General features: G+C 41.7%; 14 protein-coding genes and 1 long non-coding RNA gene across 27 annotated transcripts; 7 read left to right on the top strand and 8 right to left on the bottom strand.

Moving 5' to 3' along the window:
* The first annotated feature begins 110,473 nt into the window (after window positions 1-110,473).
* On the top strand, window positions 110,474-118,717 carry paxbp1 (PAX3 and PAX7 binding protein 1). The gene is made up of 18 exons (XM_030100786.1): window positions 110,474-110,884; window positions 111,051-111,173; window positions 111,461-111,661; window positions 111,937-112,158; window positions 112,621-112,721; window positions 112,939-113,162; window positions 113,460-113,649; window positions 114,620-114,743; window positions 115,346-115,448; window positions 115,668-115,783; window positions 115,896-116,095; window positions 116,201-116,348; window positions 116,448-116,569; window positions 116,674-116,750; window positions 116,849-116,915; window positions 117,013-117,159; window positions 117,623-117,777; window positions 117,992-118,717. The coding sequence occupies exons 1-18, from the start codon at window positions 110,590-110,592 to the stop codon at window positions 118,110-118,112; spliced, it is 2,736 nt and encodes a 911-aa protein (XP_029956646.1). The 5' UTR covers window positions 110,474-110,589; the 3' UTR covers window positions 118,113-118,717.
* A 739-nt stretch (window positions 118,718-119,456) lies between these two features.
* Window positions 119,457-136,855, top strand: slc7a1a (solute carrier family 7 member 1a). 5 transcript variants are annotated; one of them, XM_030101355.1, is made up of 13 exons: window positions 119,457-119,511; window positions 126,496-126,773; window positions 126,865-127,047; window positions 127,144-127,302; window positions 127,509-127,692; window positions 127,890-128,023; window positions 129,175-129,397; window positions 130,771-130,910; window positions 132,195-132,297; window positions 132,739-132,944; window positions 133,033-133,184; window positions 133,295-133,403; window positions 133,612-133,796. In XM_030101355.1, the coding sequence occupies exons 2-13, from the start codon at window positions 126,587-126,589 to the stop codon at window positions 133,794-133,796; spliced, it is 1,965 nt and encodes a 654-aa protein (XP_029957215.1). In that variant the 5' UTR covers window positions 119,457-119,511; window positions 126,496-126,586. The 5 variants fall into 5 exon arrangements, with proteins under 5 accessions (XP_029957215.1, XP_029957217.1, XP_029957213.1 ...); XM_030101357.1 differs by lacking the exons at window positions 119,457-119,511; window positions 130,771-130,910 and adding exons at window positions 120,550-120,627; window positions 131,476-131,612 and having other exon boundaries at window positions 133,612-136,855; XM_030101353.1 differs by lacking the exon at window positions 119,457-119,511 and adding an exon at window positions 120,550-120,627.
* A 10,289-nt stretch (window positions 136,856-147,144) lies between these two features.
* mtus2a (microtubule associated tumor suppressor candidate 2a) lies at window positions 147,145-175,443 on the top strand. Its single transcript, XM_030101820.1, has 15 exons — window positions 147,145-149,403; window positions 150,695-150,953; window positions 154,818-155,075; window positions 165,501-165,665; window positions 168,145-168,243; window positions 170,383-170,570; window positions 170,665-170,790; window positions 172,289-172,355; window positions 172,721-172,935; window positions 173,030-173,135; window positions 173,223-173,296; window positions 173,431-173,529; window positions 173,643-173,762; window positions 174,780-174,880; window positions 174,994-175,443. Exons 1-15 carry the CDS (start codon window positions 147,379-147,381, stop codon window positions 175,412-175,414), a joined length of 4,323 nt encoding a protein of 1,440 aa, XP_029957680.1. The 5' UTR covers window positions 147,145-147,378; the 3' UTR covers window positions 175,415-175,443.
* Window positions 175,444-178,672: 3,229 nt separating this feature from the next.
* Window positions 178,673-184,520, top strand: LOC115396062 (uncharacterized). The gene is made up of 3 exons (XR_003932347.1): window positions 178,673-178,683; window positions 180,972-180,981; window positions 184,447-184,520. It is a non-coding gene; the product is annotated as an uncharacterized LOC115396062 (long non-coding RNA).
* stoml3b (stomatin (EPB72)-like 3b) lies at window positions 179,053-182,393 on the bottom strand. The gene is made up of 7 exons (XM_030101807.1): window positions 182,212-182,393; window positions 180,860-180,963; window positions 180,704-180,776; window positions 180,531-180,613; window positions 180,235-180,438; window positions 179,699-179,833; window positions 179,053-179,608 (listed from the first exon to the last, which is right to left on the bottom strand). Exons 1-7 carry the CDS (start codon window positions 182,273-182,275, stop codon window positions 179,420-179,422), a joined length of 852 nt encoding a protein of 283 aa, XP_029957667.1. The 5' UTR covers window positions 182,276-182,393; the 3' UTR covers window positions 179,053-179,419.
* Window positions 183,700-192,726, bottom strand: proser1 (proline and serine rich 1). Of its 2 annotated transcripts, XM_030101792.1 has the most exons (12): window positions 192,160-192,726; window positions 190,854-190,919; window positions 190,507-190,575; window positions 189,991-190,085; window positions 189,730-189,823; window positions 189,331-189,441; window positions 189,151-189,249; window positions 188,671-188,749; window positions 188,417-188,509; window positions 185,954-187,298; window positions 184,941-185,085; window positions 183,700-184,839 (listed from the first exon to the last, which is right to left on the bottom strand). In XM_030101792.1, exons 1-12 carry the CDS (start codon window positions 192,202-192,204, stop codon window positions 184,714-184,716), a joined length of 2,367 nt encoding a protein of 788 aa, XP_029957652.1. In that variant the 5' UTR covers window positions 192,205-192,726; the 3' UTR covers window positions 183,700-184,713. The 2 variants fall into 2 exon arrangements, with proteins under 2 accessions (XP_029957652.1, XP_029957653.1); XM_030101793.1 differs by lacking the exon at window positions 188,417-188,509.
* Window positions 192,727-192,908: 182 nt separating this feature from the next.
* vps36 (vacuolar protein sorting 36 homolog) lies at window positions 192,909-199,672 on the top strand. Its single transcript, XM_030101803.1, has 14 exons — window positions 192,909-193,108; window positions 193,300-193,368; window positions 193,468-193,538; window positions 194,032-194,146; window positions 194,241-194,324; window positions 197,025-197,111; window positions 197,584-197,616; window positions 197,742-197,819; window positions 197,959-198,093; window positions 198,199-198,264; window positions 198,402-198,466; window positions 198,864-198,948; window positions 199,351-199,427; window positions 199,519-199,672. The coding sequence occupies exons 1-14, from the start codon at window positions 193,013-193,015 to the stop codon at window positions 199,598-199,600; spliced, it is 1,143 nt and encodes a 380-aa protein (XP_029957663.1). The 5' UTR covers window positions 192,909-193,012; the 3' UTR covers window positions 199,601-199,672.
* Window positions 199,673-201,575: 1,903 nt separating this feature from the next.
* Window positions 201,576-207,452, top strand: thsd1 (thrombospondin, type I, domain containing 1). The gene is made up of 8 exons (XM_030101786.1): window positions 201,576-201,643; window positions 202,300-202,414; window positions 203,295-203,689; window positions 203,782-204,421; window positions 204,733-204,894; window positions 204,998-205,418; window positions 205,518-206,055; window positions 206,172-207,452. Exons 2-8 carry the CDS (start codon window positions 202,363-202,365, stop codon window positions 206,793-206,795), a joined length of 2,832 nt encoding a protein of 943 aa, XP_029957646.1. The 5' UTR covers window positions 201,576-201,643; window positions 202,300-202,362; the 3' UTR covers window positions 206,796-207,452.
* fgl1b (fibrinogen like 1B) lies at window positions 207,271-209,601 on the bottom strand. Its single transcript, XM_030101806.1, has 8 exons — window positions 209,550-209,601; window positions 209,079-209,346; window positions 208,783-208,942; window positions 208,380-208,477; window positions 208,184-208,272; window positions 207,977-208,102; window positions 207,807-207,871; window positions 207,271-207,648 (listed from the first exon to the last, which is right to left on the bottom strand). The coding sequence occupies exons 1-8, from the start codon at window positions 209,571-209,573 to the stop codon at window positions 207,468-207,470; spliced, it is 1,011 nt and encodes a 336-aa protein (XP_029957666.1). The 5' UTR covers window positions 209,574-209,601; the 3' UTR covers window positions 207,271-207,467.
* A 3,658-nt stretch (window positions 209,602-213,259) lies between these two features.
* On the top strand, window positions 213,260-218,298 carry tpte (transmembrane phosphatase with tensin homology). Of its 3 annotated transcripts, none has more exons than XM_030101797.1 (19): window positions 213,260-213,416; window positions 213,879-213,954; window positions 214,033-214,113; window positions 214,215-214,262; window positions 214,365-214,526; window positions 215,090-215,209; window positions 215,356-215,455; window positions 215,551-215,614; window positions 215,728-215,792; window positions 215,876-215,936; window positions 216,019-216,100; window positions 216,198-216,286; window positions 216,378-216,439; window positions 216,539-216,619; window positions 216,710-216,815; window positions 216,891-216,988; window positions 217,073-217,168; window positions 217,341-217,411; window positions 217,489-218,298. In XM_030101797.1, exons 2-19 carry the CDS (start codon window positions 213,908-213,910, stop codon window positions 217,592-217,594), a joined length of 1,539 nt encoding a protein of 512 aa, XP_029957657.1. In that variant the 5' UTR covers window positions 213,260-213,416; window positions 213,879-213,907; the 3' UTR covers window positions 217,595-218,298. The 3 variants fall into 3 exon arrangements, with proteins under 3 accessions (XP_029957657.1, XP_029957656.1, XP_029957658.1); XM_030101796.1 differs by having other exon boundaries at window positions 213,260-213,420; window positions 213,872-213,954; XM_030101798.1 differs by having other exon boundaries at window positions 213,407-213,536.
* Window positions 218,299-218,816: 518 nt separating this feature from the next.
* On the bottom strand, window positions 218,817-224,492 carry smpd1 (sphingomyelin phosphodiesterase 1). 2 transcript variants are annotated; one of them, XM_030101795.1, is made up of 9 exons: window positions 224,307-224,492; window positions 223,953-224,196; window positions 222,449-222,769; window positions 221,961-222,241; window positions 221,446-221,619; window positions 220,968-221,139; window positions 220,708-220,784; window positions 220,218-220,363; window positions 218,817-220,135 (listed from the first exon to the last, which is right to left on the bottom strand). In XM_030101795.1, exons 2-9 carry the CDS (start codon window positions 224,160-224,162, stop codon window positions 219,717-219,719), a joined length of 1,800 nt encoding a protein of 599 aa, XP_029957655.1. In that variant the 5' UTR covers window positions 224,163-224,196; window positions 224,307-224,492; the 3' UTR covers window positions 218,817-219,716. The 2 variants fall into 2 exon arrangements, with proteins under 2 accessions (XP_029957655.1, XP_029957654.1); XM_030101794.1 differs by having other exon boundaries at window positions 219,717-220,135; window positions 224,417-224,455.
* Window positions 224,493-226,582: 2,090 nt separating this feature from the next.
* ilk (integrin-linked kinase) lies at window positions 226,583-234,502 on the bottom strand. Of its 2 annotated transcripts, none has more exons than XM_030101799.1 (13): window positions 234,376-234,502; window positions 233,794-233,929; window positions 231,045-231,210; window positions 230,848-230,943; window positions 230,589-230,685; window positions 230,417-230,500; window positions 230,256-230,341; window positions 230,058-230,167; window positions 228,766-228,893; window positions 228,265-228,386; window positions 227,539-227,638; window positions 227,247-227,377; window positions 226,583-227,098 (listed from the first exon to the last, which is right to left on the bottom strand). In XM_030101799.1, the coding sequence occupies exons 2-13, from the start codon at window positions 233,880-233,882 to the stop codon at window positions 226,949-226,951; spliced, it is 1,359 nt and encodes a 452-aa protein (XP_029957659.1). In that variant the 5' UTR covers window positions 233,883-233,929; window positions 234,376-234,502; the 3' UTR covers window positions 226,583-226,948. The 2 variants fall into 2 exon arrangements, with proteins under 2 accessions (XP_029957659.1, XP_029957660.1); XM_030101800.1 differs by having other exon boundaries at window positions 234,369-234,496.
* A 1,258-nt stretch (window positions 234,503-235,760) lies between these two features.
* Window positions 235,761-237,599, bottom strand: timm10b (translocase of inner mitochondrial membrane 10 homolog B (yeast)). The gene is made up of 3 exons (XM_030101813.1): window positions 237,325-237,599; window positions 237,144-237,239; window positions 235,761-236,696 (listed from the first exon to the last, which is right to left on the bottom strand). Exons 1-3 carry the CDS (start codon window positions 237,349-237,351, stop codon window positions 236,040-236,042), a joined length of 780 nt encoding a protein of 259 aa, XP_029957673.1. The 5' UTR covers window positions 237,352-237,599; the 3' UTR covers window positions 235,761-236,039.
* Window positions 237,600-240,963: 3,364 nt separating this feature from the next.
* On the bottom strand, window positions 240,964-244,557 carry LOC115396053 (uncharacterized). Of its 4 annotated transcripts, none has more exons than XM_030101808.1 (6): window positions 244,435-244,557; window positions 243,611-243,718; window positions 243,469-243,511; window positions 243,041-243,171; window positions 242,737-242,786; window positions 240,964-241,961 (listed from the first exon to the last, which is right to left on the bottom strand). In XM_030101808.1, the coding sequence occupies exons 1-6, from the start codon at window positions 244,448-244,450 to the stop codon at window positions 241,503-241,505; spliced, it is 807 nt and encodes a 268-aa protein (XP_029957668.1). In that variant the 5' UTR covers window positions 244,451-244,557; the 3' UTR covers window positions 240,964-241,502. The 4 variants fall into 4 exon arrangements, with proteins under 4 accessions (XP_029957668.1, XP_029957669.1, XP_029957671.1 ...); XM_030101809.1 differs by having other exon boundaries at window positions 243,047-243,171; XM_030101811.1 differs by having other exon boundaries at window positions 243,041-243,132.
* Window positions 244,558-245,595: 1,038 nt separating this feature from the next.
* Window positions 245,596-250,653, bottom strand: LOC115396047 (T-cell surface protein tactile). The gene is made up of 7 exons (XM_030101801.1): window positions 250,483-250,653; window positions 249,901-250,242; window positions 249,389-249,501; window positions 249,053-249,209; window positions 247,057-247,464; window positions 246,121-246,223; window positions 245,596-245,979 (listed from the first exon to the last, which is right to left on the bottom strand). The coding sequence occupies exons 1-7, from the start codon at window positions 250,562-250,564 to the stop codon at window positions 245,883-245,885; spliced, it is 1,302 nt and encodes a 433-aa protein (XP_029957661.1). The 5' UTR covers window positions 250,565-250,653; the 3' UTR covers window positions 245,596-245,882.
* Between the last annotated feature and the right edge of the window lie 4,077 nt (window positions 250,654-254,730).

The following is a 254,730-nucleotide window of genomic DNA, read 5'->3' as shown; positions in this document are numbered from 1 at the left end:
GGGAATGCAAACTGGATCAAAAGCAGACAAAGGAAAAGACTTTTGTCGACTAAAATGACTTTTGACTCAGAAGGTATGCTAATGAAACATTAGAAATATGCAAAAAGGGATCAATCAGTTTTCTATGCAGCTTAGCAATATAAATACACATGAAGTTTTCTAGTTGAAATAGCATTATCCAACAAACTTGATGCAACCAAGTCCTTCTGGAAGTGGCAAATCCACCTAAACCGCAGCCTCTTGTTAGTAAAGAAAAAGATCCCATGAGGAGCAACAGGGTCTAAAAGTGAAAAAAAGGCTTTTCAACACAGCAAGTCAACCATGCACATGATGACATGTCACTGAGTTCATCATAATTTTCAGAACGGTGTTCATTCGAATATGGCAGAAGCACAAACCCTCGACTCCCTATAGAAGTCCAGCTGCTGCTCGGAGAGCTGCAGGTGAGACGGTACATCATTTACTGAGAGGCAGACAAAGAGCTGGTCTGTGTCGCCTATGTGCTTTTTGTGCGACAGAAACCTGAAAGAAGCTGAAGCCGTTCTAAGCTGAAGGAGCCCAGAGTGACACAGCAGGAACCTGCCGTTACACTACTGAGTGATGGAAAGACTTCAGATGCTTCCCAACTGTCTGTGCTTGCTGGAGAGCCAGCTGACGAACGGAGGCGCGTGAAGCCCACTGCCGGTGACAGCGCCAGAGATGTGAGGCCATGCCTCAGGGGAACGCAGGCTTGGTTACGAGACGCTGTGGTCGGGGATAAAGGGTGGATTTAGAAAACATTTTGGGCATGACTTACTGAGATCGTTTATACAGTGTTCTAAGTTGCACAGTCACGCCAGTAGACTGCACTTTCGATTTGCATGTGTTTTGCACATGATCAGGAATGATACACTGAACGGCATCGCGCGTAAACAGCAGTATTGAATTGAAGGTTTTGCATGCATCAGGCCCAGTTTATAGGAGAACAATCTGCTGGAAATGGAGTCGCTTCTGTGCTGCTGGTTTGCTTGAGCTCGCCACGGAGTGATTGGAAAGAGCGTCGAGCTCCCACAAGCATAAAATGGAATAGCATGGAGTTGAACCAGTTGGTGGGGGAAATTATCAAACATCAGAGCAGTCCACATGGGGAAGAGAAGTGAACAAGGAAGGAGAGATTCAGATGAGATTGAAAGATTTTAAAAACATTAGAATTAAATTGAAATGTTGTTCAAGAATATATTATGGGAATAAACACTGTGAGAAGCCAGCTGTGAAATGCCTCTCACCACAACAACATCAGGAAAGTGAAATACTGAAATAAAAACACACACTTGTAAGTTACATTAAGATTCCGTTAGGTGTGTTTATGTTTCTTCTCAAAATTCAGAGAACTAAAAGCATGCTGGGAAAGGCAGGCACCTATACCTCTTCACTCCTCTCTTTTCTTCACTCACTGCGCACAAATACATTCACGGACTTCATGAAACTCGATTTGAGATTAAAGCTTTAAAAAGCACAAAATGTTGTAGCCTTTCCACCAACGGGAACTTCAGGCTAAACGGCAGAAGTGGAAAGTCTGCATATGTAAACAGATTTATTAAACGCCAGAGCAGGAAATAATAAGCAGCCACACATGGAACAAAAAAATATATAATCTCTCACAAAGCCTATAGTGCAGTTTAGCCTTTCACTTAATACACAACATGTGCCTCAAGCTTTAATGACTACTTGAGTGAATAGTTCCTGCAATGCAATTTGTTGATAAGGCATATTTTATTTAAAAAAGTGAAATGATTTTTTTTTTTTTTGTCATCGCCATGGGAGGAGAAAGATGCAAATCTAAGCACAACCTCCACTTTGATTTTTCAATTCCATTCATGACTTAAAACACATATCTTTCAGCTGGACTGTATAATAGACCGATCTCCATGGGAAGTTTGTTGACTTTTTCTTTTCTAAGCTTATCTTATTATTAAAGACAAATATTAAAAGATTTATATTCGCCACCATTCCTGCACAAGTCAATGTGATTCAAGTGAAACTGAAATTTCAACTTATATTATATTGCATACAAAGAAAAGTGAAGCACTACATGTATCGCTTCACCACATGACATTACCTGCAATTAAGTAGCAAACTCCATTAAAACCCCAAACGTGCCTGCAAGGTAGTGTTAACTTGACACTGCTACTTAACAAAATAAAAAAAAAAGACAACCTTTATTACTAGAAAAGAATATTCTAAAATAAATTACATGCAAGAAAATTATTTGAGGATATTATTTTATATTTAATTTTACTGAAATGATTCTCTCAGGAAGCGGTTGGGGACAGAGGCCTTGCGTCGAGGCCCACGGCAGACGCCGACCACCAGCGCGATTCAAACCGGCACGGTTCACATCACAAGTTTGCTCCTTTAGCCCTAAAGCCCCCCCGTCCCCTGTGTGACAGATGGCGATACTAACCACCACACTGCTGACAACTGCTGCTTTGCTCTTAAAGCGAACAGTGTTTGTGTACCTACCTGTAACTATTTCAATAAAGAGCTGCAGCATTAGAATTGCTTCGACGTGTGCTTTTTCGTCGACGGCGATCTTTTTCACGGAGTCATCAAAATACCTACTCCGGTCGCTTTCGCCGAGCGAAGGTAGGAAGGTGAACCTGTTCTATCACATATCCCCTCCGGAGATGGATCTGACTTCCAGTTATATAGGACTCATTTGATCTGCAACCTCATCCCATATTCTGTTATATAATCTCCGAGACACACGCCGGGCTTCAGCTCAGTAACCGCTTCTTCTGCTCTCCAGTCTCTTGTCCATTTATTTCTCTGTCTCCTTTCTTCCAGCTGAGCCCACAGGGGCAGTGACCTCATCTAAACCCAAACTCTGTGACCACTGGGCTTCCTGTGTGTCTGAGAGGAGATGAGAGTGCCAGACACCTCTCTTATTAAACCTCTGTTTGGCTATCAAGCCAGGGGGGTACGAGGGAGAAATGGGTGGGCCGGACCAAAGTGAGCCTCTTTTGTCATCGCCAGCGTTCCACTCTAATTGGCTCCCACAGGTCTGGAGCCTGCTGAAATACGAATTCACACATGTGGCTGTTGCAAGTGTGTCTGTGCATGCGTTACACTCATACGCACACACACACACAAAATCATTAAAATAATAGTCAGATGAAAAAAAAATAAAGATTTAATACATGTTGACAGGCTGGAGAACCACAAGCTCATTAAGCTTAACTTTTTTATCAAATAATCTATTCATTTAAAGCCTTTTATTTAGTTACTTCTTTGATGTTTCTGCGATTACCATGGAGAGAAAATCAAAATAAAAGAGAAACAGATATTGGAGTGTCGTGTAACAAAAAGTGGCTTAGACGTTGACAACATTTTAGCTACTTTGAACATTTATCCATTAGGCGTGAACTACTTATTTATTGTTCATGACCCAGGCCTGCATGTTTTATATTATTTGCCCTCAATCTTACCAAGGAAGAAAGGTTCACAAACCTGTTTGAAATTATTACCATCATATTTGCATATTTTTCTCCTCAATATGTTGTTTGTGTCCCCATCCCCATGAATGAAAGTCTTTGTAACGCCATTCTGAAATCTATGATAAGGTACTAAACAAAAGTCTTTATTCTGTCCAAAATTACACTCTAAAGTTCAGCTCAGGGTAAAATGAGGCTTCAGCAGATGTGTACTGGCTGAATTAAGCTTATTCTCTAAAATCTTCTCAGGTATAATATGTCATCTTCGTGTTGCTGCTCTGCTCTGCAACTGAATCAACAGATGCTGTCTGAGGAAACCAAAGTTGTTCAATGTGCTCACACACCATTGTAGCATTTGTGGAACTTCGGAACATCTTTTTAGCATGGGAGAAGGATTTGTGTTTCCTTTAAGTGGAATTGCTTTAGAAATAAGATCTTTTTTTTCCCCCAACAGCTGCTAGAAATCCTTTCGAATGTGAAAATTAGATTTTAGATTAGAATTTTTTTTTTTTTTTATGACCATATTCTCTAACAAAAAATAGCTCTGACCCAGACGTGCAGCCACTGAGTCGTTGCAAAGCAGGCTCAGACCCATAGCAGGTCATTTTCAAGTAATTATAGGTTGTGTAGAGATGCAAGGGTTGAGCTTATGGAGAGCAGAGCAGCTGACAGGCGAAAACTGTGGGTTGCAACGAGGAGTGTTATTTCAGCACCATGGACAATACCAAAGATTGCCACGCAGAAGCCTGCTGATTTCTAAGCAGTAAAACAGTTTTAACAGATTTTTTTTTTTTTAATCCTTATTATTTTTTAGCACAACTGATTTTATATATAGTTGGCTAGGACAAATGGCAAATAAAGACACGGAATGACATCCATGTTGTTTCTTCTATGTAACAGTGCAACCGTAAAGTCCATATACTGGACTCGGACTACAGATAAACAAACCATTTGTGACCTGCTGTTACAACTGTAATCAAGCCGACACACCAGTCCCCCAAAGACAAGAGATGATCAATGCTATTTTTGAAAAAGGCCACACACCTGGCATGTATGACACTCCTGTCATCACAAATAATGAACAGCGAACAACTTACCTGCTTTTTCGTCCAGCAGCTGTCAGCCTGCTCCCAAGGCTTTACTGTGTCGGACTTGTATGTTTTTCTTTCTAATTTTAGCCAGCACAGAGAGGGAAGATGGCTTCCCACCAAACAGCTGATGCACCTGCACTTCAAAGTCAGAGGTCACTCCACCAAATGATGCCCATACATACTCATTCACGTGCTGTGGCGATGAGAAGGCAGCGACAGAGTGAGGGTGGTAGGGATTAGTATTGATGAGTTCACAAGATATCATTATGTTGAATTGATTAAACAAATGCTCTTTTCTGATGTTTTTCTTTTTCTTTTGCTGCTCTTGTTTCTTTGCACTTCAGCCTGGGAAGGAGAAAAACAGCAGACAGACGGGTCCAGAACTGGCAGCCAAATCAGCTCAGAGCAGCAGGGGCACTAATACTAAAGGATTGGAATCAATGGAAAATACAAACAGGCCACATTGCTGCTGCTACTGCTGCTCAGCCTGCTGCATAAGACAAGAACTCTTGGCAGTTGTGCGAGTTGTACTGTGGGAAAGACCCGGTGGCTGGAGTCTGACTTTTTTAAATTTTTTGCCACATTTAAGACAAAAAAAACACAATTTAATCATAGTATTGGATACAAACATATTCAGTCAGGAAGTTTTTTTTTCTTTCTAATAACATGTGCACTTGCAACAAGGGCATTTATTTCCTGGATAAACGTTATTGCTTTCCAATATTCAGTGACAAGCCACTTGCTAAGGAAACATCTCATTGCTTCAGGGTGCATTATCAGATACACTCAGAATTACACTGGTGATACAAACTGATATCACCGTCATCATTTACAGATGAACACATGTTCACCGCAGTGTTTGACCTTCAGTGGTACATGTTTGAGTCCTTTGTGAATTATCTCGCAGCTGCACACAGCAAGGCGTTGAACCACAGGCAGAAGTCATGGAGGGAGAGGAGAGTGGAAGCTGGCCTCCCTGGAACATTTAGAAAATTTCAGTAAATTAAGTAATGTCTATTTCTGTAACTCGGAATTCATGTCATATAAAGTCAAAGTGTTTCAAACATAGTCCAGATTTTGGTAAATAATTCCATTTTTTTATTCAAAACTGTGATTCAACTTGGCATTTTACCTTCAAACACCACCAAAGATTTTCTAGATCAGCTAAAGAAGAAAATATATATATTTATTTGAACAATGGATGCCGAGCTTGTGGCCTGGCATGATAACTACATTGTTTCCAGAACTTCTCTGTGAAAACGTGAAACTTTTCTGAAATGAACACACAACTACATTTTCAGGTGCAATGTTGTCGTGGAGATAGCGCCGAAGACTAATTCTTTACATAAATTATTTTTGTAATCTACAGAAAAAAAACTACATGAAGGTTAATAAAGCAGGGGAATCTAAGAAATTCTTTAAATAAGTTCAGAGACTGACAGATAGTCAGGACTTGCAAATCTGATTGAGATCCGGGAGACACATTTCTCATCTCAACATTCCTTCTTTTTTCTTTTATAATTCATAATCTTAACTTTTTCTTTACTTTTACTTAGATAAAGAATTGGGAAACAAAATCTCTTTTTTTTCACATGTCTGTACTACAGCAGAGAATGCAACTACTGTTTATAACAGGAGGTGTGTTGCGGACAGTAACACTTGAAGTCAGGCAGCATTTTGTTTCTTTTACTGCCACAGTTGAATCTTCTGTGAGGAGGTGGCAGCAGCACAAGAAGCAGTCAGGAGAGAAAATCTTCACCAATCGCTGAATTTTAAAACTGCTTAGTTTTTGCACAATGAATAAAGGGGGATTTCTGGAATAATTCACTTTTCTTTTAGTATAATTTTTAAAAGCACATCTAGTGGACAAAGTCAATATAAAAATAGTGACGGTCCACCTGAAACATGTTATTCCGATTTTTCTTTCTTATCAATCATAAATAATCATAGATTGAAAATTACCTTTCACACAAACATTGAACCCAGCAAATCACTCCAACCCAATCTATATAATTGTTACTATCTGTGTACTGTGAGCTGTTGCATAGCTACAGGTACCTTCACATAAATGAGCGCTTCTTCAGATTTATATGTTCCACAATGGACGCCGTGACGATGAAATGCCCACAGTCACGAGTGCGTCTTTGTTTTTTTCCCTGCTACTCGTGACTTCCTCTGTTCAGTCATGTCCTCGGCGAATTTCGCGGTTTCCATCAATATGATGCTCACCCTTGAATAAAGTGGCATCATTTAGATACCTGGCAAATTATGCTCCATTTCTGCTCGCCGCTCGCCGAGTCCCCCAGGTTTTATATGACCAGCCTCGTCAGCTAAATCATCCCCTCTCTCACACACCCTGCCATCAAGCGTATCCTGATGGCACATTCACAGACTATAGATTAATTCACTTTCTCATATAACAATGTTTAATTACACAGCCTTCAGAGCAGCACCATCACAGGCGGAGATTTATGTGTGTTTGTCTGCAGATATGAAGTCTATATAACAGTAAGCTGTCATATTCATCATCCCAATAGATGAAACTGAGTTTAATTCCTCCCTCTGTTGGGATGTAATTACAGAGGTTTACTGAGATGGAGAAGAATTCTGACAGAAATATGCACACGTACACTCAGAAACACACACCCTGCGCACGCAGCGACCCACTGAAGCACACCGCGCATTCACACAGATGAGAGTTATGCTTTCTGTTATGTCGTATTCAAACATTGTTCTCTGCCAAAGCTACAGGGCCAAAATAAGCGCCTACCTCTCCTTCACGTCCTCATGAGAGTAAATTCTCATAATTGTGATTCTGGAAACAGATTTGTATCTGGCTAATCCTATTTACATCATTCCAAGTCTTTCATTTAGACTATCTTGGGCACAAGTGTCAGATGAGGGCAAATAAAAAGCTAATATAAATGGAAATGGTCTGAAAGTCTCTCATAAGCACCCTTGGGAAAAACGATTATTGTCCTTAATAGTTCGCTCATCGATCCCAACCTTTAGTGGTCATCACAACCTTCAGTGGAGAGGGGAGAACAGTCCTCTGCACTTCCTCCAGCCGTCCTCCTCAGTCGTGGTTAATTGGTGCGAGTGTTGCAATTGATTGCAGATGAGAGGTTGTTGTTTATATCCAGACACAAAGAGGGGGAAGCTCATGGACTGTAATTGGTCAGGAAAATGGAGAGTGATGCGAGCAGAGACTGAGGGCCAGCACGGGAAGAAGAAAAAGGAGCATCCTCTCTTTTCGCATGCCCCCATACGTCCACGTGACTCGCCCCCTCATGTGAGGTTGTGTGAACGGCCAGCAGGGAAGTGACTCATGCTCTAATGACCCCCGCCCCTCCGCCCCTCGCCCCCCCCCCCCCCCCCCCCCCCCCCCCCCCGCCTCACGCACACTCACACACACACTCATGCACAAACCTCCTGTCATAGCCTTCAGTTACATTTTTTATGCCTATCAATCACGGGTTCCACCCTCGCCAGTCACTCCACATCTCACTCTGGATATCTGTCAGTCTGTCACCGTTGTTTCTCCTCCTCCTCCATGATACTCTCTCCCTGCCTGCGAATCCTGCATTCGGACCGACTACCTTCCCTTATAATGTCCCACGTCACTCGTATATGCAGAGACAAGAGCAAACAAGCTCACAGCTACCTATTTGTAATGGTCTGCCGCTGCTTCAGCAAGAGTCTGTCATCACATTTTTAAAATTGTATGAGTTGAAGGCGCTGAAGGCTGGAAAATTGCAACAACAAAATTGTTGCGCATCTCATCTCTAAAATACAGGCAATTTTGTTTAACAGTGTTACAGAAATATGAAAAGGAGGTATTTTTCAAATGTGTTTATGTTAACCATGATATTATATATATATATACTGTATATATATATATATATATATATATATATATATATATATATTTTTTTTTTTTTTTTTTACTTTAAAAAGCTGTGACTGCCATATTTGCTTGGAATTCAAAGTACTGGTAAAAAATAGACTGCAAATTTCCTATATCTTTCAGTTTCATTTTCCACCTGGCAAAACATGCAAAAAGTGTTTAAGCAGCCATATAAAATTGGATGATTGATTCTACGATGGCAGCTGTGTTTCACACGTGTTGCTGCCGTGGTTTACCACAGGAATCGGCTCTTCTCCCATGCTGCATTAGCGAGCCTCAACGCGATGACAAGCCTGCTCGTTTCACCGTGTCCACTCGCGTGTGGCCTCCATCCACTCGTTGATTAGTCCACATAGGACGACCGGCGCGTTCTGATGTATGCGGCACACAGAGCTTTCCCAAACATGAGATCGCCATGCAAGGAAGGTGTCCAGCTCTTCAGGGTGACACAGTATGAGCTGGAGAGCAGAGTCTCAGCAGAGTCGTTACATCAACCGGAGCTACTTCACTTCCATGTGAGTGATACAAAAATAGTTTGAAAAGTTGAGCCGTAGGAGAAGTTTTCGTCCAGTGGCTTCTGGAGACTTGCTACTGCATATTCAGTAGTAATCAAAGTATGTGGAGGAACCTGCCAAATGTGTGTTTTTTTTTAGTTCTAGGCCGCACAAAGCAACGTATACTTGCCAAGAAGATGTGAACAAAGCTTTTCACTTGCTAATTATTTGGCAAAAACTGATTGTGATGTAAAAGTAGGACACATGGCAGGTTTGGGGTAATAAACAATCTCTTTTGAAGATCCAGCCTTTTCATGGTAACAACACACGTGGCTGAGAAACCTCCCACTAATGGTGAAGCGATAAACCTCATGTGGCCAACTGCAGTATTTCAAATGAACGCTCAGAAAAAGAGAATATCAACATGAGAAATCTCCTGTCTCTTTTCTGTAAAGGTGCCCATCAAACGTCTTATTCTAAATGTTTCAGATGATCATAGTGGACACATTAAAATGCAATATTTCTTTTGGGATGGGAGAGACTGTATTTACAAGGAAAAACAAAATCTGGATTGCTGCCTTGCATTAGCTCCTCTGTCCCTGGTGGGGAGAGCTGCGAAATACAAATGTCACAGAAGAAGCGCTTAATTGATTTCTGTTGGGAGCCACCTTTGTAATATATTGTGTGAAAGAACAACAACAAAGGATGAATATTAATATGAGATTAACTTGACAGTTCTGATTGAGTCTGCACGCTCCAATTAGTGTGTTTTGTGGAGATTTTTTTTGTTTTTTTTCTCTATTTTTTTTTAGATATACACTCCAAGATCAATCTTTATTTGTTTTCCTGTTGAATAGTTACCAACTTAGAAAAGGAGGTATTCTTTGAGGCTGAAAGATAAGACCTCATAGATTTTCCTTTAATGATATAAGCAGAGTTAGTGGCTTTAAGAAAACCTGAGCCTCTCCATGATTTCTATATGGCTGAGAACCAAACCATGCATGAACTGTCGCTGCCATAGATTTGAAAACTGAGCGACATGACACAATGCCATCTTGAAGAATGTGTCTGGGATTATGAATCCTCTCAGATAAAGCATACAGGTAACCCTCTTTTATACTAGTTCTATTCACTGGTGTGCTGCTCATTCAATAATAGAAGAGAAGTCATTGGATGAAGTCAGCTCCATGCAAAGTTTTTTTTTTTTTTTTTTTCTTGTCAGAGTCAATATTTCTCAAGGTATCACACTGGAAAATGCTGCTTCTGTCCCCCAGGAACCTTTAACATTTAAATATTGGCATTTAAAAGGCTAAAAAAATGCAATGGGAGCATGGACTGTGTGCACCAGCACTGGAATCTTAAAAGAAACACAAGATTCAGGTGACTAAAATGTAATAAAAGGGATTTTGCTGCATGACAGCTATTTGCCTGTTGAGGGTCGCCTCCAGTTTGGTCTGTTCACAAAAACATGGGACATCTGACACTAGACTGAGCAGCAAATCTCCCAACCAGGATGGACAGAAGTCATGCCGCGCAGACCTGGACAAGGTGAGAGACAACAGAAGGTGGATAGGTTGAGGTTCGGACAAAACGAGGTCCTAACATTGTCGGCAGTGGGGCAAGGAACCCGAAAAAACCGGCAAGCTTGGTGTGTGTGTCTATGTGTGTGTGTGTGTGTGTGTACATGGATGGATGCATATATGCAACAGCACACTCTGTCTGCCATCTGGGCTCCGAGCAGCTCCAAGTCGGACCACCAGGGCACCAGAGGGAGACGCTTGGGTCCATCCCCCAGACGGAGAGCCCGTCGGACGGGGAGCCATCTGTAAGAGCTGACCTGTGGAATAGCGGTTCAGACGCTCGCAGTGTGGTGGTGGAAAACAGACGGAAACGCTCAACGGTTTCTCCCTGTACCCTCCCACATGCAAGCAAGCGCACATGTAAATCCTAATCCAGTCATCCATTCATCCATTCACCCGTGCCTGTCCTCCCACCACCAGGCAAGATGGTGCAGTGTGTACATAAAGATTTTCCTTATGGTGCCAGGCAAAGAAAATCAGTTGAAAATCATCTGGATGTGTGCGTGTGTGTGTGTGTGTGTTTGCGTCGCAACAAGATGACTAAAGACAATCTAAAGCACATTGTATGAAATTCTGACGATTGGTTCATTTATGTCTCTTCTCGTTTGCTTTAATCCACAGTGAAAAGTCCAGTGCATGATTCAAAAGGAGTGTACTTTTATATATTTCATATGTACCTATAATAGTGTCAATCCCCCTTTCACTTCTTAAGAATGCAGCTGAGCTTTGATTACCAAATCTTATAGTGTAATTTCATTTTATAACCTGTTTTAAAAGTGAAAGCTCAATTGAGTATATTCGTTCCAACTCATTCAAGCTCAGTATGAATATTTTCTTATTAAAAACCAGTAACGGGACAAATACCTCCACAACAGTCCAAGTTTTTCATGGGACTTCTTTGGGAAAATTAGACACACACCCCTGGTTTAGTATGATGAAGAATACTGTGATGTAGCACCATCAGTACGTCATGTAAAGTTAGAGGTTACATTCCTCATTCTGAGTCTTTTTTTTTTTCCTCATTTATCCTCACAAAAAAAAAGCATTGATCAATTGTGGAACAGCCAACGTTCACAGAAAACAAAATTGCAATAGAGACGAGTATTTGTGATGTGCGTACTTTTTAAAAAAAAATCATGCTAACTAACCTCGAGGAAGTAGCAGCTGTTCGTGTTTTTCACCAAACCAAATTCAGACTGTAAAACTGAAAAAGACAATTCATTATACATTTGAGGGTAAAACTGTGGTCAACCGACAGGGGCGAATGCTGCGGAAAAATCCCATGAGGGTAAGACAGCAGATGTTTCTGGTCTACTCGTTGGGCTGATTTTATTTATTTACTAACAGTCTTTTGACCTTCTTCTGTAAAACAATTCAGAATTTCTGTATCTCCCCCTCCACTTGCTCACCGTGCCCTCGACAGTGTCACAAAGCTGCAGGAAACATGTGGAATATGATGACTACAGAAATGTGTCATTACGCTTGGAGACATACTTACCGCATGCGAGTCATGATTTAAATGCCAACAAAATTATCAATCGCAGACAGGAAGAGAGAAAGCGCCTTGATGGCTTAAATGCAATAATTTATGAGCCTATTCATTCATGCGACATGGTTATTTGTGTAGCAATAATGAGCGTAATTATCATTGTCAATGAAAAGGATTTTATCTTAAATTTATGTAAATGAACCATGTGGTTATGACAGAAGCTAAATGGCCTTATCAAAGAAACTCCTCCTTCACGGAGACAAAATGATTGTTTACTGGCTATAAGGTTTATTAGACCATCATTTGCTGAAAGTAGTTAAGACTTGTCACTAAATTGCAAGATGAGAGATAAGGAAAGGTTTGATGGCTGAAGTTGGCCTCTGAATGTGTATGTGTGTGTGTGTGTGTGTGTGTGTGTGTGTGAGAGAGAGACTGTTTCCCTATCATTGTGGGGTCCCTTAACACCCTTTACACGTGGTTTCATAAAGTAAAATTAAATTCTTATTGTTCTATAAGCAATACAGTCTTGTTTGATGGCTTATTTATTCATTTGTTTCACTCTTGAAAAGCCTGTTGTGGAAAGTTGATGAGGATTTTTTTTTTTTTTTTTTAAATTGACAGATTGGTTCATTCTGCCAACTTTCAGAAACGCAGTACCTTGTATGCCTCTTCCGCTTCAAAACTAAAATCTGAGGCTTCCCCACAAGTCAGAGCAAGCAATGTCAGAGGCCCGTCGAGGAGAAATGTTCCTTTTAAATACAAGTGGTCCCATGATCTGAGCGTCTGCTGAAGGAGTGAGGGCAGGTGTGGTTTGTGTTTGGAAGCAGCTTCCAAGTCTGAGGTTAAAACAGACTTGAAATATAAAGTCTCATTTTTAACCAAAGATGAATACTCAAGTCTTTTTCTTGAGTTTACTCAGATGCTACTTCAAAGGGTAATTTTATTTTAAAAAAAATAAATAAAAAAATTCAACTGAGGCCTGTCACTTTCATTGCATCTATTTGCCAAACATTTGCAGTTACCATGCTTGATCGTCTGTGGCGAGTGTTCAAAAAAGAACATGTGTCAACATTTGAGAAAAGATAACTATTGATAAAATGAGAATTATAACAAAAAAACACATGCTACATGAGAGAAACAAGTGCATTTCAAATAAAATAACAGAAAGGGGAAATAAATGAATCATTCATCTTGACTGGATTAAATTGAACTGAGTAATTTTCCGGGGGCAGATATAAAGCTCTGGTCGGCTGTCAGTCTACATTCCCTCAAGGTGGAGTTAGTGTTTCCAATAAATGTTCAGAAATGAATGAAAATCAATGGAAGTCAGTCTGCAATCGGAAAGTCCGTACGAACGTTTGGGTGTGCTAATAAATTAGCATTGCATTATCATGTTATTAATGATATAGGTGTATATCTGCACTGCTGCGTTATAGACTAATGATTTGAGGTAAAAATGAGATTTTCATGCAGTCTACCATGATTTTTGAGATTTGTGGTTCAGATTTGGACTTTGATCTTTGTGAATTAATAAATGGTATTTCCACTTGAGTGATGGTAATATCGTGTGTTTCTGAAATAGATGGATGGATGAATACTTACACAGTTCCTTCATGTCTCATCTTTCCCGCGGTTGCATCTAGTTGTCCTGAAAGTGTGGAAGGTGACTGTAATATTCCTCCCTTGAATAACAGCCTGAGAATGATAATGTGCCTGGGTTAAACCCCTGCATAGTTATTGCCCTCATTGAGGGTTGTTTTACAAACACTTCCACACACACACACACACACACACACACAGTGAAGGAGCTGTAGAAATGGTTGAAGTGAAGGAGCGACATGATGATAATATTCATACCTATAATATGGGGGGCTTTAAAGGGGAAGGACAAAGTCTCGAATAATGGTCATTGTTAAGATAGCTGTTATCGCACCGTCTTGGCTGCTGAAGTGTTTTCCAGGCAGAGTGGAGGGGTTCACACACACCACTTGTGGACATTAAGTTTCTTATAATTAGTGCTTCACTCAGACATTCAAAGCCACACACACACACACACAAACACACCTGCAGTTACACACTCCCCACATCTGAGTGGCCCCAGGAAAGATAGCAACACTGACAGAGACACTGTGTAGAGAGGCCAAACGCCCCACTAGTATGAGAGCCTGAATGCCTGTTTAATTTTTTTTTTTAGCCCTTCTGCCCCATTAGCACTCTATTCACACCGTTTCAAAGAAAACAAAAATAGTACACTTCACTTGGCCTCCCCGGCAGTGTAGATTTTTGCTTTTACTTGTATTTGTACAAAAACCCAAGGGATGCATGCATTATATTATTATAGTACAATACAAAAAATAGGAAAAAAAAAGTACTGTGCACACAGTTCAGTTTGTGAGATTCAGTGGCAGCACTTCTTTAGAGTGTCGACTGAATGACAGACGGTGAAACAGATGCTTGGTCAAGCTTTAAGGACTTTCATGCATTCGAAAATGGAGACCAAATAGAGCGGTGTTGTTGGTGCATGTGGTTAATTTTGCACTCCCAAACCTTGAAATGAGGGCATAATGAGTATAGCTCTGGCCATGTTCTGATCCTGCTTATCTAGCCAGTGAGTCCCTCATGAATAACCATGAGTGTTATTTTGTCTGCAGTGGAGATTTACACTGTTATTCCTGGTTGCCCTAATGATTACTTATGCGCTTAGTTGTAATATTTAGGTCAGGGGGCACTTTCGCACTTGTGGGTTTTAATTTGAATATAAATGTAGTCATATCCCTAAAAGAAAAAAAAAAAGAAAGAAAAGGGTTTTCTTTTGCATTTCTAGAAAAGAAGCAATTGGAATGGATAATGAATTTCCAATAGACACAAAGGCTGAATTGAATTTCTCAAAATTTAAGTCATCAGACTTTACTTTCAGATTGTTTAAACCTGTACATAATGTCACTGAGATGAGTTTTCCATCTTGATCTTCATTAAACTCATCATGAAGTGATACAGTCAATTTAGAAATGTAAAAAGTTTGAATGATATTGATCACATAGTGGGGAAAAAAACAGCCTGTACAGTGTTTAAAAGGTCTGCAAATCAAAAATGTATCAGTGTTCCATGGGGGGGGATGAAAAAATGGCAACATTTGCATGTTGCAAAACATCATTAAGTATCTAAAATTAAGTGATTCTCTCGTGTCTGTGTTGCTCTTGGGAGGTGGTGCAAGTAAAAATAAAAATGCAATGTCTGAAATATTAGCACTGAATAAAAAAAAAAAATGCAACAACTTTCAGTAACTGTTCTGCAAGTGATGCCAAAAGTTTGCCAAAAGTGGTTGCAACAGTCCAGTTGTTGAACAACTGTTGAAACTGTCAGCACTTACAATTCAGTTTCCAATTCATATTCTACAATTCACTGCCAGGACCTTCAGCAGGTAATCCTTAGACGTCCGTCTTTGGACTGTTTCGAGGAAACATGTTGAATTAAAGACTCATGAGCCCAAAAAATTTCAACTGTGTTAAAGAATTGCTTAATAATGTGGTTGGACATAAACTTTAAACTGGCTCCATGCAAACAAGGTAAAGGTGCTTTATTTTTCATTATATACTGAATGTACAACGAAATTCTTCCTCTGCATTTGACCCATCCTGCAATGCTGCTGAAGCATCCCGTAAGGAGCAGGGGGCAGCTGCCAAGAGCGCCCGGGGACCCATCTCCAGCTGTAGAGCCAGGCTAATGGTCAGAATCACCTGACTGAAGGATTGACCTGTCTTGTATGTTATTGGTTGATGGGAGAAACTGGTTGCCTCGTAAACCAGCCCCGCTCACTCCTCATCCGCGTTTGGATTTTGGAGTTGGGCTCAGTCTGGGTAGGAGCCCATAGAAGGGGATTGCACTCGGTCGTGAAACGGCCAAGCCAATCAGCGTTGACGCTTTTCGTGTTTAGATTTTTTTTGGCAAATTCCAGTGGCTAAACCGGAAGTGACACCATCACTGCGCGTAACGGAGATTACGGACTTTAACTTTAACCATCGTCTGAAAGCTGCAATAAGTAAAGTTATAGCCAAAATGCCAAGAATTACAACAATCAAGCAAGAGTCTGCGCTTGGTGAGTTTCTTACAGGAAAAGATGTTTTCGAGTGTTTTTTGCGTGTAGGGAAGCTAGAGCTAATGAGCTAAAGCTAACCCTTAGAGAAGCGAACGCATGTTGATGACGTATTTGTTTTGAAGTGCCGATTGGCTGAAGTGCGCTGTCATTCAAGGGAGTAACCGACACCCCCTGCAAGAAGTTTCTATGGGCTCCTCTCCAGACTAAGCCCAAGTCCAAATCCGGAGTGGGCAGGTCTGGTTTATGAGGCTAGGAAACCGGAAATCCTGGACATGCAAACATGCAAACTCCACACAGAAAGGCCGGCATGGTCCAGGGATTGAACCCCTGAGCTTCTTGCTGTGAGGCAAGAGCGCTACCGCGCTGCCACAATGAATCCACAATGTTGAAAGATACCAGCTGACTTGTTCAGTGTAATAGGAGGCGTCACTGTGTTAAAGGGGACATATTATACTATTTTTCAGTCGTGTCATATCAGTCTCAGAAGCCTAAAAACATCATATTTAAGTTTGTTCACCCCAAATTCATCCTTTGTTCGGAGTTTCAGCGATCTAAAAAATCGCTCTGAGGAGCCCTCCTCAGAACAGGCTGTTTCTGAGCCTGCTTTCCGGTATGCACTTGAACGCGTCTGGCCACGCCCACTCTCTCTCTCTCACACACACACACACAAGGTCGGGGCACAGTCAGGGGGAGGAGTTAAATCCGCTTATTTCAGGATAAGCAGACCAAACTCAAACACGACAGGTTTCAGCTTCAGTTTCAGTTTCATTTTCACAAAATGTGGTGTAGCAAGACAGGGAGGAAACAGACAATTTTCAAATTTGAACGTCATAAAGAGGCTACGGCAACACTTACTACTATATAAAACTCTTCACAAAGTAAAAAAAACATAATGTCTCCTTTAACTTTATGTATGCTAACCTATAAATACCATAATGTATTTATTTTCATTACAACGGAAAATAAAGGAATTGGCTCCTTACGTCAAGTCATAAAGTTATACATTTAAAAAAAGACTGCCACAACCATGTAATAAATGTAACGACGGCTACAAGTGATAAAGAACACAAGAGTTTAAACAAATGTTGAGTGGTTATTATAGTTCAGATTAATTTGTTAATGTTGCAGAGAGAGAAACGGCGGTGGCCACATTAGTGTTCTTTTGTAACACTAATTAGGTAAATAACCTTCATGAATTCTAATTCATGCAGATTTGCAGTTTGGTAACAATAACAACTGCAAGAAAAAGGGATTCTGTAAGAAAACATCACCAGGCTGCCAACACTGAACATATCATTTCAGAAGTTTCAACACATGTTCATTTGTGCTGAGCTGTTGCGTCATTCAAAATCTCAAAACACTTCCCACAGTAATTAGTGCAATGAGAGAAACAACAGCAGGTAAAATAGCAATTAGGGAAGACAAGAGTCCAATTTATTTATTTACCTATTTATTTTAATTGTCTTACTTCCTATTTGAATATAGCTTTGGTAAGCATTAACAAGTACAAACCTAATATTCATCAGGAAGTTACCACTGTGTACCATCTGTGTTTCGCTGATATCCGCATTTTGCTTTCTTAGTATAATTGAAGCAGCATAATAATAGCAGGAGACTGGATTAGAAATCCAAATTTGAACAAAAGTGACCGGGAATGAAGGTGAAAATTCACAGTCAGCACTTCTATTTTGCCGTAATTATATATGCAGGTTTTTCCTACTTGTTATTTTATATAGCAATCCTAAAAAGGCCCGTTACAAAGTCTCATTTCTGTCCGCATTTTGAGAGGTAATACTATAAATGTAGCATGCAGCTGTGTAGCAACAAACTGTACTCCGCTTTAATACAGTCGTCAGCATACTCAAACTGGCGTCACCTTTTGCTTTCCTTAGACACAACGGCTGACCCAGAGAGGATGTAAATGAGCGCCACAGATGAGTTCTCTATTGATTTTATGGCACTGGCTGTTTGGATTGTTGTTTGGATCACAATCAACCTCCTGCAAAAGATGTCAGGCTTAATCATACGTACAGGCCGGGGAAGTTTTACTATTGTTAAGTGTTCAGTGTGCTGATGAAAAATGCAGAGGCTGCACCATCTCACCCCATGTCACACTCACACTGAAGCACACTTTACCACCAAAATCATCAATGTGAGTGTGTGCTTGTTTTTTTTTTGTTTTTTTTGAGAAAAGAATGGAATGTTTTAGAGTATTTAAATGATGGTACCACGGCCTCAGGGAAGTGACTCCTTGGCTGTTTGCATCTCCTTACTCCTTAGTTTGCTCTCTATAATTCAGTCTTGAAGAAATTCTGTTCTCTTCATAAATTTCTTCATCCAGCACCTTTTTTGGAGGATGCTGTAACACACACTCCAGTGCTGGAGAGGCGATCTTGATAAACTTTCAGAATGTGGTAAATATGACTCAGGCTAGTTATCTATGCATATACTGTACTCTCGGAACGCGTGAGGCTGGCATGGGGGTGGAGGGGGCCGTTAATGTAAAAATGATATTATTTAATATTTTTCCATCTATTTCTAAACTGCAGTTTCATTCAAATGTGAATTTGAGTAAAGACCGACTCTTACCACTCAGCCTCAGATCACTATAGCTTTATAAGTACACAACAAATTATTCTGAGTTCAAGTGGAAAACCCAGCAAGGTTTCACAAAGCCATATATTTTACACTGAAGTGCCTCTGCTTGTCCATGACTAATGCGTATGGAAATTCATGATGCATTTTCTGAAGCCGCCTGTCTATTCCGCTCCCCCCCCCCTCTGGGTTATTTGTTTTGCGTCTGACGCACTGTAGAAGGTAGAAGATTTATCCCACATGCTTTGTCCTAAATCAAGTCAGAACATATATCACTCTTTCATCATTAAAGCTTTCTCACAGTCACCTGAAACATGCTTTGATGTTTATCTTGGACAGACGACTGGGAGTTAGAAATCGGCACCTCCCTCCATTCGTCCGTGAATATAATTAGCGAAGAGTTTTGTGCGTCCGTGACCATGTTTATGTGCTGCATGTGGCGGATGTCAAGCGCAGGCTCGTGCCAAAGCAGCCTGAGCAACATCTTGGTGAGTTAGATCATCAGTGTCATCATGAGCCGCCACACCAACTGCCCCCTCATGTTTACTTCTGCTGTTTTGATCAGCCCGCACACACACACACACACACACACACACACACACACACCCCGCCGGTCCAGTTCATTCTCCCAAACACCAAAGGAGCAAAACACCTTTATATCACAGTTACAGCACACTTGGTAGCAGAATAAATCAAGACCAGTGATACGTCTCTGTGCTGAGAATAATTTAAAAAGTCAATCAGTTTCCTGCCTAACATGACAGACCATAATATGTTTGCTCGTACTCGCTATATGAAAGCATTAACCGCACGAACTGGTAAGACAGATTGCGCTTCAAAACAGCAAAACAGTTGCATTGTTAAAAAAAACAAAACAAAACAAAAAAACAAGAACCAATCATTGTAAAAGATTTGTAACCTTTTGAAGCTGAGCACAATCTTAGTTAAATTTGTGAACCATGCGGGTGTTCAATTACAGGCTGAGATCATACGGTTGTAGAATATAATCAAAAATTGATCTCAATTCACTGGGCTTGATCAAAATGAGGTTTGATGAGTGGCGCTAAGACAAAATAAAAAAAAATCAACCAGCAATGGGAACTGATCAGTGTGTCATGATTCGACCGACGGCGCAGATTATAAAGCACTGCAAGGTGTCGGAGAAAAAGCTGAAAAGAGATCTCTGCAGACTACCAATGTAAGTTATTGTTTTCCATTATGTCTTTTGAATAAATTAGATGTGTTTTAGCTTCTGCCTTTTGATTAAAAAGTCGTGGCGGAAAGCATGGAGTGACTGCTCCAGCGACGCATTAACCCTACTGTTGCATTCGAAATACAAATCCATCCTCATCATTTCCCTCGGCATAAAGCATGATCACAGCTGACCCTCAGTCGTCTTTCATCAAATCTGGCAGCTATTACTGTGATTTAAACGCCATCCAAACAACACTTGAAATTTTCATATCCATTATAGTTAGCAAGGTTTTAATTTTCATTAGAGAAAAGACTGACTGCTCTGAGACACATGCTCATAAACAAAAGTAGATCTGTGGTTAATTTCAGTCCCAGTGCCCTGGATTGCGGAAAGCAAATGCAAATGAGCCATCAATATTTCAGCAAAACTTAATTTAAATCTGTATGTAAACAATCGATTGAACAATAAATCAACTGAACCCATGATTTTAATTCTAACTGGGTAAATTGAACAAACATATCTAATTACAGTGAATTAGTGCATCCGACTCAACCATGCAATATAAACAGGGAGGTTTCCTCTGAGCTAAAATTACACTGAAGCAACTGATCTTGTGTGCACGGTACAAATGTGGAAAGTTTTCTGAGGACAGTCTACTGACAAAGTACCTTTCAAAAAACTGTTGGGCATATGAAATAAATTCTGGGATATTTGAAAGGTAAGGGTTTAAGCTCAATAAAAAACAGTATTTTTGGAGTTTTTATGCAAATCCCTGTATAGTCCACTGGACTGCAGTTTGCTTATTGGCCAAATAGCATCCATTAAGACAAAATTACAGTATTATAGCTGTGTGGATAAGTGAGCATACGTAAACAATGAACCTGAGAGGGAAAAAAAAGTTTCAATCATTCTAAAGAAAGTAAATTTAAGCAGGTTATTGTCTTGTTAACAGGTAATAGTTCATCCAAAGGCCTCTTCTGAATACTCCTGTGAGTCTTGGTGTGGTTTGAACTTAAAGTGCATTTTAACATACTTTATTGGCTCTTCGTAATCCAGGAGTTCATTCCAACAGCAGATGCGACGATATGAAATTCACCTCTGCTCACAGATGCAGCACAGGTTTCACTTTTCTACAGCAGTGCATGAGAAGTAATGTGAGAAACAGAGCAGAGAAGCAATGTTGCTTTTCACCTGACTCTTTTCCTCAAGGTACAGACAAGTAATTAAAAAAATAGTGAGTAATTACTCTCCGTCATTATCATTTCATTCACATTGCACTCCAAAGTCTTGTGAGAAATAGGAATCAACATTCCCATACCTCACTTCAGAGAGGAGACGACAGACCAAAGGTCACCAAGATGAAAATAGGTTTTATTGGACATTCAGAGCACAGCCAGCCCATAGTGGCTGCTGGAAACTTTTCAACATGAACCCTTTGTCTCAGTATCATATAGAGGCCTGACTGGAAGTGCTGGTTGCACTGTTGAATATGGCGCAAGAAACGACGGCGAAATTAATTTGCTGAAACACAAGCAAAACAACAAAAAAGTGATGAGGCGCTTTTTCCACAGCAGCAGGTGTTTAGACAAGCAGGTGAAGCTGTCAACTCTTGTTTTCAGTGAGTTCAGTGCACCTTACTGTAACTTTGAAAAACACCAACATGAACACACTCCCGTATTTGTTTTCGTCAAGCATATCGCCACTTCCTCACGGAGGATTTCAAAGCCTCGTGACTTCCATTGCCCTTGACCCTGTCTCGGTGCATGAATAATATCCCATTAAATCTGCAGTGACAGTCAAACTAAGTCGTGGCCCAGCTTTTAGAAAGCCATTGACGAGGAAGAAAGCAAAGTTCTCACAATTTTCTGGGGCCAAATGAGGGCTGATGGAGTGTGAAGCACTTAAGAAGCTAAACATGGTCTGCTTTTACCTTAGTCATTCAATGTGATCTGTTTGAAAGCCTTCGGCATATAGGCTGCCAGCCCTTCATGGGCTCACTCAACCCTTGAGTGTTAAATAGCTCTACTGATGCTCATTGTATGCAAACAGATTCTTCACTAGGATTAAGTAAACATTATAAGAACACTGGACACAGTATGTGCATGTACTTCTGATGGTTACATGGCACTTGAGTAAATGCTTTAATTATACAGCATAGTCAGTGAATTCCTCCTCAATCTACTTATCAATCACACTAGCAATATCATATATTTGTACCTCAATACTTAAAGAGTATGTCCAAATGTCAGGTAATGCAGTTCATCAATATTTCACTCAGCCCGTTCTCACGCCCAGCACTACTCATCCACACAATTACTGTGACTTAATTCATTTCAAGCCTAAAAGTTCGATTGCGCCAGTTTTCTGAGTTTCCTAAGCTGGTCTCAATCTGGAGGTCTGACACCTCATTCAAATACACAACTTCTCTCTCTCAAGCACCACTGTGGGACACAGACAGCTGATTTATGAATTTAGTTTCACAAAACCTAGTCCACAAAGTCTCCTGTGATGTGTTAGGGGAACTATATGACGTCTTTAAAGAAATCAAAACAGAAATAAGTGTTTGAATAAAGTATCCATCTTCTTATTGACCATATTGACATGCGTGTGGACCGTGGAACAGGAACGGCTGGATGACACTGCTCTCTTGATAAAAAGCAACACTGCTGCAAAAAGCTGCAATTTCTTTTCTCGTGGGCCTGCCTCGGGCTTTTGATACTGTTGATCACAACATCTTGCTGCTTTTTTGGGAGGTTTGACGTCTCTGCTTACGACTTGGTCAAATCACACCGAACCCAGTGCTGTTTAAATTGCTTCAGGAAGGGTTTGAGCACAAATCTCATGTTGCTACAGGTCCCTAAAGGATTAATATTGAGCTGACTGCTGAAATATATTCTTTACCTAAACAGTATTTATTTTCTATGCCTATAACCAGTCAGCTCTGGGCCAAAACTATTATTTTTCTAAGCTGTCAATTTATTTGTGTGTATAAATGTACAAATTACCATCCTATTTTCAGTACAATATCCCACAAAAGGAATCATTTTTAACTTACCAAACACATTCACCACTGAAAAGATTGATTAAATTCAGTAGCAAAAGGTCAATGAAACCTTATACTGTATATTGTTAAGAGGACAATCATTCAAGAAGGTCTTATAGGATTATATATACAATAATTTCACTTAGAAATGATCTCAGTAGGGATTGGCTGAAAAAGGTCACCATCACCATGACCTCCCATTTTGTCCAGCTAATACTTTTAACAATGTTACATTTTGCCACATGACATAATGAACATGTCTGTAAAGGGCCAAAGGTCACTTTCACTGTCAGATATTTTTCACTGATCTAATGTCTTTGGTTCCTGTCTCAGAATCTATCTAAGTAGGCTTTGTTGGAAAAAAGATCAAGCGATCATTCACTCATAGTTATTCCACAACAGAAATACGGCAGGGAGGGCTTCAAGTAATAATAGTATTAGTAATAGTAATAATTTTTATGAGTCACACTTTAATAAGTTTGAATGAGCATGTTCAGATTTGCCTTTCCAGAAGGTGCTTGTAGCAAAGTAATTACATCCTGTTCTAATAGTTTTACTTTTTTATCTGAGAGTATAGAAATGAGCATCTAATGACACTTTTCCTTCTAGCCTTGTTCTTGACATTATAACTGTAAATTGCAAAATGGACAAATTAATTCTTTTTTTTTTTTTTTTTTTTTAGCTCAGAACAACAAGATACTAAATTTTACACAACTTCAATAGAAAAGTTTGTGTTGTCACTTACTTCTGAAACTCTCCAAAGCTATTATTAACAACAGGTTTTGAATTACATATAAATTAAAGAACAGGAAATTTAATTGTGTCCATCAAAGAATTTAAGGAAATTTTAATTTTCTTATGTTAAAAAAACAAGACATTTGGGACTTCATTAACATTGAATTTCATTAATTATGCATTATTTCAGGCATTATATATTGATAGGAAGCACCCTCCCTGCAGTAGACTCGTCGACAGTATAGTGCATATATATTTCCTCACTCTTTATCTCATGAAGTGTCTTTGTGTCTCAGTTAGTAATTTCTTTTATTTGAAAAACCATAATTCAGCAACAACTTAATGTAGCACTCACACAGCAGGTACAGCATACACTTAAAGAGTAGATTAGGTTTTGGAGTACCGAGCGGCATAAATTTGCATGTTCATGGGGAGAAATTGTGTGACATTTGGCAGCTCGAGTGCCTCTTGTTTGGAGTGGCTGTGATGTTAGGTGGGTGTTATCGGGGATTTTCTTGCACATTAGTCTCTGTTTTGATACTCTTGCATGTTGCAGATCTGATATTTTTTTTCGTGCATCAAAATCTGAGGAAATAAACTGAAAAATAGGATATTTCCAACATGTGATGAGCAATAAAAATCAGTTTGACAACAGAAGGCATAGAAAAAAAATCTGAAAAAGAAAATTGTGCAGCAGCCATTTGAACTAACAGAGTGAAACGCAGGTGGCTTTTTTTTTGAGTAGCCTAATGTGTTTTTTATCTTCTCTGACCTGCTGGGATGACAATCCTCTGCCAACATAGAGATGATCTCAAATCACTTAACTAACTTCTAAACAGGACGATCACAACGTGCAAAAAAAACCAAAACAAACCCGTAATAATGCGAGTACCTCGGAATGTTAGACAAACACACCTCAAACAAAAACAAAACCTGATGTTGCTTTTGCAGATGGGAAATTTATAGGACTCCCACACTGATGCAGTGGTTGCACTCTCATGTCCAGGTTGAGCTCGGAGGTTGTTCTATGTGAAATTTGTATATTTTTCCTTTGCACGCATGCATCAGTTTTCTCATTTTTTTCTCATTCTGACAAAATCACCACTGTGTTGGCCTGCGCCACCCATCGCCACCCTGCGCTCCGCCATGGAAATAGAGTCCTCTGTGTTTGCCATGTGATGGACTACACCAGGCCCAGGTTCCACCTTGGACGGGCTCCCGTTTTCGCCCATAGTGAGCTGGAATCAGCTCAGGCGTTGCTCAGTTCTTAACATGTTCACCATCTTACTTTGAAGTTCATATTTTATACCTCTTCCCTGATATTTCAACCACTGCACACAGAAAACTCCCCCTTAGCTACTGTACTTCTTCTAACACAGACAACCCAGAGTGTTTTAATGGAGTCCAATGCAAGGGAGGTAAATTTTAAGAAATAATTTGTGCAGAAAATATGATTTGCGGAAATGTGACATGGTGCACGACCCTACCAAAGCTTTTTTTTTTTCTTTTTTAACTTAAAACAAGCACTGTCATTTAATGGGAAGTCCTTTGATTAAAGTAAATTAATGATAATGTAGCTTGTAATTGGGGTTACACAAAGGTTTTGACTTAAACGGTCTTGTCACAGGCCTAATATCTTCATGTCATGGCTGATTATTATTAGGTGGTGGTAATTTAGGCCAAGGCACATTTCATCGGATTATATTTCATCGCTGTAAGACAGATTGTACAAGATTCTTCTGTGCTTTTGTGCTAATAAATTTGTATTTATATGCTATGCGCCTATATTTTATATTTGTACTTGTCAGAAACTCAATTCAATAAGATATATCCACAGACAAATTTAAAATATATATGTCTAATTACCTCACTTATGAAACAAAGTGGGAGTTATGTTAAAAACTGAATATCAATTAAGTGAAATACACTGCATATGTGAAAATGTCTCAGTTATCAGACTCGCCAGGAGACATCATGAAATAGTAAAAGTGTGTGAAGATGTATGACACTGTGTTTCTGTGTTTTAGTCACACATTATCAGGACAGTCCACAATACCAGCCATTGGGAGAGCCAATGCCACGCCTTTTTTCCAGAATTACCTCAATATGGCCTCTCAAAAATATGAAATGTATGTATTATGAACTTTAAAAAGACACTTAGAAGCCACAGTCAAGTCAGTCAAGCAACTAATAAAAACACACACTATTTGAAAATAATGAAAAGTAACAAAGGAAAGCCCCCCAGCTCATTGAATCCACAGCCTTTTCCCTGTCTGCAGTTTTATTGCATTTTTCTGCTCTTTGTTTTTGACATTATTAGCACATAAATGGTCAAATGTGAAGACGTAAGAACGCACGCACACACGCGCGCACACACACACACACTGTGCATCCTCATTTCAAACAAAAGGTCATTTGGAGGTGGAAACTACACCTCCGAATTACTGGACTGTCTAGTTAAAATGAGCATCACATTTCGATTCAAATTAAAAAATGATGACCTGGAAGGATCCGCTGCAGTACGAGGCTGTATATGAAGGTTCAAGACCCTCTTTGTGTCTGGTGTGTCCGACATGAACAACTCCGCTGGAGAATGCCAAGCAGGAAAAACTATATGGATGTAAATGGAGCGACGGAGTTCAGTCGGTTTCATCTCCACTTGCATACACATGGCGACAGCCCAGGATGGTGCTGAATGAATGCAGAAGCGGTAACTCCCTAACGCAGTGATCACTCTTCTTTCACCTCTACCCCACAGCAGTCTTATATTAAATTCAGCCTCCACCTATTTCCTGAATCCATTATCAATTGGACTCTATTCATCTTGCGCACACCCGTGGTTGGATGATGAAGCAGTTCCTGATACACTCTCATGCGGGTGTTCTGAAGCCTTAGATCTTTAATCTAAAAATAAGCCTGATCTAATGACCCCACTCTCCTAATTTTTGAGAACCGAACCATCTGATGTAACTGAGAGTACAGACGTTCTCACGTTTGTTGCAATTGTGAGTTTCCTGTTTATTTTTTCATATGGCGTGTTTGTGTTCATCATTAACCAAATGCGGTTACAGTTTTGTAATCATCTGCTGACAAAAGATAAGATAAGACTAGTAAAACATTTGACCAGGAATGTGTGAAATGTGTGAAACTGTCATCATATAATGCATGAGCAGCATGGATTAGTATAATTTTATTAAAACAACACATAAAATGGTTCACATGTTGTTTTTTTGTGAGCTTTCATCAGGCCCAGGTTATTCTGTGTAGTGTGTATGTTCTCTTTCATGTGTTTTCTCCAGACTTTCTGCTATCATAAATTATTCAACTCTCTTACATATTGCTTCAATAAAAGTGCATTCTGGTTGTGTTCAACTTACCTGCATTCGAACAATATTTAATACAGAATAAAAATTGCCAGTGTCATCTCAGATTTCATTTATTGCTGCTTGTGCAAATGTCTCTGATATTTTTAATCTGGCTACATTCAGTGTATAAGATGGAAAACGTGTGAATTGTTGTACCTTGAAATAAAGGAAGCGTTCAGCCATGGAGCAGTACATTTCTGGTTTTGCCGTTCTCCGGAGACAAAAAAAAAATCATGATCCTGCAGAGATGAGGAAGCCATTAAACTTCATATTGGATTTGTATAAACAAAGAACTTCTCCACTGACGGAAGGAATACGAAAAGAACAACATCGAACAATATTGATGAAGGAAGAAAAACTGTAGTAAATGTAACAAGAGCAGACATTGAGTGAACAATAGGCTTGTCCAACCTCACAGCCCCTTCCTTAGTATTCCCCTCCTCAGTCTCGGTTTGTGATAAGGTGCATTGCCATTCAGGGGTCCTGTCCCAGGGGCTTGTTTCAACACACAACTTTAATGGGTTGGGGGGGGGGGGGGAAAGAAAAACAACTCAATGACATTTAGAATGTGAATTTAAATAAGCTGGAACAAGCCAATTAAAGATGTAGTGCGTCTCGGTGGACATGCGTAAGTTGTCCTGACAAAATGGAAAAGGAAGAAAAAAAGTGCTGCGAGTTACTGTTCAGTTTTCGTTTGAAGTTTTAAATGCATGAGAACACATACATGTCGGTCACGCCAGTTGCTTCTCGGGGGTTTGTGTTTTGTTGTCTTCATTAGGTTGAATTTATCACATGACATCTGCATAGTTTCTTACTGCTGGACCAACAGAAGTGGTTAGATACATTAATTATTGATAGAATTCTGACACATCTTGGTTAAAAAGACTAGATTGATTGGCTAAGGCACAAAGACATTTTTAACATCGATCTGATGGCAGCTTCATGTTAGCACAAGGCTAAACAGGAGTGGGAGTATTGAGAAGTGGGGAGTTGGGAAAAAGTAAAAGTAGTAAAATCTTCATCTCTTATGCAGCATTTTCTCTCTTCCTTGCCCATCCTGGTCAACCCGAGGCCCATTAAATTCACTTTAACGTTTGCTACATCTGTAATGTGGCATCTCAGCACCCTTCCACCCTCCCCTGGGACACCGGGATAATCTCTGCTAAGCCTTCAGGAGAGAGGGATTTCATCCCTACACTGACAGATAGAGAGAGACAGACAGTGGAAGAAGGGAAAAAGAGCGGCTACTGGAGGATAACAACATAGATAATGAGTTAGCTGTCAAAAATTTTCTTCCTCTACTTCCTCTTGTCCCTGTTCTTTAGCTTGCCTGGCCTGCTTAATCATTTAAGAGTTGGTTTTGCTCTTCCTTAATAATGTATTAAATAAACTGCACTGCTTCGAAACTTTACAGTAATTGCATATGTGTGGGTGTGCGCTTGTTTGTACGTGTGCGTGAAATGTAAATAGGCTTAAAGACGTAATATTACGACTACAAAACAAACATATTGTAATATTAATCATTGTAATTGTTTCTATAATCCTACAAAATTCTAACAAAGCCATTGTCATTCTCTTGATAACAGACTGGTTTAAGTCCATCGGAGGGAGGTGGTTTTAGGACAGTGACCACATAAGAATTTTGTGAAGGACCAAAATCACCTTGTTTGTGCACTTGCTTGTCAACTTGAGAAATATCCTGATCTAATAAAAAGACCTTATCAGTAAATATATCAAAGTATTGGCAGCTGAACATATTCAAATAAACCGCAAACAAGTACATGAAATAAGTGTGAAAGAACTGTGAAGACTGTGCTTTATTTAAAAAAAAAAAAAAAAAATGAAAAAGCACAAACTAATGGAGTTGTAAAACAGTTTCAAATGTTTCAGGGTTGAAGGTGTTTTTGTAGTCCAGTTTCAATCTTGGCTCATTTATCAATCTATTTTAATAAATGGGATATATGCAGAATGCTGATGCCAGCAACTTGTGCAGTGGCTTATACAGATAAATACATATAATCAGGTTCTCAAGGGCATTTTGATTCAGAGAGGAGTGAAATATAGTTTCTTTCTCATTGGATGTGCAGTGGTTTTTCAGAACTGTGGTCTCAGCTCCCAGCTCTGGGTTGTAACACCAGCAGAAGACTCTGCTGTCACAGCTGCGACAGGTCTCAGCCCTCCGGAGACATGGGGCTCGCTTTCCCACTCCTGTCTGTATTTCTGTTTCCGATGTTTCCGATGCGCCCTGCTCCATAACTCTCACCTCATTCATCACCGCCGTGCTTCTCGACTGCGCATGCACTCAATTTCCTCATTCGACTTCCTGCCTGAACTCTGATTGGCTGAAATTGTCACATACAGATGCCTTCAGGGTTCACAAAAAATATTGGTCACACTGGGGCAAGTGGATTAGTATCACACGTTCATGAGCGTACATTTCGCCTTTTTGGGGATCATTGATCGTACATCGTACAGAGGACCAAATTACTGTTCAAATACGATGATTATCGTACATCTGGCAATACTGAACAGTTCCCACAAATGAGGGCAAGTAGGAACCAATCAATTCAAATAACCAAGCAAAAAATACTCAACCTACCACAACAGACAAAAAATATTCATTCATTGATTTTCCTAACCACTTGTCCATTTCAGGGTTTTTGGGGGTGGGGGGGTGTGGCTCGAGCCAATCCCAGTTTCACATGAGCCAGGGCGGGCTACACCCAGGAGAGTAAACCCAATCAACCATTCATTCTCACATTCACACCAAGGGGCAATTTAGAGTCATCAATTAACCTGACACAGAGGCGGAGCATGGGTCTCAGTACAGAGGGGGCGGAGCATTCTCGACGGGCCCTTATGATAGTAATTTTACCATTCAAACAATACCTCATGCTACCATCAAACAACACACTAATGCTCACTTTTTTTATTGAGTCAAGCAAACCTATATGCCTCAGAAAGCAGAATAATGTCACAAACCAGTTCACAAACTTGTTCTGAAGAACAAATACACACACACACACACACACACACACACACACACACACACACACACACACATAAATGTAGCCTGACAGGTGTCAATCTCAGAGCGTCCGCTGTCCATGGTGCTGAAAACGCAGAAAAAAACTCACTGGCTAAATCTGTACCATCTTTGATTCAGCTTAAATATAAAATGAACACAGCTGGTCTAAAATTACACAATCTATTCAGATAGATACAGACACAGCTATCTATATCTTTTGGAATTCACGTATATTAGAAAAAAAATAGACTCGACGGTCTCTTATAGTTGAGAGCAACACAAGGCACATTCAAATAGGCAGGTGTTCAAGACCGCAGCATTCTGATAAAGATAATATTGTAGCGGCGGTCTGGGGTGAATGACCGAAAGGCATTATGGGACATGTTCTTGGGGGGGTGTTTTCCTTGTGTCAATCTCAATTGTGTTATTGCTGTTAAGTTGGTGTTTTGTGCTATTACGTTATGCATCGTTTACTGTGTTATTTTGGCCGGGTTCTGTGTTCATGTTCCACCCTGAGTGATTCTTAGTTCTGCTGTGGCATAAGAAGCTGTCTTTGTGATGTGTTTGTGTTCCTGTAATAAAATCGGAATTGTGGAATACCCAAACGCTTCTTATTTCACCTTCGCCGACATTACATTTGGTGTCAGAAGTGGGATGGATCGACGTCGCCATCTACAGGAACATGAGCGCCAGGAGAGAGCAGCGTGGATAGCGGAGCAGTGGCGGACTCCAAGCCGGCCAGATGGGTCCAGTGAGCGGCGAAAGCATCATCCAGAAACGGCGGGAATGGCTGAGGATGGTGGCGGTCGAGTGCCCGCGGAGGCTCAGCCACACACTGCCCCAATCAGAGCTGCCGTGAAGCTGCCCAAATACGATGGCACCAACCTGCTGGAACTTTACCTGAAACAGGTGCGGGTCGCAGCGGCGCACAACGGCTGGAGCGAGCAGGACACCGCCACGCATCTGGCCCTCGCCCTGGAAGGCGAAGCCCAGCAGGTCCTCCTGGATTTGGCGCCAGGGGAAGAGCGGGCCTTGACTGCACTGACCACCGCGCTCGAGCGGCGCTTCGGGCGGCGCACGGCCCAGACAGCCGAAAGAGAGAAACTTAACAGCCGCCGCCGCCGGGATGGAGAAAGCTTGGGCGCCTTTGCTGCGGATATTCAGCTACACGCACGGCGGGGCTACCCCAGCTTCCCTGTGGGAGCGCTGGAGGAGTTAGCTCTCCACGCGTTTCTGCAGGGACTTACTCCAGAGCGGCTCCGCCAACACGTCCGGCTCGCTACTCCCCAGACTCTGGATGAAGCGCTCCGGGAGGCGGAGCGCGCCGAGGCGATTCTTTCCACGCCGCGGGCCGGATTCGGTGCGCAACCCTGCGTTCGCCTGGCTGACCGCGACGAGGAGGAGACGGAGGAAGCCCGCCAAGTACGGCATCCGACCCCGCCGGCTGCGCAGCTCCAGACAACTCGACGAGGTCGCCGAAGTGACTGCTGTTACCGGTGCGGTGAACCCGGACACATCGCGCGCAATTGCCCTGCCCCCGCACCGAGAGCCAGTTCTACTCAGCCGGCGGGAAACGGGAGCGGGATGGCCGGATGAGGGGCCCGCCTTCCCAGCCCGAGACTCCCCTCCAAGGCCGCGTAACCCTGGTGGGTCGTTTCGGCCGCGCCAGTGGACTCTATCTGACCTGCCAACTGGAATCTGAAGGCTGTCAGGCCCTTATTGACACGGGGGCCACTATTTCGCTGGTGCGGCCCGGGACACTCCCGGACACCACCGGCCCTCTGACAGCAGCATGGACCCCGACAGCGACGCAGCTGATGACCGTGACAGGAGAGAAGGCGAGGCTGAAAGGCAGGAGACTGGTGAGGATCCGGGCCGGCGGTCAGGAATTGATGCATGAATTCTGGCTTGCCGACATCAAAGAACCGTGCATCATCGGCCTGGACTTAATATCACGCTGGGGGGCCTGCATCAACGCGGCGCGGGCGACCATCTCGCTCGGAGCGGAGACCCTGACGCTGCAACGCGGGAGAAGAAGGGAGGAGGGACCCGGACGGAGTAACGCCGCCAGCGACACCGCCCCAAATCTCCGCACAGCACCGGTAGGTCCCACCGTCACCACCCGAAGCAGTTCGGCAGACGAGACTGACAGAGCAGTGCAGGATTTATTGACACGCAGCGGGGGCGGACTGAGCGCGGAGCAGCGGGCGGAGTTAGCGGGACTGCTACGGGACTTTGAGGATATTTTTGCCGCGAAAAACGAGGACTATACACAGACAGGGCTAGTGCAGCACCACATTGAGACCGGTTCTGCCCCGCCCATCTGCCTGCGTCCCCACAGACTGGCTTTTGCTAAACGGCAGGCCGCCATGGACATGATCAGTCAGATGGCGGCTGCAGGTGTGATCGAGCCATCGGACAGTCCGTGGGCGGCGCCGGCAGTGCTGGTTAAAAAGAAAAATGGGGACTGGCGGTTTTGTGTGGATTACAGGCGCCTCAATAATGTGACAAAAAAAGACTCTTATCCCCTCCCCCGCATCGACGACGCTTTGGACTGGATCGCTGGGTCCAAATGGTTCAGTTCCCTAGACCTGCGGAGTGGCTACTGGCAGGTGGAGCTGGCCCCCGACGCAAAACCAAAGACCGCTTTCACCATCGGTCAGGGACTGTGGCAGTTTCGGGTGATGCCGTTTGGTCTCTGCAATGCGCCAGCAACCTTTGAACGGTTGATGGAGCGGGTCCTCTCTGACATCCCCCGGAGCCGCTGCATCGTCTACTTGGATGACCTGCTGGTGCACGCTGATGGATATGCGGGGGCCCTGGCCAACCTGAAGGAGGTGTTCATCGCCATTCGCCGGGCTGGGTTGAAGCTGAACCCAGCCAAGTGTAGCCTCCTGGCCAGAGAGACTGAATTTCTGGGGCATGTGATCAGTGAAAAGGGGGTGGCCACTAACCCCGCCAAGGTGGCCACCGTCAAAGACTGGCCCCCTCCCGCCAACGTCAGTGAGCTGCGGAGCTTCCTGGGGCTGGCCTCCTACTATCGCCGCTTTATTAAAGGCTTCGCCACCATCGCCAGCCCACTCCACCGCCTCACAGATAAGGGCCAGCAGTACCAGTGGGACGACACCTGCGCTGCTGCATTCAACCAGCTCAGGGCAGCCCTGACTGAAGCTCCAGTCCTGGCCTTTCCAGACCCGCATCGCCCCTTCATTGTGGACACGGATGCCAGCAACACCGGGGTCGGAGCGGTGTTGTCGCAGCAGGGGGAGGAAGGTGAGCGTGCAGTAGCTTATTTCAGCCGCGCCCTCAGCAGAGCCGAAAAGAATTACTGTGTGACACGGAGAGAGCTGCTGGCGGTGGTTTCAGCTGTGCAACATTTCCGCCCATACCTGCAGGGCAGCCGTTTCACTCTCCGCACTGACCATGCCTCTCTAACCTGGCTTCTGAGTTTTAAACAGCCAGAGGGACAGGTGGCACGGTGGCTGGAGACTCTACAGAGCTACGACTTCGACCTCCGTCACCGGGCCGGGCGTCACCATGGCAACGCCGATGCCCTCTCCAGACGCCCCTGTGTCACTGCAGAGTGTCGCTACTGTCACCGCCAGGAGGAACGCGAGCAAACCCTGTCGGTGGCTGCAGCTGCAGCCTCCTCACCTGCTGCTGATGTCACCGAGGAGCTGTCAGCGCTGTCGCCGACAGAGCTGAGGCTGCAGCAGGGGGCGGACACCATGCTGGCCCGAGTGAAAAGCTGGGTGGAGGCTGGCCGGTGTCCGGAGTGGTCGGAGGTGTCAGCTCAGAGCCCGGAGCTGAAATCCTACCACTCGCAGCTGAATAACATTGAGCTCCACGATGGACTGCTGCACCGGCGGTGGCAGTCTCCAGTCCAGGGAAGCTACGTCCTCCAGCTGCTGGTCCCCCGAACTCTCCGCTCTCAAATCCTCCAGCTGACCCACGGCTCGACAGCGGCGGGTCACTACGGGGTCACCAAGACACTACGCCGCCTTCGGGGACGCTTCTACTGGCCTGGTTGTCGGGGTGATGTGGAGCTGCACGTCCATTGTTGCGACAGCTGTACTGCCCGCAAAGGCCCATCCCAACGCTCCCGAGCACCGCTGCAGCAGTACCTGGTGGGGGCCCCGATGGAGCGGGTGGGGGTGGACGTCCTCGGTCCGTTCCCGGTGACTGAGGACGGGCACCGATACGTTCTCGTGGCCGTGGATTATTTCACGAAGTGGCCCGAGGCGTACGCGGTCCCGGACCAAAGTGCCGCCACCACTGCGCAGAAGCTGGTGGATGAGATGTTCACCCGTTTCGGGGTCCCTGCTGAGCTCCACAGTGACCAGGGCAGAAACTTCGAGTCGCAGGTCTTCAGCGAGGTGTGCCGGCGGTTGGGGGTACACAAAACCAGGACCACACCGCTGCACCCTCAAAGCGACGGGTTGGTGGAGCGGTTTAACCGCACCCTGGCCACCCAGCTGGCTATCCTGACCAGCGACCACCAGCGGGACTGGGACCGTTATCTGCCTCTGGTCCTGTGGTCCTACCGCACTGCTGTCCAGGAGTCCAGCAGGTGCACGCCTGCTGCCCTCATGTTCGGACGGGAGATCCGGACACCGGTGGATTTGGTTTTTGGGGCTCCACCTGAACCGGAGATCCTTGGGGGGCCGGAGATGGATTATTATCGTCGGCTGCGGGATCGTTTGCACGCTGTTCACGAGTTCACTCGTCAAGCGCAGGACGGCGCCGGGATGAAGCAGAAGAGGGCATATGACACACGCTGCAGGGGGCAGGTGTTTAAGCCTGGGGACAAGCTGTGGGTGTATTGTCCCATCCGAAAAAAGGGAATATGCCCCAAACTGAGCAGCCACTGGCAGGGGCCTGGTGAGGTGGTGGAGAAACTGTCTGATGTGGTGTACAGGGTGCGCATGCCTGGACGCCGGCGAACTGTGGTACTGCATCGCGATCGCCTGGCACCATACCACCACCTCGCCCCCCGGGCTGCAGAGGAGGACAGTGAGATTGTCGACGGGGCTCCAGGACAGTCTCCCACCGCCGCCGAAGACCGCAGGCGGCTGGCGCGCTCTCGTCGCCCCCCTGCTTACCTGGACGATTTTGTTGTGGCTAATGGGGTCACCGGGGACGATTGACCCCCTAAGGAGGGGGCAGTGTAGCGGCGGTCTGGGGTGAATGACCGAAAGGCATTATGGGACATGTTCTTGGGGGGGTGTTTTCCTTGTGTCAATCTCAATTGTGTTATTGCTGTTAAGTTGGTGTTTTGTGCTATTACGTTATGCATCGTTTACTGTGTTATTTTGGCCGGGTTCTGTGTTCATGTTCCACCCTGAGTGATTCTTAGTTCTGCTGTGGCATAAGAAGCTGTCTTTGTGATGTGTTTGTGTTCCTGTAATAAAATCGGAATTGTGGAATACCCAAACGCTTCTTATTTCACCTTCGCCGACATTACAATATTTTTGAAGGTTTCACTGACTCACCAATGGCTCCGATGTTAGGTTTTGGGTAGTACCGCTAGCGGCTAGCATAGTGTTTAGCATACTGTTTAACTTCCCTCCAAAGAGTTCAGATCAAATGCAAGAGAAAAAACTGGTTCATGTCGCACAGCCAATCAGCGCTGGCTTACAGCTTTGATGCATTCATGGACAGTCGTAATGTAAGAATTGGCAAATTGGAGGCCACACTCATATGCGTATACCTTCTCTCACACACTGCACATTTTATTATAATAATTTATTTCCGATTAAATGTGAACACATCACATGAAACGGGGCCCTATGACCTTGTGGGCCCTGGGGCGACCGCCCCCTTGCCCCCACTCTGGCTCTACTATTGCCCTGACATGTATGTTTTTCGGACCATGGGAGGAAGCCCGAAGAACATGCAAACGCCATACAGAAAGGCCCTTGAGCCCCAACCGGTATCAGAACCCAGACATCATATAACAAACTGGTATGAGTAATATGATGTCAAACAGAAAATATTCAACATCATATTACTAATAATACCAGTCATTAGACCGAGCCACACAGAGAACACACTACAAAAATACAGCTATCTTCGAAAGAGTAGTTAAATTAATTCATTTTCCAAATAAATTGTTACTTCTTTTATCTTTGGTCACAAATGAAGATGCGTCTTGCTTGAAGCATCTCGCTGCCATGGCCGCTGAGGATTAAAGCAACTTCCACACCATTTCGTTGGAAAGAGTTAAAAATCAGAAATAATCAAAACCTACAGAGCACAATGTTTCCCTTTTAAGCCCCAGTCCATGACTAATATAAGGCTACACCTATACATGAAAGTTCAAGTTCCTCTGAAGTATAGCACTCGAGTGAATACACTTGCTTTCCATGAATGTCCTCTCATTACAAATGAACAGCTGTTGGACAATAAATTGAATTTTTTTGTTACAAACCCTACACCGTGGCTTATTGTAATATTAAAATCAGATTTGGAAAGTGAAAAAAAAAGTCTAAAGAAAAATTGAGAAATCACAGAGACCCATGTCAGTCAATTATTTTCCTGACCTTCATGCGAGCGAGGAGACGGCACAAAGTACGCCAGCACAGAGAGAGGCTCAAATGACTTGGAAAAATGAAGGTCGGGGGTACCCAGAAGTAATTTTTCAGGGTATGAGCTGAGAAGCAGCTATTATTCAAATAAAAGTTATAACATAATAGGAATCCTGTTCAAGGTTTTCTTATTCTTATTCTTCCCGGAGAGGAAGATACAGTAGTTTTAATAAGTGTCCGTGTGAAATAGTTGTCACTCTGCATAATGAATTTGGGGCCAATCAGATGACTCTTTAATGGTGTTGCATAATGGATAATACGAACAGAGGTGATCAGAAGTTTTTTCTTTACACAATTTCCAAGCAGAATCCCACTTTTAATGGAAAAGACACGGGGAGAGATCAGTTCTCACATGCATTTCTTTGTTAGAAAACCAATTGAAATGCCCCAAAACAATAACGTTTATCATAGAAGGAAGTCATGGTTTTATGGTTGTTGAATCATTTCCGTTTTCTTTAGGTTTAGACGATATGATGAGGTTTATGTAATATAAGGCTGCATTTCCTCAATTGTCAAAAATGCTTCAAAAGACATTTCAAAAGACAGTAGGTTCGACAAGAAAACTTTAAAGCACATTCAAGATAAAGGAGGAGTCGTTTTAGTTGTGAAACTTCAAGAGGACCAGGATTAATGAAATTTGCTATGAATCATATATATTTTGTTTACTTGTTCATTTGCAAATGACAAGACAGTACTTATTCGCAAACCATTAAAGAATCCATCCTTCCATGTCCCAGTAGACCCATACATCCACCCATTATTGGATAAAAGTAGTTTCTTTGAAACTGAAATTTTACCTTGAAAGGATTGTACAATTTCTAGCATATAATAAGGTTATTCGGGCTAAAATTACACATGCATTTCATGAATACTTTACTGCAGTGAAACATTGCATGATTCTGCATTGTTATACTGGATACCATGCTGCTTTGGAGTAGACTGGTTCATATTTGACCATACTTGCCACTGAACTGTGATCACATGAATGAGGGTTAATGTTTGGTCTTGGTTCTGCCTCTTGTCACAATCACAAACAGTTCAGCTTTCAAAATATATTCCGTATGAGAAAAAGCACACTTGCAAACTTTGCATTGGAGATTTGCAGAAAGTTCAAAGCCAGAGCATGTCTGTCATCTGCAACTTCATGTTTTGTATATACTAATAAGAGCAACAATAGAAAGGGCATGGTAGAAAAGTCAAACCATCCATTTGCTTAACATGCTCACTTATTTGAAAAGAATACTGCGTTGAGGGGAACTAATCAGCTGTTTGATCATGACAAGCTCAACAAAGACATAACTGTTTGTACCAGCCAGTAATGGTACGGTGAAGGAGCAGCAGACACTTTCTGTGCCAGCAAGACAGACATGCTGGGACAAGAGTCCTGCCATAACACAGACTGACAGCACAAGTGGACGATACCAGTGGTGGTAATAGATGTCTGTATGACAGGTGGGAGTGTAAGGGGTCCAATTACGAGAAACTGTGCAAGGAGAGATAGGAATAGGGAACACACACATTTTGCACACCCCTTATCTGCAGCTTTATGGGAATTGTTGTCAGATAAAGATCAGAAAAAAGGACAGGCAGAAATAGCAGAATTTGGTATTTCATAAATCTGCAGCAACATACAGGCCTCTAAGGCTGACATCTGGAGGACAGACTGTGGCTGCGAACAATGGATGACTTGCATGTTTACATACTGAATTGAACATACCGGTTGAATGGGATCGTTTGCATTGCTGTTCATACCTAAAGAGTAGAGTCCCTTATTTCCTGCAGACACTGGTCTAATAGTCTAAGGCACACATGTTGTTGGCAAAGTCTGTTATTTCAAAGTATATTTCAGCCTATACTGTCAGCCTGTACTGACAAATGTTAAATTGGTGTGAGGGAGTAATGAAACTGAAAGTGTGTCCTCCATACTGTGGACAGACACTGAGTAACGCATGTGAAAGTTCACCTTTACATGATGAAGCAAGCTGGAGAATATCATCTGCTCTCAGGTTCTAACTCGGGAGGGATAAGTGAAAAGTATGTGTTTCTTCGCAGTGGAGACGCACAAAGAGATCTTGCTACAGGTGAAGAACTCCAAGGAATCACTCCTACAAATAGCTGTGAGTTACAAACACAGCTCCATGTTGTGATCATTTCTCTTATGTATGAAGAGAGGAGGATGTGAACTGCCTGTTAATGTGTGAATCGGACTAAAATAAACCCCTAAAATAATAACAAGAAAAGCTTTTGACTTAATACCTGGTCCTAATAAGTCAATCGCCCGATCACTCTCTGTTGTTTCAAGATATCAGTGTGCCACTAATGTCGTGTACAATGGCTCATATTAAGACCGACACATGCACAGTAACTATTAAAGCACCATGGGAGTCAGGTGAAATAATACTAACCACATCAGTCTGAAAAGGGCACTCTCTGTTGTTTGAAATGGGCGTGTGTTAAAGCACTCCCATGAAGTGGATAGTTACATTGAGAAAATATACAAACAATAAAACAAAGTGCATTCTGCAGAGGCTGTTTTGTTGGAGCTGCCTTTGGTTTGGGTAACACTGTGAATGGGAAACCTGAGAAAAAAAATTGGATTTTACATAAAGCCTCCAAAGACACTTCAACAGACTTGTAGAGAAATTGTATTTTGACTCTCTTGACTCGAAGATGCACCAGAGAAGCGGCAAGAAAATGATTCTGATCCGAATTTTGATTCCGAGTCGGCGAAGAGCTATCTGCTTTGTCCTCTCTTTCAGGGTGAGAGAATTTTTTTCCAACAATGTGATCAACTGAAGAGATGTCCCTGCCTTACAAGGCTAACTGGTACGGCCCTTTTCAACCGAAAAAAAAAAAAAAGAGACTGAGCATACTGAGCATTGTAAAAAGCCGTGCCTACAGAAGATGAAAACGTAACTTTATTAGAATTCACTGCATCTACTGTGTGTGAGATAGAATTCCTCCGACCTCATTTAGGAGCAGGGTTTTCCATTAGTCAAGTGTTGTTGCTGCTTGCTTAACCAAGGGGAAAATGGGTTTTTAAAACTGCCACTCGTGAATATGCTCTGTGTGTGTGTGTGCGCGCACACACGCACGCGCATGTAATTAAGTTCATATTTGTACGTTTGCGCATACGTTTCTGAGTCATCTACAATGTGAGTTGAGTACAGGTGTGTGCTGCACAACAGCTCAAAGAGCTAATGGGTTTAATGCCGACTGTGCGGTTCAGCGAAAGGCTTCGGCAGCCATTGCTTTCACAGTTGGGGTTATTTTTCTGTGACTGAGTCGTATGAATCATTTTCAAAGAATCGTTTTGATAGTCTGAATGCAAGTGATGCTCTGTGAAGGTAACACAGGGAGTCCAGCAGTACAGGTGCAACAAATATAAATCACAATTATCAGTGTGAAAAATAGATAAAACCACCTTTGAGGTTTGTAGTTTGTCGTCTGCTCGATCTACACGGCAGCCCAACACTCAAATTCATCATACCTTGTTGCCATCCTGACACTTGTAGCAGGTCATTAAGAAAACTAAGAGGTATGGAAACATCAGAAACCAGCAGAACGCATACGAAAGAATTGTTTTCCTGTCGTGGTCGGAAACGTTTCAGACACAGGTATTCTCTTAACTAAGTCAACATGTCAGCTCACAGTAAAGCGCGTTCCCATTACCACTGAATATCCGACAGCCAGTCAAGACACGCGTTGCGGCTCCACGAGTGCAGCATAAAATATATCATGAAAAAAAAGTGTGCTGTAAACACACATTGGCGAGCATGTTGTCAATGTGCGCTGCGAGCCCGAAGCAAACTGGAATGTGTGATCGCGGCAAGAATGAGACGAAGCAAATGGCAACACACCAACTTACACATCCTTCAAGATGGGGATCATTTTGAGTCTTTGTCTCCCTGGAACAATTAGAGTGTAAAGGAAGGCTGAGCTCCTGTCAGCACGTCTTCACTGAGGATTAATTAATTCCTCTATAGTCTGTGAGGAATGCAGCAAGTAAATGGGGAGGAGTGTAAATGAGAGGGAAAATATTTTTGTCACAACTTCGCCACAACTTTAATCAACTTTGAATGCTCCCAGGGACTTTCAGGGTGTGTGCGACTCAAATGTTGCTCTTTAAACTAAATCACATTTTGTCCTTTTTGATATAAACTCACCGACAAAAAGCAAAGACAAAAAGAAAAAAAAAAATCATACTCAGTATCCCAAATATGGAGATTGAAGGTAAATTTAAAAGCTTTGAAAGGAATACTTCACCGAGCTTATGAAAAGTAATCTACATGCTTTTTATAATATAGAAAAGTTCTCAATGTTCTAATCCAAATTATCTATGGGGAGATGCAAATGGAAAAAAAAAAAATGTAACATTTGATAATTATTTTCAAAATCATAGACTTACTATGAAACAGTTGCATCTTTTTCCCCTCCCAGCTTTATGTAGCTCAACTGCAACATGATCTTACTTGAAAATATCCTGACTGATGAATCACAGTGGTAATAAATGCAAAATGAAATAATCTGGGTCCTGATGCATCCCAAGCTTGAACTGCTATGTTTGGTTTCAGTGAATTGAAAGTCTGCATGCGTGCGTGTAGTATATGTAATGTGTGTGTATATCCCCCCCATTTTTTTTTTCTTTTACAAAATCTCTCTCGACATCGCCTAAAGTTTTCATCATTTCATGTTGTACAGCTCAGCAGTTGCAGCCAGTGTCCTCAGAGCACACAACTTCTTCTCTTTTCTAGCACTCCAGTGCCACATGAAAAGAGTTATGCAAGCTCAGAATGAATGTGCAAAACCACAGTTGGCCCCAGCAAAAAATCGACCTGCTTCCAACAGCAATGCCTTCATTTTCAAGCTCAGACACAGGGGAAGAGGGGATGAGGAGCTGCTCCGGTTCTGCTGATAGACACAGATTTGTAGTTAAGATGTGATTTCAGACTTCAGGAATCCCCTGTTGTTGGTAAAATCCCAAATCATTCACAGATGAAAAAAAAAAAAAGGGGGTGGGTGGGGTTTGACGTCTTTTACAAACGCACCCAATTGGTATGCGTTACACAGGACCGTCTTCTTTGGGAAATGATACATTTGGATCTGAACTGATTATCTTAATGACACCAGTCTCACTGTCAGATCCATACGGAACTCTTCCAGCAGCCATTTTTCAAAGCACTTTCACTGTACAAACAATCTGCTATTTGAATTTGTTCTACCAAAGTATAGAGAAGAAATGTACTTTTCAGTATATTCTCATGTGAAAAGTTCACTTGCTGTAGCTTATGCAGTGTGGATTTTGTGTGTCTGTTGCCTTAGGCTTTTAGAAAAGTTTGCCCAACTTTTTTCTTCTGTCTTTCTCTTTGTATCAGAAACAAAAGCAGGCACGGACTTGGGTTTTCTCAGAGTATCATGGGATTGAGTGTGCAAATCTTTTGTACTTTTCAAGCAGCCTCCATCATCTGTATCTCTCCCTTGTCACAATCCCACATGGATCCATGTTAAGACATGTATATTTGTGCATGAGTGCCTATGCATGTGTGTGTTTTTAGGAAATACCACTCTTGAAATACAGATGCTGTTTCCGTTGATGTAATAATTAAATGATCACACTTTTTGCATTAACGTACAAGATGTTGGTGTTTGCTACGGTAATTACCTCTCTGCTTCAGCTGAAGACCAAATATAACACACTCCTCAGTGAGGCTGGTGTGCAGCTCACTAAATTTCATAGCCAAGTTACTATTTTTCAGAAATATGGAGCCTCAGAAGAAAGTACACTAGCATGTGAGCGCTTATGAAAATCATTTTGGGGCTGAGGTTGTATTTGATTTGTTTTTTTGTTTTTTTTCTGAAGGCCTCCCACTTAAAACATTTATTTGGAACTGCCTGCTATTGTTCTCTCTTTAATTCTGATTTTCTTCTGACTGATCAGCCAAAAAATTGTATTTATGGCTTAATAGAGGCTGAGAAATGGAGCCACAAAACTGGCATTTGTGTGGAGACATATCAAATCAGTCAGTTACTTTCTGGACTGGTTTCCAGTCCGTTATCTATGAACGCCATTTACTATCATCACCAGTGATACAGTTATCATCTGGACAGTGAGCATTTGAGTACAACGGTCATCTTTTAGCACTTAATCATAGAATATAATCTTGATGCATCATTTTTGAAAAAAATATTCAGACATTTTGGTTCCATCTATCACCCATTTAATCAATCTCTCAATCACCCACTGTGTTTTTCCCTCCAATTGGAAACAAGCAGTCATTATCCCAATTCACAAAGCTGAAGACCACCATAATATTCTCAATTATAGATCTATAAGAATTCTGCCAATAATTTCTAAAGTTGCTGAAAAAACTGTATTTGAACAAATGACAACCCACCTAAATTCTATTAATGGTTTGTACCAACTGCAGTTTGGCTTTAGAAAAGCCTGTTCCACCGAAACTGCTACTTTGCATCTAACTGAGCAAATCAAATCTATGCTCGATAGAGGAGTTGATGGCGCAGTTTTTTTAGATCTACGGAAAGCTTTTGTTTTGGTAGATCACAAAATTCTTGTTAAAAAGCTTTCAGAATTTGATTTTTCCGGAAAAACACTGGCATGGGTGATGTCTTATTTAGCAAACAGGATGCAGTGTGTTAAAGTGAAGAATGTCTGCTCAAGCTATTTAGAATGCACCATGGGTGTACCTCAAGGGTCTGTTTTAGGCCCGTTGCTTTTCAGCTTGTATATTAACAATCTCCCGCAGTACTGCAAAGGCGTACAGGTACAACTCTACGCAGACGATACAGTTTTGTACACTCATGCTAAAAATAGCTATCTAGCAGCAGAAAAACTTACTAAAGCGATGGAATCTGTGGCTGAATGACTTGAGCAGTGTTGTCTTAGTTTGAATGTGGACAAAACAAAAGCCATGTTCTTCACACCAACTAATGTTAAAACTCTAGCATCAGATATTTTTATAAATGGTAGGACGATTGACAATGTGTCTGAATTCAAATATTTGGGAGTTACTCTTGACTCAAATCTTAATTTCAAACATCATATTAAAAACACTACAAGGACTATTCGGTATAATTTGGTTAACTTTAAACATATTAGATCTTGTCTTTCATTAGAAGCAGCCAGGATTTTTATGCATGCTCTCATTTTCTCCCACTTGTCCTACTTTATCACCTGTTGGGGACAGGCAGGAGAAACTGCAATTAAACCACTAGAGTCTGTGTATAAACAAGTTTTGATAAGAAACCTTTTAGGTATCACCATGGCAATATCTTGGTAAGGCACAGTTTTCTGAGCTTTGAAAATTATCGAGTCTTTTCAAATTTATCTTTGATTTTCAAGATCTTGAATGGTTTGGCTCCTGGCTGCTTGCAAAACTCTGTGCAACAACGACCAGCATGTTCTGTAAGATCTACTAGAATAGCTTCTTTTCATGATTGCATTATACCTTACCGTAAGTCTACCTTTGCAAGGTCAGCTCTTTCCTATAATGGAACGAACCAGTGGAATCATCTTCCAAATGCTCTAAAATCATGCTCCTCTATCAATAGCATTAAAACAGAACTTAAAAAACACCTAAAAAAAGCCAACAATGTACGCATTAAAATGCACACATTAAAAGGTTTTGATCTTGCTATTGACCGTGTATGTTAAGTTACATGTTACATGTTGTCTAGTTAATGTGGAGTTGTGATAGGGTAGATTTTATTATCTTTTTAAAATTGTCAATGTCTTGTGTATTTTTGTGGCAACCCTTTGTCTTGTGAACTGTCTTGTCTTTGTTTCATGTTTTAGGCTGACCAAAACCCCTGCCACTGGGACTACAGATGTAAATTAGCTGCAGGCTGCACTCTGGTACAATGCATCAAATGGCAACATTTATGTTATAATTGTACATTGTCCCATTCAAATAAAATTTAAAAATAAAAAAAAAAAAAAACTTTTCAAAGTAGTTCAATAAAGTCATAATGATAAAACAATGAAGATTTAACTTGTGAAAATTAATATAAAGATCCTATAAGACATTATACAACAGCTTGAACACAATGCTTGTTGAAAGAGGAGAATTCAAATCCCATTACAAGAGACACAACCAAAAAAATGTTAAAATGATATACAGGGGCCGTACTTTCTCTTCAAGGGAAGACAAAAACCAAGAGTTCAGACATGAAGTCAGGGGGACAAGGCTGCTAGCTAGGTTACAGGTCGTTGACTGAATAATGCAAAGCGCGAAGAGAGAAGGTGGACCAGAGGAGAAAGTTTACTTTTAACGATGGATGACGGGAGACTGAAGTTTGAATGATAGAGCAGGGTGCCAGAAGGTCAACGCTGTATAAAGTTGTGCTTTAGAGTCGATCAGAGTCACAGAAAATGAAATGTTTCAAGCTCTTCTCACAGCTGAGGTTGCTGTGTGAAGAGTCTGCAGCGGTACTTTGAGGTATTTCAACATGAACAGCTTTGTTACTCACACAACTGAGGGAGAAGCTCTGCCTGTGCGACAAGGTGCCGAAGTCACTTTGTGAGTTAGTTTAAAAAAAAAGAAAAAAGTTACTTTGAAATAAAAACGAGCAACCCTTGGTAATTCTCAAGGTTATATTCAAATATAAGATTTTTTTCATATAAAAAAAAAGGTGTCCAGAGAGTACTTTTCTTTGATTCCCAGTAACTGTTGTTGTTTTGTTTTGTGTTTTGTGTAGAGTTTGCGTCATGTTTTCCCAGAGTATTCATGGTTTGTACGCATGGTTTTCTCTCACAATCCAAACACATGCATGTTGGGTTAGGTTAATTGTTTAATTTGCCTGTGTGTGTGTGTGTGTGTGTGTGTGTGTGTACGTGTGCCCCATGGTGAACTGGCAATCTGTCCAGGGTGTACGGTGCCTTCCACCCACTGTCAGCCTGGACTGGCTCCAGCTCTGCTGCAACACTCAGCGAGTGGAAGCGGGTATAGAAAATAGATGGATGTAGTTAGACCGCATTAAAACTTAATCAGCGAATTATCCAAAATCAAAGGCGGTCTGAAAAGTATGATGTAGTTTGATGTTTGGCAGGCTACGTGCACGCAGGCGGGAGAGACAGGGTGAAGCATGTTTCATCCCCTCTGTGTGTGCAAGCAATAAAAGCCCATTGCTATGGACACATCTTGACTGATGGGACAATGAACTCTGAAATAACAGGAATTCTGTTTCAAGGTGGACTTCTTTAATAATTTATTGTTTTGATCAATGCCAACGCTTGTCCGTGTCAGAACATTTCTCAGCTCCTCCCTGGAGAACAAAGAAATCTCTCACTTTGAATGAGAGGAATGAAAAGAGGGAGAGAGAGAGAGAGAGAGAGAGAGAGAGATAAAGACACAGATGCGTAGACAGCTTTAACTTAGTGGTGTCTGTGTGTGTGTGCTTGTGTGTAGGCACACGTCTGTGTGTTTAGTACATAGTGTTGTCAGGTTGATGCCCCGGGCGAGTTATTAAGCAGCAATCCTGGTGCCCCAGGCCACAGTAAGACCTTTACTGTCTCCTGATGCTGCCAGGGGACTCTGGTCTGTGTGTGTGTGTGTGTGTGTGTGTGTGTGTGTGTGTGTGTGTGTGTGTGTGTGTGTGTGTGTGCGTGTGCCATTTAATTCGTGTAAGTTTTGTGAGCACGGTGTACGTTGAAACACGCTACACACAGAGGAAAGGATACATAAAGGCGAGAAAGTGAGAATACAGAAATTTGTGTTTGTGGCTTGGTAAACATCTCCTCCAGAGATTCGTCTCTGCTCTGGGGAGTGTTTGTTCTTATCAGTTGGACGACGCTCCATTTTTTTTTTTTTTTCAAACGGCTCACCTTCGAGTTTGCTGAAATTTGTAAATCATTTTGGGCGTGTAGTGAGAAGTCTCCTATATCTGGATCTTTCAGCTCGGGACCTATTGTGCGCCAGATTAGCTGCAAGCGCATCAAACCTACCCAGGGCCCCTCGAGCAATGTTACCAGGTTTGCAGCTCAACTGAAAGAGGGAGCTTAAAGACGGATCTGTACGTGTGGTTACATTGAAGATATTGTGATCTTGTTTTGCTATCTTTCTGAGGACCAACCGATGTGTACCGACGGTTTCAAAAAGCTGCTTCGTTCTGGGGCCAGGTTTACGGTACGGTCGAGGTTCAGGCTGTGGTCAACGGTTCCATCGAACGTCAGTTAATTCTGACGTGGCACGAGTCTTCCTGCGTTGATTTTCCGTGTTCGACCTGACAGTATGTCAATGACATGACCTCACAATTGATACTCAAGCTGCTTGCGTGTTTTTGTGTGTGTTTGTTTGTGAGTCCGTGCACAAACATGTTATCCTTCGACCTGCAGTTAAAGCTGTGAAATTGCTCAGGTCAGAACTATTTATTGGGATGCTGCAAGTGTGTGTGTATATGCGTGCGTATGTGTGCCCTCCACACATCGTTCCACAGCTAAATGTTATTGCGCGAGTCAGAGATTACACTCTTTATATCCCCATTACCAGCTGCTCTCTCACTTTCTCTCTGCTTCCTCCTCTACCTCATATTCATTTTCATCTCTCCATCCACCGTCTGGTTTCATATGCCTTCTCCTTTCAAAAGGTATCGCTCTCCCCTTTTTAATTCTCTGCTTCTCTTGGGAAGCACTAGAGCCGGGGAAGGGCTTAAACATCAGGGTAAACGGGGTGATATTGCATTTTGACATGCCACATATTATTTCCCCTTCAATTTCACTGCTCGGCGATAAACGCGGGACTTTCTTTCTCCCCTGCATCTCCCCTTCTCACCGATTCCCCATATCTTCCTGTCATAATGTGTTGCAGGTGGGAGTGCATAGTGGCCGGACATATTGCACTATGCCTTCCAATTCCCTCAATTTTTATTCATTTATTGGCTGTCCTCTTTACAACAAATATCAACTGCAACAGCAATATGGGATAGGAGAGGAAAAATAGGGGACAAGGAGACAGTGAGAGATTATTCATGACAAACCGATGCTGCGCTGCACGGCCAGTGAGTAAAAGGGTCAAGCAATCTCATTTTCCAAGTTAAACTTGAGCTTGCTCCTGCTTTGGCCTCAGCTTCAAAAGAGTTGACTCGCTATTGATCATTTAGTTTTCCACCAGACTGGGAAGCAAATCTACACTGTGCAATTATAGCTGACTTTCAAAGAACTGACTCTCGATTTGAAGAAAGAGTTTTTTGCAGTTTTTGGGAGACATTTTTAATGACATTTATTTTAAACACAAAATAAAAAAGTCGTCAACATAAAGCTTTCGCTTTGCAACAGGACAAAAGTAGAGGCAAGAAAAGTCCCTGACATAAATTCACAGCAGATATTTTGCTTTTGTAAATTATGACAAATTGATGCATTATACTCCTAAACACTCCTGCAAAATCAAAAACTGTAGTCACTGAAGCCACTATTCCAGCAGTTGACATGCTTCAATAGTCCAGGAAAATCACTGAATTCCCTCCCAGTTTATACACTGGCAAAGTGAGACTGGGCCAAATCTGAAGTATGCGTCCAGTTGGCGTCCTCGAACGCTAATTTGCTCAAAGAACATTACCGTAGATTTTAAATACTCGCCGAGTGTATGCATGCAGGGCAGCACTGTTTGTCTCTTCACCAAAAACCGTGTTGGCATTTAAACAACAGGAGCGCAAGCTGTTTGTTTGTTTGTTGTTTAATGATGCCCCACAGTTAGCTCCCAGGTGATCACAAATGTAAATACATCGATTTCTGGCAAACACTTTGAATACACTGAAACTATGCCACAACGGCTTGCTAACGCAAGAAGCGCTTTGAAAAAAACACCGGTAAGATTCATTAGACTTGGCTTTCCTGGATGTTGATGTATGTGACGCTGGAATCGTTCTATATTATTATATAGAAGCTAATTCCTCATCCAAATTAGAGATATTTTCTGGTGAAGTTAACCGTAAAGTGATGAATGAACTTCAGATATCTGACAGCGAACAACTTCGGTGGCAAACGTTTGACCGCGTCGGCCCGCCAGCTTGCCGTATAGCCTCCCTGCTGCTCCGTCTACCTGCCTCCCCCGACTGTCTGACAGCCAGATGTTTGGGCTGTGAGGTGAGGAGGTGACTCCACTGGGAGTCCTCTCGCCAGTAATTGGCTGTCACACACAGCTTCCCAAAGTTGGCAAATCGGATTTCTTGGCATCCATGAGAAGGTGGGGGTTGGGGGGGGGGGCAAGGCCAGGGATAATATGGCAGGGTGAAGGCTTTAACTGCAGGTGTAAGTGTGTGTGCTTAACCTCTTACTAGCACTCTCTGTTCTCCTCTCACTTATCTACCTCTTCACCTGTCTGTCTCTCACTCTCACTCTCTAACCTTCTTACCGATCGGGTTCCCTGCCGGGGTCTTGCTGTGTACACACCGTGTTATCGCATCTGTCTTTATTTCCTCTCGTGGTCACTTCATAGTTGCTGACCGCATGCTTCACGGGATCACGCCCCGAAACCCTTCCCCTTTCTGTCAGGCTTTTCCTCAAACTTTTCAAATAGCTTTTGGCAGTATAAATTACTGGTGAACGTGAGCTTTGTTTACTAAAAAAAACACCATTTTGAGAAGTAACAGCAATTTCTAAGACATACAAAGCTTTGAAAAAGAACTTACAAAAATCTGTCTTGTCCTTACTGAGATGGAAATGAATATTAAGAAACATCCAGTGAAATGTTTTTTATGCAGTCGATTCTTATTAAGCGGGCCCCAGACTCCAGACTACCAGGGGAAAATATCAATAACTTTGCAGCATCAAATCGGAGAAAGTTAACATCAACGATAGATTAATTTAAATCTGTTCTTTTAAAGCTGACATTGTAAAAAAGAAAAGAAAAAGAAGAGGAAAAAAACTCAGAAAAGGAAATAAATAGCAGTTTAATAAAGGCATTTGTGATTGTTTTAAAATATGTTCAGACTCAGTTATTGCGTCAGTAAATAAAATTACCACAGACTTTGTTGTTTTAACTGTTTTAGTTATTTTTGAGATATTTGTACAAAGAATGAAACCAGACATGGCACAGAAAGTGAGCAGACATCATGTTTGGCAGGTTATTTTTCTGTTATTACAGTGCCTTTTTCCCAAAAAGATGAAACACCTGAATTTTCTACTATTTTAAGGAACATGCGGGACGCGGAATGAGCGGCAGCGGTGTGTGCATCATACAGCTGAAAACAAAACTATTAAATCTGCTCAGTTAATGCCAAACAGCTTATTCTGCTATTGACTGTGACCTCAAGAACACTGAAAACCTTCTGGCAAACGCTGGATGAAGAATGGGACGCTGTCCCACAGCAGTGTGTGTGTGTATGTGTGTGTGTGTGTGTGTGTGTGTGAGCAGGCTGGTGACCAGCATGAGGAGGAGGTACCAGGTTGGAGCATGTGTTCCTCCACATGCTCCAGAGGGACTCTTATTTCTTCAGACATGAACCATCAGACAAGAAGCCATGACATAAAGTCATTTGGCAAAATTTATTTTCAGCTTAACTCCTTTTCCCTCGACTCTGCCGTTCACCCACAACCACAGGTTTTCTACAAATGTGGCACGATTTAGAAGGGAAATAAACAGATGAGAAGCATTTTCGCAAGAAATAATCTTGAAGGCACACATTTCACGTCTAGACACATTAATCTGTGAGGTTGGGGAGTGTTTGGCTTCGTCTTTTAGCATCGTTGAGTAATCTTGTACGGCCATCTGCCCCAGAGCGGCACTTTTTTGTAAATGATTTTTGAAATTGACTAAAATTTCAATAGTGCAATAGAAAACACAAGATGATGATACTATTTAGTTTTAAAAACACAGGCAGCAGCATTTTTTTTGTTGCATAAGGGAATCATGTTATTTTTAATGTAATAAAGCCAATACTGTAATAACAGTATTACTGTAATGACAGTGTAATGAACTATCCTAATAATATTTTGCAAAATGGTGGCACATCATTGGCTGATTTCGCGCAGCTCAGTTTATTCTATTGTGTTGATTTTCTCAGAAAATGCGTCATCATTTGCCACACCTTGGTGTCCAGGCAGGATAAGAGTAAAATCTTATTTTTTTTCCCCACACAGCTCATGCGCCTGCAGCAGACTATCTGCTGGTACAGAGACCAAAGATGATTAATGGCTGTGTCAATGAGATAGAGTGGCACAAATCTTAATTGTGAAATGTTTCTCTGTAGCTTTCTGAAATATTTTATCAGCTTACCTGGCAGAGGATAACACAAAGTGATTCATTCAAGCTATTGTTACTTGACAAGGTAATGTTTTATTTATTTTTTCAGAAGTGTAAGAGTATAGAACAAGAAAGAGTAGAGGAGATACATAGTCAAAAAATTGAGGTTGTTCCTTGCATTAACAGCATACTGAACTATATGGTACACCACAGAATAAAACGCTAACTTAATGTGCAAAAATTCACCTGTCAAATAAAATGTTCAACAACAGGCATTGTAATAATAGATTATGATGATTATGAACTTAATGATGAAAATAAAGACTTCACACATTTTTATTTCTTTGCTGTGGACAGAGCTGTTGGTGTTTGTTTTTAATGAAAAATGTCAGAAAATGAAGAACAAACAGTTCAAAAACCTCAGATTGTAAATAAATAGTTTTGGACAGAATGATCTGGCAGCTTTCCCAATCTGTTCTCTGTGGAGGAGCTGCGGATTTTACGTCTTGATAGGATCAGGTGCTTGTTGGCAAAGGTTAGTGAAAGCACTGATGACCCATCTGGAAATATGGATATATCATGCTGTTGTGAGTTTAAAAAAATGAATTGATTAAAAAAAAAAAAACCTGATGGAGAGAGCCAGAAAGAGCTATCACAGCTTTTCAGTGATCAAGTGTATTTAGTGTTTTCTCGATTAAATGTTTATTCCTCAGAGATTTTGAAGCTCAAAGCATTTTTAGATTGGTGTCAGTACATTTATATTCAACCCACCCAGATATAATATGTCCATTTTCATATTTTCATGCGATGCGTCTTTGAAGCTGTGTCTAAATCGTTACATATGTTACCTTTTTTTTTTGTATTTAGCAGCGTCTCTTTTGTCTCGTGAGCTGGTTGGGATCTTAGCTCCACAGCGAGAGCGCGCTCTTTTCTGTGATCGAGCAAAGACTCTTTATGCGGTGAGATAAAAAGAAGAAATTTGAACTGGTTTTGATAAGACCAAAGGAGCCAGCAGTAGACCTGTCAATATGGGAATCCTTCAGCCCGAGGCTGTTCTGGAAACATGAATGCACCCAAATGCACAGCCGGGCTCAGTGTTCAAGTGTGAGATAACCTGACGCAACTTAGCCCACAACGCTATCTGCTCTGCCTCTGGTGTCCGAGTGACTTGAGTTTTGATTTCCTTCTCACTTTCTTTCTTTTTTTTCACTTTCTTATTTTTTGTTCCATTTCCTCTGTCCCTTTATATTTTAAGGTTTACTTTCTGTCTCTTTATTCTTAGCTCATTATTTTTCTTTCCTATTTCCCTCCTCATACCTGTACTTATCTCCATTGCTATTTTATTTCCTTATTTCTCAGCTTATTTACCTCCTGGCTTCAACATTTTGTTTAAGGTAAAACTAACACGTCTCATGGTAGCCTCAAAGCTGCACATTCCCTGATGGTGGATGAACAGTCCAACCTTGGCAATGCTGAGAACAAACAAATATTTATTGATACGTTTTCCAGAAATTGTTGTGTTAGTGATCATCCCATGGTGCAAGTGGGAAAACCTTCGAGGAGAGAACATCAAATGATGCTGAGGCTCATGGCTGGTAGAGAGGGACAAGAATAGGACAGGAAGAGGAAAACACTATAGAATGAAAAATGAGGGAAAATATAAAACAAAGAGAATAGTAAAGGGGAGGAGGAGCTGAAGATGCCTTGAAAAACTAACATTTGACACATGGTGAACGTGTTTCACACCAAGATAATTTTTTTTTCTTGTTTATATGGGCATCAATAGTTATGATAATAATAACAGTGTATTCGTGCAGCAATACTCACAGACATACATATTATACACTGTAGCGTGTATTCTCTGAATAAATAAGCGGCTGACAGCATTGCATGTACATCAACTCTTCAGAAATGTTCGACGCGCTCACTCATTGATATGTAAATGTGTGCGCAGTGGAGATTTGACTTTTATCTACTCTTCCTGTAAGAGAAGCATAACTATAAAGTGCAAAAAAGAAAAAAAAAATTCACAAGTGAATAATTAATAGGATGCATGTGAAGGTGGAGGCATTTGTTTATCATGGTGTAGGTGAGTGTGAGGAGTGCTGGAGACCTCGACTGTGCTGCTAATGTGGAGCTGTGAGCTCACAAGGCTCCGAGGAATTGTGCCACTGCCAAAGATGGATATAAACTCCTCTTTTCCGAGCCTCCCTCGGCAGGAGAACATCTTCTTCAGTGTTGTGCTGGGTATGCATGCCGGGTGTGGAGAGAGCTGCTCACACCCCTGGGACAAAATGAAATCCGACTGTATGCTTTACAGCATGCGACTGCAGAGGAGGGGGAAAAAGTGATGTGTGATTTCAATCTGATGTTAGGAGTCATATGGCACGTCCTTCTTCTCTGATTAAAGTTTGGACTTCTTCCAAAACCGTATATACCAAATATTTGGAAGATGAGGAAATGTGGAGATATCATGACTTAAAAACAAGATCATATGAAGAGTCAAGATATAGATTTTGAACTTGTTAAACCAAAAAAAAAAAAAAAAAGTGAATTTCCAATAAATGTCACAAAGATAACATTTCAACATTGATGCATTGACCAGCACATCAGGAATTATTCAGTAGATACAGGAAGAAAAGCTGAGAGGTATCCACAGGAAGATCAGCAGATAAAACTCAAACCAGGCTAAATCCTTCAAGTCAGTTTGGAGAAAAAAGGAAAAGCTGGGCCATCTATTAACTGCCCTTTAACACACATTTTGAATTTTTCAAAGAAATAAGGAAAAGCCATGGCACAAAAGTGGGCCATTTAAGGGGAAGGTATCTTTGTGCAAGTTCCTGTCAGATGTGAAATGGATTAGCAAGTGAATGAGGAATATAAACCGTGTTTGCTTCATCACTCCCTACAAGGAAGCACTGAGCTCACAGAAACATCGACTGGGGTGTGACGATAATACAGCGGGAGCAGCAGCAGCAAGTGACAGCATGAGGCTGTCGAACCAAGAAAACAACATCAGTCATCGCAGCCAATGCCTAATTGTGGCATATATTTATCTGCAAAGCCTTCTATCTGCTGACGGAATTACGACTTTACAATGAGAGCAACAGAAGGAAATCTCGCAGTCAACCTCAACCTCCCTGATCTCACGCCTGTAAATGCAGGAATATTTGGAACAACACTCATTTTCATAAATACACAAAAATAATGAGCACAACAGCCTTTTCAGGGTTCATTTTGTGCCATAATCGAAAGTCGTTTGAAAACATGAAATATATCAAATGGTAATATGAAAATATTGATGGAAATTCATGCATCCTCCTCTGTGAGGGTCGTGGGTCAGAGAACCACGGGGTCAAGCATTATTCATGCTTGAAAATTGAGTCTTAGTGTATTGTTAACAAGACATTATGTGCATCCTTTGTGTATTGTGTGTGGCTGTGGCTGAAGGAGCAAATTAACTTTCTTTTCATGTTATCAGTTTTGGAGAGATTTCGAGTCTCTGTTGCTGACCAATTTCTATTTTTTATTAGCTTCTTCTTCAGAAAATGAAAATTTTAAAAATCAAAATTACCCTTTTCCTCTTCAAATGGACACAGTGGGGATTCTTGTGATTGTTAAAGTCTCTTTACAAACTGCTTTTAAAAAGCAAGGATCAGTTTTGGTGGACTCTGCACTTCGAGTTCATGTTTGTTTTATATCATTTATAATGATTTTTAAATAAATCTCAACAAATGTAATGCTGAATGCACCTGAAAATGTATTATTTCTTTGTACTCACCTTGCTAAAATCCTTTCTGTCATTAACACTTGAATAAATGTCTGTTTATTAATCGGTGACCATGAGATGGTTGATGGTAGTAGTGCAACAAAAATATGGCTGGAGCTAATTTGTATGACTGCGCATTCATATTTTGCTCAATATTAGAGCTCCATAAAGTACTAATTAGTTATATGGCCACATTTATTTGGCCTGGTTAGAAGAGAAATGTGGTACAGGTCATAATAAGGGTGTGAGAGAACCAAGGAGAGGCTGCTGTATTTTAATTTTGACATCTTAACAGAAACACAAAAGCTTTGTTTTTGAAAAACAACAAAAAAGCTTTAATTTAGGGTATTTATTGAAACCCTGTTTGAATTTTCTTCAACTAACATTTGTCTATTTTAGTTTACATAAAAATGGGAAAGGCAACAGAACAATCCAGTCTCGAAAAAGAATTGCTTCGACGTGTTTCGCCCAACTTAATTTATCCAAAACAAATCTGAATGGAAATTTATCGGGATTTATCGGGATTAGGGACAGATAAGAGCCCACAACTGTCGTTTAGCCGATGCTGATGCTCCTCAAAGCTCGCCTTTCAAGTAACAACTTCCATGTGTTGTCGTAGACAGCATGGATAAACAGAAACAGAGAATTGTTTAGTTTCAGTTTTATTTGCCATATAAATGTACAAATGTCCAATATCTGAATCTTTCACTCGGGTTTGAAAAGTATTTTGTATGTATTTCTTGAGCAAACTCCTCTCCAGCAGGCACTCTGGGCATTTCTGAAAGCGATGCGTTCAGTGCCTTCATTAGGTTACTCCCACTGGCTTTTTTAACAGTGGAGAAAAATAAAATCACACTGTTGCATCATTTAAAGTACCTGCAACAGCTTACCACCTTCCAGCCATGTATGTATGTGGCATGCCCATAAGGCAGAAAGTAAATTATTAAAAGTTTGGCCAAAAAAACTCAACAATGCATCATTCCAAATAGTTGCCCATCACTCCCTCGGCTTTCGGCTTTGCGTCTTCGATCTGTCTAATGCAGCTGTCAAAAGAAGGGAAGTATAAAGAAGGATGAAACCCTTTTTGTCTGCCCGGCCAGTCTCCGTCCGACAGCCTCTCTGTATTATGTTACATCAGAAGTCTCTGTGGGTGAAATCTTCTCCGTCAATATTTCCACAACACCAACCGAGCCATTTGCATCCTCAAGATATACTGAAATATATGTGTGACGATGATAAGTAAATATAAAGAAGAAAAACACAAATCATTCATAGTTATTTTCAGCAGTTCTGATAACTGAATGAAAGAGTCACTGTTTCTTTCAGAGGCTACGTTGTTTCATCTGGTGCTGATTGTTGTTCAAGAACGGAAACTCAAATTTCTCTTGAACATAAAAGATGGAATTAGAAATCACTCTAACATACAACAAAGCTCTCAGAAATGGAGAAGACTACGCCATAGTATGTTATTTCCTCTCTCATTTATAATGACAAAAACTCTGATTGCATCTTAATGTTTTCCACTTTCAGTCTGACATTTTTATGGATGTTATTTTATCCACACCTCCTATGACTCAGAAAATAAGTTATGATTTATAAACACGTTCAGCACTGATGCAACTCTGAGCCGTATCTATCTGCAATAAATGTCATTGTTCGTAATAATGGGACAGGTTTTTGCTCTTTGTTGCTATAAATAGAAGCGACTTAAAGTGAGTTTTCAAATAACCAAATAGACATGATTTATGAAAATGAGCATTTTTCTTAAAACGTGTCATTTTTCTCAATGCAAGACGATGCGTGTAAAATACAGCCGAGCTGAAAATTAAACCCCAGCGAAGGCACATTACACCTCCAGACATGTTTCACGACACATGTCAGGGAGCAGGTTGAGAGGAGGGTTCTGCTGTTGTAATGAGAACGATCACACTCGTGGCAGAGTCCGAGGAACAAAGAAATTAGCTTGCAGTGTGGCGAGGCTGACGGATTGAACGGTACAAACGGGGACGCCCGGGATGATGGGGAGGTTTATTGAGAAGTTGATGGATGAAGTGTTGACCTTTGTGAATGTCAGTGACAGTGGGCATGTGATCCCAGCTCCCAGCTCTGCCTGCCATTACGCGGACATTACCTTTTAAAAATACCTGGGAAGTGTTGACAGAAGATGCAGAGGAAGTGTGTGAGTGATGCCGCTGCAATTACAGACAATCGCATTGTCAAGCAAAGTGCACTGCATGTATGGTGGTGCTAAGTGGCTTCATTTTGATTTCAGAACTTGGATTTTAATGTACTGACCTTTATGTAGCTAAGCTTAAAAGCCATAACAACTTTATTTTTCAATATGACTGTATAAAATAGGATACTGCATAATGCACGGTCTCCTTGATATAATAGTGCACACTGTATTTTAACACGGGGTAGATTTAGATGCTCCATCCATTCCAGTCAATAAATAGGCAATAAATTGGTGGTAAACTCTCTCAGTAATGTGTTTTGTTTCAATTCTCTTTTATCTGCTGTCTGTGGCTCATTGTCTACTGAAATAACGGCGAAAATATGAAGAGTGAATTTCAGTATGCATTTTCCCTAATAAAAGATTTATTGCCTTTTTTTTTTCAAGTTTGCATTGTCATATTATTTTATAAATTACACATGGAGTACTTTTATGTTAATTCTATCAAGTGGAGAGGCTTTACGATATGTATTTGTATGCTTTTACTTTCTCATTAATGGTCCTACAGCAATAGTCTACAATGAGAGAGGAGAAGAGAGAGCAGGCATTTTAATAGTAAAAACCGTTCCACAAATGGATATCTATTGTGTGCAGTGAAACACTTATTTGCCTAAAAGACGTGGCCCATTCTCCGCTTTAGCATTTCCACATCAAATGAAGACATTAGACCGAATGTAGCTCACAGGCTCTGCACCTAGGGTCGCACAAATTAAACACTGAAAGCCAAATATGCATTGCAAAATATTTCTGAATGGGTATCAGTGTTAGGGGAAATTTCAGTAAATAAGCTTCCCCCCCTAAAAAAAAAACAAAAAAAACAAAAGAAACAAAAGAAAGGCCTTTGGTCCCAGTGTTTCTCGCCTGGTGATAAGCCTGTTATCTGTGCCTCCCCGCTCCGCCACCGGCCCAGGCTCTTCAATACCTTGCCTGGCCAATTAGACAGGCAGCCACCTCGGAGTTAGCCAGGCACTCAGAGAGTCATGCTGAGGGGATGTGGTGACTGTCACTTCAAATCATGAAGTGAATGGAAAAATGCTATTTCTTTTGTAGTGGAAGCCTTGGGTAAGAAATGATGAATCATTCCCGTCCTGCTTTCAAAATTCTTTAGCAATTTCCAGTAGGGCAAATTCGGGGAGCTAATGTTCAAAGGCGCCCGACGTGACCACAAACTCGGAGCGCCTACTCATTTCTCATCCACCTCACAAACCAGCTGCATTTAAAATATGGGAGCAAGCCACGTGGGTGGAATGTCATTATTGCTTTGAATTAATACTTGAAAAAAACAAACATATAGATTGATGAAGCCGGATAAGACTTTAGGCTAATGAATGCCACTTTCATTTGAATCTTATATATTTAACCTTTTCTTTCTTCAGCAGGTGTGAATATATAAACAGGGTTGCTTCTGTCAGTTAATGCTTCACACTTTATCAGACAAGTTAACGTGCTGTGTTTATTTTAAGCAGACAGACAGAGCAGTGACAGTAAGGTCATGAAAGGTTTTGCAATCGTTGTTTTCAAATTAGACATCCTTTTTTTAACCATAAGTAATAAAAAAATGTATCATTTTAGTTTGAGAATCGGTTATAGAGACGAGGAGCCTTCTTTATTATTATTTTTTCTGTGTGCATTGTAAAGTGGATAACAGAGTAACAGTGGCACTTCTGTCCTGCATGAAAAAAATAATTTTCTCCAAGCTGACCAACCTTAATGAACAGGCAAACAGGAAATTGGCCTTAAAAAAAACCCTTTGACTGAGTGATCTGAGGTTTTTGTCTTAGATCCTGTATGAAAGACTGAATTTCTTTGTCTCGCTCCATCCTGACCGGAGCAAAGAGCGGCAGCGTTTCTCTACCGAGGCCAGATATGTTAACAAGGCGCGGGACTCCAACACTCTGGGACCTTCTCCAAACGGCTGCTGGTACGTGGCCAATGTTTGGCTGCGTATGTACTGTATATGATTGTCTGGGCTCACAGGTGGCAGAGCAGAGACAGATGCTAGTTTTCCTCTTGTTAAATGTGTTAAACGAGTTTCCTCCCTTCCTCACTGTCGATATTATCAAGAGAGTCTTCACTTCCTCCCCGTTTCATGTGCAGAGGGTTTTTATTTTGTTTCTCTCTCCAGTTATTCTCTCTCCACATACAGACATGAGCACCTTTGTTTGTCTTGGTGGCGACTGTGTGGGTACAAACCAACAGACTTGAGTCACCTTATCAAATCAGAGTCGTACACAGAGACGGAACAATACAGAGGAAGCAGCTCCTTTCTGTCTTGATGAAATGACGACTGACATAAACTTGTTTTTGCAAGCTGTAAATTCATTTTGATTTCCCGATTTCGTCACCGTCATTGCAATCGCTAAATGTAATACAAAAAGATTTAAAGAAAGATGAAGAGAATAAGACTTATTTGGTTGTTAAGAATCTAAAGATTTGAAAATACCGAGCTTATGCAATGTGCAATACGGTGAAGGGAGCTGAAAGCGTAATCTAGTTCTCAAGCAATATTTCAGTCAAGCTTACAGTTATCTGTCATGGGTGAAATCACTCACACACTGAGAGTAGCGAGCCCCTCTCCTCCATTTCTCCCTCTGAAAACTCTTCTCTGAGTTTCTTAGTGTCTTCTTTCATTCTCACCGTAACTTTTCCCCTCGAGCGTCTCTTTTATATCCTCCAGCAAACCTGGCTCTCTCCCTCGCGCCTAATTTTCTACCACACTGTAACCCGGCTTCACCTCTGCTTTACATCCCTCCACCTCTCTCGCTACACAACACACTCTTGTCTGGCTGTTTTCTCCAGCCTGACTCACGATGTTGTTGGAATGATGTAAGACCACTGCAGGTGAGTAACACATCGTCTTCAGGGGGGGGGTTGGGAAAGATAAACAAACCGAAACCAGAGTGATCGTCGCCATTTTGCCACAGAGTCCAGTGAGTTTGTTTATCCGGGGTGGTTCGGTTTAGCGGAGACCGACCCTCTCCAGCCCTGGCCCTCTGTTTATGGCTCCCCTGGCTGCAAATGCTGAGTCATGAGTTCTGAATGTAGAATAGCACCTCCCTCCCCTTCTTCTCCAGAGAATCTCCTATTTTTTTCTCCTCCTCATGTCCAACTTTTTTTTTCTTCTTTTTAGAAAAAAAAAATTGCGAGCACATTCATCCAAAGAAGCCTCTTTCCTTTAGAATCTGCACGGCTCACATTGGCTCACCTCTCCTGAGGCAAAGATTGCCACCTACGACTGCTTCGCCATCAATGGCTCACCACGCGTTGAGGATGTGGGTGAGCGGCGGTGTGTGCATGGCAGGGGGAATGCAGAGATTATTCTCATTGCATCTGCACTTCACTGAATGTAATTCAGTGGAGACTGACAGGAAAGAGACAAACCAACAATATACCATCTATTTCCATCATTACACTAAAGAATTTCCAAAATTGAAGATATTGTGACAACTTTAAATTGGTTTTTATCCAATATTTTGTTAAGATGTTGAAAAAAAGTCAAATTGATTTGATTGCAGCAGTCCTGTTATTGCAATCTTTCAATCTTTATGAAAAACACAAATAAACATACATCAAACCATGATGAATCACCAATCCATCATTGTACGAACATGCTGGGGGCAGTGGCGGAATATCTAATGCTGTTCTTTAATTGATTTCTCTGTAAACGGATATGCAAAGGGAAACTGCGTCTTGCAAAAAACAAACCTACTGAGAGCTGCGTAAGCATATACTATAGCAGTCAAATTGCTGACACCAAATCTTCTCATCTCTGGAAGGACCGAGATTCAAAGGGAGGGGAGGAAAAACACTGTACATGGCCTCTTTTGCCTTGAGGCTTCGCTTTAGTTGAGATTCCCACGCGAGCCCAGTGATTCAGACTTTGGGCAGAAGATGAGATGGAGGGAATGTCGTCAAGATGTGGTTTCCACAAGATTAATGTGCCTTGCGAGCTTTATTTTTTATTAGATGACAACCATCATTGCATATAAATTCAAAAATTAATCACAGTTTTACAGCTTTCATTTTGATGTGTTGATTTTTTTTTTTTTTTAAGTTTTAAAATTGTGCCTTTCCATTGACAGTGATAAGGTTCACAAAGGTGAAATAGTTCCCCCTCTGGTCTAAAATGTAGTCAGCACCTCCTCGAATTACAGGATCACACAGATAGAACAATGTGCACAAGAGAATTGAATGAAAATTTGTGTTTGATGCTTTATTAAAACATACATTAACTTTATATTTGTGCCGTCAGCTTAATCAGAAAACAGTGGTGGTGTTAAAATATCTGTATGCAAGCGCATGAGATTGTAATGACAGTGAAGTCAGGAAAGGGTGCTTTCTGAGTGACAGATTTGTTGAAAATGTTGAAAACTGAGAATGTATGGGTGCCTGCTGTTCCCGTAACCTGTAGGTCCAAGAAATTTCGCACAAGCCTTGTGGGACACATCGGAGGAGCTGAGAAAAAGATGAAGAGACTGTCCTATCCTAAAAACACAGCATCCATTTTACTCAAGTGTCCTTCACAGACAGCAGTTCCCTTCCATCGTCTTGCTCTGTGTGCCGCTGCACTCTGACCTCCTTGTGTTCATTGTAAGATCAATAAAGTATCACCTTGTTTTCACTTTGAAGGTAGGCAGGTGTGGCTGTGGATAGAAGCAGAGGATGAAGGCTACTGGAGGATTTTTGATCAGATACAAGAGGAGAAGAGAGAATTGGGAGAACCAAAGCAAGCATGAAGTGTGTAGTACAGCTGAGGGGAGACAAGGATTTGAACTAGGAGCTGTGTGGAGTGCAATCAAGTCTCTGGTAAGGTTAGCTGGAGGACACCGTTTTCAAAAAATTCACCCAGAGAGACAGAAGTGCGGGGAGTATAATCAGTGAGGTTACAAAAGTTTGTGGGAGAGCGGGAGAGGATCATGGTTGTGAATAAGGGCTCGGGATGTCGTCAACCTTTTTCCTCAGTCTAGCTGGCAGCGTACCCTGCGGAATAGAGAGTAGTGTCCAGGAGGTACCACTACAGAAATGGATATTTTTAGCGTCCGTGTCTCCGACACTTCAAAGGAACTTCAGACATTGAGCATGACAGATTTTACCCCACAATTTTCGAATGTTCATGCAATGTAAATGGCCTCGTCGTAAGTTCACATCAAACGCAGTCGTGAAAAGAAGCTTTTCATTGTAATAGCAAAAAAAAAAAATGTAGCATCTTTTCATGCTCAGCATGGGAGGTTTTATGGGTCGCAAATGTATTTTTCTGCCTTTTTTTTTTTGTTCTCTTGCACACCAACCACCCAACGGTACAGACGACAATAATTGCTGTTACAGTAATAGCATGTCTGAACACCATGCCAGTGTGTGCGGATGAATAAGTGAACCCTTGAACGTGCAGTACATACTTTGCTGGAACTTTTCAGAGAGTTTTCTAAATGCTTTATAGCTTTAATATAAAACTGAGTCAAACATTTTCACCACAGAATGAAAGGAAGTAAGTTTTGGTACAAAAGATTGTGTTGTGAAAACAAAGACCAACATGCAAATTAATACTAAACAAGATCGAGATTTAAAATGTGATTCACACAATGTGTGATATGGATTCTTCCTTCATTTTTTCACTCGCAGCACTCAACGTATCCATATGTGGTAGTGAAGCAAGTAGTCAGGACAAAGCAATGGAAAAGAATTTCTAGAGGGGAAAATGACATAAAATAGAAATACTTTACTTTCATTGGCAGTTTTTTCTCTTGAACCTGAAAGTATTAGCTAAAAGTTATATGGTTTGACACGAGACAGCCTGATTAATAGTGTGACAGTTGAACATTAAGCCTGTTGTAATGTCACGCACCTTCAGTATGTCTTCCTTTAGGGCCTGAACAAAAGAAGCTGCTGAACTTGTGGATCTGAAAAGAATGAGGAACTGCAGTTCTGTGATGTCCTCCTTGACATATACAATAGCAACTTGGCATGAAGGCCTCAGAAATTGTCAGCTATATGAAAAACACTGACAAAAAACACAAAGGAGAAGACATTATGTGTAAAATAAACACAGACGATATTGCCTGATCCGACCATGGTGCAGCTAACAAAGGTAAGTGACGATCGAGAAGCTGTGTGTGTTTGTGTGAAAGTGTTTTATTAAAAGATACCATAAAAATGTTTTGTATTTTTATCTGAGTAGGGAAAAGTGAATTTGGACTTCAAACTGGGAGCTGTGCTTTCATTGATGGTATGTTCCCCTTTTTGGCTCGGTTGTCAAAATACACTGCTTATAGGTTCACGGACTTTCCTGAGGGGCCTTCTTATGGTATGTGGGGAGAATAGGTAGGGTGTGTGTGTGTGTGTGTGTGTGTGAGAGAGAGTGTGTGTGTGCGTGCAAAGGGGCTGATAGCAGACTAGACTGACACCAATGGCTGATAGCAAGACGCAAACCACTGATTCTCTACCTGGCACACACAGGCACGCACGCTCACACACACACACACACAAGGACTGAAAGAAGGACAAAGCCTAAGGCTCTCAGTAGGGAATCCATCCTTCGAAAGATGGATTTCAAAGTGGAGGCACCTCGCTCTCCCTACCTTTCCCTCCCTTATCACTCCCTCTTTCTTCATCCCTCTCATTGCTCTGCAAGGTGAAAAAAAAAAAAAAATGACCCGCTGCAATCAGCAAAAGATGTCAGCTTTGCATAGACATTCAGAGACTACGCAGACACGCACTCCACACCAGAAGCACATATTCTCAGGTCCCTTTTACTAACCGCTCCATCCAGGGCACGGCTGTGTGCAGTTAATGGATATTATTAACTAAAACGCATGTTCCTGGTCAAATATATACTGGTGTCTGTTGCCATGGCAGAGAACAATGGTACCAGTGGATAAAGGAGAGAAAGAAGCAGCTGGGCACACAACGACAGAAACAAACAGGGTTGTGGAAGAATCTGAAAAATGACCTCCTATACATCCACATGTCACGGACCGAGACCTGTTACAAACAAAAACACATTTTTGTGAGAGAGTCCTAATTATAGGCTTTAACAATATTGCTGGCAGCTCTCTAATTGCCAATTAACTCAGGGTCACTGCTGTTATCTCTCAATCGTACCGGCCTCTCTGCTTTGCCCCCTAGGCTTCTTTCCAGGGGAAAAAAGAAAAAAAAAAAAAAAAAAAAAAAAAAAAAGGAGCTTTACTCCATTTTTTCATTCCACTCGTGTACGGACCAAAACCAAAGCAGTGTTTAATTTGTTGTGGTTCTTTTGAAAAGCTGTGCAATAGTGGGGGACATGACAATAACGAAATGGTTATCGTTTAATGTCACCAGTAGAGAATTGTCTGAGCTCCTGCTTGCCCTGGCTGGTCTGCATTCTGCTCGACTGCCACTAAATCACCTTAACCCTCTCCCAAGAACAAACGCACACACTGCACAGCAGCCCATTATGAGCACACAATCACACACTGCCTCGCTCACAAACACACACGCAGACACAGACACATCCAGTAAGCCACTAAATCACTGAGACCAAATGTGACAGGATAGCTAATCTAACTGTAAACACATTTGCAGTTAATCCTGAAACAGAAAATATATAATAGTAATGGGAATTAAAAAAGAAAAAAACATCTCTGGAGAGACAGAAAGCTTGAGGTGGACGAAGTGATGTTCGATTTAATTCAAAAAAATCCCAAACTCACATTTATACTCTCAAATTTCCATCGACGACAGAGGTCTGGAGCCCTTATGGTCGGAACAGTCATTTTTAACAAATTTTCACTAAATATTTCTGGAATTTAACCATCAACCCAGAGACACTGACAGGCTTTTATTATACATGTTGCCCAGGTTACAAGAAATTAAACAATTACTTATGATAGTTCAAGACAAAAGCTCCTCTTATTCTTTCATTTAATGGATTTATTATCTTCATGCTGCTTGATCTGTCACCATTCGATCGGTCGAATGTCTGATACAAGTTAAATACCAGCTGATAATCAGTTAACTCAATAACAAAGAGGATGTACTCCAATCCAGATGTTACTGGCTTCACAAAGAAGGAACAACAAGCTTGAAATGAGCTACAAATGCGTGTACAGTCACCTACACGTCAATTGTGGGAGTACGGCGATGTTCATTATGGCACTGCATTGACGACGGAGGTTCCTGATAATTGTTTCACAGTCGAACATCTCTTATGTAACTGTCAGGAAGAAAGAGACGGTTTCAGTGTTGATGAGTCCCGCCAGCCCCACATCCAGTAAACAGGTTAGCGCAGGTGTGAAGCAAATAATTGCTTTAACTTAAATTTAAATTACGTGCAATTCTAACTAATGGCCCAGAAAATGCAGTACTACTGAAACTATTACTACATAAGTGTCCATACTGTTAGATAGGCATATCTGTCAGCTTTATCCATGGTTTTCCCTCTTGATCCAGTCATCATATTGGTTGTGTGGCGTATATAGCAATATTTCATCTCTCTAAGGCTCTCTTGACAAATTTCAGGCTTCAAATTTAGATTTTATTTTTTCTTATAGACTAATAATGAACTGACAGAAATACCTCCTTAAGTGATAAAAGAGAAACGTCCACTTACAAAAACAGCTATCAAAGAATTACAGGTTGTCATATTTTCTGGAATGGAAGTAGTGCCCGAGTATGTCACATCTGTCAAAATGTGCACCATACCATACTGAATTAGTGTCGCTAATGTTTGAGACACTTTTTTTTTATACTATACTGAGCAATTTATTGGATTAAAAATATACTTTCACTGGGACTTGACTGAACTGTCTTCAAATAATTAATAAGTCAATATTAAAACTGATGATGCTTCACTTTTATAGTCACTGAAGTATTCAAGACTGGTTTTAAAACATTTCTTTATTTGCAAACACCTAATTTTTATGTTTTCAATACAACAGTGCCATCAAGTCACCAAAGTGGTTCTTAAAATGTTAAAACATTTAACATGACTCAAAATGCTGAGTAGTTTTTTTTTTTTTTTTGTCTTTTTTTTTAATTATTATTATTAATGCAGAAAACATTGGGGGTTTTTTTTCAGAGAATTATTTTGTGCAAAATGACTTGACGGGGTTGTGAAATAAAACTGTACCTGAAGCTGCAGCAGATTATTGTGTCTTTGCAGGTATCGGGTGCAAACTTTCTTTTTATGCATTTATTATTAGTACAATAAGCAACAGTTACATAACTTCCTCCCCTTTCAGGAAGTGTCAAGCAGGATGCCAGTTCAGGAGAGTTTAGACAGTTTAGGACTGATGGGAAATGATATACTGCTTGTTTGGCAACTGGGAACTCACGTATGATTGGCTGTGGAACCGAGAGGTATGGTCTAGTCCCACCCACTGAACTTGACCCTCAGTTTGAAAGAAACAAACTTGACCAAGTCATTGTAGATGGAGAAGACAGATCAATTAACAGGAATGTCTTTTCCATACCAGGCAACAAATGGGAATGTTTTTAATTACTGTTATTGTTAATTTCTTCCTTATTGCACCTTTTAAAGTATGAACAGTGTCTGCACAGCTTCCTGGACAAACAGGCAATATGTCATGGACACTTTAAGAGCAGCGTGATCCCAGATTTCGAGATGTCATTAATTCGGTATAAAGGTGGTCAGTGGTTTGTCCGGGAGAAATATTTTACAAATGGCTTCACGACAGGAACAGCTGCTTGTTTTCAAGTAATGGTTTGTGGGAGCAGAGTTTTCTGCCCAGTGTGTATCATGTGATGAATGTGAGTGCTACACCAGAGCGGTCTGATGTGTATGCCAATGTCACCACCGCAGCCCAGCGCAGCTCCTGGGGACTTGGCATTGATGTTTAGCTGTATCGATAACAACTAGTGCATCAGCACAACTCTCTAGGTGGAGACTGCCCGGCAGAATCTTTGCTCCCTGAGTGCAGCTCACAGACACAGACAGTCTTCTGTTGGTAATTGTCTTGTCTTGAACACAGGCAGTGCCAAAAAACGTATCTCCTAAAACTGAACGCCGTGTCCCGAACAGCTCAAGATGAATAAACAGAGCAGTAATACCAAATATGCTACACGGTTTTTTTCCCTTTCATATAAAGAAACATAAACCTGCAGATCTGTGACTTTATGTGTTTGTTGTCAAGAGCATCAAGAGCAACAAAGGAACATAAAAGTTCTGACCAAGCCATCATGCAAGAGTGCAAAAAGTCTTGAAGCCGAAGCCTAAAAAGGAACTTGGTGGTAAATGTAAAAGTATTTTTCTTTTTTAGGTCGGCTGCTTAGTATTTCAGGGGAGTTCCTTGAATGCCTCCCTGAGAGAAGAGTGAACAAGATGGCACGGAAGTGGGAGAAATGGAGCGACTGCACAAGTAAAGGGGAGAGTTCAGATGATTGGACCAGACAGAAAAAAGGAGGTATTAAGGCCAGTTATATTATGAAATAGCTTGTGCGTCTTTGCACAGAGGGCATTATGAGTAAATAGCTCTGTCTATATTCATTTTCCCCCACCTGTTTCATTTTAAATGCATAAGCACATGGCCTTTCCCTTTGATCAGTGCCAGAGATGGGAAAGGTTAAAGGGATCAGTGGTTTTATAGCTCACCTCTCTTTTCCCCTCACATAGGTTTTATTTACTATTACCCTGACCGAACAAATCTTAGCAAATATCAAAGCTGTAATGACAAGGTTTATAAACCTTCACGCAGCGTCAGAGTAATATTTCCGGATCATTGAAATTGCTACAATGGTCTCTGTGATTAGCCTCCCCCGATCTTCACATTCAGACGAGAGTGAATCAAAACAAAGGTCACATGTTGTGTTTGAATATTTGTTTAACCAAGCACAGAGGGGGGGGGAAAAAACAGCATCTTTCAGAAACACCAACACAGACACTAAAATATTCCACCAGCGGAGCTGCTCAGGTCCTTCATCACAACCACACATCTTTAAAGGGCAATGTAATTGTAACTTCTAAGTTCTAATTGAAAGTTCAAAATAAAATATATTACACCATGGCAGAGTTTCATTCCATTTATAATTGCACGATTCACTTTAAGTATTCCGCTTCTCAGCACTTCCTCAGCTCGGTATATTGTATTTTTTTTTCCTACAGACATCATTCAGTCAGATCGCTTCAGAGTTCTTTTTTTTAAAGATTTAATATTTGCACAGCGCGGACAGGAATACCTGATTTGTTGATGTTGTGTTTATTCAGGAACCTATGCTTTTATGAGCAATCTATGTATGGAAAGGACATGTCTCGGAGATCAAACCTGCAGTTTTTGAAGGTCAACATATAAAACGAGGCTGAATACTTTACAGATCCTTTGCATAGAACATAAATTGTTCCAACCTATCTGTGATGCTTCCGCACTTAATTTCCTGGCTTGGATCTCACCTTTAGTCTTTGTTTTATGTAATGAATTCACAGGAGTGCATCGTGACACATAAAGCAGACTGACGAGGCGGGACTCCAGAGATGCTCTAACCAACCATGAAAGAACCCACCGATTTAATAAAGTCTTTGCAGGTTATTATCATGAGAGGCACACTGTGTTCATATTTCGATTATTACCACACTACAACAGCGTAATCTGGATTTCAGTCAGGAAGTCAAACATGTTTATTTGGTTCAGAGCACTAGTTTTACCAAAGTATCCATTTACGAGTTGTATAATGAAAACGGTCATGTTTTATGAATTGGATACAGCACTTCAAGATATCGTTGATTTATTCCAGTGAAAAACAGTCACGGAGTGCATTTTCTCTCTGTGTTTCTGGGTCATTACAAACCTGCAGGCCTTTATGGTCTGACCTCAACTGTGACTTTTTTTTACTTTTCTTTCAAATGTCCTGATCAACGAAAGGTTTGCTTGTATAAAAATGGAAGGAAAGTTGATGAAGTTCCACTTGTAGTATGAGGAATCTTTGAATTGTATCTGACAGAGGCACAAATGAACAAACATGATGAATTTGGCAAGATGGTGGAATCTGCGGTTCGAGGGATTTCTTCAACTGGATCCCCACAATTTTTATTTGTCAACTTTATTAAATATATACTCTGTGTTGTCTGCTTTTTCGGCCTTGCAGTCAACCAGTGAGTCCTTTCTATTACTCTTCTATTTCCCACAGTTTAGACAGTGACCCATAATCTTTTTTTTTGTTCTATTTTTCTTTGCTTGTAGTAACAGCAGCCTGATACGTTCGATAGCTTCCTCCTACAACACCTTCAACTCTCGGCGCTCCATTCAGTCCCTCCACGGTGAACACGAGCAATCAAAAACATGAACAATACCATTTCCAGCAGATTGTTCTCTTCTAAGCAGTCTAACACAAAAAAACCCTCATTTGAATACAACACTCATGGTGTTAATCTTAGCTAATTACCATCTACCCAGACTAAAAGCACAATCTATTTACATGAGCATACAATTTAGCACTCTTTATACAGAATCTTAGTAAATCAAGCCCATAACTTATGTAAAAAATGCAGCCTCCTTTCATACATATACAAATATTGATTCTGTTACTGGCTGAACTCTGTGAAACAAAATAAAACAAAAAAAACGTCATGCACACAGGAAGCAGCAGTCCCTCTAAATTCCTAATTTGGCAGTTGTGACACTCGGGAAAAGATTGATTGAACCGTCCAACCTTAAGGGATCACTGTCCTGGCAGATTTGGACATCAGTTATGCCACTTAGATGGACGAGATGCGCGAGCGCAGCAGGACTTCCATCTCTTCGTCTTCCGCAGGTGACAAACAGGCGCAGCGGCACGCGGAGGCAGTGACGTATATGATTAATGTGTGGAAGCGTGACCCTCCGCAGGTTAAATCCCATGTTTAAGTATTCTGAAGCCCGGTTTTTCCATTCGAAAAGCATCCTCCGGTCTGATTTGAAAGCTAAGCTCTAGAACTGTTTATCAGCTAACAAGCTGCGAACCACCAAAAGCAAATGAACAGAAAATACCAAGCCTGGCTATATGCAGATACGATGGTCACTCATTTAGATATGCAAATGCTGGTGTAAACACTCTCTGAAACCGGCGGACCACAACAATGGGCCACGAATAATGGAGATGTGTTCAAAGTCCTGTCGATATTTGTTCATAGATTTAATTTGCTATTCCTGTTCTGATTTATTAATTGCTGCATTCGGTGCGCGTGAAGGCTTTGTTATTGTTGTTGTCCTTTGGCTGTTTGTCTGGACCAATTACGGTTGATCCTCTCGGGAGTAGACTGGACTCCTCAGATGTCTGCTATAATCTATTGATCCCTTTCATCTCTGGTTGCCGCTGCTGGTACGTGTGCGTTTGTGCTTGTGGGTTCGTGTGTGTGTATCAGGGCGTGTTTGTCAAAGACAGATGGGGGTGGGAGCTCGTGTCTGTGTGTTGGAAATGAGTCGATCTCATTTACACCGGTCTCTTCACCCGACAAAGGAGGGAGGGCGCCTCGCTCTCATGCATGTGTTGCCTCTCTGTTTCCCTCCTCTTCCTTTCTGTCGCTCCGCTCTCCTCTCATATGCTGATAGCAGTCTGTCATTATCGTCTTCTGCCACATTTGTCTCGTTCTCTGGCTGTATCTTCGTTCCTCTGCTATCTTTACATTTCAACCTTCTTTGTCAGTTGATCTTTGCCTGTCTAGCAATTCACACTCAAATCTTTGCCCGTTTCCATTTTCTGGTTCTCTGTCCTTTAATCAAAATATTTTTTTTGTTTAAACTGAATTTTCTCACAATTTTGCCATAATCAAGCTCAGTCTCTGTTCTTGTCTCTTTTAGTGCCAGTCAGGTAGCTTTTTCTTTCAGTATCACATTTATCATATAATGAGCAGTTTGATGGAACTGACGTTTTCAACCTTTCGACAATGAATGTGGCCTCACATATTAACTCCGAAATGATAATGAGTTGGCTATACAATTAACTTCTTTGGCTATCAAGGCTACGTGTGATAATTAGCTGTCTGATTATTTAATAAAATATATATATAAAAAAAACAACAAAGTAGCTCCAGTGGAAATGATCCACTGGAAATGCAAACTTGCTTCAAAGCTTCTTAACTTTCATTGCTTTTGCAGAGTTGTCACAATGAAGGTCAACTGCAAAACAAGGGGAATTATCGTTGAGTTAAATGTGGATTTGTCCAAGGCCGTGTGAGTCTTTAAAAGGTTTGAATTAATTCTCAATGCCGCATTTCTCTGTCTTCCCCTGTAGTTATTATTCTTGTTAATGCAACACCTATTACTAGGTGTAAGAGTGCCTGCATTTTCTTCAGTCTTTGCAAAGTGGGGTAAATGCTTAAAGTCTTGCACACAAATATGAAAGCGATGTCACGTTAAAATTTCAAAGTATTACAGCTATCCGATTTGATAATCAACCTTCAGCAGATTTATTGAAATAATGATCACCTCATTTCTGATCATTACTGCAACGAACAATAGGACAGTCTGCTATAAATGGTTTCCCTCCCATTTTTTGGCCTACAGGTAGTGATTTCAATTCATATGCACTGTGGTAAATCTTTAACATATGCTGTCCTGAGCGCCCGGGAAGCCTTTGAAGTGGAAAAATGGAAGCCTAATATGACACACGTGGCTGCTTTTACACACAGAGACAGCGGTGGAAAATCACGATGTTTTATGCCGGTGTTAAAGAGGTGACACACAATGGGAAACAGTGTCACTGTGTCTGATCATCAGAAGGGGTATTAGCAACTGTGGTAATAAGTCATTACAAATGTACCCAAAGAGAAATGTGGGGATGAAGAATCAATGCTTTGCTCTACTTTGTCCGCTTGTTTGTCTGTTTTCTCTGTCTCCATCAGTCTTGAGCTGTTCTGATGCGAGTAGGTTTTTTTTTTTTTGTTTTGTTTGTTTTTGACTAGAGCAGATAATATGACTTGAAGTGATAAGCTCCCAGAGAGGAAAACGAAGCATGGTCTGGTCTCTCTACCACGGTCGTGATCCCATCACCTCGCACTCATTATACAATTCATTGCAGCTATTTTGATCAATCACAACACACTGTAGCATCACCGTTGCAACCTTGAGGCTTTCGCAGCCTTGGGGCAGTCTAAACAACAGCCTCAGAGAGACAGAATAGATCAATGATGATTCAAACCTTTTCCATCTGCAGTTCCTCTCTTCTCACTCCCTCCGGAGAGCTGGTTTCTCATCTTGAGACAAAGGTGATCTGAGTGGTAACTATCTGTACTTTCCAGCATTTCTTCATTGTTCGTCTCGTCACATGCACAGAAAGAAAAATATATTTCAGAAGTCAAAAAGTTGCTGAGAGGAAGTGAGCTGTCTGCTGAGATTTGAGCCTGGAATGTTATCCTGAGATAAGGTGTTGTTGTTATTGTTGGGTACAAAGCTGCATTAGCAGTAACTGCAACAGAACTCCCTTTAAAACAACCATTTTGCACGACTGTTTTGTTTCATTATGTTTTAAAGCCAAGTATAAAGAGAGAGGTAATCAAACACCTTGGGGCAGAACTTGCTTCTTCAGCAATAACAGTAAAAAGGCTTTGTCGCAAAGCAAAGCACCATTTTTAGACTGCAATTAGGGGGACTTTAATCACTTCTGACTTCTCACACCATTCCGTATTTGAATAGCTGTGTGCGATCCTTCAGCTTACAAAAACCAGCTGAGGGGTTGCATCCTGGCTTTGTTCATATTGCGTGTTCATGTGCGCCATTACACGCATGTATGCACATCACATACAGGGGGGGCGGTAAAAGGAGGGGCCATTACCGGAGGTTACATCACCTCCCATTACTTTCTTCAGCATCAGCAACATCAACGTAAAACCGTCCAAGTCACAAAGAAATATCCTGATACCACATAAAAATTATAAAGACCTGCCTTGCAAATATGTGAAAGTGAACCATTTAAGAGTATTGAAGTGGAGTTTCAGGTGACTGTTAATTTTTGAGATAATTTCCAGGAGAAAGACAAAAGCCAAAGATTTGATCACTTTCAGGGCCACGCATCTTGACCGGTCTCATGATTCACAGATACAGAAAATGAGAACCATGCTTTTTACAGAAGTAAAGCTGTAAACCCGTGACTGCCCTTTTCAATATGTATCCTCCCATTTCCACCCTTCTCATATCCCACTGTGCTCTATCTTACCTCACAAGAGGAAACAGTGGCAGCAAAGCACCACTGAGACAAAGTCCGTTACTTTACTTGGAAGAGTCAGTCACTCCAGAGTGTGTACTTCACCAGGCACTTGAAGCCACTCGGGCAAAATTTAAGCAGAGGTGGGAGGCGCTTTGGTCCCAGCACAGCATCGTTCTGAAATAAACGGGACGGGAAGTCCGAGAAGCCGACGAGTCCCCTCAAGACTGTCACCTCACCAACACCTCTGAAGAGGTTAACTCCATCTGTGGGTTTGGGCTCCCAGCCTGTTCGCCGGCACCCCAACCAGTCAACCACCAAGCCAGTTGGCTCAGAGCGAGGATCCGCCCCCGGCTGACACCAGGTCTTGGTGTGCCAAAAGGAACAAACCTCAGCAGTGAGTGGGCGGAGAGGGGCATCTGTTTTCACCAAAGAAAAAGGTTAAGATGCTGTTGTTTGCTCGGCGCATGTTTCCACTCACAAATGCACTTTACTTCTTTATTTTCCCAAATGCCAGGGCAGTTGGGAAAATCAGGGCGGTTTTCACTTTTTGCCATTTTTCTGTATGACTTCAGTGTCACACAGGGACTTCATGGATACCTCTGAAACCGCTCTCTGCTCTTATATCATTATCTAATAGCTTGTAGCTTATCTTGGTGCCGTGATTGATGGATCACTGTGTGAGGAATTAATGACACTGTGGAACTCACATCACCTGCATCATATGTCAACGTCATGTTCCTCGATTTCACTTAACCACCGCAAATGAAATGATGGTCTGTCTAATAAATGAGATTAAAAGTCACATCACAGGCTTGACAACTCTCATTTAATTGTCCTCAGTGACAAAAAGTGAAACATGTCCTTAATATGTCTGAGAAGACTTCTGGATTCTGACTCATCTGATGAAAAACCAACAGCCCAAACCAATACTTGTATTGAACGCTGCCTGTTAACCATCGGCGGCATGACGTTCATCCACCGAGAGCACTTCTTGTGAGCTCTTGCATGTCGTCACATGCCTGTCTCCATGAAGTTCTCGTCCCTTATTCCCCATCTTTTTTAATTCTTCCCAGGCTCGTTCTCATCGTCTTTGATACTCCTTCCTTCTCTCTGATTCCGCTGCTCCCTCCATCCCTCCTCCGTCAAAGACGGCTTGAACCGAGATCTCTGCTGTGGGATAACTTCATTACAAAGCAACCAGGGGAATCCAGCGAGGTTGAAAGAGAGGAAGGTGGGGAAGGAGAGATGAGGGAGATAAGTAGTTATGTTGTTATAAAGCCGTCTCCGTTTTATGCCTTCATCTCATTTCTCTGCTCTTGTCCTTCACTAATGGAGAGATAGTCTGGCATCGAATTAAGAGTCACTCACCTCCTCCAAGGAACTAAAACAACAGAAATGTCTCTGCACCGCACTGAAAAAGTGCAGATAGGGAAATGTTTATGTGATTAATATTAGTGAATGGTTCAGTTTCTTACTGGTGGCATTTCTAGCTAAGAAAGAATGCTAATTCTCTAAAGGAGACATGAGATTTTTATGTCTCTAACACCATCACTGGGATGATAGCTCGTCTATTTTACAGATTATTACTGGGAGCTATTTTTTTCATGGTGTGTATAATATGCGTGTATGAAATAGAGAGGGTGAGAGAGAAAGAAATCTGGCTGCACACATGTTTGCTTTTGATATTTTGCTCCCCCCCCCCAATGTATTTTTGCAGTGTTGTGGGCTCAGTTGCCTGAAGGCAGCTTAAATTTACAATAACCAATCACCGATGCACGCTCACGTCAAGTGTTTTGTTTTAGTTTAAGAGTGAATTAATCATCCTCTCCAACGTTCCTGCTCGCCGTGTTCGTCCGTCCCCACCACATGCTCTGTTTCGGTCTGTCCCACCCTCTGTGCCGCCCCATTCCCCGTCTTAAGGCAACGCTTTATTAATGAATCATAATGGGGAAGAAGAGAGCATGGGAAAAACTCAGGCCATTAGGCTGCGGAGTAGTCATCTCAGCATCATTTAGCTTTATCTAATTGAATCCCAAAAGGCCGAAACAACTTCATGAAGTCCACCTGCATGTGCCTGAGGGGGTGTCTGTGTGCGTGTGTGTGAATACTTATATCTGGAATTAGTCCACGGACATGTGACTTCATCTTCCTCTTGAAGCTAAATAAAATATCCCTCCTCTCTGGCTGAAAGCCGTTTCTCTTGTAAACAGGCTTTGTAAACAAGTGCAGCTTGAAGACACTTTGCCCTTCAGGCAGGAAGACGCTCATCTCACTCACTTTTACATGTGCTAGGGTTGAGTTCACAGCAAAGAGCGAGAGAATTTAAATGGTAGAAGATGGTTAAATCACATCTGATATCCTGTTTTTTTAATATAATTTTTTTTTATCTCTTTTTAAATTGTTTTCTTGCTTATTTTGCTTAAGTATGTTTACTGATTTAACCGATTACTTCTGAGTTTGAGATAAAAGCACTTCGATTGATGTGCAACTTTCTGAAGCTGATTCATAACTTAATTTGTAATTGAGAGAATCAGGCCAAGACACATAAATGCAATTTGTGGTTGTAAAAAAAAAAAAAAAAAAAAAAAAAAAAAAGCTGCAATGAAATGTTTTTGTTTATTTGTGTTTTTTTATACACTATGCAAAACACGTCGTCCAATTTACAGGTAATGTGTTGCGGTACAATATTCCAGAGTGAATACATAATTACCATCTAAACAATCCTGCTACTATTTGGCTCCATCAGATTTCGGCTCATGTGTTTGTTGGAACATTATGTTGGTGAGTGTTTCAATGCTCACAGCTACAAACATAGAGCAATTAAAAGCAAAATGCCTCCCAGGCTAATCATCTCAAAATGCGCAAACTGCATAAAAACACTCATAAAATCAGAGTTTGAAAAAAAAAATGGGAGTGGGGGTCTGTTTTCCAAAAGGCACTGAGAAAATACTGTGTTTTCTGTCTTGTGTGTTGATTTGAACTTGTAATGACACTCCAGATACACTCACAAGGTAACTTACAACTAAGGAAATGTGGTGAGCAGGGTAAGTATAAAATGGCTCGTGTCTTCTAATTACAGTAACTGTGTTTTCCCTTGTTTGATATTTTATCCTCCACTGGGTAGTGATCATTTCGGACTGGCGGTGGGAATCTAACGTTACGTCGAAAATCAAATCACTCCCTTCAAAGTGAGTTGGTGAATTTCGTCGGATCAAAAACAGCTCTGATATCGTTTTATAAAACATTGCAACGGGTCTAGATTAGAAATTAATGTTTTGGAGGGTATTAAAGCACAATCCCTCATAGGTTTGCACTGAAACATGCATGCTGCACAACTACAAGACATGTGGCAACAAGGGGGGAGGCTAACAGGAGAGAAAATCATGATGGCATTGTGTAAGAGACCTTGAAAGCATAATGAAACACAGACAATGTGAATTGGGAGTACAAACATTTCATTAAAGCAAGTGTACTATTCCAGGTCCTCCTATTACTTGTGTCCTTGTCTCAATCTCCCTGCTGTCACTCATGAGCAATAAATGCACTCACCAAATGGCTCATGGCTGCTTAATGAAAGAAAACCGGAATTTCATTTTAATAGACTGTTTCCCTCCTATTGAGGCCAGAAAAATAAAATAAAAAAAAAAAAAAAAAAACACACAACCAAGTCTTTACTCACAACTTGTCTTTTTTTGCTTTCTGCCACCTTTGTCTCTTTCTCTTCCTTGCTCTAAGCTCTTTGAGACTTACTAACCAGAGAGAAAGGGAATGAATCAGGATAAGAGAGGTGGTAATCAAATGCAGGTAATAATGGGTAATTGAGGTCTTGTAGCACAGACAGGATGTCCGCAAAGTCCTTCTGCTTCCCTCATTTATCCCCAGAAGTTCTCATATTGAACCCAGCACTCTCACCTCTAAGAGAATGACACCCTTTTTCCTTCAACCTTTCAGAAGGAGGGCCAAATCTCATCCATTATAGCTCCCTTTTTTTTCCCCTCTATTGGCATGGTTCAGCCTCATTTCTCATCCACCAAAACTCTCCTTTAACACTTTTACAAATCTTTAATCGCTTCCTCAACTATCATATTTAGGTTTTATGCAATCCTTAGAAACATATTAAGTTTAACTCGCGGTGCCACTGGGTGTTTTTTTTTTTTTTTCTTTCCTAATCTTTTGATTTACATAGTAAGACACTTTAGGAAAAGTCAGAGGCAGGAGCTTTCCAAAGTGCAAACCAAAATTGAGATTCTTAATATGCAAATCTGACCAGTTAGGTATAATAAACATCATAAATTGAACGATTTACATTAACCTGATATATTACAGATACTCTCCAGATTGCATTTGATCAAATCCAAAGATGTAATTTGATTTGATTTGCATAAAGGCAGAAAGATTCATGGTTTCTTTGTTTCGTGTAATGCTTGTTTAGTCAGAGAGTTTAAGTGCCGTACTCCTCTGGTGACCATGTAGAGGCTGTTAAAAGGCTGCCACTTGAAAACCGACAGGGCCATTAAGGTGCTTTCATCATCTCCACAACCATTATTTGTCCAATGCATATTCAGCTACAGCACAGTGATGCCTGGGCTAATTCACTTAAGATAATTAAGTGAAGTGGGTTTGTTGTGTCATTTCACTCATCTCCTGTCTTCTCCAGCCATTTATTTTGTCTTTTCTGTCTGTTGCAACCGTCCTGAGTCAGAATTATGCCGGTGATCCATTCAATAATGCAGACGGCTTTTATTCGCTGCATTTCCAACCTCTTTATTAGGAAGAATTTGATATTTTTTGTTGCTGTTTAAATTGATTAAACGAAAACCTTTTTGAGTTTCCATGGAGATAAAAACCGGTCATGCTGCATTGATCGTGACCTTTTGTCCTCTAATCACATCGTGCTGTATACCTCGTGGTAGTCCTGCCTCGTTGAAACACACCTTGTTAGGGGACCAGGTACATTTTTCCATCATTTGCTTTCTCCTTCCTCTACATTTTTTTTTTCTGGACTACTTCTGCCCCCTACTGGGTCTGGTGTTTTCCATCCTTTTCTCTTTTTTTTTTTTTAATGTTATTCCAATTCTGTGCTTTACAGCACAATAAGCAGCTGTTGAGTGCAGCTTTAAATATGCAACCTTGTCTTGAACAAGATCTCATGCCCCCATCCAGGAAGGCGTAGCTGCAGAATGTGCTGTTCATCTTCATAGTGTCCTTTCCTGTGTCATATTCCGTGAGGACGGAGCAGTAGTAGCCATCTGTTGTGACTTCACGTTCGGCGCGATTTCACAGGCTGCCTTTATCGCCTGAAACTATCCTGGCCTCCTCAGCCTGTCTTTATGGGGCACCGCAAGGACAACGAGCTAGTAAAAGTGTGTTTGTGAATATGTGTGTGTATGTGTGTGCTTTGTGTGAGAGAGAGAGAGAGAAAGACAAAGAGAGGAAGGCCACCATACCCTGTAACAGAGGAGGCTCCCATTAAATCACCCAGATGAATACCCATAAACATTGAAATGCATCATTTGCAGAAGTAGGCAGAGACATGCCAGCATTTCTCCGTTCCAGCCACTTGAATAGATTTCTCAAATATTTGTCCTCTAAACAGTTTCAAAAGATTATTAATGGAGATTTTTCAAGTATATATTGAATAAATCTGTATATGTATACCACATGTCCATGTTTTTTTCTCAGACAAGGTTCTTATCTGTTGAGCTTTTAGGTTGGGGCTCGTCCCACTCCATCCAAACTGGTGCGTTCCCTTTTTCATGGGGAGTTCTTCATCGGTAATGTGCAAACACTATCAAAATTCTAATTCATATCGCTTGGTTGAAAATTAAACAGTAATCCCAGCGGAGTTTGTTGAAAGATTCACACATCGCAACGCCAACAATATCAATATAGACATGAAAGCGATTAGAAATGATAACATTACAGCTGTGTCGGCCACATGCAGCCCACAAATAATAGCATTTAGACCTCATATCAACAGTAATTTTGTCTTGAATATTGCAAAATTAAATGCATTTGAAAGAGGAAGCCGTCAGTAGTCTTTAGTTTCTCCAATTCTAAAGCTTGAACACATAATCAAATCCTGTAGTCTCGCTCACCTTGAGTCCACGTTCTCCTACTGTGGAGGGAAACTGTGTTTCAGTTCATAGAAAAGCTTCAAGGTTTGATCAAGGTTATTGGGTCAAGGACATGATCAGGGGGAATAGTTCCATTAACCGGTCAGAAAGACCCGCTGTATTTGTGCTACAGCACATGATACATCGAAGGCTGCAAGATATTCTATTCTTCCCTGTTCGTTTTTTTTTTTTTTTTTTTACATTTTATTGCCACATACTCTCCTTTTTCTTTTAGCATTATGATGCAAGGTGGTGCTTCTCTTCAAATCGCAGGAGCAGACTAAAATGGCATCTGTAATTGACAGAGGTATGTCAGTGCTCAAGAATTCTGCGGCAGATTACAGCCTAAAAATCCCATTATAAACTGAATTGAATAGAATTGAAGCAACCTGGCATAAGACTAGCCTCTCTGCTGACACCTCCACTCTGATGTTAATACCGCGTTCATGTCATATCGAATTTACCATAAATATGAGCAGCCAGCTGGGAAAAAAAAATGGGCATGTCAGCCTCCTCGTGCTAATTACGAGCAGGATGTGTGGGAATTTTTGTTGGCTCTGATATCTCCCATTTGGCATTACAAATTGCAAACACTTGTCAGCTGACAAACAGCAATAAGCCCACTGATATGAACACTCCAAGATAATACAAATTATAATTATCAGTCATAATCACACTAATACATTCGTCACTACTCTGTGTAATTTTGTGTCGCACGCAGACACAGACATGTTGAATTTTGTCAATCCAATCTAAAGTCACATTAACCAAAAAAGAGAGGACGACAACAAAAAAAATCCATTGTCTGCCAGAGTTAAAGAAATGGAGCACTTGCAACTTTGGCATTAGTTATTGATTAGAGTCAAGTTTACAGCTTTGGGAAATCTTGCTTCATAATCATTCCCATTTTCAAAATGCCCCCTTTTTGTTGAAGCGGTCCTGTGTCGTACATATTTGGGAATTCCATTTATGTTTAAGAACCTTAATAATAATTTATTTACATTTCTATTAAAATGATGACAAACTATTCAAAGGTAACATGACTGGCATGATTGGTTATGATGTTTAGATGGTTGACAGCCAAAATGTTCACTCTTGCTGCATAGTCTTCTCCACTTGTGAAGCAAATGGACTGCGCTTCACCTGCACAGCATGCCATCAACACTTTTAGTAGTCTCAAAGCACACTACTTCAGTAGTCACACCTATTCTCACACCAAAAGCAACGACTGCCATGCACGCCGCTCACCTACCACTGGGAGCAACATGGGAGTGTTTTGCCCAAAGACACTTTAAACATATCAGCAAGTTACACTCAGAATCAAATCTCTGGATCCAAAACCCAGAACTTTTTATTATAAGGGGTCTAGTTGCTGGAGACAGTGAGCAGTCCATCTCTCCTTCACTAAAGTCACACTCAAACCAAACACTTTAAACACTACTCTGCAGTTTGCAGTGCAAGTCTCTCCATGTGGAACTCAAGCAGCTCTCATGGCTGAAAAAAATGTTTTCTGTGGAAAAAAAAAAAGAAAGCTCCATCCTGCGTCGTTTTGCAGTGTCTGTCCCAAGACAGGCGAGCAGCCATCCCCCTGGACAGTGTGTGAAAGGATGCAGCCTCAACAAACCAGCTGTTTCACTCTGACTGTTTGCATGAAAACTGTTTTCTCATTATCTCTATGTGTTTTATGGAAGATTTTGTGGTTTGTTTTTATTTCCCAGAAATGTGTTTCACGGCTCCTTACATTCAGCACAGAAGTAAATACAAACTTTTAATTGCTTGACACAAAAAGACTGAATAGGACTCAGCTGTTTCCTCTCTCAAGATCAACTCCCTAACAGTAGAGTCTCTGAGACACAACCCAACCCTGGTGACGACATGCGTCGATCTCACACCGATACCGCAGTGATTGAGCTCTTGCCTCGCCCCAGTTGATAATCAGTATTGCTGTATTGCTGTTGATGCACCAATCCGAGTTGATCGGTCACTCTCCTTTACCCATGTTTTTGAATCAGACAGAGGACATTAACACGGGTCATCAATAAAATACGCTACCAGAACTTGACTTCATATTTTTGCCTTAGTGATTTTTTTCTCTTTTAAACTCCCTCTTTATTCCTAATGGCTTGTCCTGTCTTTTAATCCTGTCATGATGTTTTGCCTCGTCTGTGAACTCTTCATGTCGAGTTCCCTCATATTTCCTCTTTCATATTGTGTTCGTATTGTGTCTTGATTGAATTTTTAGTTCTATTATTTTCTCAGTACCAACTAAAATGGCAGCAATTATGCAACGTGCAAGCGAGGATGCTGACGAACAATACTAATGCACTGTAAAGCAGTAGACAACCTCATAAGAGACTTAAAAGCATAAAATGGAACAATTGTAAGGAAGTTGGATCATAATGCCATGGCATAGCCACACAAAAACACACACAGAATAGCACAATATACAGTATGTTACACATATATGCATTTTTATAACACTTAACTTGTGTGTGGGTTGAAGCATAAGTTGTACAGTAACATGAAAAAAGCATTTAATCCTTAAAGCAAAAATACCGTTCTGACAGGGCTGCTCTAAATTGTTCGTTCATAAACACATCAATTATTTGTCCCGCCTGACTGCCGATGGATGTAATCACTGCTGAAGGAAATAACAAGCCTGATGATAAAACTCCTCGTTGCATAATTTGATCCTGCTTGTAATGAAGTGTGGTGCATTATCAGAAGATTATAAGCATTTTAGGAGCATAATCGTCATAATTAAGTCCCAAAATATTACAAAGATAAACATAAGAAAATTTCTCTTAATAGATATGCCAGCCTCCAGTTAACAGTATAATTGCCGCGCGCACATCACCACTTGAATATTATTCATGACATAATATGACTGAAGTTTAAAAATTTGAATACGACGTTTCAGTTGGCTGTTCAAGGATAAAGCATTATCTGTGTAAAGAGTGTTCGGAAGTTTGCCGCCAAGTCCTGGAAATGAAATCAAACAAAGGCGCCAGTCTCCTAGGCGATGGATAGACATGTACAAAAACCCGGATTGTCTGATCTCACAGCCTCTGCCCTCGACTGGGACATTCAGCTTCACAATATGATTCGACTCATCGCACACACTTCGGGAGGGAGAGGCTACCTCCGCTTCATGGATGATTCAGGGATTCAGTGTGTGCACGGGTGCGTGCATGTGGGTCCCTCCATATCTAAAGCCCGGTGGTTATGTATTTATTTGTGCTTTTCTTTTGTGTTGCTACTTCACCTTTCATGGCTTACAAAACCAGACTTAGTGTGTCTGTTTGGGTCGGTTTTCTTTGTATTTGTGTGTCTGATCTGTCTGGCTCACAGGAGTAAAAAGAATTTTTTTTGGAAATGCTGTCTGTACTGAGTTCTTCTTAAACACAATCTACCAAGAAAAAATAAATCGAGGAAGAGAGAAAGAGAGAGCGAGAAAAAAAAATCAAGCCCTTGCTCTCTTTTTCTCTCCTGCTCACTCCCACATCCCTTTTGTGGGTCTCGGTAAATATCTGTTCAGTCTGACTGTACTTCCTGACCTTGACTGTGAACTCTCCGGCATTGACGGAGAATTACAGGTGGCTGTGGAAAAAAGGAAGCCAAATGCTGCTGAATACTGAGCTGCACACATTTAACCAGGGCAAGCGAAGAATTCTTGCTGGTGTTCTCACTGCAATAATCCAACAAGTACATAATAGAGCACACAAACAAGTAATAAAACATTAGAAAAAAAAAAAAAAAAGATTTCCTTGGAGGCAGGAAGAGACACTTTTGAAAGGTTGTTGATCTAAACAAGGGATCTATTCAACAATGGCACCGAGCGCTGCGGAGGGAAGATAAACCTGGTGAATGACAAGCATGGCGAGTCGACACTGTCATGGATGTTTCACTAAAGATGAAAATAGAAGCGGTTGTCAGTGCGATACAGGCATGAATGCAACACTGTGTTCCTCTGACGGTCAGCCACTTAAGCAAGGCTGCAGCAAATTGAGGCTGAAATAAGACGTAGGTTCGCTACCAGCTTTAATATGAGTTCATCCAATGACACGGGAGCTTTCAACGATGCATGGAAAAATATTAGACATGTGATTATAAAGTTGTATACAAAGCTTTATAGAAAGTGGCCTTGCTTTTATTCTTGGAAATCACATCGGGCCAGTTGAGCACCATGATGGAGAAAATGTAAACAGAACCTCAGAATTGAGGCACAGAAGTGAAGTCCATCTTATTGTGTTGATGTTCCAGATCTCGTTGGATTTTTTTGTTTTGTTTTGCTTTTTTAAATTTGAAATTCCAGCAGGAGTGTAAAACACCCTCACAGCAGGCATAGCCAGAGACTTTTTAACTAGAGGGACTCTGCCATAACCAAATCCGGCTAAACGAGTGCACCCATGCTGCCGAGTAACCTTGTTTTGAAAAATCACTTAAAATAAATAGCCTCTAGTAAGGCAACTGCTTAAAAGAAGTTAGGAAACACATTATTCAGTCTGAGGAGAGAAGAGGAAAGCATACTTTATTGATCCCCTTGGGGGAATCCCTCCTCTGCATTTAACCCATCCAATTCACAGTTAAACCTACTACACATACAATGAGCGATGGGCTGCTGCCATCCAGCCCCAGGGAGGGAGAGAGTTTGGGCTGTCTTAAAAAGTTGTAGCGGTATTTGAGAAAAGCAGAGAAACTGTTAATATGATGAAAATTTATCGTATTTCACCTGACAGTACGGCAAGTCAAAAAAAAGGTAAGAATAAGCTTTGTGACATTTTTTTTTTAATTTTTTTTTTGAATTCGTACTGGTATTTAAGACATTTATCTTCCCCAAACCCCCAGACCTCACTGCATCAGTGATGTGAATTTGTCCCTTCAGCTGTGGCCCTCATGCTTTCAGTCAACAATTAGCCTTCTTTGTAGTTAACAGTTTATTTGCTTTTTATCACCAGTAGGCTACCTCATTATTTTTTCAGACACAAAACTCTTTTTTTTTTCTGCTTCCATTCAATTTTCCATTGTATACCATCTACTATATATTGTGGCGTTCGATGAGTGGTGGCGGCAGCGAAGAAGGATTCATGCTCTTTAGATTTGAACACACAGGAGCTTTATTGTTAAAATAACTAAGCATCCCACAGCACACTAGCGCCCTCCCTCACAGCGCGCAGGCCGCATCCTCCCCCAAACGACCCCTCTGACACACGGTGCACAAAACATGGACATAAAAGTAAAAGAAAAAATGGCAACAGCACAACAAATAGCAGAACACACCCACAATGAAACGAAACACAAGTAAACCCCTAAAACACACAGCCCGAAACGGCCAAAACAGTCCCATTTCCCATAAGCCTTTGCGGCGCAACACAGTCAACGAGGGCAGCGGCCCCCAGCGGCCCCCACGGCCGCTACAATATTTGTACTTTGATTTCTGCTGAGTAACACTTTTTGCTTGCCCTGTCTATCAAAAAATATGATTATAAAGAAGGTTTTCTTTGTTTTAGTACTATAGCAACATTCTTTAGTCATACAGTGACATCAAGTGGTCCCACATGTTATGTTCCAGTATATTTTGACAGTCACGAAAACTAGTTGACTTATAATCAGGAAAATGATTCATAAAATTGCCCAAATGTAATTTTGAAAAGAATAAAATGTGGAATTGTACATATAATGAAACAGATTTCATCAGGTCCTTTATCAGGTAGTGTGTACAATGCTGGTCAGGAAGAAAGTAAATATGTACCATGTAAGCTCATATTAAGAAGTTACACAACCTAATGGTGATCAAATGTTTCCTCACACATTGTGTTTTATTGAATAAAGACCATGTCATTCCAGTCATAATAAATGATCAAGGGAAAACAGACAGAATTCATAACCACTGCGGTGCAGCTGATGTGAGGGTGACTTCCTCATCACCTCATATGAATACCTGAGCTCACATATTATGCTAAACTTAATGGTAATACTGCTGTTTTTAATTCCATCGGGCTCGGATGAAGCTGAAGTTGTCCTGATTAGCCATTGTTTTAGCTGATTGCTCGAGTTGAGAGAGTGCATGACTGCTTCCACCTTTTGCCTCGTGTTTATGTCTGAGCCCCAGTGGGTATTTAATCATGCTTGTCTTTGTGACAGCTTCCACCTTCCATTTCAAAAGTGTAGACAAAGCATCTCTAGTTTGGTAATTGTGCTTTGTGATTGCATGTTTCACTCAGTGATAATATTTTTGACAGACATAAGGTCTTCCCTGTATGGAGTCTTGCTTAAACATGTTTGGGATGTTTTTCTTTGAAAAACAAGGAAAACATAATCACCTTTCCACCTCTGCAGTGACTTGTCACTTCGTGTGAGTGTGTTCATGTACAAACCATATATAACTCAAGACTGAAAGAGAAAGTGGATTTACTGAATATAGTTGTTATATAGGAGGCAATGGGGATTGGTGGGGTTTTAAGTAACTCTACTGCATTAATGGAGTTCTTTTTTTTTTCCTCCACAGAAATTGTTTCTGACAGTGCTGCAGAAAGTTTGAAAGCTGTCAAAGAAGTTCCAAGATTGTTTTACTCTCTATTTCAGTGCACAACTACACTGTATTTCATAATAAATAAATAAAAAAAGTAGAAAATAACACCAGTAGTCACTGTTCTTTTGCTTTGTTAGGCAGTTAATAAACTTATTTATGTGATGCCACTCTTTTACAGTGGCTTCTCTGTCAATCGTTATTTCTGTCACTTGCAACTCTCTCTGCCCAGCGCGCGCATGCGCGCGCGCACACACACACACACACACAGCTGTCTATGAATCCCTGGAGACCAATTTGCTCCTGCAGCTGGCATACTGTAGGTGGTACAGGCCATGGGGCATTTACCCATTTACCAAAGTAATGAGGCTTACCACTATTCATGGGTCTTTCCCTCCCCCACTTTAAAAAAGAGAAAAGGAAAAAAGTGAACACTTCTCTATTTACGCCTCCGCACAGTGAAGCTAAGTATTTTATTTATTTATTTATTTTTTCGCTTTTTCTTTTGTGACTTTGGATCAACCATCGTAAAGGAATTCCTATAGCAGACTGAACAGCTCAGCAACGCTTTAATCCAACAGAGTAGAGGAGAAAGACTCACAACATCACTTGGTCTTGGTCACCATAGAAGCGTCATTGTATAATAAAATGTTGCCACAGATTAAACAAAAAAAACTGTAGCAGAGCAAAAAATACAAGAAAAAAAACAAGGCAATCATTTTCTGATGTGATTTGCCCTGAAATCTAAGTTTCAGCCCAGTTACTTACATCTAACCTTGAAATCTTGCAATAAAGCCCTGAGAGTTTCTATTTTCCCCCCTATGACAACAGCAACTGACAGTGAAAGGAAATCCTTCTCTGTTGGAAGGGATAGCAACAATTGCTTGCGTCCGGTCTGCGGGAGCCTCCTGCAGTGAAATGATTATTTGCCCCTTCGCATAAGAGGGGGCTCGCAGCACACGGCAGTGACAGCAAAGAGACACTGACATTTCAACTACAGCAAGTCACCCTCAACTACCAAGATTATTGGTTGGCGGGAAAACGTTTGACTGTATTATGGTCAGATGAGAAAACTTGAATGACAACTGTCATCTAAAAAGGATTCCTCTTGAAGGAACTATGAATCCCAAGTATTAGTTGCAAAACAACAACACACTTTGTGCTTGTCACTGCTCAGGACACCAATCAGGACATTGCAGGGATGAGTTTCTGTATCTATTAGTTATGGTTGCAGTCAGAATAAGAAAGATTCCACTGGTAGGTGCTGAAACTTATGCTGAAGTCAGGCAAAAATTTATTATTGAGGAGGTGCGTGTTAAGACAGCTGAGCGAGAAGGGACCTTGAGATTCAAGCAGAGGAATGAAAGCAACTCGCAGTCCCACCAGAGACCGTCAGCAGCAGTCTAAGGTCTGAATTTGAATTACAGTCCGACACCCAGCCATTTGTTTACTTGGTAGAACTCACCCCGCTCGGAGAGGAATGGCAGATGAGGGCAGAGTAACCTTTGTGGATTTGTAAGGCACATGTAGATGAGTTTAGAGATTTGAGGACAGGTCCAGAAAGGGCACCCAGCAACTCATGCTGGAAAAAAAAGTTTACAAGTCGGAGTCAAAAATATGGAAATTATACAGCAGGGCATGATTTAGCATTGTAGTAGAAAAGTTCATTCCACAGACTAAGAGGCAGACGTATAATTTACAACGTGCAGTCATCGGATTTTGATTAAGAAAGGTGAGTCTGACTGTCAGGCGAATGAGCGATGCGGATATTAAAAATCAGCTGAATTTCTTGTCTATATTTAATCCAGCAGTGAACTTTTATTTCATCGTGCCCGTCTCCATCTTTTTGACTTTCTGTAAAAGTGTCTCCCAATTCTGAGCTTCTTGAACAACTAAAACTTGAGCAATTTGTCACGCATTCAAACCTTGCGTCGAGCGTCTGTTACACTCGTCGCGGTGATATAACTAAATAAAACATAATTAAATGCAAACGTTCCACTAACTTTCATCCACTCCCCAGGCTCTAACTAAGCTGTGTCTCATCCGATTCCCTACCACACATTGCAGCAAGACTCCAGTCCTGCGGCGGTCTCACGGGACTTGTAGGATTCTGATTTAATGTCAGCTTAATGTCTCTGTTGTAGTTTATTAAAAGTCTGATCGGCGCTGATAGTGGATGTGAGGAAGACGGGCTCTTTTTAATAAAGTCTCATGGAGTTTGTGTGGGCCGCGCTTAAAAAAGAAAAACAAAAATACAGATGATGAAAGTATCTGAAGTGTGAGGGGCCCATTTAATATCGCCAACGATAAGTTGAAGTCCCAGCTCTCATCTCATCTCCCCACATGAAAGAAAGTTTCCTCCATAGTCGCCTGTGCTGAATAACAGCTGGTTACATCAGATCCTGTGAACTGGCAAATGGTCATCTGTATTCTTCTTCTTCATCTTCTCTACCCGCTGTGCATGTTGCAAAAACGCCTGGATGTGAAATTTAAGCAGCATAAATGTCTCTCAACAAAGCAAAGTTCAAGGAAGAGCCGTGGGACTACAAGTTCTTTTTTCCCCCTGAATTACTTGCTGCAGCGTTGGTGGGCTTTGTTTCTTCTTCTGACTCAAGTTTTAGGTTATGTGAAGGGCTTTTTCAACTTTTTGTGAAATACATTTTGAAACATGATGGAAAATTAAAAATGAACATACCTGACAATGCAGTGTCTGAAAATTTAGAATTTGAATTTGCATTTCCAAATTCCGCTCTCACAGTTTCATTTGGTTGGTCTTGTTATGGTCAACAAGTGTGAGGTATTGCTATAGTGAGTCTGTGTGAATGCCTATAAACTTCCACCACCAAAATATCATTTAAAACTTTGGTACCCCACCAGTTTCCAAAATTTGACTCTTTTAAGTAACCATCTTTAACCCTTCCAACCTGCATGAAACTGATACGTTTTGTCACATCTAATGCTCCAGTACGTTATTCTCCCAGCTTCAGCAGCTTGACATCTGTGCAAAGTTCAGCGAATCCCACCTAAATAAGGAAAGTTTCATTTCCCGGGACTTTTATTTGAGGATGCAGTAGCCAACCTAAATCATGCACGCAGTCCAAAGTCAGTCGTAGCTGCGGGTAAAAAAATCAATCTCCTCTCTGCCCTTGACCATGTGTATAGGTTGCACTGGGTAACCTTTAATAAACCCTTTTGCTGTTGCGGGATCTCACACCAGTACCATCAAACCTGCGCTGAGGGTGTGTGTCCTTCTTGAAGGCACTGCCGCACACCCGGACAATCTTACAGGTGTTCCTCATTAACCGTTCAGCGCCGTCTCACTGCAGAGCCCAGCTTCACTTTCCCCTCCAAGAGATCAGTTTGGTGCAGAATACACCTGAAGAAGGTCACCGGTAGTTCTATATTTGATATTTTTACTGACTTTCAGAATGAATGTGCATGTTGCGGGTTTGTCATTAACAATCCATTCAGGATGTCATCTCCGGGGTATTCGCGCCGCTGTGTTCAGTGACTCAGTCTCTTCTTTTAACCAGTCACGTTCCCTCCCGAGGAGCAGTTGCCGCTCTTCAGTGAAAAGGGGAATTTGCTGTGACGGTGATGCTGACGCAGGACGAGCAGAGACAGAGGGCAGTTCTGCGCAAACAGCCAGAGTCTGGAAATTACAACCATAACTGATTTCGCCGAGGAGAGTCCATCTGTCGTATTGCTGCAGAGCAGAGGGACACGGATGCCCAGTGTGTAAACAAGTAAACACTCCATTTCTCAACTAACCTCGCAATAGATGAGAATAACCCTCGTAGCCATGGCAACTGTACACAAAATTAAAGGTGACTCTAAAAGCTTGGGAGATGAAATAAAATAAAATGTGATTGTAGTGTCATGATTCATAGCTGTTCAGCAACAATAGCGCCTTTTGTATTAGAAATAGAAATAACAATAATGACATTAATGGCCAAATCAAAAGGTTTTATGAAATGTTCAGAATGTTAGTTGGTGAATCTTTTTTTTTTTTTTTGCACATTGAATTGAAAAACACTGAAACAATGTGTGAAGTGTAAATAGAAGCAGGATACAAAGGTTCTAAATTTCATATTTTAATCCTGGAGATTTCAAAAAAGAACCTACACAGCATGTCATGATAAAGAATAGCAGACATTTCAACATTTCAATCTCAAAAAATACATATATATATATTTAGCTTTTTATGGCTGCAGCACATTTTTAAAAAATTGGAACAACAAGGTCATGTTTACCGTCTGGTAAAACATGATCACGGGTTTAAATGTGGGAATTAAAGAGACCAGTTTTGGGAGAGACGTGTTGTTTTTCTTCTTGTCTGATGTAGGATTCTCGGTGTGGCTTTGCCACTGTTTTCATTTGTTTGGAATCTTTTCCATGGTCAAACTGTCTGAAAAGCAGGCAGGTCAGAGTCTTTAACTGCGGCGAATGTCGTTGAACATTGCCAAGGACGAGAGCAGATATTTGTCTACCTTTGATCTACCTTTCATGATTTGTTAGCTGATCAGACAGTAACTACTGCAGTCACTGATATGGAGTCAGTGTCTTTGAACAGTTATTGTTCCTGAGCCCAAACAGTGGTTTCGAATACAGAAAAACAAGATTGTCCATCTGTGGTCACCAAGATCATAAACATCCAATATTGCTCCTCAGCCTTGTTGCTTATGTATAGAGATTTTTACATTTTCTCTGAATAATTTATTGACATGATACATTGCAATTGTCAAAGTTTTTAATTGTACCTAAATGAAAATTTTGCACATAGTTTAATTTTATTGCAGATGTATGAACTCTTCGTCCACCGTTACTTCTGAAAGACAATGCCTCTTATAAATATTCTTTCCATACATACTCATATGGCTTGTCGATAAATTAAGTGGTGCTGCTCCTGCAGCTGTCTTTTTAATAGTACATTCACATTGTGCCCTTGTCCATTTTGTAGCTGCCATCCTATGAGCTATTACTTTTTATGAAATTGTAAAAATCTTCTATTTTCCACCATCTGTTGTGTTGTTGATAATCACTTGTGAATAAAACATTGGATTATGAGATTTACAGATCATTGCACTTTGTTGTTCTTCACATTTTACACATTATTACAAACTTTTTTTCGAGTCTGGTTTGTATTTTAAGCCTGGAAACTATCACCATATGCATTAATCGTAGCGCAGACAAGCTAAGGTAATTTGAGGAGGAGAAATGTTTGCGTCTTTTTTTAGGGGGGGGGGGGGGGGGGGGGGTGTATATACACAGTATGGAAACATGTCTGAATAAGTAACATTATGGGTTTTTTTTTTCCATTAATGTTCTTCACTGGATGTCACGTCCTACATCTACTGCTGCAGTACTAGCTCCTAAGATAATTTCTCATTGGCTCTACTTTTAGTCATCCTTCGGTTGTTACGTGACAGCAGCTTGATTTCAGTAATTACTTCATTAGGCGTCTCCTGCATATAGCTGTAACACCCTGTGTTGAGCAAGTTGTGCTCAGTAAGCAGAAAAGAAAAAAGATGGCGGCTCCGCAGCTCTCCGACTGTTTTCCCATATGGTAAAAAAATATCACAAAACAACAACAAGTGTTAATCATATTTAACTGAGAAACTATAACTTTACAAAGTTCATAGTTGCCTAGAGAATAATGGTGTTCCAGTAAATCCGTGTCATTTTCCTTGAACTTCACAATTTCTTCAAATGTTAAATTGAGTACAAGAAATACATTTTATTTAACTGTTTCAAGCTGAAATCAGTCTTTTAACTAAAGAATTAATTATTTATGATGCAAAAGAGATATGCTTAGAAAACAATCAGTGCATAACTACCCTTTCCTTTTTGAGAATAAAATCATTGTCATCCTCAAACCTGCAGTGGTTTCTGTCTTGTCCCCTGACGGTGTTTTTCCTCAGAGATACAGATAACCCAACATTGTGACATGCCTCTTGTATTTCTTATATTTCTGCTATTGTCTGCCATGTGCAAGGCAAAGTTGAAACTATTACTGGTGGTACAGACACACACACTCTGCTGCTGTTATCTTTGCTGTCTATCGAAGCCACTGTCGATAGTCATCAGCGCAGCATGCTGAATGTGTTAGTGTCGTTATTATTCTGCTCCGACGTGATTTTTACTGTACCTTCACTGCGCTGTCAGTTTACCTCATGGGCGGCTCGAAGCAACTTCTGGAGCTGATGAATCAGAGTTAGGGAGAAGATTTTGGTCTGTTTGACAGCCTTGATTCTTGGTCAGAACGAAAAATGCTCAATGGGCATTCCCTTTTTCTTTGGTTACGTACATATTTTAAACTTGGAAAAATCTATTTCTGAGGGGGAAAAAAGCATCCTGTTGTTTCCAGTAATCATAGTAACAGTTTGTTGCATTGTGGGTAAAGTGACTACTAGTAAACGGTTACTACTTGTATTTGGAGCAAATTTGACCAAATGATGATGCTTAGTTGATTGTCTTAACTGGACACTGTGGTGCCCTGTACAGCAGCAGTGGACCAAAACCAAAACAGATGTGATCATTAGAGAAGACAGAAAATTTTAGATCTGGAGGTTGAAAGGGAGCAATTTTATTCCGTGATGACACTGAGGGGAAGCAGGGTCTGTGACCTTTACACCCTCAAAGCCTTGCAACACAGACACATGTGGTTATTTTTTTTCTCTTATACATTATAAATAATAGTATCCCACTGAGAGAGGACAGCATTTGGCTTTCAAAGACCTTCAAATAATATACGGCTCAAATTAAAAAAAAAAAAAAGAAAAAAAAAAGACTTTTTTTTTTTTTTTTTTACAAAAAAGCAAATTAAGAGACACAACAGCGCGATCAGAAGATTCTCTCTTCTGGAAATGTGTACTTGTGTCTTTCTCTTTGACTGGTGTGAGACTGTGACTGCTACCGCAGAAAAGTGGTTGGGCAACTTAAAGCTAGGGTTGGCGATCTTGGAAAACTAGCGTTAGCATGCAGCGTCTCCCCAAGGCTCCACCTAGCTAGCTCCGCCCAGCTCCCACCCCATTGGTGGAGCTCCCGTTGGGAGCGGAGACGCGGAGACGTTCGCAGCGCGTGCGGTGCGCGCGGCACTTCCGCGTGCAGTGCGTTCCTGGCGTAACCTGTCCTCAGCGCTTCGTTTCTTCCGTTTTTCTTTATTTGCACAACGCCAAGGTATGGCGCACTGAACGGTGAGTGAACCCCCAAACATTCTTCTCCGCCGTTCTGCAACGACGCTCCGTCCTTCTACGCGCACACTGAACCAGGGTCAGTGCATGCGTACATGTACGCGCAGGGGGCAGGTCGAACGCCGAAGGGATTTGATTGGTTTCAAAAAAGGTGTCCCCTCAAGACTATTGGTTGCTGTTTTTCCCGTTTTACTCCTGCTGTAGATAGCGGATATTTTCCAAACTACTTTAAAAACATGCTATGAATTGCTTCCCATCGAGTCATAAAGATCATTTTAACCAGTATTTAAAAAAATGTATCTCATTCAAATCGCCAACTCTAACTTTAGAGGTGCTTTAGGCAGGATTCGGCATCTCCGCCATCTTGCTTAGGTTTACCTAAGCAAGATGGCGATTTCAAACCCAGCACAGCCAATCCTGTCCTGTTTTCTCTGACATCAAGCCCTTACGCAAGTTAAGCCCCTCCCACAAGAACGTGTGACGAATGCCCCTTGTGACCAATGACAATGACCAAGTGAGTGTGACCAATCACGGTTAGTGCCTCAGGGGCTCTTCTGATTGGTCAAAGATACCTGGAGCTGTCGAGATTTCTTTTCAGCTCAGAACAGAGACAGATGGAAACGCTGCGCCCTCGCGGTAGTGCAATTATGCTATACTCCTACAGGATTATCAATGGATACTCTAACATTTAATCCAAAGAAAACACAGAAAAAATAGCATTGACTAGCAAAATCCTGCCTACAGCACCTTTAAGCAGAAACGAGTCTGGACAGATGTGTAGTGATATAAGAAAGAGCATTCTGGATCCTTATGGAAGCCTTCTCAAAACCAACGTCAGGCCTTGTCTTGATATCTGAAATCAATTCATAATATTTACATGCACAAACAACCCCTGATTTTGATCCAATTCATCTTCATGCACTTTAGTTGAAAGGTCTTATCAATGTATTCCTCTTTGAAACTATTAACCTTAACTTTCCTACTCTTTTTAACCTGTCTCCATCCCACAGCACCATCATTATCAATACGGTGTGTTATTTTAAAGACTTGTGTGTTTTCAACCTTTCGTCTAAGAAGTAACTTTTTCTTTGCTTTTATGCGGTTTAAGAGGCTGACTGGATGTAATGTTATGCAAAACACGAGTCAAAAAGTTTTTCATTTCAAATTTCACTTTCAGACGTCACCTCTGGGTAAATAGGATGATTTTCCCCCGCTCCTTACATGCCCTTTGTTTCCCTCCTCTCCTCGTCATTCATCTCTTCTCCAGCTCTCAAGTTGCCTGTGGCCCAGCAGCAGCAGCAGCAGCAGCAGTTTGTGTTGCCACAAACAGCGAGCAGGCAGGAGAAACCCACCATGACAGGCAGATAACAATGCTGCAACACCACACTAATTGGCCCGGGGCTTACAGGGAGAGTCTCCTGTTCGGCAGCCTGGTATTTTGGGATGTGAGAGCAGAAGGAGAGTCGATGGGTGGGGGGGGGGGGGTGTTGAGGGTCTGGAGGAGGGAGAGGAGAGGAGGAGGCAGGGAGTGTCAGTTTTGATTATGGATGAGTTGTGAGATAAGCTGAGGTAGGACACGTTGTTGTGTGGTGATTGCTGTGGGCATATATGTGTGTGTGTGTGTGTGCATCAGCATCTCTGTCTGCGCAGACCGTGGGATGTGTGTGGACACACACCAGTCATGCATGCCTGTCACACAAAGTTCTAATCAGAGGAGATGGATATTTGTGCTTTTCTTTTTTTTTTTTAAAGCAATCAATGAAGCAACTCACAAGGCATTTTAACACGATGATTGATCCAACATATTGTCCCAATTTACATCAATGCATTGTTGTATTTTAGCACAACTGCTGCTAAAATATTACTTAGTTAAAGAATTCAATGATAAAACTAGAGTTTTTGAAAACATGTAACTTGACTTGGATTCTTTAATTCCACGCCAATTCTTTCAGCTCAACTTCACAAAGCATTTGTGGCATTTACAGGCAGATCCAGTGTTACCTGAAGGAGAAAATGGGCAGCCGTGACATCCAGATTGTTTTGATAAGAATTGTTGATACAATAGTTGAGGATTGACTTATTTTGCTGTTTCAACTAAACCAGGACCTGCATCCTATTAATGAAGACCAGACTTCTTCCACCAGACTTCTACATATTTAAATACACATTCATGCATGTGCATTTTTCAGAGATGAACAAGATGTTGCTTTCAGCTCAGAGGAGTCAGGGCACCAAACACCACCGTTGGTGAAGCAGAAGCTCATTTTTGCGCGCGCACACACACACACACACACACACACACACACACACACACACACACACACACACACACACACACACACACACACACACACACACACACACACACACACACACACACACACACACACACACACACACACACACACACACACAAAAAAAAGCAGGAATGCAAAAACACAAAATCCTGTAGGAGCCAGAAGACTTTTGTTGAAGTGCTGGAGAGAGGAAAACAAACAGATCCAACGAATACGCCCAATATATGTCAAGCCACCAGGTGAAGACAGTTACGCACTCAGGCACAGGTGAAACACATCAGGACAGGGAACGGCAATCAGACACAAGGAAGGGATGTCCAAGGAGCCTGGAACCAGAGAAAGAGTCAGAACATCAGAAAGAGCAGAAGAAGCTCTCTGCAGAGTAGACATGGATTCTTTAAATAAGGTAAATTTGACCTGGAACAATTCAACATATCTGAATTCATAAAAATAAGTGAGACCATGGAACTGGGCATCATGTACAAAGCTGACAGTGGATTTCTAGATGAAGAACATTTCACACCTCTGTTTGACACTCAGCGTCTGGAAAAGTGTGACTGGATTAAAATCGTCATGCAGATCAACTATATGGTGCTAGTCCTGCAGGTTTGTCTGGGTTTGCCCTCTGTTTCTAAACACAAACAATCACTAAAAGTTATCTGTCTTAAGAGGATAGGATGATACGCCTATTGATCCAGAGGGTATACCCCATGGATCATTACCAAGATGATAGAAGATTATTCACTTTGATTGATTCAGTGTGATGCTGGTCACGTTTAAATGGTGTCTGCTGACAAGAAACTAAATCAAATGGAAGATGAAACCTGGAAGATGGAAGCAGAAATGGGTGAATGGCAGAATAGGCATCGATTTTCCTTGACTGGTTTTTGTAGTCGACGCTCAGTTGATGATCAACAACTAACCTTTTTCTGCACAGACCTGTTAGAATCTGAACGTGTCCATGTTACATGACCTCTACCCCAAGATTCCACAACACAAGAGAGGGGAAGTGTGAACAGTTGGCATTATCTTCACACTCACAGTGAGTGCAATGATGGTAAATAAAGCATAAGGGGAAAAAAACCTATAAAAGAAGGGCATTCATAAAATGTTTCATATCCCTCGTCACCTACAGGAGCCTGAGACACGAGCTTCTGCGCTCCCTCTCTCGTCAATACGAAGCGTGTTATATTCTCAAAACCATATTAATCCAAATGTAATTTAGACTCAATTACAAACCTGTCTTATACAAGTTTAGCCTGACATGATTTCACCCAGTACATTTGAAACTTCACTCTAGGTAACTGCTCTCGACTCAAACTGCACCATTAATCATAGACCAAAGCAAAGCATGGCCTACTTTGACTTAAAACCGCCCACTTGGCGGCTCAAAAATTGAGTTCTATCATAGATTGCAAGTTTAGTCCAATTCTGTAACACAATAATAAACAAGAGCAGGGATGAGTGTCTGGGGTCTCAAAAATGAAAGTACCTTAGTGGGCTGGGATTTGTGCCAATACACTGTTGGAAAAAAAAAAAAAATTGGTCTTCACATTTCTCATTCAGCGATAAGCCTTTTATATATTACCCTCAAGGCTCTTCTGTTGTGTTTTTTCCACCAATGCCACTGGGACACCACCTGAGAGTCTGTCTGGGGGAAGCTTGTGTGAGTGGACATGACAGTGCAGGTCTGAAGACGAGACCAAAAAAAGCTTTATAGACGTACAGTACTTGTCTTTCTGGGTGTCTGGACATGATGCAAGAACGACGCCACTCAGGATTTGTGGAGATGCAGAAAACCTCTTGAAGCTCAGGAGTTGAGAGTTTTACTGTCTGTTGTTCAAAGGCCGTTTTATTATGTGTTTCACTGAGAGGACTGTTATTGTAAAGTATAAAGTATACATTTTAGAGTACTTCATCAATGGAAGGATAGACTCCTTTTAGTTTGAGGTTTACTGGTGGACTGTTAGCTGATTTTTCCCAAAGATTTCACGCATTTATGCTTGAATATTTGTCTTCTAAAATGATGAGCATTACATTTGAAATGAATGCAGTTTCCACATTCATTTATAACTGTTAAACACATCACAGTATAAACAAAGATTACACGTGCTCAGATGTTGCACACGTCCACAGCCATGTTGAAGGCAGATTAATTGAAAAATGTCACAAGAAAAATGGATTTGTGAAACCTGAGTGGCTGCTGCAGGAGTGGTAGTAATGGAATTTTAATGGGCTCATTGCATGTACAGTCAGTTTGTTTGTCTGTTCAGTCAAATGCATATGACACAGGATTCTATAAGGGGTGCGCTGCGTAAGGGTCTTAGCAAACCTTGCAAACCTGTTTGCAAAAGAAGGTGGAGGTGATAATGATTTATTGCAAAAACTAATTACTGAAGAAAATGTGTTGGGTGCTGTATGCTTAATAGCCATTAACCAGCTGTTAATGTTTGATTAGCTTTCTTTACATTGCTTTGACAGTATAACCTCAAAATAGGTTGGGATGATGTTTAGAATGTTAATTAAAATCCAATCCAGTGAATTGATAATCGCATATTCACATATTCTTGTTTACAACAGAACACAAACAGTCGATCACAGGTAAAAGTAATTCATGATGTGTGTAAGAGTGTGTGTGTGGGGTTTGTTTAGATTTGAATGTCTTCAGGAAAATCTCGCGTAATCCTGCAAAAATGATCATAATTGATTACCGCAGCTTTATCTAACATTATGAATATGCACAAGTGAACAGCTGCGTTATCTTTTGCCGTGCCAATTTTCAATCCAATCAGCTCCACAGATCTCCACTTTTCTATCTCAAATACCATCAAGGTTTTGGACAATGTCAAGTATTAAGAAGAGAGAGGGAGAAGACTTTATTTGGGGAGAGAAGGATTGCTGGAGCGAGCAGCATCCGTTTCTCTCTTTTAAAGTCTTCCAGGATCCTCACTAGAAGTATGAGCTAATCAATAACCTGTCAGAGAGAAAGCCTTTTCAGTTTTTTGGCCAGTCCACCTGCTGCTGCTCAACTCAACTCAATCTAAGTCTCTACTTGTTTTCAGCCTTTCTCTCAAACTGGTTTTATTACCTTGGCTCTATTGAGTGGGGCTGCCAGCTCAGAGAAACATTGTCCCCTCTTACGCTGCTCAGACTGTTAATAAAAGAAGGGTCACGGTGTCAGAGATGCTCAGCAAATTGGATGGTGGAAAAAGCGCACATTACATAGGATGAAGTTACTCTTGTAAAAGCAAGCTTTCAGTCAGTCTTTCCCAAGACTGACACTTCCTACCAATTCTTTGAGTTTCCTATACTGGCTTTTGATTCTGTAAACTGAAGCTCTTCAGAATTGATTGTGTGTTCTTAAAAGACATAGGACCTGATTTACTAAAGCATTGCACACACAGAAACGGTCCACAAACACTGATCATTGCCAAAGAAAATTACATTTTAGAGCTAATTAGGGCCATTCATTGACTTCATGGCAGCAAATCTGTCTAAGATCTATATTTAAACAAAAACTACATTTCATTGTGATTTAGTTGTTGTTCCACAAACCCTACATTAAATTATCTGAGTCGTTACTGGCAGTCATATTTGTAAAGAAAGAAATAGTTTTAAATTTTAGAATTAACTTGGATATTGAAATCTGTCTTAAAAGATCTATTTAATTACTTTGTAATAAATGATTCAATCAAATTTCATTATCAGAGAAAGAAATATCAGAAAATGCTTGCATATGTAAATATTAGATGCAATTTTTAGACAGGTCTACAATGAAAGACAGCAGAGTTTTGCTTCAGAAAAACTTTACTGTGAAGCGAAAGGTTACCAACACAACTTGGTTGGATCAAAGAGGGCCATTGCTATGAGATGACTGCTTTATGTGTCTGTTCCTCGATTTAGAAAATTAAAAAAGAGGCTTTGGACAGTTTTGTAAGACATATAGAATCGGTTACGTGTTATATTTGTGAGAAAATGATCTACAAAATTACCAATAGAAACCATGTTCAGGAAATTGGTAACTGGGCAAGTTGAACTTATATTATAAGAATGTATTTTTCATTGTGATCCAAATCAAATCATTCCATCATCATGAACCAACAAGTAAAAAGCCCCAGAGGGGTTTGTGCAGCACCAGAAGCACCCCTCAGCTCAGGTAATCACTGGTTGTCAATCATTCATCTCCTACCCTGTCCGTCTGCGCCGTGGCTTCACGTCATTTGGATGATAGACGACCAGGTTGGTGTAAAATAGTGTCCGTGAATATATTTTGAGGAGAAAGTGCACAGGTCCACATGTGCCATGTGTTTATTCATGAATTGGATATTCAGGCATGAATATGTGCTAATATGGACCTCTGTAGTTGCATGTTACACCATGACACAATTAACTACAATCAAACCATGTGTCCAATTTTGGGGTTTTTTTTTGTTTTTGTTTTTTTCATGTAATAAGATGGAGAGAAGAGTAAAGTACTTTTTTAAAGAAAAACCTGCTGGAAAACAATTGGTCTCCAGTGTTCAAAAAACACAAAAATATATTTCTAGAGGAAAAATAATCAGCAAAGCCATTCTCTTTGAACCCCTGCGTTCATCTCATTAAAAAAACACAGCGGCTGAAGATACCGGTTGACGTAATTTGCCTCTGAAAGATCAGTCATGGTATGTAATGGTGCCTGTAAGTTAGACTTCTTCACATATTCCAAAACCTTCAATAAACTATTGAAGAGGAAAATTAAATAAGGCCTGGCTTCTGCCTATTTGCAATGATTTTACTTTTTTTTTTTTTTTCATGGACACATCAAAGGCACATTGTGAAGCTTCCAGTCCCCATTCCTGCTTTGATGCACATGGTTAGATGTGACAGACATTCAGGGTCCTGCGTTTTCAATACCTCCCATACAGCATACTATGAATACACATTTTTGGTCAGTGCATCCTGTGAGAACACGAGATAAGCATGCTGACCATCATCACTGACTCATCATGCAGGCTGCACTTTGTGAATGGTTTGTTGAACTACTGTTATTCAGTATTATATACACACAATTCATTGCAACTGTGAATACAAAACAACAATGCTTACGATTTTTTTTTTTTTTTTTTTTTTTTTTCAATGTGTTTGCTATCATTTCAAAACCATAAAGCTCCCGTCCATTAACTCTGCTAATGTACAATTAACCAGTCAAGGCCCTTGGAGTATCTTTATTTTAATTACTGCAATAGTTGTAGTTCGGTCTGGCTGAGTTATTCCCATACTCTGATATTAGCGGAGGCATAGATATCTCTGCCATGCGAGGTAGACAGCTTATCTTCACACGTCGATAAAACGGCAACAGTAACATGGCCCAGAACCATCATTGATGTTGTTTTTAGGGAAGTTTCCATCCATCTTCATGGCAAGGTCAGCAAATACTGAAAGAGTTCAACATGCTTCATTCAGCAAAGCCAGGTGACCAATGGCTCCAATGAGAAATGACTACATTGATATATTAGATCTATGGCTTTAAATTTGTTAAGCATGTATTCACTTATTATCAATGGCTGCACTTTCCTCACCGCACACTTTCATGCAAACCTGTCAATGTGAGCTGCATAAAAACATCTAATTTATTTCACCAACACACACACACACACACACACAGAGGCATATTCCTATAAAAGGTGAGTGTTAAGCCAGGCACGCTCCTTCATCGACCCACGCAAAATGCCTGAAAGCACATTGACCGTGGTAGCCCAGTGGGACTGCAGAGTCAATATAAACCAACAGGAGTGATGATTGATTGATCCCCAACTACCCCACTCTCGTTCCCTGCTTCGCCTCATCATGCCCTCCTTCCATGCTCAACCTTCCTGCTCCCTGTAGTCTGTATGGGCTTGTTCACACCAAGTACCTCCAGTGAAGATGCATCCAGATTGAATCGAGGTCCAAAAGACATGGATATCCATTCACACCTGGCATTAAGCCTCTGAAGACAGATCCTCACAAGATCGCTGGTTTAATCCCTTTTAAGCTTACAGTGGTGCAGTCAGACAAGACCGTACACTGCAGATGTGATTGTAGAGAAACGAAGAAGCTTAATCAGCTTCAATAGGTTCATGTTTTTTTTTAAAAAATTTTTTCTACTTTCCATTCGGTCTTTATGTATCTCTAATACAGTTTGTGCGTTATCTTCTTCTTTTTTTTAATCTTCTATTGGAATGCATCTTTGAAAGACCAGCTCAACAGTATTACAGCAGATTTAGCTGACAGCAGAATTTCAGTATAATGCATCAAGTTATCTTGTCAGAAGAAAAAAAAAAATTCCAGTTTTGTCTGTACATGAGATATTGTGGTAAAATCTCAACTCACATGGTCTCATGTGGTACTGTGACTTCTGCGCTGGGTCTGTTTAAAGCCCAATCAGCTTTTCTTTTATATATATTTCCCGCTATTTTGACATAGCAACGGCTGTCGGATTTCTTCCTTATTTATAGAGGAAAGTTAATGGAAAAGGCAAATGAGCATAGATGTAGAATATTAAGCGTCTTTCATTTGGGTACCCATGATTCATTCCCGTCTCTCACCTGGTTATTTATTATTTCATCTTCTTTCACTGGGGCTGAGGCAGACGCGTGGTTCCTGGTGAACTCCCATCTGGACCCTTTATCAGAGTACATATTTTAATGAGCCAAACACAGAAAGAGAAGCAGGAAGCGAGGTCAGCTTTAAACACAGTGATTAGCAGTTCAAAGAGAACAACCGGGGTTTCATCTACCTCGCCTCCTCTTGGCCATCCCTCCCCTTACACACAGTTTCTCTCATCTTCAAACAACCCGGGCAGAGGGTGGAGACTGAGGGATGGCCTCTCCTGGGCCAACCAACAGGGAGCATTGATGGTAAGAGGATGGAGGGCTGGAGGGCAGCTTTGTTGCCTGCTTGGCCTCTCCCCGTGCTGGGCAGTGATTAAATCAAGGCCCCGGTGCGAGGCCTTCTGCTGGGGCAGCAGTGGGTTTCTACCCATGCTGAGCTTGGATGTGTCGCTGAAAGGAGATGTCACAAAGTATCTCTGTTTTTTGCACTCTGAGTTTATTGGATGTTCCATCAAAAGTCCTTTGTCTCCGTCATTGTCACTAAAACATTGCTCACGTATGTTACCTTCTCAAAATGCCAGTTTGTTTTTAAACCTGCAGAATATCAACAGTAACACTTCAAAAAGCCCTTGGCCATCAAAAATAAAAAAGCACTTTGTGAGGGTGAAAGGAATACCAATACTGTAACCACAAAACCCAAAGTGTGCAATTTCTTCAGTTTCTAACATCTTCAGCTGCACACAAAGAAATCGCATTAAGAAACCAGCAACCACATAACTCTAGAAATAACAGCAAATTCCTTAAAGACGCATAAAGTCTGCTTTGAGTACAAGATTTCAGAACTGAAAGTGGGGACTAGGTTAGGAAATCTGGGTCAGGCAGAAATGAGCTGTCCCTCTTCAGCTATTATTGAAGTACCTATGAGCAATCCCCGGTTATTCCAGTGAGGCTGCTCAGCGGCAAACTGCAGAATGTAGTTGCCCCTGGCAACTCCCTGGTGGGAACCTATATGACAGGATGAATGTGACACAGTATGGTGCAGGGAAGAGGCATGCATGCTAGGCTCAAGCCCCAAGCCATTCATAAAGTTACTCTGGGGTCACTTGAACGCAGTGTAATGCAGTGTAATGGTTCTGACAAAGTTCTGCCATTAGAGGTTTGCTACTATTACTTTATTTACCATTGCATGTTTGTTCTTTCATTTCGTGTGTGTGTGTGTGTGTGTGTGTGTGTGTGTGTGTGTGTGTGTGTGTGTGTGTGTGTGCGCGCATGCGTGCACGAGTGTGTTTGAACTTTTCAACAACTGTAACTCCCTGCTGTACGAGCACTGGGAGCACTAGCGAGTGATTGCTGTGCCCCAGGTCTTTTTCTCCTGTTGCCTTGACAGAAAGGAGGAATCGCATTCAGGGAGAGCTATCCTTATGTAATAACTCTGCAATCAAGAAAAAAATGTCTTTTTGTCTTAACGCGTAAACTTTTGGGAGATTCTGACGCGTGCCTGCAGAGTAGTAGTGAGTGATTGCTGTGCCCCAGGTCCTCTTCCTGATGGGTTGACAGAAGAGAGGGGAGAAATGCATTCAGGGAGAGTCATCATTTATCCTTGTGTAATTACTCTGAAATCAAGGTGCTGAAATATCTGTACTCAGGCTGACAGAAGAAAAAGCCCCTGAAGGACTGTCTGAAACATACGCTGACTAGGAAATGAGAGGGCCGAGAAGAGAGGCGACTCGAGAAAAGAAACGTGAAATGAAGAGACGAGAGGGAAAGAAGTCGATACAAAGTCAAGCAGTTTTAAAGGAGATGGTCTAACGAGCAGTCAGGTATAATGAATAATCAGCAGACGGTGATGAAAAGTGGAGCGGAGAAGTACAAAAAAAAGTCTGTGTGTACTTGTATACATGATGTTGGCAAAGCTGTAGTCAAAGGATTACCATTACGTGCACAGGAATGCAAAATGTGAGTGTGTCAGGAGAATATGTATTATTTCAGGCACGGTGGATTGTCAATCAGTCAACAATAAACGTAAATGAATTTGAAGCTATTGTATGAAATCATGAAAATTTTAAGGCAATCCTAGTTGATTTGGAACAGTTGAGCGGGAATATCTTTTCTGAGTTTCTGAATATGTGTGTAATTGTGTACAACAACATACTTATTACTTTGGTATATACAGAAATGTTGTTGAAACTCCTCTCGGAATTAGCGCCCCTTTCATCTTCTAAACATTCGCATTGAAAATTCTCTCTTTTCATTTTTTCCTGCAGTAATTCTCCCAAACAAGAGTCTTCTTACCCTCCCTCTCTGCCAAATGAGAAGTTTAGCTAACACATCCAGCACTAATCTCAGGACCATTATGGGCATTGCAAGGGATGAAAGAATAGTAAAGAAGCTGATGAAAAGCACTGAGGGCTTTCGCTTCTTCTCCGCTGTGCTGTCCGCTGATGAGGGGGTTTTCAGGATGTTTGAGTCGATCATTAAGAGGAAAATAAATCCCCAATTCTCTTCTCTTCTCTTCTCTTCTCTTCTCTTCTCTTCTCTTCTCTTCTATTTGTCTCTACTTGTACATAAAGAACAGCAGTTTGTGAGCAACACATCATTCTTATTCATCACGCATCTCTAAAACACACACGCACCCTTGCGTGTGACTATGACAGGAAATGAATATTTAAGCATTGAGCCGTAGGTGTAGGAACCGCAGCCATTTCTTGAGTCTTCTTGAGCACATCATTTATTTACCAGTTTGAGGCTTCAAAGTGAGCTTAAACATCATCATTTTCTCTCTGTGTTCTCTTTAATCAGGCACATCATGTCCTCCGCCCCCCCCCTTTCTTTTTTTTTTTTTTCAACTTCTCCATCTGCTTCGTTCACAGGTGCTGTGGGGAAATTCTCGGTAAATGATGCTGCTGCTTCTCGCTTTTTAAGGGTTCTAGATCAGGAGTTCACTTAAATTCTCTGTACAAATCCAGTCCCGGCTCCGAGGCACTGCCACGAGAGGAGTTGTCATGAGACGGACAGTCCCTGAGATACATTTATGCAAAGCTGGATAGGATGTGTGAGGGAGCATGTCCGTGTGTGTGTGTGTGTGTGTGTATGTGAGCGAGCCAGAGTCCTGATGGAGTTTTCTTTCCCGGACAGGATGTGTAACTTGGGTTAAGTCTCCCAGTGATTAGGCTTTGATGTTACCTTGAGTGATAGATGAGAGAGGAGTAGGAGGGTTGGAGGAGAGAAAAGGTGATGTTGCTGACACAGTACTTTGAGACAACTTTCTTCCTCATACTTTTTTTTTTTCTTTTTTTCGGCTTTGCCACTTTTCTAACTTCACTCCGAAGGCACAAAAAAACAACTTCTTTGCTTAGAAGACGGCGGGAGTAAAGAGTAGAAATGGGGGTACATGGGTGACAACTTGAAGGAAGGGAGGAAAGATGGAGAAAGGTTGCATGGGGGATAATTCCAAATCTCATTTTAATGTGGAAAGAAGGCTGTTAGAGGTCACTGCTGTATTATCAACATGGGCTCAGCACCTGAAACAAACAGTCTGCCATAATCAGCTCACGATGCCAACACAAATAAACTCTATATGTGACATGCGGACAAGGAAATCTGAGAAAAAATATATACGATCAAACTGAAACACACTGAACAATGATGGGAATCAGAAGTCAGCAGTTCATATTAAAATCAATCAAACACTTATGCAGAAACTGTTTCCATGCCCACTTTGAATGTTATTTCATTTCTCTGAACTTTCAGGTTCACTGGTGTTCAGACAGCTTATGTCCCTGGTAATAGAGCAGTTACTTACCCGATTAAATCTTGTGATTGGGAGTAAGATGGCCGAACCTGCACCTGCACCTCCTTTTCCTCCTCTGCAGGAAGAGAAATGGTGTTGCGTGCCAGAACAAAGAAACCGGAGAGCCTAAACAGAAATTACTTTATGATCCCCTGCTAGAGATAAGTATAATTAGTTATCCACAGCAGTCTTTTTTGCAGCTTTGTACACGTGTGCTTGTGCTCGTATCACAACATTTTATCTTCTGTCTTTAAAGGATGTTATTACCTGTGAGCACAGGGACATGTGTAACAGCTAATTCAAAAAATTAGATATCTGTCTTCAGAGAAAATCAACTCCCTCTGCAATATAGGAAGCCTGAATTGGATTCATGAAAGCAGAAAAACACAGGGTTGCGATGTTTGCTTTGAAAAGTGCTTAATTTTTTTATGTTTTAATTATATCTAAGCTGGCATCTGAGGCCTTGCTCTCACTGGAGTCCTCAGGTGAAGGTGGAGGGTGTGATCCTCTTGTCCTTCCATTGCAACATGTCTTTCTTTCCTCTTTCTCTCTGTGTTAGATCCTGTCACTGGTGTATTTAATAAGCTCGTCTATTCAACCTTGATGTCTGTTCCATCAGTGCAAACGAAACCTTGGCTCTTATATAACTTTGCTTTTACAGGTCCTATATCCCAGGGGAGCAATTTAGCGTGGCACCACTCCCGCACGACTTAAAGAAGATGGACATGTTCTGATTTCTTTTATCACAGCATCCGGAATACAAACAACGGCTAAAGGAGTGATGCTCCACATCTAGCGCAGATTGATTTGCTTCACTTTTTATACGAATAATCAGGAGGGATCGTCACACAGCAACAGCTTCCTTCTCAAGATGAGAGGGATGATTTGATGAGCGTTATGAACCTTTGAGTAGCCTGTATTGATGTCATCTATATTCATCCTGGCTGGTTTCAGATACATTCAGTGTATCAGGAAATGTCATTGTATTTCATTAGCATTTATACATAAGTGAACTGTGAGCATACCTTGGCCAGGACCAAGACCCAGCTTTTCTATTACAAGAGGCTTCAGTGCCCTCAAGTGGTGCCCTGGATGAAATTCATGCTCCTGCTTGGTTCAAGCAGAAGCTGATCAATTTGGATAGTTCAGAGCCCGCCTCTCGTTTTTGCTTTGTTTTCTTTGTTTTCAACCAAATACTGCTCATTTTGCGTTTTCCAAACTGATTCGATCAGACCCACCGGGGGCCAAGAGGTTTCTTGCCAAGAAAAAGTCTAAACTTGGACAAAGTGACTTTTGATGTATTGTTTCACACCAGCAGGCAGCAAGCTGCAGGCTGGATACTTCATCTGAGGCGACTGTCAGCATCTTGATGCCGTTTAAAGGTGTTTCAAGTTTAGTCAAATGTGGATGCTGTGGATCTCTACGAAGCACTATTCCAGCTATTATACAGCAATAAGGTGAAGGCTGCATTAGGATGATTCCTGGCAAGTTGTTGTTCTTGCAGAAAATGTCAAAGTAACGAAATAAACACCAACAGGAATCAATGGTTGTATGAAATATTTAAACCATCAAACTAACATCACAGTTTAACGAAGCACTTCGTCTCCACACTCACCAAGTCTGTTTTTCACTGGATATAACATCCTTCAAATGTACCTGAAATACTCAGATTTCGGGCACTCTGCTCATTTCATGCTTTCTCCCCACTGCAACTGAAGTGATAAAGAAGAAAGATGGGTGATTGACTGAAAGTGATTCTGAAAAATATTTTTGTAAATTAAAAAAAAAAGTGTTTTTGTTTAGCTCCTTAAAGGGATACTTCAACATTTTGGCAAATTGGCCCATTTAGCGCAATTCCTTAGTCATTTCGAACAGCATACTTACTTTTTTTGTGAGGGCGAGCTGTTGTTTATTCAGAGGCGAGTCGGGGAAGGATTTCGGGACGGACACAATGGAAGTGGATGGTATTTTTCGTTCCCCTCGTCAAACTCATCAAATACACAATCCAACAACCCCAAAACACTTTGGTGGACACGTTATAGTCCACACATTCACTACGCTGTGAAATATTAATGAAAAATTACCAGATTGAGTTTTTTTATGTAAAGATTGCTAAAACGGAACTACTTACTAAAAATGGCATCTGGACATAGTGATCTCAAAAGAAAAAGTAGTTCCCAGTATTTGCTTCAGTGTCGTAACGCTACAATATTATTTGTTGGTGTTCCACAGCGTAGTGAATATGCGGATTATAACGTGTAAACCAACTGTTTTGGGGTTGTTGCATTGTGTATTTGATGAGTTTGATGAGGGGGAACAAAAATGCCATTCACTTCCATTGTGTCCGTCCCGAAAACCTTCCCCGACTCACCTCTGGATAAGCAATAGCTCGCCCTCACAAAAAAAGTAAGTATGCTGTTCGAAATGACTAAGGAATTGCACTAAATGGGCCAATTTGCCAAAATGTTTAAGTATCCCTTTAACAGTTGCTTTAATCAAAATTAGAGTTTGGAAAGTTCTATTTGACTTTAATCTATCAAAGTGGTAAAATTAACCATCTGATGACAAAGAAACTTGTTTATTTGATCGTTCAATTGCTCCATACCACACACACACACATACACACACACACACACACACACACACACACACACACACACACACACACAACGAATGCAGCACATTCTCTGCTTGAATAACAAATATGTATGCAACAAAAAAGGGTCTCAAGGATGTTAGAACTGAAATGCTACCAATTATGGGGAGATATTTATCGCCAATTATCATTTAAATGGCAAAAGGTCATCTTGTTGTTAATTAATCACAACATATCTCTCTGGCTGCGGCTGTAGTGACACTTTAATTTCAGCAGTTATTATCACTGCCGCCGCGTTGACTACACTGTCTCTCAGTAATGGCTCGGTAATGACCCTCGCTAACAGCACCTCACATGTCTGGCATTTATTAAAGGAAGTGAACATTGCTTGAGTGTAGAATACATATTATCTGATCCAATCAGGATAGACATATTCCCCTCAATCCTTCCACGGCCCTTAATGTGTTTAACATGCCACCATATGTACTGCCGCAGTCAGGTGTAATGTCAGGGGTGGACATGCAGGATCTTTCATCTTCCACTGACTGTTTTTCAAAAGATTGTTGTCAAGTAAGTAAGTGAATGGAAGAAATTGCCTGGAGATAATTAGGGGTGAATTAATATGAGTGGAAATGAAAGGAGATTGCTTTTAAAATCATGGTAATCTATCCAGCTTTCTATTTATCTAGCTAGCTAGCTAGCTATCTCTTTAGCATTTTAACTAAAATTTTAGCCTGGGTAAAAATAAAAAGGTCTAAGTCCGACTTCAATATTGCTTTGAAATACATGTGAATGAATGGCAGTACACAGAGACTTGCTTTTGAAGAAAGCACCATTGAGACCAGCTATTAAAAGAGGAAGCTCTATATTAGTAGGTCAGCACACAGTGACTCACAAACTGAAGACTGTGCACAAAACACCTTGAAAATGTGGAGAACATTGAGGACTCCTACAATATTGTGTCTTATACATAATAGAAAAAAATCTTGGAAGTTAGACTAAAATATGTCATTGGAATTCAACCGCATAGTTAAACATTTATACCATAATACTTGCAACATTAATGTGAGGGGTTTCGGAAAGGTGTGAGGGAGACCACACCAAACATCCAAAGCATATAGTGTATTAATATTAGTTTAGCACAATTGGTTTAGGTCATTTCTTGAAACAGAAATTACATTCTCAAAATAACATGGACAAACCTCCAAACTACTTGGAAATTGCTCACAACAGAATGGGGTTTCTCATTCGTTTCTTCACATTGCAAATGTATCAGTATATGTCTCAGTGTCTCAGAACAACTTCGCAAATGATTAAATACAGTTAGCTTGCATGTAGTACAGTTACTCTACATTTAGCTCAGTTTCCAAGTGAATAAATTATGTTGATCTGAATTGATTGATTGATAGATTGATTGACAGTCCAAAACATGTCAGCATCATTTCAATGAATCAGTTTTCACTTGCATAATCTTCTGTTCAACTATTGAAAACAGTCAAGAACATACTGCAATACCCTGCATGCCATACAAGAATCTGTTGGTGTGAGGATGAGGAGGGTAAACAGTAGGGTGAGGAGGACGGTCAGGAGGGTGAGGAGGGTGACCAGTGAAGAATTGAACTTTGAAATTACAGCTTTATTTACAGCACTGTTGGCAACATGCATACTTTTTGTGTGAATATATTACAATTTCCTTGGCAGTATGAGTGCAATGTGTGAAGTCAAAAATTGAAGGTTTTTCTTAAAATGCTTCTTTTTTTCTTTAATAAGTTATGTATGTATTCTGTAGCATGTATGTATTCAATATGTATTCTGTTCGCTAAAACCCCTCCCAAAAAAATCTTTTAAATAAATAAAAAAAAAACATAAATTAATAAATACAATGCTCATTTGTTGCAGAAAACATAAACTTATTAAAATTAGAATTGGGGTAAAAACAGAAGTGTAACAGAGGGCTCAATCAAAGTGTTACATAATGATTCAATATGGTGTATTCAAAGCAAATGTGCCTCCAGTGGTACACATACTCTTTCTGCAGTATGTGTAGGAAAGTCATCAATGAATGAGAAATTATGAAAGAAAAAATTAAAAATATGACAACACCATCTACTATGGAAGTGTGGAAGTGATAACAAGTTGTTGTTGTTGTTGTTGTTGTTGCTGTTGTTGTTTTTGAGGGGTTCAAATTCTAACCAGTGTATAGACGACATGGTGTCACTTCAGGTTTCAGTTTCTAACCTTCATTTGACAATATTTTTCAACTTTAAAAATAATAACTTTGAAAAGGAATACGTTCACTTGCCATACTAAAAATAAACGTTATGCTGAAAACAAACAGAAGGGGGCGGTAAAACAATATTGCCGTGTCCATTCTGCCGAACACGCGGGTAGAAGAAGATGTAGCAGCTGTGACAGAAAATGGCTGGCATTGAGCGTGGCTCTAATATGTTTTTGCCTCTGTTTTAATCTGCTCCCGTTCACGATATGCACCGTTGCATGTAGCAGATAAACACGATGTTCAAGAAGGCGAAACGAGCAAACTTTCGGCGGAGGAACGAGTCGGACGAGGATGAGCCGGAGGAGGGGGCGCCGCAGCAGCCGCTGCCGCTCACCTCGTTCGGGCCTGTGATGGAAATCCCGTTCATGGAGACCTCCGCTAGCAGCATTAGCTCCGAGAACTATCCGAGCAACGGCTTCTTGTCCAGCCTGAGCAGCATCAGGCCCATCAAGAAAGAGAAGAAGAGCAAGGACGTTCCGATTATACCAGGACCCACTAAAGCCAGTCTGCTGAGTTTTGACGATGACGAAGGTAACTTGGTAGCTAACGCATTGCTAAAGTGGCTAATATGCTGCTATGCAAAATCTTTGAAATTACGAATAAATTCGTACAATTCATTGGCGTTTACCTTTATTACTGATAGGTTTTCTCTTGAATGCTACTCACGACTGTCCTCTCCTGACATGTCTGTAAACAGAAGGGTCCGAGGTGTTCAGAGTGAAGAAATCCAACCACAGCAAGAAGATTGTCAAACAGCTGAAGAAAGAATACAAGGAGGATCTGGAGAAGTGTGGATATAGCAAACAAGAGATCAAATCAGGTGCGTTACCTGTGCATTACGTCGGTCCTGTCACATCGCTGGGTTGATAACTCTTCTTGGGCGCTTTTGAAATTGAATAGACATCCCACTTCGGTTCTGAAAAACTGCATGCAAGCTATATTTGTTGCTTATACAAATACTTGTATTTTATAAATATTGAAAGTTTGTTTGTGTTTCTTCCAATTATATTGAATATGATATTGCAAAGACTCACCGGCCACATTGAAATGACTGAGAATGAGGGCTTTCAACAGCTCAGTACAGAAAGTGTTTGTGCTTCCCTTCAGATGGCCCACTGCAGCCTGTGGTTACGATTAAAGAGGAAGTTACCAGCAAGACAGGTAGTGACCAAGGGGAGGAAGAAATGGAGGTGGACAGCGCTGATGAACACGAGGAGGATGCAAAGGGTCAAACTGCTCAGCCTCCCAGGAGCAACAACAGCGGGGCAACATTCAACACACTGTCCTCCCTCGGTAGCTTGAGACCAGGTACAGACCCTACGAGCCCGACTCCCAGTCTGTCGGTCATCATGGGCACATCTGATATACATCAGCACAGCGTTAAGAGAAGCCTGTGTTTCACAGAACATTTTGGACTTCTACACTTTGTCTAAATTTTCCATGAAGTGACAACAATACTCTTCCATCCTTTTTTAATGAATTGATTGATCCATACTGCACGTTCATGCCATTCATGCCAACACTATTCCCACATGCACAGCTGCACATCCACATGGTAAAAGATTTATTTCCCTTTTTTCTAGGGGAGATTCCAGATGCAGCGTTCATACATGCAGCCAGGAAGCGCCGGCAGATGGCCAGAGAGCTGGGAGGTGAAGCCCCTCTCGTAGAAACAGAGACTCCTAAGAAACGGCTGGTTCGAGAAGACCAAGATGCCAGCGATGACGAAGATGAAGAAGAGAAGAGGATCCGTTTCAGCGCAGTTAAAAACAAAAGCCAGAGACAGAAGATCGCTGAAGAGATAGGTGCTGTACTGATTGATTTATATTTTCTATCACATTGTTATCAGCAGTGGCCAGGATGGAGAGGATTAAAAACAAACACATCAGAGGGATCACTCAGGCTGAGAACTTAGGGTTTAGATGGTTTGGTCATGTTGATTTTGTTGTCAGAGAGCATAAGAGAAAAACTTCAGAAAAGAGCCATGGATTTATTGATAAAGAACATGGAGTTATTTGGTGTAATAGCAGAGGCTGCAGGTCATGGGGTGAAATGGAGACAGCTGATCTGCTGTGCTGACTCTTAAAGGGAGTGGTTAAGATGGCGATTAACAAGTTTTTTTGTTTGTTTTTTTTACAATATATTACTGACTGACTGATTCTATGACTCAGCCTTTATTGATGTAATAATTCTTAGAGGTTTCTGCCTTTGGAGAAGAACTGCTGTTCGGACATTTGTCACATATCAAACAATTTGTATATGGACAGGTATCGAGGGCAGTGATGACGAGGCATTGGACACCGGTCAGGATGAAGAGGTGAGCCGGTGGGAGCAGGAGCAGATACGAAAAGGAATCAGCATACCCCAGGTAACGTGCTTTTTACTTGGACTCAAACATCTGAAACAGCCAATACAAATGATTGATGGGAGAGTTAAAATGCCTCTGAATGTACCTAAATTACATGTGCCCAGCGTTTGCCAGTTATCTACAAATGGCTTTTGAATTTCTGCCGTTGCTCTGTTTGTTTTGTTTTTTTGTAAATCGACACCTTCTGACATCTTTTTTTTTTGTTTTTCATGAATAGGTCCAAAGCAGCCAGCCGGAGGAAAACACCGTCTACTACCAGAACAGCTACGAGACGCAGCCCTACGGCTCTTCCTACAGCTTGCCCTTCGCCTACACTGCTGTGGCTCCCCAGACCGGCAAGCCGCCCGGGCATGCCGACAACGGCTCTGTTCACTACGGTGCACCAATTAGTGATCTAACCCCAATATCCATTGATTTGGTAAAGAAACGCCTGCAGGATAGGTAGGTTCAGTAGAAAACTGCAGCAACGTCTAATCTCAGTCCTCAGCTCAGCTGCTGCCGTCTCTGTGTGCTGTGGTCCTGAAGACCCAGCAAAAAGCCACAGACACATCTAACGACCAGAGAGGCAACACTGTGTTTTTTTTTTTTGTTTTGTTTTTTTTAAACTGTTGTAGATGCGCTCCAAAGCTAGTGCTACTCTGCTTACAGTGTCGGTAATTAAAATCGGACGAGCTGGGTGTTTCTCAGTCCTGTCTAAGTCGCCGTTCCTGTCTCTCCCTGTATGTCATTTGTCCGTAGGCTCGGCCAAATGCACGCAGGTCACAAGGCAAACGTCAAGCGCTACAAACAGATCAAAGAGGACCTGGGTGCTTCTGAGAGCACCATCCAGCAGCTGGAGGGCTCATCCAGTGACAATGCAGATCAATATAAATTCTTGCAAGAGATGCGAGGGTATGTTGGAGACTTGCTTGAGTGTTTCAGTGAAAAGGTAAGGGAGAATTCATCCACGGTCTGATTAGCTGTTTGCTGTATTGTGTCTGTGTATTATCTTACCACTTTATGTGAATTTAAGAGGATTCGTTCTATAGCGCACTTATTTTCTGGAATTTCTTTGACACTTAAATCATTAATATTGTCGAGAACCGAGCATGGAAACAAAAAACAGGAGTACACGTGTTTCTTAGTTGCTTCATAGCAGCCCTCATCGTGATTAGAGGAAAATCTTTGATCTACTTTCAGATATGAGGACAAACAGAAAGCTGCTCAATTCAGCTGCTTCAGTATACGTGAATCACATCAGCTATTACTGACAGAATAATGCAGAACAGTTACTATGTTACTTATGTTACTTATGTATTGCTGGTGTGAGAAGAATTGCTTGGCCAAGTATGTATTTAAATGTTCCAACTTTGAAGAAACCCATTTCTTAATATGCACTTTATTGTAAACCCTCCCTCGTCACTGAGTGCATGCCCCAACAATAATCGATTCTTGATCCTGCAGCAGATACAGGGGATGAGGAGAGGACTGCTGCCAACATGTTTCCTCAACTGATCTAAGAGCAGTGTGATTAAAACTGGACACTAACCTGGACTCTTAATAAGCATGGCTTAGTCTGGAGTCCCATAATACAGCCTAAACATGACTGGAACTTTAAATTGTGAGTGTTGGGTAAAAAAAAATTTAATCTGATTCATTCTTTTTAAAAGATGTTTCACCAGTCTGATCAAATGGTTTGACTGTAGTTTTCAGTTGAAACCACAAGCCGTATAAAGATCCACACTGTTCGAGCTTCCTCAAAGGGAATATAATAGTTTGACGACAAGTTTTTACCTGACACGCCAATATTTTGGTTCCAGTCCATTTTGCTGTCTTCATCCTTCCAGCCGGACGGCCCTGTGACTCGGAGTCCCACGTTTGATGGGTTCAGAGGTCACAGAAAGCATCATATCTTTCAGGTGCCTGCTGTCCTGGAGCTGGAGGCTGCCATGCACCAGTTACTAAGGCAACGGGCCTCACGCCTTGTCCAGAGAAGACAGGATGATATTAAAGATGAATCGGCGGAGTTTGCAAGCCTTTCAAGTCAGTCCATCTTGAAGGTTTTTATGATTTATTTGAACGGCCTCGTTAGTTCTCTGTCTGTCTGTGAGTGTGTGTGTGTGTATGCGCGTGTGTGTATGGTCTTGTGTCATGTTGCCCCAATTACACCCCCCCCCCCCCCCTCCTTGAGTACGATTACGACTAAGTAACGAGTGACTTTTGAAGGAGTGAGCATGTGGGACATGTTTTGATGGAGGAGCTCTTGCGGCTTCTCTTTGACGGCTGACTCTCTCAGTCAGCTGGATGGTTGTAACTCCACTGGAGCAATGAGTGACTAAGACAAAAAATGATCTGTTAGCCGTCTTGCTCTTACACTGTAACGTTTGAAGTTGCAGTCAGGTAAGTGACTAGAAAAGGAAAATTTACAAAACTAAAAACATGGTTTGTGGTAATTATTCAGCATCTTTCAGTCTGTATTTAAGCTTTTTTTTTCTTTTTTCAACATTTTAAAAGTCTTTGAACATTTTGTTTAAACTAGTTTAGTTGCAGTTGTGTGAGATGCAACATTTCCAGAATCAGAATGAGGTTTAGGGTTGGCATCAGCCTCCCGTTGCTGGTTCTAACGTTGCTCCTGTCTCTTGCAGATAAAGCTGTCATGGCTCCTAATCTAGACTCGTTTGGTCGAGACCGCGCAGCATACCAAGAGCACAATCGTCAGAGGAGGATAGCTGAGAGGGAAGCACGACGGTATGAGCGCCCCTGTTTTCCTACACGATAATCCATGTAGTTATTTTTTTTTAGGAGACAAAATAGAAACACATTAATTCAAGTTAAAGCTTTGAATTCTGCAGCTCGACATTGAGTCGACATGCAGCTTGAATCATTTTACGGACAAGCTTCTAACAGACCGGCCGTATTTTGCTGTTTGTATTAAGTTATGGTTTGTGTGTGTGTGTGTGGATGTAGAACGAGGCGACGCCAGGCGAGAGAGCAGAATGGAAGGAGGGCGGAGCACAACGAGGGCCTGTCATCTGACGACGAGGAAACCTCGACAGACATCACCAGCTTCAACATGGAGAGAGGTCATTCATTCAAACCGCACACAGTATCATCCACACGCCATCGCAGTACCGACCACAATGGAAAGACTCATTCCGTCACTCATTCCTCTGTAAACGCTTCCGTCCCTTCCAGACCGTATCGTCCGAGACGGCAAGAAAGTGTTTGAGGACGTGGTGGATGACTTTCACTCACTGGACTGCATCAAATCCCATTTTGAAGTGTGGAGGAGAAGCTACGCCGACTGCTACAGAGAAGCTTACATCGGCCTCTGCCTGCCCAAGCTGTTTAACCCCTTAGTTCGTCTGCAGCTCATAACGTGGAATCCTCTGGAGGTGAGCTTTCTCTGGTCACGGCGGCTTTTTTTTTTTGTTTTCCTTTTGAAAGAAAAGATGCACATAAGATTTTAAAACGCCGTTTTGTTTTCGCTTGCTCTGCAGACGCAGTGTGCCAACTTCGAGTACATGCTCTGGTTCGAGTCGCTGTTGTTTTACGGCTTTGACGAGCACAGCACGCTGCAGAAAGGCGATGCGGATACCAGCTTGTTGCCCGCCATCGTCGAAAAGGTCATTCTCTCCAAGCTGACAGGTAGAGAGACCCGCACAGCGGCACCCGGCATACCGAGAGCGAGAGGTCGGCGCCGAATGCGCCATGTGTATTCATGTGTTTTGTCTGCGCTTGTGGCAGAGCTGGCGGAGCAAGTGTGGGACCCGCTGTCAAGCAGTCAGACGGCCAGGCTGGTGGGCTTCATTCACAGACTAATGAAAGGCTATCCCACTGTGCTGCACGGGGACAACCGATACACACAGGTACCGCTCTACCTTTTTGCACATCATGTATTCCCTCTGACAAAACACTTTTGACTTTCCTCTGCACTGCAGCACCACTGTAACCTTGGTTTTCTCTCTCTCAGGAACTTTTGAAAACCATTGTCTACCGGATAAGGCGAACACTGGATGAAGACATTTTCCTTCCACTCTACCCCAAAACGTATGTTGGACAGTTTTAAAATGTAATGTCAGTAGGATAAAAAAAAAAAACCTTTAAGAATTTTAAAAATTATAATGATTTGGATTGTTTTTGTTTAGTGTGCTGGACAACAAGAATAGTGGTCCCTACCTGTTCTACCAAAGGCAGTTCTGGACCTGTGTAAAGGTATGTGCAACATTCATTCAGCCATTCAAATAATAAAGCATCGCTTTGCAAAGTTTGAACATGTCTTCCCCCCCCCCCCCCCCCCCCCCCCAAATAGTTGCTGGGCAATATCCTGCAGTTCGAAGGCGTCTTATCCACCTCCTGTTTGAGGGACCTGGCTCTGGACAGCACTCTCAATCGATACATCCTTTCTGCACTGCAGACCACCGACACCGAGGAGGAGAACGTCCATAAGTGCCAAAAGGTAACAGAAGTCCACTGTGCTTTTCCAAGAGGTTGGATTGATATTTACACCATCAGTGGGTAAAAACTTGCATGTAAATAGAAGGGTCTCCCCCCCCCCAACATGTTAAAAGATCAGTAACCGATTAGTTTACTCTGCAAGCTGGAACAGGAAAACCTCCAATTTAATTTGTCTGAAGAGCAGAATACGCTGACATGTAGTTGGATTTGTGTTTCAGGTTGAAATGGTGAAGAAAATACAGTTTGCATAGTTAAGATTATTTCATTTCCAGAGATGTTAGTTGATTTCTTTTGCCAATTATGTGTTCATTTCTGTTTTTAAAATCCAGACCACAGTGTTCCCGCACATCTGAATCATTCTTGTTGTCCCGAGTTTGAGGAGCAGTGTGTGCTCTTTCCGGCACAAGTCACTCTGTTAAAAGCCATTTATGACTCGTCTTGCATCTCTCACTTCCTGTTCTCAGGTGGTGGAGTGTTTGCCAGCGCAGTGGTTCTCTGGACTGAAGGGCCAGCAGACGCTGCTGCAGCTGGAGCCGTTCTGCCGCTACCTCACTCACGTGGCCAGCTCCTTACACCGCAGCAGCTTGGGCGCAGCTGATGTCGAACGTCGTACTTCCAAGTAAGGCGGCTCTACAAGGCTTTGTACAAACAGCTTTTGAATGTCTTGCATTTATGTATAGCCCCATCTGCTGGATTAGTATCGAATGTGCTTTCAGAGAGACTGCACAGCCAGATTATTTTTTTGCTCTCATTACATTTTTCACCGCTCTCAGTCGTAGTGAGACGTGATGTTTGTCTGCTTGGCTTCTAACGAGTCCGATATCTGCCAACAGGGAGCAAGTCAGAGAAGTGGTGAGGATGTTGGGCCGCATGAACGCGCTGGACCACATCATCCGCGTGGCGGCAGAACTCGGCATTAAAGACATCAAGCCTCTCCTGGAAGCCAAGTCATAGACAAAGACACGAGCAGATTTGTGTCTGCTTTGTTTTTTTGTGTACTTCGCCGTTCCACGCTCGAGCTGATGAGCGAGGACTGCCGGAGAGAATTCAGCTGCTGCCCTGACCTGAACCCTAAAACTTGTAGACCTTGTAAATATTGTAAATGTTGTATAGAAAAGTTTGTTTGCACACCTATCGGCACAGGACAGAAGCTGAAATAAGGTGTTTTATTGTCAGCGAAAAGACTGTTACACGCTGGCAGGATTTTAAATGCACCGTTCGTCCAGAGGAAGAATTGACATGAAGTTCTTTTTGGAAAACATTGGATCATCAAACTGACACCATATTCACTCTGGCTGTCCGTACAAAAACGCCTGAGCACCTTCACTCCTCACACAGACCCTCATTTCCATGTGTGCCAAATGAACAAAAGCTGCACACGAGCAAACACTTGAAACCCATTAGTCTGTGAACAGTTCTCAGTGTAAATGATCCGGTCGTTTGTTCCCTGACTCTGTCAAAAAAAAAATCTACCCCGATCTTGTGAGAGAAGCAGCATGCTCTGCTGCATAAGACTTGTTTTATTTGTCTATTTGCCTGTGAATAAAATATACATTTCAGTTGTTTGAATTTTGGTTTTACACATTACGGTTGAAAAGATCATTTTAACAAAATCGTGACTTTGTGGTGCAGTGGTAAGCACTCTCCCCTCACAGTGAGACAATACTCGGTATGATTTAGGGATTTGTCTTCTGTGCATGACATGTCTTGGCAGAATTGGTGTCTTTATATTTAATGTGGGTTAAAGTGAGGAATCATCTTTAGGCTGTTCTGCTGCTACCCCAACTATATCTGTTAAAAATCATTGAAACTGTTTATGTGCATATTACAAACTCTTAAGTTTCTGAATAAACTAAAGACATTTTTAGATTTTAGCGTTCCCATTGGAGTGGCAGGAAGAATGCGGGAAGGAGCAGAGTCTCTGGGTTGTTACGGAACGGGAGGGAGGAAATGAGCAGTGATCCGCTGGGAGGGTGTTGTGGTTCAGGGTTGAAACACCTGAAGATCAGTGAACGCCGCCTGATGACGTCAATTCCTTGGAGGAAGCATCGGATGATCGTTTGAAGAAGTGAGTGCAATCAGCTGTTTCCGAGACCTGCGTCACATCTGTGCTGCATGGAGTCGACATGTAAACAGTGTTTCCTCTGTTCCTCTGAATTTCTGTTTATTTTTTTATTTTGTTTGCCTCAAACACAGCTTTTTCATTTTATTTTTTATTTTGATTTTTATCTGGGGCCTGGCCACTCCTTCACTTCAAATTTTTTTGGTCTGGAACCAAGACGCTGCTCACTTTAGTGTGTTTGGGATCATTTTCTTGTTGCACATTTCGAGAGCTTCTACACTTCAGCATAAGGTAATATGACCTCTTCAAGTTTTTAATATATGCAATCTGAACCACGATCCCTTATATGTGATCAGTAGGACTTCAACTCCAGTTCAGAGTCGAATCTTTCACTTCCACTAAAAGAGCAGTGTCAGACTTGAAGCCTGTGAGCCCATATTGGCCAGCTAGAGGGTTCAATCTTGCCCTTAGTTGACCTTTGACAAAGGGAGAAAAAAATAACCCTCATTTGCCCGACTGAGGGTAATTCCTATACCTGCCAGGGTATTTCTCCTCAGATTAATGTGATCAAAGGCCTAGGGATTGCTTCTGCAATCTTCAGCATGCATGCTTTTACACCATGATGCAACTTTCAGGCTGTTTTGCAAGCAGCACTATGGTAATTTTAGTTCTATCCTCTTATTTTACATTTTTTCCTGTAAAAACCAGTCAAAACGAAAAGTTGTTGATGTTATGGATCTTTATCAGTGTTGGGGTTAAGGGAACATTCCATTTGCAAGTTTTAACCTGTTCTATTCAATAGATTCCCTACACATGCAAATTTGCTCTGGTAAAATGCACAGGGCCACAGACGCTTTGCGCAAATGACTGATCCATGATTTGCGCAGTGAAAAAGGGTAGATCGCGTCCAAATGGCCTAAAATGCTTGAAAATTTCTTAACAGAAAATAATGAGGGAAATCCTGCTGGGAAAGAGAAATGCTGCCTTGGGATGGACTGTCTGGTCTTTTCTCTGTCTCTCTTAATTAACACAGTGTCACAATTTTGATCTGTATAAACCCCGATCAGCAGTGTCAAAACTCTTGACCATATTGGAAACAAGTGTAATTCTGTGCTGGCTTTGTGCCTTGGAGCCAGGTCTGGTGTCTGTTGCACAACTGCAGCGGCAGTAGTAATGGCCGGGCGGGGCCGTGCGGGATTCGCCCCTGTATCCCCTCCTCCATGTGAACGCGCTAAACGGAGCAACCCAAAACCCGAAAATCCCCCGCAGCACGCTTAAACTTCTCGGGACACCCGCACGGCCCCGCATCGGGTGTTTTTTTTTTTTCCCCTCCCTTCCTCCGTCTCTCAGGGAAACTACCTCTCCTCCGGATCACTTCTTTAAATGCGCTGAAAGAGGATCTACAAGGTAAAAGTTTTCCTCTTGCAGACGCGTGGCTGCGCGCGTGGGAGCGAGGAAAGTTAGAAGTTTTCACCTTCTTGCTTCTTGAGTGATTGTCTTTTTCACGCGCATCGGGTTTATTATGTGAGAAACGTGTGCGTTGAGCGCGTGTGAATCCTGCACGGAGCGCCCATGCTGCTGCTGCTGCAAATAGCACATGCTCGTGTCACTCAGACCCCATTTTAACTGCTCCATAGTAGGTGCTGCAGTTTCCTGCAGGGCGCGCGCGCGCGCGCGTGTGTGTATATGTGTCCTGAATTACATAATATCCCTTTTCACCCCGCTTGCATTAGTTACCCTCAGTTGGAGATCCTGATTGAGCATTTAAGGAGCTGCTTTAAGAGGCATAGTTTGCACACACACACACGCACACACACACACACACACGGTCCAGGAGTCAGAGTTGACCTGTCCAAACACTCAGCTGGAGGCTGTGAGGAGGTCTGGAAAGCACTGATGCTGCAGCTGTGTGTGCTGCTGGATGAAAACTGGTTCCAACCGAGTTTTTAGTGGGGGGTGGGGTGGCTGTAAATCTCAACCAGAGTGAAAGCAACAAGTGGCCGCTTGAAGGGATACTGCCATGCAAAAATCATTCAGGGTTGCGTACTTCAGTACTAGATTACTTTTTTCCCCCAATGTGCATTTTCTAAAGAAGACTAGTGTGTTGACAACATGTGACATTTTATCCTTTGAGTTATTAATTTTTATTTAATTTTGCTGGGTAGAATTAAATCTGTTATATTTAATTTAATTTAATTTAAATAAAATAACCTATTTTATCAAACTGTATCACTGTGCAGTGTAGCTGTTCAAATCCACCATGGAAAAACAAGAAAAAAATAAACAATTTCATGACTATTCAGTGAAAGATATCAGTGTAAGAAAGTGATGAGATTGAGTAAGACCTGACCTTTCTGGTCCTTCTAGCAGCAGTTCAGACCAGTCTAACTTTAGCTGAAAGTGGGTCAGTAGTGGTCAGCTCGTGGACTGCAGGGCCGCTTGGATCCCTCACAGATGCACCGAGCGGGGGCAGCATGGAAGCGTTCCAGCCTCTCTGACGTTTTCGGTCCTGCCGCCTCTTCTGTGCTTCGGCTCTCTCTTAACAGAGTGCAGTCTTTGTTTGTACACACAGTTCAGAGGAAATTAAGAGGCGTATTAATTGTATCACATGCAGTGTGAATTAAGTGCCTGCGGAAGTGATTATGTGTTGAAACGGAAACAGATTGAGATCTTGTGAACAAACAGTTGTACCTGCGGCGTGCAGGAAATACCTCACATCCTGCGATCTTTCACAGTCGTACATTTTCTCTGTAGTGCAGACGAATGTGTGGAAAATGTCAAGGCTGAAGTAATATTGTTCCAATGCTCAGTAGTTTTAGGGTTATTTATCGAGAATTAGATTAACCAATAATAAGACGTCAGCAGGGGAAACTAATGATTTTTTTTTGCTGTTTTATTAAATCGTGAACGGCACACGGACTGCTACTCTTCACACGGGCCCCAGTGTTGAGCGCAGTACCAGCAGTATCAATAGAAACTGCATTTGATCGTAGCTCCTCTCAGTTTGTTTTGGAAAGCAGAGGGCTTTGGTTGTTGAAAAACCAATGTTTTATCTCAGAACACCACGAGCTGGGTCATGGCCTGCAGCTATCAGTCAAGTGCAGCCGAAGTCAGACTCAATCCGCTGTTTACGAAGGTATCAGAATATTTCTTTCTCCTGAGTCAAGTCGAAGGGTCACCACAAAGTTTTCTGTTCAGACGAGTGGAGGACACTTCATCTGTCTTTTTCCTCCAACTCTAAATTTTCATTGGTTTTGCTGATAGAGACACGAGAGACTTTAAACTCACGACTAAAAATAACCCCCAACAGACGGCACTGTGACACTCATACTGTATGTCACCGGGCTTCTGCTGTCAAAGTCAACATTGACTGTGACTTCTGATTGATTGACCGTTATGAGCTGTTTTTGTTCCACACGCGAGTTTAAGGTGACCCAGATGGACGCCTTTCAAACTAACCTCGCTGCGTTCCGTCACATGGCGGCAGGGCACATTATTTCCATGTGTCGTTGCAAACCAATTAAAAAAGACACGAGGGCATTACTACGGAGATGAGGATTCGGATGTCGCTAGATCTTGGCAGACTTGTCGGAAGGGTGATTTTGCTCAAAACACAGTCGTGACTACCTGGCAAGAGTTTGTTGTCACCGTGTTTACCCAAAGACGCATGGGGACGGAAACAGATGGAAAATGTCAACACACAGCTGTCAACAATCAACTGTTGCATGCTGTTCTTTCTTCCCCAGTGAGTGCACCTGCTCCAGCTACCCGCTCGCATACCTGGACTCCCCGCGTTCGCTTGTGCATAGTTACGCATCGCACACCTTCATTTCTGATTTCCTCACTTTATTCCAAATATAAACGCCTCTTACTTTCCATAACTGTATAATCCATTAGTATGACCGAATTTCCAATCCCTGACTGATTCATTCTAAATAGTTGTAAAGCATTAAGTAGGGATTTCTTTTTAACATCCCATTGTGTCAGTTGATCCTTTCTATTATTTGGCTCTCAACGTGTCTGAGATGTTGGGACGTCTTCCTCAACGTCCAGCAGTCTCTCCTTTAAGGCCGACGTTGATTGGCTCATGAGGCTCACACCCCTGTTTTGTGTTCAACCCTGATGGACGCTGCTTCCTCTGTTTGAACACTTTACCTGGAATTACTCGAAGTACATATATTTCTTCTTGGAAATAGTTTAAAGCAGGCGCTGGATCATATGGGTGTGCACGTGCGTGCTAAAATAAGAAGAGGCCATTTTAATACATGAACATTTTTATGACTTTTGCTTCTTCTACATGCTCCTCTTCTAGCCTTATGCTTTTCAAATAAAGGAGTTAATGTTTGCAATTATATGTAAAAGTCACACCAAGCTAGTATGAAACTGGCTGCAGCATTTTCGTGCATATTTGTCCCGAAGGAGTTGGCGCCGCTCCTGTGGATAAACTCATTCTAATAGTTTGCTAGTATGCAAATTCAGCCGTGACTGTACACGGAGTCCTCCACACATCCCAAGCCAAAATGCATTAATTTTCATGGTCAACCAGCTTCTGCTAGATTTTGACCGTGCCTCGGGGTGCGCGTGTGAGTGTGCACTTCTTGGAATAGCTGTGCCATGTGATTCTTCCACTTCTATTTCAGAACTCCTGCCGTCAAACACTCCGCTGTCTTGACCACACTCTGGAGAATAATTTGATTAAATCTATTTGTCGGCCACGTTCACGCGCAGATAAATTGTTCAAGTAAGTACCTCACGTTTCGTCGTCTTCTCCCAGTGTGGAAACAGGTTCGACATGACCTGCTGCGGGTCTACACCAGTATGTGTGTGTGTGTGAAATGCAGTGTGCTGTTATGAATTGCTATCTTCTTCCTGGTAAAGGTGTGCTTGTATTGGTGTGCTTGAGCATTTATTAATATAAACCAATTAAGTGGTGAGATAACTGTTTTTCAGTTTGTGCACTGTTTTTTGCGTGTGTTTGTATCTTTTGACATTGTTTGGCATTACAGTAACGCAGTATATGAGTGGCGGTGTAATCGGATAAATCTGCACAGGCTTGAGCTCAGCAGTCTTACTACAACTGGTTTAATCCAGTAATTTGATAGATTAAATGTGTGGCAGCTTCTTTTTTTTTTTTTCTGCTGCACTGTTTATTTTCTTTTGGCGCTCCCAACTCCAGAAATGCTGAAGCCGGACTGTCAAACTCCTTTTAGTTCAAGGGCAACACGCAGCCCTAATTGATCTTATGTGAGCCGATCAGTACCGCGAAAGCATCATGATCTATCAGTTCTGGCAATTCCAAATGCTTCCCTTCGTTTTGAAGCAAAGTGCCCTTTTATTATGTAATATCTTCTTCAAAAACTTTAATAAGTTGAATTGTTTCCAGAAAATTGTGCTGCTTTAACTTTATGATGTTTATAAATGCTTTCAAGTGCGAAATATGGTGAAAGGTCCAAATAGGGGGAGAAAAGGGCCTATTTGCATATTTTTTGACAAAAACAAGTTAATGTTTTCTTTGTAAGTTTTACTTTTTACAAAATTGTCCTGAGGGCGAACTTGAAGGTTTTGAAGGAGTGGATCGGGAGTGCGGCCGTGTCTTCACTGTGGATCCCTGATGACCCTTGACCCCCACCAGCTCCCTGGGGTGTTAATGTGGTTGGACTTCCACATCCTAGAAAAAGGATGAGTGAATGCAGAAACAAAAAGTAATTTTTCAAAGGGCATTGATAAAGTATCATTACCAGTAGTTTAAACCAGTGTTTCCAGACATTTTCAGAAAAGTTTCAGCCATTGATTTTTGCTATTGTTCGACTATTAATGAAAAAACAAATGTTTACTGGCGCAAGAGAGGAAGACGACTTTGATTAAAGTGCAGTGCTAAATAAAATTTTCCTTTAGTTTTAGCTAAGTTTTTCAAATTATGGAATTTTTTTGAATCTCTTATTGTTGTCCAAAGCCAAATGTGGCACAATTAGAAATGTTGTGTTCATTTAATATATCCAAATGCAATGAAAAGGCCCACACATGGCCACACATGGCCCACAATGACAGAAACAGACAAATGTGTAGCTCTTTCCTCATCATATCCTAATTTTGTAAATATTTTTGCATCAAAAAGAAAACACCTCAAGGTCATCACCTTAGTTTACCCTTATGTGGGAATTTCCCTGAGCAGCATGGCCAGCTGTTGCATTGTGCACATGGCTCACTTCATGTCCTGGGGTCAGCGGGCTCTGACGGTCAAACACTGCTACGTTTATATTACTTTCTTGTTGCTGGTTGCTGGACGTCATTCACGCAGTTCCCAGCTTTCTTTTTTTTTTGTTTTTTTTCACCAGACATTCACAAGACTGTTTACATCCCGCTTCTTCTATGTGACCCCATTTTCACTCCTCCGTCAGTCCTCTTGTTTTTTTTTTTTTTTTGCACTCTCTCTTCAGCCAAATTATGTCCATGGCCTCCAAAGCGTCTGAGCTAAGCACAAGGGAATGCGCATGAGATGTTACGCAGAGTCCTGACACTGAAAATCATCTCGATAGCCTCTCAGGGGAGAAATCTTGCAGCTGTGGGTCTAGAGGTTGGAGAGTATCGAGTATGAATCTGGGGTAACTGCACTAATTTTTGTACTTGAAGCTCAGTTTACGCGTCGTGAGAAGTGTTGCCAAGCCTGTGAAAACAGCTTTGCAGTCCTCTCGAGGGACTTTCTAAAGTTTAAGAAACAACTCTCTTGCCACCTCCATATTTTTCACACTGACTGAAAATTTAAGATAAGTAAACAAGTGTCTTTGTATTTTGATGCATTTTGCTACTTCCTGTGTGGATTCACCTTGTTTGAACTGTGAGATTAATATGTAACGATTAAAGAGTAACAATAACACAATACGAGGAGCGTCTGCAGCATCAGTCTGGAAAACAGCTCTGTTATGAAGGAATTATGATCCCCTTTGTGTTGGTCAGACTGTTAGGGGGGGTTTTTCCACTTGTCCTCGGTGAGTTGTATTGTGTTATGTAACATATGTCAGCAACATGTCCAGCAGTAAGATGGATTATCCCTATAGACCTGTGGTGTTTTTTGGCTAACAGTCACACATTGTGGATTTGGGTTACGTTATGTAACACCCCCAGAAAGCCCACGTTCAACAAGTGAACCCCCGTATCCAGATCGGTAACACTCCTGTGTGTGTTGCCACTGTGTAACCAGCATTTTACAGATGTTGTTTAAACTTTAACGCAAACGAAGCCTTCTTCTTAGTTGATTTTTATGTCGATATGTTTCAGGGTGTGTGCGGCCTCTCCGCTTGTCCCCCCGTGACATCCGAACGTCAGAAGCCCTTCTCCCTCACGCCGCGCTGAGGCCAGGCTGTCTTCCATGGCGCTGGTGAAGCTTCTGAGTTTTGGGAAACAGTTGCTGAGGGTGAAGGTGATCAACTGCAACTCGGAGGAATCCCGTTTGTCCCGATGCCTCAACACCTTTGACCTGGTCGCCCTGGGGGTGGGCAGCACGTTGGGCGCTGGCGTTTACGTGCTCGCTGGTGCTGTTGCGCGAGAGAATTCAGGTGACTTCTCTTTGCTGTAAGAACTTGGAAAATATCATGCAAAATGTGTTTTAAAAGCTTGTTGATCACATGGCCTGCATTGCTCCCCCAGGTCCTGCGATCGTGCTGTCTTTCCTGATAGCGGCCTTGGCCTCAGTGTTGGCCGGTCTTTGCTACGCCGAGTTTGGCGCCCGGGTCCCGAAGACAGGCTCGGCTTATCTCTACTCCTATGTGACTGTAGGAGAACTGTGGGCCTTTATCACCGGATGGAACCTCATCCTCTCGTATATCATCGGTAAATATTAAGCAAACTGCCTGTCACTTAATATAAACATTTGTGTTCATTTTAAAGGACTGAAGAAGATGTCATGTAATCCGTCTTTCCTCCCAGGAACCTCCAGTGTGGCCCGGGCTTGGAGTGCTACGTTTGACGAGTTGGTAGGAAAGCGCATTGAGCAGTTCTGCAGGGAGTACATGTCCATGAAAGCTCCGGGCATTTTGGCAGAGTATCCTGACATGTTCGCTGTTCTCATCATCATCACTCTTACGGGTAAGGCGTTGTTGTGAAAACTAATAAAGGAAGCTGAGTTTCACTGGTTGCTTTGGCTGCAGTTTTATTACAAGAACACTAAACAGTACAAAAGGAAGTAACTTCAGTTTAGCACTGACGCCATCCAGATTAAAAACAAGTTGAGTTAACTCAGGAAGTTTGAATTCCCCACTCCTTTTTTTTCCTCTCTTTTCTCAATTCTGAAGGTCTGCTGGCTTTCGGGGTCAAAGAGTCGGCGATGGTGAACAAGGTGTTCACTTGCATCAACATCCTGGTCCTGCTGTTCATGGTGGTCTCTGGCCTGGTCAAAGGGACGATGAAGAACTGGCAGCTTGACCCCGAAGAGATCCTCCATGGCAATTTCAATAATATAACTAACTCCACGTCAAAGTAAGAACTTTTGCTTTGATTAATGAGATATTTTATTTACAGTTTGTTACATCTTTGTCTAAACTGCTCCCAAATGTTGGCTTTGGGGTCCGGGCCCTTGCCTCGCCCGCCTATAGCAGGAAATGTCCGAACTGAGAATTTAGGAGCATCTTGTGCAGCTTCCCTTATATTTGACTCATTTTCCTCTTCCTCTGCAGTCTTACTCAGATTCTTCCGACCAGGGAGAATCTCGGTGTGGGCGGCTTCATGCCGTTCGGCTTCACAGGTGTGCTGTCAGGAGCTGCGACCTGTTTCTATGCCTTTGTGGGATTTGACTGCATCGCTACCACGGGTCAGTTCTGGACGGAAGTCGTGTCCTCTTCTCCCCCTTGTTGTACTTCTCGTCTTTCCTTGGCTGCCTCATGGTTAGGTTTCAGCTTGGTGGCAGATGAAGGGAGGGTCGATGTAAATCGATCTGGAACTGGAAAGTTTACTATTCTGTGCTCGTCTAAAGATTGACAATTACGTAAGCGAGGCTAGGCGGAAAAAAAAAAGATGCGCTTTCTTGTGTTTGAGCTACAAAGACTTTGACAGATGTTGGGGGACATTAAACTGGACATTGTTACAGTGTTTCTGCTGATCTACACGACACCTGTGGGAGGAAAGTGTCTTCATGTATATTAAACTTTGGAACTGGTTCAAGCCTTTCAAGTAGTAATAAATAGAGAGTAGATATATTTCTTCCAACTCGATTGCTTTCCATTCCGACACCCCTCCCCTCACACGCCCCTCTATTTCTGAATTCTAATTGGCTAACATGAAGCGATAGTTTGACTCCAAGAGCGTGACTGTCTGTCTCACACACACACACAGCCACATGTAGCCCTCAGCCCTTTTGTGAATGTGTGCTTGTGTTTATTTTTGGCCAAAGTTTCACACATTCACAGGTACACACACTGCTGTCAAGCTTTCACCTCACGATAAGCTGAATTGTTGCTTTCATCGTCTGCGACACACATGTATTTTTCACAGAATTTCTCACATCCTGATCTGTTTTTACTCCAAAAACCTGACGCGAATCCTGCGTCTGGGGTCCACTGTTGTGTAATCACCTGCAGCTGAATAGTTTGGGTGTTTCAGTCTTGTTGGTCCACAAGGAAAACAAGCTGCTTTGGCACAGACTAAGCACTTCTTGGTGCAGCCAATGTTGTTTTGTAAAAACTGACACAGACGAAAAACTTCAAAATTATGTTGACATATGCTATCTGGTTTACTGAGATTAACTTTGCAAATAGAATCTGCTCGATAAGCTGAAAGTCAATTTTTGGGAATTCATAAGATAGTTTATTGGTTTAAATATTTGACCTGTAGATTCAGCTTTCTGTTTGATGTCTTTGTATATTTTTTGTCAAACGTGTGTTTCAGCATTTGGTTTCAGGTTAAACGTGAGCGAAACTGTACGATTTGCCTCTTTACTGTGTCGATGTGGTCTCTGCGCTCCAGGCGAAGAGGTGAAGAACCCCCAGAGAGCCATCCCCATCGGCATTGTGTCGTCCTTGCTCATCTGCTTCGTGGCGTACTTTGGCGTTTCCGCCGCCCTCACGCTCATGATGCCGTACTACCTGCTGGACAGCAACAGCCCTCTGCCCGTAGCTTTTAACTACGTCGGCTGGGGAGGAGCCAAGTACGCGGTCGCTGTAGGCTCTCTTTGCGCTCTCTCCACCAGGTAAGCTGTGACACACATTCCACCTGCATTCCTTCACATGCCAGCGCATACAGTCTTATATCACACACAGACACACACACGTGTGTGTCTGTGTGAGCTTGTGTGCATGCATGTATGTTTAACTTTAGAAGACATTTGACCCTCAACCATAAATAAGAGCACCGTCGCAAGTATAATTATACCATATGTGTGTGTGCGTATGTGATTATGTAAGACGGGCAAACTCAAAGGCCATCCGCAAGGTAGTTCGCTCATAGTTACTTTTTTACACTGTATTTGAGTAAATATCCCATTCATAAAGCAAATATGAGAAATGTGCACCATGTGCAGTAGTGTCCAAATGCCAAAAAGGCCGGGACAAGAAGCGTCACTAAAAGTATTAATAATTCCAATGCAATGATTTGCATTTGTTTCAAGTCCGTATTTTAATCTCAGTAGGACAAAGTGCGTCAATTTGAGATCATCTAGCAAAAACATCCATCCTCTTCTCCATCCGTCTTCTAATCCTGCTCATATCCTGTTCAGGAGACGATCCCAGCTAACAGTGGGTGAGATCAGAGTACGCCTGGACCGCACAGGCAAACACTGAGAGACGGACAACCACACACACATTTACATTCAGGGTCACCAACTAACCTCACATGCATTTTTTGGACAGTGAGAGCCAGTATTCAAACCCAAACAAGAAGATTAGAGTGTCAACCACTGCAGCGCAGTTCAGATAATATAAATTAAAAAAAAAAAAAAAAAAAAACCAACGTCAATATTGTTGCACAGGTAGGGTTGCAGATCTAAAACTCCTCAGTCACTCTCCAGTTTCTTGAAGCTATGAAAAAGTAAAATCCAGCACAATATGAATAACTGTGATTTTCATAAAATTATAAAATGTTAGTTTCAGCAGTCGCGAATTTGCTGTGTATTCATGAGTTTTGAAAATCATTCAAATGCCAAATTTTGTATTAATTTCGATCCAGTTTTATTTATGCGGGGCAAAATAAAGCAAAGTTAGTCTCGTGGTACTTTAAATATAAAAATCAAACAATCTCACATGAACGAGAAAAGCTGAAGGTAGTGAGGAACATTTTGTCTTTTAATACCAGTTGAAATCAGATGGAAAGCTGATCTCTCGTTACACACAGATCATGATCTTTTTTTTTCTCCATATTTTAAGTCAGGCATTAATTTTAAAGGAATTCCTGCTTCCAAATGTCATCTGTAGATTGATATTTCAAGCACAATGCAGTATTTGATATGGAAACCATCATGCATGTGATGTGTGATTTACATTGTCTATGTTTTCTGGTTTGTGTGTGTTTAACGGCATCTGGGTGTCAGTGTGGATACTATATATCCTGGTCTTCCTTCCATGTTAGCCTGCTGGGTGCTATGTTCCCCATGCCTCGTGTAATCTGGGCTATGGCCGAGGATGGGCTGCTTTTCAAGTTCATGGCCGTGATCAATCCTCGCAGCAGAACTCCACTAATTGCAACCCTCACCGCTGGCATGATATCAGGTGAGACACTAACACGCATGTCCAACTTCAGCAGAGCCTCTCTTCACGCTGCAGGGCTGAGCTCTGCTCGGTTAAACGGTCTGAGCTGCCAGTCACTCGGATTCAGGTTGAAATGTGTTTTTTAAGAATCCTACGGGAAGCCAGCCCTCGGCATGGAAATGGGATTTTTAACAGAACCTAAACCTGTCTTAGTGGGTCTCTAGAGCTAACAGCAGCAGTCCAGGTTCCTGAATCTCTACTTTGTTCTTCTAACATGAATTGGTATGCATTATTTTCCTTCGTTATAAAACCTGCATCTTTATGTTGTGAGGAGAAAAAAACACCAGACTTAACTGCATGGTTCAATAACGAATCGGTTGTACAGAGGGGACTGGAGCAGCATGTGGAGCATATCTGCATCGGTTTGCATGGTGGCGTCAGAATATCCTCGACTCGGCTTTCATCGATCTGTGGCGTCTGCCTGTCCTTCCCAAGATCTACAACCCCTTCCCTGACCGTTGTCCCTTGTCCCTGCGCCCAATATCTGTGACTCCAATCTCATGTTTTCCTCCCCGCTCCACCTCAGTCTGTTGGGCTCCATGTTCCCTCTTCCCCGTATCATCTTTGCCATGGCACGGGATGGCCTACTCTTCTCCTTCCTGGCCCAAGTCAGCGAGAGGAAAGCCCCCATAACGTCCACTATTACTGCCGGGGTTTTGTCTGGTAAGAAGAAGAAGGAGGGATGTGAAACAGGAAACCGATTAGGAAAAAAATGCTCAGACTGGAGATGAGGGGGAAAGTATTGAGAGGCTTGGGGCATGAAGTAATGGGGAAAGAGGTTGTCTGTTGGTTTGAACTTTAGCAACATTGCTAATCATGATGCAAACAGAAGTCAGACATTTTGCAGTTTACTGTTGTGTTGTAGCTGTTGATCCTTTTTTATTGCTTTCTTCAAGGTGCTCTATGAAATGCTCATTTCCTTTGTTTCCTGGCCATGAGACAGGTGTTTGTTTGCTCCCAACAGTTGTGCCCCTGCTGCTTTTTCATGTGGATGTTCTGTGTTGAATGCCCTAAAATGACTGTTACCATTGAAAATGTATTTTAAATCTTAAGATTTATTTTTTTCTCACTGGATCTCTTGTAAAACACATTAAATGTCTCTCTTGGAGACACATTGATCGATGGGACCTTCATGCTTTCCAGTCTAAATGCTAGCATCCCATCATTTAGCAGATGTTGACGATGAAGTTTCAGAGAAACACTGTCTTCACTCATTTGTTTTTATTTCTTTCACGCTCTGTGAAGCAATCATGGCGTTCCTGTTTGACCTGAAAGACCTGGTGGACCTGATGTCTATAGGAACCCTGCTGGCTTACACATTAGTGGCCGCCTGTGTCCTGGTGCTCAGGTCAGTGAGGTGCTATCAGTGTGTACAGTCTATTCCAGTGGCTTGAAATCTGCCGATGCTTGCCCATGTATGAATGTGAGTGAGGAAAACCAAGATGCCACATGGCTAATTTTCACATTGGTGACCCCCCCGCCCAGAGGCCGTAACCCTTCAAGTGTGATCCTTCCAACACATGCAGGATGTCTCTTCATCTTTTTTTAGCAACAAGTGATACTCATCCCTCCATTCATGCTGCAAGTCATTTCATGCTCGGTTAACGCACACTGCCAGGCCGAATTACAGCTGACTTACATGCTGCTGTGTAATAGGTCTGTCTGCAGCTCACAGTGTGATTGATATTACCTATGAGAAATGTTTTCCCTCAACATGTTGCCTCTAGTTTGATTAGCTCTCTTTGTTTCTGTGAAACAGCTTAGGTTTTTTTCCTTTTTCTTGCTTCAGGTACCAGCCGGAGCAGCCCAGCGTGGCGTATGAGATGGCCAATACCCAGGAGGAAGTGGAGCTGAGCGACCGTCTCAGTGTCCCCAGCATGGGCATCCTGCCTGGCATGGAGGAGCGCTTCAGCTTCAGGACGATGATGTTTCCAGATAATTCTGAGCCGTCTGCGCTGTCGGGCTTCGCCGTTAACATCTGCGCTTCTGCTCTGGGTAGGATTTTACAGCAGGGCTGATTTCAAACGTAAAATTACGAATTAAATCGGCACCGGTGCAAAAAAGAGCTCATCTCCTTCTGCAGGATTGTTGATCCTGGTCTTCAGTATATTAGCAGTGCAGGGAGGCACGGCCACGTGGAACATCGCGGCCCTCGGTGCCCTCTTCCTGGTGTGTTTGCTCCTCGTCTTTATCATCTGGAGACAGCCTGAGAGCAAGACAAAACTCTCTTTCAAGGTTTGATTTGATTTGAAGCTCCTCCAACACAACCTATGCCCCCCTTTACTATTTGATGTGCTTTAACACAAGCCTTCATGTATTCTTCTTTTGTGGCGTTCGAATCGTAGGTCCCCCTGCTCCCCTTCATTCCAGTGATCAGCATGTTTGTCAATGTCTACCTGATGATGCAGCTGGACAGAGGCACTTGGATTAGATTTTCGATCTGGATGGCCATAGGTACTGAAATTCCTACTACACCTGCTTATTATGTCGACCCTCCGATTTCTGCACAACTGTTGTAACTTTCACTTTACATGTTTGCTTCCAAAACTGTGACTTTAACCCATACATGTGTCCCAAAAAAAAAGGAAAGGTTTTGTACATAAGAACATGATGGATGATTCCAGTGGCTGTACCAAACAAACAGTGCCGTGCTCCCTTTCAGGTTTCGTGATCTACTTCTGCTACGGGATTCATCACAGCAACGAGGCGGCCGTGGCACGCTCCTCTCCAGACACGGAGATGAACGGCTTCAAGCTGGACCGCCAGTCTGAGGCCATGTCGCCCGAAAAGGAGGCCTTCCTGCACAACGGCATTGACGACAGGGAAGAGGACGACAGAGATTTGTAGGGAGAGCGTGCTCCTTCCCAGTCAGCCTGCCCTGATGTCCGTCTGTGTGGGAGGATATCACCACCCCCCTATTGGCGATGCTCCCTTTTGTTCAAAGCGACGATGAACAACTTTGACCAAAGATTTACAATGGTCTGACTTTCCCCCCCCAGCTGCAGCATTTCGCTGTGAGGTCGTTTCCCCTGAGATCCAGTGACTCATCACGCCTCCTGCTTTAACTGGACGGCTCATGTTCGGGACATTTCACAGAGAGAGAGAGAGGCAGAGGCGATCACCTTACTGCTTTCTCTTCATGCTGGGCTGTAGTTACTTCTTTGGAGTGTTTCTGGGTTACATTTCTGGCAGCCGGACTTTGTGCTGGATGGATTCATTGTATTTCTTTATCGCTGCATCCATATATGGCCGTCATTTTTAGCAAGCAGACAACACAGGTTAGTATCAAATAGACGCTGTTCCCAGGGCTTACATTAACTAAAAGCAAAGCTTATGTAAGTGGTGATTAAAAGCTGCTCAGACAGTCCTCCCTGACGAGTGGGAGTATGCACAAGACACAAAGCAACACACTCGGCTTGTGTGATGCAATTGCTTTCACCCGCCAGCAGGAACGGGTGTTCAGGGAAGTGACTGCATGTGAAGGTGGGCCTGCAGCCGGAATCCCCCTGTCTCGGGATACGCAGTGTTGGGTCAAAGGCTTGGCCTGGTGTTCAGTTACGGCTAATTGCAGCTTTAACAGAGGTAGTGTTGTGAGAGTCGAGAGCCTTTCCCAGCTCACATGCCAACATCAAAAGGCCGGTTTTGCTTTTAAGCACTGATGTGAATATTACGATGCCGGAACGTTGGGCCTCATGCAACAAGCAGTTTTATGAAGCGATGAATTCTGAAGTCTGAAGTCTGCATTTATATTCACAAGTTGTTTAAATCAGGAACGGTAAGAATAATTAAAAAAAACATAAATTTGGCCCATTTTTTCTTCTCACGCCATTACATCAACTGTTACACAAATCATCAGCGCATTATAGATTTTTACAATGATAATTACTTTTGTCAGAATATACTACGTGGTGAGATGGATTTGATGTGTGAATGCGTCGGTGGCTGCTGATGGTCAGTTGATGCTGTGTGTCGTTAGGTGATGTGAGTTCTCACAGTGCTGGCTGCTGTGTTTTTGCATTTGTAGCTTGTAACATATAAATTCTTCAAAAAGAAAAACACTTGGTCAATTTTTTTGCAACGGTTTTCTGTGTAATGTCTTTCTTTTTTTTTTTTTTTTGGATGAATGTTTGTGTACCCAACGCCTTTTCTCATTTTTTATGTGTTTTTATTACCTTCGTTTTGAAGCCCGTCATTTCCAGATTGACTTGAATCATCTTTATCAGTGTCAATAAAAGCCCACGGAGAAATTGATCAGGTAGAATTTGGCAAGCTTGTATATATGTAAAATCCTTTTTTTCATCAAAACATTATCCTTTTTTTCTTACCTTTTTTTGGACTACATTTAATTTGAGACAATACCAGTAAACAATGTACTATTTCTTTTTTTTTTTTTTTACTTTAAGGACTTCATGCAAAAACACAAAAAACAGTCAAATACATTTTATTGTGATCCATATTTTCAGTGCAGACTGATTGTTTGGATAACTGTAGCTCTAACTTGTTTGGAGATAATATAGATTTTTGACCCGTATGTGCATTCATTGCAGTTTTGGTAATCCTAAGCAACAAATTCACAGACTGCACATATAAACATGTCCATTCAACAATGTGTATATAGGCTGTTGTGTATATTTCTTGCCGTAAATTATTTGTAAATCCAAGAAAAGGCTTTTTGCTATCTGGAGTGACTGAATGTGTTTTGCTTCCGTCATCTTTCTCTGCGCTCCTTATGTTGCGTTTACATGATCAGTGCAACTTTGTGTTCTCAGGGTTGACAAAATCTCTGCCTCTTTTTTCATCGCAACGTTTTACAGCAGAAATATGTAATATTAATCGGCAATATCACACAATACCTCACATATTACCATAACGTCTTCATTTTTATAAGTAGTATATCTCCTTTTTTGAAATTAATTAACATTATGCAGTTTGATCAATAGCGTTGGTCCGATTTCTCACCATTTCATTTGTTGAAACGTTGCGCACAGTCTGCAGGGGAATGGTGAATGTCATAATCTCTCTGATTATCTTCCAATGTGTTGTGCCGAAGCTCAGTGTTTACGTCTGAAATAAATACGATCCGTGTGACACTGATTCAACGCTTCTCAAAGCTGTGACGTAGTTGTTGCTTCTATACAAGCTCCGCCTCATCCTTCTGCTCAGTACTACATCACTGTAGAGGAGCGAAGCCTTTTCTTTTGATTCGTTGCATATTTCTTACAATCTTTGTTCCTGTCCTGTCTGCTCTCTTTGTTAAAATGTTTTGGAGTCTGATAAATGATAAAATGAAGCAACGTGACAGGATGCTTCATACACTGTAATTACTGCAAAAGGCCTTGATGTTCATGATCAGCCATAACATTATGACTCATCTCAAACAGTCCATTGAAGCAAAAGCCAAGCTCTTGTCTTCAGTGGATGCTTGTGATGCATAGTGAACACTGCAGACCTCTCGCAAGAGCTGCAGATGTGGAGATGCTCTGACCCAGACGTTCAAGGTTCAGAATATGACCCTTATCAAACTCATTCAAATATTTGCTAATGTGATTTCTTCCTGCTTCTTACTCATGAACGGCAAGGACAAAACCCCGACTGGCTGCCTGATAGAGCCTGTCTACTCAAAGGTGCTGTAAGTAGGGAATATCTGGTGTTTTTCACTTTAACTTCTAGGTGTCACACTGTCGTGGCTGATCAGCAGAATGTTAAAGGGAAGAAATCCTTTTTTTCTTTTTTGTCTCTGATTTGTTGATACAGTAATAGGGCCAATTCAAGAAGAATCCTGAGGGAAAGATGCTGCGTCTCCCTCCCTGTCCACTCTAATGGTACTGCGCTCATCTCTGCTTCACCTCTGTAAATTGCTTTGTGTTTTTGTTGTGTCCATCTTGTAAATAAAGCAAGCTTTTCAGAAAAAAAAAAATTTTTTTTTCTTCCGCACGTCCTGCTTTAATCCAGCAGAGGGCGACAGAGTGTATGGAAAAAGGGAATGGACATGAGGATGAGGATGCTCTGGCAGGTGTCGGCTGCAGCATCAGCACCGCTCCTCCTCCTCCTCCTCCTCCTCCTCCTCTCCGCAGTACCTCTCTCTCTCTCTCTCTCTCTCTCTCTCTCTCTCTCTCTCTCTCTCTCTCTCTCTCTCTCTCTCTCTCTCTCTCTCTCTCTCTCTCTCTCTCTCTCTCTCTCTCTGCGCGCATCTTTTCCAGCCGCTCGCGCTCAGCGAGCACCACAGACGCGCCGCTGCTTCGTTTCTCCCGCAATCTGAGCGACATTCTTCAATGAATCAACAGCAGAGACACCTGGAGGTAAGACCCGCAGCTCAAACGGCACAGCAGCTCTGTCTGCAGACACGATAAAGAGGCCGCATCCATTTTTTTTTTTTTTTTTTTATTTTCAAAATGTGTTTTGTCCTTTAAGAAGTGTTGCGTATTTGCGCATGAGAGCTGTGTTGTTGTGCAGGTTCGGTTGATAATGATAGCCACGCTCGGATGGTTCCGGTTGATTCCCGCAGGCCCCATGAGGTGCAGTTTGTGAATCCCCGTCATGCTTCCAGCCAAAAATACACCCACAGTATGGAAGTTTCGATTTTATCTGGGTTAGGAGAGAGTCTGTGGGGATGGCTCAGTGTGATGGATGGAGCAGGTCAAGTCTCCAGCGCTGCTCTTAATGATCAAGCATAGATTTTAGACTTAACAACATACTTCAGCTATGATCCACTGCACACGAGCAGGCATCAAGGAGGCTTTGAATAAATCATTTCAATTTTTTTATTTTATTTTTTTCAAAGCTATCCATTCAAGGATGTTTCAGAGAAAAGCATTGTTTGATTTCAGAGTTTGAGTTTTTCTTTCATTTGATCAAAGGAATCCCTGGAATGGATTCTGGATGGAACCCCTGTTTCTGTAGTTGTGTGTCAGGAGTGTTTTCCATCATTTTCACAGTGTTGTTGTCCCAGCTTCAACTGTTCTCCGCTGAACTGTGATCATAGCATGAGCTGTACATTGTTAATGCCCCCTGAGTTTTATTGTCATTCTATTCTTTTTTAATATGTTTTAATTGGAGATTGTTTATGAGGCTTATGTGTACTCTAAAGTGTTTTTTTTTTCTCTAGGAACCCTTGGCTCAGAGGCAGGGCTGATTATCTCTTTAATTCAAATCAGTTCAATCCAATTTTTTAATTGCCATTGTCATAATGAATATAAGAACGATATTTGTTTGGCGCATTCATACGCTGCATAGACATTTGGACAAAGGTTGACAGCTGTGTTACTTAAGACTTTGTGGTGAAGACATGAAAAGAAAGGACAGATCAAATAAAGGTGAGCAGACAGAGGGCATGTCTTTCACGCTCAGATGTCTCCTGCCCTGATTGATCGGTGCCTTATTTATGTTGTCCTTGACACTGTGGGAGGCTTTTTCTTTCAGCCTTTGGGTTTTCTTTATTTACTTGCCAATACTTTACTTACTTTTACAGTTTTTTTCTATTGTGGAGCCTTGCACTGATAATAATAATAATAATAATAATAATAATAATAATAATAATAATAATAATAATAATAAAAGTTCTTCACATGTGGAAAATACAGGAGAGTAGTTTCAGCATTTATTAGGACTGTCTGCTTTCATTATTGATCCCAATATCACAGACTTCCCACATGTATGGATCTTCCAGTCCATTTTGCTAAATCTTCAAATCCCTCCCAGTCATGCTAATGTGGAGACTGATGCTGCATCAAGGCAGGGCAGCCGATCCCGCGGCCCTCTCTCGCTACTGTACCCGATCTGCTGGAGCTGCTGTTCTAGATGCTGATGCATGTGAGATTGATTCATTACATCTGACCTCTGCGATGTCTGAACAGCAGTCAATTCTGCAGCGGAATCACTTGCAGCAGTTTGTGTGTGTGTGTGTGTGTGTGTGTGTGTGTGTGTTTGTTCACTTCCATGTGCATGCCCACGTGTATGTGTGTGCGAGTGTCTGTAGGTAGGGCAAGGCAGTTTGTTACAAAGCCCATGAGTGCAGCACACTGGTATGACCTCCAAGGTCGTTTTATGGAACAGACAAGAGGATAATGGAAAGACGGGACAAAATGTTGAAGAAAATAGAGCACATATAAGTGAATTAAAAGAAGGAGTGTGATATAACTTTATTGCTTATATTTAGATGAAGGTTTAGTTTTAGTAATAAGGCTGCAGTATTAAACAAGTTGTGGTTGTTCCATTGAACAGTTTTATCTACATCTGAGCCCAGCAGGGGATATATACATATACTGGAGTGCACGTGCACGTGCGAGTGTGAATAAAGTGTCAGCGCACATGCAAAAATGCGTTCTCACATTCTCGCTGCTTTTGTCTGAAAGGTGGCAATGAGCTTGTTGTAGCTCCTCCCCTGCAGTCACGGGCAGGATATCAGAGGGTGAACTGAGCCATGGCTCACTGGTGACACACACACATACACACACACACACACACACACCCCTACATCACAAGCATACACACACTTTTCCCTGTCCCATGGGGTTTTAGCAAGAAAGACCTTTCTCACTTGTGTGTATGTGTGGGCATCCATTTACTGAATATGTTCAATGGGAATACCACAGATTTAATTGTATCTTTGTGAAACATTTTCATTTAAACAGTTCAGCTTTGACCAAACATATAAATATAACTTTGTAAACACGAGCAGCAAAGTGTGAACTGTACTAATTGAAGTTGACTTCAATCATTTACATTCATTTTTTTATGATCCATAAGCTCCTCACTGAGAACGGCAGCGTTTGTGAACCCTTCTCCCAAAGGACCTCTGCGCCCTATCCTGCACTCTCCCACCTTTTCTTCACGCATAATCTGAAAATAGTCACTTTCACAACCTTTCACGGGACCTTTCTTGTTGAAACCTCAAAACCTTCATTTTGTTCTCGTCTTTTCTCACCTCTCGCTGATCCTTTGCCAACTCTCCCTCCCCCACACCCCCGGGGTTTGCCACTTGCACATTACACATGCATACACACATTTACACATTACAATACTAACTAGGATCCTGCGCATCTTCCATTCCCATCCACCCCCCGCACACTGCTCTCTGCAGCATCATTTGTTTCTATTACTGTATTTTGCTCAGAATAAACAGAAGTGACTCAGCCAAGTCTAAGTTGCACTCAGCCTTTCTTTGTCTGGGCTGCCTCAACTCTCCGTCTTTATGTCTGACTCTGTACGTCCGTTTATGTGAGCGTGCGGCGACTTAAAAAAAAAAAATCCTGACTGTGATAGCTTTCTTCAGTCATCGGCACGGCTTTGCATCTGAAATGAACTCTCCTCTCTCCTCTTTGTCCCACCTCGTACAGTTTTAAGCACCAGCCATGCAAGAGTTAATTTTTTTTTTTTTTCCACCGCGACAGGAGTGAGGGTAGTGGGTGGAGGGGCTTTGCTAATAACAATGCAGTGCTACCAGCAGCCAGCATGGACAGAGACAGCCTCTTTCCTCCTCTCCTCCATCTCCATGCCACCAGTGTCTGGATCTACATGTTAGCGTGTTGAAGCTGCAGATCTTCCTCACCGGCTTCACGTCTATTGTCCTTCCTTAAAAGCCCAATAGAGAAGCAGGATCATACCTACGATATTTTGTACATGCGAAAAACAAGAACATAAAAACCTTTAAATGAATGAGGGGATTCCAGTATCTGTAAATATCTGCATGTGAGTAATGCAGCCTTATTTTTACAAGCCACATTTGCTCCTGGTGAGAAGCTGTCTCTTTGTCTCTGCTCCTGCTGCAGTGACAGTCACCGGCCGAGCGTGTGTTGTTGTGTGTGAAGGTGATACTCATGTTTCTTTGTGTTTAATCCCACACGTACATCAGGCCACGGCTTGACGCTCACTCTCGATTCACAAAGTGGTCATTTTCATGTCTTTGGACGTTGTTTGTTGCTATACTTTTCCTTTTGTTGGAGCTCAGTGTAATAATACAAAACATATATACAGGTAAAAATGTTTTGAAGGATGAGTGTGTGTGTGAATGTGTGCATGTTTGGCCATTTTTCATTTTTCTCCAGCTTATAAATCCCATTACTGCCATATTGTGATTTTTTTCCTGTCAATTTCATAGCAGGTGGAAAACGTCGCCTGTCCACGTGCAAAAAGGAAATAAATCAGCTTTTATTGCAGATGATCTGATTTTCACTTTCTCTCTTATTTAATTAGCTGTGACCGCCCACTGTGACCCACGATCCTGCAGAAATCCTGTTACTGTCCCTCTTCTTGATATGGGATGACTTCCCTGGGGTGCGGAGAGGAGTCCAACTGTTTGCATGGGAGACAGAGAGAGAGAGAGAGAGAGAGAGAGAGGGAGGATTATCTGGGCAGACGCAGTCTGCTGATGTGCCATCTTCAAGTATGAAAATAGGATTGATTATCTCACCCTGCCCTGATTCACAGCTCATTATTTAGGTAAAAGAGGAACTGGAGGATGGAAAGAAGAGGAAATGACAAAGGCGTCATAGAAACATACGAAGTTTAGACATAAAGCTTTGCTGTTACGAGCCACATTGTGTTGCAGCAGAATTGTTGGTAAAACTATGAAGCACATCAGTGCAGAACCCGGAGAAGCAGACTTGCTGAGAGACGCCGTTTGTGGATAATTTACAGTTCCGCATGCTTCACCATTCTCCCCGATGGTGCTTCACACATACACTCATGAGCACTTCAGTGAATCATCGCTTGTGAATTCCTGTCTGTAGGGTGTTTATTGTGTCTTGTAGAAACGGCGCGTTTAGCTTTTTCACTGCTATTTCTGTCTTCCTTGTGCGCCTGACAGAGATGGGAGGAGAAGGAATGGATGACTGAAGCTTAGCTTATTTCTGAATAGACTTCCCCACTAAGCTTTAGCCTGTCGGATGATTCTGTGTGAATACAAAGTGTGGAATGCTGGAAAAAAAAAAAAAAAAAAGAAAAAGTTTTTCTTCTAAAAATGAACAAGAGGATGAATGTTTCTGTGTCTGCCCATCTAAGAGCGCGGATCATTTGTGAATGCTTTCACACGTCGTATGAAGTGCACTCACATATTTTTCAATTACAAACACATCCTGACTTTGGGAAAATGTACAAGGACATGCAAGGTTGATGTCAGAATTAATTCTATCCATGCAATTACTGTGCTGGAGGAACAGAGTATGATCCTTAAGGATAACTTTTACACAGTGCTTAAATGAAAACCCTGCACTAAATCTTATTATGTCGGGTGTAAACACTCAGGAGTCATAAATTCTGGTTATTAACACGTCACTGTGTTTGTGCTCCCCTCTTCTACTCTGCTTCTTGTTCTGTGTGCTGGAATTCGGGCCCTGAAGAAAAATGTGTTTGTACGTATGGATGAAAAAGAGATGGGACAGTGGGAATGCACCAGTGTGTGTGTGTGTGTGTGTGTGTGTGTGTGTGTGTGTGTGTGTGTGTGTGTGTGTGCGTGTGTCCGGGATTCTCCTGGGACCACAGAGCTATAAAACCTGTCTGCTTTCCAGTGGGGGAGGAGAGGAATAAAGCAAAGTGCCAAAGACAAATGGCTCCTGTAATAACCACATGTGCTGCTGGACTGACAACAAAGACGCTCAGGGAAGCCGTGTAGGCATATGCTGATGTGTGTGTGTGTGTTGTCACGTGTATGCATGTGTTTGTGAAGTCAGCAGCAAAATGTGGTATAAAATACTCAGCTCCTACCTGGCTTTCAAAGGTGAATGTAAAATATTTGGAGGGGAATTCCTATGAAATTGCCTTTTTTTTTCCGCTCGTTTGATGCCCTGAGTGACCGTGTTATTACGCAATACCGCCCTTCATTCTTGACGAAAATAACGCACTTGTTTTGATTCTTTGGTGTGCAAATTTGGGGATCTCTGTGTAATAGTGCTGACACAGAGTGGCTTGAAAACTCCTTTTTATTTTTGACTACGGCAAAGCTCTCCTCTGTTTTTCAAAAACTGTGTTGCCCAGGAAAAACAAATTCCACACCCTCATTCCCTTTTCCCCGAATATTTATGGCAAATTTAGCAACACGTTGAATAATTCATCCACGTTCCAGTCTTAGAACGAAGATTGTCTCAATGAATTTATCTTTTATTTCTTTTCCTCAAAAACACAGATCATTCTAGCTGCCGCAAAATCTCCAAAACCATTTTTTTTTTTTTTTTTTTTTTTATTGTGACTGTAAATGAAATTGACAACCCCACTCCTCTCCTCTCCGGTCCAATACACCCTTTGCGCTCTGCTTCCTTCTTATATATAGCTTTTGAACAAGCTTTTAGAAAAATGGAAATATAAGTTCCCCATGTAATTGAGTAATTAGCATTACATCTGATTAGGGATTTTCAATAATTATTTTTCATCCCCCTCTCTTGGGTTTATATGAATTAATCACTTCAGGAACAAGATTCTATAGTGGTTCAGTTCATGTATTCTTTTATATCAGGTTAAATAAAATTCTGCAACTATTCATCAATAACCACCTCAGTGTCTATGCCTGCTTATGCACTGCTCCTTGTGTGTGAATCCTTTTTTTTTTTTTACACTTACTGCCAGATTCCAGCCCACAGCCACAAGAAAAGAGGATGAGGAAGGCCTGTTTCCTTTCACAGATCTGTACTTTTGATTTTCGCCTCAAGTTTCATTGAAATGCCTGTCATGACATGTTCGCAGCTCATCATTTCTCACCTTGTGTGAAGAGCTTTCCGTGGTTAAACGCAGCACTTGATAGGTTAAAAGCTTGGTGAAAAATCACAAGTCCAAGCACTTCTCTGGACTTGATCACAGCTGAGATCTCGTCTCGTCCCGCCATGTCTCCCTGGCGTGTGCGGGGATGCGTTTCCTCCTTCACTCGTGTATTTCCAGGAGCATGTGTGTGCTGTGTGGCTGCACATATCTTTCTCCACATTTGCGTGTGGGCGTGAGTTGATATTGGAAAAGCAATGCATAGCAGAATGTATGCATGAGCTGCGAGTGTAAAAGCATGAAGCCGACCTTCAGAAATCTGCTGTCTGGTTGGTGGTGACCTTTTTTTCCCGATGGAGTATACTGAGGTTGAGGTCAGGAGCGTTCTCCAGGGATATGGCATTTCCATGACAACAGTTGCGGTCGTGGTGATTTTTTTTCCACTTGGGTTTCACTTCATGCCGTTTTCCTGGAGGAGTTCAGACTGAGCAGTTATCTCACTGAGTGGATCAGGTGAAGCAGTGTGTACCTTCATCATACATTCCTGCACAGACCACCTCGACATGCATGTATGCAGGAGTCACATCAGTGTTGTTCTCATTGCTATGCGCTCAGAATTGTGACACAAAGTAAAAATCCGTGCAACTTTTGAGCCTTTTTATTCTGATAGCATGTAGAAAACGAGTAAAGAATATGATATTGAAGATCCGTCATATTTGCCTGTAGGACTGCTGCAAACAAAACACAGATAATTCCTACCGCCTGTTGACTTGGTGTTCTGAGTTGCACTTTATTGTCCTGCTCAGAAAGTAAAATCTACATGATCTAAGCCATCTATCTTGTGTTAGTTGGACTTCTAATTACATAATTGATATTAGTTTCAAAGGAAGCCTCAACTGATCACCTAGCTAAGGCTCAGTAGTGTGTGAATGTGTGCACCAAGTGTTTTTAAGCACGTTTGCACTCAATGCTTTTTATTTTCACAGTAGGTCTTTTTTATATATATATATAATCAGATGGGTACCTCCATTCTTTTCTTGTGATGTTTATGGTTTGAGCAGATTGATTTTGTCAGCATTGTTCTTTGGTGAAACACATCGTATTCTGGTTCACTCACCGTGACCAAGCTCAGCGCTCAGCCTCCCAACGCCGCCGTCATCAGCATGAGCTGCAGCACTACATCGGTGCTATAATTGATCTGCCACTACGTCCTCTCAGAGAATTCTCCCTCTCCGTAATACAACTCTCAGCCCTTTCTCACCTTTCCCGTCTGCTTCGCCGCCTCTGTCTGTGAGTGTTTCACGAACCACTAAAAATGTATTTAACTATAAATAAAAGTCAAACAAAAAGACACCCAGAGTGGATCAGACGACTTGATATTCAGGTTGCATAACAGTCATCAACAAATTAAATCCTGTTTTATTTCTAACCTACATTCAACCCACCAACTTCTCAAAGAAGAATCATTTGGCGCAGCCAGACGAAACTCAGAACATATCTCTGAACTACCCACCACTTAAATGACCTTCAGAATATGCAAATTGCATTTGAAGGTTTCACGATCCAGCATTTGGAGAGGATTCTGCCTGGCAGATTTTTTGAGAAGTGTCAAAATGTGCCAGAGGCAGTGGGAGCTGCCGTGACAGCAGTCAGTTCACGGAGTTTTTCTGCCACGGTACACATGGAAAAACCACCTGCTAATGAGAACAGACACCCTGCTGCTCATGTAATTAGAAGGTGGGTGATCTACTCTCACGTTAGAAACTACTCACATAATCAGCATGACAGTTGTAAGATGCACTTTTAAGCAGAAAATGACCATCTTGGTCCTGATGTATATAATATTATCAACCTACGCACAGAGTTGATAGTCACATTCATCTGACAGCTTTGACAGGAAATGATTTATATGCTTTCAGTCTATGGCATAGGTAGTTAAGCTGAAGTTACCCTCGCTCCCCGCTGGAATATAAAACTTAAATCATTGATATTCATGAGTTTTATTGCTCTTGCTTTGAGGCAGACAGAGAATTCCTCAGAGAGCTCTTGTAATTATGAAGGATTTTAAAGAAAAGTCTGCTCTTTCAGTGCAAAAACATGACATAGCTGTTTCATCTTGTAAAAGCACTAAAGTTCGGGTGCAGCATTTCTGTTGTGTGTATCCGTGCAAGCCTAGAGTGTGCTTTCATATATCTATGAATATGTGCTTCACATCACTTCTTAAAAAGAGTACAAAATACCTCAGCAATCCTCTTTTCCTCTTTTCCACCAGTTTTTTGGTTTTAAGGAGTACTGTTTTTTTTTTTAAGTTAATGAGGAGTTTGATCTCAATTTTCTCTTGATGCTAAAGAAAGGTTTCTTTAAAGCAAAGCAGGGGTAGTTAAGGATCACTGAACTGCAACATGTGTTGATCAGCCATTCGGCATGTAAGAAGAAATGGAAACTGTCTGAGTAATGAAAGAACGACCATTGTGGTCATTTGAGTCGGAGGATTTTGAAGAAATGACATGTTGAGAGAGGCGTGTTCATGCCATCACTGCATCTGATACTTGGCGTTCACCGTACATGTTTGGCGCATGCTTTCTCAGATTGAGGTGCCACTCAATATGAGATGCATGTAAAAATAAACAGATTTTATACCTTATATAATGTTGAATTGTACCTTATTGGGTCATCCTATTGTAGGTTCATGTGGGAAAAAGTACGATCGTAAGAGATCCGGTCAGATCAGATGGTATTGGGCAGTATGGCATCATAGGCAGTTGATCATATTCTTTTTTGCTCATTCAATGAAACTTGGTTGAAAATAACTTTGGTTTCCCCAGATCCTTGGCTTGTCTTTTATTTTATATCTCTTGAGTGAAAAAAAAAAAGAAGAAGAAAAAACTCATTACAAAACACTTCACACTCTTCTCTTCTTCCTCATAGCCTCGGTTCATGAGCCATCCCAAGAGTGTTTCCTTCACTTACATGAAAAACGGTTGTATCCTGAGCAAGCCTCGGCTTCTCTCTTCACTCATCTTTTTTTTTTTCTACCATCCCTAAAGTGAACATCCGCAGTAATTCCTTCTGTTGTTGATGCTGTACGATACTTGATGGCGATGATGAACACATTGTGACTTGTTGAGTATATTTAGTGACTTGCAGCATCATCATTTTTTGATTTCCTGTTATTATCCAGCTCGGTGTCGCAGGATGCTGGAGTCGATCCCAGGTGACTGCGGGCAAAGGCATGTGCCTCATGGTATTGTTGGCAGTCAATAGCAGTCTATTTATGACTCCAGTATCTTTTTGTGATACAGATGGCCGCCCATTGATTAAACAAAAAACAGCAACACATACATAAAAAACTGACGATGTTGGGTTTCAATAATTGCTACAACCCAAACCAGGCTGAATGTATCACCCTTTAAGTGGTTTTGTTGGGTTGAAAGAGAGGTATTTTAAGCGTATGTGTTGTTTTTTAATTACAGATTTCTGTCTTATCTTTTTTTTCCAGATCAAGCCAAACATCTCCTGGAAAAACCATCAAAGACGGTTAACGCCGAGTTTGTACAGAATAAGCGGTGAGCTGAAGTGAAAGACATCTTATGAGATGATATTTCATCTCTTGATTATTCAACAAAAGTGCGATCTTCACATCGACGCAAAAGTCAAAAGCCAGAGAGTGAAGCAACGTTTGCATCTGTAAATGGCTTCAGCACCCTGGAGGAGTCTCTGATTCTGCCTGAAGCGTCTGTCCACCATGAGTTTTCCAAGCAGTTTCCAGGGTCTGAGGGTTAATGTTGACAGAGGAGAGAAGATTGGGCAGAAATCCCAGATCCAGTTCACGCAGTCAGGAGATGACAATGCTAATCAGTTATCTCCCGTTGGTGAGGGCACAGGGTACAGTTCGAGCTCCATTCCTCCGCTGGTCTCACAGAGTGAATCCCCAGAAAAGTTAGTGATCTGGGGTTCAGAGCAGCAGTGCATACAGCCTGAGCTTCGGAACTTTGAGCTTGTGGATTGTCCAGAGATGCATGCATTCTTGGGAGACAGGGATCAAGAGGAAAATGAAGACGAGGATGATGGGGGAAGCTTGCGAGATGGAAAAGATGAGGGTCCCATGTCGATATCCTCCAGTTCGACTGCCAGCTCTGCTTCCACTGGCGCAAGGAGAAACGACAATGACAGCAACAAAGTGGACAGCAGGACACATACGGATAGAGAGGTGCAGAAAAGGATTGCCTGTCACAGCAGTGAAGAGCTCGACACATGCGTGACAGGCTCAACAGAGAAAAAAGACAACAGGTCGGGCCGGGAGAGGCGCAAGGCAGGTCTGAAGGAGTCCAAATCTGAGACAAATGTATTTGTCTCCAGCCTGTCAGCTGCTGCACTCAGCGGAAGCCTGTCTAGTGCCCTCGATAGCAGCGGAGAAGCATTTTTTGTATCTCTGTCCACCTCTAAAGGCAACCCTTATCAGAATGCCAACAACACTACCTCAGCTCAAAGCAGAGGAAAGGCAACTCCTGCCAATCCGAACTCCCCACCAATGCATCCTCAGGATAAATACAGCTATTCTCAGTACAGCGGCCAGGATGAAACACGTGAGGAAAGGAGGCATTATAAGAATGGACTGCCGTCTGATGGGGGGTTGGGCCAAAGGAGGAAGGCTGGATTTGAGGAGAGGGTGCTGCCGCCTCGACGACAGCAGCTCGTCAGACCCCTCTGCCAGACGGAGATGGGAAGAGCGAGGAGCCTACCGGAGTCCAACACTCAAAAAAGTGAGACAGGGCAGTGCATTTCCAACAAACCCACTGTGGAATCTCACAGTACTGGAGCAAGCAGAAAGTTCCCAAGATCATCCTTGCGTGAACCCTCAGATTTCTCCCACCTGTACAACACGCCGGGAGTCTCTCACCTCAGACAGCCCAGCCCGGCATCCCAGAGGGAGGCTCCGCCCGTGGAAAAGCAGCCAGCAGCAGTAGCACGACATAGCTCTAGTCCTTTGAACCCTTCCGCCGTTGAGAAGAGACCCCAGACTCAGCTCACATACAGGAGAAACTGCTCTAGTCCCAACCGGACTGGAGTTGAATCCAGGTCATCTACCCCTCCCCACTCCCCGCTCAGGACGCCCCAGGGCTCACCACGAAGGCAACCCTCTATGTACCTCGTTTCCAGGAATGTCCCTGGAGTGGTTAGACACGTCCCAACAGGATACAGCCCTGCGGTGCCATCATCAGCTCAGGGCTATGGCAACAGTTGTTTGAGAGCGCCAGTCAAAACCAACGTAAGCACAACTGGAATCCCCAAAGCGCCTCTTAGCAAACAGCAGAGTTCCCCCAAGTCAAACCACAGCTCCCAGAGAGAGAGCTCCCCGTCACCCAAACTCAAGCCCAAAGGAGTCCGCCCCAAAATCATTACTTATGTCCGAAAGAATCCTCAGTTTAAACCGCAAGCTGCTGATGGTCCCTATCAGGTATCTTCTCTTCCATCCAGGCTCTCAACATACACTAACAGCCAAACACCTGCTTCTTTCAAAGACACGCCGAAAGACGCCTCCAAGTCTGAACCAGAAACCAGAGGAGCCCCTGTTCTCAGTGCCTCTAATTTGCTCTATGACAAGTACCAGCAAGAGATGCAGGCAAACGTTTTCCAACCAGGAGCGCTGAGCAGGAATATTAGGGCGCCCGGACACTCAAACAGTGCTCCCTCTGCACACACACACAGCCATACAGCGCCGCCAAAACTGGGCAGCAAAGCAGACAACTTCTACGGGTCGCCTTCTGATGTGAGTATTTTGCCCTGAAACTTCATTTTCACAGTTTTTAATTTGATTAGGGAGATTTCACAGAGTCAAAAAGAAGATTTCTGATCTTGATTATATTAGAAAAAAAAAATTACACAGCCATGTTTAATCCGCACAATATCAATGATGAATAGAGGATAAAAGCTGTGTACTGTAGCCTCTGTATATTAGCTGCTAAAACAAACCTCTTCCTTTGACTGTGTATATGAATTTATCTGGCACTTGTCCATAAATTCTATCAGCAGCCATGTATTATTGATTACTGAATATCCCGCTTATTATTCACACTCTCAGAAGAGCTGCTCATTATCTCTTAAAAATCATCCCTTATTGATTCTGATTAAACAGCTTCATTTGACATACGCATTCAAAAGCCGTCAATCACAGAAAATGTGGAAATAAATATTTCATTCCCACTGAAGTGCAAAGCCCTCAAGGAAATAACAAATCTCAACAGTGTCTATGACATTGTATGTATGTATGTTAACATGTTGCCTTGTAAACAGTGGATCTATAGATAGACAACCTCACTGAATAGTTTATATTTATAGCACACTGGCTCTACGCATTACAGAGTAATAGTTTCTTCAAGTTGCAATTCAGTGCAATTTGCTGTGCTCCATGTTTCATGTCATGATATGAAACAAGAGATCTGAGGAAAAAAAGTACTGGTTATCTAAGACTGTCTTTTACAATCAGTGTAATACATCAAATGTTTTTTTCAAAAATTAAAAAGAAAAGTGTATTTTTTCCATCCTTTATTATGGGATTTTAGACATTTTTGCTTTTTACGTACAAATGGGATTATTATAAGCCTTTTCAAAAGTCATATCTGATTTTTTTGCCATCTGTGAATGCTGACATGAAAAAAATACAGCATTTCAATATAATGGATTTCCATGTAATAAAAAGTCCAGAAAGGATTAGATGGTTTTTCTTCAACAAACCACACTCATCAGACTTAATTTCACAAAGTGAGATTTTTTAATTTTTATTTTAAGAGTGTAAAAATAACTGACAAAACAATTTACTCTTTAATAATTTTTCTTAGACACACCATAACAATGTAGTTTCATAAGCATTCAGATATACACATATGACATAAACTCACAGTGTTCAAATTATTGATTAATTCTTATAATCCCTGATGAAGGCAATACTTTGTTTAGAGGACTGTAATAAAGATTGATGTGTTCCGTCATCTGTTTATGACCTTTACTCTAAGAAACTCATTTGACGGCAGGTTTAATTAATTTCAGTGATTTATTTCCAGGTGGGGCGATCCATTAGTTTTAAGAGCGGCTCTGGTGAGGATGCGCTGCAGAGCAGGACCGCCGCTCAGGCCGGAGGGAGCGGCAGTCTCCTGCGCTCTGGGAGAGGTTTGCGCCTGGGCCTCGGAGCCGTCACCAGGACCGCCACGGGCTCAAGCAAATCCAGAGGACCGAGTCAAGGTCAGAAAGCCACAGTGGTCTTCAGCCAGCCCGTCCAACCTGTCAGCCCAGCAACATCTCACAAAAATCAAGACAACACAGGTATGTTCACTCACAGCGCGTTGATAAGAATAACTTTATTTGTATGCTGTAAATCCCAAGGTGTGACTGTTGAAGCTTCTGTTTTGTAGCTTGTTTTTTTTTGCTTTGTTTTCTTTCATTGCGCCACGAAAAGTGTTACATTCAATTTACACATGAAAAACAATGGCATGTAGGTGTGGATGGCTGTAATAGTATGAAAACCCCAGTAGTCTAATAACAAGATACAACCCTTTACAAAACACAGATGAAATGAATACACACTTGATAAAATAATTGCTTTATTTACACCGACGCCTAAACAAGGGTGTGTGTATTCTCATTAAAACATGGAATGACAGACAATCAGCCAGCGGTGACTGGATGGACCAGTGATTGTGGGGCAGAGGCACAGTTGACTTGCATTTATATGGATAAAAACAAAACCACAGACACTTCATACAAAACAAATGGGGCACACAGTTGTGACACAATACAACACATAAGACAGTGGAGGTAGCTTTTCGGTGACAGCATGTTTTGGAATTCCAAAATTTGACAAAAACAAAATATACTGTTACATTATGTTTCATCTCCTGAACATGGAACATGCAGTTATGGGGAAAAACAAGAACAAACACTTGGCTTGTGATGAAGGCAGCTCCGGCGTCATTAAAATGCACTCTCTGAGATTAATTTTGTCTGATCTGATTGGATGGCTGTAAGAAAGACTCAAATGGGACTTGCTCTGCTCCACAGCTCTGCCTTCTACCAAAACAAAAAAAATAAATAAGTAAAGGCTTGCTCAAATTTTCTCTTCACACGCAGCAGATTTTTATTACAGATCATTCAGATATCACTCCTGATCACATTTGCGTTGCAGCTCAACCGTCAATGGAATATCGAAGTGTGAAATTTTCTCATCACGCTGCAGGCTGCCGGAAGGCTGTGCCATTTATCGCATCCATACATATTTGATCTGCTCTCCTCCGTCAGTGTGATAGTCCAGGCACAGTGAAAATACAGAGATACATGAACATACAGAGACATGCATGTGTGAATTTATATATATATATATATATATATATATATATATATATATATATATATATATATATATATACACACACACACACACATGGACTGAAAAACTGCACGTACAGAAGTGATCGGCATAATGTTATGATGTGCCAGGCTTTCCTTATCATAATCCCTGTTAATACATATTCAGAGTATCTCCATGCTGCTTGGTCCTCTGGGAACATAAAGCTTTGAAGTGCGAGCCAATTAACGCTGAAGTCATGTCAGTATCTTCCTGCTAGAATCATGCTTGGTGTTACTCACAGCGCACGGATAAACACTTCCTGAAAACCACAGAATGACTGCATGTGTTTAGCACTGGTCAGCATTGTGTGTGCTGATGTTTTTCTTTTGTACAGACGTTATGTCATTTAGGGATGTTCTGTTGGTTTTTCTGCTTTTGCTTTGCCTTCTATTTTCTCACAAATGTAAAGAATGTTGCTTTATTTTCTTTTAAATATCCAAGTCTTTAAATCTACAGCTATAGCACCTTTTTGGAAGGAGAATCTTCTTTACATTCTCCTGTTAGAGCATTACAGTGTGCAGCTCTCGTATAATTGTCACCTTACTGTAATGACTCTGATAATTGCTGTGCTGATTTGAATTTATCTTTTGTTTTGACATTGAGGGTCATCCACTTACGACATTTGTTTTCAATACATGGTAACCTCTGCATGTTGAAGCCCTCACCTCCTGCCCCTTTCCTCACGGCAATGAAGCCCATCCTTTGTTCCGGTAGAGCTGCCGCAGAGATTGCAAGGCACCCGAGTATTACATTTAATAACATGCAATTTAATGCTTTGTGAAGGAAAGGCATGCAGGTTGTCGCACCTCGCTTTGTTCTGTGGTTAAAATTGGTTGGTCACTGCAGAACTTCTTCCAGATGCCTGCCTCAGTGACTTTCCCGGCTTACATAACTCTGAGGTTAGGATGTCCTTGGGCCCACTTGAAGCGTGGCTCGAGGCCAGGTGAACATGAGGCCATCGCAACCATGAAGCACCCTCAAACATGGCCATTAATGAGAGCCACTTCATCAGCTGAAACGTGTTGTTGTGGATGTCTTTCATGAAATAGACGCACTTCAAACTCAAAATCAGGACTCTTGGTTTAAAGGCTCACTGAGACCTTTCTGTTCTGTTCTCCATCCTCTTCTTTCTTTTAAATTTTAGCAGCATGCTTGTGTATTTTCATCTAACAGTATAGCCTACGTCAGTCGTATCAAAGGTAAAGTGTATGTTTATGAGACCTACTCCTTCCTGTCATCTCATAGGGGAGTGCGGGGCGAGTGTGGGAGGAGCAGGATTGAAATGAGGACATTTATCTTTAATGATCTTGACCTTCTCAGTCTAGCAGAGCAACCTCCAGTCTAATAAACAGACTGCGAGGAAGGGATGATAGACGGAGGTGATAAGTGTGAGTCTGAGCACCGCTGATGCTGAAGGGGAGCCACACTGGACATTATTTCTTCTTTTCGCTGGCCTCACTTTTGTGTTCCTCTATGAGCACAGCTTGCATTCTGCCGCTCGAAGTTTTCCTTTTCGTTTTTCTTCCTTTTGTCCCGATGTGGTGCTTTCCTCCATAGTTCGCATTGTAGCAAACAGCTCGCTGTGTCAAATGGAGGGTAAAGGAGGTCTGCCCACCTTATCTCTGCGGTCAGCGGGGGATAATGCTCTCCTTCTGCCCACGACCGAGACCCTGTCGAGCAGGCTGGGGTCGTCAGGATGGGGCTTTTATCCAGGGCCCGAGGATTTACCCATTACCCACTCTAGTGTGTGTGTGTGTGTGTGTGTGTGTGCCTTTGTCGGTCATGCCTGCACATTTCATCTGCTTTGCTATTGGAAACCACAGATTACAGTGAAGGATGATTTCGACCCGTCACATCCTGACAATAGCTGCCACAATTGAGCGATGATTACTTTCATATCCCCACTTTCTCATTTTGATTCCGTTTTTTTTTTTTTTTTTTTTTTTTTTTTTGTGGTCTGTCTCAGAATGTTTTATCTATTTGAAGTCTTTTATTTCAGCCTCATTTGAGGCATTTAACTTCGTTCACTTTAATGTTCTCTGTAATTGTATGTGACCAGGAATCATTGTCATTGTCACATTTTGAATGAGCCTCGTATATCTTGGGCTTCTACATGCTGTGGAAATTGAAGATGCCTCTGAAAGGACAAAAAAAAAAAAAAAAGAGAGAGCATTAAGGTGGTTTGAGAAGTCCTGCCTCAATTAAATGCCATTAAATTTTACACACCTCACCTTTAAAATGTGTAAACTGAAGGTCCAGACCCACAGCTTTAAGAGTTTCTGCATAGCTATTATCATAATAGAGCAATATGACGCCAGGAGGAAGTATTAATAATGCAATCAGACAAACTGGAAACACAGTGTATATGCTACAAAGTTTTGTAACGCGTGTCCTAAACAGTGAGCGTTATATTGAATGTCATTACAGTGTTGGCATTAGATAAACTGCTGGCCGCGGGCCCAGTGTGCGAGCGCGGCCGGAGCCAAACAGCTGTTCCCAGGTTGTTCTGAGCAGCGTTATTTTATTTGTGTTATGGCTCTGGCTGCTACTGTAAGCAGAGAACTTTCTGCTGGATACTGAGAGCATAGTCAATACAGGATGATGAATGATTCACGAGGGATGTAAACATCACAGAGGTGCTGAGCGTTTGGCATGTATCTTGTTTTAATAACCGAAATACACAGAGTCACCCAGCGTTTTAGGGCATATGTATCATTACATGCATGTTGCAGCTCACATCGAAGTAGTGGAACTGATGAAATGCAATTTTTCATGTTTTTCAGACGAAGAGGTTTTCATCAAGCATCCCTCCGCTCCTCAGCCTGCCGCCGTGGCCACCGGCCAGGCTCAGAGTTCGACCTCCAGGTCTCTGCTTCCCAAAGTGAGTCAGTCGGCCCTCCGGGCTCCGGGCTTCAGCTCCAGCCGCCTCCCCGCAGGCCGCCTGGCAGCCTTCGGCTTCGTGAGGAGCTCCAGCGTCTCGTCCGTCTCCTCGGCTCATTCCGCCGACAGCTCGCAGAGCGATCCGTGCAGGACAGCTCACCGTGAGTTCACATCAGTGTTTACCCCAATAGAGGCATGACTTCCCCTATACACTTTTTTTTTTTTTTGCTATTTACAAGGAATTTAGTTCATTTTTAAGCAACCTTTCAAGAGATATCTGTTGTTTTTCTCTTTCAAACATCCATTTTTATGACTGCACTATGGTATACGCACGAATATAAACACTAATGTGCTTTTATCGCCTTCTTTTATGTTTTCCCCTCATGAATATAGTTTGCATAAACAGCCCCCTCCCACATTCATTATGTTACAGTTTGTTTCCACTCTGTCTAAACTCCTCCCCACTCACACAGCCTGTTCTTCACTCGTACACACGTTCCCTGTGATTAACAACTGCCGAGTTTTGCTTTAAAACATCTGGAAACCATAAAGAGATACAGTGTAGTTATATTAGACTGATTGCATACCTCAGAGAATCACCCACCCTAAAAAGGGCACAAAAATCAGCCTTTAGAAAATTGTGCTATTGTTACTGATTGCTTGATGAATTGAATGGTGAAAAATTGTTTTAAAAAAAAGGAAAAGGTGGCTTGAATATTACAAACTACTGTGATGAGTCACAAAACGTCCCAGCCGAGCGGCGCAGCCTGTGACCACTTTCTGCTCTGAAAAGTATGTAGAAATAAGAGAGTGCGCAATGTCAGTCCCTGAACTCATCAGTAATTTAAGAGCCTCCTAACTAGGTCTGCGCTGCGGGTTCTGCCAGCGTTCGCTGAGACACCAGAGGACTCCTCTGCGCCCCGCTTCCGACTGAACCGTACCAAACCGTTTTCATCTCGCTCGTTACAGAGCGGGGAGATGTTCCAGTTGGGATTGCAGAGATAGCTGGGCAGGACGGCCGGGTAGCTGGCAGAATTTTGTGGTAGCTGGCTGCGCGTTGGATGTGACCTACATAGAGAAGGCTTGTTCTTCTTCTCCCAGTTACAGTTGACGTAAGCACCAGCACTCTCACGCACATCAGGCCCCTTGTTATGTCATCTTTCTTCTCCTTGGTTCCCCCTGGTTTTTTTTTTTTTTTTCCACATCATACTTTCTTTGATCTTACTTTTTCTCTCCCATCGGTTAAAAATATATCAAAACTAGCTGGCATTATAGGCGAAGCACAAAGAGAAAAATCCCTTAAGTCCAAAAAGCAGACTGTGAATATCTTTTTATGCCTTTGCCATGATCTTTATGTAATACTTTCTCCATATTTTTGACAAAACCACTTCTGAAGAGAAGTTTTTAGAAGTCTAGTGTGATTGACCCATGTGATCAAGCTCATCTATCAGCAAATCAGTATGAAGGATGGAATGTTTCAGGTTCACAAAATTATGATGGGATAATTTTGCTGTTTAAAAACAGAAAAACTTTTTCTTTAAAAAAAATGTTCACTTGCACAGTTTTAACATTCTTTTTCATATTTGTTCCTGTTTTGGTTGAGTTATATTGAAAGCAGTGGCACCACTTGCCTATTTGTGTTCTTATTTGTTTATTTATTCTAATTAACGTCAACAAAACCTCATCCTTGGCTTATTGCAAAGTACTAAATGTACAGTAGAGTGTGCTGAAGAACTTTCACTGTCTCTTGGGGTTTTTTTAGCTAAAAAAAGACCTTAACCATATCTTTCTCTCACACATATTAATTTGTGCCAAATCTAAATTAAATAATGTAAATTTTCACATCATGAGTCAATCAAATAAGATTTGAAAATGCTATTCCCCTTTACATCTGCTAAATCAAAACAAACTCAACAAAAAGCTAATCTGTTTGTATATTTTCTATTACCCATAATAGCTTGCAAATTTATTCTGTGCCTGTAGTTTGAGACTCCACGTGCAATTTGGCCTCTTTATTGAATATTGCACCTGTACATGCAGGCTTAGCTAAACTTGGGAGCAGCTGCCAACAGAGCAGAGGACTGGAAGTTTTTAAAAGCAGTGCCTGCAGCAGCGAGCTCCTCTGCTGCTGCTGCTGCTGCTGCTCTGAGCGCGGTGGGACCAAAATGGAACCAATGCTGACAGACATGAGAGGCACAGATTACAGGTCTTTGATGTTCTTTTCGGTGTTCGTGTGAGTGCGTGCACGCGTGTGTTACACAGCCACGGAGGCAGGAGGGGAAGCGGGAACATTTTAGGCTCTGCATGGTGCCTGTGACCTTTATCTGTAAGGTATTTGAACTCTTTGCTCTATTTGAACCTTCCACACTAAACTGGGCTTGGCTGTTGATCCTGAGCTGTCTCTCCTGCTGTGTGAACACTTGATGAGATTTAAACTGGTTGTCTGATGTCTTTTTTTATCTAACCTTTCTTAGGGGTAATGCAGGAGTCATGCGAGTTTTTCTTCTCTGGACCTGAGCTGAATTGTCATACATCTACACATCACAACTGAGGATCAACCAGTAGAAGTTGCAGGCATTAGACAAATAATAAAAAAAATAAATAAAATGCTGCAATTAGCTAGGTATTTCTTAACATCTGTATGCTGATACTTACTACATTTCTAAATTGCATGAATCTTAATGTTCCACAGCCCAAGGTATAACACCAGCAAATGTTTTTTGTCATGTGATGCTATGAATCATGGAGTTACCAATGACTGCATAAATGTTAAATAGCAGCAACGACATGTGTAAACAATTCAGTTTCTATTTTCCAAAGACTCTTTCTATGCAGCATCTGTTTTTTTGTTTTTTTTTTGCACATGCTTGCACATGTATACGTGTTTGTGCACGTGTCAGTGAGAATTGTTTGCTTTACCCGATTTTCCTGCCCTGTTCGGGGATCTTCGTCCCCTCACCGTGCTTCAATTTGGATGAAGGATGAGACAGACTGGCAGATGAGTTTCTCACACATCCCTCCCTCACGGATGTCGGGGGAGCTGCAGCAGTCTCAGTACCTGCTTGTGGAGGGAGAAGAAATGCAAAGCTCAGTTGCTTGTTTTCCACATCGATCAGCACACAAAACACACAGATACAAATAGAAGAAATCATTAAGGAGTGGAGCAATAATGTGGAACAGATTGCAAGGCTCTAGTAAAGTGGGTTACAGTTAAATCCCTGGGGTTTCTGCACCCTGCTGTATCAGTGGGTTACGTGTACATGCAGTGTCTTTGTATGTGTGTAAAACAATAAAAGAGAGGGCAAAGAGGTTCAAGTAGGAACAGCTGATCGCAGCGTCTGTTGATTTTTCTTACAGTGGAAACCAGAACCATTAACCTGTTGTTGCCAGAAATAGAATTTTACAATTAAACCTTCTATTTAAAAATTCTGGAGAAGCTTGCATGGCTGAACTCAAGTAGATGCAAATGAGAGCACACGTTTTCACAATGAAACACTCACATGCTACAATAACTAAAGTCACCATCATCCAGTCTGTTTATGGTCCCAATTGATTCTTTTCACCTGATTTTGTATATAAATCCAAATATTTGCGTGATAGTGCAGTATCAAGGGGGTTGTAATGGTATCGATTAGCCATTAATTCAATCCACGCTTTAGCCCAGTCACTCACATCTCATGAGTGGGTGTGTGTGTGTGTGTGTGCGTGTGTGCATTAGAGGGAGTATCCAGGCATCTAATATATCCCGGGGATGTGCAGTTAATTCCACCTTGATTGACATGGCGTTGCACAGAAGCCAGCAGAAGGATATACCGATGAAGCCTTTGCTTTTGTGCCAGACTGACTCCATGATGGAAATTCAATTGCCAAAGCAAACACACCATTATCACCACTATCTGCCTTTTGTCTCGGTGATCAAAGGAGTGAACTGAGAATCATAGGGAAGATGCGGTGATAACAAGCAAATGCAATCAGTCAAAATGAGTAAAAAGGAGTGAAGGTAGAATGGTGGTGGGGGGAGGAGGAGGAATGGGCAGAAAGAGAGGCTTGGTGCTGTCGGTGCATGGAGGAGAGAAGATGCCCTACCCCAGATGCCATGGCTCAGATCTGGTCTGTGACTCATGCTAGCTCACTGTGAACAGATGGTTTCCGTGGTGCATGCGTGCGCACAGTTATGCACAAACGTGCATGCGCACAACCCCAAACACACACTGAAAGGAGAAGCAAATTAGATGGGCCAATTAGATATGGCTGCCATTCTGTAGCCGAGCGGAGAGAAAACCAACATGGCAGAGGCGTATTGAAGCCGCAGAGCTGTGACAGTGGGGACGAGCTCAATGGGCCTGTTCATTAGCTGATAAACTCCCAGCGCATTTCATCTATCTCCCTCTTAATCAAAGTTTATGAGCTTAACTGATGGTCCACACTGACACGAGCAGGTGCATCAAAATCAGATAAACTTGTTTGTGCTCAGACCAGCCTTTCTGGAATATTTTGTGTTTTCCTTTTTTTAAAAAACTCAAGTAGGTTATAGGCTTTAATGTGACAGCCGACTAAAAATCCTTTTACATTTGCAGATGGTGAGTATGAGAATTATATACTGGTGAGCTAAGCTACTTTGTGGGTTATAACACACAGGACCCTACAGCCTTTCACATACGATATCCCAGGGTTAAGATGTGATTTGGAGGATAAAGTGATAGTTCAGTACAGTTCCGATACCTTTGTAGTTGTAATTATTAGAATTAGAAAAATGCAGCATTGACCAAAACAATCCCCTCTACAAGTTTATGCATGTTTGTTTATTTTAGCTTGAATAATTTTACTGAATAAAAATGGAACATAACAATTTCATGCTGAATCCAAGTGAATGGAAATGAATATATTTAAAAGAACTTCAGATGCCTGTGGCTGGAAAACAGTGAAAGCTTTTGAAGACTTAAATTAACATTTATATGTATTCTCTATTCTAAACATCCATTGGCTATGTTTTGTTTTCCAGAGTCTTAAACTAGCTGCCTAATATAATGCCAGGAGCTTTGGTGACTGTGCAATCCGCCGAATAACCTGCTCTCATTGAATTGTCTGATTCCAAAAGACAGGCGCTGGATTTTATTGCAAACAGGATCGTGGTGGAAATTGATATTTAATGACTGTTTTTATAGACAGATCAGTGCACATGAGCTGCAGCGCCTCCGTGTAGTCAGTCTTTGAGTGAGTATAGTGAGTGTTTTATACTCACATGTCAAAGAGCCAAGGACTGTGGATTAGAAATCAGGCAGTGTTGTTATCCTGTTTTCTAATAATTATTTCACATGTCATTTAACATTTTACTCAGACAGATTATTATCAAACATCAATCTTTAAGACCTTGAAATTTCCATTTTGGGCCATTTCAGTAAACAATTATCACTCTTTCTTCTGTTGAATGTATGAGAAGGAAAAAGTCAAGTCAAGCCCTTTTAGCCGGAGTGAAGCTTTAATCTCTTCACATCTGAGTCCTAAGAGACGAAACATGCGCTGAGGCGGTGACTGTCCACTGCGGTGTTATCATCTAATAAAACCTTTCTCTCAGGCCAACCACGCTGCTCCTTCGCAGAACCATTAGCTTTACCATGAGTTTTATGTACGAAGCTTTAACCTTGACTTTCATACATGTCAGGACACACAAATATATGTTTTCATTTCCAGTCAGGCAGTTTTCAGAGAGTTTTCCCGGTGAAGCGGAAGACTATAGTTTCAGGTTTTTAATGGTAATCTTTGTACAAATCTGCACAATCATGTTTTGTATATTTATTGCTATATAGGCTTTGCTATCAAGCGTGCTTGTTGATATTTGGGTCATATTTCACATGGGGATGCTTTCTGTTGCTCATGCTCGGCAGGGCCTTGCATATATTTTATCACATTTTTGGATCTGCTGGCTTGTTTCACGGTACATCTTTGTGGCGAAGAGTGAATAAATGGATGTGATCTTATCTCATCTCTGCACAGTGAGTCAATCTCTGAATATGTTTATCGAAAAGTGACCTGAATATGAACATCTATTTCTGCCAAAAATATGTTTATCATGCAGTATTCAGGCCAACGTCATTCCATCCATCCCCATTCAGGCTTGTTGTTGACAGTGAAAGTCCCTCAACTGAGAAAATGCTCAGGGAGAACATGCAAACTGCATGAAAATGACCCTTCTAACCTGGGATGATCTTGTGCAGCGAGAATGTGAACCACTAAACTACTGTGCAGCAATATTTTAAAGCAGTATCTCAAATTACTAATATACATTTCATTCAAAATCATAATGCAGATGATGTGTGCAGACGGCAGGCAACTCCAACATGAAACGGATCGCAGAGAGAAGCAATCACTTCTGACTGGTGACTGGCAAGATGGAAACATTTTTAAACCAGCTCCAAGCGAACGGCAGGCAGGGACAATTAAAGAGCAGAACAAATTACAGACTCCGATGAATACAATCTTCAATCTCAGTGATATGCACTGTCTTTCACTCTGAAATGCATTGAATGGAGTTGACGTGCGTCTGGGAGAACATGCAGTCCCGTTTCAGAAGATGTAAATTAGAATAGACTTTCCTCTTGATTCATTTAAAATTTAACATCTATCACTGTTAATTTTAGATTGTTGATATTGTAATTAAAGCATTCATGCAAACCATCTTGGATTTTATATTTCAAAATATTCATCTGTTTTGATTTAAGAGGCACCTTAAATTCATCTTTATATGATTTTATTACACGAATATTTGTTAAAACAGAATCTGCATTGGACTTTTTCAGTGCGATACTTAAGATGTTTTTTTCAATGGAATCACTCATTATATTGTCACTTGACTTATTCAGGAAATAAGTTGCCGATCCCAGCTGGACCTCAAATATCCCAGCCAGTCTCTCCCTTCCAGCTGCTTTCCTTTTCTTTTAAGCACAATACACTTTTCAGGATTTCCTCGTTTCCCAGTGGGAGTGGGTTTTGAATCGTCGGAGCTCTTTCTCTCTTTCTCTGTCATGTCAGCACCGCAAGCCGTGCAGCCGGCTCGTTTCCACTGCGCATGTCTGAGTGTGTTTGTGCACCTGGATGCGTGCTGCTTCTGCTGAATACGGCCTGAATGGACTTAAATCAATTCCTCGAGGACAGGAGGAGAGTTCCTTCCAGCAGAATGTGCTGACTGGGCTGAAACACGCAGGAGTTAATGCTGCAGTCAGATTAAACACAGCAAGGTCAGATTTTTGCCTCCGATGCTCGAAACACGCTCAATAATAAAGCTGGTTTAATACCATTTTTGGACCATTGAGGAATCTGTGGGCAAGCACATGTGCTCAAGTGATTCTTGTTGCATGGATTTTTTTTGTTTTCTCTTCAGTGAGGACCAAATGATACAAGTCAGCATTATTCTGCTGGTATTAGCTTTGCTATGAGGTGCAAGCTGCTCCAATAAAAATGGCCCCCCACTGAGCTGGAAAAACCTGCTGTCTTTTGTTCAGCTGCTTTGTCTCATCTTCACGGTCCCCTTTTAATAACTTTGGTGTCATTTTTTCATCTGTCTTCATAATATGGACGGCTTGTCTCTGGATTCAGTGCAGCACCATCCATTTATTCCTCTGCAGCTCATCCTTTTGTTTTCTTGCTCCTCGTCTATAGCAGCCAGCCTCTTCCTTCCTTCCTTCCTTCTTGTGCTACTATCCATCACTGGCTGGCACTTTGCCAATCATTGATGCATATCAGCCAGCTTTTTTTTTTTTTTTTTTTACTGATAATGAAATACATCCCTTTTGCTCGCTTTCTATATGCTGATGAATCACAGTCTTACCATTCAGAGTGCTCCTCAGCTTTGCCGTTCTGAAAGCCTAACATCCGTATTGACTCTCCTCCTCTCTGCTGTGGGAATTTGCCTGAACGCCGTTGACCTTTTATAAATGAGTCTATTTCTGTTCATTAACCAGCTAGTTCAGCTGCTCCAACTACAAATAGCAGAGCGCCACTCACAACATTTTTAGGTTCAACATCTTTAATGAACTTCATTTTGTATTTGTAAATGCAGAGCCACACTTAAGGAGTAAACCATGGAAAGATGGCACATACAGTATCAGATGGTGACCGTGGTGCTGTGGTTTTTCCAGAATTTGTCAGGCCTTAATACTTTCTCGGTCTTTATCTGGCTCAGGAGGAGGACATACTGAGAGCAGCCTCACGAAGCAACTCCCGAGGAGCTCTGGCAACAGCATGAAGCAACAGTCAGTAACAGTCCTGGAATGAAAATGCTGTTTTGGACTACTTTTCATTTAACCTTTGTGTCTCACATTGAGAAAATGTTTAGCTTGACTTTCTGGGTGTCTTTTTTTTTTTTTTTTCAGCACAACCTCACTTATGTGGTTCTACAAGTATTTATTATTTTTGACAAACAGTATGTAACAAAATTTTAAGAATTTCGATGTGATTTCCCACATTCTGGTTGATTTTAAATGATGAAAAATGTTTTTGACTGATCCTTTTGTTGTCCAAACTGAGTCGAGCACGCCGCACATGGTAGGAGCTCTGAGTAAATTTTTTGGGCGACCATGTGTTCGATATATACTTTCCAGTAGGACATGACACTCACTCGCAAAATGTGACTGGCGGCCGCCTGTTTCGACCGCTGATAACATTAATAAACAGGGAATGGAAACTCACCAAAGCTGCTCTTTATCCATGAGCTCTCCATTTTGAGTTAGAAAAATTAATCCAATGTTCAGATCAGATCTTCATCTTCGTTAATTCCACTCGTGCAAACATTGCGCAGTCTCCAAAAGCGCAAAAAAAGACAACAGTTAAGAAACAATGTGCCAACAATATTCATCCTAGTTTGGTTTTTAATTGGCTTATCAGCACAATTCAGATACCAGCTAAAGCTTAGAATCTGCGCCTTCGAAATTTACTGGAACAGAGACTGTCCCTGCGTGGCAGCGTGCAACGAGTGTCTACAGCGCACAGGTTATAAATGCAGTTTTTAGTCTTTGCTCACAAACGTGAACAGCAATTGAAGAGGTCATGTTGCAAACAAACAAAAATTTTGTGCATTTAAACGCACAAAATGCTCAAACAACATTTTATTAACTATTTTATTCACTTACTTGGGCTACGCTGGAATCGCTGGCTGTCCTCTGCCTCAGACATGGGGTTAGACTGATCCTGTTGATTCAGGATATTACAACAATCACAGGAGACTCTTTAAATCCTGTCCATCACCTGTTTGACCTTCTTCCCTCTGGACGACACCTCAGCTCAGTCAAATCCCACAGCAGCAGACTCACGGCCGGCTTCTTCCCCCTGGGCCATGCAGACTGCAAATATAAAACGATCATTAACATCACAGCACCACCCCCTTATTCTGTTCTGTTCCATTCTGTTCCTTGCTATTCTATTGCATTCTATTGGTTTCTTTTGCTGGTGTTGTTTCACTCAACATAACCAAAGAAAAGTCTAAGCTTTTTGTTGTTGCACTGTGTAGGAAGGGTTTATAAATGCAGGTAATACATACATGTTCCCATTTCAGTGTTTTGATGTTTTAGAGTTAGTAGCTATACCAGTTGTAATACTGAATTCTGTGATAGGTCTCTCGTATCATGGCTTCTTGCCATTACATAAGCAGGGATTTGTTTTGCAGTTGTCAGTTTGAGTGTGTTTATCTAAGTTCATATATCCACTTTTATGCCCAAGAATTTTTTTTTTCCTAACCAAAATAATCCACATTCATGGCTCAGCTTCTCCTCTTTATAGATGAGGCTCCCTGCAGTAAATTAAAATAATCCCCTGTGCCTGAGGGGTTTGGCACAACATAAAATAATGCAGACCAAAACAAATATATTTATTTATTTATTTATTTATTTATTTATTTATTTATTTATTTATTTATTTATTTATTTATTGTCTTCATTCTCAAAAGAGACATGAGGAAGTACAAGTCAAACTCGCGTCTTAATCACCAGCTCACAGCTTTCGTTCAGAAGGCTCATCCTCGTTTGTGACACAGAGGAGGTGTAGAGGTGCAGGTAATCCATTATGTCGTTATTGATCAGAGACGGCGCGGTGAGCAGGATGTGAGCGAGTGTGTACTCACAAGTGGGCAAACGATCCACTTGTCTTTTGAGGGATTATAGCTGCAATAAAGGTTTAGGGTGAACAATCTTCTTCGGTGTTTCCCGCTGCAAACACATTAGAGTGAATGTGGATCTGCTTCTGTGTGTGTTTGTATGTGTGTGAGTGTGTGTTTGTGTGCGTTTTGTGCAATAAGTGTGATGATTCAAGTGAGGAAAAAAAAGATTGAGAGTTTGACCCAGAGGTTAGAAACCATTTCTCACACCAGTGAGTCTAGATTTGGCCGCAGCACATCCCTATCAGACGGAAAGGGGGAGAAAAAATCAGTAAAAGATTGGCTGCAAAAAGAAGAGATGGTGATGTAGATATGTTTGAGATGAAATCTCGGCTGGTTACCTGACTGCAAGCATAGAGATGAAAAAAAAGAAAAACAGAACTGTTTGGAAATAAAAGCTCAACTCTTTTTTTCATTTTTTCCTTTTTATTTCCTCCTCTAGGCCTGAGTGTGAGTGAAGAGCCTCCTCTTCACAGAGTGACCACCAGCACCGCGCCGGCAGATCACCAGAGAGTGGCACCATGTCGCAGCAGCAGCCTGCAGCCGCCGTCCACCCCGGCCCTGCCCCGGCGCTACCTGCCGCCCCAGCCGAGGAGCTCCCCCGGAGGTCAGCAGAAGACGGCCTCGAACAGAGCCCGTTGTCTTCAAACAGCAGCTACAAAAAAAGAATTCTCTCTCATTTGGCTGTGCATATTTTCTACACTGTCAAATTTAAGTCACTGCTGGGAAAAAAAAACAAAAAGAAAAATCCACCCCAAATCCTAGTGTCGTGTACACAAGAACAAAATAATTCCCATACAAATCTGGTCCCTGTACATATGAGTAGAAAGGATTTATCCAACAGAAACAGATTGTGGACAGTTGCTACATGCTGTTTTCACATATGTGAGCGCCCAAGACAAACACCGTGCGCAGTGTAAAACATATCAACACAGAGAACATTCTGATAGAAGACACTCTGCACATTTTGCCTTCCTTATTAGCTTCATAAGCTAACTGAGCACACGATCCCGCTCTCAGGGGTTGTTGAAAGTAATTTTTAGAATTGCTGAAAGGCACTAACTCAACACTTGAGCACTTGACTTCATTTAGTAAATCACTTAGAGAATATGCCAAGCTGCATTATGGGTACAGAGGGCTGAAAGTGACTTTTAAGTGTCTGCTTCAGTCATTTTATTGTAGTGTACCTCTCCCAGCTCATGAAGGCAGCACCCCATGGATAAGTGCAGGAGAATGCACCAAACGTTTTGTTTCCCACGTGTTAATTAATGCTGATGGTTTTCTCGGGTCACACCTGATATATTTCATGCTAATATCACAAGCATACCAGTGGCGGTGCAAATCACAGGCCGTTATATTTTCACACAATGATTTAATATCAGTTTCTCTGTAGTATCACACCAACATCAATCAGATGATGCCGTTGTCAGTGCAGCTGCAAAAAGGATTCTCATCTCGTTGTGTATCGTGGATGCAGACAGTGTCATAGCATGTTGAACATTTGTGTAAGTGTGTGTGCCCTGAGGTGATTTTGAATCTGAGCTATCAATAATTATTGAAGAGCTTGTCTGTCAAACTATAGGTCCTGCACAACCTTTTGCATCTCATCTCGTGTTTTTCTTTTCTTTCTTTCTTTCTTTTTTTTTTATTTAAGTTAATTTTTGCAATTGAACATTTAAGTATTGGATCCTAAATTCTAAACCCTACAGAGATTCTTGCTCTGGTTTCCAGAAACAGAGCAGGTGAAGCCTTCAAAAGGAAGGCAGGATAGTGTTCTGTACCGAACGTCGACTACGATCCAGACTGAGACTCCGCTTGCCGTGCAGCGAGGCAGTATGGCCGTGTGTGCGAGGAGGTGTCAGTGGAAAATGCAGCAGGCAAAATTAATCAGCTGCACAAGGGATGGCAGCATGAGCTGGCCGTTTGATTTTCCACACGTCAATAGCTCATGCATCATTTAACAGTCTCTCTGGGGCGACCCAGTGGAGCAGTGGTTAGTTAGCTGCCGGGCGGCGTGGAGTTTGCATGTTCTCCTTGTCTGGGTGAGGTTTTTCTGGCTTCTTCCCACAGTCTTGGGTGTTTTTGCCTGCCTCTTTGCATTAGCCCTGCAGTAGACTGGCGACCTGTCCAGAGTGTACCTTTCCTTCCCACCTGCGACCTCAGTCTGAATGAAGCAGGGATGGAAGACGGACGGATGTCCCACTGGGTGTTAGAGCCTGTACACTGGAGTATTGTGGCAGTGGGGTGGTAATAAGTCACTGAGAGCCACATTTGCATGGATGCACCAAGTGAACACACAGCGAAAACACACACGCACACAGTGTCTCTGCAGACCTGAAGGATCTCTCTAGGGTTATATGGGGATTTGTTCAGGATCAGAGGCTTCTTTCCCATAATAGGACTAATTAGCTTCTTTTCGAGGCCTCTCTCCCCCTCCGCTCTCTGCTCCACTCCAGACTCCTTGCTAACCTCATATTTTCCTGTGCACAACACCTTTTTTTTTCCTTTCCCCTCTCCATCTTTTGTCATTTTTTTTTTAGTTTATGCATAACACATCTTAATTGTTTCAAATCCAGTTACTTGCCGCACACCCACTCTCTTACCCAACTCCGCAACAGATTGAAACACAAGAGAAAATGTGCGAGAAGCGAGGAACAACATTAATAAAATATTCTGGGCTCCTGATTGTTGCATGTCTTGACTACAAAGTGCGCCATGACACAAAGAGCGAGGAGGTGATGGGCACATCTCACCCGGTGCGCTCTGCCTCTCTTTGACCCGCAGTCCTGGGGGACATAGTTATACTCCCCAGCAGGAGGGGAGATAGCTGGAGATGAAAGCAGAAGCGCAACAGAAAGATTGAAAAAGTTAGGAAAAGAGAAAAATCAGCAATGAACTGGAAGGAAAGAGAGAGAGAGAGAGAGAGGGAATGATGGTTACTTTGATGCTTCGAGTCTACATGTGGTGGAGTTTCTCTATCATAATGAATCTACCAAATGTTACTTTAATATTTGTTTTTTTTTTTTTTTAAAGCTGATCGTTCTCCCATCTCAGTTGTGGTTTCTCTGGTTTCTGTCTCCTCACAGTCGGCAGAAAGGAGTTTCAGAAGAGTTCAGAGGTCACACGTTCCCTCCCATCCTCACCGAAGAGGCTGGCAGTCGTTCCTCCTAAACCTCAGTCCCCGGGTAAGTCTGTTTTTTTTTTTTCCCATCATGACTTGAACACACACCAATCAGCCATAACAATATGAACACTGACATTTGAGGTGAATCACACAGGTTAATAATGTTTTCAGTGAATTTGACAAGAAGATGAAACAAAGGGACGTTGTAATAGTTTATGTTTGTTGTTGATCTGTGAAACCTTGGGATGCGTATTCCCAGCATGATTTATGCTTTTAAGTTTTTGGAATCCATGATTCTATCAAGCCTCCTCTGTAAGCTTCGCTAAAATGAAAGCATCAGCTCAACGTCTTGGCCCCAGAACACCGAAATAGATCAGGATTTTCTCCTGGAACAGATAATTCCTCCGGTCAGAACATGAAGGGCATCACTCACTGAGTCACTGAAAGTCTTTCTCACAATCGCACCCGCTGTGTGTTTAATTTCCTTGCGATGGTCGAGCAGCTTTCCCGTGCTTCTGCAGATCTCCTCAGGCCTCAGTCTCCTCACAGAACCTCTGCTGTCTTACATTTGTTCATCCTAGATCTTATCTTCTCCCACACAGTTAAAAAAAAAAAATCTATTCACCGCAATTCTCTGTGATTTAGCACTTTCTTTTGTTTACTAAGACTGGAAAATACGGAGAGTGCTGCTCTGCACCAGCGAAATAGCGCTGCTTTGTAACGAGACTGACATCCACCTCATGAATACCTCAGCCTGAGTACCTTTAATGACACACACTTAAGGTTTATACCAGTCTGCCATCGCCTTCCCCCTTGTTTCTTGCATCGTTATTCGTCATTCCCTCAAGCCCTGTGCTATCATCTGCATGCTGCCTTCACACTCGCCCGTTTAAGCTCATTTGGTATTCACTATCCTCTCTCTAACCTTTCAAGTAGAACCTACAGATGTCTTGTTATGTGAGGGCATCGTTGCGTGTGTGTGTGTGTGTGTGTGTGTGTGTGTGTGTGTGTGCCTGAAAAAAGATGTTATTTACCAGAAGTAAGGAATGGGAAATCCTTATTTGGCTTTGTTAGTGTGTTGATTTTATACATTTAGCTGTTAAATTACTTCTTATGTTGCTTTTATAAATCATTTATTGTCTGTTTTTCACCCCCCATACACACACACACACACACACACACACACACACACACACACGCGCGCGTCCTCTACCTGCCCCTTAGTGAATTCATTGCCGCTCAACACTTCTCTGTTTTCCTCCGGAGCACTCCCCTCATTTTATCCCCCTTTTCACCCCCAACCTCCATCTAACTGATTCTTCACTCATTACCTGGGACCCTGCACCCCAAGCCCAGCCTCACGTTGCCATGGAGACCGCTCTCTTATGCTTCAATAGGCCTGAATGATGTGTCTGGCAGGTGATTTAAAACTGCAGAGGTTTCATTTGGTGTGTGTGTGTGTGTGGTTTTTTTAAGCAAATAGGCCAATTTGTCAGCATATGTGAATTTTAAGGGAAATTCGTGACTTTAGTTGCTCTGTGGTGCGGGTTCCTGGTCTGGTAGACAGTGTGGTTGCATTATACGACATGGTGACTCACGCCGAGGTTAATCGGCTTGCCTGTGTGTCAATGACAAGTTAATGGTTGTTGCCCCTGGAAGGAAAAATGGCTTGTTCTTGATTGTCTGTCCTTTGAATTGCCTTCATTACCAGTGGATGAAGCTGTTACTGTAATACAGCACAATGTTTTCACATGCACGCACCGAAAATAATACAAGCACATACTGCAGCAGTGTCCGCAGACGATTATCGATTGAGCCCAATCATTATTTGATAACAATCTCATGCGTCAGTGTGGATGGCCCCATCATGAGGAACACCAGCTTAAGCACAGACCCGGGGCTTCCTCTGCAGAAGAGATTCAATTAACCTAAAGTCATTTGTCATGTGAAGACAGTCATTAGCAATAGATCAGGTCGGATCTTCCTCTGATTTAAACCTCATCAGTTGCGTTATTAGATCTAGATATATCCCAGAATGAGCACATCACTAATTAATGACATGTGTGAGACAGCCTATGATACTAATGTCATTTAAACATTTTGGGTCTTTGTGTATGGTTTTTTTTTTTTTTCCTTTAACAGTCTTCAGTATCATTTCAGATATTTGTTGTTGATGTTTTTTTTATTTCTAAATCTGCAGTCCAGTCTGGACAGCGGCCGGCAGCAGCGGTGCGGGGGTCGGTTCCCTCGGGCTCGCCTCGCCGGGTGGCCCCTCTGAGGATGCAGCAAGAACAACAGGAGAACCTGCAAAGAGAGAAAGAGGAGGCCCAGGAGAAAGAGAGAGAGAGGCAAGCAGAGGAGAGGGAGAAGCAGGAGCAAAAGGAGGAGGTGAGTTATTGAAAAGAAGGAGAGAAAAAAACTGCAGCGCCACTCGGAGCGCGCGCTGTTATGCTCCATTCTGTTTCATTATTTGTCACTTTAGGTTCAGCGGCTTCAGGGACGCTGCGAACAGCAGGAGAGGCAGCTAAAAGCTCTGAGGGATGAACTGAGGAAGACTTCCCTCGGCCTGGAAGCTTTCATCATCACCACTCAGCATTACTGCCTTAAGGTAGAGCAAGCTGGAAAAAACACGGTGCAGAAACAGTGTCATAAATGCAACGGTATGCAAATGTACAAGACTGCAATCCATATTTCAACCAACCAAGGTTTTGTGTGACTCATAATAACAAAAGAAAAAAAAAAAAAAAGATGATTGACAATGAGAAGAATCATTGCACCCATGTACATTTACAGCACCGAGCCTGGAGCTCTGCGTCTCCAGCCTGAGCTTGTTTCACGACACAGACTGACGGCAGGCACACATACAGTATTCAACACCTGGATTCACAGCATTGTCACTGAGCAGCGGCATGATGAGCACGAGTAATTGTGACTGTGGAAAAGGTAGACTGGAGTTCAGTGTGTCACGAAGCTGGTTTCATCCAGTTCGCTGTCTGATAGAATGATTCAGCCTCTGAGGTGCTGTAGCGATAATACCGCTGCCAGACTGCCGAGGGACTGTCTGGCTTCTTTACGGTCACTGTCTGAGAGCTGCGGCCCACAGTGCAGATATAAGACCCAGGACTGATGTCAGTGGAGGCCCAAGTTGGGTTTGGTGGTGCTCCCTCTGCTGGATTCTACTAGTTACAACAACCACTATTCATAAACGTGAAGAGGTACAGAAATACTACTACTTCTCTTAAATATTGAAATTGAATGATATCAGCTCAAAACAAACTTCCAAATTTGTCCAAAAACAAAATTATAGAATAGTCAAAGGTAATATATAAAAAAAAAAAATCACAGTTAAAGTTCATAAAAACAGAACGAATCTTTTTGGCTGTTGTGGTCAGCACTCTTCTGTCACCACTATCCTGGTTTGAGGGCCTTTCTGTGCAGAGTTTGCAGAATCCCCCCCGCCTGTGTTCTCTGCTCTGGCTAAAAATGTATTTGTGGCCAAATTAGTGACTCGAAAAATGTGTGTGTGACTGTAATATGTCTCTGTGTTTGCTCTGGAAAACACTATCAACCTGTTCAAGGTGTACGATGCCATAAAAGTGACTGGCTGCAGTGCTTTATGACTCTCAGTCAGTGGTGGTCCAGCATACAGTTGGATTGGATTTACATTCACTCATGTCCATTAACAATACATTTGTTTTTTACTGGCTTCTGCATGTCTGAGCACTTGTACACTGTAAGCTGTAATGGAAATAACTGCATCATTGATAAATAGTTTGAATCCATTCAAATGCAAACTTATTCAACATACTGTACAGTGTTAGTTTGCTTTGCATGTATGAAAATAGCAGGAAACTTAATTTAGATTTGTTCCAATGTGTTAGAAGACCAGTGGCCACTGAGCAAAACCAGTGTCCAGAGTAGGAGAAAAAACTTCCCTGTAGCCTAAAGCAGCATTTTATGATAGTTTAATTGGATCATTTGGCATCAGCGGCTGTTACACCCTTTAAATCCAGAAAAGAATGAATTGTTTAGAGGATGTTTTGATCATCTGCTTTGGCAAGAATATTTTTTAATTTAATTTTTTTTTTTTTTTTTTTCATTTTTAGAATAAAACTACAGAGGAAAATCAAAGAAAACTGACCTTGGAAATACAAAAGATACAAGAAGAGATGGGTGAGTAAGATCTTTTTTTTTTAACTTAATTCCTTCATTGGTTCGTTCATTTATTTTTAGTAAATTAACTAACATCTTCCTGTAAGCTTTTACAGTATGACCGTTAAACCATCATATCTTTGTCCAAGTTCCCTCGATTCTGAATGTGTTTCAGTTGAAAGAAGTTGATTTAGTGTGTTCTCACGAAGATCATTTACAGTATTATTAACAAAAATATGAAAGGAAAACCGTCGGTCACTGGTGGTTCACTGATTAAAATCCAGAACATGACAGCGGTCTGTGCAGTCATGATATGTCAGCACAGGAGAATACAAGGGTATTCTGCAAAGCGGAACATCCTTTAATCCGATGTATTTTATGGACAGCATCAAACTCGGTTCATTGGGAGAGGCTCCAGCGGGAAAAAACCGCCCTGGAGATGGCGTTTGAGCGGGAACTGCAGGAGCTGCAGCTGCAGCAGGAGGCCGAGCTGGCCGCCGTGGAGGAAGGCCTCAGGAAGTGCCACTCGGCCGAGACAGAGCACCTCAAGGCGGAGCATCGCTCGGAGATGGAGGAGATCAGAGCACAGCAGCAGGAGCAGGTGCGAGCAGTGCATCCTGGGATAAAATCACATCTGTTTGCTATACAACTTGACTGTGCTTTTTTTTTTTTTTTTGTCTGCATGGACGTGTCAGATTGAAGAGATGACAGTCAGCCATCGGGCGGCCATTCAGGAGCTCAGAGACATGCATAACATCACCATGGCAACGCTGCATGAGGAGCACGCCCGCACCATGAGAGGTAAGAATTCAGAGCTCGTACTCGCTCTCAAAATTATTGAATTCCTCCAAGCAGTAACATTTTTTTGTGCCCTTGGGTCTGTTTCAGATTTAAGAAAGGCTCATGAACAGCAGAAGATTCTTCTCGAGGAGGATTTTGACAAACTCAGACTTTCTCTACAGGTATGACTCCATAAAAATCTCTATTTTTTGGTTTGTAAATACAAATCTGTGATGCATTGCTTTAAATTCAGATTTTGTGTGTGTGTGTGTGTGTGTGTGTGTGTGTGTGTGTGTGTGTGTGTGTTCTCATTCAGGACCAAGTGGACACTCTCACGTTTCAAAATCAAAGTCTGAGAGACAAAGCTAAACGCTTTGAGGAGGCTTTGAGGAGGAGCACAGATGAACAGATAGTTGTGAGTAAATGATGCGAAGGCTTGAACATACAGATATTAAAAACAAAACACCTCAAATACTCTTTCTAAGCCACGTTAATCCTGTTCTTGTGGGGTTGCTTTTTAAATGGCAGGATGCTTTAGCCCCATACCAACACATTGAGGAAGACCTGAAGAGCTTAAAAGAAGTTGTTGAAATGAAGAACCAGCAAATCCATCAGCAGGAGAAGAAGATCTCCGACCTGGAGAAAGTGGTAGGCTCAAATAAGCCGTCTTCATGTCATCTTTGCCGCTACATTCAACTCACTATCTCATTAAAACACAGGTTGCTACAAAATGAAGACACAAAAATTACAAAAAAGTCTAAAAATTAGCAAAGATATCACTGGAAATGGCTCTGTGTTATATTGCGCAAATGTTGTAAGATGTTGCACAAATTGCAACATATTGGAAATGTGGATCAGAAGTCCTTTCAAGTTCACACGACGCTTGATCCATGCAAACATTAAACTGACTTTTGACTGTGTTCCAAATGGTTCATGAACTGTGTGCATGATTGAAGCAGTAGTTATAGAAACAAATTAATATTCTTGACCTAAAAAGTATGCAGTAGTCCAGCAATCATTTTGTCAACAGACGTCAGGCAAATTGAAGCAAATGATCGGAGCGCACAAACTTCTGAGTCGGGAAACCAAATTGGAAGAAGACCAGACTGACATGTCGAAGGCTCGCGTTTTCTAAACCTGAGGACTCCAAACTTCAGCCCACAGGCCAGCCGCGGCCCGATGTTTGTTTCTATTTGCCCCGAAGCAAGTTCCAAAAATCTCTTTTAATATGCTCCACATATGAAACCTTCACTTTCCTCTTCCCGGTTACACAACATCGTGTTCGTACCGATCATGTGTCTGGGTTGGGTTTTCTCAACAACAAATTGCTGCTTGTGACCAGAAATGCAGAAGTAAAGAAAAGCACAAAAGGAAGTGAATGCAGAAAAGGATTGTTTCAGTGACACGCTTCACTTTCATTGAGTTTTATGTACGAACGTTCCCTTCAATCAGAAAAAGTTTGGACATGAATCTTCTCATTCATGAAAATAAAAATGATCAGGGTTTGTACGAAGCCCGGCAAATCATGGGGGAAAGTCGTATAACTCACCAGTCTACTGAGATAAGGACTTAAAGCACACACACGCAAAAGCATCTCAAAAACACACCACAATCAGTGTGTATGGTGAATGAAAGATTGTGCTTCGGTTCTACTCTGTTTTTGAGCAGGCCCAAAAGAACGTGTTCCTCGAGGAGAAAGTCCAGGTTCTGCAGCAGCAGAATGAAGACATGAAAGCGCGTATTGAAATGAACTTAGCTTTGTCCAGGTAAGACTCATTCAATCATCAGCAGTACGATTAAGTACGAGAAAACTGTCTGTGGCCGTCACAGTTATCAGACTTGCTCATCCGTGGCTTCGTCTGTGGCATTTTCCCATCAGGCAACTGTCAGAGGAGAACGCAAACCTGCAGGAGTCCGTGGAGAAAGAGAGCACCGAGAAGAAACGCCTGAGTCGGAACAACGAGGAGCTGCTGTGGCGCCTCCAGACCAGCCCTCTCATGTCCCCCGCCTCCTCGCCGCTGCACCGCTCCTTCTCCACCTCCCCCGTCCCCTCCTCCCCCTTGTTCTCCCCCTCACCTGCGGCGGGGTGCGACTCCCCCACTCACTGCCACGGCTGCCCCCAGCAGGGCCAGTACTCCTCTCCCTCCCACAGGGTCGCCGCCAATCAGAATCTCTCCCCCGGACCGGCCACGCCGACGCACCGGGCGGCGGCCAACCAGAATTACTCCCCCGGCCCGGGCACGCCCTCACACAGAAGTCGCTGTAATTCCAACACCTGCGTCAGCCCGTTGCACAGATAAACTCTCCCTCTGTCACTTTCCTCTTTCATCTGTTTTTTTTCCATTTGTCTGTCCACACATCACTTTTTTCTTGTACATAAAGAGGAAAATAATAATCATAACTGTAGAGTCAGATTCAAAGGCCTCAACTTTGAAGATGCCTTCAACAAGCAGCAGCTCATCGTTTTCAGAAAATACATACATCCTGTTACATCCGCCTGCGGACAAGCGAGTGCATTTCATCTCTTGGCCACAGTTATACTTGTATAGGACGGAGTCTTGAAATGTATATACTGTATGATAGTAAGACGGCGTTGTTAAATCTCCCCCGCAGGGGTCGTCTTGAGCCCAGCACATCCTACAGTACAACTAATACAGATGCAAAGTAGCACACTCTTCACCAGAACCCAATACACTCTGGTGCATTTCCTTGGTAAAATAAGCTATGTTGTGTTTGTTATACTCAATTCTATCTCGATAGATGAAATACAATCCTGAGTTGAAATCTGAATGATCTTTCAACTGGATTTATCTTTTCTTTTCTTTTCTTTTTTTTTTTTTTTATCTGGATAAACTTTCCCAGCAAAGCGCCTTATATTCGGTCCTGCCGCCACACCAGCAGAGAAAGACCAACACTTTATTTATTGCGAAGGGACTTTGGATAAAGAATTTGTTTCTAAATGACAGCAAAACATGTTTCGTAGTGTCCCGAAGGTTTATTTACCATTTTGTAATGAGTTTAGGGCTGACAGTTTTACTTGTGTGGGACAGCCATCTCTGGAACCCCAGCCATTGAAACTGCAAAATACAAAGACCTTAAAGATTTTCTTTCGTTTTCTAAAACTCTTGCCAGGTCTTCCGACAGCGTCTCGGCACATGAGCTACACTTCACTTTTGATCTCTCAGGTCAACTTGCAAAAACTAATGTCTGCCATTTTGTCTTTACCTCAATGAGAATGCGCAGCCGGTCGTCCAAACCAGACAGCTACCAGTGAGCTCAAAAGTCGGAGCGGGGTGTAACCACAGGAATCACTGTTTTAAATGTCGTCGCCATTTCTTGATGACGTGGTGTTTTGATCTCGTTTCTTTCTTACATATGTTTTGCTACCCTAGCAAGCATGTACTGTGACTGTCTTCCAGTTTTAATGTGAAATATATTTGCTGTGCTCTGTCTATCTATCGGAAGTGAGACATGATTGAGATAAATGATGTTTGTATTACTGAAAATGTCAATAATGGGACACAAGTGGAATAGTTACATACCCCAAGAGCAGCAGATAAACTGCTGATTCGCTGACTTTTTGTTCGGTTTTACGCAACAGTTTTGCGCTCCTTGGTGAGTCAAGTGCTTTAGTGAAGTAGAATTTGGGAAAGACAAAGCCTGTGTGGAATACAAGAATCCTAAAATATCCACATGTGATGTCTTATAGATTCTTTTAAATCATCAGATATTCATTTTTGCTATTTGTAAGATGGGTCAAGTATGACTAAACTATTCCCGGAGTGTACAAACTGTTGCTTACAGCTGCGCATAAAGTTCATTCAGGGGGATTGTCTTATGATATGATACATTTATATAAGCTATGTAAGTTTTTAAAAAAGACAGTATAACCCTCTTTTTACCTCTTTGTGATGTACTAGATTAGTGTAGATCTTTCTGAACCTTGTTGACCTCTTCATTCTGGATCTTTTTTATTCACACTGTTTTCTTTGATCGTGTTCTCGAGTTCTTTTTTCAAATGGCACCGAATAACAGAGTGCAAGGATATACTGTTCAGGGAATTGCTTTCTAAATTTACATCCAAAAATGCTTCACTTTTTTTTCTTTTGTATAACTTCTCAACAGAACATTGTATAGTCTCAAGATATTTCCCGAGATAATTTTTCATTTGTATAAAATAGACTAACCAACCGCTGGTATATCAAAAATGAGAATTATTTTTAGCATACAGTAAGTTATCGCTGCCTCCTGTACTGTATTCTTCTGACTAACTTACCCTCAGGGTCTCAGTCTTTCTTCTGGATTTTTGAGTCCGCACTTGGAAACTACAGTTCACGCATCGGAAGCAAATCGGTGTTGGTTTTCGCTGCTTTGATTGAGAATGGGGGCACAAGTTAGGTTCAGCAAGTGATGTAATATTGTTTATAGGTAAATAGATGCATGGGAGGCTTGAAAAGGTTTGTTATTGATGCCTGGAACAGATTCTTCTCATTTTCTGCAACACCCCTGATAATAAATTACACATTTAAAAGACAGAATATAACATTTTACCAGCATATGGAAGATGGCACTTTTAAGTTTTTTTGTACAAATATTTTGATTGATCTTGTTATACCAGCATTTTTGAAGGCCATAGTGAAGTAAAATGTTGCTCTTTTCATGGATCCTCAAGATTTTTCTTTTTTGTATGGCGCGAACACAGGGTTAAATGCTCTTAAACAAAAGAATGTTAAGCAGCTGCAGCTTACGATTTGAGGAGTGTATCTTGATTGTCACTGATTTTGTACCTACACTGATGATTTTTGAGAATGTCTTTGCATAATAATCAACCGTAGGACTACAGCAGTCAGAAAGTCACTGTGTTCTCAGATGTTAAGGATTACGCTTCACCCACGCGCTGGGGCGACTCCCCGGAGTCCTCTCAAAGGTCACTTCCTGTGCAAAAAGCTACCGTCGACAAGGATGCAACGCAAAAAAAAAACATTGTTTACAGACAACAGCGTAAAAATTTTACCTGAAATGAATTCTTCGCTTTTTGAATGGACTATGATTTTTAAATGAACTGGTATTGTAATGACCCTTCGATGTGTCCTGTGGACATTTGAGGCTCACTTCTGTGCTGAATGTCAAAAAAAAAAAAAAAAATGTAATGACGGCATTTTATACGAGTCGCTCGTGTTCTTTTGTTTGCTATATAGGACCTCCTGTCTGTCCACTTGCGTAGCAGCTATTTAAAATGTAGCACTAGATTGAACTCCCCTCACAGAACAACATGGGTTTGTCTTTGCATTCATTAGGCTATAAAACGTCCATGTTGATATTTAGGCGCTATTAAAGCTGACGTTTCTGAATCTGAATAAGTGGAGGATAAAAACGGCTTCTTTTGGGTTTGGCCCGGAGACGATGTTCGCCAGATTCTGTTTGTTCTGGCGCTGATTGTACGTCTGAATGTAAATACATTTACTATCTGATTTGTGTTTTAGTGCACCGACAGAGTAATAGAAGCATGTTTTTATTGTCCTTGCTGTTTCTCGCTCTCCCTCTCTCTTCTTTTACTCTCTCTGGATTTGTGATGGTCAAATTGTAACTGTAGCGTAGGAGACCTAGACAACAAGGAATGAAATAGTTCATCAATGTAATGTAACTGCAGTATGTTGATGCTTTCATTTGTACTTTTTGGGGAGAAAGCAGTATTAAAATATTTCAAAGTGATCACGTTGTTGTTGGTATTTAAATGCGAACTCTTGACATCTTTCCATTGGATTAGTTGCTGTAATTCCCATAAGTCCTTGTGGTGGGTCTATTTGATCTGAGTTTGGTTATTCAGTAGTGAGGATGAAGGTTCTGCTCATTCCTGCATTGGAAAAAAACTTAAAGCACACTTCAAACAAATGTAAAATCAAGTGAAACTCAATGGTAACATGTTTATAGGTGAAATAATGTGATTATTTAATTGCAAACACTCGTCTGTGAAGTAACAAAATAATAATTTATTTTAAAATGTTGATAATTCAAAAATAAAAGAAAAAGCAACATGTAATCAGGAAATTACATGTAAACATTTTAAGCTTACGCAAAAGATTACTAAATACTTCACAGCTTAACAGCATGCATGACTCAAATCATCTCACAGTAGGAACACATATTCACAGCAATTCCAATTCAGATCACATTTGCTAGCAGATGCAGTTGAATTACAGTTTGGCTTTCAAAACCATGTTGCTTAAAAAAACAATACATTAGCTTATAGCGGGTGGTGAATGAATGTGAATCTGCTCCTCTTCCTGATCAACAGACTGAAAGCTTCACTTGCGCATGAAATGAGACAAGACGTCCATGGGCAGGGGGAAGATGATGGTGGAGTTCTTCTCTGCTGCGATGGTGTTGAGGGTCTGCAGGTAGCGGAGCTGCAGGGCGGACGGAGACTCTGCGATCACCAGGGAGGCCTCCTTCAGGGCGCGGGACGCGTTCATCTCGCCCTCTGCTGCGATCACCTGGAGATCAAAGAGAGCGGGCTCAGGACCTGGTGTGACGGTAAGAACTCAGCGCCCGCGGTGGGAGCTGTGAGCGCCGCTGCGCTTCACCTTGGCTCTGGCCTCTCGTGCAGCCTCGGCTTCGGCGGCCATGGCTCTCTGCAGCTGAGTGGGAAGCTTCACATCTTTGATCTCCACGCGCTCCACCTTGATGCCCCAGTTGTCGGTGGCCTCATCCAGGCTGGACTGGAAACGAGAAATTAGAACTTTATGTTTTGGGGAAAACACATAAATCATACCCAATTTCATACTTACAAGTTTAGGCTCTTCACACAGAAAATAGATCACTAGTTTGAACCTGCTGTCTGATGAGGCCTTAAATCTCAAATCTAACGTATACACAGTTGCAACACGTGCATTTTCGATTGATTTGTGACTTTAAATAAGACCTTTTGCTCTGATTTACCCGAGAGAAATATGGTCGCCCCGGATCTGCCCGTGTGGGATTTCACTATGAGAATCAGAATTAGTGTACAGGATGCACGATGTGTTTGCTGTCATCTGCACGGTTGTTGCTTTTCTCGTTTCATGCACATGTGGTTTGTGCTTGTGGAAACACAAAGCCTTACTTATTTTCGATTCTGTACCTGCATGCTGTGGGCGATGCCTTCCCGATCAGACAGGACCTCGGCGAGGTTCTTCGTTCCCAGCACGTTCCTGAGGGTGGTTTGCGCCAGCAGCCGGGTGGAAAAGTCGGCATTAGACACATTGGCCACGGACGCGATGGGGTCACTGACTCTGAAGTACACTACGCCGTCCACACAAACTGTGACCGAATCCTTGGTCAGGATCTGAAGAGGGAATAAATCATTGTCTTTCTGAGTGCTTTTATATTGATGTATCAGAGTGTTTTTGTTCAGATTTCGTGTTATGCAAACCGCACCTCTTGTGGCGGGATGTCAAAGGAAACTGTTCGCAAATCAACTTTGACAAAAGAATCGGTGCACGGCAAAATGAAGAAAATTCCTGTGGAAACGAAACAAAAAAAAAGTGAGAACATTCAATTTAAGGCTTTTTTTTTTATTTCAACATTTGAAAGTTATTGATGATAGAAACCTGGTCCTTTAGCCTTCCTGTCAGTGATGCGACCCAGTCTGAAGATCACGGCGCGCTCATACTCCTGAACAATCTGAAACAAACACACACATTCAGGACACACTCACCTGAAATGACTTACTACAGCTCTCCTCTTTGAAACAAGTGCTAACTCACCTTCAAGCAAAACCAGATCGTTATGGGAAAGAGGATGACGGCAAAGATGCCAGAGATGATGACGATGAACCAGCCGACGCATCCCAAAGACCCGGTTCGGTCAGCTGCAGAGAAAACAGACGGTCAGGTAAGTTTGAGTGTGACGCTCCGTGAAACCAAACAAGAAGAAACAAAATGTAATTCACTGAGTTGAAAATATGAACAAGACTTTCACCTGATGGAACAGAGGTAAACTAATTACACCAAACTTTATGGGTGTAAAGTACAAAGCACAGCAGATCATTTTACATGCCACCAAGACCATGTCAACAATTCTAGCCAAATGTGTCCTCGAAAAAAATGTGAATGCAGATTGATGGATTTATCTTGTTCTTCTTAAGCTGAAGGAGAGAAACACAATGAGTTAACGCAGAAAAAACATTTACTCGTGTAACCTGATCTGAAGAGCTCTTCTGTCAATATAGCACACGAATAAATGTCTCTGTGTAGCACAGCGTTGTACTTTCCAGCTCCAATGATCCTGACTTAGAAAGTTTTGCCACAAACAATTCGAATGACATTTGACTTGATAACAGGCTCAGTTTTATGGCTGCTCTGCTTCCTGGGTTAATGTTTCCTTTGCTTTGTGGTCACACTCAAAACAGAGAAAAAGAAATCTTTCTTTCTAGGCCAAACCACAGGAAGTTCCCTCCACAATAGGAAATGGCTTCATTTCGTTAAACTATAACCAGAGTCTCCAGACTGTTGAATCAGAGTGTTTTGCAATAATGCCAATTACAGAAGTGCACTATTTCACAAATTCACATGATCATGAGTTTAAAAAAATGTATCTCATGATTATTTTGAAGACCACAAGTACACTTCACAATGTGATATATGAGTGGAAGATCCCCATATGATCATTTGACTAATTCCTTTCAGAACATGCCATACTTCCTCTTGTGTCCCGAACAACGAGCCTGACTTGAAAACAGATGTAAATGATGTGCACACAGCTTGTGAGGTCTCTGTCAACAGCAACATTAAGGGACCTTTTACACGCAGGAGCTTTGCCTTTTCACCTGATCACACTCGGTCACATGTTTCTGGGACTCTTTATCTGTGCGGCGTGTGTTCTGTGTCTCTATGGCGATGGAGTCATACTCTGCTCCTGTTTACAGTAAATAGCACAGGTGAGCTCCCAGTACAATCGAGCTTCACACTTCACACGGAAGCTCCGCTTCTTGAAAAAAGCAGACATGTCCCAGGTTACTGTAAGTCCCAAACTCAGCAGGTAGTAAGTCATATTTTAACTGGAAACAGATGATCTCACATTGTGGCTGAAAATAGAACAGAAATGTCTTTTAACTCACATATCAGATCATCTCTGCTCGCCTCTCGAGACTTCTGGACTTCAATCCGGGAGTCCATTTCCATGTGAGGAAGAACTCCAACTGAAAGCAGTGGAAGTGCTGACTTGTGTTCGAGTCCTAATGAGTAGGAAGTGGCGCCGTGTTTCAGAACAGCAAGGCTGCAATATAATGAGCTCAAAGTGTAGGTGTGGCTCCCACTCTGGGTTGATCATCTACAAAGCTCAGTAGTCAAATGACTGGACATTCTTAGAGGCAGTGAAGACATATTTATGTGATAATTAATCAGATCTTGTCTGTGAATGACAAACTTTCCATGATGTTTTCATTGTTAAATGCCACAGAGAGGAACAACGCAAAAGTTCTAATTTCACTTCCTAAAACAATGAGGAATATCTAAAACCACAGATCTCAAATGCGTTACATACTTTAAATCTGTTGTACATTTAGATGTTTTCATGAGAACAAAACACACACTGGATGATTTAATGAAGAAATAACAACAAGATACAACACAACTGAAGCATTTCATGGATATTTGACTAAAAATGTAAAATTCAGCCATAAAGCTGAATACATTACTATTGAAGTGACAGAGTGGTAGAAATTAGACAATGAGCTGAACGGAAAATTTGAGGCTGTGGGCGCTGTCCCGGCCATGACCCATGACTCATTATCTGAATGTTGATCATTGCTATGGATGAAGTGATAAGCACTACATGAGGGCTGAACACCTGAGAACCTCTTATCAAGGCATCTAAACTAAGGAAAAAGTCACATCACAGTCATGTCTGCTAAGACGCAGCGTTTCAACCATAACTTCAACATCTGCGCTGTTTTTCATAACACTTCATCAGCAATGTCACACTGTTTGCTAGTTCCTTCAAATTCATAAATTCATAAACGACAACAATCTCATTACATCGTTATTCTCAAGATTGAAATTAGTGCTGCTGCGTCTTTACCTTCCAGTCATTTCATCTAAATATAACTTGGAATATATGATAAACTATGAAAAAATTAGCTTTTGTGAAGGACAGTACCAATAAAACTACTTTGTATTTTCAAACATTTGACCCAAAAGCTTTTAGTAAATCAACTTTCAAACTCATTTTGCAAATACCTTACATATATACATATATATATATATATATATAGAGAGAGAGAGAGAGAGAGAGAGAGAGAGAGAGAGAGAGAGAGAGAGAGAGAGAGAGAGAGAGAGAGAGAGAGAGAGAGAGAGAGAGAGAGAGAAATGTATAAAATTATACATTTTTCAAGCTATGTGTGATTTTGATCAGTGTACAAGTATTGTATCTAAACAGAGGATATTTAATAGACTTTGAATTGTTTACCTCGCTAAATGACACTGAGGTGTGGTACTTTAATGACTGCGCTATCACGAGTTTATTGTATAATCAGCACAAGGTACGTCGAGTCTGGATGAAATGCAAGTGTTTGTTTTGGTTAGGTTTAAAGAAAAGAAAAAAAGATTCTGTCCAGCTCCAGCAATTTTATTCAAGAGGTGCCTGGCAGACATCATCTCATTTACACTACAGAAACGGTAACAGCTACAGCAGTTCACTGGCAAAAAAACTGGTAAAAAAAAAACAAAAAACAAAGCAGGTGCAAAAATAAACACAAAAAAAAGGCAAAAGCACAAAAACATAATCTAATAGTCAAAAAAAAAAAAAAAAAACCTCACCATCTCTGTGCAGAACAGAACTACTGAGGTGCAAATGAACAAGTCTCACTTGCATGAAAGTAATAAAAGTGAAATTGTGATATCGTGCATTTCTCCACTTCACCGAGAAACTGTTAACGCATTTAGAAAACATCTGCACATATTTCTGGTAGAACACTGTAGGGTCACATCCGCAGAGAGGACTTTGTAAACATACAGGATGTGAGTGAGAGGAAACTGCAGACGGCCGCTGAAAACGCCATCAAATCAACCGTGTGTAGAGCTGCCAAACATGTGATCTTGTGTACGACGCACAATCCCTGACACAGCAAGCGGAATAAAAAGTATTCAAGATTTGTTCACTTTAAAATGGATTGGATTGAGAAAAGAGTTCATAAGACTATATTATAGCACAATTAGGGGCATAAATTCACTCGAGATGTGGTTTCATCTGAGACGGGGCACAAAATACATCAGGTTACAGTCAATTCATAACATGAATTCATGTTTTCGTTTGTCTATAGTTCATAATTCAGGTTTGATTTAAACTGGGCAAGTCAGGCTAACATTAAAACCAGTCACAGTCTACTCACACAATCTAACAACTGATATTTACAATTTTTAAATGTCTCTTCTTCCCCATGAGCTACTTCCTTATATAAGTGAGTTACTCCTGTAGTAAAATGTGAAGTAGCTCAGTCACAATGTCCAAACACTGTCGTCCTGCGCTCCTCAAGGTCACCTGACGCACCGGCCGAGGGCCAAGACGAGCCAGAGGGGGCAAAGTAAAGGTTTCCTCAGTGTGTTAAAGTGTGCAGGAGGCTTCACTGCCAACCCAGCTGTGGGTGCAGGCCCGGCTGGAGGGGGAAGGGGTTTCCGGGGCCCGGGGCGTAGTTGGTGAAGCTGTTGGGCTGAGGAGGGAAGCTCTCCAAACCAGAAGTGGGATGTGCCTAGAGTACAAACAAGAGAGGTGGTTAATTTGTTGGTTAGTTTTTCAATTATTCTAAAAGCCTTTTCTTAAATTTCTGGCCAGAGAATCGTGTCTGGGTACCTGCAGAAGGGCGGACTGCATGGTTGGGTTGTGGAGGCCGCCCAGCGCGGCAGGGGAGGCTGAGGCAGAGAAGCCCGGGACTCCCGGGAATGACAGCAAACCAGGGAAACCGCTGCTTCCTGGAGGCTGCAGTCCGCCGCTCAACCTGAAACACACACATCAGCAATGATATACGGTCAGATTACTGAAGGAACCTAAACAACGTCTGGGTTTTTCTTGAAAGAAATTATGTTTTCCTTTAAAATTGGATTGAAGCAGTGAAAAGATGTGCAATATACCTTAAGTGTAAAAGTGAGTGTTTCTGTGCTTTATCAGGAGAAATTCAACATTAGTTAACTGGTAATTATAAGAAATCAAAGAGGTTATCTAATTCTATGATGCTCGAAAGTGAGTGTTGATAAGATGGAATTACCTGTCTAAACTCGGTATGTGTTTGCTCCGTAAGTTAACTCACGTGTAGATGTGGATTTGGTTAAAGTGTCAAGATTTTAGAGCTGTTCTCCATAAATAAATAAAAAAAGTGACTCCCAGGCTTGACTAACAGCTCCTGCAGAGGAGACTCCACCTGCTCTTTTAAACGACTGTAAGGCAAACTGCCAGGTGATTGCAACACTTGTTAATGCGCAATAATCACCTGGATAATGGGCTGTCGAAATAATCAAACAGAAGTCCTGCCGTGTCACTGCACAGTCGAGTAAATGAACCTTGGACTGTGCCGAACAGGTGTTCTACTTATCACATATGAACCAAAGTGGAAAATCAATAAACATTAATAACCTCGCCTTTTTTTTTTCCCACCTATTTTACAAGCGTAACATGATTGAGTAAAGCTCATGGAATTTCTGAGTGTCCTTGTGGCCTCGTGAGATTTACAACATGTGGCTGGAGTGACAGAAAATAAGAGGAGCATTACATTTCTGATGACTATGATTAAATTAGGCTCATTTAGCAACAAAGCAGAGAGGACTGTGATGATTGTATTAAATTATACTGAGCAGTCAATGTTTACACACCCGGGCTGAAAATTGGAGCTGAATGCAGATGCGAAGCCTGGTAGAACCGGTGACGACGACGGGACCCCGGCGGCCGCCGCTGCAGCCACCGCCGCCGCCTGCAGCGGCGCCACCGACGCCACTGAGGCCGGGGCGGCCCCCGGCAGCCCCATGAATGAAGACAGGACGGGGCTCCCGGCGCCGTGTCCCCCCGACACGGCGAGCGCGGGGAAGGCAGTGGGGCTAGCCCCAGGCGGGAGGCCTGGGAATATAGAGGGGGCAGAGGTGAGGCCCAAACCGAAGGGGGAGGCTCCACCGGGGGCCGCGTTTGGAGTCAAACCGGGGTAAATGGAGGTCGGCGGGTGGTTCGACATGTTGGTGGTGGGAGGCATTGCAGACATGGTTGAAGTAATGGTAGAGTGAGTAAGGGACGAGGAGAGGGAGGAAAAAGGGGAAAGGCCCGGGTAGTGAGAGGCTGCTGGGCTGGAGGGCAGTCCCTGAAGGCCGGCGAGGGCGACCGGACTCGAGAGGGAGACTTGCGGAGAGCCTGCAGGGTGGGACAGTCCCAGAGAACGCGCCAGGGCCGCTTGAGCGGCGCCGGGCGCGACGAGCGAGCTGACAGATGGAGTGCTGGAGCGAGACGTGCCCTTGAAAGCAGACGGCACGGGGCTGTTGCTGCCGCTGCCGCCGCCCGGGTGTCTGTTCAGGGCCCCCGCCACCATGGCCTGAGCCTGCGCGCAGTGCAGAGGGGAGGGTTTGGGACTGGGGCCCGGGGTGGAACAACTTGGAATCACTGGCGTGACAGATCCGGGATTGAGTGACGACGGTCCGGAGGGGGTGTAACTCCGGATCACTGACCCGGGGGGGTTACCTGCTTGTGGATGGATGCCTGGAAATGCAGGTCCAGACTGGTGGTCTGCAGACTGGGGATATACCTTCTGCTGAGCCGAGCCCATAGGACTGGACTCGGGGCCACTGCGGGAGGTGGCAGGAGTACCCGGCCGGGAGAGCGTGCTGAAAGGGGAAGAGGAGAAGCCCCCACCGCCGGGTGCAGGAGTTCCGCAGGGAGTTCCCGAGGGGGTGTGGGCTTTAATGACAGACGACGGCGTGGGCGTGGCGTGGCCGCCCGGCGTCTGCGGTCCCGCTTTGATCACGGAGGGGGACGGAGCCGGGGAGGGCGAGTGGACGCTGGGGTTGTGAGCGGGCACCATGCCGGGGAACACTGGAGTGATGGGGGTTGTGGGAGGCGGAGCAGGAGAAGCCTGGGGCGGGACGGGGGTAGAAGGAGTGGACCCATGTGGGATGAGGAGGGGCCCGCTGTTGACTCCCGGTGTGGTATGCTGATGATTGCCTGGCTTTGCATAACCTAAAAGTAAAAAGAGACAGAGTTATTGATTCCTGTAAATTAATATCTGACAGTGTGTTTAAAATAAAGTGAAAGATAAACATTTCAACAGACCGAAAAAGCTACTCTGACTGATTAATTTTGGTTATTTTGTGATCGGTCATTTATTTGAACACATAGATTTCAGTCCAGGATATAGATGGAAAAAGTTAAAAGTCCAATAAACTATTGTGGAAGAGCAACATATAAAAATAAGGAGGAGAACCAGACAGGAGGAAATGCCAAAGCGCTCCATAAGTGCAACTTATTACACGGAAACTTATTCAGATTTTTAACAAATCCTTAATCGTACCTTTGGGGAAATTTCGACAAGACGTATTGGTTTGTCAACAACGAATTAACCTTCAATACAGATCACACCATACTCATGTGGATTTTTGTAAATGGAAATGAACCAAGAGTTTCTTTTTGTTTATGTCCAGAAATCTCCCCAAAGGCCATAGAAGGGATAATTGTAAAGTTCGAGACAAATAAGACACTGGTATCTAAAAACAAGTTATCCAAAGCGATGCATGTTAAAGGCCGACACAAAGCAGAATTCCAGAAAGGAAATTAAAAAAAAAAAAAAAAAAAAAAAAGATTATTGCCATTAGTGTGAAGGAATTTCCAGTCAAAGCAATCCAGAATCAATCCTTACAAATCACCAGAAACATACACACCTCAGCACTGGCTGACCAGAAAACACAACATTTTATTAAACACATTTACATTTTAACTACGATTTGCATTTGTTTGAAGGTACCTAATTATGCATATCATTATTTAGTCTTGCTACAAAATGGTGGTAAAGAAATACAACAAAGATGAAGCTGAAAGAAATGCAACGTGGATCAAGCTAATAAAGCAAATCCCAACTGAACGGACTTCTGTCCAGCTACCTGGATGAAAAGCAAAGGCGGAACTTTTCTGGTCACTCAGTGCGCTCCAACAGAAGTGAAAATAAAAAGCGCATTCTTCACCTGAAAGTGGCATTAAACTGGAGCAGCACAATAAAGCGGCATGCCAGCGAGTTAGGCAGCAAGCTTCCAGGAGTGTCTACTGGCTTTCACACGCGCGCGAGCGCTCCTTTCGAATCGTACCTGCTACTTTGTGGTTGGAGTTGTAGGGGGGAGGGGGCACGTTGGCTGTTATGACCCCTCCCACAGACACAAGGCCTGCGTTGTTGTACGCACCTAAGCAGCAGTTGCAAATATTAACAGTGTCCACTACACACGTACAAGAGTCACACACACACACACACTGCACCACAAACTGTAGCTCAATGTGACCCAGATGTTATAATAAAACATGCTCGCCACTCATGAGGAGAATCACACACGGCCTTGTTACTTACTTGGTGCGATGGTGGCATGGGGGCGGCACGGCGGGATCGGGTAAGGAACCGGCCGATGAGGGTTGTAGGTAGAGGGAAACTAGAAAAGCAGAAGAGAGAGCAATTAGTGGAAAAAAAAAAAAAAAAAAAGTGCTCCACAACAATGCTATTCCATCTGTTGAGTCTGTCACGAACATATTAATGGTCATTTAAAACAACAAACACAGAGATTCCAGTCCTGAATGAGGATCAGGTTTTGGATTCACAATAGTCACCACAATATTTACTTAATGAATTAAAAAATGGAGGGCAGAATAGGAACACAAAAGCTGCGTTTTCATAAAGTCTTACACAAATATGTACACTGATATGGGTCCATGTGGCACTTCCAATCATAGTTCACATAATGCGTGTTTCCTGTTAGATGAAACCTTACTCATGTGTGAGTAATATATTGAACCATGCAGGGAGCAGGCTTGTTATTCCCGTTGAGGTGCTTACAGGTTTGAATGGACCTAATATCCGGGAGGCAATTCCTTTTCCCTCCATACTGTTCGAGTCGTCTTTCTTCTCAGCTTCTTTTTTAACTGGTGGGATTCCCTGTTAGGAAGCAAAGGTTTGATCCATTGAGACAAAAACATTCACAAAGATGAACTGCATGGGTGTGTTTCTCATACTTACAGGAAAGGTGCCAGTGACCAGGCTGGGTCTGCCTTTAGGATACGGATTTCCTGGTATCATCCCGCAGGAGGAGATCATGGCTATAGGAGCCTTGCAGCCAACTTTGCACACCTAATGAAACAAAAACGAAATATGTATGTATATTGCTGTTAGAGGAATGTGCTTTTGTGTTGAGCGCTGGAGCGGTTGTGAGAACTGCTGTTGCATTACTGCCAGAGAGTCTGGGATGGGATCACACACAGCAGCTTTCAGTGTTGTGTTTACACACTTCTTTTTCCTTAATGTGGCCAGTGGGTTTCCAAAACTCAACATTTTTTTAATAGATATGATATTAGAATATACTGACATATATACCACAAGAGAACAGAAAGATAATAAAGTTAGAAAGGGGTCATTTACTTGCTCCAGTATCCTACGAGCTCGCTTCTTCTCAGAAAGGTGAATGCGAAACAGATCCTCCACAGGGCGGTAATTCTGTGCATCTGAAATGTTACTGTATGATAGACAATAAATGTCAAACATTTACTTAACAATTTCACCATGTAAGGCAGACAGCGTGACACTGTTACACAACATTTGACTAGAGATGCTATAAAAGGAGATCAGTAAAACTGGGAAAACTTAATAGAAATGGATAATTGAAAACGAAAAGGTACTCACAGGGCTATCAGTTCCAGGACAATCAGTCTGTCCTTTGAAAACGTGAAGCAGTTCAGGATATTTGCAACTTTGGTGGTTGGGATCGCAACCATTTTCTGAGGGGAGAAGATGTTTCATAACATTCAGTAACACATTCATACCTGACAAATGAGGGGGTTGATTTCTTTTTTCCCACCAAACATTAAAGGGGCTGTATCATGAAAAATTCACTTTTTAAAGATAAACTTTAACCATTGTCCACAGGGGAAGAGGCGGGATTTTCAGTGAAACAGAGCGTTTTCTCTTCCGGGTTTCAGAATTGACCCTAGAAAATCTTTTATTTCACACAAAATGACTTTTCCTTAGCACCAAAAACAAACTATTACCATGTTAATGCCTAGGGTTTGGACTAACTAAAAAAGCATGGTACAGCCCCTTTAACTTTAAAAATCTACATAAATACAAGGATATTGATTTATATAAACACAAAAATGTGAGTGTCTGGCATTCCACTCATCAGAAAAAACAGATACTTACATGCTGGAGAGCTTTAACAGCTTTTATCTGAGGTTCTGCCCATGAGAAGTACTTCAGTATTTCCATCACCTGCAGATGTTCAACACATTTATTCCTTATTTCTAACAACAACAAAAGAGCTGCAGTGTTTTGCTTTGAAGATACAGCTCTTAAAAGTCCAAAAGGTATTTAAGTCAATAAATTATGCTTTAAAAACCTATTTTAAAACATGAATGAATCCTGTCTATCAATTTTGCAAAAAAAAAAAAAAAAAAAAAATTAATTAAAAACAGCAGCTTTATTACTGACTAGACACTTTACAGTTTCTCTATTTGGCAACGACTACGAGAGTATATTATGTGGATTACCTGCTCACTGGAGAAGTATCCATGCACTTGCTCGATGGCTCTGATGCGTTGATCAGTCAGGACACACTGTAACACAGAATAAGGGGTCAGCATAGTTTGAAGTTGAGGTTCATTGTACACAAGGCATTTTTTTCCTTTGAGATGTTGATGGCTTATAAAAAAAACGCAACAGACTTGCTCCTTATTACAAAAAATGCAAAATGAATTATATATGAACAAATATGAGTTAATATTAAGCATATACTCAGAAGACAACAAAATTCAGAAGTGCAGTCAGTTCCGACACCTCCAAAACAAAAATGGAAATATATGAATTGATCATTGCACTTAAAGTATAGTAACAAAATCCTTAAAGCGATACTTCAACATTTTGGCAAATTGGCCCATTTAGCGCAATTCCTTAGTCATTTCTAACAGCATACTTACTTTTTTTGTGAGGGCGAGCTTATCCAGAGGCGAGTCGGGGAAGGTTTTCGGGACGGACACAATGGAAGTGAATGGTATTTTTGTTCCCCCTCGTCAAACTCATCAAACACAAAATCCAACAACCCCAAAACACTTTGGTGGACACGTTATAATCCGCACATTCACTACGCTGTGGAACACCAACAAATAATATTGTAGCGTTACGACACTGAAGCAAATACTGGGAACTATTTTTTCATTTGAAATCACTACGCCCAGACGCCATGTTTAGTAAGTAGTTCCGTCTTAGCAATCTTCACATAAACAACTCAATCTCGAAACTTTGCATTAACATTTCAGAGCGTAGTGAATGTGCGGATTATAACGTGTCCACCAAAGTGTTTGGGGGTTGTTGGATTGTGTATTTGATGAGTTTGACGAGGGGGAACAAAAATACCATTCACTTCCATTGAGTCCATCCCGAAAACCTTCCCCGACTCACCTCTGGATAAGCTCGCCCTCACAAAAAAAGTAAGTATGCTGTTCGAAATGACTAAGGAATTGCGCTAAATGGGCCAATTTGCCAAAATGTTGAAGTATCCCTTTAACAGGTGATAAAAGGCATCCATATCCTCTCAAACGTTTGCTGTTTAGCCCAATATACATCTTATCCTCGCTAATGGTAAGGCTGACAACATTTGCCTTAACCATTGCTTAGTAGTTGGTCTGAAATTTAATTTCCATTACATTGGAATTGATCTTAAATTTGAACTAATCAGACTGAGGTCTATTAGTGTCCAATCATTTTAATTTTAAGTATAATTTGAGTATAAACCCAGCAAGAAAAGTTTGTGATCCAATAACACTGAAATAGAAATTTCAAACAAAAAGTGGCACTTACCTTCTTTATCTCATCCAAAACTATGTCAAACGATTTTTTATCCATCTTTCCTTAAATTATGAACCTTGTTGACAATGAACAGTTACTAGAGTCGACAGCTGCTAATTACACCGTTCATACAACATCAGATGCGATCATACAAGATGCAATGCAAGTCCCAATGACTGAACGACCCTAAGTTAGACTATTTAAATCATGCAAGAGGAAGAGCATTATTTAATGCTAATAAATAATTTGAAGCCCGCATGGTCGTTAGACTACTCCTCCAGTGAACAATGACTTCCAAACAACAGGATCAGTCTGCAGAGGAAAAACCTGTCTGCACCAGATCTGTCCGTGGCTAACAACAAGCTAGCAACTTTTAGCTACTTCAATTCCTAGCGTAACGAAAATAAAATAACTCCGGAACACGCAAAATAATTTTTTACACGTGTCTGTCCAACAGTAGGTCAAAATGTAACTGGTTATAAAACAAAAGAGATCAGTGCGTGTAAAAATTAATAGAAAATATGAAAATAGCGCGATTCGACCTGCTAGCTTCTGACAGCTGGCGCTAGGAACGTCAACATCGCGAGGACCCCTCAGAGGCAGCCAGTGAGAAGGCACATCTCTGGGCAACACCGTTGAAGGGAACAAAATAACAGCATTTTAAAAAGCAAAATACAAATTAATTTTAATATTTGATGCAAATATTAATTCAGTTGACTTCATGTGACTTTAGTTTTTCAAATGATATTTCTGTGATTTTGTGCAGGCAGATTTTGAACAGCATCCAGGAAGTAAACATGACAATTTTGGCAGCATAGAACCTCAGAAGCATTAAGAACGTTAAAAACACACATAAACAGCAGACATGGACCGTTTTTCGTGGTCAAATGGGCTTTTAGAAATCAATGAGACTTTAGTCATCCAACAGAGAGGCGTCCGGCTGTATGACGGAGATGATAAGGTGCGTTTTTTTTTTTTTCCTTTCTGACAGATACAACACAACTAAAACTTCATGATGGTTTCTCTCCTCCGATGTACTCATGTGGTCAGATTGAAACGTTGTGGTATTAGTCAAATATGTTTGTCAACCTAATGTCTTCTTTAAAACAAAATAATTATTGTGGAAAATGCTTATTTGGGGACATTTTCTAGGCGAAGATGGACGTTGGAGCCGCCCTGTTGAGCACACATCGGTTGATCTGGAGAGACGTCAAAAACCATGTGAATGGGATTACACACTGAATGCACAGATATTTACTGATGGTCACAGTTGTTCTGTATTTCACAAATGTGTGTGTACTTATATGGACATTTCTCTAGGAGTGCTGCATAGCTATGCCCCTGTCACAGATCATCTTCTTTGAAGAGCAGGCAGCAGGAATTGGGAAGAGGTGAGTATCATCTCATGGATACTGTGGTCAAGGGAGATTATTGTTAGAGTGAGGGTTAAAGTTACCAAAGTTCTCAAGATGGAAAGATTTAAACAAGTTTAAACCTGCATGATCGATATATTGTGACTATTGCATGATAATCCCCCCTTTGGCATGAAAACAGTGTTCCTAAGAGAAAATACTGTGATTTGTTTTTAAGCTAAATATATTAAAATAACTGACAGCACTTCTTCACTAACTGTGAAATGAATGTCATTTTGTGTTGCGTAACCAGACAGAAACATAATAATAGCTTTTACTGTTTCTTCTTACTATTTGTTGTGTAAAATCTTTCTGTTGTGGGATTTTGCTTTCAAAATATAACTGCATGTATCAAATCATTTGTATAGAATTGTTTTTACTGTAAATATAAATTCACTGATTGTGTTCAATATGGAAAAGAAAAATGTATCCTCTTACTGATGTAGGTTTTTCTTTTATTATTATTCTGAAGTGCAAAAATAGTCATCCACCTTCACCCAGCCCCTGCCAACAAGGAACCAGGCCCCTACCAAAACAGCAAGTACTCCTACATCAAGCTGTCCTTTAAAGAACATGGGCAGATAGAGGTAAGCTCACTTTATATATGTATATATGCACACGTGCGGTGCTTTTTTTAAGACTTCTGTTTATCTGAGAGTGACATTTTTTGTTGTTTTGTAGTTTTACAGGAGGCTAACAGAGGAGATGACTCAAAAAAGATGGGAGAATACACCAGTTTCACAGCCCATTCCTGCAGGACCTCAGGTCAAACATATTCCCTCATTTAATCCCAAACATACTTATGATCTTATACACACGTGGACAAAATTGTTGGTACCCTTCGTTTAATGAAAGAAAACTTCACAGTGGTCAGAGAAACAACTTCAATCTGACAAAAGTTGTAATAAATAAAAATTTATGAAATTTAACCAATGACAGTCAGGCATTGCGTTTCAACCATGCTTCAACAGAATTATTTAAAAAAATAAACTCATGAAACAAGCCTGGACAAAAATGATGGTACTCTTAACTTAGTATTTAGTTACACAACCTTTTGAGACAATCACTGCAATCAAACGATTCCTGTAACCGTCAGTGAGACTTTTGCACCTTCCAGCAGGTATTTCTGCCACTCCTCATGAGCAAACTGCTCCAGTTGCCTCAGGATGGAAGGGTGTCTTTTCCAGACGGCATGTTTCAGCTCCTTCCAAAGATGTTGGATAGGATTTAGGTCAGGGCTCACAGAAGGCCACTTGAGAATAGTCCAATGTTTTCCTCTGAGCCATTCTTGGGTGTTTTGAGCTGTGTGTTTTGGGTCATTGTCTTGTTGCAAGACCCATGACCTGCGACTGAGACCGAGCGTTCTGACACTGGCAGCACATTTCTCTCTAGAATCCCTTGATAGTCTCGATTTCATTGTACCCTGCACAGATTCAAGGCACCCTGTGCCAGATGCAGCAAAGCAGCCCCAGAACAACAGAGCCTCCTCCATGTCTCACAGTAGGGACAGTGTTCTTTTCTTGATACGTTTCATTTTTCCTTCTGTGAACATAGAGCTGACGTGCCCTGGCAAAAACTTCAATTTTTGTCTCATCTGTCCATAGGGCATTCGCCCAGAAGCTTTACGGCTTATCAACATATAGTTTGGCAAATCCCAGTCTGGCTTTTTTATGATTTGTTTTTAACAAGGGTGTCCTCCTTGGTCGTCTCCCATGAAGTCCACTGTGGTTCAAACAGCGACAGACGGTGCGATCCGACACTGATGTTCCTTGAGCTTGAAGCTCACCTTTAATCTCTTGAATTTTTTCTGGGCTCTTTTATTACCATTCGTAACCATGCGTCTCTTTGATTTGTCATCAATGGGCCATTTTCACAGCTCCACTACTTCCTGAAATTAACTGTGCACATTCATTTCCTGTCTTGCATTATTGGCCAAAATGATTAATCCAGGTGTGTCTTGTTGCAGCAGTCTAAACAAGACACACCTGGATTAATCAGTTTGGCCAATAATGCAAGACAGGAAATGAATGTGCACAGCTATTTTCAGGAAGTAGTGAAGCTGTGAAAATACCCCATTTTCCTCCTGCAGCCGCGTCCAGGAAGGTTGGCTACAGTCCCATGAATCTTGACTTTCTGAATAATATGTGCAACTGTAGTCACAGGAACATCAAACTGCTTGGAGATGGTCTTGTAGCCTTTGCCTTTAACATGCTTGTCTATAATTTTCTTTCTGATCTTCTGAGACAACTCTTTCCTTTGCTTCCTCTGGTCCATGTAGAGTGTGGTTCACTTCATGTGACTACCTGTCACCCTCTATATGAGCCACTGACTGATTACTAGATTGAAGACACCTGTGATTGCTAATTAGTGGACACACCCTGGATTGACACGTCCCTTTGGTCACAACATTTTCAGTCTTTTCTAGGGCTACCATCATTTTTGTCCTGTCCAGGCCTGTTTCTTGAGTTTTTTTTTTGTTTGTTTTTTTTTTAAATATAATTCTGTGAGCGCTCGTGCCTCACAGCAAGAAGGTCCTGGGTTCAAATACCGGCTGGGGCTCAGGCCTTTCTGTGTGGAGTTTGCATGTTCTCCACGTGTGTGCGTGGGTTCTCTCCGTGTACTCCGGCTTCCTCCCCCAGTCCAAAAACATGCAGGTCAGGTTAATTGGTCACCCTAAATTGCCCCTAGGTATGAATGTGTGAGTGAATGGTTGTACGTCTGTATATATATATATATATATGTCAGCCCTGCGACAGACTGGCGACCTGTCCAGGGCATACCCTGCCTTCGCCCACAGCAGCTGGGATTGGCTCCAGCCGAAAGGGAAGAAGCGGCAGATAATGAATGAAGGATTCTGTTGAAGCGTGATTGAAAAGCAACGTATGGCTTTCATTAGTTAAATTTCATAGAATTTTTTTTATTGTTACTTTGGTCAGATTCAAGTTATTTCTCTGACCACTGTGAAATTTTCTACCATTAATCAAGGGGGTACCAACAATTTTGGCCACGTGTGTATATAATATAATATATTTTATAAATCTGATGTTAAGAAGTTGAATAAACTGTTTTCTCACCATAGTCTTCCAACCACACTTTGTTTAGGCATTGTAATCAGTTAATGGTGGCTTCCCTTTCATTTTAAAACATTCTCCACACGATGGCAGTGTTGTCTCTCTGTCATTTACCTCTGTAATTTATCCACATGTGGGTTCATTGAGTAAATGTTTGGCAAAAGAATCTCTTGTTGAGACACATTAGGTCATGTGTCTGGAAATAGAATTATATTAATTGTATTTTTTCAAGAAACACTTTAACTTGATGATAATCAAAGTTCACATGTGGATTTAAAGAGCAATTGAATAATTACTCCTTTTCTAGATGTTTGCCTCTCCCGTTGCTTTGCTGCTTGTTCTCAGTTGCTTGTGTGTTTCACACTGCGTTTTTCTTTTCTTTGTGTTCATGCAGGCAGGAAGGACACGCGCCGTGGGGATTGTTGGCATTGAGAGGAAGATAGAGGAAAAGCGGAAGGAAACAGACAAAAACATTTCTGAGGTGCTACAAAGCAAATCTTTTGAAATTCTGAAAAATGTGTCATGGTGGGTGAAAATAAGTTGTACTGGTCCTGAATGCAGTGGGTGGAAAAAAAAGAGAATTGAGCCGATGTTCCATCAATATTCTTAAAACCCAAAGTTGAATTTTTGGTTTCTATAAATTTAGGGATTACAGCTAAATTAGAAATGACCGCTCTCTCTGTGACCCTCATTTGTCAAATATGAAGTTGAATGAAGCATATGGTAATAAAACAAGAGGAAAATGGATATCGATGCAATAAATTAATTTAAATAATTAAACAATATTCCTCAAAGTTCCCCATTCTATCTCGGCTTTTTATTAGTCACCGTTAGGCCTTGAACATATTAACATATGTCTTATTTGATATTTTTCTTTACGTTCTATTTATTCCATATGCAGCAGTGCTGTGCAGAATTTCTGGGATTAAAAAAGGATTTCTGTTCTATTTCAGGCATTTGAGGACCTCAGTAAGCTGATGGTGAAGGTAAATATGCATTTATTCATTTGAACTGTCTATACCAAACTAGTGTTTTGTTTTGAATCCTAAGTTCAATGATCCCATTTTGTTTACATTACAAGATCTGCTGAATGACTGTGTTTGACTAACAGGCCAAAGAGATGGTGGAGGTGTCCAGATCGATCGCCAACAAGATTAAAGAAAAGCAAGGGGACATATCAGAGGATGAGGTCAGAAACTGTGATCCGCACAATGTTTTCACAATTTCAAATTGACAATGACATTCCTTCATTCTGTCCTTTGCCATTAAATGTGTATAATTTGGATTTTAGGTTAATTTTTTTTTAACAGTTGTTTTCTGTTTTCTAGACAATTCGGTTTAAGTCCTACCTCCTGAGCATGGGTATCGCTAACCCCGTAACAAGGGAAACTCATGGATCAGGTACACATTATCATCTGCAGCTTGCTAAGCAGCTTGGAGACATGCTGCAGGCTCCTTTGGAGGTATGTGGGAAGTTTTTCGGGTGATTTCCCATCTTCAAAGCTTCAGAAAAAAATGTATTTTCATTAATTTTTTCCTGATGGCCGTACATTTCTGCTTCCTCCCAGGAGCGCGGGGGCATGATGGCGCTCTCGGAGGTGTACTGTCTCGTCAACCGCGCTCGAGGGATGGAGGTGAGGCTCACATGAGTGCATCCAAACAATGTTATCTGTCTTTTGAGGGCTGTTTTTTTCCTAAGTAATTTCAAATGAGTCATACATTAATTCTGCACAGAAAAGTCATTGCTGACAGCGTCTTCTTCTTCCCACAGCTCTTGTCTCCAGAAGATTTGGTAAATGCCTGCAAAATGTTTGAGTCTCTCAAGCTCCCACTGAGGTGAGTTTCACTTCTGTTTATCATTTGATTGTATTGTTGAAATAATCTTTGTGCACTACACTTATGTGGAAAAAAAAAGCCACCCCGCACTTATTGAAGGAACACACCGCCTGGTTGGTGCCTGATTCACAAAGACCAGACTCTTCCTGCCTGACTTCCTGTTGTTGGAAGGACTCAGTCGCTGACGTTTCCTGTCGATTCTCAGGCTTTTGAAAGAAAGACAGGCCTGAGTCCATGCTGACCTACATTACTGGTCCCAGTGTCCTCAAACTGTTTGCTCTGTTGCATTAATTAAAAAAGCATATCTGAAAGGAACCTTTGATCAGACATCCATGCTATGATCACACAAATGCGCATCTCCACTGACTTTCCTTTGTGTATCTTTTCCTGTTTGTAGATTGCGTGTATTTGACAGCGGTGTGATGGTGGTTCAGCTGCAGTCCCACAGCGAAGAAGAAATGATCGCGTCTGCACTGGATAATGTAAGCATTAACTGTAGAGGTCGTCACAGGGAATGAAGACGTCAAAACAATCAAAATACACGTTCCTTTACCTATCGAGACAATGTAGAAAATATGAAATAGCTTATCTAATTAAATTGATTAACATCTATTACTGATCAGCAAAGTTATTTAAAACGTTCATATATGAAATCCAATCCGTGACTAGAGCCTTTTTATAAAACTATTACTTTACACCAAACTGCATCAGTCCGACACTCTTCTTGTTGCCCAGGTTGAGCCAATGATCCCACATTCCTCTCTTCCCAGCAACCTTTTCCATGCACATGCTGCAGTCATCAGGAGACGTGCAGGAAATTAACAAATGCAAAGTTTTATAATAACTTACTCAATATTTTCCTTCCATTACGTTCTCAACTGAAGGTATCAGAGAAAGGCTCTTTGACAGCAGAGGAGTTTGCGAAGCTCCTGGGTCTCTCGGTTCTTCTGTCCAAAGAGCGGTAAGTTCTGAATTCAGATTACTAACTGTGAAGTATTAAAATTCACACACACTGATTTGTCATTTGTACTCTGCTCTCTCGTCCTCTCCAGGCTGCTGCTGGCTGAGAAAATGGGCCACCTGTGTAGAGATGACTCTGTGGAAGGGCTGAGATTCTACCCAAACTTGTTTTGAGCTGTTAGAATCGTAAATGTTGAAACAGGAAATGTCCTGCAAAGTATATATGCAGATGAATGCAATAAAGCAGTCGTCTTGACTTTTTCATGTGAAGCTGGGTGACTGTTTTACTTTCTGTGATATTTTAAGTGAAATTTTCAATACTGAGTAAAGTAAATGCAGCAAAAGGATTGAAATATTAAAGATTTCTCTTTAGGATGCACTTATTCAAAAGTTGTCCCCTATTTTAATCCATGAATGTCAACTTGTATAGTCAGGATGAAATAAAAGGCACAGAAAATTACCCACCTCTCCATTTAAACAGGATATTTATCATAACACACCATGTCAAAAATCAGGTTGTGTAAGAGATTCTTTCAGCTGTTTGAAGACTAAGCTTTCTATTAAATGGCCAAGTGAAGATTTCAAAAAAGCAATAAGGAACACCTATTATAATGACTGTATGTTCGTACTGCTGGACCTGCTTTCTTTGTTTTTCATTGTTCAGCTTCTGTGCAGCGGTGAACAGATAAGAGAAGCTCTTTGTTCCAATGCTTAGCTGAGCCGAGCAGTTAACCATGTTTCATCTCAAGCAAAGCTTCCTGTACACTGCAGGCCTTCTCTCTGCAGAGCTGATTAGATTACACTGCCATGTGGCTCATTTATTGATAGTAGGTTAATTGAATTGGTTCAGGAAATTTTGTGATCCAAACTGAGGCAGGTCTGATAATTATCATAAGGGGTACCAGCGTTGCATCGACCTGAAGCTGAACTTTAGGATGTAAAAACATTGTAAAACATCATTCTGCATTTTTGGAAACTAAGAGACATTAAGAAAAGGTAAGCAGAAGAAAAGAAAAGATGCATCCATAAATCAAACAAAATGTGATAAAATACCTGCAAAGTGAACTGAAGTCAAGAGGGCACTGAAGAAACTGTTATATAAAATATAATGAATGGCTCATTTCAGTAATGTTAGTTTTATTGTTGGAAATGTGTGGAGAGAATTTGATGATGTGAGATAAATACTCCTACAGTTTCTGGAGTGAAAACAATAGATTATTATTCTTCTGTCATATTGATTGTAGCAATCATAACAACAGCATATAATTGTTTCTACTGTTGAATAAAACAATGATGCATTTTTTTATTTTACATTTCTTTAGTTGTTTTTTTTTGCTATAAATTCTTGCATATACATTACATCATGCTTATCTTTTTCACAGTGCGTTAGTGACTTATGTGAGTACCACTTACTTTCCTCAGACACCTGCAGGTGTTTTTCTTATCCAGGTCACTATTAAACAAAATAATCTGATTTACTTTGCACAATGCAGAGCTTAAACAGAAGGATGACAATATAATGTTGCATTTGTTCCATTGTGTGAACAACATGACAGAAGTTAAAACAAAACTCCAATGAGGTCAACCCCCCCTGCAGGCTAGCTCTGTAAAGGGTGAATATTGAGCTGTTTGAAATGAAATAGAAAGTTATTTTTGGAATTTTAGTTTTAGTTTGGTGTTCATTGATTGATTTTTTTTAATGACCATCCCAAATTATTTATAGAATATAAGTTTATTTGGCATTTGCAGTTCCTGCAAACATGCCGAAACAGCAATGAAAGATCCAAGTTGTTGAAGGTATTCACATTCTTTATTTAAGTAAAAGTAAAGTGCAGGGTCTGAAAACTATTCAGCATAAAGCAAAATGTAAGCATCGTAATATGTTTGTTCACCATTTATTAGAGCCATTCAGCTTGTATCAAAGTAGATTAACTCTATTTTTTTTATGGATTGCATTAAAACTTTAAATACGGCATTAAAGTAAACATTCAAGCACAAATCCTGTGCGTCGCTCTCATTTCATAAGATTTGATAAATTGTGCGTAAAAATCAGCGCGTCTCCTTTACGCGCGCCGGACAGCAGGGCGCGCCTTCACGGCGCTCCTCTCTGGACGCATCAGTGACATTACTCGCAGTTTGTCGGGACAGAGACATGCACTGCACGGAGACTCCGTTACTGCTGGGGCTGGGAAACGTGGCGGAGAGTCAACACAGCATGTAAGTACAACAGCTTTAATGTCTGTATGGGTGGTTTGTTCAAAGCAGTGGAAGTCAGGGTCAGGTTTGGGTCTGATCATGTTAATTTAAGGGGTTTTTTAAGCAGTTATTCAGATTTTATCCAGATAGATAGACAGCCCAGTGAGCTATTGTATGAATATTGTATGAATGTACTGTATGATGAAGGGGTTGAGTGGGATCCTCTGTGATCCATGTGACTTTGAGTGGTTGATCCTTCAAACACTTGAACACCAAACTGTGCACATAAATAGACACTGGGAGCAAGATTTGGGAGCCCTGTGTGACTGGGACTAAACCAGCATGCTGTGTCTACTCAACTGTGAGATTTCTCCAAAGAGAGCCTTACTATGGGATAGAAATGGGATAAAGGGATTCATTTTTTTAAGATTGATCTGGCTTTTTAAAGCATCCAAACAAATGTTTGTTTTTTTTAAATGAAAAAACGCCCCTTTCCATTGTGTGACAGTGAAGAGAGTTTACTATGCTCATAGTGGAGATGAAGGTAAAGAGGAAGAGCTCCTGTAAACTATCCAAATATACATGTATTCAGACTTTTCCCGCTCCTCCTAGCACCTACAGCATGTTCACTGCTGCCTGCCACCATCTTCTGTGATTTTCCCTTTTTTCTTCATTAGTTCAGAGGAGGTGAAATTGGACGGACATGTGGAATAGGAGAAAAAAGAGGCACAGACTCCGGGATGCCACGAGCTGTCTCACTGCTGCCCTTCCTTCTCGTGTTCATGGGATACGGTGAGCTCCTGTTCCAAATGCTATAGGTCTTAATTCAACAAATGGCACGAACGTATCACCATTTTGCCAACTGTTGCTCCTTTTCCCACAGTGCAGTTTACTACGTGCTCTTATTTAATTTGGAGAGGGAGACTGGGCTGAAAGAAAAGACGGATAAGTGGATGAGGATGATGTATGGTCAACCTCTTCCTCCCTCACTTCCTCTTTGCTTTGTGAGGCCTGCACAACAGGAATCACGCAGCACAATAGCTCCTAAAATATGACGCTGCTGCCAACTTTTCCTCTCAGCTCTATCCTGATACTGTGCATATAAATGCACTCGTGTACTGTACATAGAAGTGCTGTTCAGAAATGGACTGCAAGCTATTTGGCACGTTAAGTGTTGCTGTGAGAAAAGGCTGAATGGCATTGATTCATACACACTGTTGCGTGTTTGTGTCGACTTTATGTTTGACATGAGAAATGTAGCATAAGTGTCACATGCTTTCTATGAATAGTTCACCTACAAATGAGAGGCCAACTGACTTCCACTTTTTTTTATATTCCAGATGTTAAATAACATATCATACTTACCAAACAGAAACATTTTCATCATCATGTTACCGTTAAAAAAAACAATCATTTAGCAATTTATCTTCTTAGCAGCCTCTGTTTTAATGCTCTTGACACCTACAAACATATCAGGCAGTCATTTAAGAAAATTCCAAATTTGTGATTATCGGACTTGAGTGTACAGAGCAGTCTTAAGCCTATAAACATTTAATTTATAACATGTAGCTTGTAAGTGACATCAATCCAAAGCACTCTTATTCAAAAAGTTTTTTGTGCAGCACACTTGAAACATGAAGTATAATTTTCTGTCTTTCATGCTGTGTTTCAGCTTTTGCAGAGCTGAATATCTGGCCTTCCTTCCATGTTGCCCTGAGCAGCGGCAGTGTGTTTGTGGACTTCAGTGCAAAATGCAATGGCACCATGAAGTGCGACCTGAGCCTCTCTCTGGTCAATGTGGAAACCAACACCACCCTCCAGACCAGGACGCTTCCTAAGAACCAACAGGCCGGCAGGGTGGAGTTCGACTGCTCCTGCTTCCTGTATGCCGGAGCTTTCCGGTTCCTGCTGAGGCAGACCAGCATCACCACGGTTTCTAATGCTAGAGGCTCAAACACCAGCAGCAAGGAGAACACGGCCTGGTGGTGGAGTTCAGAACTACAGGTGCAGTGGCCCACTTTTCACATTGCTGTGGAGAGAGTAGGAAACCACTCAGGATCCTTTCAGGCAAGACAAAGAAAATCTTTTAATGATCAGACCCTGCTGGTTTATTGTTATCATTACAATTAATGTTCTTCTCTTCTTTATCCCCCCCCCAGGTTGGAATATCCACTAGTGAACACTTTCAGGCTTGCTCCAGTGGCACCGACTCTGATCTCTTTCTCGAGGTCAGCTATGTGGAGTATAACCAGATAGGGCGAAACAGCATCGACAAGGTCCGAGCCCGGACACGGCATCCAATCAGACCCCTGCGCTCGCAGAGTATCGAGCTGTCCTGTGCCTTTCCATTCACAGAAAGAGACTTCATAAGAGTGGCTTTGCGCTCTCCTCACACGACACAGGAAGTGAAGAGCTCTGGACCTCTGTACCTGTCTCGCATCTTCTCTTACAAACTGCTGGTGGAAAATGCTCATGCTTACAAGAGTGGCTGCGAAGGAACTATGACTGTAAAACTGATAACCCCACCGTGCGCTCACATCAGCGGAAAAGTGTTACTGTACAGTGATGCAGGAGCTGGAAGAGGCGTTGCCGGTTCCTCTGCAGTGGTGGGATTTGGACCAGAGGAGCAGTCGTCTCCTCCACTGGCCTTTAACTGGCTGACTCAGGGAGAGAACGAGACAGAGTTCAACTGTTCTGTGTTTTATCCGGGAAGGAATAAGTACTGCTTTCGCTTTGTTTTCAACTTCAGCCGTTCCCCAAGTCCGGCGCAGACTTGTCTGGTGGTTTACAAGAGTGCAGGTGAGCTTAAATTGATGGTCTCGTTGGCATTTGGCAGCTACTAAGCACAGAATAACTCTCTACCTCTGCCATTCAGCAGCATCTGTGTGTCAGCTAGACAAATGAGTTGCTGACAGAAATCATGTTTCAATGCAGCAGAATTGCTGCTTTGCGTTTATCATCCACATTATACAAACTGATTAAATCCTGTCAGTGACAAGGTTTACAAACCAGATATTGCATAATAGGAAAAGGTTGAGCTTCAAACAGCTGAATCAGAGCCTGTGAACTGCTGACTTAATTACAGTGCATTAATTTGTTTTCCCCCGCAGAGTCATGGGGGCCCTGGCAGCCGTGGAGTATGTGTAGCGTGAGCTGTGGAGAGGGAGTGAGGGAGCGAGAGCGGGAGTGTTTACTGCCCTCAGGTGTGGGAGGCTTACAGTGCACTGGCATGGTGAAGGAACAGTCCCTCTGCTCACTGGAAGACTGCGCTGGTCAGTCTCTTCTCTTGTTATCATCTATAGTTTTTTTCGGTCCAACCTGTGGACACGAAAGGACCTTCTCATGATTTACCAAGTGTTTCTATTCATTCCTCAGTGGCGCCTGCTCCTTCTCCGTCTGCTCCTCCTGTGGATGTTGGAGTCGCACCTCTTGGCGGTAACATGGTGGTCGTGGCAGGCATCTCCCTTTGCCTGGCTGTGATCATGGTCACCATTGTGGTGACTGTGTGGCGAAAGTTTTGTCAGACCCCTCAGTGCAGCTCCGTGCGCCGAGGCTCCATGCATTCCCCCGGGGGGCGCAAGCTCTCGGATGAGGCCTCCATCTGTGGGCACAGTCTCCAAAGACCCAGCCTGTCTGATGGTCACGGCCCATCAGTGGGGGTGAGCGTGGGAATATCACAGACAGATAGACCTCCCCTGGGGGGACAGCCTCTCTCACAGACCCTGGTCATACCACTATCACAAGATCCAGAGAGGCTGTCTCCCACAGGCCAGAAGATGCTGCCAACAATATTTGGGTATGTTTAGAATTTGGAATGTTTCTTACCCTCACTGTATGCTGTGTTTGCCATTTCACTATCCAAGCTTGGGAAAATAAGATGTCGTTGTCTTTCTAGGTATAGACTGGCTCAGCAGCAGTTAAAAGAAATGAAAAAGAAGGGGTTGAAGGAGGCGACACAGTTGTACCACGTCTCTTCAAGCCCTGTCCATGACACAGTGGTGGAGACATCTGCTACGCCCACCAGCTCCCCCATTCCCACGCCGACTGGTTTTGCTCACTCTGCTCTTCCTCTGAGCCCAATGGACGAAGCTGCCCAAAACCGTTTTCACATCGCAGCTCCTTTTTCTGAGCTGCCACCACAGACGTCTAGGACCACACCAAACAGGCTGAGTCCGAGAGTGGACGTGGTCTTAGGTCCTCCCGTCTCTGCTCATGCAAGCGTGGGCAGCTCAAGATGGCGTGACCGCACAGCTGATTGGGTTGAGATGGTCGAGAGGAGTGGATTGGCAGGTCGAAGAGGAGGAGGAGGAGGAGATGGAGCAGTAGGAATGTCCTATCATAAGAATCCAAATTTCCGGCGGACCTCCAGTTTTAATGACACCAAACTCCAACAACAATCATCTGCACAGTTCAGAGAAAGGAGCATGACCCAGGTTACCCAAACACCTTTGACGTCTTATTTAGAAACGATTCTTTTGTGTTTGTTTTTATGCTACTGCACTTTTCGGTCAGGTATCATAATTAAATGATCATATGTTGTCTCTTTCAGGTGGGATCTCGTACTCTTCCTGAAGGAAGTAGTTGGACTAAACGAGGTTGGGAGAGACAGCTATACCAAGCTTACCCCATTCCTGAGCACACGGTGTCAGAGCAGAAACCCAGAGCAGTCTTTTCTCAGAATAATGGCCTCAAACACATAGGAACCAACACCAACAGTTTTTCAGCACCTGAACGTGCAACCTCCGACCTCAGTGGCTTCGTGGAAAAGCAAAAGACTGTCCAGCCAGTGGGTGGAGGCAGAGAGCTTGTTTCAGGAATTGGGGGTCCAGCCACGGGGCCACCCCCTTCTCATGGAAGAAGCCTTTTAGAAGTAGACCGAGCACAGCGTGCTGAGCAGAACTGGAACCGTCGTGGCCCGTCACCGATCCAGAGGAACATGCTGGCCCGGAAGTTAAAGGAGGCTCAGGCTCAGGCCAGTTCTGGGGTCAAAGGTCGTCAGCGCAGCTCCACCTTCAGTGTATCATCCATGGAGCAAAGAAGAGATCGTTGTCGCTCCCTGCCAATGCCTGAGGACTACAGCAGTGGCGCCGGCTCCTCCTACAGGCTGAGCAAGGCAGAACAAAGGATGCTGGACCTGGATCTGTCCTCAACATGTGTAGGGGACGTCGAGTAGATCAACACTGGACAGAAGCTGCTCATACAGTTGAAATTTTTTTCTTCAAGCCTTCTCCTCTAAAACATAATGTATTTATGTGACAAATTCTTCTGTGGGAGCAAATGTGTATTTAATGATTTTTTTTAAAAGTTCATTTCATTTCATAAGATTCTAATTGCATTTTATATTGTGTGTTTTGTAATATTGCATTTTTTGTTTACTTAAGTCTTCCCTCTTTTCAGTGCACTTTGAAAATACTACCTTGTTTTTATATCAAACACTGGGACAAAAAAATATCTGTGAACTCACATATTGGTTTCTGTGCTCAGGACTTGGTAATGACTGTATCCAAAATTACACTTAAAACTCCTTTGTTACAGTTGTTTTTATCATATCTGTCACACCTCATCGTGTCTTATATCATATCTCCTACCACTCTGGAATAATCAGAGCAATAGTATGTATTTTGAGTAAACATCAGGGAGGCTGAAATGCTGTTTACTTTAATGTTTTGGTAGTGTACACTTTACAGAGAGAAATGCTCAAAAGAAAAATAGAAAAAAACACAACATAAGTGATGGTTGATGATAAATTCAAATAATAGAAAGGGAGAAATTAATGTAGTGACAGCTGAAACCTTTTCTGTGTTATCTGTTTACATGATGCAAGTGAATGTGAAGGCTCGTCTTTTCACGTTTCCCCTGCTCCACTGCCCGCACTGTCCAAGAAAAGCAGAGGTCGAACCTTCATAGCAGTGTGCCTCAGTGAATACCAAAGGCCTTTCCAGGTCCCCCACACCACGCCGTTATCATACTGACCCTTGTACACCCCCTTGCGGTAGAAGATTCCATTCAGGTTGGCTGCATGGCATCTGTGGAATGTAGTTGATACAATATCAATGTCAAGTATTTTCAAAAAACTTAAAAGATCTAGTACTGATTCAGAATCTTTTTTTTTTTTAATGACAGTTATTGTGATCATGCAGCTATCAAACAAGACGATGATACACTGAGTAACGCTGTGTCTCACCTGTTAAACCACCAACCTGCCTTATTTTCCTGGGCACAGCTTCCCTGAAGGTAGCGATCGTTATCCTGTCAGATTTCACCGTTTGTGTTAAAAGTTTTCATCCACACGCTCGAGGAACTGCAAGAATCATACATATAAGTATTGCACTGAAATATAAAAGAGTGACAAACCTGATCCCTCGTGCTGAACTGCATCCCGCTGAGAGAGGCAGACCACTGCTCCACCATCCCTGACCCACCAGACAGAGCGTCTCCTGCTTTCCCGCTGTACGAACTGTACTGGAGACGATACTTATCCTGAAAGACCAAGAGAGGTTTACAGAGAGGACTGTTTAACCCTGAAGCCAGGAGACAGTCGTGCTGAATACTTCATCTCACAGCTTCATTGGTGATCCTGAAGTTATTATAAAAGGCGTGGCTTCTTTGGCCGTCCCAGTCCATCAGATCAATCTTCACCAGGTTCTGACCTTTTGGACATTGAATGCAAGAAAACATAACATAACATATGGGTATAGTTCAAAACTCAAAATAATTAAAATGTGCTTGGTGTCTGTGATGTTTGACGCTGACTGACCTTCTGATAGAAGTGAATGAATGCGCTCATTCCCCAACCAAAACTCGTCATTCCACAGTTTGAAGTCACCAAAACCATCTCGGTAGTCCACCCAATCTCTGAAGTCGAAATCACACTTTATTTGGCTTCATATAGCTGCTGTTTGGTAGTTGCTGCTCAAGCTTTGCCAGCATCTAATAAATAATCACGCCGAGTTTTTCAGAATTCTTGAGACTTTTTCCTTCAATACAATCTACAGTATGAATGATAATAGTACATTTTATTTCAAAGCATCCTTGAGTGAAATCATAAAAAACAACAGAGAATTAAAAGATACAGTGCATTACGGTGTGAAGGCAGAATGAAACACATGAGTTTCAATCTGCCAACTAATATGTCTACTATTATGTCACCTTAAAAATACCTGTTGAAGTCAACTCTTCCATGTCGTCGTTTCTGGAACACTGTCCACCCGCCTCCATCCTCCATATCACAGTAGACTAAAAAGGGCTCCAGCTGCAATTTAGGCCTGATGCGGTAGAAACCACTTGGTGGCTTCAGCCTGTCGAACAGCTCAGAACAGTCTGGAAGGAGAATATTCAAACAGCAATTTCCATCACTATGACAAACATTTATTTACTAACCTAATGTTTTATCATTGTGCAAACTAGTTTTAATTTGAGATCATTTTCACACTTGAATTGCTTTTTATTTTCTTACCTCTGTCATAGACAATTAAACTGCCAGCAGAGGGAAGTGGTTTGATTACTGATGTGTCCAGGTTGTCCGAAGCTCCGCTGTTCTTATGGTTCACATCGGGAGGTGCTGTAGCTTCAGGTTTCCTGTTTGAAGGACCTGATTCAACTGGCTGGAAGTAATTGTGCGTTTGCAAGTGGAGAATTTGCCAAGTTTTGATCAACAGATCATTCTCCAGTTTCCGTATGCTGTCCTTCAGAGCTGCGATCTCTGCTGGCCCACAGGAGTTTACCTGAAACGATTGAAGAAAAACGTCAAATGATAAGATATGCAGTAAAACAGTAAAACATGGGATTTAAAATGGTGCATGCATGAAAAGACCTTCAAGGAATGACAACTCTTTTCCATGTGGGAACAGTATCCCCTTTAGACTCTACATTTTTATATTACTATAGCAAATTCAGAAGGAAAAGGTTATATAAGAAGGATACGTACAAACGGGTGTGCAGAAGAGATCATGGTTTGGCACGTCAGTGCCAACAAAAGTGACGTGACTTTCAGTAAAAACATCCTTGCGTCAGTATTTCTCTGAAATTAGAAATACAGTGCCTATGTTTAGATATTAAAAAAAAAACTGACACTGTCAATACACTTGTGAGAGTTCTTAAAATAAGAAAATATCTCAATATGAGAAGCTTACCTTCAATTGACAGTGTGTGCCTTGTTTTCTCCAGACACACTGTTCTCTTCCCTGAAAGAATTGTCAGAATGATTTGGAGGCTGGGTCAGTTCTGCATGGTTCATATTAGTGGACTCAGATGTGGGCAGTCTTGGCCTCATGGATTTGATAGTGCTTCATTCCTCACATGCTTGTAGCATTTGTCAGTGTTTGTCTTTTTGTAAATAGCCCTAAAGAGTGTGATGAAAGACAATTTATTATTCATTGATATATGTGTATGTGTATATATATATATATATATATATATATATATATATATATATGTATATATATATATATATATATATATATATATATATATATATATATATAAAGCAATATATATATATATATATATATATATATATATATATATATATATATTGCTTTCATTTGAAACCTTTAAATAAAATATCAAACATAAAACCAGTCAAACTGTTCAAAAACAAAAAGAGGGCATATGAAGGGATTAGAACATAATTGGCAAGAGTTTTTATTTCTTCATAAAAAAAAAAGTTAATCTTTTTGATCAAATATATTTCTGCTGTTTTGGCAACACAACTATTTTAAAATCATTTAAAGTGAGGGCATCAAACATAACACACATGGATCAAAACCAGCCCACAATACGCTCAAATCCAACCCACCAAACCACCAATATTGCAAAAAATTCAAAGAAAACATTTTTATTTTTCTAACGAACTTCTTAAGGGTTAGTTATGTAGCACTAGATGTTATTATCCCTCAGTAGATACCTATAGCACCGATGAGACACTATTGTAGGCAAATGAGTGACAGCATCCTTTGGGTTGTCAAGTGGGCACCCTCCTTCTTTGGTGTTTCGCTGACAAGCCCACGACACCTCCAGAGGGTTCAGCAGTGAATCTCAGCATCCCAGGTTCACCCCCATCAGCCATCAGACATTTGGAGGCCCAGGTCAGGTCCTTCCTCTTGCTCCATAGCCACTGGCTTCCTTTCTCAGCAGCCCTGGAGAGGTCCCTGACAGCCTGCCTGTGAGCCTTACCCCGCACTCCCATCTCCCTCAGTAGCCTAGATGTTGAGGTGGCTACGAAGCCTCTGCAGCCTACTTCCACTGGGCGTACTTTCACACTCCAGCCTTGTTCTTTGGCGTCTGCTGCTTAGATGGGAATACCTCAGCGCAGAGGCGGAGCGTGGGTCTCAGTACAGAGGGGGCGGAGCATTCTCGAAGGGCCCTTATGATAGTAATTTTATCATTCAAACAATACCTCCTGCTACCATCAAACAACACACTAATGCTCACTTTTATTGAGCCAAACAAACCTATATGCCTCAGAAAGCAGAATAAAGTCACAAACCAGTTCACAAACTTGTTCTTAAGAACAAATACACATATGCACGCCACGCACACACACACAAATGCAGACAGGTGTCAATCTCAGAGCGTCCGCTGTCCATGGTGCTGAAATATCAGATTAAAAACTCACTCACTAAATCTGTACCATCTTTGATACAGTTAAAATATATAATGAACACAGCTGGTCTAAAATTACACAATCTATTCAGATAGATTTAGACACAGCTATCTTATCTTTTGGAATTCACGTATATTAGTGAAAAAATAGAGTCTGCGGTCTCTTGTTGAGAGCAACACAAGGCACATTCAAATAGGCAGGTGTTCAAGACCACAGCATTCTGATTAAGATAATATTTTTGAAGGCTTCACTGACTCACCAGTGGCTCCGATGTTAGGTTTTGGGTAGTACCGCTAGCGGCTAGCATAGTGTTTAGCATACTGTTGAACTTCCCTCCAAAGAGTTCAGATCAAGTGCAAAGAAAAAACTCGTTCATGCCGCACAGCCAATCAGCGCTGGCTTACAGCTCTGATGCATTCATGGACAGTTGTAATGTAAGAATTGGCAAATTGGAGCCCACAATCGGGGCATACCTTCTCGCACACACTGCACATTTTATTATAATCATCTATTTCCGATTAAATGTGAACACATCACATGAAACGGGGCCCTATGACCTTGTGGGCCCTGGGGCGACCGCCCCCTTGCCCCCACTCTGGCTCCGCCACAGCCTCAGCATCTTCCACTCATAGGCCTCCTCCACTGCATTCTCCCTGGGTATAGTAAGCTCAATGATATCAGCGAGCTTATGCGAGGATGACCACAGAACGAGGTCTGGACGCAGACTGGTGGACGCAATCTCTGGTGGAAAGCTAAGTTTTTTGTCCAGGTCTGCCAGCAACATCCAGTCCCGTGCCTCACCCAGCTGCCCACTGTCAGCTGAACTGATATTGCAGCTTGTTTGACCCTCCCGGACAAAGAATGTTGGCTGCTGATGTGATGGTGGCTGAGGAAGTGCGTTCGTTCTTGTGCGTTGGTTTTCCAGCACTGCTGCAAGACACCTTAGCACCTGATTGTGTCGCCAGGTGTACCGGCCTTGGCTTAGGCTGGTCTTGCATCCCACTAAGATGTGTTTTAGTGTTGCCAGACATTGGCATAGAGAGCATGTGGGGTCTTCACCATACCACAGGTTTGCGGGGGAAGGTCGCAAACATCGTAAGCAGCCCTGATTATAAAGCTTGCCCTGAATGCCTCCATCTCCCATAGATCTTTCCAGGAGAGTTTCTTTTTCTCTCCACTCCTTCCCAAGTCATCCACTGCCCTTGCTTTGCCTGTGCCACGGCTTTTGATCACCTTCCAGCTTTTTCTTCCCGGCGTACCTCCTGAACCACGAGCTTCTTAAGGGAAGCAGATACAGCACAACACAGATTCAAGGTGGGATACCACAGTATGGCTCACTATTAAACCCCAAATATTTTTTGCAGCAGTTGGGAAGTTCATATTCTAAATGTGTTTCTTCATAGACCCAAAGCAAAGATGCTTTTTTGAACCCTGAATCATCTATCTCTGTGTTAGAACATTTGACTTTTAAAAGGTTGAATATACTTTTTGTTTTTTCATTTTTTAATTTTGACAGGCCCAATGATCACACTTCACTGGTCACAATGGTACGAGGTATGTGTTTATATTGCAACACATTGTAACAACAAATCATAGATTATTGCTTCAGGTTAGTACAACCTTTTTTGCTCAACATTTAATTTAAAATAAATAAATAAATAAATAAATAAAAGAAGGCCAACTGTCTAGTAGCCAAACATCTCATCTGAACATTACAGCTTCACAGATAAATGAATGAAACTTGAAGGAAATTGTGTGCGCGCGCAGCTCGGGACTTTGGGAATGCTCCTTTAACATGTAATGATTGAAAGCAGATGTGAGGGAGGAAAGGCTGACCTACTTCTTTTTTCTTCTTTTAACCAGCGTTACTTTTACTGACTTTATTCACTGAGGCGACGACTCAATCACATGTGATAAGAAAGCGATTTGATGAGATAGGACCAATAAAAACTAACGAGAGAGAGAGAGAGAGAGAGAGAAAAATGGGCTGAACTTTTTTCTTTTTTTTTTTTTTTTCTTTTTCCAGTGAAGTCCAGGAAGCTCTGAAACCGCTACGTTTGCAGAAACGATGAGGAACCGTGGATGGGTAGAAAAAAAGCTGCCCGGTTAACCTTTGAACCGTCTTCCTTTGTCCTCACGAGAAGTCACAAAACGAGTCGTCGTATAATTTCACGGATGACCGTCCAAACGGTAAGAGGCAGGCTGGCTGGCGGGGCTTTGCGTGGCTTTGCGTGGTTTCAGTCGCTGTTTTTGCTGTTGTCGGTAAAGCCTGAAAGCTGAGGACAGCTTTGAGAGAAGGTGATTTCACAGGTAATGATGAATTACATTAAGATTTTTTAAAAGATACTGTGAGTTGATTGATGTTGAATGACTGCACGCTCCCTTCTCCTCCATAGCATGCCTTAATGCTTCCACACCAATGTTACATAACATTGCATTGGAAAGTTTTAATAGTGAGATGATTTATACTTAAATCAACCCATTCATTCGAATCTTCTTCTCTTTATCCTGGAGCCAAGCACCTGGAAAGAGAAAATATAATGTTTTAAGACAGGACAAAAAAACTTTCACTTGTTTTCCCACTTTTGTCCCATGCAACATGCAGCTTCATGAGGAACTTTAACCTCCCATACTTCTGTTTTCACTCCAAAGCTCCCACCAAGAAAGAAGGCACCCACACCATGTCCTCGGTCTACTTCAACCCTGGATCAGATTCAGGTGTGAATGGGTAAGAAACGCTCAGTGTTTTTACATTAAATAACATTTGGATTTATGTTTTGAACTTCTTGCATCTTATTTGTGTCAGAAATGTTGCAAAGATGGAGGATGCCAAAGTGGAGATTGATGATGGGAAGGATGAGCATGTGGTACCAGATACAATGTACCAGTAAGTTTTATTTATCTTAACCCAGGTATCTAGATTTACACATTATCCTTCTGTTAGCGCTGCATCTGTTAACCAGTACCTCCCCTTTTCTTTCTCTACAGCAACATTAGGAAAAAGATCACTCCAATTGTCATGTCTTTCGGGTTTCGGTGAGTGCTTCATTTATCCTGACATTTCATTAGAGTGGTAATTACTTTCCTGTCTGGTTGTGTAAACTGATTTTATTTTATGTTTGTGCTTTTCTGCTGCAGTGTCTTTGGAGTGGTTCTGATCATCGTGGATATTGTGCTTGTGATCGTGGACCTCTCGCTGCCGGCCAAGAGCAGAGATGTTGGAAATGCCTTGGAGGCTGTGTCCCTCACCATCTCCTTCTTCTTCCTTGCCGATGTTCTCCTGCGAGTCTATGTGGAAGGGTGAGTGAGCAAGACCGCTGTGCAGTCATTGACATTTCACTGAACACACCCTGTCATTAACTGGCAGGTCATGCAGCGTTTTGTTATCTCATCACCTGCTGTCTTTGTGAAAATATAGAAATTACACATTTGACGACAAAGGATTTATGTCACAAAAATACTTAGAAAATTAATGACTGTCTAAATAATTTAGATAAATGCTTTGTTTTGTGAAGCTTCCAATGAGGAAATTTGCAGGGATTTTCATGCATGTTGCTGCAATGCATTGCAAACTGCACAGCTGCTTTCCTGTAAATCTGAAGCCATGCAATTTTCCAAAGAGTGATGCAAACTATCAAAGAGGTCCGTGTCAGCAGAACGAGCGTGCGATTATTGGTTCAGCAGGATGTCACGAAGGGGAAGCTGCTCAGGAAATGTTTGGCATGTTTGGGGTTGGGCCTCGAAGCGTATAGTTACTGTGGAAATGCAGCTCAGCATCTGTCCACTCTTTAAAAGTATGAAAGGATGTTTCATTTTTCCAGCAACATGCTTATAATCTCATCCGACTCTTGCTTCTGTTTCAGGTTCAAAGTGTACTTCAGCTCCAAGCTGAATATCATCGACGCCTGTGTTGTGGCTGTGACGCTGGTGGTCACCATGATCTACACCTTCACCGACCTGTCAGGCGCCAGCCTCATCCCCAGGTACCGCTGTGTTCAAACTGTGTGACGTCTGGAATCCAAATTTTAGAATCATTCCCCCCTGTGGATTTAGAGATTGAGTCAAGGTTTGCCTCAACCAAGTGTTATTCTGCATTTTGTATCATGCATCTTTTTTTTTTATATACCAGGGTGGTAAATTTCCTGCGCTTCCTGAGGATAATAATCCTGGTGAGGATTTTCCGTCTTGCCGCGCAGAAGAAGGAGTTGGAGAAAGTGACCAGGAGGATGGTAAGATCATCACCTTTGACCTTCACACACCGGGAAGATGAGATCTGTTTTGGCATGAAGAAATAACTTCTAAAGAATAATGTTTTTTTTTTCAGGTTTCTGAAAACAAGCGGCGTTATCAGAAGGACGGCTTTGACCTTGATCTCACATATGTTACAGGTAGGATTCAGATGCTGCATGAATGAGGAATAAACTCGCAAATACCTGAAATTACATCTTCAAAATTATGTTGGATATGTTTGTGGTTTTTTTTTTTTCCCACTCTTCCATAGATCGTGTCATTGCCATGTCTTTTCCTTCATCTGGTAAACAGTCCTTCTACAGGAATCCAATCAAGGTAGGTTTGAATCCTGATCATGTTCTGACATTTCACATTCACATAATCTTTAATCTGGTTCTTTTTTTCCCCCCGTTGTTCAGGAGGTGGCCAGGTTCCTCGACACTAAGCATGACGGCCACTATAAAGTTTACAACCTTTGCAGTGAGTCTCTCCTCCTCATGTCACATGTTGTCTTCCCTTTTCTATAATTACTCAAACCATGTGGATAATGCTGTGTTTCCAGGTGAAAAAGGATACGATCCTCAGTTCTTCCACTACAGGGTTGAACGGGTGTTCATCGACGACCACAACGTTCCCTCTCTGGAGTGAGTGAACACTTCTACTCACCACGACTTTTCTCCATGCTTTGCTTCTAGTTATTTTGTAGTGCATATTGAAGTGTTTTTTGCCGTTTGCGCTCAGGGACATGCTGAAATACACGGCCAACGTGAGGGAGTGGATGTCTGCTGATCCACAAAACGTCATTGCTATTCACTGTAAAGGAGGAAAAGGTGCCGCAAACGATCGGTGCATGTTTAGTTGTCTCAGTGAGTAATTTGATCATTAAATCTTGCGTGCTATTGCTGCCCGTGCCTTCCGCAGGACGCACAGGTACGATGATATGCACCTGGCTTATTGACAGCGACCAGTTCGAGAGTGCACAGGTATATCTTTATTAGATCGATGTTTATGAATAAGCAATGCATTTTGCAAATAAAGCCACTTATTTACTTGATCTTGTTTTTGGGGTGGGGGGCCACCAGGACAGTCTGGATTACTTTGGTGAGAGGAGGACAGACAAGAGTCGGAGCTCCAAGTTCCAGGGAGTGGAGACACCCTCACAGGCAAGAACCACTCCAAAATATTCTTTCTCTAATGCTTGAATATTTGAAAGGCACGGATTTTTACTTTTGAGTTGTGTCGCTGCCAAACAGAGTCGCTACGTGGGCTACTATGAGATCATGAAGAACAAGTTCAACAGACAGATGCCTCCGCCGAAAAGCCTCAGGATCAAGAGCATCCGCATCAACTCCATAGCAGGTAAACCAGCAAGTCCACAGATCAGTCGCCCTGCTAGGTTCCTCCACTACATATGACCTGTGTGCTCCTGCTCAGGGGTGGGTAAAGGGAACGGCAGCGACCTCAAAGTGAAGATAATTGTGAAGAAAGAGCTGGTGTTTCAGTGCGTGTGCGCCAAACAGGACAACTGCACAGTGAGTGCCGGACACTAGCTTATTCATACATGGGTATCGTCTTTTCTTGAGTTGGGCGACTTGATGCCTTTTGGATGCTTTTAGGTGTTCCCCGATGTGGGCAATAACGCAGCAGTCATCAGCCTCCCGAATGGGCCTGTGGTCGAAGGGGACGTGAAGGTCATGTTCGAATCCAGTGCTGTGAGTGCTCGCTTTTAAAGCTGCAGCTTCCTCTTCATCTGTGGCTTCTTGTTTTTTCTAGACTTACCTATTTTTTATTAGTTGTTTTAAGACTTTTAAAGGTCTTATAGGATAGATTGCATGTATCCTGTTGCTCCTGTGATTCAAACTCCCATTTTGTTTTTATAATTAGGGTCTACCGAAAGGATATGAAGACGTCCCATTCTACTTCTGGTTCAATACCTCCTTCATAGTGGAAAATAAGTATGTCAGTTGTAGTTATTTCTGCAGATCTTAACTTTTACTGTTTCTAATTCAATTTTCCTGCAAACTGTCCTCAGGCTGATTTTATCCAGGGAAGAGCTGGACAACCCGCACAAACCGAAGACGTGGGACCTTTACAAGGAAGACTTTGGTGTTTCGATGTTCTTCTCGGACCCTGAATAAAAGCCCTGAATGCTTATTAAAAGGAAAATTGTTAGCACTTAGTGGTTTATGGTGAGCAGAGGGTTAAATCTGCTAATAGCCAAGTTGATTACATGGTTTTGGATGAAAGGGAAGCGAATCATGCACTGAACCAAATCAGGTACACTTGCTGTGTGAGTGTGGGTGACGTGTTCGTGTTGTAAATCTCAAAGTACAGAAATAAGTTAACGCCTTTTCAATGATTTACACTTCAGGAATTTCTGTTTCCAAAAGGTTTGGCTGTCTTCAGTGCAGTCAGTGACTGAACTACTACACTATTAAGTTAATATTTACATCCGTTTTGACCTTTTCATTGATTGCTAAAATCCTCCCTATCAAGCCACTGCTGGATGATTATTTAGGTGGACAGAGGAGGTTGGTGTGAAGCACAGAAATGATCCAAACTGTTTACCTGTGTACAAAATTTGGGGTGAAACATAAAGCAGTCTCTTCGTTGTATCAGTTTCTGCTAAATATTTTTCAGCGATTGTTTTTGATGAAGATTTTTTTTTTAATCAGTCCATTTGCTGTGAATACTAACACTAAAAGGAAATGTAAATGTGAATTTTGTATTCAGCAGGACCTGAGGAGAAGGCTGGACAGAAAATAAACAGTTAAAATTGCTGAAAGTGCATGTCTTTTTGACATTTAAGAATATATTTTTTTGTTTTTTTGTTCCAGTATAGAATAGAATTAAATTAAAAAAGAAGATCAACGGTTTCTTCAGTAACCTCCAATGAAGAACTAATAAAAGACTGGAGCTTGAACTGTGTCGAGATGTCCTGGTTGCATTTAGAGCTTGAGGACATTTTTTCAAGACTATCTTTAATATCTCTACTCAGACATTATTGCTTTCACATAACTAAACATTCAGTACATCACAAGCCAGACACGACAGTCTGACATTAGGGCAAAAATATAGAAATTGCTCATCTTACACATGATTTTCAAGCCTGTAAGTATTCCAATTCACTATATTTTGGAAATTTCTTGTATGTACCACAAGAGGGAGCTCATGTACAGTTTTTAAATCGAGGAGAACAAGAAAACTTACTTTTTCCGGCACAACAAACATCTCCCACTGCACACATACCTTTATTTAAATGCTCCATAACGGGGGCATGCTTGCACACTTAAGATATTCCTACTGTTGTGGATGTGAGAAATGACAATATTGACATCTTTCAAACAAAAAAAGTATATTCAAAAGCTTTTATTCACATTTTATACAATTTTAAATTATTTCTAACATTATAAATGCATTACTTGCTGTTCTCATGTTAAACAATCACAGACCCAAACTGTAGAACCGTCTTGCATCCGTTACATTTTGCATCTATCAGACTTGTCTGTTCAGGTAATGAACTGATAAAAGATCTAAAGTGCAGGCAGGATGAGAAACACTGAATTTGTTGTTTTCAAGATAACCTTGCTGAGGCAGATAGGGTAGAACAGTGACCTAGAGACTGATGGGTGTAAACAAAGAGCATTCAAAATGAGGTGAGGATTTATGGACTTGGACTGAAGCGCTTCATAACGATGCAAATTAAGCAAATAATATCACATTGGCAAACTTTATGTTGTCTATTTCAAAGTAAACTTCTCACCGTTAGGTGTTGGAAAACCTAATAAAGGCTTTGGGACTTCATGAAGCTGCTGATCATTCAATAACAATAAAAAGACTAAATTTAGAAGCATCCAGGGAACTTTAAAGAGTGCAGTGTCGTTAAGGATCGGAGTTTTCCCTGGGGAAAACAAGGCACCCACCTCAGTAGAAGTGACAAAACAAACTTTATAGGCTTCACGTGGATTCCTCAATCTCTGCATTTCAAGTAAACTCACCACCTGACAGTGCAACTTAAAGCAGTCTTTGACACAATTAGCTTTGCAAAAACAGCAGTGAACAAATCCATGGACGGTGACAGTGTGGCTCAACTGGAATTCTTTCAGTTCAATTAGTCCAACATCATACATCTTGCTGTAATTAAACACATCCTTGTCGATGAACCAGCAACAAAATCACATTTTTTGGCTCAAAGCTATATTTGGTCAGACTGCCTCCATACTCCCTCCATCCTGACCAATCAGTCTGCGGTTTATCCGGTCAACAGAGAGTCTTCCTGGCAGCCCGGGCCAAGTTTCCTCCAAAGCCGTTGAGGAGGTCGCACTGCTCCAGCTCATCATAGCGTCCGCTCCGCAGAAAGCAGAGCTCTCTGGTTTTGCAGGCCTCCTTGCAGGGCTCCGACACATGGCCTTTATGTTTCAAATACCAAAACTTCTGGAATGCGCGGTCGTCTTTGATGAAGGTCTGCATCAGTCCGTCACAGTCCGCGGGGAACACAGTCGGGAGACCATAAGCCGCTGTGGCCCGGTACAGCAGTTTCCACTGAGGGTTCGGGTCTGGGGTGTGCGGCGCCCCGGGACTGTGGTTCGCCTCCGTCAAGTTGAGGATGTAAGTTTCGTGGTCAAGGACCAGTCGAGAGCTGTCTTGGTAATTCCCATCCACGTAATAAACTCTGTATCCTGAAAAATATTTTAGGGTTAGCTACGCAGGTCTGTTGCTTGGAAAATGTTGGATTTTAAAGCCACTAGCATGTGTACTCACCCGGGTTGAGATTGACGTAGGTGGTAGCACTTGGAGCTATGAATGCCACTCCTACAGGTCGCGTCATGGTTGCCTCGTCGTAAAACATCTGGAACTCATCAACATGTGTGTGGCCAAAAAACTGTCCAGTAATTGTGCTTTCATATCTGTTAAAAGGAAACGGAAATGAGTGAGAGCGAAAAAACATTCATGCAACAAAATCTTTTGTAATCAGTAGTTTGGAAACATTTACAATCACAAAGGGACAAAGGAAAAAAAGGAGGAAATACAACTGAGCATTTGTGGTTATAAGAATCACACTTGACATGGATGAGTGTTCTGCACACAAGACATCTGCATAGAGGAACTTTCAACAATGGCATCCTATAGATTGTGAAAATTCACTTCCCTCAGTCATAAATAGAAGCAGACTGCATGCAGCTATGCACTGCACCGTCTGTTTCAAAGAGGATAGCACAGCACTAAGCCTAAATTGTCTTGCTGAGGCTACCTGTTGACAATGTGATAGTAGTTCCAGCTCCAGCTGCCCAGACACAGGCCAGGCGGGATGTGGCCAATGATGTGCACCTAAATAAAAAAAAACAAATAAAATGTCAGGGAAGCACGTCACAGTAAGACTGTCTGATGTAATTTAATTATAAATCAGAGTCATGATCCACTTTTGGCACAAAGTACACAATAAAAGTGGCTGAGCCGCATTAAAAATCACATGGACTGCATTCAATCGACCTGCTTTATGACTGAACTGACCTTCTCTCCCTTGTCCTCGCTGGCCTGGAGGATTTGGACCAGCCACTGCAGCTGGTTTGCCGGGTCAGTGGAGTTCACCATAAGCCAGAAGTTTTCTCGTGCACAGAAGTTCATGTTGAGAGAAACCACCCTCAAACCAGGCTGAACTTCTGCTGTGTAGAAACCCCCGTATCTGAAATGACAGCCGAAGACATTAAAAGATGACTCAAACTCAACTCTGAGCTCATAAAGCTCCGAGCGAACCATGAAAATCCCAAACCTTCAATATAAGGAACAATATTCTGAGAACTGCGACCACGGTGGTCATATTTCGCATTCCTGTGCATTAAAACAGAAGTGAAAGAAGCTCCATCATGATCCAAAGTTAACTCTTGCCCTGATTTTCATCTGCAAACAGTGTTTATCAAGATGGTGACTTGACCTGCACATATGTTCTATAGCATATATTTAGATGAAATAAAACACAAAAATCAACAACCTCAAAGTCTTCAAAGCCTGCTTCGGCAACCATGGCGCCCATTCGTCTGCCATGGCGTCGTAGAGCCAGGAGGCTGATCTGTTGCCGTGAACGAAGGGCGGCGGGAAGCTGTTCACCGGCGTGCTCTCGTGGTTTCCGATAGCGGGGTAAACCGTAACATTCGGTCCCAGGTGTCTGCGCAGAAAACGGTTGGAAGAGGTGAGTCAACAGCCACTGGGATCAGTTCCAGATAACACTGGACAAACATCCGACAAACGCAGCAGAAAACCCATGAGCAATGTTATCAGCTCACTTTGAGCTTGAGTACACAAGTAGTGTGTTGTTAATGAATTCCAATAGTAGCTGCTGGTCAAAAGTAAAAATAAGTCAAAGAGATGACATTTCTACACTGTTTCAGCAGAATGTCCATGAAAACTGCTGTGATGGAGCTTCCTGATAGAAGTATCTGTATTAACACCTAAACCACAAATTATTTTTTTATGATTCATGTATATATAAATAAATAAAGAAATTACTTGTGGATGAGTCTGGAGATGACCGTGAGCTCTGACACTTGCTGCTTCCTGGTCTGAGACCAGACGTTGTGTGCTGGTATATCCCCAGTCCAGTACACCCAGTCCCACGAGCCAGATTTGGCTGCATTTTGCAGCAGGTTCTCCACCGTCCACAGCGGGAGATCACAACTGCTATAGGTTCCCCAGTAGCCAGCCTCCCTGCGCCTCCAGATAGGAGAGCCGGATTCGTTGCGACAGCACAGAGGCTCCTTACAGTCGGCAGCGCTGCCGACCTGATACTCCTGTCAGCGAAGAAATCGATCAAAACAAAGTCACATGACCACAGTAAACCTGAAGACCTACAACATTTATGCCAAGTAAATCAGTGACCTGAAACTTGTGTTTTCACAAAGTACGACCTAAATACAGATCAATTGTAGTCAAGTGTTTAAATTCACATTGTGACGTACACATTGACTTAAATACACATCCTGACAGGACATACTGACCTTGTCCCAGTGGATGTCGGTGAGAAATAAGACCCTGCTCTGCGGCGAGCCCGGTTTGGGAGGAGAGGGTGGTTTCACAGGGGGTTTCGGGACGTTGGGCAAGGTGACGTTCCAGGGTGTGTACAAATCAAACTTGCCACAGGAAGAGCCCACCAGTACCGCGCACGCCTCACTGGGCGACAGCACGGACTGCTCCAGGGCCCTGATGACGTCGGCCCTGAACAGCTCCGTAATTTCTCGACACACTCGCTCCTCGGCCAAATGGAGATGGACGCACGCTTCGCCCAGTGCATGCGCCACTCGTTCCTCATTTGCATCGCTCTAAAAAAAGGGGTGACAAAGCAGAGCCGGATATGAAGAGAGGGATACAATTCAACACATGGCAGCTCAACTGTGACTAACTGAAAATGATTTAAATAATTCATAAGTCTACTTGAAACGCTTGGGAGGAGGACAGGTTTGGTGTCCTGTCATGACAGTTTCAATACATTTAAATAATGAGCTTTAAAAAAAAGTGTGTGGTTGAGGTCAAACGATATCGGCAGGCCAACTACCTTGCTGAAAATCAAGAAATGAATCACATGCTCATGGCCTCTGTGGAGCTACTTTTTGCTTAATAAGCAATAAACACCAGCAGACGAGAGAAACAAAACAGAGATGACCCTTTGGGTAACATGCACTGTATGATATTCTTATACTTAATGAATCTTCCATGACAGTGGTCCCAATAACAAAACTGTTGAATCATAACAAATGGCAGCAATTTTTTCCCCATCAGCATAATTTGAAAAGTGTTTAGATAGATCCTAATCAAGTTTTACAGTCCATAGTCCTAAAAAACTTAAAGCAAAATTATCAGCTAATAAAAGTGAGTGCATATCATTGATAATTTATTAATGTGTTAAAATAAAACATTTGGGGAAATACACTACCGAAAATAGTCCAGGTGAAGCTTTGAAGGGTCAGATAAGGTACAAAATGTTCAAGTATGTTTTAAAAATTAAAAATGTGATTTTGAAAAATTCTGTTTTGACACAGTCTCTCCTCATCTACAATAATTACTTATATACTGCATATATACGTGTAAATTAAAACTCCAGACATCCAGGTGTAGTTTTTGAGCAAAAGGACTACTATCATGAGTGCAGATCAGGGTTTACAGGAATGTGACTGGACGAAAAGAGCCAGGTATGTTTTGAAGAGTCCTTATCAGGGCTACGGGAGATGTCTGAAGATTCCAGGTTGAGCTTAAAGGCTGATTTTATTTTTAATGGCTTTAGATGTCTGGCTTAAAAGGCTAAGGTTATTAGGTAAATGTTGAGGTCTGGCATTAAATGAATTTGCTCAATGAGTCCAGGTTAAATCTATTGTTATAGTTCTTAAACGATGTTAATGGGTCACTACTCTTGGTTGTCGTGGAGTGAGCTCAGAGAACAAAAGGCTGTTTTCCCAACTTCAAAAGTACATTTAACCTTTCAGTGGCTCAGAAATATAAAAACGTTACCAGAAGGACGATGTCGAGGATGGTGAAAACAGTTTTGCACAGGGGGCAGGTGAGGTTTCTCCAGCTAAATCCGACTTTGTGGTGATCGATCAGCTCCAGGAGCTCGAGCCGGGGCTGGCCGGACTGCTGAACCGGAAGACAGAGCCCAAACCCGGCCAGCACGAGAGCCAGAGAGCAGGTAAACAAGGGCTGAGGGGTGAGGAGCCTCATCGTCCCACCGCCGTCTGTGCACTTGCCTCTGGTACTGGACGAGAGAAACAAGACAACACAGTGTCAGACTTTCATTCAACAATAAACAAGTGGCCAACAATGAAGACACAAACAAAAACACCCGGTACTTGTGAAGCTACTCACAGTTAGCTCGCTATTTTCTCCCTCAAGACGCGCGCCTAAAAAACAACAAACTCCTGGAGAAGTGAGGTGAACAAAGAGAACGAAGACTGCCCAGACGCTTGTGGACTGACCTGCTTGTAAAATAACTTCTCTAAAAGCAGGTCGAGGTGTCCTGTTATTGCGCCTGCGGTGTCCTTCCTCAAACTGCAGCTGATGAAGCGCGTTCCCGCTGCTCGCTCTCGTGCAGGCGCAGCGTCAGCTGACTCGTCACGTGTCTGTTTCTTTCAAGCTGTTCGCTCAAACAGCAGACACGCTTCTCATAACTCGGGCGATTTTCTCCACAACTTAGCATCGATTACACTTTTTTCCCCTCTTCATTCTGCAGAGCATGCGTTTTTGACCAAAGCCTCAAAGCATCTGGGATTTGAAGACCAGTATCATTAGTCCCAGATTTGGGATGTAATGATGCCATGGAAGTGTGAAGAATAACATGCATGGCATGTTATTCTTCAAGGATGTCCAGTTTCGCCCAAATTGTTCATTTTAGTCACACATTTTCATGTGTTCTCTATTTTGAATAACCCCATAGTACAAGGAATTCACGTGTAAAAGTCTCCCCGTCCAACATGTCAAATCACAACATATCACAAAAAAAGAAGTCAGTTATGTCAATATATATCAGTGTGTTCTCGAAAGACAGGAATAGACATCTACATACGTCTGTAAGTCCCTGAGGGACACAGAGTGATCGACATTAATACACAGTTAATTAAAAATTTCTGACTGTGTTGTATAAGGCGCTCTATAAATAAAGCTGAATTGAATATACATAAATACACATATCATTCATAAATCCAAAAAACTGCACATCTATCACTTTTTTAACTTTAGCAAAACTCTAATATATCTAGAACATTTCATGAAAATACTCGTATAATCACTTTTGAAGAGTGCGCCACCTAGTGACAAATTTGACTTCCTTCCTTCAACTTTTTTTTTCCAGCCCACAGCTCCTCTTCACTTTAATTTTCACTCTCTTGCACAAACAGTGGGCAGTAGGTGTGAAAGATAGTGAAAGATAGTGTATTTCTCACAGTTTAGCAGGTGAACAAGGCGTCAGAATGTCAGCAAGAACTATTAGGACAGATTTCAGAGAAAAAGACTGCACAGGTTGAGCAAACTGGACAAAAGGAAAACAGTTTAGGTTTCACTGTTTCCTATCAGAACCAGATGGGAAACAAGCTCAGGGCTCCAAAGAGTATGCGTGATGGTCATAAAAATAATGAATATTATATTATAATAATTAATAGTAATACTAAATAAAAATATACAATGCACTTATGAAAAAACAATATACCAACAATGATACTTTAAAAATGATACTTTGTTGCCAAGTCTTCAGTAAAGTTATATTGATGACGTCATCGCATAATTTGCATAACTGTAAATTGGCATATCTTTGTCAACCTGAGCTTTAGTGCCAAAACATATAGCGGAATAGAAATGTAATCTAACAGTGGTATAGACTTGTATCACTCAGAGAAAAAATTGGGAATACAGAGAAAAAAGTGTTGCAGAGCTACCGAGTTTTTTTTGTTTATTTGTTTGTTTTGTTCGGCAGTACCAGCTAGCACCGTGTGGACGAAAACACGGAAGAGTTGCTCCTTGAGTCAGGTGACAACAATGCAATGCATGCTTTCAATAACACTGGGGGAAGTCACCAGATTTGTTGCTAATTGCTTTTTTTGTGTCGCTAGAGGGGTCTGAAAAATTGCTGAATGTAGCAACAATGTCGCTTAATTTCGCAGCTGAACCGTCAGTAACAGAGAGGAACGCCATTGAGTAAAGGCGCACAATCATAACGTGTATGACTTACAAATGCCACCTGCTGGACAAGAGTGTTATTACAACAGTGATGACTTCCGTCTCTGGAAGGCAACAACGCAACAGTAAAAAAGCCACAACAGAACAGCACATATAGAATATTGAGGTCTAGGCCATCTGTGCACATCCAGAAGATGTTCTCAGGGGAGCTTGAATGAAATATTTTTTCTGTCTTTCTTGGATGTTGTAAGGATGTCTTGTCAGGACGTTGTATTGATGTCAAAGAAAAGACGTTTCATTTCCGCAAATATTTGACATCCAGAAGATGTCCTTAAAGGAGCCAGAACATGGAAAAGCAATATCACAAGACAAGGTGTAAGAACAAAAACCTGATATAAAATTTAGACGTGACAAAATATTCTATTAATGGGGGATAAAATCTAAAAAAAAAAAAACACACACAAGGATTTTTCATAAATATAAAACATTTATTGCATTGGCAGTTGCTAGGATGCATAAAAGCACTTATAATATACACATTTCTTTGGATCGGTTTCAATCAGAATTCTCATACAGTTTAATCCTCTCTGCGTTAAAAAAAAAGCCAACATTACAAGAAGCTTCAGCCATACTGGCACAAGCTCAGAAACATTTAAATCTCAAATTTAATTTATACAAGAAAATCAGTTTAAAGCTTAGTGTCTGAACTTTGACTAACTAAAGTGGTTTATGGCATTATTTACAGTGGCTTAGCAGATACATGACTGAAGTGTAGATAAAAAGTGGTTTGATGATAACACATTATTACAAGTGAAACAGAAGACTGCGGCTAACATCATTCACTTGTCCTGCATCTTCTCCAAGATGGGAACGATCATGTCGAACTTGGGTCTTTTGGCTGGATCTTCATTCATGCAGAGCCTCATCAGTTTACAGATATGAGGTGAAATTCCTGGTGGAATGGTGGGCCGAAGACCCTCGAGAGCAACCTGAGCAATGGAAACAAAGCGGAAAGCAACGTTGGTGTAAATACTGTACTTTGAACGGGAAAACCTGCTTTTTTTGTGTCCACATTTTGTAGGAATGTTGAAACCTGTGGCAGAAGCCTACGGGGTTGTAAATCGTGGAAACACTTACCTTCATTCCTATTTCCATGTGTGAGAGGTCAGCAAAGGGCACTTCTCTGGTAACCAGCTCCCACAGCAACACAGCGAAGCTCCACATGTCCGCTGATCTGCGGTTGATGTCCTCAGATCTCTTTTGCAGGGCTGAAAAGAAGGAAAGGGAAAAAAAAAAAATCAACCTATATTTATAACATGACCTAGTGGACAGTATGACTAATTCTAAAACGGGATTTCTGTAAATCACACCTTTTTTCTAATGACTGACACATGAAGCAAAGAGACAGAAAATGAAGCATAATTAGTACCTTCAGGGGCCATCCATGCTGGGGAATACATACGACCAGGACACTGGAAGGAGAACTTGGCGTCTGCCATGCTTATTCTGGCTGTCATGTCCTCATCAATCTGAAAGAAATGAGTCATACCAGTTTGTTATTCACGACATATCAGTGTTTCATAGCCTTTAGGGTGTTTGATTCAATTCAAATTAATTCTTGTGCAATTGCTCTTGCCAGTGGAGGTGATTTGTGGGAATTACATGAGCTGCCATCCGAAACCACAGTGGGCAAATAATAAGCAGGTTGAGACACATTTAGGAGTTGATCTGCTTTTTAAAAAATAGTTGCAATTTGACTGTAAGTATAAATACAGTGTGAAACAAAGGTGTCTTGTCACTAACAAGCTCTCTCCGACCACAACTTTTTGTTGACACTTATAATAGAGGAATTCCTACCATTGTTCTGACGTCTATATTCTGTAAGCTGTTGGTGAACCAAACAATGATACCATCACAGTAATCTCACAGGAACTTGTAGCGGCAATTATCAAAGTTATCAAAGTCCATTTGCATCATCAATGTTATAACCACATATTTTACAGTCCAATCTTTGATCGTATCAAGTGCTGAACCAGCCTGATATACTACTTGTTCCTTTTTATGCTTTTATACAGGCTGACAAAGGTGCATACACACCATAAGTCTCTATTAATTGAGGACATACCGGCTGGTGAAAAGGGGAGCAGCGTCTTACCATGACGTGTTTACTGTTGAGGTAAAGCCGTGAGACCATTGGTTCTAAGGTGTGGAGGAAGGCCATGCCGCTGGCGATATCTAACGCAAACTTCACTGCTTGGCTTTGGTCTACAACCAGAGCTGTGGAGGAAGACAAAGGAGGACGGGAGAGAAAAGTCAGAAATACATATGAAGTCGATTTCCCAAGACATTTCTCCTGAACAATTGCTGGGACAAAAGTGAGAGTTTAAGATGGACTGAAAAGATAAGAAGAAGGAAACAGATTGAGTCAGACTTCTTAAACTCAAAACGAAAGTGAACAACGCTTAAAATTAGCAGACTATGTCCTCTTCAGACTTTATGTATTAGTTGCTTGATGTAAATTAGTTCCCACTGTGTGCATTCATGCGATGTGTATGTGTGTGTGTGTCTATCTGAAGTGTCAAACCTGAACGAAGCCACTCAAAAACAAATTTTAAACCAATATTTCACATTTCCGTCTCACACACAATGTACTTACTCGTGCCCTGATGAAGTATGTTGTACAGGGATCCGTACGGCATGTAGTGTGTGATGATGATGGGATGAGGGGAAGGAGGCGACTGGCAGGCTCCGAGGACAGGCAGAATGTTCGGATGAGAAAAGATCCTTCAGAAACAACAATAGTTGATAAGGAATTAGCAAATTAAAATAGGAAAGAATTCCCATCATTAAGATAAAAGAATATTTAAAAGCATGTGGTGAATGAAGAAAGGTGCATATCGATCACCTGCAGCTCTTTACAGCAGCAGTTTTACACTTCCATCATCTGAAGATCTTTATTTTTGAAATACGAACACAGCAGACTACATGCATTACAAATTTACAGTGCACACGTACCAAGCACTTGCATGTTGGTATAAATTCCTAAAACAGTTTACCTGAGGGCAGTAAGAAGCACACTTCGACTTCCTGGTGGGGATTCTTTTGCTTGCCCTGCTCGGAGGTTTTCTCTTATTTTAATTTGTTTGTGTTAATGAGGCCCTAAAGTACATGGAACTGCTTAAATACGAAAGCTTAAATACGGTGCCGAATGTTTTTGTGATGCACAGTGCATTGTTTACTCTGTTCGGGGTGTTAACATGTCTGTAAGTAGTGCCTCAGAGATGTGCTTTTAACAGCCATAATTATGTCAGTGAAGATCCAGTGAATGCAGATGTTGTTCTGGGGGCTTGGCTGAACCTGTTTAAACATGACTTATCAGGTTCGGCCCACTCAAATACTTTCATTCTTCATTCCTTTCATCCAAACACCTCAGCAACAAATGTTTTGCCTTTCAGTAACAGTGTTCTTAATAAACTTCTTGAGGAACATCATTATGCCTAAATTCATTATATCAGAAAAAAAGAAGCTAGATCCTCGTGACGTTTTAATTTTAGTTGAGTTTCAGGATTATTCCGTAGGAAAGACATTTGTGAAACTTATTTTCACACAGCAAAAAAAAAAAAAAAAATCAGCTTTTCTTTACTTCACAACAGCAGGAGTTAAGAAAAATATAGCAAACTGCTTGTTCCACAGTACAAGTTCCACACCAATACCTGCTCACTGGCCTGTCACTAAAGATCAGACACATCAATTCTCACATGAGGACTGTCTATCTGGAGTGATACAGAGTCTAAAAACAAACTTTATCAGAGTCAAAGAGCAGTCGTAGCCTATGTAGGATTGACAGAATTTGATTCTCTAATGGTTGTTTGATTTTGTGCACAGTCATTATAGGAAACACTGCCGAGGAGCCAAAACAGGCCGAAACTGCACTCGTTCATGGATTACCTGAGTTTCGGATGTTCCTCGTTGAAGTCTCTGCTCTTCCTGGTGGTCCAGTCTCTCACCTGCAACACCTTCACGACAATCTCATCCCCTTGCCACCGGCCCTGCCACAGCTAAGAACAGAGCAGATATAAGATAAAAACAAGCGATCAGCTGAAAAAGACCGGTCAGGCAGAAGCAATAACAGAAAAAGCAACTGACCTCCCCAGACTGGTTTTCATTGATCTTCGCCAGGAGTGAAAGCTGCTTGTAATCAATACCAGCCTGCTTGTTGAGGGTACCATTACCTGAAAGAGCCAATCCATTAACAATAAAGCAAACAGCCTGATTTGAAATGATCTGCTCCTGAAATAGTTACTCACGAGGTCGTGTACGCATGGTGCCCTTCCAGAAAGTTTCTTTGTACGGGATTTTGGCCATACTCTGGCCCATTTTTTCTGCCTTTTCTAAAAAAAAAAAAAATAAATAAAATTCTGATATACTTCATTTTTCCATCATTCAAATTCTTTGAACATCCACGACTTGCTTTCTAACCTTGCAGCAGTTGCTTTAAATGTGGCTTGGCCTTGTCCAGAGGGGTCTGTCCATACCTGTTACATACACACACCTGGGCACCGCTGGCCACAAGGTCCTGAAAATACACAATGCACAGGCTGAATGTGATTGTGTTCGTACGGCAGGTAAGACACTGGGAGCGTCACAAATTCAGTGCAGTGGCCTTCTCTCCCCAGAAGGGGGCTCTTCCAGCTAACGGATCATGCAAAGGGAAGCCTCAAGGTGTTTAATATCTCACCTCTGCCACCTCGTCTTGGCCCCAGAAGCAGGCGTAGTGGAGTGGGGTGTTCCCGTGCTCATTGACTGTGTTGGGGTCCGCCTTGCACTGGATCAACTGCCATTCAAATATCATCAAGTTTGACAATTACATCACAAATGGCACAATGCAATGAACGCACAGATAGCTGTAACCGCCGTGTGAGCGGGCGAGCGTACCTTTGCCACAATGTCTCTATGTCCGTGACTGGAGGCGAGGTGTAACGGCGTGTCGTCTCCGCGGTTCATCACGTTAATCCGAGCTCCCCTCATGATGAGCATGTCAACAACGCCGCTCCTGCCCTCCCTGCACGCCCAGTGGAGGGGGCTGAAGCCGTGGTCATCGCTAAAGCGCGAGCAGAACAGAGCGTGAGGCGTAAATAAGCTGCCATCTTTAAGCTGTTTTAGAGTTGACGTTCAAACCGGGTCCTGTTAAATGATAAGAGGCAAAAAAAGCTTCATTCTACCGTTGTGGAGTGTGTTGGCCGGTGGGCTTTCTTAACAACTCTCAGTGCAAATCAGCTGACAAAATACTGTGTGGTTTTGACACACAGTCACACAGGTTCTCACACCCGCCACCTACTAATCTTTATTTAGACCTAAGCACATGCTTCCCTGCTTCGCCTGCAGCCTCAGCCCATCTGATGACTGGCCCGGTGATAAAAATGTCTTTGCAGTCTGGAATGCCTGCTAACATATGCGAAGACGCAAGCGTCCATAGCGTACATAGCACCAGTGCAGTCTACACGGAGCCAGACTGTCACCTCGGTGCGACTGGCCCCTTCACCCCAGCCAGCCCTGTGCATTACCTGACCCCTGGGAAGCTGCAGGGGCTTCTCACAACTCCCTGCAAAGCCACAAGCTCTCCGCTCTATTTGCCAATAAACCTCGGGAGGGCTTGTATACCCTGTAGGAAATAGCTGCAGTACTAGCTCACACTAAAGTGAAATAGCAGTTAGGCCCATTTTCTGTCAAATTTGATCTAGCAATGGACAGACAGTTCATACTCAGACCGTCCCGCTGTGTGCTATAAAAAGTAACGGGGGGCGAAAAAAAAAAACTCAGGAATGACAGGGTGGAAAAAAAACACAGAGGAATCCTGAGTGAAATTTCTGTCTTTTTACTCAGTGTTTCCCTTTGTCGTTCACTAAAACGCGGTTTGCGTCTGTGAACTCCCTCTCCATTTATTAATGTGTAGGAGAACTGTTTTCTTAGCTAACAACACGTTTTCCCACCGACCCATTTTCATGCACATTAATGGTTATTCAGAGGGGAAATGGGGGGCTGGCTCACATAGCTGAGCGTCCCTTCTGAACAGCCCACGGAGGCCTCCGAGCAAAGCGACTGGGCTCTCAGATGTTTACGCGGGGCTGTGGAGGGCTGCCTGAGAAGCTCCGTCAGTCAGGGCCTGGCCCTGTATGGAGCTGAACAGAGGAAATGGCCTTGGCTGTTGCGTGGTTGGCCGGCAGCTCTGCAGCCCTCAAAGTCAACGTCAACAAACTGCACATATATGGCCTGGCCCAAGAATGAGATAACTACAGTCTTTGGCAGTGAGGTCTTCTCGCTTCCCTCAAGCAAAGGAATTATGTAAACAGACAGAAGGGCTGTGTATATCCTCAACACTTCAGGGAAAATCCAACAGAAGTGCAACTTGTGTCTATTATATATTCATGACCTCCATTTACATTCTAATTAAAGCCTTTGTTAATCACTAACAGTAAAAACTAACTGTAAAAGTGACATTTTGTTGTACTTGGCGTGACATAAATAAAGCAAGAATTGAAACTGAACTTAATTTTAAACTTTTACGGAACAACTGAGTGAAAATTAATGGAAAATCTTCATTTATTTAGAAAAAAAAAACCAAACAAATATAGAACATTTAACAACATAACATAATGATGTATGTCCTGGGAACCAAACTAGAATGTACCCTGCCTTCCCCTATTGTTAGTTAAGATCGGTTCCGGGGCACTATGACCCTGAATTGGATAAAAAAAGGCTCGATGATGGATTTAAAATTTGTGCACAGTGTAAACGAACCAAAATCAGTGATATAGAATAATCTGTGGATTAAAATAATCTCCAAATTGGATATGTTTTTGAATTCATTTTGATAAAAGGACTTTCAATCCTCTTTTCACAGTCTTTTCTTGATTAGTTGCTATTGATTCAAAGTATGATGCATAATTTGCACAAAAGTACCAGAGAGTACCTGATATACTGGAAATGTAGAAGAAAAAAGTCATTGAACGCTAAAAGATTATTTGGGTAAACTTGTTAGTTTCGATACCAAAAATGGTCACTTGTACAATGAAGAAACTGCCTTCCTTGATCCAATTACGAATTACATGGTTTCCTATTATCTAACATGCTGTTGCTTAGTTCTCTTTGTACACTCAAACAAATAACACACACATAACAAATTATGTATGTTCTTTTAAAGGCGGCGGGGGGACGAACCTCAGGTTATACTTTGCTGTCTGAGTCACTTATGTCGCCACATAGCCTCCTCTGAAAATCACCCACTGCTTTTTATGCTCGTTTTTGCCGAATGACATCATGAGGGGAAAAGAAAAAGGAGAAACGCACGAGCTCCACTGGAGTCACTGCAGCGCAGTGATGCTCAGTGGTATGAGGGAGTAGTAGGGAGAGCACAGTATGGAAACTATTTTACCGCCACTAATGTGCCAAAGAGCACTTCTGAAGTGCACACACACACACACACACACACACACACACACACACACACACACACACACACACACACACACACACACACACACACACCAAATCTGTAAAGCTTTCCATAAACCATACATAGTACAACCAGAAATTCACACACACACACACACACACACACACACACACACACACACACACACACACACACATCTTCACAGAAGTCTGCTTGGATATTTCTGCTTACCCCAAGTTCAGGTCGTTCTCTGTGTTGTCCAGCCACAGCCGGACAGCCACAGAGTTTCCTTCTCGACACTGTGTGAAGATGTCATCCATGGGTGTAATGTAGACAGGCTATCTTCTTCTTTAATCTCCTTTAAAGTCTGAAGCAGAGACACAGTGAAAAGCATCTTAGAAACACTTCTTATTACAAGTGGGGTCAAATAAGTCATTTGGAATTTGCAAATGACCCTGCAAGTAATCACGGCAGTAATGATTCATCTCAGATTATGCTGTGTTACTGTATTAAGTAAATGTCCTGGAAAAGGTAATCTGAACCATTACTTGTATGTTTGATCTTAAATTCTGTGCTGAATGTAAAAAAAAAAAAACCTAAAAACATTTATAAACAGTCACCGTCCAACTGAATGAAATGAAAATAGCTGAACTCTCCCACATTTCCTCTCAGACTGTTGAATCGGATGTGCTGGCCTGTGGTGGGATCACTTTGAAACCCACTGGTGGAAAGTCAAAGTTAAGTCCACCGCAAAGTAAAAGAACAGCAAAGCTCGAGAAGAGAATCATAAGAAAGGGTTATTTCATCTCTTACCAGCTGCTACTCGATCGATTTCTAGGCGGATTCTTTCTCTCCTCTTCTCCTTTCTTTTCTCTTCTCTTTCTTTTTTTTTTTTTTTCTTCTTTCCAGCCGAAAGCCTGTCGTCTCCTGAAATTGAAGAGCCAGGACTGGCCGGGCGGAGTCCCCGCCCCGCTCCTCCGGCCTGATGTGGGCTTCTGCTGGGAAGCAGCCAGAGCGGCCCCGCCGCTGCAGCTGTCCCGGGACGGCGGCGCCTCCTGCTGGAGGAAATGTGCTACTGCAAGTACCAGTGTCATAACAACACAAGGCCACACTTCCTCTGTCCGGAGCTTTTAAGTTTTTTTATGTGCTGAAGAGTAATATTTGTGTAGCATGTTTTTGCAAAAAAAAAAAAAAAAAAAAGCAAAAGTTATTTCTGAGTCCCTAATAAGAGCAAACCCTGTTTTATGCTGTTATAAATATTGTAGTATGCACACTAATGGTGTAGTTTGTTTTCTTTGCTGTTTGCTTCACTGTTTTAAAACGAACTTCACAAATAACCATGAAAGTTGTGGGAACTAGTTTGCCATTAAGTATGCATTTTAAAAAGTTTTTTTCATGCTCCTGAAATATTTAAACTCTTTTGATGCTAGTTAGTTCAGTTTTCTGTTGCCTTTCTGGAAATCACTCACGTTATGTTGCAATGTTCCTTTAAAACTTGCATTTATTTTTTCTATTAATTTGATTTTGTTAGATTTTTCTCTCTACTTTTAAGTTTCCTTGTCACCATTCTGCATTTGCTGATGTTCATGTTTGTTGGTGTTGCGGAAATGTGCTACAAAAGTTGCCTTTCCCTGTGACTCACTGTTTGTTTTTGGGCAATACTGCTGAACATTTTGATAGAGAACTATGTATGAATTTGATTTCTTTACAGAACACCAACTAAAAACTGATGAGTCTCATATTCTTAGTAAATCATCGCTGTCAAAACACACAGCTGGTGACAATCTGCAGTTCTAACAGGGATTGTGTTTCTTCCACATACTACAGTGACATTTCCAGTTTTAAATTTATTTTTGAAAGACTGTAAATCTTTCTAAATCTGACTCCACTGGAACAAGCTGTCAAAGGAGCTATTACGTCATTTTATTTGAATGGCACCAGTGGTTTACACAAAATAATGCATATTTAATATCTTCTGCAATGTGTGCTCTTCAAAGCTGTTGGCTGTCAAAGCAGCATGAAAAGTGTAGTTGAGAATAAAACATTGAGAATGTTTTTAATAGGAGGAAAGAGGCAATGTGAGAAAGGTCAGCTTCACAGTCACCAGCATGTGGCATGAATCCTGCCAACGAAGCAGTGACGACAGGAAGCCCCTCGATGGTGTTAAACAACGAAAAAATGTCATCAAACATTTTCAGCTCAGAAAAAAAGTTTTAATGATTTATTTTATTATAGATTTCATGTTGTTATGTAACAAAAACAAAATTAACTATGATAACAGAGAGCCGAGTTGTTTCGGATGATCATCAGAATGAGGTTAAAAGCAAGCAAACCTTTAAAAAGCCAGACTGTCGCGTGATCACCCAATCACCAAGAGCCATCATCATGATCACTCGACCCAGTCGAGTTTTAACTTCAGCTCTCGGGGCATACAGCACTAACACTGTTGAAGCACTAACGCAGACCCAGACTGGACGTTATTGATGACCCGAGGGTGGAGGAACCTCTGGTGCTTTCTCTTGACCCGACAGGGTTTCTAATTTAGACAATATAGGTGATGAGAGAGGTACATCTTCTGATAAGGATGCTGGCTTAGGATGTGTAAACAAAGCCGCAGAACTTCCATTTTCAATTTCAGAAACAGCAATGGGTGGCTCGGGGAATCCTGCCACATATGAAGGTCCATTAATGGCTTTGCTAAGCTCTGCTGGATTCACTGTTTCAGTCACAGGAGTGAGAGGTGCGGCAGCTGTTAATTGACCTTCTTGGACAACTGTGGATTTGGACATTGAAGCATCCAGCTCATGTGGTAAATCTAACCCTGGTGTTAAGACTGAGCTATGGATTTCCGGTCCAACACTAGGGACAGACATGGTTAAAGATGATGGAACTTCTGGAAGTGAGGGTGCTGTAACAGGGACTTGAAATTCTGGTGAGGCATCTGTGGTTACAGAGCCAACATCCCCAGATGCTGCTGCTGCTGCTGCTTCAGCTGCTTTTGCATTCTCTGCAGCCTTGCTCTCCATCTCCTCCATCCGGCGCTGCACCATCCGAGGCATCAGCTGCACATAGGTGTTCATCAGGCGGTGGTTCGATCGAATCAGCTTTCCTGCACAGTTGTCCACGCAGCGCTCCTGGAGAGACAACAGCAATCAGAGACTGTGTGAATAACAACATAGTATTAGTTTGTACGCTTGCTGCTTACGTGTTAGTCATGGACCATATTGGCTTCTAGGCAAAAGTGTTCACATTTTTGGTAAAGGTCAGGGAATGAGACTGTTACTTTAGCACAAAGCAAGGTCACTGACTGGCGGCACATGGGCACTAATGCAATCACATCCAACATCTTGATAATATCCAACAACTACACTGTTTCCCATTAGTGCCTGACCTTACTGACTGTGTTATTTCAGAATGCGAGTCCAAATCCTGCAGAGATTAATCATGTTCTTGCCAAAGGGTGTAGAGTTAAATATCCAAAAACATGTCATCCGTGTAATGCAGTACTTGATATCAGAGGCTGGTATACACTGACGGCATTAAAACCTGCAGCTGCATTTTGTTTCCACGTTTCCACGTACCTCGTCCATCGTGAGGTTTCTGTAGTTGAAGTTGCTGGCACATCGCTGGAAGCAGATTTCAGTCATGCGGTTGTAAACCAGAAGGAAATCTCGAAGCTGTAGGAAAAAGAACCATTTACAGTCATACTTCAATGATGCCCACTGCAACACAGACCCGAGTTAAGGTGGCAAATTGCCTTACATTTCTTAGCTGACTGTCAGGATCCATGGAGATTTTACCAGGAAGCTACAATGCTAGCACGAAAGCTCCGCGGCCAGCGAGTGAGTAAACTAAACTATTCTCAGTTGTTGGATGAGTGATGCGAATCAAACACCTAATAGGCAACAAATAATCAAAATGACTGCAGCGTCGTATTGCTATTAGCGGCAGAAATTAGCAGTTTAATGTGCAGTTTAGAAAGGCATGACATTCATATGCGGGCTGCCATGTTTGTGACGAAGATCGTCTCTGTTGGTAAAGATGTTTCACTCTCTGTGAGCTGAAAAAAGGTCGCACTTCCGGTATGAAAAGCAGAACAAAATTATTATATTTTACCACCACAATAGTCTTTTTTAGTTTTACAAAATAAAATACAAACCACGCCTTTATCAAAAAAACAGGCTATTCTGTTTTTAATAAATACTTTCATGCTCTTTGTTTTTATTAGCGAAATCAATGGTTCTGGGGTTTTTGAACATATTAAAAGAGCAGCATGACAAGTTTTGAAATAACAAAAGCCATTCTACCAGTTTATATATTATTATTATTATTTATATTTTGTATTTAGACATTAAAAGTTTATTTTATTTCATTTATACTTTATTGTTTTCAGAAATGGAAGCATTTTAGGTATACACTACAACACCATGACTCCTTCATGAAGCTTTTTGATCAGTAAAGCATATGGTGAACGCTTTTTCCATCGTCGTACGTAGAACACAGTCGTAAAAAAAAAAAAAAAAAATCTGGATAATAGAACAATGTTTACTAGTGCCGTCGTCTCGCTGAATGGAAAAGCCCTAGAGCCAGCTCCACACTATGCAGGAGTTTACACAGGTGAGTGACACCTCAAACGTGATGCATAGACGATCCTTGCAGATTTGCACGTCAACGTCGCCGCCGTGATGGACCGGGCAACTTTGTCCATGTTTTCTACTGAAGCGGTTTGTATTGTAGTTTTTAATTCAAGGAACTTGCACCCACTCTCTTTATTTTGTTATTTATCGAGAAAATAGGTATATCTGGCAAGTTCTTGATACTAAATCTTGATACTGATGAAATAATGGCAGCTACATGCTGAAACAGGTGTTGCTTGTAAATCTGTTGGCGTCATTTAAGTCTCAATTTAGAGGAAATTTTAAACCACGCATGGTGAAATGTCTGTGACTATTTTGTAAGTTTTACTAAGATATTTGAATTATAGATGATTATAATTACCAGCTGATTTAATAACTCAATATTGTAAAAATGGAATGGGAATGCTACTTTATTGCTTAGCATTAATTCACTGATAATTCCATTCGTTTTCTGCAAAAGGTTAAGCTGCAACATTTTATGGAAGTCCACATGCGAACAAAAATCATTCTGTTCAGACATGAACATTTTTCTGTCATATGAAGCCTATCATTTCATTCACAAGACAATTGTTTTTAACATTGTAATGTAAACAGCAGATATGCTACATCCTGATGTCAGAAAGAAACAGGAAATGATTGGAGATAAGGTCAAGTCTTTCTTCTTGTATTTTTTTTTATAAGATATTACAGTAAGATCTTCAGGAGTGTTGTAAGAGTTATATTTATTTTTAATTAAACATCCAGTTTTGAATGGGTCAGTTCTCAACAGAAGTGGTGAAAAAGGACTTTGTGAGATTTGAAAAGCAGCAAAGGATGATGTGCATCAAAAATTACTGGCAAAATTCTAATAAAAATCACTGATGCTCTTTACTTAGCAATCATTACTGCCAAGGATGACTTAGTTGGTAGACTAGATTAACTTTCAAATGCAAGGCTGCAGGTTTGATTCCCAATCTTCCTGTGTTCATCTATAGAGTCCTTGATCAAAACCCCGAACCACAAATTGCTCTCTATATGTGGACTCATCCCATCACTGGTGTGTGAATTAGTGAATGCAGCATTGTAAAAGACTTTCAGGAATGTGGAACCAGAGGACATAGAAATGTTTTTGAGTGACATCCAGTTATAACATCACCCAAAACCATTGAAAAGTGACCACAGAATAGCAAAGACTGATTTCAGCGCTATTGTGTGTCCTGATTATGTTAGTGATCCAGAGGGAGCTGTGTCACTAAACTACTCATGAAAAACCACCTTGATGCAGTGACACAGCTGTGCAGTCTTCCATTCCAGCAATACTAAATATCAGCAGCACTGCTGCTCCGTCTCTCTTTCTATTGGATTCTTCTGTCAGAAATAACTGTTGTATAAATAACATGATCTTTGACAGATAAAATGAAATGCAATACAGATCCCCAGTGAGACATTTCCTGCCCTTTCTGGAGTGTTTTTAAACAAAGAAAACAAAAGTTACCCTTGGTGTCTGTGCGGTATCTGCAGTGAACTGAAATCATTTACGGTGAAACCAACAGGCTTTATATTCACGGCTTCCATATAATTTGAACTATGTAAAATGTTTGAAATGTAATGAATGTCAGTGAAAAAAGATCAGTCTCACAGCCACAGATAAAAATCTACAGTTCAGCAAAATGTTCCATTAAGTCTTCAAAAACACAGTCTGTGGAAAAAGAAAGGTAGCTGACATTTAGTTCTGTTGAGCATTTCCTGTAAATTGCTTACATTTTATGCAAACGGAATATTGTCACTGAGGGAAAAGGGATCATTTTCATTCATCAAGTTAACTGATGCCAGCCTGCGTTTACTGCCGTGCTGTAATAAAGACATAAAATTATAGATGCAGCACTTGCCAGTGTTGCTGAGTGGAGGATAACATTCCTCTTCTGCACTCGTGGGAGACAGATAATAGCATTTCTACACATTAAGCTGTCACTGTTAATTGAAAGCTCATATTTTATTTTATTTTTTTCATAAATCTCTTTTCTGACTTTTGCTTTTTTTTCCAAAGTGGGGGACAACGCAGCTGGAAATTATTTTCCTTTAAATTTACATTATGCATTCATCTGCCATCACAAACAAAAAAATACAAACATGAAAAACCTCAGCTGTTTTTAGCTGTTGGAGGAAAAAAGTCTCCTCTTATTGTCATGCAAAACAACCTCAGCATAGACTGTCCAAGACAACCCAGGAAGTGATGTTTTCTGAAAATATCAGCAGTCATTCATGGTAATTTAGCTGATATTGATTGATTAAAAAAAAAAAACAATTCCACAGTTCCCAAAATGACTTTCCTGGTCTTTATTGTAAGAATAATAACCGTATTGGTATTTTAGATACAGATGTGACTGTTAGGAAGAGTGGTCTGCATTTTTATTTGGGCCTTTTCGTTGTCTGCGAATGTTACATCCCAAATGCCTTGAGCCAAAAATTAATCCATAGAGGGGGAAGTAGGCCACGGTCCGCTATTGGAAAACTGTCATCAAACATTTAGCGTGCTGCAGGCCTCTGACTGCTGAGTCCACTGCAGAGCTGCTCTCCCCGCAGCAGATCGCAGGGCAGTAAATTATCCTGCCAGAGTGCGGATTACAGAGGGGAATGATCATTTCGCCAGATGGCACATTAGCTCATAAGTGCAATAGATTTTACAAGTAATGACCATTATCATAAGTCTGACACGGGAAATCCTCCACGGGTGACATTTAAATGATGATACAACATGCCCTGGGGGGGAATAACAGCACTTATGTCTCACTCAGTTTCTTTATTTCAATTTCAAATTCTTCATGTCATTATTTTCATTCTTAAATGAGATGGAAACTCACACATGCTTTGACAAATACTCAATAAAATACCGGACGTCGCCTACTCCTGTGGAAAACTCATGTAAAATATTGTTTTTCCTCGTGCCTTTTGTGTTGACAACGCACGAAAACACTGAAATTTCCTGTGTGCCCGTTGATGATTTGTGGTTTTTCTCTCTCTTTTGCGATAAAATGAACATTTCCACGTGGTGCTTGACCTCTAAATGTCACACGCAGACTTTCCTTTCTTCTTGTGATGTACTTTACACTTATTGCATCCTCCGGTTGAGGAGAGACTCATTTGTTCCTCAGTTGCTCAATGTGAAGAGTTGAAGAGGTAGTTTGTCTGCTTCAGAGAGGAAATTGCTCAATCATGCAAAGTTCCATGAATAGTGAAGCCAGCACATCTTTTTTTAAAACGCACAGCTATGGGGTGATGTTTATTCAGTTTGAAAGTAGAAATCAGTCTTAAAGTAACACTGTGCTAATCTCCTAGGTTGTCGTCTTGGCTGAAGCTGTGTATAAAATGATCTGCGCTGCTCCGAAGGGTTTCTCCATTCGACAGCTCTGCGCTTGCGTTCTCATTGTTCCCGCCGTCTTCGTCTTTCCTGTCCCGACCCTCCTGATCTCCGCTCCACTGTCTCTCGTTCTCACCATGCCAGCCAACGTCCTCCATGCTCCTCTCTCTTTCCATCTCCTCGGCCTCCAGAGCGATCTGCTGGCTGTTCAGGTAGATGCTGCTGTGTGAAACCATGGTGCTGGTGTCCCTGGAAGGGAGGCAGGCGTCCACGTCCGCGTCGACCTCCAGGAAGGAGTTGGCGGGAGGCGTGAGGCGGGCCGCCGCCTGATCCTGAAGCTTGGCTCGTCCCTGGCTTTGCTGATGACGGTGCTTCTTGTGCTTTTTCGCCATCTTCAGATCCAGCGACGCATAATTCAGGTCAGGCTGCAAATGATGGTTTCAAACAGCAAAGTCAAAATGCATTAACGAAATCATTTTTTAAACCTCTGGCTTCTGTTTCAGGAAACATTAAGCAACACCGTGCTCTTGTTTTTAAACCACAGAGCAGCGCCTGTGTATTTTCTCATATATTTTAGGTTGTCGACTTTATTTTTAGAGCATTCATGGGTTCATTGACCACAACATCTCACTGGTTCATACTCATTTCCTTTCTGAAAACAAGTCTGCTGTGAGCAGGAGATATAATGGTTTGAATGTTTTATTCTAAATGCAAGACTTTTTAGAGTTCATTGCAAGCGCAGCAACAAATGTACCTAAAATAAATATTTTATCAAGCTTTTGCAATTACTGATAAATTAATGATAGATTAATTTTATGTGCTTACGCATTTTGATTTGTCTTTGCAAATTCAAAAGCTCCATAAAGGATGAATATATAACGCTGTGTTTTGCGTAACAATACGCATAAGTACAGTTCAGGTATAATCCGTTCAAATTAAACACGTCAATCAGTATTAACCTCACATCGTGGAACACGAGGCGCCATGCGTATTTTTGTCCCCTTTACGGCTGTCAGCCCGTATGTGTGCCTTAAATTACATAATTGCACACAATGCAAATACATCAAATACAGTACCTTATAGAAACACTTATGGAGGAGCCATAGCCATGGAAACGTCATGAAATACATGGTTGCTTAAATAACAAACGTTTTGTACAGAGAACTGGCAGAGATATCGTCACATGGGAACACGTCTCACCTTCGTGCTGTCTCTTGAGCGTTGCATGGTCATCATCTCATAACAAACCTCTGTAGAAAATGAAGTAAAAGCATCATTTTTATTTTAAATACGCAACTACAAACTTATTTGTAGCATTTCTTAGTCATACTGGAAAAAGGAATGGAGTAATTGATAAAAACCTAATCTGAAATCTTATACATAAACATTTTGCTGTTGTTGAGTCATACAGTGGAATTCTTAAAAAAAAATCACATGCACAGATTTTCCTCTTGTTTTTTTTTTTTTTTTGATTAAAAAAAATGATGACAGAATGCAGACTTACCCTCACCTCTTCTCTCTCTGCGGATGTTGCCATAGATTGGATTTTCCTGTTGCTCATCGTGTGTGTGGGGGGTTTCTTGCTGCTCTTGATGTCTGAGACCATGAAAATAAAGCCCTTCGCTCCGTGAAATGCTTCAGTGAGACATTGAAAGAACAATTTCACAATTTATTATTCTAATTTACAACAGTTTTATGTCTGTTAATGCTCCTCAAACTTAATGCCCATTGAAATAAATGATACATGGCTGGGAACCAGGACGGCATATATCTTCAGTCTTTGCAGGGCGCTCTTTAAATTCATAATAGGATTTCTTAAAAATGTTGTGCACTCTACTTCTCTGTGAAGTTAGAAGAAGAGGAATACAGCATGTGCACGTTTCCAAACATGGTTTATTGCCCCAAAAAGACTTAAAAAGAATTAAAACCTACATGTCTTCTTCAGTAACGTGATGGCAACAGGAGTCATCTGTGTCTGCATGGAACAAATATACATAAGGTAGTTAATGCGTTTTTGTCAAAAAGTGGAGTAAAATTTAGAATTAATAGCAGTAGAAAAATCATCTGCCCGTACCTCTGCATGACGATGTTCCTTTTTTAATCCATAGGATGACGTTAAGACACAGAGAGATCAGCAGGGTCAGACTTAACACCACCAGGCCGACCACTGCAGTGAAGCAATCTGAACGGCAAAACACACAAAACATTCATCAAACCTAAAAATCCAAAATGTATCACTTTTAAGTTTATTTCATGTACAGATGACGTTGACTTTTCCATCCACACGTTACTGTAATAATGACAAAAGAAGATAAAATGTGAAACAAAAACTTAATAATGCTTTAGTAAGTTAAAACATGCTATTTGAAGGCATTTGTCGTTAGAAAACAGAATTTTGCTTCTGTTTTTCTGAAATGTGCCTTTTTCCTTCACGTGGATCTGTCATGAGTAAATTGTTCTGATTTCTTCTTCTTTTTTTTTATGTTTATGTTGCGCAAATAAAAACAATGTGTTTTGAAAAATGAAACTTTTTTTCTGTTGAAGAGAAAACTTTCTAAGCTTTTTATCTTTTCTACTGACCTTTTCTGACTAATTTCACAGGAAACGTTCCTGCTGTTGTCAGTGTTTTGTTCTCATCACAGCTTTCGTGCACATTTACAATCAAGCGTGTCTGTTAAAAAAAAAAACCTCACTCAGAAATGGTTTTAGTTGGAAGTGTGCGATTCTTAATTGTAGCACAGTTCATGAAAGTTCATATTTTTGTGTTTGTTTTAGTTTTTACTCCCTTTTTATTTGGCGTTGGATGTGTAGTGTTTCAAACAACTTCGAAACTTTATAAAAATGATAGTACAGTACACACATGTAGAACTAATATAAGAGTATAAAAGTTGACCTTACCTGGTCCACCTGTCATTGTCCAGCTTTTTTGAACAGATCGGGCTGTGTGTGTGACACAATCGCTCTCAGGCTAGGGCATCTCTGTAATCGGTGAGGTGTGCTCTGCCGTAGTCTATATTTACCCTGCCTCAGTTACCTCTCTAGTACTGCAGAGCTTTGAAAACTGACGGCTCTTCAGTTACAAACAGGAAGCACCGTAACCTCATTTTCAGGCAGGCAGTCTCACCGCCAGCGCAGGATGAAGGTTAATTTCAGACAGATCACTTCTTTGTATTGTACAAGCAGGACTTTATTAGTGAAAGAAAATCAATAGTAAATCCTAATTTGTACATTTAGAAATGTTAAGGCAGCTGAAGAAAATGAAATCCTTCTAAAAAAAAAAAAAAAGGGTTCAGTTCACTGGACCACTTTACGATTTTAAGCCTGAATCCAAATGTCAGCGCTCACTCTAAAAATAGTGAAGGTTTCAGTCAGTAAATGGCAAGTGAGTTACCTCACCTGAGTACATTGCAACACTTTTACACTTTATTAATCCAAAAATGGAAATGGCAGAGTTACAGCAGCATAACTTCACACTTCATTCTGGATCAGAAGGACAAAGTCAGACACAATAGATGAAGAAAAACACTCTGGAATATGATAAAGTCATAAAACATTCCTCTAATAAATATGCCATCTCAGTCCATTTGTCTTTCTTTTATTGAGCTTTAACCAGTTAATGAACAGGTTACTAGTCCGTCACATGTGAGAAACAGAGAGCCACACATTCATAATCATGCCTACACTCATTTCTGAGTCACCGGTTCACTTCGCATGTCTGGACAGTGGGAGGAAACAAAAACAACAACAACAAAAAAAAAAAACCCACACAAGGAGAGGCAGAACATGCAAATCCCACACAGAAAGTCCCAAACCTGGACATTCTTGCCTTGAGGCAAGAGTGTTAACCACTGCACTGCAAAGGAATACGGACAAGTTTGTTTCGCGTTTTTATTAGCATCTGGTGGTTTATTTGTTTTCACATGTGGTTTGTGGTTTCGGCCTCCCTTTGAACACAACAGTCAGTTTATGGTCCTGGAGGCCGCAGCGGTCTCCAGCCATCGACGTATTTCTTGTGTAAGAGGAAGCCACAGAGCATCTGGGCCAAAAAATGACAACAAATGACAAAAAACAACTTTTATTCACAGAGGTGGGAGAAAATGCTACACACGGAACAACAGTTTCAGAATATTGATGACAAAGTATCAGAAAACCATTAAGAAAAACCTTTTATTCACAATCACGCATCAATATCAGCGTTCCTCAAATAAACAACTGACCAATGTAAGCAGTACATTTTTTAAGGCTGCACGCTTCAGCAGAGCTCACTCAACAGTATTAGCGCACTTTCATGCACAGTTTGTCACATAATAACTGATGTCTTTATGCTTTTCTATCGAGTCACACCTCTAAGTGTAGAGAGGCTGAGTGGAAGTCTGGCAGTGTCTGGGAGCTGTGTACTTGACTGGAGGTGGAGGAGGTTTGAACGGAGGCGGCAGATCCATTCTGTGCAGGGAGAGCGAGGGCACACATGTTAACTGCTATCATTGTTATGCACCTACCTGTGTCCAGAAAGGTATTATAGGTCATGCGCATCAATCAGACAAATAAGAGGTGTTTTATTTTTCAGAGCAGTGAGAGTTTTACCTGCTTTTTATAGCCTGTCTTCTGTAAAGAAACCCAGCCACAGCAATCAATACCAGCACCGGAATGATGATTAGGAGCAGCAGCAGATGCCCCCGTTCGGTATCTAAGGAGCAGATTCCAGGAAAGGAAATGTTTTGTAGGGCAGCAGCAGTTAAAGATCCTTTTCCAACATATTGATTCTCTCGTTTTAGCAAAAAAAAAAAAAAAAAAAAAGGTGTTGATAATAAATGTAAAGCTACAATGTGATTTTTTTTTTTCTTCTATTTTTTGCCTGCGGGCAGAAAAGTGTGTTTTGCAGTCTGTCTGCCCAGTTAGCTGTGTACTGGATGCCCCTTTTAATGAGCTTTCTGCTTTGAAAATGTATCTGGCCTGAAACAGAGAAAACTGGAAACAGTGAGGAGTCCGCTGGTGGTGACGATGCAGAGTCTGTTGCTAATATTCACCTGTGTTTTTTTTATCTTTTTTTTTTCAACCACTTAAGTCTGCTGGTTGGTATTTACTAGTTTCAAGCATTTCTTTTTATTCATTTCTTTTTTTATATTTCCTTTCCAGCCATCTGGCCTTTTCTTCAGTTTCCGCCCACACTGCTGGCAGTCCCCAGGGCAAACACGATGCCCCAGGGCAGTCGGAACAGCATCACCAGCGAGGGAATTTCAGGTGAACAAAACAATGCACATTCACGGTTTCTTCTAGAAACAGATGCATCATGTAGCATCATTAGTTTTCAAGTGGAAATGACAATTTGGTTGTGTTTTGATGTTTGTTTTTTGACAACAAAGGGTGCTGGGAGTCTCTGAAAACTGTACTTTTTGAAAATGGCAGCACTGTGGGAAGATTTACAAAAGCAGCGGCACATTCCAGAGTGGGGGGGGGAAAAAAACAAACTGGAGAGATGTTCACAGATTTTAAAGAACTATTTTAACTCCAAACTTTTACCTTTACTGTCCGTGACCTTTAGCTGAGTGACTGTTGTTTTGCTTCCCTCGCTCACAGTTTGGGCTGCTTCGGGTTTTTCAGATGAGACGTTTCCAGAGGAGCTGGACTCCTCTGGCCTCGTTGAGAGTGTGTCCTGTGTGTGAGGTGTGTGCAGCTCGGTCTGATTCCTTCTCATTTCCTGTGTGGTTCCATCATAGCTGGGTGTGGTTGTGTTTGGTAAGTGACTGCGTGGGACGGGGGACGGTGTAACAGTGGTATAAGGTGGATTCGTGGAGGTGGTTGAAAGCTCTTCCAGTGCCGTCGTAACACTGCTGGTGCTTTTATTATTAGTAGTATTTGTCGTCGCTGTTGTTTCAAAGTTCCTGGTTGTTGTTTGGTCCTGATGCTGAGACGACACCGTGGAAATGTCTGAAAGTGACAACAGAAGGAAGCAAAGCAAATATTTAAAAACAATGGATTAAAAACATGACTTCTGGGATGACATTTATATGAAAAAAATGATTTAATATGAGTGAGCTTAACCATATGCTGTAGCTCTAAATCAAACTATAGAAAAAACAAACTGTAAGTTTAGGAGTTGTTTCAGTTTTAAAGTTTTGTCTACTCAGTAAAATTCTACTTTCAAGCAGTGATTTACTAGCTCAGCATATTGTAAATATTCTACAAAGCAGAGTTGCTGGGCTATAAAAGAAGATCTTTTTGCAGACATGACATAGATTTAGTTCTTTATTTCACCAAAACAAGTCATGTAAAAGTCGAGTTCATGAGTTGGTATGTATTGGAACAATTTACCACAAGAGGAAAAATAAAGCTCTGGCCTTCTGACAGGTCACTGCACCTTCTCGCCCCTAACCTTCATTTTATTTTACTACCTTTTAAAATTCAGTATTGGTACATTTTTTTTTAACAGAATGTCAAACTTTCCCTTTAATGAAATTCACATCCTACTTTAATATTTAGGTGGAATCATAAGTAATCTACCCCATGACTTTAAAATACCCGGTGCACAGTGATACATCATTAAAACATGGTCTGAGTTGGCATTTATGAGCACATGCATAATCAGAGTAAGTAAAACCCTTCCAAAACCCACACTGTGAAGCCGTGGGCGCAGATTCCCGACGCAAAGGTGTGGTCATGAATTGCAAATTCAGTAGTACGTCGGAGATATGCTCCCACTTCATTAGAACAGCTAATTCATTGTATGCCTTTTTTTTTTTTCCTGACATGAACGTCCCATCGCACGCCTTCCGAACGTCCCAGCTCATGTCCAGCGAGACGCAACAGAGGAACTGAAGTTGTGTTAAGATTAGCTAATTTGCAAGCAGATTAATGCCGTCCACCGTGAGACTGTGTGAAATATTACAACACTGTTCACATTTCAAAACCAATCCTGACTCTTCAGTCGTTGTACTACTCCAGTGTGTCCAACAGATTGTGCTCTCACCCCACATCATCATCCGGAGCAGCCACTGTGACTCTGCTGAGAGCAGCTGTTCTTCTGGTTTGAAAGTGGATCGGAAAAAAAAATGGCAGGAAGTATGGTGTGATGTTTTTGTGGCTTTTTTTTTTTTTTTTGGGTCTCATCTATCAAGGAAGCTGAGGTTTATTTTCTTGCTTGAGCACAGCGCTTTCACAGCAAGAAAACAACTTGCAGTTTAGTGGTTTGGTTTAGTGCTCTTCGTAATCTGAAGGCAAATAATGTGAACTTTCCAATTTATTCGTAGTTACTCAAACGTATGCTCTCATAAAATGACTGGAAGCTTTGAAATCCTTTGAATCTCGCCCCTTCCTTTCAGCTAATTAAAAATTAAAATTGGGGGAGCTCCAGTATAATAACAAAAGTTCAAGTATCAGCTTTCTAGTCCAGTGAAGTTTATTAAGTCACTCACTCTCCTGGGCACTCTGCTCGATTGTTAATCCAGCCCCGAGGAAATGATGGAATTGAGTATGGCACAAAGAGGCAAATAGCAGAAAAAGAAATGGAGCGACTCACCTGTCCTCCAGCTTGTGCTCGCTGGTAGCACTGTGATGATAAACTCTTTATTCAGAGTTTTCTTCCCTCTTTTGACAGTCAATGTATAAATGCCCGCATTTGCATCAGTCACCATCCGGAGCTTGAGGGATTCATTGTCTGACAACACGTTCATGTTCTGGGGCAAAACAAGATTATGTAGCACACAAATACATTTCACACTGAAAAGATGGATTTGTAATATAGGTTTGGATGTCAGAGATAATCACATCATTTTGATGTTCACTGAATGGATTCAGATTTACCGAAATAACTGAAAGGGGCGTCATAACAACCCCTTACTCTCATTTTCTTTACCTTGGCCCACCTGTACTGTGCATTGGGAAATGATGTGTTGCAGTCAATAGTCACATTTTCTCCAGTATAGACCTCAATGGTGTTTTCCATATTGCATTCTACTGTAATCTCATCTGGAAAAAAAATTAGAAAGATTATTTTGAATTCTTGACTTTAGAGATAGTTGTGACTTTAGGTGTAAAACATGAAAACACCGGTAAATTGTGTTCCACCTGTAATTACGATCATAACGTTGCTTGAAGAACAGTTTTGTTTCTGTCTAGATTCAGAAAAACAAGGCTATAACGTAGATAAATAGCTGCCATGTGGCAAAACCCAAAGATGTATTGCAATTATTTGCTCATACATTTGCTCACAAGTAAATAACTGGTGAGATCTGACAGAGAGTACCTCACTGATGCAATCCTGAGTAACATGAAATATATGCAACGGAGAATAAGAGAGTATGATGCTGCACATTTAGATCGTACTATAGATTCTGTTTGAATTGCATTCGCTTGCCTTCCTCTTACCTTCAACTGTTAGCTTTATTTCAGTTCTCAATGTTCCCAAAGGATAAGTTGAAATGTCACAAATGTAGGTTCCACTGTCCTGTTTGCGCATCTCTGGAAGGTGCAGGTAGGAGTACACCTTCTGGTATGTGTCATTGTATTCAATTTGGTGGGTGAGATTATGCTGAAACCGATATTCTCCATAGTCGAAGCTGTAAACGACCAGCTTTATGCCATTTTTCTTGCTCCATTCTATATTGGAGAGCTTGAGATTAGTATAGTTCTTTATGCTGCAGCGTAAGGTAATACTCTGGCCGACTGCAGCTTCCTCGTCATAATGCAACCCCGCACCAACCTGGAACCCTGTCAGGCACATCAGATACTGTTAGAAGCAGGAAAAGTGAGGAGACAAAATCACTTACACTTTGAAGTTGATAATACAGACTGCAGACTGCTGGGATGTAGGCAGATAAAATCATAGCATTATTCTGAAGCAGCTTGTCACACCACAAGCCAATACACATTTCAAACCCATAGTGAATACCCCATCTCCCCTGCTCTGTAATATGAACAACAGCACATGCGGATGTTTACCAGGATTACCTTGAATAATAGAGGCAAGAAGCAGCAGAGAAAAGGTTGCTCCCAGTGCACTCCCATCCATGTTTGAGTTACCAAAACTCATTACGATCAATCAGGCTGAATCCATCGGGGGATTCAGCAAAAGACAGAAACGCGTTGTCTGTTGAGGCAGAAGAACGGTGCAGCGACTATGAGACAGAGAACAGGATGGCCTGTCTGTACAGGAAACCACATGGAGAGAACTCTGCAAATGAGTCATACACAGTGCTGAACAACCCCCCCACCTCCAAAAATCAAAGGTAAAGTAGACATTTGCAGTCGTAAATCTCTGTGGTGCTTATCGTTATTCCTTTTGTTGAAATGAAGAGACAAAAAGAATAAATAATGACTAACAGAATACCAGTGACTCATTTGGTTTGAGACAGTAATAATTCATTGCATTCATGAAGCATAATACCAGCTGAACACGCTGATCAAAAAAAGATATTAAGTCTGTCTATGTTTTAAGTCAACTTCCCAATTAATTATTTTTTTAATCCACCCATTCACCTTTCCTGCTCCCTTTTTGTCTGTCTGTAATACATCATATCAAATTCATTGCTTAAAATTTTGATCTCATAGATCCATTCTTACATGCTTGATGCACTCTTGATTTGTAATGAGCTGCCTTATCAGGCCTCGATGGCCGTGATTAAATTTGATCACTTCGATACTGTTACGACAGTGGCGATCATCAGCTGAAGTGCCTGCTCACGTCCTTTTGATGGATTTCATGAAATACCATATAGTGTTTCTTAACATATGAAATGATAAATTGACTAACGTTTGAATTTCAAATTATTTCTCACACAAACTGTGTGTGGACTTTTCTTTAATGTTTTCTGATTTGTCTGTAATATTCTCTGTAAAGTTTTAACAGAGCAATCCAAAGGTGTTACCTTCAGAACTTAGAGTTTAACAGAAAAAAAAAAAAAAACATTCAAACAATGGCGCAGGCTGCAAGTGAAAGGTGTTTATTATGTCAACTTCATTTGAGAAGAAAAATCCTGGCGTGCAAACAAGTAATGGGCTGTCTCAGTCTGTTAGCTGCCAAACGCAATTCATGGAGGTGGTAATTCAAACTCACATCACTTTGGTCATTGTATGAAGATATACATGACTTTCCAGCAGCTTTTTGAACCGTCAGCTGATACATCAGAGGATGTTTTACAATACATGTGCCTTTTCGACTGTTTTCACACTGAAACTGAGCCTGAATCTTAATGGGACGCTGTTGACGACTCCAGTCGTCCCACATAACAGGCTTTACTTTGCCAGACGCCAACACTCATTCACCAACACTAAAAAAACAGAGCTGCCACTCAAGAATCTCAACCCCATCAGGAGTAACTTGATGCTTTATGTCTTGCCCCATTTCACTTGAGCTCATGGACACGCGGGTCTGGATCTCGAACTGCGAACCATGTGATTGTAGAACGACCAGCTCCACCACCTGAGCCACAACATTACTGGAACCTAATGAGCTGCAATAAGCTGCGAGCACAACAACAACCTAAGGGGTCATTTTTATGCAGCGGCACAAATGAAGCAAAAAGAAAACCGGTCACGTGCTTGACACATAAATGCACAAAATGCGTGTTGAACACTTACAAACCCTTCGAAATATTCCAATTTCTTTTCTTTTCTTTTTTAATAAAAATAGGGAAATCTGAGCATGTGCCTCAAACTTTCATATCTATTTAGCTTCAAACTGTTTAGTCATCTGTAAACTCATCACAGTGGCATTAACTTGGTTGCATCAGAGTCAATATTACTGGAATATTGAGCAGTTTTAATAAGAGCCAGGTCTACCTTATTTACAAGAGACAGTATCATTTACATTACCTGTTGTGTGACAACACCAGACTTCTGAGTGCCTAAATGAGTTCTTCAAAGAAGATAGAATCCAGCTTCACATATCTCTATCCAATAACCAGAACTCATAAGAATAAACTAGGAAATTAGACCTAACCCAACTGAAGACAGATTTAATGGTGAGCTCAGGACACAGGGTAGCAGCTAATTCAACCAGATTGATTGTAAAGCTACTCATCCGGGATTGTGGATTAAACCTGTTGATATTCATATTTGATGAATGGATGGCAATATGTGTAAAGGGAAACATTTTATGCGGATTTAATTTCGCTAATGACAGAGAAAGCAATTTAAATTGTTACTGTCACAAAATCAACAGCTGTCATTCTCTTCATGTCTCATGTTACGAGCACCGTGGGTTCGTGCTGCATTCGGATGATTCCTAATTCAACACTTAAACGCTGCGTTTGTTCTTTATGCTTTTTTTTTAAGAAAAATCACTGTAGGCAGTATACATCTTTAATGAATATTTAGTTGCGTTATATTCATTAGATGAGGGTAACATCTCTTTCCTGAGAAGCCATTGAAATCTTAAGGATTCCTGACACCACATCAAGGGGATTACTTTGTTCCCAACGATGAGAACAGAATGGAAAAAGGCATTTGACTAATTAACATTTTTGTAGATTCTAATCACTTCCTATTAAAAATAAAAAGGAATCATTCTCACATTGTCACATCGCGCAATGAAATTCTAATGAGGAAAATCACTGGTCTCTTGGTAGTTACTGTTTCCTGCTGTCTTTGATGTGCAGTGAGGGAGGAAGAATGCAGGAACCTGCGTGTGCGCCGAGCCCTCCTGCACACCCTGGTAGCAGCAGTTCCACACCGGGGTCAGGCCAGCTCTGGAAGTCTCTGGGGCTTCTGGATCCTCTGGTGACCTACAGAAAAATTGCTCTTGTAGCAGCATATTGCACTGCAACACTAATTGCCAACTCTTGTGTTAAGCAATCTGTGTGTGTGTGTGTGTGTGGACGTGAGTGGTGTGTGTTTGTGTATATGCTGACCTAATGGGGGTGTGAGACCAGTGCTGATACTCATTCACACATTCAGCACCGCTCACTAGTCGCATTCACTGTTCAGTTTTGCTTCGGGCGTAGTGCTATCTATCTCTGTGAGCAAATGTGATTTTTAGAGGCAATGCATTATTAAAATCTGAGTATGTTGTACAGATTGTCTGACTACAAAAAAGAGTCACAGCCTTGGGCGATCGTTTCAATGCCCCTTCTAAAATGTTAAACTATATATTTATATTTTAATTTTTAATTGAAAATGCTTTACCTGTTTGCTGTATGTCTGAGAATTGTAATAAAATTATCACCATTTTAAAGATCACGGTTCGCGATGCAAAATATTCAGAGAGGAAGCAAAATAATTCATTTTTAATGTTTTTGCATACAAGAGAGCTGCTGCAGGTAATGAAAAACAAACTTCAGCTGCACCGGTGTGGTAACTTGAAAGGTTTCGGAGAGACTTTCTCAAGGTGAAAGCGGTAAGTGATAAAATTACTGGATGTGTAACGCTATTTAGCCCTGAAAACCCTTGATCCATTGTAGAGGGCCGACAAATTTAGGAGCTTATATCACATTTTGAACGGTGCCTTGACTTTGCAGACACGTTCGTGCCTGCCCTGCACATTTGCTTTACCACACAAGAATAAAGTTCAATTGCATTTTTTTCATCTTATTTCATATTTGTTATGAAATTCAAACGTTGTAATCAAATTACCGTTTATCGGATATTACAAGACAGCGCTAGTCAGATGTCGTATAGACTGAAAAACATCAATTCTTTGCACTTGTGGGAAATTCTCCACTCGCACAGTGGGTTTTCTGTGTGAAAGACACATGGTTCATGGCTGTTTCTGTTTCTCAGTGCTATAGTACAACTGCTGCACTGAGAAAAGTCAGATCTTTGAAAAGTATTTTTTTATAAGTAATATCATGGCCGATAACTTGGAACCAATTATAAAAGCAAGCAGGCTTTCTTCCCAGATTGTTGCTTTGAAAATGAGTTTCATCCCAGTGTTTGAACACCCCAGCTGTGTGGAATTAAATCCCTGTTCACACTTTCACCTTGTCTGCTGTTGTGTTTCCCATCGAGGAGCAAATATTACAAAGAGTGGGCTTGTTTTATTCTTGGATTGTAAAATTGTAACCATCAAAATCAGAACAAGTGGCCTCCTGGAAGCTGCAATAAGAAAACCAGACGGCTCAGTCGAATTGTGACAACACCGATTTTAAAATGTCAGAGCAGGTGCTTTGACAGGGACACTTTCTGTCCCCACATTTATTTAGAAAGCTGAGTTATGTATTCCCCGGACATCTTGACCAAATCAAAAATGATTTCGATTGC

This window comes from Salarias fasciatus, chromosome 10 (genome assembly GCF_902148845.1).
Source record: "Salarias fasciatus chromosome 10, fSalaFa1.1, whole genome shotgun sequence".
Lineage (NCBI taxonomy): Eukaryota > Metazoa > Chordata > Actinopteri > Blenniiformes > Blenniidae > Salarias > Salarias fasciatus.
Note: the sequence above shows the minus strand (reverse complement) of the source record. Positions and strands in the feature narration are given on the sequence as shown.

What these genes read in the sequence shown, in the direction of transcription:
- paxbp1 (XM_030100786.1), top strand. Translation starts at nt 110,590, where the DNA reads ATGTTCAAGAAGGCGAAACGAGCAAACTTTCGGCGGAGGAACGAGTCG. An exon ending in CAAACAAGAGATCAAATCAG is followed by an intron (nt 111,174 to 111,460) that starts GTGCGTTACCTG and finishes GCTTCCCTTCAG; the next exon opens with ATGGCCCACTGCAGCCTGTG. An exon ending in CCTCGGTAGCTTGAGACCAG is followed by an intron (nt 111,662 to 111,936) that starts GTACAGACCCTA and finishes CCTTTTTTCTAG; the next exon opens with GGGAGATTCCAGATGCAGCG.
- slc7a1a (XM_030101356.1), top strand. Translation starts at nt 126,587, where the DNA reads ATGGCGCTGGTGAAGCTTCTGAGTTTTGGGAAACAGTTGCTGAGGGTG. An exon ending in ATAACTAACTCCACGTCAAA is followed by an intron (nt 127,693 to 127,889) that starts GTAAGAACTTTT and finishes CTTCCTCTGCAG; the next exon opens with TCTTACTCAGATTCTTCCGA. An exon ending in CACCGCTGGCATGATATCAG is followed by an intron (nt 130,911 to 132,194) that starts GTGAGACACTAA and finishes CGCTCTGTGAAG; the next exon opens with CAATCATGGCGTTCCTGTTT.
- mtus2a (XM_030101820.1), top strand. Translation starts at nt 147,379, where the DNA reads ATGAGTTTTCCAAGCAGTTTCCAGGGTCTGAGGGTTAATGTTGACAGA. An exon ending in TCTACGGGTCGCCTTCTGAT is followed by an intron (nt 149,404 to 150,694) that starts GTGAGTATTTTG and finishes ATTTATTTCCAG; the next exon opens with GTGGGGCGATCCATTAGTTT. An exon ending in GAGCACAGCAGCAGGAGCAG is followed by an intron (nt 172,936 to 173,029) that starts GTGCGAGCAGTG and finishes TGGACGTGTCAG; the next exon opens with ATTGAAGAGATGACAGTCAG.
- stoml3b (XM_030101807.1), bottom strand. Translation starts at nt 182,275, where the DNA reads ATGGAAATGGACTCCCGGATTGAAGTCCAGAAGTCTCGAGAGGCGAGC. An exon ending in GAGCAGAGATGATCTGATAT is followed by an intron (nt 180,964 to 182,211) that starts GTGAGTTAAAAG and finishes TTTTCTCTGCAG; the next exon opens with CTGACCGAACCGGGTCTTTG. An exon ending in CACGAGAGGCCAGAGCCAAG is followed by an intron (nt 179,609 to 179,698) that starts GTGAAGCGCAGC and finishes TTTGATCTCCAG; the next exon opens with GTGATCGCAGCAGAGGGCGA.
- proser1 (XM_030101792.1), bottom strand. Translation starts at nt 192,204, where the DNA reads ATGGATAAAAAATCGTTTGACATAGTTTTGGATGAGATAAAGAAG. An exon ending in CTCGTAGGATACTGGAGCAA is followed by an intron (nt 189,442 to 189,729) that starts GTAAATGACCCC and finishes TTGTTTCATTAG; the next exon opens with GTGTGCAAAGTTGGCTGCAA. An exon ending in AGCTCCAATTTTCAGCCCGG is followed by an intron (nt 185,086 to 185,953) that starts GTGTGTAAACAT and finishes TGTGTGTTTCAG; the next exon opens with GTTGAGCGGCGGACTGCAGC.
- vps36 (XM_030101803.1), top strand. Translation starts at nt 193,013, where the DNA reads ATGGACCGTTTTTCGTGGTCAAATGGGCTTTTAGAAATCAATGAGACT. An exon ending in GGAGAGACGTCAAAAACCAT is followed by an intron (nt 193,369 to 193,467) that starts GTGAATGGGATT and finishes ACATTTCTCTAG; the next exon opens with GAGTGCTGCATAGCTATGCC. An exon ending in TGCTGCAGGCTCCTTTGGAG is followed by an intron (nt 198,094 to 198,198) that starts GTATGTGGGAAG and finishes GCTTCCTCCCAG; the next exon opens with GAGCGCGGGGGCATGATGGC.
- thsd1 (XM_030101786.1), top strand. Translation starts at nt 202,363, where the DNA reads ATGCCACGAGCTGTCTCACTGCTGCCCTTCCTTCTCGTGTTCATGGGA. An exon ending in TCTCGTGTTCATGGGATACG is followed by an intron (nt 202,415 to 203,294) that starts GTGAGCTCCTGT and finishes GCTGTGTTTCAG; the next exon opens with CTTTTGCAGAGCTGAATATC. An exon ending in ATGCTGCCAACAATATTTGG is followed by an intron (nt 205,419 to 205,517) that starts GTATGTTTAGAA and finishes TTGTCTTTCTAG; the next exon opens with GTATAGACTGGCTCAGCAGC.
- fgl1b (XM_030101806.1), bottom strand. Translation starts at nt 209,573, where the DNA reads ATGATCTCTTCTGCACACCCGTTT. An exon ending in TTTAATTGTCTATGACAGAG is followed by an intron (nt 208,943 to 209,078) that starts GTAAGAAAATAA and finishes TTCTCCTTCCAG; the next exon opens with ACTGTTCTGAGCTGTTCGAC. An exon ending in TCATTCACTTCTATCAGAAG is followed by an intron (nt 208,273 to 208,379) that starts GTCAGTCAGCGT and finishes AATGTCCAAAAG; the next exon opens with GTCAGAACCTGGTGAAGATT.
- tpte (XM_030101797.1), top strand. Translation starts at nt 213,908, where the DNA reads ATGTCCTCGGTCTACTTCAACCCTGGATCAGATTCAGGTGTGAATGG. An exon ending in CTGCGAGTCTATGTGGAAGG is followed by an intron (nt 214,527 to 215,089) that starts GTGAGTGAGCAA and finishes CTTCTGTTTCAG; the next exon opens with GTTCAAAGTGTACTTCAGCT. An exon ending in AGAAAGTGACCAGGAGGATG is followed by an intron (nt 215,456 to 215,550) that starts GTAAGATCATCA and finishes TTTTTTTTTCAG; the next exon opens with GTTTCTGAAAACAAGCGGCG.
- smpd1 (XM_030101795.1), bottom strand. Translation starts at nt 224,162, where the DNA reads ATGAGGCTCCTCACCCCTCAGCCCTTGTTTACCTGCTCTCTGGCTCTC. An exon ending in TCCTCGACATCGTCCTTCTG is followed by an intron (nt 222,770 to 223,952) that starts GTAACGTTTTTA and finishes CCCTTTTTTTAG; the next exon opens with AGCGATGCAAATGAGGAACG. An exon ending in GCGAGGACAAGGGAGAGAAG is followed by an intron (nt 220,785 to 220,967) that starts GTCAGTTCAGTC and finishes TTTTTTATTTAG; the next exon opens with GTGCACATCATTGGCCACAT.
- ilk (XM_030101799.1), bottom strand. Translation starts at nt 233,882, where the DNA reads ATGGATGACATCTTCACACAGTGTCGAGAAGGAAACTCTGTGGCTGTC. An exon ending in GAGGAACATCCGAAACTCAG is followed by an intron (nt 228,894 to 230,057) that starts GTAATCCATGAA and finishes TTGTTTCTGAAG; the next exon opens with GATCTTTTCTCATCCGAACA. An exon ending in ACATGGAAATAGGAATGAAG is followed by an intron (nt 227,099 to 227,246) that starts GTAAGTGTTTCC and finishes TCCATTGCTCAG; the next exon opens with GTTGCTCTCGAGGGTCTTCG.
- timm10b (XM_030101813.1), bottom strand. Translation starts at nt 237,351, where the DNA reads ATGGATCCTGACAGTCAGCTAAGAAAT. An exon ending in CTGACAGTCAGCTAAGAAAT is followed by an intron (nt 237,240 to 237,324) that starts GTAAGGCAATTT and finishes TTTTTCCTACAG; the next exon opens with CTTCGAGATTTCCTTCTGGT. An exon ending in GAAACCTCACGATGGACGAG is followed by an intron (nt 236,697 to 237,143) that starts GTACGTGGAAAC and finishes TTGTCTCTCCAG; the next exon opens with GAGCGCTGCGTGGACAACTG.
- LOC115396053 (XM_030101808.1), bottom strand. An exon ending in AGGAACATCGTCATGCAGAG is followed by an intron (nt 243,512 to 243,610) that starts GTACGGGCAGAT and finishes TGTTCCATGCAG; the next exon opens with ACACAGATGACTCCTGTTGC. An exon ending in CACGTTACTGAAGAAGACAT is followed by an intron (nt 243,172 to 243,468) that starts GTAGGTTTTAAT and finishes GTCTCACTGAAG; the next exon opens with CATTTCACGGAGCGAAGGGC.
- LOC115396047 (XM_030101801.1), bottom strand. Translation starts at nt 250,564, where the DNA reads ATGAGTTTTGGTAACTCAAACATGGATGGGAGTGCACTGGGAGCAACC. An exon ending in AATAAAGCTAACAGTTGAAG is followed by an intron (nt 249,502 to 249,900) that starts GTAAGAGGAAGG and finishes TTTTTTTTCCAG; the next exon opens with ATGAGATTACAGTAGAATGC. An exon ending in GAGCACAAGCTGGAGGACAG is followed by an intron (nt 247,465 to 249,052) that starts GTGAGTCGCTCC and finishes TGTCACTTTCAG; the next exon opens with ACATTTCCACGGTGTCGTCT.